This window comes from Meriones unguiculatus, chromosome 11 (genome assembly GCF_030254825.1).
Source record: "Meriones unguiculatus strain TT.TT164.6M chromosome 11, Bangor_MerUng_6.1, whole genome shotgun sequence".
Classification (NCBI taxonomy): Eukaryota; Metazoa; Chordata; class Mammalia; order Rodentia; family Muridae; genus Meriones; species Meriones unguiculatus.
Window position 1 is genome coordinate 90,454,308 of NC_083359.1, and position 264,723 is coordinate 90,719,030.

The 264,723-nt window shown below is 43.4% G+C and overlaps 3 protein-coding genes and 1 pseudogene across 15 annotated transcripts; 1 reads left to right on the plus strand and 3 right to left on the minus strand.

Annotated features, from left to right (window-relative positions):
• The first annotated feature begins 66,803 nt into the window (after nucleotides 1-66,803).
• Nucleotides 66,804-74,222, plus strand: Ccdc190 (coiled-coil domain containing 190). Of its 2 annotated transcripts, none has more exons than XM_021640610.2 (4): nucleotides 66,804-66,834; nucleotides 67,304-67,502; nucleotides 71,658-71,781; nucleotides 72,066-74,222. In XM_021640610.2, the coding sequence occupies exons 2-4, from the start codon at nucleotides 67,316-67,318 to the stop codon at nucleotides 72,622-72,624; spliced, it is 870 nt and encodes a 289-aa protein (XP_021496285.1). In that variant the 5' UTR covers nucleotides 66,804-66,834; nucleotides 67,304-67,315; the 3' UTR covers nucleotides 72,625-74,222. The 2 variants fall into 2 exon arrangements, with proteins under 2 accessions (XP_021496285.1, XP_060220623.1); XM_060364640.1 differs by having other exon boundaries at nucleotides 66,814-67,048; nucleotides 67,261-67,502.
• Nucleotides 74,223-75,432: 1,210 nt separating this feature from the next.
• On the minus strand, nucleotides 75,433-109,379 carry Hsd17b7 (hydroxysteroid 17-beta dehydrogenase 7). 10 transcript variants are annotated; one of them, XR_009584633.1, is made up of 11 exons: nucleotides 109,201-109,369; nucleotides 107,343-107,546; nucleotides 105,893-105,985; nucleotides 104,575-104,689; nucleotides 101,360-101,554; nucleotides 99,394-99,498; nucleotides 99,137-99,193; nucleotides 95,236-95,334; nucleotides 79,289-79,381; nucleotides 77,828-77,985; nucleotides 75,474-77,382 (listed from the first exon to the last, which is right to left on the minus strand). XR_009584633.1 is itself a non-coding variant. In XM_060364637.1 (10 exons), exons 1-10 carry the CDS (start codon nucleotides 109,233-109,235, stop codon nucleotides 77,941-77,943), a joined length of 1,041 nt encoding a protein of 346 aa, XP_060220620.1. In that variant the 5' UTR covers nucleotides 109,236-109,369; the 3' UTR covers nucleotides 75,455-77,940. The 10 variants fall into 10 exon arrangements, 9 of the variants coding, with proteins under 9 accessions (XP_060220619.1, XP_060220620.1, XP_060220621.1 ...); XM_060364637.1 differs by having other exon boundaries at nucleotides 75,455-77,985; XM_060364638.1 differs by lacking the exon at nucleotides 77,828-77,985 and having other exon boundaries at nucleotides 75,480-77,382; nucleotides 109,201-109,368.
• Nucleotides 109,380-112,183: 2,804 nt separating this feature from the next.
• On the minus strand, nucleotides 112,184-243,307 carry Ddr2 (discoidin domain receptor tyrosine kinase 2). 3 transcript variants are annotated; one of them, XM_021640615.2, is made up of 18 exons: nucleotides 243,045-243,307; nucleotides 224,350-224,502; nucleotides 167,420-167,528; nucleotides 146,763-146,865; nucleotides 145,063-145,294; nucleotides 144,623-144,770; nucleotides 144,156-144,261; nucleotides 141,776-141,959; nucleotides 137,743-137,986; nucleotides 135,963-136,025; nucleotides 135,362-135,492; nucleotides 130,735-130,945; nucleotides 129,168-129,391; nucleotides 127,778-127,905; nucleotides 125,594-125,782; nucleotides 125,091-125,325; nucleotides 122,167-122,316; nucleotides 112,184-118,138 (listed from the first exon to the last, which is right to left on the minus strand). In XM_021640615.2, exons 3-18 carry the CDS (start codon nucleotides 167,499-167,501, stop codon nucleotides 118,004-118,006), a joined length of 2,565 nt encoding a protein of 854 aa, XP_021496290.1. In that variant the 5' UTR covers nucleotides 167,502-167,528; nucleotides 224,350-224,502; nucleotides 243,045-243,307; the 3' UTR covers nucleotides 112,184-118,003. The 3 variants fall into 3 exon arrangements, with proteins under 3 accessions (XP_021496290.1, XP_021496291.1, XP_021496292.1); XM_021640616.2 differs by lacking the exon at nucleotides 243,045-243,307 and adding an exon at nucleotides 242,614-242,885; XM_021640617.2 differs by lacking the exons at nucleotides 224,350-224,502; nucleotides 243,045-243,307 and adding an exon at nucleotides 180,696-180,773.
• Nucleotides 182,875-182,981, minus strand: LOC132646615 (small nucleolar RNA SNORA17; annotated as a pseudogene).
• Nucleotides 243,308-264,723: the final 21,416 nt, after the last annotated feature.

Consider the following 264,723-nt stretch of genomic DNA (forward strand, 5'->3'; position numbering starts at 1 on the left):
GAATTTGCTTTAAAAAAAAATAGACTCTGTGTGACACAGGAAATATTCCATAGATTGACTTTCTTGTCTATGCTTTTTTTTTTTTTCTAATTGTAGAAGAAAGAATAAACAAGTGTTTGGGTGATGAAGAGACAGTTCAATAAACAAAGCACTTGCCATGCATAGGGCCAGATTTTGATTCCCAACATCCGTGTAAAAAATCGAGGCACACTTGGTGTTCATCAGTAATCTCAGAGCTCTGGGAGTAGAGAGAGGATCTAGCTATCTAGGCTAGCTGAATAGATCTTGGTCCAACAAGAAGCCCTGCCTTGGTAAGTAAAGCTTGAAAATGATATAGGGAGATGCCCCAAATCAACCTCTTACCTCCACACATACATGAAATGTATGAACATTAACACATATAGGTGAACACGCACACACCGATTCAAGCACCATACACACACACAAATGAATACTTGAAAGTTTAAGCAGAAAAGATAAAGGACAATTTATTTGAATGTGAACTATGCCTATGGGCTCATGTGTTTTGAACACTTAGTGTCTTAGGTAAGGTTTTATTGCTGTGAAGAGACACCATGATCATGGCAACTCTTATAAAAGAAACCATTTAATTGGGCCTGGTGTACAGCCTCAGGGGTTTAGTCCGTTATCATTCTGGAGGGAAATGTGGCAGAACTCGGGCAGACACGGTGCTGGAGAAGGAGCCGAGAGGTCTGCATCTTGATCCAAAGGCAGCAGAAGACTGTGTGCCACACTGGTATACCTGGAGCATAGGAGACGGCAAAGCCCGCCACCTCAGCGACACGTTTTCCCCAACAAGGCCACACCTCCCAATAGTACCACTCCCTTTGGGCCAAGCATCCATGTGCAGGAGTCTGTGGGGCTCATTCCTATTCATCCCACCACACTTGGTCCCCAGCTGGTGGCACTGTCTGGGAGTGTTGTGGAAGCTTTAGAAGGTGGAGTCTTGCCAGAGAAATTGAGTCATGGGGGTTGGCTCTTGAGACCTGCTTTCTCTCTACTCTCTGCTTCCTGAAGATGAAACAGGACCTGTTACTTCACATTCCTGCTGCTATACCTTCACTGCCAAATATTCCTTCAGGCTATGAGTGGAAGCAGAGCCTTCCTCCCTTAAGCCAGAACAACAAGAAAATGAATTCACCTCCCTCCAACAGGGAGATCACTCCATTTAATGGTAATTGCTTATATAAACTCCTGACATACAAAGGCATGAGAGGGAAAGCATCTAACCCCTGCCTGGTGCCTAGAAGATGTTAAAAAAAAATATGTGTTGAATGACTGAGTAAACCAACAGACAAATTAACCTAAGAGATGGTTGTAATCACCTTCGTTTTATAGGTAATGACTTAGCTTGAAAACCTGTCTGCTCTTATGCCTATTTCCATACTTTCAGTTGAAGACATGGATTTATAAATAGGACATCTATTTTTAAATTTATAAATAAGATACCTGTTTATAAATAGGAAAACTTACACTAACAGTGTGTTTTTCTTCAAAAGACCAAGGTCCTATGACTAGTAGATAACAAGATGGGACTGAGACCCATGTTCATCTATTCTAAGCTCCATTTCCTTTCCATGGCACTTCGGGGCATCTTGTTTGGGTAACGGCATTTGGTTGCTACACAGCTTCCAGAACTGAAGTTCTCCAGGAATACACGGCACTTTTAGAGATCACTGAAGTAGGGGTCCTGGGCCTCTTGCTCCTACATAGCCAGGCCAGGTAAAAATCACTGCTGCCAGGAACCTGGGTTGTATTAAGTTCTGCTCTGCTAACTAAATATGATTCACATTCCAATTATAATTTTGTCTGTGTACACAGCTGAGTCCTTCCGTGTATTCTCCTTCTCCAAACTTTCTCTTAACTGAAAATTGGATTGAAAACGGTATCAGAGAGGAACAGGAAGTCCTTGTTTTACTGGAAGACTATGTTCCCAAAGGTTATCCTAGCTGCTTTGTGTGTGTGAGAGAGAGAGAGAGAGTTTAAATTTAGAATTTTTTTCCCCTTTCCACTAAAAACATAAAAGCTTATAAGGAGTAAATGAGTTTCCAAGTTAGAGCACAGGAGATTATTTAACACATAGGCTGCCCAAATGTCAATAAATGCAGCCTTTATTGGGGCCTCTAAACAGTGGATAGGATGGTTTCCTGAGAGGCGAGAGAGACTCAAAAGCTGTTTGGAAACTTCCTACCCCAGCACGGCTGGAGAAGCTAAATAGTCTCTGTGAAGAATATACCTCATCTAGAACTGCGGTCAGAGAGAGGCTTACCACCAACTTCCCTAAGGTCCACAGCATAACTTTTTAAAGACAGTCTCCATAATATAATTGTCAGGGCCTTGGGGGTATGGCTTAGTCAGGGAGCGCTTTTACATCGGGTGTGAAGCCCTGACTTTAACTCCCAGCAACCTAACAAAGAAACAACAAAGACACGCAGTTGTCATAGCCAGAGTGCTGCATGGCATTTGAGTGTTTAATTATCGAGGATCACAGTTTGTATCAAAAGGTACCCACTTGCTGTAGAGGATTTGTGAAAATCTTGCATGGAATTTTTTTTTCTTTTTTTTGGAGTTCATTTCCCTTGTAGGTCAAAAAGATATCCCAAAGTATAATAAACCCCAAATAAAGATTAGATTTCTCCTTAAACATCTCACACTATGGAAGAAATCTCCTCTTTTCTTCCTTCCACTTTACATATATGCTACCTTAGCCACTTTGTTCAAGCCAGAATTGAACAATCAGAATTAATTGTCATTTTCTTATATCACCTACCCTTCACGTCAAAACAATCATAGAGTTTTGTTTCTTCTGCATTTCTTCAACTTCACAATTAGCAACGCAGGCAGACAGGTTGTTGTTGTTATTGTTATTATTATTATTATTATTATTATTATTATTATTATTTTATTACCAGCTTCATTATTTCTCATCAAGATCATTAGGATGGTTTCATCACTGGTCCATGTTTATTAGAACTCCCATTCTCCATGAAGTATTCTTCTTGACAGTTCCTGCTGCTCTGGTTTATCCTGAAGGAATGATTGTTGGATGATTGACTCATGGAGCCAGTGAGTATAGTCCTGATTCATTGAAAGTGACCAACTTCCGGGGCTAAATATTTTAAAATGCATAACTTGGGTGCCCTTGAAGCTATTAACTCAGCTGATAGAATGCTTACCTAGCAAGCACAAAGCCCTAGGTTCCATCCCTAGCATGGCATGAGCTGAGTGTAGCGGCCCAAGCTTGTAATTCCCTGAACTCTGGTGGTAGAGGCAGAAGGATTAAAAGTTCAAGGGAGTTTGAAGCCAACCTGGCCTAGAGACTTGTTTATAAATAAGTAATTTAATATATAATTTAAAATTAAGCATACTGTTGCATTCAAATGTAGAATCATCTTTTTTTTTTTTTTCAATGCAGTTTATTCAGGAACATTGAACAATCCTCGGACCCCGGGGAAAGCCAGCCCACAGCTTAAATAGCCTCTGGGTAGCCAACCCAGGCGTGCCACGGGGGCAATGCAGATAGGTCCACATACATGGAAGCAAGCCAGATCCTCGGCCTTAGCCAAATGTGGAGTTGTTCGTGACAGAGAGCACTCACCATCGGGAAGGTGGAAGGCGAAAACCAGCTCCATCTTTAAGGCATAGCATTCCGCAGCTCTCTACAGTTCCCCCTTTTTGTTTTAGACGCATCAGGCAAGAGTAGAGGTCTGATCTCTGATATTAGAAATAAATTGGGACTTTGTACAAATGTTCATTTAGGTGTCATCCACCCAAAGAGCATCGGACCCGTCCGATACCTTTTTCTCAGAGGCGGGACCTGGGGCATCAACCCGCATGCAATCAGACATGCTCTTCTCTGGGTCCAAAGCGGCTGACCCTGAGTGCAGTGCTTAGCCTCTTTTAAATGATGATTGACCACTCTGATCAACTAGACTTAGGAGAACCTGATGAAGAAGCATGTTCTAATCGAAGAGCATTTGACTGGCAAGTCCCCAGGAAGGGCCCGTGGAGCACACTGTTAGCTCACCATCAAAGTCCACCTGTGCTCTTTCGCCTAGAGCCTGGCTCTTATTTATCATTCTCCCTTTTCCTTTCTGATCCCTACACCAGGACCCTTCAGACAGCGCTCCCCAGAATCGGTCTCCATTTTCTCTCTAATTTATCTCTTTGTCCCATTCATCCAGCCCTACATGAAGAAAAGGAGAGAAACTACGTGATTAATTTAATCTCCAACAACCTAATTTTCACCAAGTCTTATTAAATTAAGAAGCACCGAACTCTTCAGATATGTTCATAGTTCTAAAGATGGCATTTTTTCTTTTATGGATAAGGAAGTCCTGAAAACTGTAACTCCTTCAGCAGTGGGTGGTGTTTGGGAAGAAGGGAGACTCATCCAGGCGGCTTTCCTCTGTTTAGGAACCGGACCTGGAATTCCTCCATGTTATTTGTTTTTAATTTACCTTCTGTATCAAAGTGCTACGCTGTCTGTCACCTACTTCCAAAATTTTCCGAAGTGGATTATAGTTTGAGCTATGCTGTAAGAACAACCATAGGCTAAATGTCAGCAGATATGCAGTATAAAAGGCTGAACTCCATGGAAAATGGCAACCAAAAATTTAACTGTGGTCTGATCCCATGACACAGAGGCTTTTCAATCAGTGCGATGGGCATGAGAAACGACTTTTACTGCCGTGATAGTGAGAGCCCAGGTTTCCATTAGCTTAACAGACACTAGCCACGGGTTGCTGTCACAAGGACATGGGTCAAAACAGGTTTTGAAAACATCTAGATTACCTGTAATGTTCTAGAGTCACATACTTCAGTGACATGAGGTAAAGGATACAGATTCAGTGAGGCCCGTAGCTTGTGCCGTGATGAACACGGCTTGCTTTTGAAGTGCCACTGTATGAAACCATTCCTGTGTGTTTGTTTTGAAATTCCCAGTTGCCTAATGTCAACTGGAAAACTGTTTTAGGGTAAAAACACCCAAAAGGACAGAGGCTGGATCCTGAAAGCATTTACAGAACATATTTCATGAGCCTCGCTGTCTGCTCACGGGTGTTCGTTTACTGCAGTCCATGTGGACACAGAATACGGAACCTGGTCACCTCTTCTTTTCCTTCATTATTATCTTGGATTCTAGTGACACAGTTCACGTCAACCCCTTCCTGACCACTAACATCGATTGTCTGCGACCAGCTTAAAACTCTTTCCTGTTCACCCACACACGCCAGCATAGTCCGAGTACCAGAGCTCTCTCAGCCAGCTGCACGTACTCTAGCAGGCTAGAAGGCCGTGTGCTTAATGGTCCACATGGACTGTCCTCAAAGGGACAGTAATTGAGAAGCTGAGTGCCCAAAGGTGCCAGACGGGGCAGGTTAAAGCAGAGGGTAGGACAGAGCTGGGAAGGAGACCGGTAAAGTCTGAGCACAGGCTTTGTATGTGGCCAGGGCACAGAAGGCTGCTAAGCTGGAAGCAAATTACACATGAGAATACTTAGGAGTGTGGTGGAATATTAGACGGGTCCATACACAGGCGCAGGTTCAATCAGCCGGGCCTGATGGGGGAGAAGAGGTTAGAGCCATCTATGCATGCAGTGGCTGTCCCTTCCAGAAGGCGGATATCAGAGGGATGTCTGTTTTCTAAACAGAACACAGGCACGCACATGCACACACACATGCACACACACCACACACACCCCACCACAGCACACACACACACTACGCATACACACCACACCATACCACACACATGACATATACCACATCTCATTCACACACATACCACACACCCTACAATCACGTGCTGATCGTTGGCAGAGCATGCACATGATACACAGAAGGATGACTCCTCCCTGCGGCTGAAATAATACACAACTCCATCAAAGCCCCCTCCCTGCCTTCCTGCATCCTCCATGTATCATCCGCAGCAAGATGTTCGTATTCTGAGACATTCAGGTAAGTAGAGCGAGCACATATTCTTAGCTTTTGTGATTATCCCTCTATTTCAGCTCTATTAAATAATCAGCCTCTCCATGGCAGCCAAGGATCAACACTGGCAGGGGTGAGATGAGGACCGTGAACTCATAACAAGTCCTCCAGACATCTTGATAATAATGAAGTTGAGAATCAGAGGCTTCAAGGAGTGTCTAGGGACTTGCCTCTGAGCTTCTATGAAAGATGTGAGGAGACTGAGTTAGGCAGCGTTCTCTCTTTGAAGAGAGAAAGAGAGACTGGTGGAGCTCTGGGCATCCTGTGGGCCTCTTAAGGTGGTCTGTTTATCCAGACTTTCCAGCAAAGTACAGACAACCCCATCCAGTCCCTTTTTCACAGGAAAGGATGACTGTGTGGAGGGAGGTGAGGGGAAGAAGAGGAGAGACTTTAGACAATGGGAAGAAGACAGAATGCAGAGGCAAAAGTGTAAACAACTCTACTTTTCTCTGCTGGCTCCTAACAGCACACTTCCTTTGCACAAGAAGCGTAACTCAAAGAAAATGTGGACACTTGAGTTTATCTTAAACGGTAATGGCAGCATGTGGAAGATACCTGGAAAATACTATTTATCGCAAATGGCTGTGATGGTACTGCATTCAAACCCAAATATTTGGTATCAAACCTTTCAGCAATTTTTTTTTTTAAATGCACAAACAGCAAGGCTGGGGGTTCATCGCAGTGGTGCAGCAGTACCTGCCTAGCTTCAATTCCTTTCCGGAAAAAAAAATCAGATGCAAAAATTAACTCCACATTTTAGAAACGCCATCTCATCCTTAATAACAAACACAACTAAAACGTCCGCCGTCAGCGAAATGGAAAGGGATATTTTTAAACACGGGAAAAGAAGACTGCGTGAGACTTTGCATTAAGGCTCATTTCTACCAGCTGGCCACCGGGCATGTGCAGAAGTTGAAATGCAAAGCATACGGGATGGGAGGACAGGAGAAGTGAAGGAAGGGAACAGGAAAGTGGTGTCTTGGTTCTACTAAAAGCTGAAAATTCGGAGGTGTGGACACTGACAGAAAACTGAGGAGTCATAGGAACTGAATAGGAAAATGACCGATCCGGTTTATGGTTCTGTTTAGATACTTGAGTTGCAGGGTGTGGAAGGCATCCACTTTCAGTTCATGAGAAAGACCACTCATGGCGTAAGAATTATTACAGTCTACTTGCTGCTTAATGGACTGCACAGGATGTGTGTGCGCGTACATGCGTGGGCACATGTAAAATCCATTAAGTTATATGGCACTTAATGGTTCATTGACAACAAATACTAAAGAGAGTCTGTGATGGACGTGGGCATCATTATCTCCATTTAACAAATTAAAAAGAAAACGAACCCTTATAAGATTAGCGACTTGCTTAACAACACAAAATAATGGGGCTTAAGTCAAACCTGATACTAGCTGAGCTCTCAGTCTTGTGTTTTTCTGCAGATCTATCTTTTCAGCTTAGTAGTGTACTAGTAAACTATAAGACACATTTTTAAATTTAGGGTGTTGGCAGGGGACTGGAAGACCACGTCAGTGAATGCTGCAGCTTGGGTATGGTTTGTCCCCCAAAGGTCTGTGTATTGTAAAACTGGATGCCAGAGGGGGTGGGAACCTTGAGAAAAGGGCTTAGTGGGAGGCGTCAAGATCACAGAGCCACCACATCTTGAAGGGGCTGATGTCTTCCTCCAGAGACTGGGTCATTTTCTTCAAGACCCAATTACGCCTGGTAGGGGCGAGCTAGGTCTCGTGGGACTGGATTAGTTATAGGAGGCGGTCACTATTGTATCACATTCCAAGAGGGCCATCCTCCTTTTGTGTCTCCCACGTGGTCCTTCCCTTGCTGCTTCCCCTTTCTGCTTCTTTGTGGTAACATGATGCAGTGCGGAGTGGTCCCTTCCCGGAAGATGAAGCAGATGTTGGCCCCACGTGGTTGGGCTTGCCTGCCTTCAGTCTCTTAGCTAAAGTAAATTCCATCTCTGTATAATTTACCGAGTGAAATATTTTATCACAGCAACGTAAGATAGACTAAGGCGTCAGGAACAAATGCACAGGGAACAAGCCCATGAAGTTTGCTGGTCACAGAGCAGAAAAAGGAGGTCCTCCGTGCTTCCACACTTTTATGCATGCTGCTCCTCTGCCTGGAGCATCTTCAATCCTAAACTCTTTTTTTTTTCCCTCCCTGCATCCGTACATAACAATCATCACTTCCTCCAAGAAGCCTTCCTAGCTCTCCAAGGCTGGGAATTTGCTCTTCATTTATATTCCAAAAAAAATATTTAAGACTCAAGTTCATCACCGCATAGACACAACATGGTGATTGCCTGTTTGGGACTCCTGTCTTCCTCCAGTCAGTGTGAGCTCCTGGAGACAGGAAATGCCCCTCTTTACTTCAACATCCCCTAATCTTGGTATAAGCCTGGGCACATTTTAAATATTCAAAAATTGTTCTTAGTTTTTGAATGTTCTGCAAAACGTTTACTGGAAGGACCAAGGCTAGAAATGAAATCTGCCTCCCACAGAAAGAATCCCTGCACCTTGCAGCAATCCTCTCTGCTAAGCCCTAATCTCCTGTGTGTGATTCATCAGCAGAGCAACCTCCTGAGAAGGTTTTGCCCTTCTCGCACAGAGCCATAATAAAGGTTAGTTTACTTTAAGCAAATGGTGTTTTCTTTCCTCCCTTCTATTTTTTCAGCAGCTATTTTTTCCTTCTATTTACTTACCCAGTGGCAGTGAGAAAAGAAAAATGACTCCAAATTTCTATTTAGATAGTTGATATACAGCATGCTTAGATAAGGCTAGCTATAAATTGCCAGCTAGGCACCATTTGGATACCTAAACTGAGTTACTTCTATTTTAGATTTCAGTATAGCAGAGACCAGGAGTGTGGGGGAGGATCGTGCACACTACACAGAGATGTAAAGGTTTAGAACTGTATCATTTCCAGTGTGGAGTTTGAGCTCCTGATCAGCATCACACACTGAAAGAAATGCATGGCATCACAAAAACTGGAAAAAGGCAACCATCTGAAGAACTCAATGCAGACATCACTGCCTGAGCCCTGGTTCTGACCCAACCACAAACTCGCTAAGAGAGGTGACGTGACGGTTGAACTGGGCCTCTGTTTTGTTACTTGCAAACGGAGTCCGGGATAGGTGAGACTCTAAAAATGCAAGTCCACTTTTTTCTACCAGGAGTTACGCTGTTTGCTTAACACTGTCGTTTGGGTGAATCATAGGTCCTGTCTCTGTTAGAGACACACACTCTCCCCACCTGAAAATGTGTCTGCTCTGCCTGCCATATGCCTGTTCTGGTGATCTTTGCTTTTGTTCCCTTTATAAAACAGAAGATTTACATTTCGTTTTTTAAATCCAGTTTGTTCTGTTTTTCAGCCATTTCCCAACATTCCCAGAATCAACCCGCTCTGCATATCACCTTTGCAAACCTGTAGATCAGATCTTGCTACTTAAAAGATGATCCCTCGGATTACTTGTGTATTTTAGTGCATTTCAAATATTTACTACTCAAAATGGATTTCGTTGGAAACATTTGTTTCTCACACAGCTGTGGGCAAACTCATAAAACATCACCTAACCCTGGCTTCCGAACGTCCTCAGAAATTCTCATTCTTGACTGACAGATTTTCTATGCACACTTCCAGCCCAGAATAGACATCAAACCTCTCACAGGCTTTCCTTCAGGCCCAAATCCATTACTCTGAAATGGATTCCGTTGACCTCCCATTGTCATCAGAATAGAGTTCAACTTTTGAGCTCTCTCTCCCTAGTTTGCTCTCAATCTCCAGGGAGCACTTCCCTGATGCTCTCTGTTACACCAAACTAACTCGTGCCCTATCCTTTCTTTGTACACTCAGAGCTTTCCCAGCTCCCATCATTCATATCGTTCCTTTCCCCCGGTGCCTCTGGCTCTTCAGTTTGCAGACAATTAGATGGCATGGTATACATCACAACTGTCAGCCTAGTTTCTGTAATAACTTGCGAAAAAATGATGTGTATTAGTATCCTCATTCCTTCCTATGTTTAAAAGACATTTAAATTTAAAATTAAAAAAAAAAAAAACAAGCTAGGGGTACACCTCAGTGCTAGCTGAAGTAGTTGCCCAGCACGCGCAAACCTCTCATACTTGCCCTCAGTTCGCAAGCGACAACAAAAGAGACCCCTTCCCTCGATACACTCCGGAACTGACACCAAACCAGCATGACTCTTGTGTTATGTTCTCTGTGGTTTTTTATTGACCTAACGTCAAATTCTAGTCCTATATTCCCAAGACGTCACAGTATCAAAGCCGTCTGCATGACGGCCTTTAAAAGATAAATTGTTCTGAGCGACCATGAACTTGCAATGTTTTTAATACTTCAGTGACGGGGAAGGATTTAAGCCTTTTTTTTTTTTTTTTTTTTTTTGGAAGCCATTGTGTTACTGGAACTTTCTCACCTGTTTCATCATAAAGATTTTAACCACACCTGTGAACCAAGACTCCCTATTATTACCAGTTCCCATCTGATAAGCGTTCATGGACTTCAGTGTGTCCGATTCAAAGGTCACACTAATTGCATTATGCTAAACGAAAAAACAGCAATGACAGGCCCCGGTGAACAAAGGGCCAGCTGAGCTCCACCATCAGCAATGCCAGCCTGGGTATGAGTGTTCATTTACCCAGAGAAACCCCATGGCAAACCACAGCCCCTTCCTTCCTGGTTCTATGATGCCACACACTGACTTTCAGTCTCTCTTGCTAGTTTGGCAATGATTGCTTTGCCTATTTAGAATTTGCACTGGAGATAGAGTGTTAGATTCTAAAGGTTAGCCATTCCACATATGTCATTTATTTCTCATTTTATGGACTTGGTGTGTTTTATTACCTTTTTAGTGGCAGGAGAAAAAAAAAGTCCCTTGCTTTCCCTGGGAGGTATGTGGGTGAATGAAAAGCTAGAACAAAGATGACATGTTTTCGAAATTTTGCCCTGTCCCGTTGGCTTATACCCACTTTTATGGAAAAGAGAACCCACTGTCTAGCACAAAGACCACCTCTACACATTCCCACATCTTCAGGGGCAGAAATTGCTCTTCTGTGCTCCACCCCATGTATGTAGTTAAGAAATAAATATCCTACAGGGTAAACCCAGGTTAATAAAAACGTTATAATATGGAGGGAAGAAGAAGCTATTTTATAGCAAGGAAATTTGTGCCAGAAAGCAGTGTGGTGGGTGGAAGGAGCTTAAACTGGGAATCAGGAAGGCTGGTTTCATCGACCACAGAAGGAGGTATTTATGATCGTGTTTTTGTAAGTTGGAAAAGTAACACCAGCAGGAAGAAAAATGACTCATGATGCTGGGAGGGGGGCAGGGAATCAGGGGTTTCAACTCCTAATTTGGGTAAGCTAAAGCTGAGAAGTCCACAGAAAGACTTGTAACTGCCCTTGGCCAAGCCAGAGTTACAGCTCACACCTTCAGGTCAGAGAAGGAGGCAAGGCAGCAATGCATATGGCTGCCAGATACTACCTACTTCTTGTAGCTACACTATCTAGGCCACGCCTTTCCTGTTAAATAAGAATTGCATTGAATTCAGGCCTGGGTATGTGCTTGGGGCTTTGAGTAGAAGGGGACCTGATATTGCCTATGCTCTGGGATAAGACTCACGCAGACTCGTGTCTTTTCCAGGCATTGTTTAATTCTGACTGGACTTAAGGTCCTCCCTAACAATGCTTTGCTAATACTGAACTCCACATCTCTCCCCGGCAGGCATTTCCCTGCCTCAGCACACAGCAACTCCAATGCAGAAAAAGAAAAAATCTCATAGGACCATTGCCATGTGCATGTTTCAATCTTCAGGAAGCCCTGAGCAGATTCTCTCAGTTATTGCTAGGCTCGTAAGAGCGTGAGGTGCTGACCACTTGTGCCTGCAGTTTGGAATCAGTGAGTCGGGTGGATCTATAAAACTTCAAGCTTACTGATAGTGACCTGTGTTTTCCTAAAGGGTCCACAATCTTTCAAAAGATCACCAGCAGATGGGGACCAAGTATCCAGATACATGAGACCAGCAAGTGACAGTTCACACTCAAATAATGTGTGTTTAGACTAAGCAAGTAAGTTCTGTGATAACAAATTCTACGTGAAGCTCGGCCTGCTGCCTTGTTGCTGTCGTTATTTGGGTTGAGAGACAGGGTTTCAGCGTGCAACTCAGGCAAGCCTTCAACCTGCGACATGCTTGTCTTATCTTCTCCAGTACTGGGATCCAGGTATGCGCCACCATGCCCAAGCCCAGGAACCAGTAACTTTTTGTTTTGATTTAAAGTCAGAGGCCTCACAAATTATGCAAAAGCTCTTGCATTAAGTTGAGGCCGCCACTTATCTTGGAAATGCCACACCTAGCAGCTGTCTTTCCTCTGCAGTTCCATGCCCTCTGTTCCTAAAACCACCTACATGTGGATGAGTGGAGTGGCAATAATTACACAAAGTTCCCATATCCCTTTCCTTCATGACTTAGAAGCCTTAGGTCAAATGGGTTTCCATGATGTAAAATATGCAGAAAGGCCACTGAGTGCTCATCTTGGACCAAATATGAATTATTAATGTTGTGTTTGCTAAATAATTCATCAAATTCAGTGCAGTTCAACGATTCTAATTCAGACAAAATACAGAAGTATCTACCCTTTCCCCGTCTTTCATATAACTTTCTCATTTATTTGAATTTCTTAGTAAAGTTTCAGTACAGACAACCACCAACTTAGCCACTCAATAATTACCTGTGCCAAGGGTTTTCCTGGGTTTCTAGAGACTGAGCAGTGAACAAAAGAGACAAAGCCATTAATAAATATTTATTGTCCAAGGGATTTTGCCAGACATACAAAGATGTAGAATTGTACTGTTTCTGAAACACTGGGTGAAATAGATGAAAGTCTATGAAAAACACAAACTCATAAATATCAGATGAGACATGCAAATCAGAGTTGAGAGAGAAGGGTTTCAAAGGAAGGACAGAAGAGAATTGACTGACTTGTGTTATATTGGGTAGCAAAAAAACAATCCCTGAATACAGGCTTGATTTTGAAAATCTATACAGAGTATGCAGACAGATTCTGATTAAATTGGGCAACTGATGAAGGCCTTGGATATTGAATTTTCAACAAGCAAGTGAGTCATGAAAACATGTTTTTATGGGCATTTGCACTAGAAATGTTGCTTTCCAAAGACAATCTTTGGGCTCGATTAAGCAGGAGGATAATTCAGTAGATGGCCACCTTAAATCTACAAAAGCAGAAAACACTGGATTATAAGTAAATTACCAGCCTTGTTTTCAGAAAACAACTGAGTCTTCCATATACTAAGAGGGTGGGGATTTGCCACCAGAAAGTACATGGAGCTCAGGCTTAATTGGCAAACGGGGTTTGTTATGAGCGTGTGCAAGTTTAGATAGGAAGGGGAATGAGATGCAGGCCTGCTGTGCTGCACACATGTAGAGTGTATCATTCATATGAATTTCCTGTGTGAGGGACAGCGCAATGTAAATGGCACCTCTGGGTAAGTGCATCATGGTGCAGGGGCCAGCAGCGAGGGAATCTGAGGCTGGCACACTCAACTGAGGAACACTTTGGTAGGAATAGCTTAATTCAAACGAAAATCTGCTGGCCAGATATGTTGAGCAAAGGTGGCCTTTTAATGGGACAGTACAAGGGCCATGTACCATGGGTCACCCATAAATAAGAGAAGGCTCTTTCCTGCCTTGCTTCCAAAAAGACTGGACTGTGTGGCATGCACACAGATCGCAGATAGCCACCACATCCAAAATACCTCCCAAACTATCCGTTTTGGAAACTGAAGTCGAGATATCAGGTGTCAGTCAAGAGCTACCTGCTCCAAGTGACACTGATTAGAAAGACAGTTTAGAGCAGCTTTGCATGTGGCCTCTCCAAAAGAAAAAAGAAGAGAAAAGAAAAGAAAAGGAACTAAATGCTAGATTCCCACCCACACCTACACTCAGCCCCTGCTTTTTTTAAACAAGACAGGAACTAGGCAGATTACTTTACTTTCATAAGCCGATAAGCTGGGGAGGAAGTTAGTGGTTTTCATTTATAAGATTTGGAGGAAAATTTGATTGGACAGTACATCAAAAGTGCTAACCAGATTTTTATTACAATGTTGCTGTTCAAGAAATATTAGGTGTTTTATAGTCGTTGGTTTTGTAAAACCATTTGGGTCTGCACACATGCACTGTGATGTTTAATCGAGGTCATCTATTTCGTTGGAATCAGAAACACCTAGAGGATGAGCAGGACACACTTCTGAGAGGGTGTGCAATGGGCTTGCATCTCAAGAACTCTGATCTAATGAATGGACTAATCATTTATAGATTTATACTGGAGGTAGTAAAAGGTAAGAGGCTGGCTCTAACTGAAGGAAATCAGTCACTAGGGTCCTGTCTGTGGGGGGCTGAATCTCACCCAGACCCCTTAGTCCATTTCCCTTTGCTCTGTTTGCTGTCTGCCAAGCTGCGAGCTGTACTTCTCTACCCTGTCTTCCCCTCCATGGTGGACTGACACCTCTGAAACTGAGAGACAAATAAATCTTTCCTGTTCTCACAGCTACATAAAACCAACCAATTCAATGAGGGAGTGTGAGCGTGCGTGCACATCCAGGTGCTCATGTTCAGGAAGATTGTGTGCCTCCCCCAACCCAGGACAACTCCCCAAATGCTCAGGACCAAGCAAGTAATGAGAGAGCCAACTAAGCCAAATGAGCTTGTCATCGTTCTAGACTTGATGATTCCGTAGTCTTCATCGGTGTCCCAGTCTATACTTAACTGGACATTTCTTTCAGTAATGTATTTCATGTTCTTTTGAAAATCACAGTTTTTCTATATCAAATGCTGGAATGTATGTCAAGTCGATGGAAATTACACGAGCTCCTTGGGAAGGGCTACTCTGTTTAGCACTAATGCTCAGGACCAGCCATTAAGGAGGAAAGAGGTTACTCCCCACAGGCAGCACAGTCCCAGACACCACCTGCTGCGGTCTTGAAGTCTGTCTGTGGGTTTGTCAGTCAGTTCACGTCTCTTTTTCCTATTCAGATGAGCGTGCCTGATAACCTGGACTTCAGCTCTGGGTACCCCCGAACAAGAATTTTAACAGTGCCTACTATAGCGTAATCTGACTTTGCTGCTTAATGCCATTGGGCCTCATCTTTAGGATTAAAAGTTTTCAGTTAAAGTATTTACATGAACTTTCTTAACTCTGAAGTGTTATATTGTGTTGTTCTTTAGGTAAATACAATATCCATTCTAGAATGGCTTAAGGGCATAGAAAAGAGAGGAGAACAACAACAACAACACCACACACACACACACACACACACACACACCCCAGGCAATGCAATTCTTAAAAAAAAAACAAGAACTATTTGGATTTATTCAGAGAGGGTGATGTTGGGCTTCTGGCCATTGGAATTTCAGCTAATGATCATAAATATTGAAGAAAAATGAAATAAAACAGGAGGGTGGCCAGTAGCAGAAGCTCACAGTAAAGGGACGGATCACAGCCCACCCCGGGAACCTTGTGTCAGCATTGTGCATAGTGTCAGAGGCAACATCACACTGCAAGTGAGAGATTTTTCACAGAAGCTCAATGTGCAAAAAGCTTCCTCAGAGACCCTGAAAGTCAGCCATGTGGAAGGTGCTCCTCATGGGCATGAAAGATATTTGTGTGTTCTGGATCTGAAGGAGGGTAAGAATTTTAGGTCAAGTAAGAAGAGAGTGAAAGCAATGCTAAGAACCAAATAGAGCCCTACTTTAACCCCTGATGTTAATCTTAGCAATCTGTAAATGTCTCAGGAAAAGAAATGTCTGTGTCTTTGTGCCACAACCACAATAAAGTTTTATTGTGTTGTTTCAGTTTTTAATTGCTCTGTACATTGACAGCCTAGAAAAGCTGCCAAATAGCAGCCATTCTAAATTATAAGGGTTTCCTTCCTCCATCGTTCTAATTCACTGTCAAGATACATTGGCATACTGACGGAAACCTCAGGCCCTTTGTCAATATGCTTTGAAGTGAAAAGAAACTTTATCCTCCCCTTCCCCCCCAAAAAAATCTGTATGAACTAAAACTAACAACCATCCCCCCATCTTTCCTTAGTCCTTCAATTATGCAAACTCAAAATACCGATTGTCTTTGCCAGTCATTGTGTCACCATCCCTGGCTGCACCAGGACGCTTGTGCCTGATCATGTAGACTGTGTGCTGGCCATCACAGACACAAAGAAATCTGCTGCAGGGAGCCAATGCTCAGGTTCTGTTTACAGGGTTCATAGAACATGAGACCTGGGCTTAGGCCATCAATGTTAAGGCTCAACGCCCTTTTCTTTAGACATAGTCATATCTACACCAAAGAGCCATGAAGGAGATTTGACCCAAAGAGACCAAAATGTAGCTGCCTCTTATACAAGACACATTCGAGTCTTTTTTTAAACAGCTTCTTTCCTTCCTCAGAGTGAATCACAGTTATTTCAAAGAGAATTTGTCAAGTGGACCCACAACTATTTTTATTTGGCGCCTGTACTTGCCTTCTCTCATTTTCTGTCTAGGTTGTGTTTCTTGGGTGAACATGCTTTTTTTTTTTTTTTAAGTGCTTTGGTCTATAGAAATGACAAGAGATTTTACAACCACTTAAATAGCCCTCCCCGCTCCATTTGCCAGCAATGTGCCTTTGAGAGCACAACTGCTTTTCAAGGCCTCAATTTTCCATCTGCGAAAAGAGGGAGAAGAAATTCTTACAGGATCTTGGAGAAAATCTTAAGCTGAAAAGTGAAGTGACCGAATCCTGTATACCTTTATGTAATTTAATTTAAAAGTCTATATATACATCCCCAGTCTGCTGAGAGGGATCAACTCAGTGACCAACATCCAGAAACTTCCTAGGAGCCTTTCTGGTTTCTGGCTAGAGATTGTGTAGAGCTGAGCCATGGTCGGGGAACAGACTTCTGGAGTCAAAGGGAAGTGAAGCCCTCAACCTGACCTGTCTGGGAGGCTCACACCTGCCGGCTTTGTGTCTAATGAGTTGGGTGCATTAGGTCCCTGCTAACTCCTCTAGCACTGTTAATTCAGGATTCCCTGTGATAGTCCGCTCCGAATGCTCAAGGGTGCCTGTCAACTCAATTTGTGCAACCCACAGAAGCAGGCCAACCGAACTCCTGCTTGGTGCTGACTTCACTTTTCACTCCCATATCAAGATGAGCAATGGAGATCCTCACGGCTTCTCAGGTCCAAGACAACAGACATTCCACACAGTTCATCACATCACGGAGCCCCATCTCTCCAGTCTCCACCAAATGCGGAGCCGTGGACCCTCCCTACAAACGGATCCTCAACCCTGGAACCAGAGCAGCTACTCATTCCTAGCTTCCTCTGAGACTTTCGTCCCACCGCCTTTTCCTTGTTCAAAATAAGCTTTAAATAATGTCAGGCATAAGAAACAGTTTCAAAATCTGACTCATTTTTTTTTTTTTTTTGCATTTTCTGTTATGTCTCAAAGCTTAGGCTTCTGAAATTTTAGGTCTTTCTCTTCTTCCAGTATACCACTTGATAATGTTTACAGAGTAGCTACCCAAATGAAGGAAGAATTATGAGATAATTGGAAGTGCTATGAAAGGGAAAAAAATTCAGAATTCTCTATTACTTTCAAATAATGTAATAATGACCTTAATAACCATGGCGGACTGTTGTTGACTGCTTTCCTGATAGGAGACTGTAGGTGACTGTGGGTCTTCACAAGAAGTAAGAAAAATGAAAAGTAGAATATGGAGTTCTACAGTTAGGAAAATCTGAAGGACAGCTGATTCACTCTTTGTTTCCAAGCCTTTTCCACTAATAATCTCCTAAAAGCTCCTTGTTTGAGGTAGCGCTTTGATTTGAATGGTAATATGTACAAGATTTCTTCTTTTTCAGTTAAGAAATCTGAAATTTGGGGTAAGGCTGGAACTGCCTGTACCATGCAAGAGAGCTTTCTGAAGGGAGCTGCTCAGTAAGACAGAGTGAGAAAGCTGCTTTCATTCCTGTCATGCACGGGCCACCCCACGCTCTCTCGCCGAAGACCCTGACCAACAACAAGGAGTCTTCCTGCTCCTCTTATACCATGTGGGCTTCCTTCCAGAGTTCTCATGTCTTTCCATAACCTCTTCCTCGGCCTGGCCCCCAGCCCCCTTCTCCCCTCCCTTGCTTTTGGAGTTTGCCCTTGAAAGCAGGGACGTCTCCCATCCTAACCCATATTCCTCCTGCCCTGGATCCCAGGTCACTGTTTATTCTTAGTCTAGGAAATTGGTTAAGCTGATAAAGCTCCTAGCACACAGCAGGCAAAGCTGAGAATAATTCACTGATTTAATAACACCCCAGTTGAATTGTGGTGTACTGATTTGTAACCACAACACGGTTCATCTTGTCGCGTTTCTCAAGAATTTTCTTACACTGGCCTTCTGCCTATCAAAACATTCACCACAGTAATTTTGTGCCTTGCCTTTCACAGAGATATCTCCTTTCAAAGCACTGTTGCGCAGCTGATGTCACTTGACTGGCTTCCAGCAGGAGGATTCGTGATGTTGCAGGAAGAGCCATGACTTTTTAAAGTAAAATAAATCTGAGCTCATATCCTAAATTCATGACACCCCAGTACCAAGATCACCACGAGCTATATAACCTTTCCAAACTCTCATTTCTTTGTCTGCAGATGATTGATAATGATATCAACTATACAGTGTTGTTTTGAGAATTTAAGAACCACATCTTTTCTGGCCTCCCTGCTGCCTGTCATCTGTAATGAAGACAGTGTGACAGTTTCAAAATTAGCTGTTTACTGGCAGGAGCAGGGACATAGAATGGGATGCAGATCAAAGTCCTCTATTCTAATCCCAGCTCTGCTTTAATTAGCTTCAAAGCTTGGATAAATGTCTTCCGTGAAAGAAGTGGGTGGTGGTAAGAATTTATTTTTCGTATTCCTTATGTTTCTTTCCATGTATAGAGGTATGGGAGGCCCCTTGCTTCCTTCCCATTTGCTCCCTCACTCTTGACCTTGGGTATGAATGCCAATATGGCTTCTGTTTCCCTAAGGGCCAGGAGGAGAGGGCAGGTTCTTCTCTGTTTCCGAATGAGTAGATTTTCCCCCTGGGGTGAGATATATGGCTGGGTGAGCTGACCTGCCTGGTATTAAGAAGTCCACATCAAGTTCATTCATTCACAGACAAAGAACATTATACTCTACCAGAGTATGTCAACAGTATCAGTAATACTGGAATCCAATTGCTCTTTTATCTTATCTTTTCAATTATTTAGAACCTGGGAAGAGCACAGAGAAAGAGTTCATCTAGACCTTTCTGGATATCAAGCCAAGCCTTACCTATGGAATGAGGAGATAATGAATGACTGCTTCCCCCACAGTGGTCTGTGGAAAGTGTTCAGCAAGGTGGGGCTTTCTTTTTAATTTATTTATTGTTTTATTAATTACAGTTTATTCACTTTGTATCCCACCTGTAGCCCCCTTCCCTTGTCCCCTCCCTATCTCACCCTCCTTCCCTCATCTTCTCCCATGCCCCTCCCCAAGTCCACTGATAGGGGAGGTCCTCCTCCCTTCCATCTGACCCTAGCCTATCAGGTCTCATCAGGACTGGCTGCATTGTCTTCCTCTGTGGCCCAGTAAGGCTGCTCCCACCACAGGGGGAGGTGATCAGAGTCAGCTCCTGAGTTCATGTCAGAGACAGTCCCTGTTCCTCTTAGTAGGGAAACCACTTGGACATTGAACTGCCATGGGCTGCCTCTGTGCATGGGTTCTAGGTTATCTCCATGCATGGTTCTTGGTTGGACAGAAAAAAAAAAAAAAAAAAAAAAAAAACTCTGTGCCCAGATTTTTTTTTTGGGGGGGAGGGGTTCTGTTGCTCTCCTTGTGGCGCTCCTACCCCTCCAGGTCTTTCTATCTCCCCCTTCTTTTATAAGATTCCCTGCACTCTGCCCAAAGTTTGGCTATGAGTCTGAGCATCTGCTTTGATACCCTGCAGGGTAGAGTCTTTTGGAGGCCCTCCACGTGTAGCAGTACAGAGATGAGCTCACCATTGGAGCTATCCTTCGCTTTGCAGGACAGAAGAAGTAAAGGCATCCATTTTTCCCCTAAAGTTTCCCCAATGCCTCAGTTTACAGAGGACTTCAAAAGCCAGCCAAAGAGTGTGTCTACTCTCTCACTAATTAAATTATTTACATGCTCCAGGGTCTCAAAGGAATAGGCCTTGGGAAACATTAGTGTACTTGTAAGATATTCTCCTGTATAAGCCTACACAATATGAGATAGGCATCTCCCTGACTTCTCATATAAATGGATAATTCACAAATGCATTATTGATAACTGAAGAGACAGACTTGAGGTCCTAAGTCATAGTGGCTAAAAATAATAGTAGCTAAAGGAAATAAGTTTTAAAGTTATTCCCTTCCTTCATTCCTTATTCTGCTTGGCTCTTGTCATAACCGCGGAGATTTCTTCTCTTGCCTGCGTCATTCTCCTTACACTTTTCTTTCCTTTCCTTTGGACCGCGTTGCAGTGACAGCTCCTCCACCCTCTGGAATTCTCACCTTCACCTCCACACTCTTCTATTACTAGCTCTTCTCCTTAATTAAATATATTTTAATTGATACATAAAGTAAACACAAATTATTGTGTGATGTTTCAAAGTATTCGTGTTTAAAATTCAGTTTACAGTTTTGTTTTTATTTCCCTTTTATTAAAAAATAGATTTTTTTCCTCAAATAATACATCCTGATTACATTTTCACTTCCATCTGCACCTCCCAGCTCCTCCCCATCACCCCTCCTATCCAGACCCACAGTCTTCCTGTGTCTCATTAGATAACAAATAGTTTTCTAAAGGATAACAATGAAATGAAATATAATATGGTAAGAGTAACAAAAAAAAAAAAACCTATCACATTGGAATAGGACAAAACAAAAAGAAAAGAGCCCAAGAAAAGACACAAGAAACAGATACCAACTCAGAGACTCACTCATTCACACACTCAGAAATCCCCTACCACCAAACTGGAAGACATAAAATATACACAAAGGACCTATAAGGTAAAAAGATACATAGTAAAGTACAAGATACTTAAAAAAAAATAGAAAAAAAGAAAAATCCTTGACATGACATTACAAGATAAGGAAGCCCCGAAGATGTCATTGAATTTGTTTTCTATTGGCAAACTACTGTTAGGCCTGGAACCTACTCTCAAGAATTTCCCCAGTGGGACTACCTTGGAGGAAGCTGAATTTCTATTTGCAAGGGCCCATCAATTGGAGACAGCATCTGGGTTAAGAATGGGGGGATGTGAATACCCTCCCCTTTCAGCTCTAGGACGCCATGTAATGTGGACCCATGCAGACCCCGCACACGCTGCCACCGTTTCTGTGCGTTCCTATAAGCAAATACATACCATATTGTCTTTCTGGGTCTGGTTTACCTCATTCAGGATGATTTTTTTTTTCTAGTTCCATTTGTTTGTCTGCAAATTTCATTTTTCTTTTAAACAGCTGAGCAACATTCCATTGTGTTAATGTACCACTTTTTTTTTTTAACTTTGTACTTTGGAGTGCAACTTGAACTCAGGAATGATAAGACCTACAGCATTTTTTTGTTTCTTTGTTTTCTGTTTTTTTGTTGTTGTTGTTTTGTTTTGTTTTGTTTTTTGTTTTTTGTTTTTAACTGTTCAAGATTGTTTCCAGCCATCCTGGGTTGTTTTAGTGTTTGGTTGCTTGGTTGTTTTTTCATATGAAGCTGAACCTTTTCAAAATCTATGAAGAACTATGTTGCAATTTTGATGGGGTTTGCATTGAATCAATAGATTGATTTTAGGAGAATGGCTATTTTTACTGTATCAGTGCTACTGATCCATGACCATGGGAGATCTTTCCATCTTCTAACATTTAATCTCTTTCTTCAGTGTCTTTTAAAATTTTATCATACAAGTTCTTCACTTGCTAGGTTAGAGTTATCTTAAAAATATTTTATTTTTTGAGGCTATTGTGAAACATGCTGTTTCCCTGATTTGTTTCTCAGTCTGTCATTTGTAGACACAGTTACTGTTGGGTTTGATGGTGGTGCTGGTGCTCCTGGTGCTGGTAGTGTGTGTGTGCATGTGTGTGTGTGTGTGTGTGTGTGTGTGCATGTGTATGCGTGTGTGTGTGTGTGTGCGTGTGTGTGTGTGCATGTGTATGCATGTGTGTGTGTGTGTGTGTGTGTGTGTATTTTAATTTTGCATCCTGCGACTTTGCTGAGAGTATTTATCAGCTGTAGAATTTTTCTGGGTTTTGTTTTTCATCGTGTTTATACTTGTGTATCTGTGTGCGGCTATGTGCACATGAATGCTAGTACCCACGAAAATCACGAGAAGACATGAAATCCCCTGGGGCTGGAATCACAGGCATTTGTGGACTGGCTGCCCTGGGTGCTGGGAACCAAACTCAGACCCTCTGAAAAAAGCAGCGCTTTACATACGTAGGCTACGTTGGCTTACCTCCCCCAACATTTACCAATTTTTTTCATGATAAAAACGTCTAAACCCTTTCTTACAGCTTTTTGAAACGCGCACTACATTAAGCTGTTATGCCTGCTTACTCTCATCTAACCAGAACTCAGTTAGATAAATCTCTTCACCAACAGATAAATAAACCAACAGATAAATCTCTTCACCTTTCGTTTTCTCCTTACTCTGCCACTCAGTCTCTCCACTCCTATGGGATCAACATTTTCATCATTTTGTGACTTTATGGTAGTCCATACTGTCTTTGCCGGTGGCCATTTTTGTTGTTTCTATTTTTTAACTCTTGGGAATAGGTTTCTTTTTCAATAGTCAGATAAATGTACCATCTTCTGTGTGTCTTGTTTGAGAAATGTCTTTTTTTTTTCAGTCAATCCCCAGTTTTAAAAATCAAGTTATTACTCTTTTTTTTTTTTTTTTTTTTTTTTCTTGCTTGCTATTGAAGTTTCTTAAAGCTCCTTCAATTTCCTGGGTGCTACATCATCACCGATGTTTGGCTTGCTTCCTCTCACCATGTAGGCTGTCCGTCAGCTTCTTCCTTCCCAGAGCACAAACATTTTAGTTCTATATGGACACAATCCTCATCTGTTTTTCGTCTCGTTTCCTGTTCTTGTGTATCTTACACAAAATATTCTCACCCATTTTATGAACTAGTTCCTTTATGGATTTCTCTCTAGTAGATTCACAGTTTCAGATACTAGATCTCAGTTTTTAAGTTCTTTGGAGTCGATGTTTGTAACTGTCAAGAGAGGTGTCTTTAATTTCTCTCTTTTTGTATGTGGAAAACCAGCGTTCATAGGGCCTTTCATTGAAAAGACAGTCCTTTCTCCCCTGTAGATCCTTGAACTTTTGTCAAAAGTCTCGATTCCATGTTTACATGTAGGTTCTCTGGTTCACAGATGCATGTCTGTTTTTCTGCCAGTACCACACTGACTTAATAGCTACAGCTTTGTTGTTTTTGCTCTAGATGGTTTTGGCTGTTTGGCGTTTTGTGACTGCATACAAATTTTATAATCTTTTTATGGTTCTGTGAAAAATGTTATTGGCATTTTGACAGGAATTGAATCGAATCTGCCAGGCAACCATCGCACTGCTGAGCTATATCTCCAGCTTCCATTAAATTTGTAGATTGCTTTGGGTAGTCAGGATGTTTTATGGCTATTGATTCCGCTTCATAACCACAGAGTTTCTTTGCACATTTTTGTTTCTTCTTCTGGTTCTTTCATTAATGCCTTACAGTTTCGTAAGGACTTTCATCTCATTGGTTAAATTTACTCCTAAAAAATTGTTGTAGATGAGATTGCTTTTTTGATTTCTCTTTCAGATAAGACACTGCTAGCAACACTACTGAATTTTTAACATGGATTTTTATATGCTGAACCTTTGGTGACTTTCCTAAGTCTGTCAGGGTTCTTTTGAGTCCTTGAGGTTGGTGATATAGAAGATTATGTCATCTGTTGACTACCCAATTTCCTCTCTTCTCATTTGGGTGCCTTTTATTTCTGAATGGCCTCACTAGAACTTCCAGCACAACACTGAAGAAAAACCTTTTTAAAAAAAATAAAAATAAAAGATAGGAGGAAATTGTCCAGCTTTTCTTTACTCAGTGTGGGATCAGTCAGGAGGCACTTACATGAGATTTTTTAAGTTAAATTCCTTCTGTACCTGATTTGTTCATGGTTTTCATCATGAGGGAAGGTTGAATTTTATCAAATGCTTTATGGATTTGGATGCTCGTGAGGATTTGGTATCATTCTGTTGCTGTGTTCTATTACACTTACTGGTTTGCATATGCAAAACATTAATTAAGCATTCTTGTAATCCACTGGATCACAGTGAACAATTTTTTCACTAAGTTCTTGGATTTAGGTTGTAGGTATTTTCCTGAGGATGTTTGTCTATTCATGATATTGACATATTGAATTTTTTTTTCTTGTATTCTTGTTTGATTTTGGTTTCTAGGTAATGACAACTCTACAGGAGTATTAGAAGAATGCCTCCCTCTTCAATTTTTCAGACCAACGCAAGAGGAATTAGTATTGATTCTTTAAAATTTTATAGCATTTGGCAGTGAAGTCATCTGGTTCTGGGCTTTGCTTTGATGGAAATTGTTTTCATTATGGTTTCAATCTTCTTACTATTGATCTGTACAGATTTCTTTATGATTCAGTCTTTCTCCTACTATTTCTGGCATAAATAATTGGACAATACCATGTCTGTTACCCAAGGTTTCTATTGAATACATGTCAATTGTCTTGGGGAAAGGAAGAACGCTTCTGTTCCGACTCTCTTCCAGATAAATCTTCCCTTCCATCTTGCAGAGCTCTATGTGAGCTATTTCTAGACTTTAAAATGCCCATCTGCTTCACCCCAGATTCTGACTCATAAGAATCTGGATAGATTCTAACTCTATTTCCACATCCCCCCAATGAGGTCTGCTCCCAGTGGTATGTTTATCTGATAGAGAAGCAGAGATACGGGGAGAGAGAATGGGCTACACCCTCGGCACCCTGGTTATTAACCTGACTGTGTCATGACAGTCATTCTTTTTTGAGGACAGCAGCTAATTTCTCAGTTCAAGTTCGTTCATATAAAAATGTCGCAGTAACAAATCAAGTTCAACCTCACTGGTGTATAAGTTGGGCTTTCGATTCAGGAAACCTAAACTAACATTTGACTAAATGACACACATACTTTAACCCGTATATAGAGGTCTAGATAGAGAGTCCAAGAGGCGCTCCTTCTACCTTGTTATTTTACAATCCCCAGTGTACAGTTTTGTGTCTTTTTTCTTCTTCTTTTAAATATTATTACAGTTTATTCACTTTGTATCCCAGCTGTAGCCACCTCCCTCCCTCACTCCATTAGCACCCTCCCATCCTCATCTCCTCCCATGCCCCTCTCTAAGTCCACTGAGAGAGGAGGTCCTCCTCCCCTTCCATCTGACCCTAGCCTATCAGGTTTCATCAGGAGCAGCTGCATTGCCTTCCTCTGTGGCCTGCTACAGCTGCACTCCTCCCAGGGGGAGGTGATCAAAGTGCCAGCCACTCAGTTCATATCAGAGACAGTCCCTGTTCCCCTTACTAGGGAACCCACTTGGATAATGAGCTACCATGGGTTACATATGTGCAGGGGTTGTAGTTTCTCTCCATGCATGGTCCTTGGTTGGAGTATCAGTCTCGGAAAACACCCCTGTGCCAAGATTTCGTGGTTCTGTTGCTCTCCTTGTGGAGCTCCTGTCCCCTCCAGGTCTTTCTATCTCCTCCTTCTTTTATAAGATTCTCTACAGTGCCCAAAGTTTGGCTGTGAACCTCAGCATCTGCTTTGATATACTGCTGGGTAGAGTCTTTCAGAGGCCCTCTAAAGTAGGCTTCTGTCCTGTTCCCTGTTTTCTCCTTCTGATGTCCATCCTGTTTGCCTTTCTGAGTGAGGACTGATCATCTTACCCAGAGTCCTCCTTCTTGATTAGCTTCTTTAGGTATACAGATTTTAGTATGTTTATCCTATATTATATGTCAAATATACACTTATAAGTGAGTGTATACCCTGTGTGTCTTTCTACTTCTGGGATACCTCACTCAGGGTGATCTTTTTTAGTTCCTACCATTTGCCTGCAAATTTCATGATTTTCTTGTTTTTAATTGCTGAGTAGCATTCCATTGTGTGAATGTACCACAATTTCTGCAGTGTTGTTTCTTAATGTAAGATTGTTTCACCTGCCCCCACACTCACCTTATATCTACCTTCTAGTTACAGGTAGGAAATGAGAACCAGGGAAACAAGTGACCCCATTTTTAGAGGCATCATTTAAAAGCCAAAAGCAGGGGAGTGGGACCAGAGCAAATTGTAAAGAACCTCTATGAACTCTTTCCTCCACAACAGAAATGAAAAAAAAAAAAAAACAGCAAAACTTGCAAATGTACTTTTTCATAACTCTAGAAATGAATCAAAGGCTTGCACAATCCAGGAAACACCTAATCAGAAGAGCCAACAAAATCCCAAGAAGAGCAATACGCTTCCTGGTGTTTTTAACTCAAGCTAGTCTCTTCCTCCTGTCTTCAGCTCCACAGCAGCTTTGAAAACTAATAACTTCTGTTTGTCATGCAAACTAGCAATGTGACAGCCACAGAGGAAGGAAAATGGAGCTATGACTCTTTAGAAGTCCCATTTCTGTAGAATTATCATTATTTGTCTTGCCTTGTGATTCTCTAGAAGGTTCTTTGTGAAAAACTGTTGATATTTGACATGACTCTATTTGACATGGATTTATCCAAATAGGAGAAAATCATTTTCTCTAGGCTCTATGATTGAAAGCAATTATAGGCAATTATTTACCTCACAGCAGTCTCAGACACTGGATAACAATTATATCAACCAACAGACTAACCAAGAAACCCAAAAGGGAAAATTGGGGAAAAAGATATCAGTGGGGACTCTGAAAAAAAATCTCTAACATCTTTCTAGGAATATAGAAAGCCACTTGCATGTTGTCCTAGTTTGATAAATGGGATCAAATAAAACTAAAGCAATTTTTGTCTTTTTCCTGTCTTATGTACAAATTATTTTAATCATAGCTGTCTTTGTGACCATGGGTTTGCACATAGGCACTGGAAGCTGATAGTTTCACCGGTGAAAGGAATGACTTCTCCTCGAGAATCTACCAGTTGCCCCCAGACCAGCATGGAGAGGTAGGAACTCCTCATTCCTACATGCCTGACTATTGAGGGCCAATTCTTGTGCAGACCCAGTGCAAGCAACCATAGATGTTATTTTGTGTTCTCTGTGGCTGTTGTCATGCTACTAAGGTGGAGTTTTGCCACCCTATTACCTATATTTTGATTTAAAGATATTTCTACTCCTCTTCTGCAATGTTTGTTGAAGCTTAGAGGGGGTGATCTTGTTCAGGGCTCAGTATTTAATTGTGAGTTATTTTTAACACCTTGAGCAGTCATGAGTCTCTGCATTCATTGTTATTCACTGGAAAGAGAGGCATCTCTGGTTATGGCTGAGAGCAGCATTTGTCTATGAACGTAAACATAGATATTTAAGAGGTAGTTTAACTGTCAATTTACCTAGACAACAACAGTAGTAAGTTTACTCCCTTGGCTATGTAACATCCTCAAACCAGGGTCTTTGATTTACAGTACCAGACATGGATCCTCTCCTGTGAAACAGGCCTCAAATGCAAAAGGCAGTTGGTTACCCCTGTGACAGTTACACCACTAGTGCACAAATGTGCATTTCCTGGAACTATGGAAGCTGCACAACAGAGAGGAAGCTTCCAGTTCCGTTCTAACCCGACTTCTTTATATCTTGAAGTCAAAATATGTGGTATCTTCAGCTATAGGATCTAATCAACTATTCTGGTGATCAACTAAGAAGAATGACAGAAACTAGTATTGTTTGGAGTTTGGATCCTTGAAGCCTTCCCAACTAAAAGCTTTTTGTTTGTTTGTTTGTTTGTTTGTTTGTTTTAGTTTTAGTTTTTCAAGACAGGGTTTCTCTGTGTAGCCTTGTCTGTCCTGGACTCACTCTGTAGACAAGGCTGGCCCCGAACTCACAGAGATCCACCTGCCTCTGCATCTGCCTCCCCAAGTGCTAGGTTTACAGGTGTGTACCACCATGCTGGGTTCAAACTAACAGCTTTTAAGGAGGTACTCCACACCTGAGGTTTTGTTTAATAACCCATAGCTCCAAGAGCAAAATTTTCCACTCTGGCATGGTATATCCTTTTAAGCTCTTTTTATCATCATCATCATCATCACCACCACCACTACCACCACCACCACCACCACCATCACTGTATTTTCAACTTGGTTATAGGATGGTAGGTCTCTAAATGGTTTTTTCATACATATTTCGATTTAGTTAATTCTTCCTCCCATCCTCTTGTCCCCATCATCCCCAACTCCTCCTTGCTTAAACCTTCTCACCCCTAGTATTTCCCATCTCTATTTTAATATTACCTCTATCTTCCTATCCTTTCTTCCTTAACATAGCCCCTCTCAATGGCCTCTTTCTGGTTTCCTGGCTTCTACAGGTGTTCCAAGTTGAGCACACTCAACTAGAGATTCAAAGATAGAGTCCACATATGAGGAAAAGTATGTGATATTTGTTTTCAGTGCCTGGTAACCCTCATTTAATATAATTTTTCCAGTTCCATAAAGTTATTTTCAAATTTTATGAGTTTTGTTTTTTTTAATAGATGAATAAAATTTCTTTTGCATATCTAACACATTTTCATTATCCATTCATCCATCAATCGATATTGGGACTAATGCTATTTCCTAGCTACTATTACTGGAGCTGCAGTGAACATAAAAGAGCAAGTACCTCTATAGCAAGATATAGAGCCCTTTGGGTAGATGCCGAGGAGTGGTGAAGCTGGATCATATGGCAGTCCTGCTTCTACCTTGTTGAGGAATCTGCACACTGATTTCCACAAGGGCTACACCAGTTTAAAGTCCCATGCACCGTGTTATAGGTGTTCCTCTGTCCTCACATCTCCCCCAGCATTTGGTGTCATTTGATTTCTCAATGACAGCTACTCTGGCTGGAGTGAGATAGTTCCTTAAAGTAGTTTTTGATTCACATTTGTCTGATAGTTGATGATGTTGAACATTTTAAAAATGTTTCTCAAACACAACGAAAACAAAATATACGACTAGAAACAAAGCTGAGTTAATTTTTTTTGTTGTTCCTGTCACCAGGTTATATTTTTTCCAAGACCACCTCGTAACCTTTCCAACACTAACTTGGTATCCTACAAGGCAAGTCAACTCCATACTGACTACTTAGCTTCATACTCATCTGGTTAAGAGCTCAGACCCACTATCATCTCAGATACCACTACAAGTGTAAGATTCTTCAGTTAACCAAATTTCCTTCTGAGCAGGATATAAATTTGCATTTGCATTTTCCCAAAATACCCACCTTTCAGTTTCAACAATTTACAGGAAAAAAAAATCACAGAATGCAATATAATTGGGTGATCACAAAAATGGAGTTCTAGACCAGCTGATTGGAAGGCAAACAAGACCTATCTTATGTGAGAGTGAATTTCTATGCCCTCTGAGCACAACACTGTCCTAGCTCTGTGGTGATGACCATCTATAGACTTTTTAAGACGTTTAATTCCACAAGCATGATTGACTAAGTCATTGGCCACTGATGATCAATAGTCCCTCCTTCTTTCCTAGAAGGCTTGATTAACCAAGATTTGATTTTTCTAAGAGCCAAAGCCATCTGACAACTCAACAGCAGGAGTCACCTCAGTGGAACAGGTGACATTCCTGTCACTCATCCTTCAGGATGTTCTAAGGGTTTGGGAAGCATTGCTCCAAGAAGTAAATACAAGAGCCAAATAGCATTCATTTATGCCACAAGGGCAAGTTTTTGTCAAGAGGAGATAATATGTCCCCAAACATTCCTAATAACAAAACCCCAAAATGCAGAAGAAAAATTGTCAGAGTAAAAAGATAAAATAGATGCCTGAACAAAACAGAGGTTTAACTATCCAAATCTCAATAGCAGTTGTAACAGCCAGAAAGAAGACCAGCAAAGTAGAAGGTTTCAACAGCTGTGTAAGCCAGCAAGACTAGAGCACATCTGTACCCAGTAACAACAGAACAGGCAGCCTCCTCGGTGTTTGTAGAACATCTTCCAGACAGGTCATGAGTTAGCCCATGAGACAATAGATTCAAACGACATATTATAATCAAATAAGGCACATTCCTTAGAAGTAAATTTGGAGGCTTCACAAGGGGTGAAAATGAAACAAAACACTCCTAACTAACCAGTAGATCACTGTGGCTTTTTTACTAAAAATGGCCCTATAATATCAAAAGTGGTTGAAGAGAGGTAATTGGGTGGGAAAGGGTTTGGGGAGGGGAATAAGGTTGAGGATCAGATGTAGAGAGAGCATGGAAGGAGGCAGAAAAGAAAAGGCAAACAGTGGGGACATCTCTAAGACAAGCTGGCAACCTGTGACAGGATAGGCTCCTGAGAGGATATGGGGGTGACTTTAACTAAGAGTTCTAGCTACAGGGGACATGGAGACTGAAGTGGCCACTTCCTAGACAGGCTGGACTTCCAACAGAGGGAAGCAGACACAACAAAACCCACCCACTAAGCCTTTGACTCCAAATTTACCTTGCCTACAGAACGTACAGGGATAAAGATGGAGTCGAGATTGACAGAATGGCCAACCAATGACTGGCCCAACCTGAGACCCACCTCATAGAAGAAAGCCAACCCCTGACATTATTAATAATGCTCTGCTATACTTGCAGATAGAAATAGCATGAGAGGCTCCACCCAGCAGTGGATCAAAACAGATGCTGAAACCCACAGCCAAGCATTAAGTAGAGCTCAAGGAGTCTTGTGGAGGAGTTGGGGGAAGGAAAAAAGGTTCTTGTCCCCTCTTGTCCCCAGAGAGGACAAGAACTCCTCAAGAAGACCAACAGTGTCAATTAACCTGGGCCCAAAGGGGCTTACAGAGACTGAAGCATAAGAGCATGCATGGACTGGACCTAGGTCCACAATATATATGTAACTGATGGGCAGCTCGGTCTTCATGTGCGTCCCTTAGCAAGGGGAGCTGGTGTTGTATCTGACTGACATGGAGCCCTTGGTTGCCTGCTTTTGGATTGCTTTCCTCTAGATGGGCTTTCTTGTCTGGCCTCAGTGGAAGAGGATGTCCTTAGTCCTAATGAGACTGGATATGACCAGGTAACTTTGTAGGAAGGGGGATCTCTTCAGAAGGGGAGGGAGGAAAGGGAAAAGAGGATGAGAAGGTGGGACTGGGGAGGAGAGGAGGGAGGGGACTGTGATCAGGATGTAAAATTAATAAATTGAACGAATTTAATTAAAATTTAAAAAAATAAATTCTCAAGAACAAAATTTTTTTAAAAAATTAATAAATCAAATACATTCTTGATAATGGAAAAAAATTGCTCCTATAGGCCCATAGAGAGTGGCCCAATTAGAAGATGTGGCCTTCTTGGAATAGGTGTGGCCTTGTTGGAATAGGTGTGGCCTTGTTGGAATAGGTGTGGTCTTGTTTGAGAGTGCGTGTCACTGGGGGTGGCCTTTGAAGTTTCAGATGTTCAAACCAGGCCCAGTGTGTCACTCTTTCTTCCTGCTGCCTGAGGATCCAGATGTTGAACCCTCAGCCTCTCTCCACCATCATGTCTTCCTGCACTCTGCCATGCTTCCCACCATGACAATAATGGACTAAACCTCTGAACCGTAAGCCAGCCCCAATTAAATGTTTCATTTATATGAGTTGCCATGATGTCAGAGTGTCTCTTCACAGCAATAAAAACCCTAACTAAGACAATCACAGACAAAACTATAAGATGATCTTTAAAGGCTGCACACATCATTTTTCTCATGCATGTGCTTCAGCATTGAGGTGCATGGCCACAACTCAGGGGCTCAGAGGGGCCATTAGTCTGCAAAACTATCCAAAAAATTGTAGTTAATGTTTCTGTGAGAAACAGGGCAGTACAAATAGAAAGATGTGCATAAATGAACCTCTGCCACATAGGATTTTGTGGGGACCAAAAACAATAACATGGAGCAAGACCTTTGCCATTGATAATGTATTACACAGAGGTGAGTCACTGCTGTTGTTCTTCTGGTCAAGTTGGCAGACATTCCAGCTAGATCCAAGGCTGGCTCAACCTTTCATTGAACACACTCTAAAAAAAAATAGATTGTTGTGTTGATTTTAACCTTTGCTAGCCAACGTTTCAATCTCTGTTCAAGCAGAGTATGTATGTATTTCACCACAAGGTTGATGAGATTCTGGCTTTCTGGGAGCAGAGGACTACTGTGGTTGGCATTGCCAAATACAAAAGACCCTTCACAGCCCTCTCTCTTTCAGATGGCCTTGATTGAGCATAGTTCCTCATTTTTTCTGGAAGATTTTAAGTAATGTTTTTATGTTGAAAAAAAAATCAAGCCGTGAATATAGCTGACATGCAACTCAATAGAAGTCTCCGATTTTGGTTTATAAATATTTATATATTAAAATTCAGGCAGAGATTTGAAGTGTACAGAGTCTTATCTTGGACCTATGCAATCAGGTGTATAATATCCTTCTCCAGATCTGGCATCCATGCAGCTCAGCTCTTGGAGGAAGTGAGAAACAGTTTGTGATGTCAGAGTGTAAAACAATTTCGATATATTGGAGAAAGAGTAAAATTCAATACTTTCATATACCCTTTTCCAAAATTTCCCATTAAGTTATCTTTATAAAGCAAAGCATGACTCAAAATAGCCTTGGCATTTGGCACAGTTCATTCACCACAACTGAGAAATTTCTTTGGCATTCTATTTTATTATAAAGTTTTATGTCTCTTCAACATATTGTTATCTTGGTCTTTACCATAAAATTGCTTCCCTCTTTCTCCCAATCCCTCTCCCTCCTTCTCCGTCCCAGCCCCCAGCCCCAACCCTCTGTGTGTGTGTGTGTGTATGTGTGTGTGTGTGTGTGTGTGTGTGTATCACAGGTAGGTATTTTTTTCCATCAGTCTCCACCTTATTTTTTAAGACACAGTCTCTCTCTGAAATTGAAGCTCATTGGGTTCTCTAGGCTGGATGGACAGTGAGCTTCAGGGATCCACTTGTCTCCACTCCCCAGTGCTAGGATTGTAGAGTTTAGAGATTAATACTATGCTACCTGACATTTTTTGTAGGTGGCTGGAGCACAAACGCAGATCCTCGCATTTGCGTGGCAGCCACTTTATCAGCTGAACCCACCCCCTGGTCACCTCCCTCTCTCTTCCTTACCCCTTTCCCACTCCCTCCCTTTCATTTAAAAGAAAAAGTATTTTAAACAACATGATATAATAATGATGTTCTCAAGAGAATTTTCACGTGCAACTTCCGGCAACAGCTTCCCACCATAGGGCATCCCCAGTTTAGAACTCTGGAATAATGTAATACCAGAATCTTGCTTCCCTCACCCAGAAAATTCTCGAAAAGCTTGCCTGAAGATACTATTATGGGCCACTCTGAGCTCTCTGCTGATTATTTGAGCTCAGCTTATCCAGTGTACTTTGCTCTCGGAGGTACCCCTCGGCACTTGCAACTGTGGTGAATATAGCTGAACTCAGAAGTGTTGTCTTCTGAGTTCTAACACATACTGGTACCCATGTGTCCCCTCTCTCTATATATATATATCTATGTCTATCTCTATCTCTATCTACCTAGCTCTCTGTCTCTCTATCAAACGCACACACACGCTCAGAATAAATAAAATTTTCTAAAGAAAAGGTGATGGGAGTAAGAGCCAGTGATATCTGTCTGAAATGAATGCTCACTCACTCCCCTTGGTCTTGCTGACTTTCCTCTCAGGACAAAATCATTTTGAAGGCCAGGGATACCAAAAGGATAGAATCTTCATTTTTGAGAGATATTACAAGGGTTTTTTACATGGCTTGATCCGAAATGGTGTGGCATTTGAGTATCTCACACCTTTGTGAGTCTACCTAGGACTTCCTTGTACTTCATTGCTCTGTGAACTGGAGCCAGTTTAGAAGCTACTCACTACGTGTGTGGATTACACGTAGCCGAACTGTGCACATCCTAACTGACATCTGCTCCAAAAATAAAATACACACCTAGACTTTGAAGGCTTTGTAGGAGAAGAGAAATGTATAATAACCTCAATAATTCCATATTGATTAGATATTGAAATGGCAACATAAACTTGCATTGACCGTACCTGTCCCCTCTCTTCTGGGGGGTGAAGTGGGCCCAACTCATGTCTAGAATTTCTGAATCTGATAGAAAACAATGAACCATTTTAGGTCAGTCCACTGACAAACAGCCCCTGAAAGGATTTTTGAGAGGAGCATAAGCAAATAAACTCTTCATCGATTAAATGCATGTATGAGCAAGCATATAATAATCAAGTGCTCTCACAGACATGTCACAGTGGCTATTTTAGGGGAGAACAGAGGATACGAGGATTAACCTGAAAGGAAGTAAACCAAGAAACTATATTTACTACTTTTCTTATTATTAAAGCAAAATATCTGCAAAATGCAACTTGAGGGGGGAAGTGTTTATTTTAGCTCAGAGTTCAACGGTGTGGTCCACGTGACAGGAAGGCAGGGTGGAAGGAGCAGGAGGCATCTGGTCACATGGTACGTGCACTCAGGAGCAGAGGGAGTGAATGCTGGTCCTCAGTTTGTTTTCTCCTTTTCCTCAGTTCTGAACCCAGCCTTCGGCGTGGTGCTGGGTTCCAGATTCCATTAAACCAGTCCAGAACCTCCTTCAAAGGCACGCGCAGAAACCGTCACCTAGGTCTGGCTAAGTTGACAGCCAATATTAGCCGTCAGGGGACCCTTGCACAGAATGAAGATGGTAGCTTGTCATACACTAAGATTTGTCTAACTTTCTGCCTATGAGGTACCAGAAACTAGGGGTTATCAGAAAGATGACAGATACGGTTGTCCTGTGCAGGGTCCCAGAGATTGGCCCTGGATACCAGGTTAACCCATGTCTCACCTGGGGCCACAGACTATTCACAAAGCAGAAAGAGAGATCCACTTAAAAAGCTTTCTCTGACTTCACATAATGCGACATTATGGAATGAATGAACTTTATTTCAGTGACGGTACTGACCATAACAAATAACCACAGCAATAAAGAGAAATGATTAAAAACACGCCAATCACATGTCTGCCTCAGAGCATACAGGGTGTACACACAAACACACCCCATCGGCCGTTCCTCCAGGCACCAAATGCACTGACATGAACTGATGGCCCTGAATAAAATCAGAAGGTGACCATCTAAGCAGCCACTGACTTGCTTCAGGGCTGGGAGAAGGAGGCATTCTCTTCAGCACCATCTGCCACGAATTTGCTCATTTGCAAGTTAACAAAACACACACACACACACACACACACAGACAGTAAGATTTTTTTTTGACAGTTTTCTTCTGATGCCTCGTGTTGAGTTACACTGCATCTTCCCCAAATCCATACCTTTAAGTCCTAACTCTGGTGCTTAGTAAGTGACCTTATTTGCAAACAGGCTAGATGTTGGTGTGATTAAGATGAGGTCAGACTGCAGTGTCATTATTTTTTAAAATAATAATCATTATTTTAAAAAGAAAAAAGGGAAATTCAGAGACAGAACATGCAGAGAGAGCATGCCATATGACAATGAAATAAGCAATAGAGACGACCATTCCACAAACCAAGGATTCTAAAGACTGACAGTGAACAGCCAGGCACCAGGAGAGATGCCCAAGGAGCACGTTCTTCCTCACAGCCCTCAGAAAGGCCAGACCCTGCCAACCCTGATCTCTGAACTCTGAGAACTGTGAGAAAATACACTTATTTGTGAAGCCACTGAGTTTGTGATACTTTATTATGCTTTTCATAGAAAATGAACATAGCCCATACTTCAACTGATGACTGACAAAGACTATCTTACACTGGCAGTGAAATACAGTGGGCTCTGCTTATGAACCAGGTCAATAAACAGCCTGGCTCCATCAATCACCCGGAAGTTATGAAGCTGAGAGGGTACGTCACAACCTCAGCACCTCAGTCTTTTCAACTGTAAAGTAGGTGTAATAATCTTCTGACCATTTGGGATGCAATGAGCTGGTACTCTGACAAACACACTGCCTGGCATCATTCCGCACTCAAAAACTATTAGGTATTCTTACTAATTATGTACATTTTAAGTTATAAGACACTTTGTTGTGTTTAATCTTTCTTCAGGTTCTGAAAGCATCGTGTTGTTCATATTTTAGAACTAGATTGTGTGGCTCATGTATTGAACTAGAAATTTGGGTGGAATTGCAATACAGATGGTTGGAATCCCACCTGATCCACCTCTTATTTGAGCAACTTTGGACGTATTTTTAACCCCTTCCATCTATCTATTCTAGACAAGATCTTCTGTACTGTGAATCCACTGAGTTCCCCATAATCACAAGGGTCTTTAGATGTCTCTGCGTAATGAAAGACTGACTAGCATTTTCTGGATCTGGGAACTAGTGGATGGTATGTGCCCCTAGAAGCTGGAAGGGGAAACAAAGTGGTTCTTCTGGAATTCTGAAGTTTGCAGAAAGGGAACTAGTTTTCCATAAGAAATTGCACTATCATAGACCCCATTTTGCATTGCTGACTTTCATAACAGTCAAATGATAAATCTACAGTGTTTAAACCACTAAGCTGATGACAATTTGTTACAATTTACTGCAATGCAAAATAATTCATGGCTACTCATATCTCCATCTGCACACCTCTACAAAGGACTTCTTTATCAGATAGATAGATAGATAGATAGATAGATAGATAGATAGATAGATAGATAGATAGATAGATATGTCTCTCCTTCCAGGCAAGCGGTCAAGATTGCAGGGAACAGGAACCTGCTTGAACAAATCTGACAAACTGGCTTCACCATTATCCATTGCCCCAGACTCCATTCCTCTTCTTAATATGGGACACATCTCCTTCACATAAAATAAATAACCCATCATACCCTCTAAGGATCTGTCCCCTCCCTCATTGCTGTCTCTCAGCACCACTCTGGTGATATAAAACCATGGACCATTTTCTGCTTGTACCACACATTAGGATGATTCACCCGTCATTGTTTCTTTGGTTCTCATAACCAATTAACACATTTAAATAATAAACATTTATTCTATCAAAATTATAGAGTCCCAAGCTCTAAACGAACATATCATCAGGTTGCACTCTTTTGGAGGCTCTGAAGGACAATCATTGCTTTCCTCTCTCCTACTTTATAGTGGACATCCCTGGACAGGTGCTTGCAGCCCCTTTATCTCTCTCTTCAACAGCCTTCTCTTCTCCTTTGTGTCTTATAATGACATATGTCATTGGATATAAAACCAACAAGGAAAATGCAAGACCTATGCTCCATATTAAACCCATTACAGTACCCATGAGTCAAGTTCATGCTTTTCTGTCTTCTACCAAAGTGGCCGTAAGGATGAACAGAACGTGTGCAACATTCTGTAACAGCAGTGGGTGGCACGGAAGTTCATTTTCTCTGCCTCCTTATGCCCTATCCCTATTTATACCCAACTCCCAACATAACACTTGCATATTAAAATGGACTGCCAGCATTGTGCTTTGAGAGGTCTGTCAACGGCGCAGTTCATTGTGGATGATTCTGGCGACCTGGTAACTTAATATCTTACAGTCAAATGTTTCATTTGTGCCACGGCCCCGTAGACTGCCAGGAGCTGTTTTCAAAAATTATGTCTACTTCTGTGCCTTAAGTGGCTTGACTCTCTGCCAGAACTCTGGGCACCTGTGCTGTGATTTCCTTATCAGAGCTTGATAGAGGCCACACGCACACAACAGCTGCCCACTGTGGGCACCTCCGGTGCCACAAAGCCTGTCACGTGATAGGACGCAAATGGAAGAACTGCTTGCCGACACAGCTTGGATTTCCTGCTGAGCCTTCCTCTGCCCTGGGTCCCCCTGAGAGCTGGCATCCTCCCACATTGCCTGGTAAATAGTCAGAATGTGTTCTCAAATATGTACTATTCCACCTTAAAGACATGAAGACGCCTATGAGAAGGAATACTGCTGTCTTCATGGGGGAACATGGAAGACACAAGCACTTGTCTTTGCTTAGGAATGATTATCTCACCATGCAGACTCTTTGACTCATAGAATGTCCTCTAATAGGACAGAGGGTCTTTGTGGGGTCATGTCCCATATTCGAGGACATACTCATGCCCTCACCATACTTTCCGTTCTTCCTTATCTGATATGAGCAAGCTGCCGTGAATAGACTTAGTGTGATAGGCTTTCGGATTCCCTGGTGGTCCTCATCCCTTTGGACTGCACTGTCCTTGAAGGTTACACAGCCAGCATGCCAGACACAAGGTCATGAGTGTACACAGTTGTCTTTTCCAAATAAATGGAAAGGCTCATAAGGAACATTGCTGTTAGCTCAGTGGCTATGTATTGTGAATGCAAAATTGTGGCAGTCTGCTCCAGCATGACAGAAGCAATATAGCTGAGGTGAAGGTAGTCCACCGATATCCACTGAAATTCATCTGAGTCTCGTAGGAAGCAAACCAAAGAATACCAATATGATGAAGGCCCCACCCACACATCCTTTATGTCCTCAGAGTGCCAGTCAGCCCTCCCACAATCCAAGGTTGTGGTGTCATGGGTGGAACAGAGGAAATTTCTGAAACTGTCAGAGGACCTTCCTGTCTGTTCTGTGTTGGCTACTATTCCACAGCTTACAGAACACAAGTTGCAGGAATTCTGCAAGATATATATATATTCTGATAACATATAAGGAAACTTCTATCAAGTGGTCTCGTAAACCAACTGGACCCACTGTATGACAGACTTAAACAAGGATGCCTTTCACGACATCATCTTCATGTGCCCCATAAAATCAATTCACATCCCTGTGTATCTTTTTACATCCAGTCTCTGCACACCGGCTCAGGGGATAAAAGGTACTTGGCATCAAGCCTGAGTTGATCCCCAGGCTCCCTATGGTCCAGGCTCCCTATGGTGGAAGGAGAGAACCAGCTCCCACAAGTTGTCCTCTGACTTCTACACATGTGCTGCGCATGCCACCCTGTAAATTAAAAAAAAAAAAAGATAAGAAAACTGATTTCATTCTTTTATGTCTATGAATGTTTTCCCTGAGTGTAAGACTGTGTACCATGCATGCCTGGCGGCTGCAGAGGCCAGAAGACACTGTTGGATTCCCTGGAACTGGAGTGACAGTCAGTTGTCAGCCACCATGTGGGCGCTGGGAATTAAATTCAGGTCCTCCTCTGGAAGTGAATCCAGTGTTGCTAACCACTGGGATATCTTCCGAAAGCCATTGGTTTTGACATTGTCGTGACTTTATTTTACTAAACTTTCTTTCTTTTGACAAACTATCTAACTTTTTCTATGTAGCTGTTGATTTTTCTCTTTTACGTAAAGACCAGTCAGTGTACCAACCAATGCTTTCTTTGGGGAGTTTTGTGAGTCATTTTTTATGTTTACAGCTGTAAGCCATCTGTAATTCCAATTTTACTTTCACAGGAAGAACAAGAGACTCTTTTGAAGAGGCTTTCTAAAATATTCTGCATTTCATTAAGTTGGAAGGGAAAAAAAAGGACCATAGATCCTTTCTAATTCTGCCCTCTTTGCATAATAATTTTTATTAAAATACAAATATAGCCTTTATGGAAGAAAATTTGGAAAACACAGGAAGGCATAGGGAAGAAAACAAAAAATATCAAAAGTAAATTCATTAACAAGAGATAATTACTGTGAATATGACAACTTATTTTCAGAACATCTATATAACCTTTTCTAAAGCTGACATATATATACAATTGATTTGTGGTGTTATTAATTTATTATCAATTCAGCAGGTTGTAGACTTTGAAAGCATAGTCTTAAAAGGCTATATAATCTTTTACATGCATCAGCGTAATGACAACCCTGCCAACAATTTGGGAGTGGATTAAAAAATGAAATTAAGAAATCATGAGCTGGAGAAATGGTTCAGCTATTCAAAGGCTAGAATCAGAACGAAAAATATAAGAAATCAAAGATTTGCACATGTTGAAAATATCTTTAAATAACTTCTAACATGTAATAATAATTTCCACATCTTCTGACTTGTACTTAAGAGTACTCACCTCACATTGGTACTTTTCCTTTTAATCTTTGCTAGTTTGAAAAATGACAAATGGTTTGTTGTTAGGAGCCTTATAAATACCATGTGATTGCCTGGGAAAATGTCTCCCCAGGGTGTCCAAAGATTAAAGTCCTCAAGCCCTCAAATCTTCTAGTTCTGAGAAAAAAAAAAAAAAAAAAAACACAAAACCAGTTTCCTGAGTGTGCTTTCAAGCATAGAATGCAAAGAAAGAATTTCCCATGCCCACACTGAGCGCTCCATCCTTTAGGTTACTGTGACTCAAAGAAGTTGCATGGGTCCTGGGTCCACCTCTCTCCTGAGTAGAGAACTTATTTTAGATCGTCAGAGTTAGCAAGGGATGATGCAGAGGAGAGGGGCGTTTGGAGGACAGGAAGAAAAAGCAAGGCGATAGCACCTGGATCTCACTCCTAACTCTTCCTCACAAGGATCTGAAGATGCCCAATGGCTAGAGCTTAGGCAGGCTCTCCTTGGAATTGTGAGATGAGAGGCTATGCTGATTAGATGCTTTTGTCGACTTGCTGCAAACCTAGATGTATCTGGGAAGAGATAGTCTCAACATAGGTGTTGTCTCCATGAGATTGACCTATGAGAAAATTGTTGGGAGCATCTTCTTGATTGATGATTGATGTGGGAGGACACAGCATGCTGTGGACGATGCTAACCCTACGCAGGTGGTCCTGGGAAGTACAAAAAGGCAAACCGAGCAAGCTGTGGATGGAGAACAAGCCAATGGGCAGCATTCCTCCACCCTATCGGCATCTGCTCCTGTCTCCATGTTCCTGCCTTTGGGTTCCTGTCCTGATTTCCCTTCAGGCAAGATTCTAAGCATAAGGGGAAATAAGCCCTTGCCTTCCCAGGTTGCTTTTGGTCAAGCTCTGTATCACAGCAATAGAAAGTGAACTGAGACAGAGATTCACTGGAAGAGTGGCTGTTTATCAAGAAGCCAGTTATCTGTGCATATAATAACATAAGTGGAGCAGTCATGAGATGAAGCATCTGGAGGGAATAGATGAGGGTCATTAAACCACAAACTGTCCCCAGGCTTGTTTGGTGAGTAGATTTTTTTTTCCCTACTCTGATTGATTAAAGAAGTCATTAAGATCAACTAGTCTTGGGGTTTTCAGTTTTAAACCAAAAGTAAGAAGACAGATGATAGTGAAAGCACCACACATGTGGCCTGTGTGTGTTCATTATTTTACATATGAAAGACTGAGGCTCTAAGAAAAGTTAAGGAAACGGACACAATTATAAACTTTGACAGGATTTGAATACAGATATCTGATTATCCCCTAAAATTCTAGTCTCATCTTGAGCAAATGGTTGAATTTCTGAGTTCTTGACCATCTTTAATATGGATGAAGTAAAAGGAATCATGCGTAGTCCAGAGTGCTTCTTGACACAGAGCATATGAGGGTGTTTATAAACTTGATTATAGTGATGTCCTTTTGTTTGCAGAGTCATAACAGGAGAGAGTTTGTGGCTCAACATTTAATTTAGCCCCACAATCACCTATTTATATCCCAGAAAACCAGCATGATCTATAAATAGAGGATAATAAAACCTTATTGTGAAACATCATAAATGTAAATTAATACCTGTTACGTGTGTTCCATCAATGATCAACTATCAAGTTAAAATTATGTAAATCTGATCCAAGGATTACGGCAAAACCCTTGGGACAAGAAAGTAAATATTACCGTCCCTACTGCCTGTTACCCCCTGCCGTTTCACACTTCAGTCCACCCACTGCAGTTCTGCTTTCCCCATCTCACTGAGGAACTCCTATAGATCTAGAGGCAAAGTGTTTGCAGTTGCTTTCCCTTTTTGGAGTCTGTGTGTGAGTGTGTATCTGAGTATGTGTGTCTGTATCTGTTTGTGTATGTGTGTCTGTGTATGTGTGTCTGTGTGTCTGTGTCTCTGTGTCTGCATATATATCTGTATATGTGTGTGTCTGTGTACTTGTGTGTGTCTGTATGAATATGTATGTCAATGCATATCTGTGTCTTTGTGTATATCTGTGTCTGTGTGGGTGTGTCTTTGTGTGTGTGTCAGGGGTGTGTCTGTATGTGTGTGTGTGGTGTGTGTGTGTGTATGTATGCATGTACATGTATACATCAGTAGGTGACATAGTTGCCTTCCTCTAGCACTCTCTCCTTCAGTGTTTGAGGCAGGGACTCTCACTGAACCCGGAGCTCACCAGCTGGGCCAGCCTAGCCAGCCGGCCAGCCCTGGAACTCCTCCTTCTCTAACTCCCTCGTCCCCAGTGCTGAGACCGCAGGTGTGCACCTGGGGTGCCAGGGATCAAACTGGCGCATTTTACCACCTGAACCATCGTCCCAGCCCCCAAATTTATACTGAATGTTAAATATGGCTGCTAGACAGTTAGCCCCTGCTAAATGTCTATCTAGCCCCGCCTCAGCCCAAAGAGCATAGCAGCAGAGGACGGGGTAGAGGAGGAAACACAGGAGAGGGGAAAGAAGCTAGGTTTTGTCTGCACACTGACAATGCCAGCACACTTTAAGTGAGCCCCGAGTATGAGAGAAAAGGGGAACGTTAAGGTTTTCTTTTCTCCTATGTCACAAGAAAGCAGGATGGAGTAAAGTCAGGAACAATGGGGAACCATCTGGCCTTGAGGCCTGCGATGTAAATCTGATTACGCCTCTTTCACTCTCAAACCTGAGGCAGGTGACTCGACCCCATGGGCCCTTCATATTCTCAACTGCAAACTTTGGGTGCTTACAGGACAATTTTTAAGGATCTTTATATTGTAACTTTCTAGGATACTAATATTTGGGATCTTAGCTTGTGGATTAAAGGTGATTCTGTGTATAACTGATAAATAAGCAGGTTTATTTTTTAACTTTATTTTTATTTTATATGCATGACTGTCTTTGTACCTGCATGTCTGTGCATCACAGTTGCTGACTGCAGAGATCAGAAGTGGGTGCCAGATCCCCTGGACCTCTAGCTACAGATGATTGTGAAACTCCATATGGGTGCTGAGAATCAAACCTAGGTCCTCTGGAAGAGCACCCAGTGCTCTTAACCACAGAGCCATCTCTACAGACCCCTAGAAGAAGAATGTTTTCAACACAAGCATCAGAGGCAAACTTTTCCTTTTTCTGCTGTATCACTGAGGGAGAGTTTCGGGGTTTCAAAAACTCAAGCCAGGCCCAGAGTCTCTCTCTTCCTGCTGCCGGCAGATCCGGACATAGAATCCTCAGTTATGTCTCTCTTCCTGCTGCTTTTGGATCTGGATGTTGAACCCTCAGCTACCATGTCTGCCTGCATGTCATCATACTCCCTGCCAGGAGGATACTGGACTAAACCTCTGAAGCTGTACCTCTCTTCTGCCCAGCTACAGGCTGTCCAGCTTTTTTATTGGTCAATCAGAGACAATTGGGGAGCAAAATTTACACAACATTGATCAGTATACATGACAATACTCCTTGCCCGGAATGCAACCAGATCTCTGGGCCAAGAATTCAGCATTTGAATACACAGAGCGCCAGACCAACCCCCAATACACCCCCAATTAAATGCTTTCTTTTCTAAGAGTTTCCATGGTCGGGATGTCTCTTCACAGCAATAGAACACGAAGACTCTCCTTTTGATAAAAAGGCCCAGCTGTTCCTCCAACTGGCTATGTTCCATGTGGACTCATCATGGTCCCTGCATTCTGAGAGGTGTAGAAAGAAATAACTCAAAATAAGTAAGCAATCTAGGCCATAGTTTCCAGTAGCAGCCCCTTACTGCTGGTGACAGTTACGCAAGATGACCCTGCTTCTGTGCTTCCAATGGACTATCCTATCACACAGTATCCATGGAGAACGTTAGATTGCTTTGCTCATTTCAAGAAGGAAAAGACAGGAAGCTGAATGGCACCCATGACCCACAGGCCTCTTGGTGGACCTGCAGCATGTGCTGACAGCAGCCAAGACACCAGGAAGTAACTTGTACAATCACTGTCTCTATGACACAAGGTCGTAATCCGAGCCCCTGCCATATCTCAACCCACTGCTAACCCCAAACCCTCTGAGACAAAGCTCGTCTGCCTCCCTTCCTCTTGGCCTAAGCCTCTTCTTCTTCTGCTGCCCGGCAGCTCTAATCACAGCTGTGGACGTGCAGCTGCCGAGGGGAGGGCAGAACTTGGCTTCTCTCCCAAGATAAACAATTAGGCAAGCATTAACTTCTCTTAATGGGCAAAGCAACATTAGGCAGATGGGAGCCCAGACTCGGGTCACCTTGCAGAGAGCCCAAGCTGTGATGGGGTTGCGGTCTTTAACTATGACCTCAAAATTGAAACTTAATTGGCCATTAATGGAATTTATCTAATTGAAAATACTTGTAATTAAGCATGAAGAAGAAAAGAGGCCTGAATTTAGATCCCAGAGAAAGCAGAACTGTGTTGGATATAGTCACTGAGTGCATATTTAAGAATAGAATATATTCAATTATACACTGTCTTCAGCCATGCCGTGCTTAGGCCCTCCATATAACAAAGTCCACTAAAGTACTGCAACTCTTCAGGCTTTCTTTTCACAGTCTAGAAACTTCAGTGGGAGAAATAACTTCACCGTGCCTTCTGAGAAACACACACACACACACACACACACACACACACACACACACACACGTGAACACAGAGAGAGACTGGGGAAGCAGTTCAAGAAACAGACTCAGCTATTAAACAAGTTTCCTGGTGAACCAGAACAGTAAGCAGCAGAGTCAAGGCTTTATGGTTACCCTACCTCACCATTCCCCAAGTAAAGGAATAAAAGAAGATCAGCTAAAGAAAGCACAGTGGAACTGTATGGTAAAGATGAGTAGAGCTAACTTTATCCTCTTGGATATGGCAATGATACCTTAAATCCAAGCATCATGCTATAACTTCTGCCCCTAATGAGAGCCTAAAACACACAGCATAGTAGAGTGCTTATCAATGCAGGCTTTGGGACCAGAATGAACAAACCATAGCTTGATCCTGCTGTTTTTGAGCCTTGTGATCTTCGAGCAACTTGCCTCTCCATAGGTCAGTTTCCCAGTGCAGAATCGGGAGAATAATAGTGCTACATGTTTGGGTTAATGTGTAAAATGCTTTTGAGTAGGGTCTGATGCATAGTAAGTATTCATGTTAGCTGTTACTGTTCATCGGACAAGACGGACATGTCTTTCTCCTGAACCCCCTTTCCCTGAGAGGTCCTCAAATCTGTGTGAGTGGTCATCAAATCTGCAGGCTCGGTGGCATTTACAATCAGATCATTGATGGATGCTCTCTCAATGCAACATGAAGTCAGCACGCCGATGTCATCTGGGGGGGCACTCCAGGAGACTGCAAAATCCTTAATAATTTGCCTTTGTGTGTTTGGCAGGAGGGTGAGCCGTGTGCTGGGTATTTGAAAGCATGTCTCACATAGGACATTGTCCCCTGTCCTTTGTCACATTCCAGATCCATGGATTCTCAGCTTTCTTCATATCACCTGTATCCTCTGACCATGGACTTCATTTGCTAGAATGACTGGACCGCAATGCCATCTCCTTCACCCTCTTGGTCCTGACATGGACAAGAAGAGAATGGGTGCTGATGGGTGTCTGAGCTGTGCAGAATGCCCATATACAGGCTAGCAGCACCAAAGAGACTTGATGGGTGACTATGGGAAGTGGCTCATGGGAGACAAGGAGTGGCTCTGGCCATGTCCCTACACAGAGGCAGTGATCCTCTGGTGTCCTTGCCCACCAGTGTACAAAGCAGGGGAGGAGGGACTGGTCTTTCTGACCTCTGGTTAGGGTCAACATTTTCACTTTACAGTGAGTTAACACACTCACTGAGCTCTGCCCTTTCTCAAGACAATTGCTCTTGGCAACATCGATTGCTTTTACTACAGCTTCATTTCTACCAGTGAGATATGGTCAGCTATGAAAGCCGCAACACGCCTGGCTCTTTGCATCTATCCACGACTGCCTCATCATAGAATCATGTCAACCTGAAATCACAGGCACTCTTTGTAGCTTTAGAGTAAAGCACAGCAAGATTCTATTGCTTCAGGGTCCCATTGTGATATTAATGTCAATGGCAAATAGACCTGAGAGGCACAGACAATCTCTTTTTTTCTTCATCTGGAAACCACTGGTGAACACGCTGCTTAGGGGCAGCTCTGATAAAGGGAATGCCAAGAAAATCAGGCTAAGATTCTTATTAATTCAATCAGCTCCACAGAGCCTTGGAAATTTTTTGAGCAGTAGAATCATTTTCTCTGTGTTCCAAACCAGGAAAATAAACATAATTAAGGCCAACCTTCGGGTAATTTCTTTGGCCTTAATGTCTAGTGGGCAGCCTCAGCACCATCGTCATATTCTGGAAAACAAATAAGACTCAAGACATTATCTCCTTGATTTCCCAGGGCTCCTTAAATGTCTTTAATGTCTTGTTGACTGCCAGAAACCTCTACCTAAAGATGCCAGCGAACCATCAGTCAGGGGAGGTCAGATGAAGGGCTTTCTAAGAAATTGTGTACTTTCTTAAAAGCACCATGATTCATGTAAACCATCCTATTTCACTTTCTACCACTCCTTCTGGGAGCTAAATATTATAATTAGTTATTTTTCTTTCTTATTTCTTTTCTGTGCTGGGAACTTGAGCATCCTTTTTTGTGGTTGGTTGGTTAGTTGGTTGGTTGGTTGGTTGGTTGGTTGGTTAGTTGGCTTATAATTTGTTTTGTGAGGCTTATTTGTTTGTTTGTTTTGATTTGGTATTTTGGGCTTCCTTGTTTTTTTTTCCCCCTTCTAGATTTCTCTAAAGTTCCCCACCTTACCATGTGGCTGACCTTCACGTCAGCTTAACTCATTTTTCTTTTTCTCCTCTTATTTATTCTCCTCTTCCACACAGCTTGTTTGCCTTGGGATTTAAAAAAAAAAAAAAAAAAAAAAACATTAATAAAATTGTCCTTCAGCTTCCATTTGTGTCCATTCTTAATATTGTTCATTCTTAAGATTAAAAACTCCAAGAAGAGATATACATTTCCGCAGTGTCATATAGCAAACCAGTAAAGCACCCCTCCAAAAAAAAAAAAAAAGTGCCCGTAACAATCAAAGCATAATAAATGTGAACCCTGGCCCCAAACAGGGATCTCTTCCACTAGTTTAAAAGAATTTTTTTCTGAAACTTATTTTACGCACAGGGAGTCCTGAATGGGGTGACGCTGAGAAGCCTCCTAGGCAAGGCACTGCATGGGTTTCCTCTCCTGTCGTGCTGCTAAAAGTGGAGCCAGACACAGAGGGAGGTCATTAGTTCCAGTTGAAATGACAACCTGTCAGCCCCTGAGGTAGCAGGGGTCAGGTCAACCACCCCTCTAGCAGAACTGGACTCTGTGTGTGCATTTGGTCACGAACCCCTCCAGAATCTCAGGGAAAACCCAGGCTAGTGGTTCCCACTGCTTTCCTGGTTTCAGTCAGCCCTGCAGATCCACCCTTCTGAGCTGGATGAGGACAAGAATAAGCAGACAAGCTGTCAAAGTTCACCCCCGGGGAACAGGAAACAGAGGACTGGAGCATCCCCTTACGCTTCCTTTTCTACTCTCTATCTCCCTGAGGCTATGAAAATGTTACGCAAAATGTTGACACTGACAGCCCAGGCCCCATCTTGACAACTGCCCCCCCCCCATCATTAGAGACCACTGCCCCATAGGTCAGAAAGTTGGCCTGGCCATGCTGCCCTTTGCTGCCACAAAGTCTCTTGGCTTGAATCCCATCTCTAGCCCACCAGAGAAAATGCACAGACCTCTCCCCACTAATTCCAAGCGGTACTTTCTTATCACTGCACTGTGGTTAAAGAACAGACAGCATTAATCTAACCTAGTCTGTTTGGGAATAATACCGAGATAGAAGCCTGAAGGAACAAGATCCAAATAAAATGGGAGCCTTCTCACACATACTCCAGGAACCAGTGCACTGCTCCTTTAAGGAGCAGAAGTATGTATTTGTTGCCTCCACAGATGACAATGAAGGTAAAAAGTACAACCCATCATTTTTATCCGAAAGAGGTTCAACATCAAGAAAGCCTGAGGATAAGGTGCAAATGCAGACCAGAGAGCATTTACACATTATTCTGATAACTGAAACTTTTCCCGTCATGGGGGTATTTTGCTATGGAGAGGAGTCCCCAGTCCTCAGAGCATGGTCCCACATCACAGAGTATCATCCAGACACTGGCTAGAAATATATATTTCTGGGCCCACTTCAAGGCATTCTGATTTAATTAGAGCTAGGCATAATCTGGAAATCAAGAAGGGCGAAAGACATCCCAGGCAATTAAACATATGTATACATAAATGTATATGTATATGTATATGCACACATATATTTTTTGTGGGAAATACTGGGGACAACTTGAGGGGGTTGTTTCTCTCCTTCCACCATGTGGGCCCCAGGGAGTAAACCCAGATCTTCACGCTCCATGGCATGTGCCTTTACCAGAAGGGCCATCCCACTGGCTGTCCCTATCTTTGTTTTGTTTTTATGAGAAATGATCTCATATAGCCCAGGCTGGCCTCCAACTCACTACCCAGCCAGGATGACCTTGAAGTTTCCACGTCCTCCTTCCTGTACTCTCTGAGTGCTCTGATGATATGTGAGTACCGGCATGCCTGGCTCTCCTCTGAAATTTTAACCACCAAGCTGGTTTAATAGTTGGCTCCCCTACAAGTTTCCAATAATTCTATGCATCTGGTATTTGCAGCCATTTCAGTGGTTAGGGGCTCACCTTTCAAAAGAACTGATAAGGTTTTGAGACAGCCTGCTACACGGAGATCTGGGTGCTGTGGCCCAGGCTAATCCATGATTCTTCCTGAGTCTGTGGAAGACATAGGCTCAGAACCAGCAGATAATTTACCATGCATCAGTTACTTTCTTTTAATAAAAATATATTCATTGAGAACTGGAGAGGTGGTTCAGCAGTTAAGAGCCCTTTCTGCTCTTCCAGAGGACCTAGGTTCAGTTCCCAGAACCCACATCAGATGGTTCTCAACCATCTGTAACTCCAACTCCAGGAGATCCAACACCCTCTGGCCATCACAGGCACCTGCACATGTGTGTACACACAAACTTATGGAGATACTTTTGAAAATATCCTTAGTAAACCAAGTAAACAGCAGTAAATGCCACTGATTTTTAATCATGCATTTTAAGGTGTTACCTGCAATAAAATGTAAAAAGCATTTGATATGGTCCAATAAATTTCCCACTAGCATTCAGTTCTTGTGTTTTCAAGTCCAAAACTTCCTCATTAATTTACCATCAACTTCCAGGCAGCTCAGTCTCAAAATAATTGCCTGTTTTCAACTGCACGCTGCTCTTTGTTTCAATCAGAGACTCCTATGGTTTAGATTCTTTGAGCTCAAGGAAAGATATACTATTTTTTTTCTATGCAGCAACAGAATGACAAATTATGAGCGACTCCAGGCCTGGGAACAAGGTAAGAGCCAAGGACTATGGCAGGTACTGGGATCTGTGCAGCCAAGACTCATGGGAAGAGTAAGTACAGGAGCAGCCTTGCGTTCTGCGTGGAGATGGGACAGCTAGGCAAAAACAGCCGCAAACTCTCCAGGAAACAATGCTGCAACCATCAGAAACAAGAACCAGAAACTGTGATGGATATGGAGAAGCATGGACAGACAGAACAACAAACCTGGGAACTTAGCACAGAAACCAGCTGTCAATCTGTCACTGCAATGAAATATGTCTCACGCTGAGAGTCTGTTCTAAACTAGACGTGGTTTATACAAAGGCCACAGAGAACCAAGCTGCAGCTGATGGAGTATTCTAAAATGCCGTTATTAGGTCGTAGAATAAACACAGGCTTAAAACTATTCCTGGTTCTTATAGCTTGTAATTCTCTACCACTGAGACAGTGTGTCTGCTACAGCCTGCCTTCACTTCGTCAGAAATTAACTTAGTATGATAGGTGATGGTAAAATCACTCACTCATACACACACACACACACACACACACACACACACACACGCCACATGCACGCACACACGCAGGCAGAATTGAGTTAGAAACCTGGATTTTGATCTTCATCTTACTTTAACTGTGTAACTTGTGGGTGAGCCATTTTATATTACATCACCTAGAAGATGAGGCAAACAGGACAGAGGAACAGTTCTTGAAAGTAAGTTTCCTCCCTGTGCAGCGTCCTGCAATCCTGGCATTCAGGGAGGCAGAGAGAGGTGGATCACTGTGAGTCCCAGGCCAACCTGGTCTACAAAGTGAATCCAGGACAGCCAAGGCTACACAGAGAAACCTTGTCTCAGAAAGAAAAATAAGTCCCTAGTTTTGAAGTCAGAGGTTCCCCATAGTAGTTATGTTATTGATATGTGTGTATATTCATATAAGTATATATGTATGTATATTTACATACATATGTGTAAACTTACATTTATATATAAATGATATACATAGTCATGGAAAGAGAGAGAGGCAGACAGACAGAGATTCGATTTCTATGTGTGAGAACACACAGGATGCCTGCCTTCCTCTGTCTGTATGTGACTCAATGGTTTCATAAACATTTTCAAGAGCATCACACCAATGGGAAGTAGCCCTGATCTTTTGAACCAAAAGGACAAGACTGCAAGTACGCTGATCAGCAGACTGGGAGTTCAATCTCACATTACAGTGTTCAAAGTGGAGACTGAGGGAATTTTCCCTGAGGAAGGCCTGTGTGCTGCTATCACAAAAAGAAAAGCAGAGGGAGCGGGGTGTCTGGTTTGAGCTTTAGTCTCTGTGCATTGCGGATCTGGAGGTGTTGGGGGGAGAGGGACAGGGAGGCTGAGCCCCAGGAGAGAAGAATCCCAGATGCTTGGAGAGTGTGGTGTAAACAGCCCGTTAAAGTCTCTTCCATCATCACGTCCCCCAAAGGGACATCTCCGGCACTCCAGCAGGCTACGTGCTTCTCTGCATTCTCGGCCAGATGTAAGCTGGCCAAGGGGTGGCCATCTGGACTCAGAGAGCCCATTAGAGCCATAACAGGCAGCCGAGTCTGGTTATAAACACCAGCCTCTCCCAAGCCAGCTGTCTCGCGCTTTGCAATTACACACTTGGGAAGCATCTAGTTTGGGACAGGAGACACCTCTCCCCTGGGCTTCAGAGAGGAGGAGGCTGGGCGCATACAGCCCAGGAAGCACATGGCTTCTGGCAGGCTAGCAGGCTCCTTCATCTCCCGCCCTGCCCTTTCATCTTTGTACGCCTACCTGTAGGGAGTGCGGGCCCGCACGTACACAGTTTCAGAATTATTTTCTCGGGAACACGGTCGACAAAAAAAAAAAGGCTTTATTTAAACAGAAAATGAAAATATTAAAAAGAAATAGGGGGGAGCTCTGAGGACAACTAGGACTGTCAAGTAAAAAGCCGTTTGGACTGGGAATGGTCACATCCATAGGCAGCCCAGGCCTTTAGACGTAAAGGTAGGAGGAAGCTGACTGGTCGAGGTCACACGTGAATGGACATCCCACCCCACTGTTCCATAGGCAAGCTGTGTCTCACAGCCATCCAGATCCCCCCCCCTTGCCTTCTGCCACAACTCTGCCCGTGATTCCTTTTTAAGGGAGCGAGCTGTTTCTCCGTTATTAATTAGACGGCTGTCTCCCGTCCCTTATCTTTGAGCTGATAGGAAAGTTGAGATTGCGGGCTGTTGGCTCTTGCCACCTCCTAGTACGAGGCAGGTATTACTGAGCAGGGATTTGAAAAGAGAGTGAATCAAATTGATCGGAAAACCTCGCTGATAACACCTTTCCTTTACTGGGTAGTAACGGTTGGGCGTGTTGCTAGCGGCTTTGCTTGGATCGTGGTTTCTTTAGATTTACACACACACAATCGCTCTCTCTTGGCTCCTAAGTCTGCCTCTAAGATTCCCGAAGGTTAATTGCTAAGCTAAACCAGTTCACGCGTAAAGAATGAGAACTGAACTGGAGAAATGAAGGCTAGAGCTTGAGAGGTGGAAGAGACAGGTCAGCAGGGCGGCCAGTAGCCCAAAAGAAGGGTCACCTAGCCCCTGTTATGCTTTCAGAAGAAATAAGTCATAAATGTAAAAGGAACTGGAAAGGGCTACTTTGTTAGGCCAAAGAAGGCCTCTTGTCCTGTTCTAAGTTTCCTCCTACACTCTGGTCCTGCAGTTCGGTAAAGTCCCAGTGTCTGCTCAGCTGAGCAAACTACATGGTTTTGGAGTGCCACCCGGTGCCAGCATCAGGAACTACAGGAAACTGTCACAAGGCAGGACCTGGAGGAATCTAACTGCAAGTCCAGCCACAGCTTAATATAAAGAACTCAAGAAGCTAAACAGCAACAGATCAAGTAATCCAATTTAAAAATGCGGTACAGAGCTAAACAGAGAATTCTCAATAGAGGAATACTGAATGGCAGAGAAACACTTAAAGAAATAAGTGTTTGCACTTAAAGAAATGCAAATCAAAACGACCCTGAGATTTCACCTTACACCCATCAGAATGGCTAAGATCAAAAACTCAAGTGACAACACATGCTGGAGAGGTTGTGGAGAAAGGGGAACCCTTCTCCACTGCTGGTGGGAATGTAAACTTGTACAACCACTTTGGAAATCAATCTGGCGCTTTCTCAGACAATTAGGAATAGTGTTACCTCAAGATCCAGCTATACCACTCCTAGGCACATATCCAAAAGATGCTCAAGTATACAACAAGGATATTTGTTCAGCCATGTTTGTAGCAGCTTTATTTGTAATATCCAGAAGCTGAAAACAGCCCAGATGCCCCTCAGTTGAGGAATGGATACAGAAATTTTAGTATTTTACACAATGGAATACTACTCAGCAATTAAAAACAAGGAAATCATGAAATTTGCAGGCAAATGGTGGGAACTAGAAAATATCACCGTGAGTGAGGTATCCCAGAAGCAGAAGGACACACGGGGTATATACTCACTTATAAGTGGATATTAGATATATAATATAGGATAAACAAACTAAAATCTGTACACCTAAAGAAGCTAATCAAGAAGGAGGACTCTGGGTAAGATGCTCAATCCTCATTCAGAAAGGCAAAAGGGATGCACATCGGAAGAGGGAGAGAACAGAACAGGAGAACAGAACAGAGAACAGGACAGGAGCCTACCACAGAGGGCCTCTGAAAGACTACCCTGCAAGGTATCAAAGCTGATGCTGAGACTCATAGTCAAACTTTGGACAGAATGCAGGGAATCTTACGAAAGAAGGGAGGGATTGAAGACCTGAAGGATCAGGAGCTCCACAACGAGAGCAACAGAACCAAAAAAATCTGGACGCAGGGGTGTTTTCTGAGACTGATAGTACAACCAAGGACCATTCATGGAGATAACCTAGAACTCCTGCACAGGCATAGCCCATGGCAGCTCAGTGTCCAAATGGTTTCCCTAGTAATGAGAACAAGGGACTGTCTCTGACATGAGCTCAGTGGCCTGCCTTTTTATCACCTCCCCCTGAGGAGAGGCAGCCTTACCAGGACACAGAGGAAGACAATGCACCCACTCCTGATGAGACCTGATAGGCTAGGGTCAGATGGAAGGGGAGGAGGACCTCACCTATCAGTGGACTGGGGGAGGAGCATGGGAAGGAGAGTGGGATTGGGAGGGAATGAGAGAAGAGGGCTACAGGTGGGATACAAAGTAAATAAACTATAATTAATAAACATAAAATAAAATAAAAATATGAGGCCTTGGTTACTTCTGTAGCCCACGCACTAAACTCCACTACGAGTTCAAAGTTCAGTAGTTCTGAATTGAATGATTTCAAACTCTGTGGAAAAGCACAGTGGAATGGGAGCTGGGTCTCAGCTGCTTTCCTATGGCAAACGCACCCTTAATACGAGTGGCCTGAGGTGGCTGGCTTGAAAAAGTAGAAGCCTTTTGTTCCCTAAGGATTACTTCTCTTTACATTTCTGCCACCCTCCCTTGAACCCCACACCTCAAAGAGCCTCTGAGCTTCACCCAAATGCTTATCGCATCCAGGGAACTCTGCAGGAGCTGAAGCTCGGGAGCACTTTTGGACCTAAGGATGGAGAACAGGAGTCTCTGGGTGGCTTTAGGCTTGGGGGTTTTGAAACAGCAAATGTGCTTGGATAGATTAGAATGGAGAGAGGCAACAGCAGGCCTTTCGACGTCAATGCATTTTTCCTCTTATTTCCTCTTAACTCACCTTCCAATGTCCAAGGAGACCAATATAATTCTTCCTTAAAATGTCTGCAATTCTATGCACCAATCAATACCCCTGACCTCACTGTTATAAAGTTCATTTTATTTCTTGGCTTTAATAACCAGTGGCACCCTCGTTAGATGAGATACCGCGGCCACTTGCGAATAAACTATTCGGAAGCATTTCTCTCTGGCTATTTGGTTAACCTGCGGCCTGCTTTAATCACATTCCTTGTTCACCGAGGCTTTGGAAAGAGATAAATAAAACTCAGACTGTCTTCATCTTTCCACTTGCTCTGTTCCTTTATTTGATCTTCACTTCCTGTTGTTGTTGTTTTTCTTGAACTCATAGAGATCCACCTGCCTCTGCCTCCCTCGGGTGCAGGGATAAAAAGCAGGCGCCAGCACTGGTTGGCTGATCTTCACTTCCTCACAGCTGGAGTCATTTGCATCCTTCTCAGCGCTGTCTAGAAGTGCAGTGCTCAAGGCCCGTATGTGGAATCAACCCAGAACGATAGCTGCGTGTGGAGGAAGCTTCTTGATCTCGGTGGAGACAATTCCAAAGTTGATGTCCAATGGAAGAAATGAAATCCTTGTCCCTGGTACTTAAGCATGAACACTTGGGGGATGGAAAATGGCTCAGTGGCTAAGAGCATTTGCTGTTCTTCCAGAGGACCCAAGTTCATTCCCCAGCGCCTACATCAGGCAGTTCACAACCACCTGGAGCTCCAGCTCTGGGGAATCCAACACCCTCTGGGCATCTGCTCACATCACATATCCACACAGAGACGTTCATATACATACACATATTTTTAAAATAAATATATATATATATATATTTTTTTTTTTTTAAATGAACAGTTACTAAAAGAAGCCGTCAATCTTGACAAAGCACTCAGGTTTTCTTCCAAACAACAACGTCTTCCCTCACCTCGGAGATTTCAGCCTCCTTTCTTAGTCCCTTTATACCGCGTTCCACAGACTTCCACAGACCTGGCAGTTTACAAACAACAAAATCTGCTTTCTCATAGCGCTGGAGGCTGAGAAGCCCGAGATCAAAGTACGGGCAGATTTGATGTCTGACGTCTAATAAAGGCCCATTTCGAGGTCCACCAACAGCGGTCTCCTGGCTGTGTTCTCACCTGACAGAAGGGATGAGCGAGCTCTCTCTGTTAGAACTCTAATCCTACTAGCAAAGGGTCTGCCCCACGGACCGCAGAATGGAAACCAACACGCATCATTACTGCCCGAGGCGCGCGTCTGCGTGGTCATGTGACTGACCGCCTCGTGCTGGTGATGCCCTGACTTCCTTATTGTGATGGACTGAACTGCCAACTGTGAGCCAGAGTTAGCCCTGTCTCCCTGACATTGCTTTTGCTGGAGTTACTGATTACATCCACGGTAAAAATGAGAAGGTCTTGTTTAGAAACAGGGTGTTTGTGGGCGTGACCTATCGGGACGACTGCAGGCGCAAGGCGGTGGCTAATCCAACACGGCTGGGGATTTTTACAAGGTAAGAGAGACAGAACAACGGACGCAGAAGGGAGAAGGCTGCGAAAAGCTCCAACCTGTGCTCCCACAACCTTCCTAACGCTGCCAACCCGGTAATACAGGCCTTCGGATTGAGCTGACCCCAACTACAACATTATGGCTGCTGCAATGGGAATATGTGATAGGCGGGTTGTCTGATACGCACCCCCAAGGGTGGGGACCTGGGTCCTGGAGCTACCAGGGGCCCCAAGAGACAGGCGTAATTCTCTAGACAGCCTGAAGGGGGCGCATGGGTTTCAGCCTTCTGACAGCCTGTTTCCACGGTTGAGAACCAGCCAGTTGGGATCATTTGTTATAGCAGCCACAGAAAGTCATACCATGTCTGCTCAGCACTCAGGGCCGGGGAAAGAGGAGGGTGCTTAGCTTTGTAGCTGATGCGGGTGTTCCAGGACTGCGTCGCTATGGAGATGGTGCTTTATCTAAAGTTACTCATTAAACCCAGGAAGAGATTAGGAGTTTGTTAGTTTAATAAATGTGTGTACTTTGTCTCCGATAAGGGTGACTACTGCTGTTATCTGATCACTATGTGATTACAGGTTGAAATTTGTTACCAGAAACAGACCTGCCTGAGGGGCTTTCCTGGCATAGCCACTCCGGGGAATAAACAAGGTTCCCTGACCCCTTTGCTGTACCCTCTCAGGAGAAAGCTGGTTTCCCAAACCCAGCAACATCCCCCTGAGCAGTAAGGCCTTCAGGAAAGAGGCTGACCTGTGAATCCAGAATGAGAAAATTGAGTGTGAACGTTGGAAGCCAACCTGCAGCCAGCGTGAGCTAATTCACCACGAGTGTGTGAAAATCTGAGCAACTGTGGGCCCCTGAGTTTGGAATGCTTACTGGATATTCGGCATTATTTTAAAAGAGTGCTTATCTTTCCAGTTTCACTTACAGAAGGGCTAGTGGGTTCGTTTTTGGCATTTAATGCAAAATTCAAAGGTTGTTGCATAAGTTTCCAGTAGGGCTTATTCAAGTTGCCTTTTTTCTAATTAGTGCCTTACTCAGCAGACATTTATAGAGCACTTCTCAAAAATGAGGCACTCTGCTCCATGAAGAAAAATAAATAAACTTCATCCTTGAAAGAGTTGGCACAACAGTGGAATGAGAGAACAAATACTTGAAGGTAATGGATTTTTTTTTAATGGTTGTTGTTGAAGGACTTAGTGTGGATATTAATGTCAAACGTGTTCTGTACATATGAATGCAGTACAAAGAAAAACGTGTTCTGTACATATGACTGCAGTACAAAGAAAAGCCTATGAGCAATCCTCTCTGGAAAACAAGGCCTCCTGTCTGCCCCCTAGAGACACTCCTTTTTTTCCTAACAGGAACAAAAAGCCAACATAGGGAGGATAGTCAAGAATGGGAAATAAGCTAGCCTGAGCCTTGACCAAGAATGTTGGGGTTCACATAGACTTAGGCAGATGCAAATCTTTCAGGGGGAAAATAAGGCAAAGGTCATCTCCCAAAATGTGTCATTCTCTAGTTTAGTTTTGTTTTGTTTGTTTTCCAGATTAGTATCTATAAGCCAAATGGGGTTATTTTTAGATTTCTTTACAAGAATATCTGTGAGTGCATATTGGCTTTATTTCAAAAGTAATCTTTAAAATTAGCAGTCTGACCGTTTGCATGGTGTGTGTTAGTACTGCCACTTAATTTTACACTTTGCCTTTGTGTTTTTAAAAGTAGTTGTGGTAAACACTGTTTAACTACAGTCTATTACATATTAAAGTGGTGAGCAGACTATGAATCTTAGCTTTCTGATTGTTATATATACAACAATTGTTTTAGTCTGTGTGGTAGAAAAATTTGGTTCTCACCTAATACAGTTTTCACCTTCCCTAAAGTAATGAAACTCCAAATATTTAAATCTATACATGGTTGTGCACACACACACACAAATCACACATTGTGGCTCAGACTCCCTTGCAGCTAGATGCGACCATGTGACTATAAACTGTATACAGGTATCTTGGGCAGCTTCTAAGAAACTGCTTTTAAAGAGGTATGTGTGTGTGTGTGTGTGTGTGTGTGTGTGTGTGAGTGTGCATGTATGCTTAACCTTCAAATGCTCCTTATTCTCACTAATTCCCAGGCTCTCAACTGATTTTGTCACTACTGCTATAGTGAATTAACATTTTTTAATTATGATTCTGGAAGTACATTTTTTTCCATACAGTTATTTCAACTTTCTCTTTTCATATTTGGAGGAAGCAATATCAAAATGTTCCGTATTACCTCAGTAGCCATCATTTATCTGAAAAAATCCATATGATCTTCCGTTTGAATTTACATTTACATTTACCATTTTTGTTTCACATACTGTTGCTTTGTTTTTAATTCAAACTGGCAGCTGTTAAGTATTTGGCAAAACAATTAGTCATTTCTAAGAATACCGACAGATATATTTGAATTTAAATTTCCATCCTATCTCGTACATTGTTTTCCCTGTCTCGCCATCTCAGATTCATTGCTTTGTGTGTTTTGATTCTCTTTCTCCAGTAGTTTTTATTGTTTTAATCATGTTAGTTGTTTTCCAAGAAATGACGGTGTGAACCTTAATTTGCAAAAGTAAAATGTTAATGAATGTCCTTAGGTTTCTCTTGGAAAACAAAATTAAGAGCTGAAAAACTTACCTGGTCTACTTTGTAAAACTTTTGTAAAACCTTTGTAACATGCTTTGTTACGGTGTATTGGACATTTTTGTTTTCCAAGTCCCAACTTTATTAATCCAGTCTTCATTTACACAGTGTTCATGCCACTTTCCTTACCCATAATCCCTCTGTACCCCAGCCTTACAACCAAAAACACTTTTTCCTGCCTCAAACACATTCCTGGAGAAGTTAATTTAGCAAAGACGTGGTATTATTTTCTTTTTTTTTTCTTTTTCTTTTTTTTCTTTTTGTCTTGTCTATAATGATTTTTTATTTTTGTTGTGAGACTTGGAGTTTGAGGTTACTTCTGTTGTTTTCAGAACATTGCAAATATTCTGTTTCTCAGCCTATATCATTGCTATTGAAAAGTCAGCCCAAACTGCCTTCTTTGAACATTAATATTTGCCTCTCTCTGGCTGTCTTAACATTTTTAAATGTAGGCAATTTTAAATAAACTCAAAATTAGAAAGAATCATCCAGTATGTGCTTTTGTGCCCATTTTCTAGCTCCAACAATTATCAATATTTTACAACTTTTGTGTCTTCCATTCCTGTGTACAAAGTTACTTCCACCCATGTTTTGGTATTTTTAATGGAATACTTTAGATTACATAAAAAATGTCGTGCCCTTTAATGTGTATATCCAGCTGTGAAGGGCCATACTGGCATGACCACCATGCTGTGAGAGCAGCATATGCACCTTCACAGTTCAGACAGTGAAATTGATACTAGACGGTAAAGCCTCCAAAAGTTGATATAGCTGACATTATAAATGAGATAAGTCCCCTGAAGAGAATAGCCCCCAAAATTGTCTTATTCTTCTCACTATATAAAATACTATATACTCTAAATCTGCCAGTACCTTGAAGTTTATGTTTCCAGGTCTCCACAAGACACATACACACACACACACACACAGAGAGAGAGAGAGAGAGAGAGAGAGAGAGAGAACAAGAACACCTTTTGTTCATAAACTCTCCAGTTTATTGTAGTTCGTCATAGCAGCTTGAACAGGGCAATCCAAACACCATTATCACACCAAGTACAATTAACAAGAGCGCTTTTATTTTTTATTTAATAATTTTTTTATTCACTTTACATCCTGGTTGTAGCCCTATCCCCCCTCCCCTCCCAGCCCCACACTCCCTCTCTCCTTTCACCCTCCACCCTTGCCTATTCCTTAGAAAAGGGGAGCTCCCTTTCCCTTTCCCAGCACAACTCATCAAGTTGCATCAGGACTGAGAATGTCCTCCTCTTCCCCTGTGGCCTGGCAAGGCAGTCCCACCAGGGGGAAGTGATCAAAAATCTAGCAAGTGAGTCCATGTCCCATGCAGTGCCCTCTTCCCTTACTAAAAGACCCACATGAGGCCTAAGCTGCCCATCTGCTACATCTTTGTAGGGGGCCTATGTCCAGTTCATGCATGGACCTTGGTTGATGCTTCAGTCTCAGCAAGCCTCACTGGGGCCTGATTGGTTGGCTTTGTTGGTCTTCTTGTAGAGCTCTAGGTCACCTCTAGGTCCTTTTCTCTTTCCTCCCACTTTTCCACAAGACTCCCCTACTCATCGCCGTATGTTTGGCTATGAGTTTCAGCATCTGTTTTGAGGCATTGCTGGGTAGAGTCTCTCAAGGAACATCTCTGACAGACTCGTGTCTGGAAGCTTAGCAGAGTGTCGTTTCAGAGGTTCTACACTCTCCCATAGTGTGAGTATTTAGTTGGGTCAGGCATTGATTGGGTATTCCCTCAATCTCTGCTCTAAGTGCTCTATCTTTTTCCCTGCACATCTTGTAGGCAGGGTGAATTGGGGGTAGAAGTTTTGCGGGTGTGTTGGTGTTCTCCTCCCTCTACTAGGAGACTAGTCTAGTTAGAGGGTGTCCTCTTCAGTCTCTATGGCCTCTGCTATTAGGAGTCTCTGCTTGAATTCCCCTCATATCCTCCCAGGAGCCTATCTTGAGTTAGGTCTCCAGCTTGTCACAGAGATGCCCCCACCCTCCATTTCTCTTTTCTCTAGAGGCCTTCTGTCCTCTCCCCAGATCTGACCTCCACTCTCTTAACTCTCTACATCCCCTCTCCTCCCTTGTTTCTTCTCTTCAGCCACTACCTCTGTCTATCCTAGCTCCCCATCTGAGTGAGATTTATGCATCCTTCCTTGGATCTTCCATGTTGCTTATCTCCTTTGGGTCCGTGCCTCATAGTATACTTATACAGTAGTTTATAGCTAAAATCCACATATAAGTGAGTACATACCATGTGTGTCTTTCTAGGTCTGGGTCACCTCACTCAGTTCCCACCATTTGCCTTCAAATGTCATGATTTCTTTGTTTTTAACAGCTGAGTAGTATTCCCTTGTGTAAAAGCACCACAGTTTCTTTATCCATTCTTCTGTTGAGGGACATCTAGGTTGTTTCCAGATTCTGGGTATTACAAACAAAGCTGCCATGAACATAGTTAAGCAGGTGTCCTTTTGTATGGTGGAGTGTCTTTTACATCATCCACCCTCATCAAGTATGCTTCAACCCAGGAATGCAGGGATGGTTCAACATATGAAAATCCATCAACCTAATCCACTATATAAACAAACTCAAAGGAAAAAAAATCAAATGATCATCTCATTAGATGCAGAAAAAGCCTTTGACAAAATCCAACATCCCTTCATGATGAAAGTGTTGGAGAGATCAGGGATACCAGGCCCTTATCGAAACATAATCAAGGCAATGTACAGCAAGCTGATTGCCAACATCAAATTAAATGGAGAAAAACTCAAATCAATCCCACTAAAATCAGGTACAAAACAAGGCTGCCCACCCTCTCCGTATCTCTTCAACATAGTACTTGAAGTCCTAGATAGAGCAATAAGAAACAAAAGGAGATCAAGGGGATACAAATCAGGAAGAAAGAAGTCCAAGTATCACTATTTGCAGATGATATGATAGTATACATTAGTAACCCCAAAAATTCCACCAGAGAACTCTACAGCTGATAAACAGCTTCAGCAAAGTGGCTGGGTACAAGATTAATTCGAAAAAAATCAGTTACCCTCCTGCACACAAATGACAAATAGGCTGAGAAAGAAATTAGGAAAACGGCACTTTCATTTTTTTTTTAAATAATTTTACAGTTGTCCCAAAGATGTTCTTCACAGTCAGCTTATGGGAATCTGGATCTAATCAATTCCACACACTGCCTTGGTTGTTTGTATACCCGGCTTCTATATCATTTTTTAAAGCTTTTCATATCTAGTATTGATTTCTCAGCAAAATCATATAGTTTTCTAGAATGACCTATGTATCTTAATAGGCCTTCTTATAATGTGTATTAATATCTTCATAAGTCTCCGTGGGCAGTCAAAACTCAAGGTTGGAATAAATTCAGTATAAGAATGCTTTGTGCAAGCACATCCCTCAACCCTTCCCTAAGCAAGACAGTTAACCAGTGGGGTCAAGTGGGCTCAGCTGATGTGTCCCCATGAATCTTCCCCTGAACCTGTCACCTAAGGACTGGGCTGGAGCTGTTGCCTAAATACGTTACCTCCTGTAGGTTTCGCACTTCTGTGAGTCCTTCTGCATCTGTAAACTACAGGTTCAAAGATCTTTCCCTCAGTGAGGGGAAACCTGGTGGATGCTCGATCCGCTCCACTTACGTGGCATTTACGTTAGGGATGGCGCACTGTTGGCGAAGCAGTCTGAAAGTAGCCAACTTGTGGTGGCTTTTCATAATGGTGCCTAAGTTTGTGAGGGAGGGGTCGGTGCAGAGATGCCAGAGAGTGTGCATGTGCGGGTCAGAGGACAACCTGAAGGAATCGCTTCTCTCCTTCCGCCACGCGAGTCCCGGGGACTGAGCCTGTGTCTTCAGGCTTGGTGGCACCTTTATCTGCTGAGCCATCTCACTGCCCACCCACAATCCCCCCCAGGTGTACTTTAAAACTCAATTGTTTTGAAGTATAATTGACATCCAATAGAATTCACCCGTTTTGAAAAGACTGGTAAGTAAATGCACCCCTACAAACACAACCGTGGGCAGAACACAGAACGTTTCCTGTGCCCACCCCAACTTCTTGCTCTTTAGAGTGAGCCCACGTGCCCCATCTGAACCCCAAACAGCTATTGATCTGCTCTAACAACTTTAAGCTTGCAGGTTCGGCATCCCAAAGCATGGGGTCTTTTGTACGGAAATTTTTCTTTTAGCATAATGCTTCAGATTTTAACCTGAGTTGCTGCATGTAACAGTAGTTCTATTGTTTTTTCTGAGAAGTAATTTTGCTGTATAAGTGCACCATTTTTTAAGTTATTGTTCCCGTGCAAGCATTTAGACATTTCACTCTTGCCTCAATAGAACAGGGTCAACCAAAGGGTCTACAGATGTTCTGTGCCTGCGTACATGCGTTTAGTTCTGCGCAGCTCAACACTAGCCACCACCGTACCCTGCTGAACCTCCGTTCTCCGCTCAGGTTGGAGCCAGCTGGCCTCTATTGTGCTTGTTTTCTTTTTCTTTGTGTTATTTTTTTTTTAATCTCACAGGACTCACACTTGCATCATCTGTTTCCAGATGTATGGAAACAGTTGTTGTATATATTTAGTTGGCTTTCTAGTTACCAGAAGCAGCAATTCTTCCTATGCAAACTAAAGCTCTCTGAAACTTTTTTTTTTGTAAATATATGGGGTTTTTTTTTAATAATAAACTTTACTAAGATATAATTTATATACATCAAGATCCAGAGTTTCAGCAAACAGGTTGTTGGCTTTGGCACATGTATGGAAAACATAATCAACACCTCTCTCTCCCCAGAATCCCCCTCCTCCCTTCTTGTCATCAGTCCTCATCTTCCGCTCTCTGTCCAGGAGGACACCGAGCCTGTTATACTAGTTCAAATCCTTGGAGCCAGTTTCCCTTTTGCACCTAACTCCTTTCATGAGCTTGGTGTCTATGGGATCCATATATCAAATTTTCTTTATTACTGAGCAGTGTCCTGTTATGTGAATGAGCCACAATTTGCTTCTCAATTCACTTATTCACTGGCCATTCAGCTTGTTTTCAGTTGAGGACTGCTATTAAAAAAAAAAAAATGCTGCCCTGAGCATTCCTGTGCAGGTCGTTTGCTGCAGTTACCTTTCTCTCGGTTAAATCTCCAGAAATGGAATTCCTAAGTCCCGTCTATATGTTAAATTTCACAAGAAAATTTGTAAACACTGGTTTACAAAAATGATTATATAATTTATATTTAAATAATTAATCTATGAAAGTTTCAGCTGACTGATAGTCTCATCAACACCTTTGCAAACCGATTTTTGTAGTTTACATTAGGCTAGTCAAAGAGTCGGGGTATCTCATTGTGGGCTTTATATGGAATTCCCAATAACCAATTACATTGAGCATTTCCATGTGCCTATTCCTATAGATTGTCTGTGCTTGTCTTTTGTCTGCTTTCAACCAGGGCTGTTGCTGTCCAAATTCACTGTTGGAGTGCTATGCATACAGTCTCTTTGGAAGATAAACAGGCTGTCGGAACATTCCCAGAGCTGTGGCTTACTTTTTCTCTTCTCTGGCAGTGTGCTTTGGAGAAAAAGAGGTTTAATATCATTTAATACCACTTATTAATTTTCTTCTTTTTTTTCTTTTTGGTATGGTTTTTTTTTCTTCTGCCATCTCTTTTTCAAACCTATCTTGACAAAGACCTTTTTCTTTTTTCGTTCTAGAAATTTTGTAGTTTCAGCCTTTAAATTAAGATACAAAACCTTTCTTCCAATTAACTTTTTCATCTGGTGTAGTGTAAGGAAGGACTGAGATGTAATTCTTCCCCGCAGACACAACTTCTCCAGCACACTCTGTGGAAAACGTATCCTTCCCCTGGTTGAACTGTGCTGATGTTTCTGTCAAAAGCAAACTGACTAGATGGCCCAGGCTTTTCTAAAGTGTCTTTTCTGTTTCGCGATCTTGCATGTTTGTTTTTACGCTGGCACAGAACGATCCTGCTGTAGCTTTTGAGTAGGTCTGAAAAATCCCATAATGCCAGTCAACTTTTTTTTCTCCCATTTTAAAATTGCGTTGGCCATCATAAGCCCTTTTACATTGCCATTTGGATTTTACAGTTAGCTTTTCAATATCTACCGGGATAAAATAATGCCTGCTAAAATCTTGATGGTGGTTGCTGCTGTAGATCGTTGCGAGAAGAGCAGATAATCTAAAATACTCAACATGATATGTTTTTCCTTTTTTTTTTTTTTTTTTTTTTGTAGCTGCCTTTCTGACTGGTTTAAAGCGCTTTTTTTCCCCTGTGGGAGGTAGCAGCGGCAAGACCCTCCGCTCGCCATCTTCATTGATTCTCTTGTCTTTCTTCTCCCTCGACGAGACGTGGACAAGCTCTGCAAGAACCCTCAGCCCACTTTAAAGATCCAGTCTGCCTCGTCTGCAGCTCAGAGCTTCTCTCCCTGCTCTCTAGGGATGTGCAGAAGAGAGCAGAGAGCGATGTCCCATCATTCTCCTCCTCCCGCTGTAGAATGCACGTGTCCGTGTGCATACACATAGACACCAAAGAAGATAGGCGTGGGGCGCCTTCCTCAGCAACGTCTCACCTTACTGTTTGAGACAGACTCTCACACCACGTTGTGAGACTTCTTCTAATTGAGCTAGGCTAGCTGGCCAGTGAGCTCTGGGAATACGCCTGGCCCTTCCTCTTCCTGCGGTGGAGTTGCAGGCATACACACCCACACCCAGCCTTCTCACGTGGGTACCGGGGTCCAAACTCATGTCCTCCTGTTTGTGCAGCCAACACATGACCGAGCCATCTCTCCAGCCCCAAGGTCTTCGTTTTTATGCCTCCATTTCCTTGTCTTTCTGGTCCTAGCCAATCTAAGGTCCTAGGGCTGCGGGGTGGACTTGTTTCTAGCGGAAGTCGCCCCCGTTCTGTTCTGTGTGCCCCTGGTCTGCCCCGGTTTCTGCTCCCCCAATAATGGAGTCTTGCCTTCATGTGGTTAGTCCTGCAAGCTTCTCCCCACCAGCATTCTCTCAAGATGACACACAAATTGTACAAGCAATGCCACAATGTCATCAGCTCTGGGAGCAGCAAAGTTACGCAGTGATGGCTGTTGTATTCCATACACTTCACCAGGTCTCCAGATGGGAAATGGAGTGCCAGTCTCCCCTTACGCGGCACCCCACTTTCTGTAGTAATTGTCTTGGAACCTCTACCCTATTTGTTTGAATCCTGGAGATGAAGAACTTGCGCCATGGGAAAGCATCGTTTCCTACTTAGAGAATAATGACCCACCCTCTCTCTCTCTCATCTCCTCAGTAATCTCTTTATAATAGTTTGTTTGCCCGGTGGTGACTGTGGGTAATAGGGGCCTCTTAGCAGCCTTTCATAAACTCAGAGGGGATTACTGGGCCCCCGTGTTGGCAGCTGTCTTTAGACTGTGGACTATTACTGCCTCTTATTTTCAGCTCAATCCCCAAGGAAACAACAATAGTCTCACCAATATCGTCTTCTATAACCGAGAGTTCAGCTCTACATTCTGCTGCAGCTATCCCAACATGAAGACAAAAGTTGATTTTTAAAAATATCACCTCATCCATTTCTCTGAAAAATCTAAATAAACTTTTAAATGCACTAAACAAGGCTAGAAGCCTGAATACGCTCAGCACAGAGTTCGATAACATTGAATAAGCAAATTAAATGCCCTTCTGTGCAAAATGTGCAGTCATGAATGGGAAATGGGGTGTTTTCTTTTGGTTTCCAAGAAGCAGGAAAGAGGATGGGAGATGGGGAGAATGGCTGAGGGGGAGAGAAGAGGATGGGAGAGGTAGAAAAGAAGAGAATGGTTACAGTAAATGGACTCTTTGCTTTCATTCTTGGCTCCCATGGACACGGTAGGCCAAGGAGCACTGCAGGCCTCTGTGGGGAGGGCTGGAAGTTGGCAAGCTTCCTGCGGTCTCAGAACACATTAGAGAAGTGACCTCTTCAAGAGGGACTAGTACCCACGGCTCAAGGAGGCCGCGTTCCTAACCAGGGGACAGGGAGGAAAGTACAGAGCTTTCAAGTGTAGTCAACATTCCCCCAGCAGCCCCCTCCGGAGCCCCCCACCCCCGCCCTTCACATTCAGTAAAGCAGACCTAGCCTGCCGCAGCCATAGAAACGAAGCTTTTCATGGTGAGAAGCTGGGCTTGCAGGTAAGAACTACCTACCTTGTTCTCCGATGAAGGTTTAATCTGTACCTTACCATCGAAATCAAACTGACTTCAAGTAGGCTCTTCAATTAGAGCTGCCTTGTGTCTGGCCCCATCCCCTTCTTTAATGCTAATCTTTTCCTGAATCGGTACCACCAAAGCCTTAGAGAGAGCAACTCACTGCCACCCTGCACAAATCCTGTGCTGTAGCCCTGAGGTGAGTACTGGCAGGGATCCATGTTAGCGTATCAAAGCAGAGAGGAAAGTGTCCCTTCCTGGGAGTGTTACTGGATGGAGTTAAGGAGGTTGAAGTGTGGGTTTGGATATTGGGAATTCATCTGACTAGGCAGTTTGGGGTTTAATGAGTTCTCGAACTAGTCAGTGACTAATCCCCAGAAGCCAGCCAGCATCTTGGCCTTGCTCTTCCAGGTTGTTTGTGGTACCTGGGAGACGCTTGCTTTACTGTCTCCAGCCCATAAACAGGATGGACAGAAACTACATGAGGGGACCACTGCACAAGCTGTTCGACTTGGAGAAAAAGAATGCCAGGCAAGCTGAAGCCAGACTCAGCCTTCGACTGCAAAGGCTGGAGGTCATCTGCCTCTATCATGTGAAGTCTCTGGCCAGGGAGCAGAGGCTGCTTCAGAAACAACTGACGCGGCTGCAGCAAGGTGAGGTGCTGCTCTAAGGAGCAATGGGACTCCACTTCAGGTCCTAAGGAGCAACCTGTGTTCCCCTAGCCCCTGAGGCGGGGGGTGGGGGGGAGCAGCAGCCACTGTCTCACTGAGGAACTGAAGGGTTTGTCCAGAATGACCATCAGAAGAGGAGTCTCCATCTCCTTCTGGATTTAAGCAGGCCCAACCCCCTCCACCCTGTCTCCAAACTCCACAGCTCCTCCTGATGCCTGGTCCCCAATCTTCTTGAGCTGACATTATTGTCCCCTGGCTTCCACTACTGTCATCCTTCCAATTTATACTCTCTCTCTCTCTCTTTTTCTCTCTTTCTCTTCTCTCTCTCTCTCTCTCTCTCTCTCTCTCTCTCTCTCTCTCTCTCTCTGGGCCTTAGCTTCCTGCTTTCTTGTTCGATTCTTCCCACTGTGTTTTCCCTCTATCGAAGCTAATTTGGTTTGACCACTTTTTCATAGCCGTCTTTCTCTTCGGGATCTGGTGGCCATTTCTCGAACAGCTGAAGTATAAGCCGCTGCCCTCACCCGTTTTATAAAAGGAAAGTTAAAAAAGAAAACCAGAAAATCTTTCTCTGGGATTCTGACCTCAGTTTCTTCTGAGGAAGAAAGGGGGTGACGATGGCCATCTTGTGAAATTTTCTGAGCTCTCAGTGAGAATTTGGCACAAACCTAAGCACAACGCATTTGCTTAGGATTCTGCGGCTTTACTCGGATCAGCAGGTCCAATACGATTCAGAATGAAACCTCTCCTGCTGTCTTGTCGGAAACCATTTCCGTCAGGAGGTTTGTAGAAGCCAGAGCTCCTCTTCTTTCTGTTTAATACTTGGAGTTTCAGCAGTTCATCAGAGTTACAGGGAGTCAGTAAACTCAGCTTTTCGGGACCTTCCTCCTGACTCCCGCAAGGTGTGGGAACTCGGGAACATCTGGGTAACGCAGCCGGTTCAGGAGAGCAGAACCCGGATCTACGCCATCTCGGCAGCGGACTCACAAGCCAAAAGCAGCGTCCAGACACCAGCCCGGGAATTCTTCCTAATTTTCAACTACTTCTAATTAGGCAATGGCTTCTAGCCTCCTTGAGCTTGAATGGTGGCCCTGCCTGAAGGAAACTCTGTTCTCACATCCCTTCGCTACAGTAACCCGCTGGGCCAACTTGGAGGAAGAAAAACGCTTGGAAAAGCATCTTAGAAAGCAGTTGGTTGAGTCTCCCTTTAATTCTCAGAAAGAACTTCTCCCTCAGCCGAGAGCAGGCCTCCATGCTCAGGAAGGCGCATAAGGGCAGGCCCCGCACTGTGACTGCCCCTGTTGTGTGGAGAGCTTGTTACGTGGGAAGCAGGAGGCGGGCATCAGAGGTCAAGGTCTCCCGGTTCTCAGTCTGAACAACCAAATCACAGAAAGAAAGACGGTGCGTCCCCGTGGTGCTCTCTAGACAGTGTACTGGGTAGCAGTTTGCAGTGATTTATCCACTGGAACTATTATCCCTGAGAGGATATTATCCCTGAGAGGAACTATTATCTCTGCCCGGCAACGGACTGGTCAGCGTGTATGTTATCAGCCCTCATCTTAGAGAGGAGGCCGGAAGGGAGAAATAAATAGTTTTGAAATTCGATATTCTTTTCACAGATGCTAGGATGAGTTATCCTGGGCCACATGCCTTTATTTGTTTGACGAATTGGTTTGGTTGGCATTTGGGGTTTTCTATTGTTTGTTTGCTTGTTTGTTTTTGAGATAGTCTCACTATGTAGCCCAAGTTGGCCTTCATGTCAGGATCTCCCTGCTTCAATTTCCTCAACTCTGGGCTTACAAATAATGTGCCACCACACCGGGCTGTGAGTCAGGATACTCCAAGAATGGGATGGAAATTTGAGGAAATACAGTCACTGAGAGGCTCTGAGATGCTTATTTACATTGCCAGGTAGCTGAGTGTTTATAAGATTGATATAAAAAGAAATAACCTGTGCTTTTATCAATCGCATAAAGATTCTAAGTGCAAAAACAGAGTTATCTACAAAGTAAGGAAGGAACACGGGAAGTTACCTGTCCCTGTTTAAAAGCTCCTATGAGGAACTCCCCCAGAGAGGTGTTGTGTGAGCAGAGCCTAGGAGCAGAAGAGAGAGGTGATGCCAGAAAAGGGAAACTGGCAGAGATGTGTAGCAGGGAGCCATGTCCTGCAAAGGGGTAGCAATGAGTACGGCCTGCCACAAATACTTCTGTATTTCCGAAGTGCGGGTGTAGTTTCAGAACCCATGCTAACGAAGCAGCATCTCCAGCCATAGCTTCACGAGGGTACACCCCACCCTGCAGGGTCTGAGTGCAGAAGATTCCATGCTCACATTTTAGAGAGATTGCTCTGACTTCAGTGCTTCTAAGAAACAGAGCTTAGGACAGCCAGAGTAGAGCTGATAGAACGCCAAAGGCAGGCCTTGATGTGAAAGGGTTAAACTAGAGCATTGTAAGGAGAAGCCGGGGTGGGAAAACAGCCTTTCAGGACATTGAGAGGGTAGAATCATCTGGGTTCCGTGATTAATTCTATGTCCAAGCACAAAGGAAACAAGAGCCTATTGCCCAGCTCAAGGCAGTCCATCGAATGTAAAGGCTACACTGGGATAATTAGGTGGATACGATACTACGCCATCATGGTGAAGTCAACAGGGAAAGATGATGCCATGCAGAAAAGATCCCATTGGCTCTGCTGTCTCAACTGCACAAGAGCGGGCTGCCTGGAGAACTCACTCAAATCTTTCAGTTTATTGGAAATGAGTTAAAAACATGGAAAACACCTCAAAATAGCCCTGAGGAGACAATAAAGCAAAGGGCTCAGAGAAGTGACCAGATGAGTTTCATGTGACACTCGTGCCCCTTGCATGGTCCTGAACCCTTACCCCCTGCTGCCCAGGCGTTTGTCAGGAGGGCAGTGTCCTCACTTTTGTTTGGTGATAGTGCTTTGTTATGTGTTTGGCTGTTATTCGAGGTTGGGGTTTCCGGTTGGGGTTCGGTGGGTGGGAGGGTGTTGGCCTAGAGCTGGGGATTCAATCCACGGCCTTGTGCATGTTTAGTAAGCAATCTAACATTAGACAACACCGCAGCCTTAAGCTCTGCAACTTAAAGTGATTCCCAGTAAAGCACAGACCTTCACAAGAGTTTCTACTCCAAATGACTCAGCCTTAAATGCCTTGAGAACTAATAGAGCCAGAGTGTTCTCTTCAGAGAGACCGGAACGTCAACTGGAAACATGGGAAGGTCAGTGCATCACGGCCTCTGGCAGTTGCAAACCCTTGCCATGGGTAGAAGGAAGGCACCCAACTGTGGTAAACAAACAAAACATCCACACCCAGTTGTTTTCTTTTCTTAATCAGGTGTGCCTGCCAAGTAAAACATTCAAACACAGCCCGCCAGGCCTAAGAGAGTAGCAACATCTGATCTTTGCGTCTAAATCCTCTCTGACACGTTCTAGGCAAACAATGGGGACTGCAGACGCTTTCCTGTCTTCATCCACTGTGTCAGAGGAGGGCAGCGGGAGATGGGAACCCAGGATCTTCCTGTACCAGCTCTCTGAAAGCCTAGGTCCCTTTCCCATGAAACCTCAGACCTTCGTTGTGTCGACCTGGAACCCTAGAAGTCAAAGTGGGAGTGGGAGCAGTGTTCGTTTCCTCCGGTGTGAGGCAGGAGCAGGCTTTCTCTTCGGCATGTAGGCGACAGGTCCCTTTACCCCGCCCCCTCTGCGTGTCTGCCTAAATTGCCGCTGTCATAAGGATGCCACCACAATGGTCAGGACCCACCACAGTGACTTCATTTTAATTTGCTCATCTCTGCGAAGAGCCCATCTCCAAATAATGTCACGGTGTCAAGTCCTAAAGACTTAGGACCCCAACAAACGAAATCTTACGTAACTCATTTATTTAGTCCTCATTTTACTTATGTGCACATGTGTCCATATATGTATGAGTGGGTATATGAGCGCATGTGGATACAGGTGCTGGCAGAGACCAGAAGACCGTGTCAGATCCCTTGGAGCTGGGGTTAAAGGTGTAGGTGAGCCATGGATCGGGGTGCTGAACTCCCAACCGGTCCTCGTGACTGAGCACTGAGCACTCTAAACAGAAAAGCCTTCTCTCCAACCTATTGTTTGTCGATTATTTTGCAGCGTATGTCTCCAAGAAAAGTTTCTCCTCTTACTTGGGGAATGGAATTTTGAAGAGATCGAAAGATGCTGTCACAGTCTCACCACAAACAGGACAGAGGCACATAGTTCAGGAGCCTAATATTAGGTAAGAAAGCAACTGAGGGCCCGGGTATGGCACAGAATCCCGCTTCCCAGCCAATCTCTTTAAAACACCCCCCTCCGCCCCCTCCAGCGGAGAGGATTCTGCCTTCTCCTTCCTAGGCAGAATGCTTCTGCCCCTCACCCTGACCCCTTCTCACCCACTCTGCCACCTCAACTGAAACCACTGCTGGGTGGAACCATAGTCTAAAAACTGGGAAGGCCTAAATAGGAGCCTCTTCATGTTTCAAAGACATGTATTTCTTCCTTCTCACCTTTTTTTCACCGCAGAGCAGTGAAAAGCAGTATTACCCAGGAAGTTCAAACCAAGCCTCCGGTGACCTCTTTATATGACGCAGTCCTCAAAGATGCCCTGAGACGCCAAGAGCACCTGCAGTCTCAAGACGGAACCAGCTGCTCCCAGGGAGAGAACCCACAGGGCGGGGACAGAAAGTCTGCAAGTCCGCGTAAGGGCTCGGACCCCAACAAGGATGTCTTTGCTCCGTGGTACAACCACGAGGCTTTCGCGAACAGGACAGAAGGCAGCAGTGTGGCTAGCGTGGATGGCGAGAGTGAGCCGGCATCTGCTCACAGTAAGACCAGACCAAAAAATGCCAACCGGAAGCCACATGGCGATGCCAGGGCACAAAGTGTCGCGAGCTCCTTGGAACACCCGGGAAGCTCCAAAGGTGAAGGCACAAAGCCAACCCTCGTAGATCTGTACGCGAAGGTCAAAAATGCCCACTACCTCCGCCACAGGGTGCCCCCTGAGTCAGAGAGGCTGCTTAGCGTTAGGGAAATATTCGGACACAGCGACTCCCCACCACCCAAAGCAGGGGAGGAAATGTGAAAAAGATGGCTCCAAGTTCCTTCTTCTCTGGCTGCGCACTGTAGCCTGACCACGAGATATGCCGTAATAACTATGGAAATGTAACCCTCAGATTGCTGCAATAGCAGGCAACAGAAATAAACAGAAATGCACAACAACTTTCTTTTTCATCCTTGGTATCCCCCGCCACTTTATGTGGCCTTTCTCCTAACAAACAAGGCTGCTATAAAAAGGGAAAGACGGGAAATGTTATGAAGATACTTGAAACTGATACCTTGGGCTTGTTTTGAGTCCTTCTTGTTTGCCCTAAGGTCTGTCCCTCACAGGAGATGCTTATAGCGCCACCTGCTGGCCAAATGGCATAGCTCTTTGCCTCGTTTTCCTTTCTTTTGGGGTTTTCCATGGGACCCCAACTGCAATTGCATACAGTGACATGGTCTCCAAAGAAAACCCGTTCTTGCCACAGCTCTGTTTTCTCTTTTGAAGCTCCTCCCTGTCTTCTTCCCTTTGTTTCTCTTTCCTTCCTTCTCTCCATCTTCCCCTCCTTTCCCGGTCCCTTCCCTTTCCCCCTTTCCTTACTTCCTTTCTTCCTTTCCAAATGGTCCCAGGCTAGACTTCTCTTTCCCCATTTCAACGTTAATACAAAGTGTTTTGGGATCCCTAATGAAAGAAACTAATCTGTGTCCTTGCCACTTCTTCCGAATCAAAGTATCTTAAAACTCCCAGCAATTTTATGCCAGATTCAGCCAATAACTAACCCTCTCACAGTAGAAATAATTTCCATTTAAAAAGTATTGTTTTAAGCTAGTATGATGCCACCTGTCTATAACCCCATTTTCTCAGTATTTGAGAAGCTTGATTCTGTCAATAAAAATAAAGACCATTGTTTTAAGTAGGTCTACAGAATATGGGTCTCTGTAAATGAATTGAGTAAGCTTTGTTTCTAACCCAGACGGTTCAAATTTACACTTAAAACAAATGGTGTTACATTTCATCAGAGAACAAGAGCTCACTTTAATACATTTTAATCCTATTATATACCTAATATAATACCTCATATAATACCTAATAAAATTTTATTTATTAGCTCACCTAATATATACCAAATGAAATTTTCACTTTTATCATTTAATTATTATTAATTTCAACTTCTTTAGAAAAACTAGCTTTGGGAAGGGGCTTGGGATGAAGAGTAAATAAACTTAAATCAAAAATTAAAATAAAAAGAAAAGCAAGCTTTTACTTTTATGGCCAAGATCAGGGAGCAACTGTTAAATTCAATTAAAATTTTCAATTATATAGCAAACTTGGACATCAGAAGAATAAATTCAAGACCTATGAATTTGTTTAGGACCTATTTATTTACTTCAAATTAGTTTTTTTGTTGTTGTTTTTTGGTTTTGTTTTTGTTTTTTGAGACAGAGGTTAAATTATGCTGATCTGGGTCGGTCTTGAATTCCCAGGTTCAGTGATCCTCCTGCCTCAGCCTCCTCCCAAGTACCCAGGATTGTAGCTTCTTACCCCCAGTACCTATTTACAATTAGGCAAATGTGTTTGTTGTATTCTAGCTGGAGGGTATCTTGAAGAAATAAAACTATTTATATCAAAAATGATAAAGGACCCAGTCTTCTAATACTAAAGCTCCTGGGGATTAAATTAATTCAAACTTAATGACAAAGTATGAGTTAATTGCATTTAGCTTAATAACACAATTTAATTCCCATTTGAGATGCCTGATGTTTAAATTCATAACTCATAATAGCTCCCATTTTCCAGCATCTCCTGCCGCTCTGAACTTTCCACACGGCATACCAATTGCTCCTCAGAACTCTGCAAATAGGGTTTTTGTTGTTGTTGTTGCTGTTGTTTTTTAAGTCCTCATTTTGCAGATCAACAGAGCCAAGCAGAAAGTGTCCCCTGTGTCAGGTCTACACACTATCCTCTGACATACTCTCCCTAGTCACCTTGCTACCACCTAGCTGAAGGCAAAGGCTTGGCCTCAGCCTTGCAAAAATCAGTTTGATTAGCCCAGCCATTGGTCTTCCATGGCAAGACAATAGTTTATACTAGAAATAACACAATAACTCTTCGGAAAGAAGAGTTCTCTCATGGGGAAGGCAGGTAAGGGGCAAAATTCAATGATTCACAAATTATTTACACTGGTCCTGAAAGTAAGGACTCCCAGTACAGAGAACCCCCTTTGCAAAGTGTACTGTTGGGGAGAGAAGATCTGTTCTGTCTCTGCCCTGATGGAAAAGAAGCTCTCCCCTTTGCTGTATAGCCGGAATGCCTTCTATGTGCTTCTTGCTATCTGCTTCAGAGGAGTCTGGCTCCTCATGGCAGCAGAGTCTGCTGCCCTCTCTACCTGCTCTAGGCTGTAACACAGAAGCACCATCATTTCCGCAAGGAAGACTTCAAGCTATCAAAAGACAACAAAAAGTGGCACCCAAGGAGATGGTGGCTCCGAGGGTAAGGAGCTGGCTGTGCAAGCATGAAGACCGGAGTGCAGATCTCTGTCATCCACATTAAAGGGGGTGTGAGCAAACATACCTGTAATCCCAGCATTGGGGTTGAAGAAGGTGAGACAGAGATGGATAGAGCCCAAGGGTGCCCTGGTCATCTGGTCTACCGGAAATAGCAAGGTTCAGTGAGAGGCTATCTCAAAAAGTAAAGTGGAAAAGTGACCAGAAAAGGCACTGGACATTAGCCTCTGGCTTCCACACCCTCCAACATGAGAAAACATATCTGCATACAGGTGACATCTAAAGAGAGAATATATTTTTAAAAATCAAGCATTTAAAGCAAAACTGTAAGGACAGACAATCATAAGGGAAACTGTTCACAGCTACTGTGGGATAAAAATGGTAACCATTCTGTTTCCACCTCGCCAAGCTGAGACTGTTCAGTTCCTGAGATAGAGAGGGGCATGCTGAGCCACAGTTGCTATCAAGATTACAAGATTTATCGGCAGCCTGGTCTACGTGAGACACTGTCCCAAGAAAGCTCTTCGGTCAAATTAAAACAAACAAACAAACAAACAAACAAAAACCATGTATTTATTACACATCTCACTTGTGGCTGGGAATATGGATCACCTGAGGCTTCTAGGAAGAAACTGTTTCACCTGATTGGGCGTGACATGAAGCACACCCTGAGTGAGCCCACTTTCCCACCACCAGCACTGTGAACAGGTTGCTGCTCCATTCCCTAACAATGCCATCAATCAATTAGAGTATAAATTAACTTTAATAGAATTTATCGTGTTATTCTGAGTGGTTTGAACAATTAATTCTATTAAAAAAAACTGTTCTGTGGAATTGAGAAACAGGAAAATCTAATCAGACTGATAAAGGGACAATATATGTAGCTAAGTGTGAAGACAGTTCATAGTACAATTGCCAACGGGAAGCCTTTTGTGTGTTTTTGCTGAGGACTTTCTGACGATGCTGAAGTGGGAGGAGACACAGGATCTTGACTAAGTTGTCCAATGACATACCTCACAGCTGGAGGAGTGGGTGGGGGGACAGAGAGCAAGCAAACGCGTTCCTGCTAACCTTCAACTATTTCCTTCTCAACTTCCTCTTGAGCACCAGAAAATAGAGAGCTGGTGATCAGAACGGCCAGCAAGTCTGTCGATAGCTCTGTTGTTTTCAAATTTAGTTCTACATGAGGCGGGTGAGAACCCAAGGTGGTTAAGAACCCAAGGACTGGGGAGAGATGAGTTCTCTGTCTCTTCTCCCTGATGAACAGAGCTTTCGCCTTTACACTGCTACCTGATTGCTCAGAAAGGCCTTAGTATGTGTTCAGAATCTCAGAGGTAGGAAGTCTCAAAAGCAGGGTGCAGACAGGGGCCCAGCCTTCTGCATAACCTCATCACATTCATCTACCCCAGCAGGCTCCAAAAGCCTGTGACCAGCCTGCACAGTGGCCTCCTGAAGTTGTGGAGGCCATGAAGGTAGGCAAACAACACCCATCATGGGTTTTGACCAGATCCATCAAAGAAAGGAAGAAAGCTTGGACTTACAGAGGCAGGAAGGGGTTAAGTGTGTGTGTGTGTGTGTGTGTGTGTGTGTGTGTGTAGGAGCTACAGAGGTAAGCCAGCAATTTAAGCATACTGGCTACGAGAGGACCTGGTATCTATTACTAGCACCCACATGGCAGCTAACCACTATCTGTAATTCCAGTTCCAGGGGATCCAGCTCTCTCCTCTGGCCTCTGTGGGCACTACACACACACACACACACACACACACACACACACACACTCGGGGCACAGACAAACAAGCAGGCAAAACACCCACACATGTAACACAAGAACTAAAAAGAAATTTAGTTTTGCAAGCTTTATATAAGAGCTCCTATGGGCATGGTTTCCTTATGGTCAACTTCCTTAGGGAATATGAACATGTCGTGTACATGTGTACACACACACACACACACACACACACACACACACCACCCCATACCACTTTCTTTAGGAATAAAAGTGAAGAGAAGCACCCCATGGTTTTACAATGGTTCAGTACAGAAGTTCACAGCGGCAAAGCGGTAGCCCTCAGCAGACTAGTGGGAGACTGCCTTGGGACCTGTGGTGATGCTGTCACAGTCTGGGTTTGGTTGTTCTTGCTGTACAGCCCAAGCTAGTCTCAGACTCACAGTCCTACTGTCCAGCCTCGAGTGCTGAGGCAGAAGGTGTGTCCCGTTCCATTTGGCAACTAGATGTTTTGTAAGTTCCGGAAATTTTGGTACAGATTTAGCCATGGCTTTTATCCAGGTTCCTCTGAAAAATAACAAATTCGGTATAAGCCAGGTCCTAAACAGTAAGGGAAAATGAGTGAGACTGCATTTGGACGAGGAAGCAAGGCGCTTGAAATAAACATAAAGGAGGAGAACTGGGCCCAGCCTGGCAGCTTCTCCAGGGCTCTCTGAGGGCAGAGGTCACCTCCCTGCTCACTCTATGCCTAGCCAACTGAGCCTCTAGTGAGTGCACGGCCTGCGGGTCTGAGCTGGCTCTCCCCCAGCAGCCTGCGTCTGCAGAAGCACTCCCTAACGGTGTCCTGACAACAAAAACCTCGCTGTGTTAAAAATACAGCAGGAGCCCCAACCACAAAGTCAAGACTGTCCTTCAATTCTGTCAGCAGTGAGGTATCTCTTTCTCACAAGGACTGATTCTCAGTAGGCGACACTCTTTCATTATACGAGACGGATACTGACTTTCCTTTTACCTGGAAACCAACTCTCCTGAGGCTGGAAATAGCTCACACACAGGAAAATGTGCCCTCCATCAGCGATGAGATCCCTAGACGCACAAGGTCACAGCTCATCTTTGCTCTGCCGTTTAATTCTCAATATCACACAGATAATATCTTATCTTGCTGGGGTCCTAAAGTTGGTAGGGGATATAGAGATTAGCCAGTTCAAGCTCAGTTCAACCCCAGTTCAAAGTGGTGAAATGGCTTCTTAAAAAGAAGTAGAATATTAAAGTGCTTAATTTGGGTGACTTTTTAATCAGTGAATTTTGGTTAAGAATGAAAATTTGTTCCCAATAGATGGTCCAATGCTGCCCTCTAGTGGTAGAGATGGCCGGTTCCGGAAGAACTGCCTTGAGAGCCAAGAAGTTAGCTATTATGTTAATATAATTTCTCAAACGGTTTTCCAAGAAATCTTGCTAAGTACCATTAGGGAAAGACCTAGAGATGAATTAAGTCTGGAGAAACCTGGGCTAGATAATTGGAGTCAATCTCCAGCGAAGACTTCTCTTAAGTCTTTAATATGCTAATAACAGGGTGAGCATCCACAAGGGAAATTAAATGAACCTGAATTACCCCAAAGGATATGGCCGTGGAAACTTTGTCCATACATCATCTTTTCTTCGAGAACTATAGTGACAGACTAAGCACACTGAAGAAAAACTATATGCGAATAAAAGCTGGACTAGGACAAGCTTTTTATATCATGAAGATCAAATAGTCAACAAAGGCCCCACACATCCCAGAAAATAATGACAGGAAGGACATTTTTTTCTTAGGGGATATTTCCCTTTGTCATCTTTATGGCTATCCCCATGAATGCACACACACACACATACACACACACTCATACAAATGCAGCAATAAGCCCATTTAAAAAATCAGAGTAAAAGAGACAGAAATGGTTGAGATGAGAAAATAAACAGACAGTTCGCTGCTCCAGCTGCTACTCATGGTGTCAGGGGTGTCATCTTCACTTCCTTTGACAGCTAAGAAATCTGAAAGGAGAGATTTGAACTCCAGGATTCCCGGTAGATCTGAATAGTCATCAAGTAGAACTGGGAATCCAGGGTATTTCTAATCAGCTCCAAGGTTTGTGTCCAACACTAACACCCCCTTGCTTCCTTCCACACAAAACCCAAAAGAAAAAAGCAGTTCCTGGTCTTAGGACCCTAATATCTAGTGATGTAGACAGGTCCCAGAACAAATTCAACTCATGTGCTAAGTCAGCAAGTCACTGTTTAAATCATTCCCTAACATCTTTTCTACCACAACTGATTAACCAATTACAGAATTCCCTCCAAAAGGGGTGTGTGGCTTAGTCCTTTCCAGCTGGACAGGAGATGTCCACTGAACACTTCTGAGAAAATGTACCCCCATTCTGAAGAAAATGAAGCCGAGAGAGTAGCTGTTTTCTTCTTTCAGGCACTGCCATACCTGGATATGACTTCCTGTCCTTGGTGAGGTCGTGTTGCTCCAGGCTGAGGAGGAAAACTCAGAGAGCAGCGAGCAGGAGACAAAGCTGAGGACCTGGCAGAGGGCAGATAACAAAGGGTTTCCTGTTAGGCTTGCAGTGTGATCTCTCCCCGAAGTGGGAAGGCTTCTGAGAAAAAGAGAATTGCTACCAAAAATAAGCTGAAAACAAGGCAGAAAATGAGTGGATGGACCTGGCTACAAAGGATGCCAAGGAGCCTGGGAAGCCAAAGCCAGGGCTGGCATCAAGGCAAAGCTGTAGACACAGTCAAACCGAGAAAAGCTAAGACACTGAATGCAAAGGAGGAGGCAGATTAAAACCATGTTAAAGAGCAAAATAATAATGACTGTTTACGTCCAATAATTATATAAATAATAATAGTTGTGATTATTAAGTTTCAATTAAAATACAATAACAATCTTAATAGCCAGATTATTGTTTAGGTCTAAAAGGATGAAATCGATAGGTTCTAAGATGGCACACGGGTCCATTTTCTGGGACTGGGGGCACACAAGCATCACCATACTCTGGGAAGTTCTAGGCAGCAAGATCTCCCCACCTGCTCAGTGGGTATAGATATAAGAAGCCACGTTAACATAGAAAGAAAACTGGAAGTGGGGAGTGACTCACTTCATTCCATCTTTCCAGCATGAGAGTCCAATAGACACTGTGAGCACAGACAGATGGGGGATAATGCGTGATAATGTGAGTGAGGCACAGGATCCATCAAAGAGATAAGATCCTGCTCAGGTTGTCAAGAACACCCATGCCTGCATTTTACATCTCACCAATGCTGTGCTTCATCAAATCACTCTTTCTTTCAGGGAACGATCTCTGTCTCCCCCATTTTCTGGTATCACCTTTAACTAGGGGGGTTACTGTTGTGGATATAAACATGTTTTTGCTTTGGTCCCACGTGTGGGGTGGGGGACTGATTCCGATGGTTCACAGCAGCAGACTCGTGCGGCCTCTGAGAGGAGCTCCTTGCCAGTTGCAGATAGTTTGAATCCGAGGACTCTAGAGAGAGAATAAATGCCAGAGCCTAGAGAGTGGAGGGATGGAGAATGAACAAGGAAGGCTGCTCCTGCTTCCCCCTTGCTGCTCTCGGTTGCTGTTGTGAAACAAGAAGTTGGAGATCTCCTGAAGCGAGGACTGGGCTGCCTCCAAGGAAGCCAATGACCCTGAAGAGCAGGAAGCAGCTCAGAAAGAACCGCACCAGGTAGGAGAGAGAAAGGGTTGGTGGGAGAGAGGGTACTGGAAGGGACTGGGGTGGAATAAGGAGAAAAAGAGAAGAAACATAAATAAAAGAGTGTTTTAAAAAGTACACCAACACAGTACATGTCATTTAGACATTCTGAAATACAGCTAGGCCCATGGATACTGTGTGGTGATTGTCTCACTTGGTAGAATCATCCACTGACCAACCGCTTGAGGGGTCATCCATTGTTATGCAAGGCCTTGAGCACAAGCCTCAGTCTCACGTGCACACACACACCCATACACACACAAAATACACACACACACACACACACACTCAGAAAGACAGAAATATTCTAGGTATCATGACTTGTACCAGCAATCTCAGCACTGGGAAGGACTGTAATTTGATCCATTAGAGGGACATTATCGTCAACATTCCTATTCTATGGACTCACCTGGAAACATGACAGTAACACAGTGGATGCTGCAAAAAGTTGCCCAGGAAATAAACATATTCCCATGGATAGAACTCCTTTCCTTTCCTTTCTTAGCTAGCCTCTCTGCTTCCTTCCTCTGTCCTTTCTTAGCCATCTTTTCTTCCCTCCCTCTCCTCTTCCCCCTTCCAAATCCCTCCTTCCCGCTCTCCGCTCTTCCTTTCTTCCTTCCCTCATTACCTACTAACATCCTCCAGGAAGACTAGATTTGAACAGACCATACTTTGGCAAATAAGCTTTCTGAAATATGGGCTGCTCCCATTTGTGGTTTCTGAGACGTCATAGTTCTGTGTTCCTTGAGGCCAAACAGCCAGCCTGGGAGGAGGAGGCCTGGTCTGTCTGCAGTAGGACCTGCTTCGTGGGTTACACTGTACCCAGTGGCACCTCCTGAGCTGCACTGTCTCAAAAAGCACTGAATGGGTTGGTTAAAGCTGCCAGATGGCCGGACGTAGTGGCAAACACCTTTAATCCCAGCACTCAGGGAGGCAGAGGCAGGCAGATCTCTGTGAATTTGAGGCCAGCCTGGTCTACAAAGTGAGTCCAGGACAGCCAGGGGTACACAGGAAAACCCTTTCTCAAAACACAAACAAACAAAAAAACAACAGAAAAAAACTGCCAGATAAATTCCCACAGGCTCTGGGATGGGTAAGAGAAAGTAAAAGACGTAAGTTTTTAAAATCCTAAAATGTGCAGCTGCCATCTTCATTTCACAAACCTATCCTCTCAAGACTGCACAGCAAGCACATTTTAATAATAAAGACAGATTTCCTATTCAACACAGGGATGGGTACCGAAGCATCGGGATAGATAGCATGTTGCAGTGGAACGCCAGCTCCTGGCCCCCAGAGAGGGGCTTGATTCCTCAAATGTTTGCTAAGGTTTTATTACATGCCAGAAGCTGTTCCAAGCACATTTCACTTTCACAGAAACTGGAGATCTCAATGCCACAGCCGTGTGCTGAGTATCCATCACATGACGGAAATCTTGGGCTATGGCCGAAAGACTCTGCTCCGTAGGACTGCCTGATACACAACACTGGCCGGCTACTCTACGCCTTTCCTGTGACCAGGGAAGGGAGAACAGCCCAGAAGCACAGCACCCACTGCCCTGGCTTCAGGTAAAGGCTTTAAGGCATGAGAGAAGACTGGGACTGAGTGTTCAGCGTGAAATACTTTTCCTGGATCCCATCTGCTGTAAAGTTCTGCCCTGCAAAGAAAGTCTCAACCTGCGCAAAACTTACACTGCTGACTTCTATTTGCCCCCTCGTAAAGGCAGCTGGGGATATGGGGCAGTCTGTAGGGTGCTTGCCTAGCATGCACAAAGCCCTGAGTCCCCAGCCTAGCACTTCCTAAAGTAAACCTGACGGCGCACGTCTACAATCCTAGCCAGGAAGATCAGAAGTTCAAAGCTATCCTCAACTACATAGTAAATTTGAGGCCACCCTGGTCCACATGAGTCCCTGTCTCAAGAATACACAAAAATAAAGGTATTATTAGATCTGGGATGACTTGTTAGCCGCTCAAGAATTGCTTCAGTGTGGGGTGTGTGTGTGTGTGTGTGTGTGTGTGTGTGTGTGTATGCTTGTGTGCCAGGCCTTTGGGCCATGTGTAGAGGTCATAACACTACCTTGTGGACTCTGTTCTCTCCTTCCACCTTTATGTGGGTTCCAGAGCTCGAACTCAGGTCCTCAGGCTTTCATAGCAAGAGCCTTTTCCAGCTGAGGCATCTCTCCAAATCATATAACCAAGAGTTTAATTTTTGATTACTTCTTTTGATTATTTATAATTTAAGAGTGCTTGTTATTTTACATCTTAATTTTAACTTATTAATTTAAAATTAATAATTAGGTACAACCATAATAGATACCACATATAATTATTATTTATACATGTATGTTCTACTTGTGATTATATCTTATTTTGCACCGATTTATTTTGGTGCTACTCTTTCATTTTATTTTAATCTTAGTTGTAGCCATTTAAGTGAAGAGTAGGAAAGGGTGGTGTAAATTATGGCCGATGTTTAGACAATGTGCCAAATTAAAGACTCCATTGCCTTTGTGTCTCTGCTCAGCAGTGCATCGTAAGGTACATTTCCTTTTAAGTTTTTTATGTGGTTAAGCAAGAATCTCATGACCTCCAGAGAGAATCAGGTGAATCACCATGGACTCAATATCTCAGCTCTTGGAAGCTCATTATTTATTAATTTTTAATTTATTTTAATAAGCACTAATAGCAAAAGCATAGCTACCATGTACCAGATACTGTGGTCAGCACTCCATACATATCAGTCCAGGGCTCACTCCTCAAAAGAGGGACGGGCCTTGTCTCAGGGAACACTCCAAAGAGCTGAAAGAGCTGTGTTTCCATCTTATTTTTAGAACCACCCTAGTTGAGAAAACTATGAAGGTCAGGTAAGTCAGTATTAGATGAAAAGTAACTGAGGGATGGTTAAGTCTTGGTCAACCATGCACAATAGTCACACCATGAGTTTAATTCGGGAGAAAGGTAGATGATCACGAGACCTTCTCCAAAGGGCATCTGAGCTGTTTAAGTCTAATAAGATTGTGTTTCTATGAACCCTGACAACTGCCAATGATGGAAGCCCTCTATAGGAATTTTCTAGTTCCTCTCTCTAGCCAGGCCTTTATCAACAAACTCTTCAGAAAGGAGCACCCGATCAGGGACTCATTCTTACCACGATGGTTAATTTCCACTGCCAACTTGATTAGCTGAAGAAGCCTTTAGGCGTCAATGAGGCACACCTGGGAGAGATTTACCTGAAGAGAAGGCTCCACTTTGAATATAGGTGGCACCATTCCACGGGCTGGGGTCCCAGACAGAGTAAACAAGACGGAAGTATAGCCTGCACTCTACTGGATTTAATCTCTCTCTGCTGCCCGACCTGCCCAGGATCTTGGCCATGGTGCCCTCCCCACCATGATAAACTGTATCCCCTCAAAGCCTAAGCCAAAAGGCCTCTTTTTTCATCCAAGTTGCTTCTTTCAGAATTTCGGTCAGAGCAATGTAGAAAGACAGGTGCGAATAAACAGTCTCCATTCTCCTTTGACTATCGACTATGGTCAAAGAAAACACAAGATTCCCTCAGAGAACAAGTGAGATACTATGACCCTGCCCAGCGCCAGCTTACTTTGAACACAACAAACTGAGACAAGAGCAAAAGGGACCAGCTGAAATTACTCCCCACCACCAGAAAGCCAATTACATCTGCAGGACAGCATGAGGGCCAGCTGTGTCAAATGACCGCAGAACCCGGAAGGCATGAAAGAAGGCTGGGACCACACACTGCATTCAGTAACAGGAATGCTTAAGCTAGACAGTGCCTGGAAACACTAGCCAGAACATTACATACTCTTTTTGTTGTTGTTTTGTTTTTTGAGACAGGGTTTCTCTGTGTAGCCTTGGCTGTCTTGGACTCACTTTCTAGACCAGGCTGGCCTTGAACTCACAGAGAGCCACTTGCCTCTGCCTCCCTGAGCGCTGGGATTACAGGCGTGCACCACTGCCTGGCTAAAACAGCACATACTTTGAAGGAGCATTCTTAGAAAATTATCAGGAGGATAAGACAGTTTGAGGGGAAGATACAGAAGCCGACAGACCTTGCCAGGAGTGAAACGACTGGCAGGAAAGTTCCACGCACAAATGAGAGGTTAAAGGGGGAAATATGACAGGAACCATGTCTTAGTTACCATTACCGAAAGGAACTTGAGGAGGAAAGGGTTTATTCTGCTTATGCTTCCACGTCACTGTTCATCATCAGAGGAAGTCATCAGGACAGGAATTCCTGATGCAGGAGATCCGGAGGAAGGAGCTGAGGCAGAAGCCAGGGAGGGGTGCTGCTTACTGGCTTGCTTCTCATGGCTTGCTCAGCCTGCTTTCTTCTAGAACCCAGGACCACCTTTCCAGGGGTAGCACCGCCCACAATGGACTGGGCCCTCCCCCATCCGACATGAATTAAGAAAACGCCCTACAGGCTTGCCCACAGCCTGATCTTATAGAGGCACCTTTTTTTTTTTTTTTTTCAGTTGAGGGTCCCTCCTCTCAAATGACTTTAGTTGGTGTTGAGGTGATGTGAAACTATCCAGCACACACACATACAAAAGCTGGGCCTCATTGTACAGCTAACTGAAGAGCAACACAGGAGGGGCCAACTCCAGGGTTGAGTCTCCCTGTAAGATAAATCTGTGAGGAGGGGAGAATCTCCTGATATAGATTTAGGCAGGCTTAAATTCTTTTCAGAACAAGACTAGGCTAGTGAACCTTGAACCTTGAGCCTGGTTGGAATGAAGAATTCCAGCCAAGGAGCAAGAGGTCTGGATGTGGGGCAGACCAAGCCATGAATTTTGTGCTCGGGACACCTTGTGTCTCTGACGTGTCATTAGACAGAGCCTGGTGTGGACATGGAGTGCCAGAGGCACAGTATCGGAAGAGGACTTCTCAAATGGGCTTAGGAGGAGGGAAGGGAGTTCCCGTGGCAAAGGCAAAATTGTAGACTATAAATTTATGGCATGGAACCCCTCATTTGCTACTTTCTGAGAGAAAATGGGCTTAGGAGAGTCTTCCCCCAAATGGAGAAAAATATTGCTTGTGATATAAGATTGCTTCTTTATGTTTTCTACATGTTCCAATACCCTCCTGCAGGGGGAGGGGTGGGAAGCGGAGGTGGAGAGGAAGCCCAGATTGCCAGGGATGCTGAAAATCCAAGGTTTTCTTTCTTCCCTCCCCCTTCTCACTACCTAGTCTCTTCTCTCTGATCACTGCCACGTCATTCCCAATGACAGGCACAGTCTTTGTGATTTCAACAAGCGGGGCCTGAAGTTTACAGTGATTGCTGTAGGGATCCAGAGCTTGCAATTTTGTTTTGTTTTGTTTAAATAGTTTTGGGATGCAGGGCTAGTTCTGTGTGTAGTGTGTAGCCTGCTCATTCTATAGTCTCTTTAAAGCAGGGACCCCGAAAGAGCTGGGCTTGGATCAACTCACCCCCAATCCCAAGGGAGCAAAAATGGTGTGTTACTGGAGGGACAGCTCAGGTGCTGCAGAGGGCATCCCTGGCAGCTGAAGGGATGGCCGAAAGAAGACAGGCAAAGATAATGGAGAGTGAGATTGCTGGACACAGAAGACGCCTTCTCCAGCTCAGATCTACTTGACCAGCAGAATAGGTCCATGGGCACAAATGGATCTTCCATGCCTCGCCTACTAGGAAAGCGAGCAGTCGGTCATCACTCCTGAATCATTACTAGGACTTGAGTCTGATGTTACACCGGCAGAATTCCCGAGATGTCCCGGGGTGCACACATGAAGGGAAGGAGTCCAGCTGAGTGGATCCTCCACTCTTCCCCTAGTCACCCCAATGAGCGTCATCAGCATGGTGCTCACGAAAACCGACTACCCAGCCCAGAAGACAGGCAGCAGTTTCCCAAGTAAGAATCCACCAGCAACTGGCCAGTTGCAGTAAACCCTTAACCGCATCTTGGCCATCCCTCTGTGGTACCTCAGGCTGTGCTGACCAGTAGCCTGGGTCTGTCCTGCAGGCACCTGCAGACTGCCTGACCCAGAAGGCACAGAGTAAGGGTGACCTCTGCTGGCAAATAGGTGGTACTACAGGAACCTGCCACCCAGTATCCTGGACTGTTCCCGCCACCAGGTCGGATGTCACCGGTGAGTCTGTTTCGGAGTGGTCAGTCTGTCCCTCAGTCCTGGTGGGCTAAACTTTAAATCATCTCCACTTGCTCCTCCTCTTCACTTTGAATATAAAAATTTGGAGGCGGTTACGAGTAACTCACTTTCCAATATCATCTCTTTTGCTTTTTCTGCCTTTACACTGAGCAGGTAAACTATGAAAGGAGCCTCCTTTGTCCCTATTGTTTTTTTCCTTCTGACCGTGAGCAGTTTATTCTGGGCATATTTAAGCACAGCACTATTTGCTGAGGATGCTCCCGGTCATAACTCAATCCCATGTAAATCTCCCCAAGGAACAAAGCAAGCTAAATAAAGATCAGCTGTGACCATAGCAAAACTCTGTGTAAAATACAAGTCCATAAAGGCAGGTTCTTTAGATGGACTGAGAAAAGCAAGTGTGTGGTGAGGGTCTGGGGGAGGATCTAGGGTAGTCCCCGCAGACAGAGGGGAAGGTCACCAGGCTGTGCACCAGGTCCACTCAGAGCTGTCGGGGAGGTTAACTGGTCATGCATCCCTCCCTTTGACAGAACAACCCTGCGTGCTCAACATCCCGGGATCCCTCAGGGCAGTGCTTCTCAACCTGTGGTTCACAAGTCCTTTGGGGGAGGGGCTTGAACGACCCTTTCACAGGGGGCCTGGGGCCATCTGCATATTAGATATTGACACTGTGGTTCATAAAAGGTGCAGAATTAGTTACGAACTAACAACAAAAATAATGTTGCGGTTGGGGGTCACCACGATAAGGAACTGCAGAAAAGGGTCGCAGCAATTGGGAGGGTGAGAACCGTGCCCTGAAGCTTGTCTGTGAGCACAGAGGCATCCCTGCCTTCTACAACATCTGGTTTTATTCGTTTCACCCACAACCCATTAGACCTACCTCATCCCTTTTTAAAAGATTACGATTTAATACTATGACTTTCAGTATATTTTGTGGAAATGACATCATTCTTTGCCCAGTACCCTAAAGACTGGATAAACACGCTTCAGATCTCTGTATTCCCCTGTTATGTTGGTCCAAAATCCCTTACCTGCAATTCCAAAGTCCAAACAGCTTCAAAAACGGAACATCTTTTCAGTTGTTTAGCATACTCCTTGGCGGCTAAACCCTAGCTGAGCTGGTAGGAGGCTATTTATAGTTCTTCTGCTTTAATGTGAATTTACGTATCTCTTCCGCCGACATACAACTGGCTTTGGTTATAGGTTGTTATCCCAATTCCCTCTAGGGCTGTTACAAAACATCCCATATTGTGTGCTCTGACTTATCTTTCCAAAGAAGCAGTTTTCGTTTTGAACCATATTTAGCACCAAGAGTTTCCAATAGGTGACAGTAACCCTGACACGCCGTACATACTTTCGTTATATCTTTCAGGATAAGGTTAGAGGCGCTGAGTGGCTAATGGCACATTCACCTCTAACTTGTGAAAGATGCTGTCAAATTGTTCTTCAAGAGTTAACTTACAAATGCAGGCACCAATGATAGGAGAAGGAAGTGTATTTATCAGTATAACATAATGTTCTAAAATTAGAAATTAACAGCAGAGCCTCCACAACTCTAACGTGGTGTTCGGAATGCTTTTGCAAATTAAGATAAATGGTAGCTTTCTAAAAATGTGACGTAATAAAAATCAACTGAGTCTAAACCCAAAGAGCATGACACTTTGTCAAATACGCACTTGTTCAAACAACTGTTCATATATTTATCAAGAGCCTACTAAGTGCCAATCACTGACTGAATGCTAGAAATGCAACAATGAGTAACAACAGTAGGTCTTAGAGCTGATCTTTTGGTATGTTAATGGACAATAAACAAGAGAAGTACAAATTTTAGACAAAGTTGTTTTTAGACAAGAGCTTCATTCCTATTATATATGATATTTCTTATAATCAAAGGTGGAAAATCAAACAGGAAATCGTAATATACATAAACACACAGCCTGACACAAAAAGAGATTTTGTTTTTTTAAAGCACCCTCTATCAATACAGGGAAAATAAGAGGAACTCAATGCTGGTATAGGTCTCTGAGAGCAGCAGCTTCCAGTGTGGCTAGGATGCTACAGGAGGGATGGGAGTGTATACTCTGGGCTAGCCTGGAGCAGAACAGGAAAAGGGCTGTGAGCAGCAGCCTGTTTGTAATGTTTATCAGGAAGCATTCAGGGTGAGGAGATCTTCACTTTATCACAACCTGACTCTCACCGGCTCCCACTCCCATTAATGGTTTGGAATTTTTAAGATTTATTTTTCTTTTATTTATTTATTTGTTGTTTTTTGTTTGGTTTTTTTTTTGTGGGGTTTTTTTTTTTTTAAACAAAGTTTCTCTGTGAAGCCTTGGCCGTCTTGGGCTTGCTTTGCAGATCCCCCTGCCTCTACCTCCCCCAGTACGGGATTACAGGAATGCACCACCGTGCCTGGCTGTTTCGCCTGAACATGGCTGTGAATCACTCATGTGTCTGGTGCCCACGGAGGCCAGAGAGAACACTGGGTCCCCTGGAACTCGAGATACAGATAATTGTGAGCCAAAATGTGGATGATGTGAAGTGAGCCTGAGTCCTCTAGAAGAGCAGACAGCGCTCCTACGTGCTGAGCCATCTCTTCAGCCCTCAGATAAGTATTTTGTTTTTTATTTTAAAGGTAGATAAGAATGATAAAACCTGAGGGACATGATGAAATTTTAGATTCAATAACTATCAAAGACCTCATTGAGGAGTGAAGAAAACAAACTTGAAAGATAAATCTTCAGGCGACAGCTACTATACGCAGCATTCCTGCCTAGGGAATCAGCTACAAGGGAGATGAACTCCATAGCCCTGAATTCAATATGCCCAAGCATGCCAAGTAAATAAATAAGAATAAAATGAATCAAATTTTCAAAACAAAACCCAGAAAAGACATAGAGCAAGAAACACTAACAGAACTGAAGACTGACGTAAAGATGAGCAATACTGTTTTCATACAGTGGTGTGGCCCTCCCACACAACATTTGCCTGAAGAGCAACCGCGAACTCTGTACAAAATACACAGAGAGCCACCCCGAGTGTTCCAGAGAGGAAATACGAGTGTGGTATGGAGAAAAATCCACAAGACACTCATTTAGGCAGAACCGTAAATGAAACCCAAAAAATTTAAGACAGAAATAGGACTCGATGTGTCCTGACTACACCAACATGAAACTCGAAAACCCCGACAGACTACACTTACAAACCAGCACAGATTTTAAAAGAACCACTTGTTTTCCTGCGTGGTGCCCATGGCGGCCGGAAGAGGGCCTCAGATCCCTCAGAACTGGAGTTAGAGATGGTTGCAAGCCCCCATATGGTGCTGGGACCAACACTGGGTCCTCTGAAAGAGCAGCCAGTGCTCTCAACCACGGAGCCATCTTCCCAGCACCACCTTGCACACCTCTAAAATTAGGAGCATTAGACAAAACTTATAATAATTCATAAAAGGAAACCTCAACAGAAATTAATAAGCTAATATAGGGCTGAAATGAAGAACACAAAAGCAAGATGATATTTCAGCAAACATGGGATGCAGTTAGGCTGGCCTGAGAGTGATGTTTGTATCATTAAACGCTTACAGCAGCAATTAAGAAAAATTTCCAAATAAGGAACCTAAGTTTTCACCTCGAGGAATGGAAAAAAAGAAAAAGAGCTTATTTTAACCCAAAGAAAGTGAAAAGAAGATAATTCAAACAAGCCAAGCTAAAATCTGTCTGGACAATATATAAACAACTAGGGAGGAAAAAAAATCAGTGAGGCAGAAACATGGTTCTCTACAAACACCAGCAAAATGGAAAAACTCCTGCACCACTGACAATAAAAAGACAGCAATACCAGGAATAAAACAGAGGGAATTACTATTGTAGCCGGTAAAAAAAGATAATAAAGAAATTCTGTGAATAACTTCATGCTTATAAGTTGACAACCCTAGAAAGAAAAGGATACATCTTTTTAAACCCACAAGTAATCAAAACCCAAGCAAGCTTTTCCACTCTCAAGGGAAGTTTAGATCATGATTACCCAGCCGCAGGGCCTATAATCCCTATCCCTCCTGCAAACGTGTGGGGACCAGAAGGGACCATCCGATCACCCGTCGAAGGACGGTGCCAACAGCTCCTCGAAAGGCAGTGTCTGGACCGAGGCATTCTGGGTTCCTGATCGCTAACAACCTTGGCATTCTTCACCAAAATGAGGAATCCCGTGGTTCGGAGCGTTAGTTCACTTCTCTTGCAAGCCCATGAGGGCAGAGACTGCTTCACTTTGCAGGCTAGAAACCTGAATTCCTGGTGGAGGAGGAGCCTTTTCCAAATGGGAGTTTGGAGTGGAAGAAGAATGAGGAACCACCCCCTTGTATCCCGAAGACAGGGGCGGGGCCCGAGCCACCCAACCTCATCTGTATCTTCACAGAAGAATCTTGACCAAGATTTTGTTGACCAACAAAATTAGAGAACCTCTGATCAGAAAAATTTCATACCACAAGCTGTAGGAAAATTATATTTATGTATCTTTTTCCACTTTTGTTCAAAGTTTTAACTGACTTTATTATATTCCTAGTGATAGGATGGCTCTATTTATGATAAAAAAATATGTAGCCATCTTTCGCATTTTCATTTATACCAAAGGATGCTCAGGTACAGCTCTTTAAGATTTATAGAGAAAAGGTTTGAAAACCCTCACCATCTGACATGTAAAAGTTAACTATGTTCTACTTCTGCTGTGCATCAGATGGCCTACAAGCAGTTTTTCAGGGCTTTTTTTTTTTTTTTCATTTTATTGAAACATGAATAAATAATTTTTTTGCTGTAAGTTTAAGTCCAGTGCAATATGATCATGAAGATACTCGGTTCATGAGGGACACGCCTGCAGATGCTATGAAAGACCAGGCTCACGGCTGGCTCCGCTACCTGATAAAAACGAAACGCTTTTCAAGAGAAGAAATGGCGCTTGTGGCCCAAACACATTCAGCTTTGCTCCTGAGGCTGACTGCGTGGGCAGTCGCTTGGGGACCCGCTCAGACAGACAATCATGTAAGATGATCCGAAGCAGCAGAGGAAGGATGTAAAGAGAGTGAGAAAACCATCCTAGAGAAAAGACAAAGAAGCTAGTGGTACTGTCCCTCCTTGCCGGGACGAAAAGAAGGTCCAGGCTGTACCTGTGTCCCAGTCACACAGTCTGACCTGCTGGGCCCCAGGTGGCAGAACCTGAAGGAAGCCTCTAGCCACTCTGACGGGACACTATTCTTAAGGGCATGTGCCTTTAAGAATACTTTGCCACTCCTTTCTCAGGAGTGTGGACATGCCTGTACCTGTGCACACAGGGTCTTGGAGGTCATTCTGAAAGGTAGGAGGAGAATTTATCACGGCTTATGGTTCACTACAAATGTGCATCACCCAGAACCATGGAAAGCCACGTGCCCCAGAATGCACAAATGGTACGGGATGCTCTGGAGATTGCCGCCATCAGCCCGGGAGATCTGATGTTTCGATGGTGAGCTTCACATGCTTTTCCAGTTCCAGTAAGGTCTGGTAAAGCTTTTCAGCAGTGTCTTCATCTACATCCATCTAGGAAACAAGCACAAATAGAGATGGCTGCAACAGAAAGATAAACAAAGGGGCATGTGAGTTAAGGGAGGGCATCTACACAGTAAGAGAACTAGAAGACAGGAAGCGGCAGGAAGGGACGGCAAACCGTGAGAACATAGATCAAGCCTCCAACTGCTTGCTTTACACAGAAAGTGAGATACCCAATGTGAGTGTTTTTCCTACTCCAACTCCTCCGTACCCAACCAACCACTAAAGGGAAGGGGAAGAAAGGAAATCAAGTCTGCATTCCTGCAATCCAAAGGGATTCTGTGTACAAGAAAGCTCTTTCTTAAGTCACTATTACTTTGCATTCTTGTCTTTCCTGTAGAAAAATCTTACTTTAACTATCATAGGAACCACCTTTCAGCTCCTACAAACAGGATTTCTTTTCTCCAAGTCAACATGGAGCCTAAACTTCAAAAGCAGGATCTTCTTAAAACTGATTAAGAAAACTTTTCAACATTCTGGAAATAACATTCACCCTCATTTGATCCTGTTAGTTCTTTCTATTGAAACTGAAAACGTTACAGATTTCTTCTGTCCCAATCTCACCTTTATTTAAATTTATTCCCCAACAATTCTGCATTCGGATTACACTTGTCCCCGCCCTCTCTTCCTCTCTTATCCCAACCCTTCTCTTCCCCCTTCCTACTTTCACATCATTTTGTTTTTGTGTTGTGACACAGTAGGTTTGGCCAAGATGGTCCATACCGCATGGGTCTGGAGGTCCACTGCAGCACAGCGGGCTTATCAACGAATACGCAACAACTCCCCCTCCTCCAAGGTCTATCAGCGGCCCCTAGTTCCCCCCTCCCTTCAACAGAGGGGAAGCGGATTTCCTTCCCACAAATGAATCAAAGGCTAAAATATTTTCTTCAATGCATTTTTTTGGGGGGAGGGGGGTTTCAAGACAGGGTTTTCCTGTGTAGCCTTGGCTGTCCTGGACTTGCTTTGTAGACCAGGCTGGCCTCAAACTCAAGAGATCCACCTGCCTCTGCCTTCCTGAATACTAGAATTATAGGCATGCACCACCACACCTGGCTTCTTTTTCAATGCATTTTATAGAAAACTAATGAAACACCTGAGTTTGTGGAATTAAAGATTTAAATTCCACAATTAAAGATTGTGGAATTAAACCTCCCCTGTAAGGTTATAAGATAGCAAATTTGAATAAACTCTGAAAGCCCCAAAGTAAGCTTATTAAGCTGCAACAGGATTTTCTACAATATATTAACCTGGATGTAGAGGATTATAAATTAATTCAAATTTGAGTTAAAAAAACAAAACAAAACAAAAAAAAAAAAACTCAGAACATGGTAGTACATATTTTCAATCCCAGAACTCATGAGGCAGAGGTAGGCAGATCTCTGTGATCTGCTTCTGCAGGCCACCCTGGCTTATACAGCCAGTTTGTGCTGGGTAATTTTATGTCATCTTGACACAAGCTATAGTCACTCTGGAAGAGGGAACATCAGTTCAGGAAAACGATCCCACCAGACTGGCCTGTGGGCAAGCCTGTGGTGCATTCTCTTGGTTGATGAGTGATGTGGCAGTACCCAGCTCCCTGTGGGCAGTGCCATCCCTGGGATGATGGTCCTGGGTGCTGTCTGTAAGTAAGCCAGCCCCTGGGAGGAAGCCAGTACACAGCAGTCCTTCATGCCTCTGCTTTGGCTCCTGCCTTGAGTTTCTGCCCTGACTTCTCTCAGTGATGGAGTGTGATGTGAGATGAAATAAGCCCTTTCCTCCCCACGTGGTTTTGGTCATGATAAAACTCAGCAAGAGAAACCCCAACCAAGGCATGGTTCCGGGCCAGCCAGAATGTACTGATGAGACTCCATCCTGAAACAAAACAACAAGGCAAAAATTCATGTAGTAAAGAGCAACGTGTGAACACCAAGATCAACCGTGTCATCTCCACACTGCTAGACTGCTTCAACAGCTAAAGGCCATTCCTAGGCTAGTCCACTGTGGTGAGCCCAGCAAGAAAGAGGGAGACAGCCGTGAGGCGTCGCTCAATTCTACCTGCCTGAGAAGCCACTTCTTGAAAATATTCTCAAGTCACTGCTATCCAACACAACGTATCCCAAAAACTCTATGAAAGGCTGGTTTTTAGCAGCAGGTGAAGCAACACGCATGGCTGGAGGGCACTGGAGCCGTGCTGCTGCCAAACTGACAGCCTCAATCTAGCTCTGTTTTCCACCAGTGCATCCTCAGTAAGCCGGGCAAAGAAAAGCAGGAAGCTACAGTGAGCCTTGTTTGTGACAAAGCGACAGCATGTTCCTGTAGTCCCAAGTACATACTCTCGTTCCCTTGATACGCTGTGCAGTTCTTTCTGATTGTTTTAATTAGACTACAGAGGACACAACACTGATTTGGTTTGCTCTATTCTATACCCTTTATCTCTATTCTATCGTCCAAAACAAACAAACAAACAAAAAAAAAAAAACCCTCTGACAAGGCTGATAATTATCTCAAACAGAAGGTACATTCAGAGACAAGTTAACTTCACATAGAAGGATGGTCTGTATTCCATCTGACTCATGATGTGTTTCTTTAAGCCTCCGTGTGAGGCAGCATGCTAGGGAAATGGGTACGATCTTATGTGCTGACACGGACACCTGTGGTGAGCACTACACGCAACAGGTACACGAAATCCCACAACAGGGCCCACGGCCTGGTTGAAAGAGACAGAGAAGGTTGGGAAGAAGCAGAGATCTGAAGGATGAGCAGACACCAACAGGAACACAGGTAAGAGAAGCTTCAGGAGAAAGAAGCTGCACACAGCGCTGAGACAGGAGAAGGCAGAGAGCTATGAGTGGACCAGGATGACGCCAGAGTGAAGGCAGGCGCAGAAGCTGCGCAGCCAAGTTTGTCAGCCTCACAGGCCCAGCGCATCAGCATGGCGGCAGCTCCCACATGACAACATCAACAGATTTACCTTCACGCCCGTGACATAATTAGTCCCGAAGCCTGTGGTGGCGCTCAGGTATTTGGTCAGAGGATCAAGAGACTCAGGTTTTTGGTGGAAAAGCCACACCTGGAAAAGAAGAACTACATCAGCGGTGTTGCTTTTCTTTGCCATCAGGACTTCACAGAGCTCCCTGACAACACTGAGATTCCTCTCAAAAACCAGTGGCTAATCCAAATGTCTCCAGAAGCCTCTAGCAGAGTTTTGAAGGGAGAAAGTAAGGCAGCCTGCTTCACATTAGACTTTGAGAACCAATCTAAGCAAAAAAAAAAAAACAAAGTAGAACAACAACAAACCCTCACTCAGCCATCTTCTCCCTTAACCCGCAAATAAATCCATGTCTCATCCACTGGCTTACCTAGCATCATTCCTACACACACTACAATAAAGCACAGGTCACTGGGATAATATTTGGCCAGTAAGAAGTCCAAAATGTTTACATGATATGAAAAGGAAGTCTTCCTCCCTTTCCAACTTTGCAGCCGCTTGGCTGTCATCTCTGAGAATAACGCACTCTTCTTTCGTGTGTGGTCACGCAAAGAAACACTTCTTCATTCAGAAACACATACCCTTCTCTCTTATGGAAGCATAACACACAGAAGTTTTCACTTGAGCATCATAGCTTCAGTTTGTCAAATCTATGTAGACTGAGCTATTTCGTTTGCTTCTGAATCCCATCTCGGGAGTGAGCTGTAACTGGTGTGTTCAGCCTTTAATTGAAAACATACTCAGGAGACTGCCATCTTCATGATCACAAACTAAACCATGACATGATGAGGAGAACATCATTTTGTGAAAGCCTGAGGACATCTATAAAAGTAATGTCAAAACAGACCTTCTGGGCAGAGGGTGTGTGCCTTTCCTGGGGGACTCATCCTGCCCGTGGGTCCTCCACAGAACCTGGGTAATGCAGGATGTTCTTATTTTTAACTTGCCACCAGCCGTCACAGCCCTGCGACAGACTTCCAAACCTTTGCTAATCTGAGCTGAGCTCTGAATTATAAATTTAACTTGTACTTCTATTAGCACCGGTGAGGTGAGGTGAAGCATCTTTTCACATGACCAAAACCGCTCAGATTCTTTGTGTCTACAGCTTTTGGGCGTGATTCCACTTGCCTTTCCCATTTGCTGGAGTTCTTGACTTACTAAGAAATAGTTACCTTTCGTCTAAGACAGATCATCTCTGTATTCTAATTTGTGCTTTATTTATAGTGGGGTTATTATCATGCTAATTTTATGTTAATTTTCACTCTTATGTGTTTCCCCATTTAGCTAAGCCTTCACATTCTGAAACTTCATATAATTTTCCCGTATTTCCTTTGAATGATTTTGAATTTTAATTCTGACATAAATATCTTTTCAATTATTTAGAGCATAACATTACTTTGGTGGCAGGCAGAAAATAAAGATCATAAGTTCTCTTTTGGCGACAACTTTGCTCAAGAAGCACGTTTCCCCTCTAATTCTGATCATTATCGTACACTAAATATCTGTATGTTGGTGGGCCAACTTCTAAACTTTCAATTCTGCTCCACTGAGCCATCAGATTGTATTTGTTGCTGATTAATAACATTTTTTGAAAAACTCTTAAACTACTAAAAACTATACTGAGTCCTCTGCAGCACCCCTGCCTGCCTGCTTCCATTTACTGCCCTCGTTCTTATTTTACCTATAATAAAGGCCTAGTTGTGTGAAATACAAGCTCAAGGGCTCCAAGACAGGAACCGGAGAACTTGGGTTTGAATGGGTAATGTCTCTCCGGCATCCTCATGTTTGGCCTACGTCATAGCTCAAGCTCAAGCTCCCCTCACTTACACGGAGACTGTAAACGATTCGATTGCTCCCATGATGTGCTGCCGCCCTTGTCCATCCCTGCCAGCATCTGCAGGCATCCATGGGTCAGATGTCTTGGGTGATGTCCTTCTACTCGTGTGCATTTTAGAAAATTATAACAAGATCATGATGGATCCTGTTTCAACATTTATTTTATTCTATGGGTGTTCTGCCTCCATGTATTTATATGCCTGAAAGGGCATTAGAACGCTTGAAGTGGAGCTACCGACAGTTGTGAGCCGCCAGGTGGATGCTGGGACCTGAACAAGGGCAGCCAGCGTTATTAGCCCCTACTTCTCCAGCCCTTCACGATAAAGTTTTTAAACTTTAACACTGGGGTCACGGTCTTGTCCTATCCAAATCACCTAGCCCCTCAGAGCCTGGACCTGGCCTCACTCTAATCAAAGTCAAGTCTAACTACTCCAGCCCCAACGGGTCCTGGGTTCTCATTATTCAGACAGCATTGCCTACCTAGTGACAAGATGTCTTGTCTTCTTAGCTATCTCATGGATTCATTACTCTTCTAAACACAACTCTAAGCTATTTCTAAACACATCCCACACCACTGATGCTCAGTATATATGTGACCCCTAGACAAGATTTCACACCAAAGTCTGCACAAAGATGTGCAGAATGAGGAATCCCTAAGGGACTACACATTAATAATTATATACATCTTGGCAACTATATGAATACAGTCTAAAAGTACTTGTTTTCACGATCGATTTGTGTTCTCACAAAAAGAAAAATTATTTTTTATTGTTATTTTTTTTTTTGATTCTTTGATGTATATCATTCTCTCATGTTTCCCCCCAAACTCAGTTTGGTCAAGATTTAAGAAACAGTCAAGCACAGACACCACAATCCTAGCCCTCAAGTTTAGGATAAATGTCCTGATCCAGTGGACTGAGTTCACCCTTCAGAACTAAGACAACAGGATTCTAAGCAGATGGCATGAAGAGTCTATGGCAAATCTCTTCCTGTATGACGATTCTGACCCATTAGCAGAGGTTGTCTGTGAAGCTTTGGGCCTCTGAGTTAGGAAATATACAAGGGTATACTAGTGCACAGAGGGAAACAGAGCTATGGCTCTTGAGTAATGCCTGCCGTGGATGAGGAAACACAGGCAGCCCAACTGTCAAGCATCATTCAAAGAAATCCTGTTTTTTCTAGTAAGGCAGCTTGATCTTCTAATACCGAGAGAGGATGGAGAATCCTTTTGTTTTTTCTTTAGAGTATTTTATGTGCTTGCATGTAGGTCTCTGCACCGCACACATACCGGGTGTCTGTGGAGGTCAGAAGGGTTTGTTGGATCTCCTGAAACAGAACCTAATGGACAGCTATGAGCTGCCACGCGGGCGCCGAGGAACAGACTGGGTCATCTCTAAGAACAAGTGTTCTCAACTACTGAGCCACCTCTCTAGCTCCAGAAAGAAGAGTCCTTACGTAAGAATAAAGGTCTTGTTATCCCTACTCCTGTCTCACAAGATACACCTACCCCATGGGAAATCACTCACTGATCATCCCTTGCTTGGACTGGTGCTGCAGCGTTCTGTGGCCTCTCCTGGGGCTCCTGGTGTACCCTGCTTCTAAGGAAGTGTGTTCTCTATAGTCACAGTAACCAGCGTCACAGCAGATGCTAAATGTCAAGCTTCTAACATCTTGTTTGTTACATGGTACCTACTTTAGTCCCAAATAGAGCTTTGTTGTCCATGGGGTTTGTACCACTGTTGCAGTAGTTCTCAACTTTCCTAGTGCTGGGACCTTTTAATACAGTTGCTCACCTTGTGATCACTCACAATCACAAAATTATTTCACTGAAGTATCAGTGAAGTAACCCTGCTACTGTTAGGAGTTGCAATGTAAATATCTGTGTTTTCCAATAGCCTTAGGTGACCTCTGTGTGAAAGGATCATTTGACCCCAATGATAACTGCTGCCCGACAGCCCTTTTCCGCTGACACACTGCTCACCGCCATCAGCGAGCTTACACCTTCCATCACAAAACCACTACACAGGTGATGAAACTAGCAACGTACCATTGCCTCTGCTCCATTGTACGGCGTCAAAGTGAACGCATTTGCCAGAAAGCGAAGCTGGTGAAAAGAAAACAACAGGTACCACGTGGCCATTTAGAGCAGTAACAACAACAACAACAAAATCACTTAACGAAAGGGAATTTGCGTTTATGATTACAGCACAAACAAAAACTTCAAGTCAAACAGAAGTCTGTCTCTTGAGCTGAATTCTTACTATGTCATAACTCCAAATTAAAAATAAAGTGTTTGCTACTTACAAGCCATAGCACCGGCAAGAGCAACGTCCACAGAAAGGGAGGCAGAATCCCATATGTCAGATTGGTCATTACTACACCTGGGCACAGCACACTCGAATACAGACCCTAGGAGCACAGAGGAGAGGCACACTAAGATTTTCATTTGATGCACATTGACTTAGTTCATGGATGCTCATCAATAAAATGCACGCACATTTGAACCAGAAAGCCAGGGAATGGCAAGTGTGCACTCTCCACTGTCCTTGCTGCTCATAGTAGGACCATCTAAGTCTTAAACTACCTGGTGGGGTCAGGATGCGAGAGTTAACAAGATAGGTCTATTCTCAAGAATTTATAGTTTAAAGAAATGCCAATCAATGACGTGAAAGGAAAGTGGGGCCTGATTACCAGCATTTTCCATTATTGGCTTAATTAAAGATCAATTCATCAATCCCAGTAAGTATATAACAGGCGTACTGAGTTTAATTCTTGCCTTCAATTAGTTTCTGATTAAATACATTAAAAACATAGGATGTTTCTTTATAGCAGTGGCTCTTAACCTGTGGATCACAACCCCTTTGGCAAATTCCTATCTCCAAAAAATATTTACGTTACGATTCATAACAGTAGCAAAATTACAGTTATGAAATAGCACTGAAAACAATTTTGTGTTTGGGGGGTCACATGAGCATAGTGTAGTAAATGGTCATAGTATTATGAAGGCTGAGACCCACTGCCTGATAGGAACATAGGCCCACATCTCTAAAGTGAGAATTTTGTAATTTTGGTTTCTTTAAAAAAAAAACAAAAACACAGAAATATATGTTTTTGTTTTAATCCCAGGTGTGGGGATCTGTGGCTGCTCTGTAGTAGCTGACTATGATTTGCCTAGTGCTCTAACAAGAGCGTGATTTTTGCCAGCTACATATAGCTTCTGCAATTGTGTGACGTGTGGAATTCTGGGGACGTTTTAAAAGGTATATAAACAGTAGAGCCATGAGAGGTGGGATTTTTGCTGGTTAACTGTTGGTTGCTGTTGGCTGTTAGGCATGGCTTGTTAAGTTTCATGCGCAAAGAAAAAAATAAGAAGAAATTACATATCCTGATGGTGAAGATCAAACCTGCCACACCTTGACAACTAAAATGTAAATAAAATTCCAGAGCTCTTTACGGAACATGAAACAAATTCAGCTTAGCCCAGCCCTCCCTCTAAAAATGGAGTGTCCACAGGACTTGGAAGCAGCTGTGACAAACTTTTAAGGTCTCAAAATGTTAGAAGGAAATTCATAGTTGGCTCGACACTCTACTGCAAGCTGTAATTACAACCAGAAAATATCAATGGGAAAGATGAGAATGCCAGTTAAAATTTTGGACCTGGGCAATCAGTTCATTCAAAGCAGCAGTGACTTCCAGATGACAGTGGTCAGAAGCCAGCACGACTGATAAGGGTTATTTTCCCCTTTATATAAATATCCTCTCAATCTGCAACCTCACAGGGATGGAACTATGGAGCCTTAGCATCCATCACCTTCCACAAGGTTTTTAATTACTGGCTGCCTTTTAGTCAGTGACATGACAGCACCTTGGAGGCGTGGGGTTCCATACATGACTCAACTCCTCAAAACCTGAGTGTTTCCATCTGAAAATTGTAATGGTCAGAGGCACCTAGCTACAGTGGGGGAGACATTAAACGGACACAGAGGTCAGAGCCACCTAGCTGCAGTGGGGAAGACATTAAATGACACACACAGAAGAAGACAGCACTAGAAGTACTTAGTCAATGACTGTATTGTAGTTAGTGTCCAGTGTCACTCTATTAGCAGAGGATCAGAGTTCCTCAAGACTCAAGAGCCATAAACTGCATATTTCTAACAGGACAGGTGTTGTTTATGTCTCCCCTAAGCCTTCTGTTACAACGGTTAGTGGAATAGCCTGGCCAAAAAAGGCAACTCTGACAGTTGACCTGTCTCTCTGAAACAGGCCTTGCCTTCTGGTTGAAATTCCTGTTCAGAGCTACATTGAGAAGGTCAGTAGCGTATTTGGAAGAGCTGTAGGGCTCCTGGCCTTTGCTGTGCTGGATGTCGTCGAGGCTGAAGTTGGACCTCTTTGCATTGCGAGAGGATGTCCAGATGAGCTGAGAGGGTCTGTCCGTGTGGCAGAGGAGTGGTTCCAGTTCCCGGATCTGAGTGAAGAAGACACAGTGTAAGTGGTGTCACTATCTACCAGGGCTATACACTGACAATTTCTGTACATGTATATTCAAATTCAACAAGTAAATGGATATGGAAGTAAGAAAGAGGAAGAAGCTGAAAGGATTATAGGCAGCAATGGATTAGGGTTACAGACATCAGTATTTCCTCATGTTACATTGGTTACATATATGTATAGATGTGTATAAACCCATGAGTTAGTATGTGTATAAACCCATGAGTTAGTATGTGTATTTTATCTCCTTGGTTTATTAGCTGAGAAGGCCTAGAGCTATTAATGTCTACATAACAAGAACCCATATCTTCATTTCTAGAAACAGTTTATCTTGGTTTACATCTTAAAGTGAAAAAAGAAAATCAAGAAAAAAAGCTGTACGGATAATAATAAGTACTTCTAACTACCATTCTATGCCATATATAATAAGTAGTATATGTTACAGAAACTAAAGAGAGAAATATCACTTTTAAATGAAAAACCTTAATGTATAAAATACATAACCAAGATTCTGCATGAATACAAAAACAAATTAAATTTAAAAAATGGAAGAGAAAAATTTTTCTAAGAGAAAAATTTCCAAAAAATTTTTGTAGACAGTTCATCCTTAAGAAGTTGAAGTTCAACCTCCTCAGTGTGGGTTACATAGAGCAAGTGCCTTCTGAATACTACCATGTGGAGAAGACAACATGACTTCACAGGGAAGAAGCCCAGCAAGCCACCTCAAGGCAAGTAACCGAGGTCAATGTGGAAAGGTCATAAACTCTGTTGTCATCACCATTCCAAACCAGGCTCTCACTGTGCATCTCAGTGAGCTTGGAGCTCATGCAGCACCAGCTGGCTGTGGATTCTCAATCCTCCTGCCTCCCTCTCCCAAGTGCAGGGATGATAGGAGCATGATAAATGTGCCTTGCCTAGGAATACACACTCTTGACATGAGGGGATAAGAAAGGCACTCTGTATCTTACAGTCTTTGCGAAAACATTCTACAATCTGACCATGAGACAAACATCAGAAAAATTAACTGACACTACCACAATGAAGAACCTATGTAGGCCCTGGACAGAATCCCACAGCTGATGATGAGACCTAATAAAACTGGCATAGCCTTTACTTAATAATATATCGGTACCGTATCATTTATTTTGTCAAGTGCACCATACTGACATAAAATGCAAATTTCTTGTGGAAATAAGAAACTGAGTATAGGATGTACAGGAACTCTCTGTACTATCATTGCAAAAGTTTTGTAAATATACAACTATTGTGAAACATTAGCTCATTAAAGAAAAATCTACCAACAAAGCCTCCGGACGCATCCCATGCTGCAGTGGGCAAATAAGCCAAACACCGTCAGGAAAAACCATACGTATGTGAGTCAGCTACCTACACCTAAACACACATACTTCACGGAACCTGGAGCTCACAGAAAGAATTCCCACTCTTTAGACCAACTGTTACTGCCTGATCCTTATTCTTCTATGCTAACCAAACTAGGAACGGATCTGTTTGTTCATTTACACATGAACCATAAATTCAAAATTTGTGTTTCATGAAATGTGGTCAGATTCCTAAACCTCACTCAAGTAGAAGGCATTGCAATCACGGCCTTGGCATCATTTTATCTGGCACGTGGGTTCAGAATCCCCTAATGACATGTCTGCTACATAGAGACATGCTGAGACGCCTCTGATAATTCCCCCACGACCACAGCTCTCGGTAGCTTTCCTAACAAGTTAACTTTGAAAACAGAAGAGTCATCAAAACAAGACCATCAATGCTACTAAGGAATTAGTTCTCTATCTCTACCACTTTATTACAGCCCAGGATGGCCTCAAGCTTGCAGCAATCGCCCTATCTCAGCCTGTGTGTTAGAATTCAGGTGTGAGCCAAGACTACTCAATTGCTGTTTTATTTAATAATTCAAGAAGATGGCGAGGAAATGGGAGAAGATTTTAAGGAGATCAAGGAAACATTAGACGATGGATCTCTGTAAAGTTAGTTAAGAAAAGACCACATAAGAACTTAATCCTATTCTAACATTGTATCTTAGTAGGTCTTTGTCATTAAAAATGTGATACTCCATATCAAAAACCAAACCATATTAAAAGCATATTCTATTCATTCCTAACATCCTGATAACCCAGTTCATCAATGACAACCAGTGTTCTCTGTTTCATTCTAAGCCATGTTAACAAAAAAAAATATATATATATATATATAAAACCATTTCTTTTGTTTATAGAAATGACAGTACACTATTCATATTACACTTTTCTATGTCTTAAGAAAATGCCTGAGGCCATCGTAAAAACATAAAATATTTATCTCATTTGTTGTAATGACTGGTAACATTCCAGTGTTCCACATTCCAACTTCTAATAAACACAGGCTAGGCCTTGGCGAGGGCTGACTAAGAGAAAACGGAGATCAGAGAAGAGGGGTGAGGAATACTAGATAGAGGTTCTATGCAGGCGAACTTTGCATCAGAAGTTCTCCCGGCATCAATGAGCTATAATGCCAGCACGGCTGGCCAGACTCTCGATATTGACGCATAAGAGTGAGTCAGAGGCAACGTCACGGAACACATTAGATATGCTGCATGTCGGAATCTTCCACCTGCGCCTAGAATTATACATCCAAGTATGGACGCCTAAGAAGAAACCAAGATAATAAACAGTCAACTCTGGATGAGAGTTTAACGACAGCATGGTTCCTGTCCCAGGCTATGTGATGCTGAGCCCAGTTTGTAGATCTATTTAGAGCAGAACTAATGTGTTTTTTCTGCTGGTATGTGTGTTGATTCAAAAGGAACTGTGTATCCAATAATCTACTTCCTCACTTCTCTATGTAAGCAACATTTTCAGAGGCCAGTGATGAGACCTAAATACTCAAAGGTTTAATGTCAACCATAAGCTAACAAGCTTCACAGTAATGTGTCCGCCCGCTCTCAGAATCACAGTAAGTATGGAATGAGTAGGATGCAAGCCTTTTTACCAGGATAAAGTGGCCAAAGAGATTGGTTTCAAACACCTCCTGCAAGCCATCAGCAGTGACCTTGTCGTCCTGGGTCAACAGGCCTTCCGCTGTGGAGAACATATGAATCATATTTCTGAAAGAGCAGAAGACAGCATCATGACTCTTTAAAGCTCCTTTAACTGAAAACACCAGAAGTGTTCCATGCACGCATGTGCACACACACCCTTATATGATTCTATAATGATAACATACCAACTTCTTGGACATTTGGGAGTATTGCGTGAAATACTAACCGCTTCTTTCCCGCTAGTATACAGTGGACTGAACGTGCTTTTCTGTTCCCACTACCCAATCAGGTTATAGGTAAACTGTTCACAGGCAGTCACAGCTATGCCATGAGAAACAGCCTTCACCGAGTGTGTTTAATTACCGAGAGGAAAAAGAAAAAAAAAAAGTTAAGCAGGTTGTCTTTTTCACTAGGAATTCTAAGAACATCAAACAAATTAACGGAGTGTCTTGCTGTGACATCCATTTAATAGTGGGATTGGTACATGTTTTATTCATGGAAAAAAAATACAGAGAAAGTGAGCAGGTCACCTGCATGAAAAATCTCTATGAGTAAATGCACTGGGCTGCAAACATGACATATTTCTGACCCGGCTTAGTGGTTAGAGAGCTTTGAAAGCCACTATCCTCCTGTGTATTTAGAATCTCTCGGGCACACATTAATTCTCTGCATTCCCTCAACTTACTGGTCAGAGTACCTGACACACAGCTAGGAATCCTGCGATGCAGCCTGCTGGGGCTGGAGGATCTCTGAGAATACTGCCCAACCTAAAAAGGTTCCGCCAGAGGCACATTCAGCCATGTCAAAAGCTGGCGACAGGGGCCATCTGACGAGATGGAATGTTCCAGAGACTTAGAACATTGTGAAAACCATGACAACATGCAGTATTCCCACAGAGATGAGTCTTGACTTGCCTACTGTGGTGCCAGCTATGCATCTTCATCCGTCTCAGCATCCCCCAACTCAACATTCACGTGAAAGGCAAAACCACTGCCAGCAAAATGAACACCCTCCTTGCACTCAGCTCATCTAGAACAGTGGTTCTCCCCCTACCTACTGCTGTGATACTTTAGCACAGTTCCTCATGTTGTGCTGACCCCCAATCGTAAGAATTGTTTCACTGCTATTTTATAACTGTAGCCTTGCTACTGTTATGAATTGTAACGATATGCAGGATATCTGACATGCGACCCTGTGGAAAGGTCATTCACGCCCACAGGAGTCACGACCCACAGGTTGGGAACCACTGAGCTAGAACATGAAAGTTACCTTGAAAAGATGCCAAGGAAAAATGCTTTGATATTTAGCTGGGGATTAGGCATGATACCAGCATTCAGATATAAATAGTCTAATCTTTGAAACCTGCAAGAAAAACACCAAAATGACACTGTAAGGAAAGAGGAGGCACAACCGCAGTCCATCTCTAGAACACAGAAGGTCCAAGGACAGAAAAACCCTTTCCAAACCAATTAAGATGGCCACAAAAGCTACGTGACATCAGAATTGCAATAATTCTTTCTCAACAGTTTCTTTAGTCACAGTGAACACTGAGTTTCTTTGCTCGGGGTAGTTTCAATGGGCTGAGAAGTTAAAGCTAAAGAAGTTAAAGAAAATCCAACGGCAGCCCACCAAGCAGGCAACGGAGCACTCTCCATCAAACCTGTCCTTCTCTTCTGTTTTACAAAGTCACTGCCCTTTTTTTTACCAGTTCATATCCTACCCAGTTGGCAAGTTAAATTTATATAATATATAGCAGGTCGGACTTGACCTATCAGTGCTGGAATCTGGATAGCCAGGTATCTACCCAAACAGAAGACCCAAGTGGAAAGCACTCTGTTCATGCCGGGGCCTACACCCCATAAACTAAAGACCACTCTCATCCCCTGAAGCTGTAAATGCCCTATGGGGGTTAGGTGTTCTCAGTGGGCTCACTCCAGAATACATGTCATGGAGTCACTGAGACATGCAAACTTGAGTGAGCTTTTTCAGCTTTGAAACTTCAAAAGCCTTACCCACTGGAAGTAGGATCAAAGCATGCAGGGCCTGCTCCCATGATGCTCAGAGTATCTCCCAGAATCCTAGGCACCACACTGTGTCTTCTATGTAACCCAGGACAGAACAACAGCTAATAAAACTGGACCTTGAAATATTTACTTGGTTGACAATATGGATTATGCACCAGCATTTCTTGATCATGCTACAGAACAACCATATGGTTCAAATTATTAAAATGACTTTTTTAAGTAATGACACTGTTGCTGCTATAACCTCCATTTGCCATGTAAGTGAAGCCAGTGGGACCTCAGGTTAATTATTCCATTATCTAATTTATAAACTTTATTTTGCTAGGCATGAAGAAGCGACGTTCAGTAAATGCGGAAATTAAGCTCTGGCTTCTGTCAAACAGCATAATTGGTGTATTCAAAGATAAAAGGATTGCCACAGTGTCTCTATCTGGATAAAACAACATCATTACTTCTGATATAACAGAGCAGAGCAGATGGAAAGACCTGGGGTCAGACACAGCGATGTTTTTGCCAGTTTGGACAGGGTACCTCCAAGCTCTCTGGAGTTACACATCATTCAGTACAGATTCCTTCAGTATAACTCACTTTATACTAGACCCATTCCCTTCCCACATGTCCCTGAACTTTCTCATTTGCTTACATGCTATGCTGCCCTACCACATGAGAAAGCGCTCTGTCAAAAAGAGACGTACCTTTGCTTGACTTCCCTTGCACCCCGGACCACAGACAGCAGGCTGCAGACGTCCATCTGCACAAGGCTGACTTCGGCCGCAGGGTGAGAGGCCAGCAGGGCCTCTCTCGCAGCTGCTGCTTTGCTCAAGTTCCTACACGCCAGACACAGGTGAAGCCCATCGTCTTCTGCCAGCAGCCGATTGCAAAGGGCTAGCCCAATGCCACTGAGGAGACAATCGCACGGGGCATGAGTTCACTGAAACGGTGCTAACCTCGGGCATTTCTCTCCGGTTCAGAAACTTGATCGGCATCAACACGAGCTCCAGTGAGAAGCCCAGGCGGACAGAACATAGCCAAACGTTATGCGAAGGGATAGCCCCTGCTAAGCCATGTGATTAGGCGCACATCCAGCTGCCCCCCTCTAAAATGGTTCAATGACACAGGAAGTAGGGTTTGGGGTACCTGTCAGGGTGTGATTTAACACATCCCCCAGCAAATGCTGGGGATCCTATCAGCTGTTTAGTATATCCCCACTTTCTTGTGCTACCTAGGTCCCACAAAGGCAAGGGTTTTATCACCTCTTGGTATTTTTGTTACTAGGAAGACTGTAAATCCCAATCAGTGAACGGGTGAGGTTTTGGTTTGGGGCACATTTGTGTGTTTTCAGGAGAACGGTGGGAGGTTAAATCTCTGTCAACTACTAAATCACAGAATACCCAACAGAAACAAATAGTCCTCAGTGCAAGTAGACAGAAGCTAGGAATGCCAATCAAATGGGGGCAAGTGTAGCTCCCAGAGGCTGGCACACGAGGTCAGACAAAGTGCAATATGAGAGTGTCCAGCAGATGGGGCCAGTTGCCGGCAGCAATGAAATACGTTCTGGTGCAGAGGGGCAGCAAACAGAACCCCAAAGTGAGTCTGAAAGCCACATAACCTGGTGGTCCTGCCAGCAACAATATATATGAGCCTATTCACCCTTTCTTCAAAATATCAGATTGTGTGTGTGTGTGTGTAGTTGCACACCCAATATATATCAAAATTACACAAAATGAGTCCTGACTTCTATGTGCACAAAAACCAGTTGCCCTGAAGGAGATGGCATGCTAACAAAAAGCCCGGGAGAGACCCTTCCTACACCGGCTTAGTTAATATGGGTGTGGTTAGATCACAGGCTTAAGTGCCATTTAACCAACCTTGTTATCAATTCCTCAAAAATATCAATGTAACGAGCTGGGGAGAGGTTGGTTGGTTCCACCCTCCACACGTTCTTCGTGGACGAATGAGAAGTCCAGTAGGCAATAAAGGAGACCAAGGGTCAAATGAGCAAGCCTGGAGTAACTATGAACCGTGACTGCACTGGGGCAAGCCGTAACAGCAAGAGACCGATGGGTCTCTACGTTCCTGGGGAAGAGTATGCGGAGTGTGCTAAGGGAATAAAGCCTCCCATTGTCCTAAAGTTCCTGGATGCTGACATTCAAATTCCCGGAGTGTGAGACACAGCGCGTGTTTAGGGCTAACGTGAACCGTGGGCACCTACAGTAATCACTTTCGGAGACCAAGCCACTGGTGGGGAACGGGTGTTGGGGGGAGTGGCGGGGTCTGAGTGGAAATTCCAGGGCCCTTGACAGCATGGGCTCTGCATCATTGCCCGGCTGGTCAATCACTGGCGCTCGACTTTTCCTTTCCACGGCCATGTTTAATTCAAAGCGCCAGTTACCGAGCACCCCGTGAGGCGGGCATGATCGCACCCTTTGGGAAGCCCAGGGAAGGGCAGAGCAGGGTCTCAGTGGAGTCCCCACCGAAATCAGTCCAGGGTCACCGACCTGCGCTTCCCCGCACCCCGGAACGTAGCCTCCGGGGTTCCGTAGGAGGCCTCACCTGCTCGCCCCGGTGACCAAAACCACCTTCCGCATCTTCCACGCCGCCCAGCAGAGTTAACCCAGAGCTGCGCGGGGTCCAGCTCTCAGCCGGTACCACGGTCCGCGCCCCAGCACAGCCGGGCCAATCAAGGCTCTGCCAGGCCCCACCTCTCCTGCATCATCGGGCCCTAGACCTGCCAATCGCAGCGCGGCCTCTTCCCTCCGCCTCCGGGCCGGATGGGGTGAGGTAGGGCGAGGGGCGGGGCCACGTGACTCAAGGGTCCTGGCCAATCCACGCAGTCCCCGCCCCCAGCGTGCAGAAGCCGGCTGGCTGGCTGGAGGTGTGGCTGCGGGGCGAGGGGTTCGTTCCGGGAGAGGCGAGTGCGCGGGCGGAGCTGGAGAGGGCGGGCGAGGCGCAGAAACCGAAGTCCGGGTTGCTTTCTTAGGAATCGCGGAAAAATTGGCAATTTCCAAGCTCTGAATGTGGAACGAAAACCAGAGTCTCCTAACTCTAAAGGAATGTGTGCTGTCATCTCCTTCAGTGCCTGTTGGGCTGCTGGGGCCTTTTTTTTTTTTTTTTTTTTTTTTTTTTGGCGCCCAGCCTCGCAGAGGAGTACTTTGGGGTTGCGGCTAAGTAATGGAGGAGGGAAGGGCAAATGCATACAAATTATCACCTCCACTTTTTTATTAAATTCAGATAATATGAAATTACCCTGTGCAGCTCTTGTAATTCCTACTCCAGCTTTCGCTCTTTATAGATGGTGAACACTGAGTGAAAGTATGAGTACTCACGCATACTATGACTGAACAAACTTCATCCTGTTTCAAAGCTGTAATTACTGTGAATAGCAATGATCCTAAAGGACTGAGATCTTTTCCGGGTTTTGATCTAGAGGTTTTTGATCGACGATGCCAACCAACTGCTGAAACTTAAGAGGTTGATCATTTCAGATGTTCTTCAAAGATGGTAACTTAACAATATTTCTAAAAGCCTTGGAGAAAATTTCTCACTCGTCTTGAGATTCTATACCCAAATGATCCTTTTTTTTTTTTTTTTTAAACTCTGGAGATCAGAGGAGACATGTAAGAGAACAGAGAAAACTATGTGGCTCTCCCAAAGAAATCTCACGTTTTTAAAGAAATCGGAGAGCTTAGAGTCTAGGGTGGGGCGGGTGTATTCACACCACACCCTATAGGGTAGCTACGCAAGTGGAAGTGGCCCAGCACGAAACTGTAAACTTAATTAACATGTTTCCAGGTGTGTTTTGAGATTTTTTTTTTTCTAAAGCTCTATTGTGTGGTTATCAGTGTGAACTCGGTCCAGGAAGACATCAAAGGTTGGATATGTCAGGGAGGGATTTCACCTCACCACAATCCCAGAAGAGAATCGGTGGAGGACCAGCCTGGAACACTTCAGAGGAAGTCCCTCCACTATCACTTCCATCCTAGGGTCTTCCTCCTTTTGTTCTGCTGAAGGTGACCTTCAAGGGATGGACTGGAATGTTAGACTAGAATGTTTGTTTTTTTTTTTAAATTGTCATAGGGAGGTCACAACTAAAACATTTGAAATATATTTTAATGTATAGGTAAGTGGTTGTTCTGTTGTTTTGTTTTCAATCACTGCAAAGCTACTCATCTTGGGTTTGTATGGTTCAGGTGCTTTTTCTGTCGGACACCAGCACAGCGTGGCACACAGTGAGTCAGCCTCACTGACAAGTCTTGGCATGTGAGTTGAATAGTAGGTGTATCAACTCTATCATTTTTATGCTCCATGTGCTAAATGTGTCTCTTCCCTACGCTCTGACACTGATCTCTGGTTCCTTTTATGGTAGCGTAGGTCAGGATGAGAGATGTATCTTTTGCTCCTGTAACAAAGCTCTTATTCTTGGTTCTCATAAACCAGAACTGACTGCCTCTAATTTGCAAACAGGACTGTGGAACAACTGTCAGTTGGGGCTGTGTGGCTTCTCCTGTTCATGTTCTTCACCCCTCTTCCCTTGAAATAATGCCTAAAACTAACTTGGGATTTTACCCAGTTCATTGATGGTAAAAGGTCATGTGTTACCCTGTGCAGGATCCAAGGACTATGGAAGAGAATGATTTACAGATATGTGGGTCACTTCTTTTTCATATAGGAAATAAATATAAAACTATAAATGGAAAGTAGTTTTCTTGTTCTCTGCTACTTAACCAAACCCCTGCAAATTGCTAATGAAAAACTGAGTAGACATAATTTCCACCCTCACTAACAACCTACATATTGAGATTTATGAATAACGTGGGGGGGTGCAGGTTATCGCTCATATTTTCCCTTAAGCCTTGGCAATAGGTGTTGACAGCAGAATTACTCTCTGAACATCTCCAATGCCCTTGTTTCCACCACTCAGGCAGAGGAGTTCCTGGCCTTGGTTCCTGAAATCCTGGACATTGCAGAGAAAGAATGATCATAAATACTCCATTTATTCTTTGAGAATTTATACCCGTTCTCTTATCTCCTATGACTTGCTGAAAGAAGTATGTTCATATTACTCAGAAATCTGTTCTGCAGGTTAAAATAAAATGTTTTTGGGATCACTCCTCCCTAATCTCTATTGTGAAGTTTGAATCTGGATTCCAATTGAATATAGTTTTGTTGATTTATACTTGTGTGATCAGCTGCCTGGGACAGACAGTGTTTGGATTTAGCAAAGGTTTCTGTTCAAAATAAACTTTACAGCAATAACAATAAAAGTTCCCAAAATAACTCTGGAAACTCTGGACTCAGAACTGGCCCAGTCATGTGAAGATTAGTTTCGACTGTGCCTGGAAATGTCAGAGACATAGCCATGTTAGTTAGCTGTCAACTAAGATCTATCCCAAGCCTTTTTATGTGACCTTTTGCCAGGTAGCCTGAATAGGCATGTCCATACTGTGTGCACCTGCAGCTCTTTCCCTGTCTCTGCAAAGGTATAGGGAGGAATGATAACCAGCACTGTTCCTGCTAAGACAGAAAGAAGCCTCCATCTGTAGCATGGCTCTTTAATTACTGATTAAATTATTTACAATTCATCATCCAACAGAGTTACAGAGAATAAATAAAGGAGAGAAAACATACAATTGGCATCACGTTCCATTCCTTTTCCTAATACAGAGGATTTTTATGGACTTCATTTTAGAATGACTATGATAGGTTTACGCTGAAATTAAATCATTTGCTTTTTAGCCCCTGACAAGACACATTTCCACCATGGCCTGTGGAGTTAAGCCAGATGTTGCCTCATCATAGAAGAGTCCACCATATTGCTGCAGAAGGTCAGTCCTCAGAGACAGGACGTGGGCAAGAAGAGGTGAATCCGTGAATAGCAAAGAGCCATTCCGGTGAATAGTGTAGATTACAAACCCCTGGTGTGTGTGCAGGAATGCTCTCAACTTTCTCCGTTACCCAAGCTTTAAAAAAAAAACAAAAAAACAAAAACACCCTTTGCACTGAAAGCAGTTGTCTGGCCTTTGCTTTGGCAAATGATTTCTTGACATACAATTGCGATTGCAGATCAGCCTTGAAACAGATCTGTTCTCCTGTGAGACCAGTAAAGTCACTGGCAAGGTGTCTCGAGTAGAAACGAAATAGCTTGTTTCAAAAGAGCTGGATTTGGGGCCAGAGTCTTCTCTCTGCCTTTGACCTAGAGCCCTGTGAGAACTACCTTGCATGGCTGCCTGAACCAGTTTCATATTACAAAGGATTCAAGGGGATACATTGCCTGAAGGACCCTTTTTTCCCTTTCTTTCATAATTGAAACTAAGCCCTCTATGTTATGAAGTATTTCTCCCAAAATTTAACATTTGTGATACATAACAATTTTTCCACACTTTATTCATCAAAGACATAAAATTCACAAACTATTCCCTTGTGTGATAGGAACTTCATAAGCCACAGACAATTATATTCAAAATGTCTAACAGAAAACCCAACCTTTCACCACAAAGCTATTGTGTTTACGTTTAATTTAGCAGCTGATGTTGCAATTAAGGACAAACAGCTAAGCTAAAGAAGCTTATCTCCTACTCTGAAGACAGTGTATAATCTCACCTTGTATTTGTGTTACATTCTATCCACAAACTACCCCTGCTTTCATTAAGCACCACTTTGTTCTTGACCAAAGTATTGGTTTACCCTAAAGCTCTCTTGTCACTAACAAAAGTCCTGCTCTTCTGTTTAGAGTTTCCTTCTGCCTAAATGCCTTTTATGTTGTTACTCTTCTTAAGTTGTTCTTAGGCTGTTTGGAGTCCAAACAGAGGAAGTCATTATTAAGCTTGCCTGGTGTGTAATTCTGTGGACATTGGAGTTCCGGCAATGATGAGCATTACTTAAGAAAGTGGATTCAGCAAATAGGTAGGATATTGTTCACTCATAGATGAGCTTGTCCATTTGCTGTTTTCTCTAGTTTGTAGAATAATATCCAGATAGAGTCTTTCATGATGTATGCCACCAAGGTCAGGTTACAGACCAACAAAGGCTAGTAATATCCAGTGAGCAAGTGAGTACAAGGTAGGAAAACTGGTGAAACCCAAGACAAGCCTAGAGTTTAGTTTTGAAAAGGGCTCAAAGTAGACCATGGTTTCAATGGATGAAAATAGACTGAAATATTATTGCTGAGAAGGAACTAAATCAGGATTGTACTGATTCTTTTGTACGTCATTTCAATTCTCAGATAATTGCAAAATAAAATGTTTCTTAAAAGTATTGGTCACCTACACAGTCACTCCTCAGTCTTTTCCTGCCAGCCTATTGAGCTCATTAGAGAAGAGGGTTAAAACTGCTCAAAATCAAATTCTTAGTAACTACCCAGTTTCTTTCCTTCTTAATTCAGGATTCCAGATAATTCACCAAATGCTAATGACATTCATCTGTTTCTAGAATATGAAACCTCAGTTCAAAAAGATTTCCCGGAGTATACCAGAATCTGTATCTTGCCAAAACATTAGGGGGAATCTGTATCTTGCCAAAACATTAGGGGTGTACCCCACACAGTACCTAAGGAGATAGGGTTCAAAAACAACAACAAAAAACAAAAACAAAAAGAAAAGAGGACTGTGATAGCAAATGCCAGGCCCATGAATTCAACTTAGGATCAAAGTCGCAATGGTCAATGTATTGTAGTTATCTTTATTTAGTACTTTTGGATAAAAAGTTTTCTAGTGAATGTCTTCAGAACATCTTCCCCTGGTTCCTTCATCCTGACACACACACCCTTCTCTTCTTTCCTTAAAATGCACAGCCCAGCCCTTCACCAGGGTTTTCTTGTGGGATGCTGGGTGGCGCTAAACAAACAGGTTTCCAGTATGGCACTCCCTCTGTCTGTTAAACATCACAAAAGACTGAGTCTTGACTGATTTACACCTACTGTTTTCATGTTCCCGTGGCCATCCTGGACCCAGCAATGATGAGCATTATTGAAAGGAGATGATTCGTTAATGAGCGAAAGCTCCCCATTCCTAGATCTCCACTCCCGAAAAGCACATGGAACACCGATCCCAGTGCACAGACCGCATTGGCTTGTTACCAGCACTAAATGTGGTCTAGAACACACAGGGGAGCAAAGTGCCTCCCGTCCCCACGTCCCCTGAGATGGAAATGTCACTCCCTTACGGCTCTGATGGTTACCTGTTTCTATATCCACAAAGACCATCCCTTTCCTTAACTCTGCAAAAATCCCTTCCATTTCCTACAGTGTACCTAACGTCATTTTAATAAACATAGGCTCTCCCATCCAGCATTTCTTCTTTTACTTACCCTGCATTCTTTTCAAAGCCACTTTTTCTAGCCGTTCTCAGATCTCTTTTCATATATCAGAGTTGCTTTCATGCCCTCCAGACAGCCTGCCTTGCCTAGCCCTGTATCTTCCCATATCTTCTCCTTGCCTCTCTTTATGGCGCCTTCTTTCTCATTTTCTCCTCATCCTCTCCATCTGGTCACACACACAGACACACACATTTGTGTAACCACTGTTGAAAATACTTCTTACACACTTGCGTACAGCCCTCTTTTGTTCTACAGTCTTGAGCACTCACAGGTGATCTTTCCACAACTCCAACGATGCATTATGCCCTCAGGGCACTTCTTTCCATTCCAGGTCACTACATATGTGATGTAGTTACATATTTGTCTGGTCAACAGGTCAAGATCTGAACATAGATACTGAGGCTATAGATCAATGACAGAGCCCCTGCCTAGCATGTATGAGCTCTGGGTGTGATCCCAGTACTAAAAAAATAATGGACCTGACTACCAATACAGGTATTGATAAAGGTATAAATTGAGATTTGACAGTCTAAAGGACATCTTGACATAAGTGTTTCACATATATCATCATGAATAACTTGGGAAAATAACAATAACCCCTAGTTTCTCGTCTGTTTCTGCTTTCTTTTTCCAAAGCCAACCTTCATCCCTCTAATTTAGATTTGAGCTACCTGCTATGTCTACATAGTAAGCCCCTATCATCTACTATGTTTATACCATATTGCTAAACTCTACAAGTGTAAATAGAAACTAAACCTGTGTCTGTAATATAAAAGTTTCAGTGCCAGAAGGTAGAGCCTCCTTCATACCAAAAACAAATATTAAAAGTGCCTGTACATGATGATACATATTTGATAGCCATCTGGAACAAATTACTTCTATAATGCAAAGTCCTGAAATTTTCATTTTTAAACATGATTTTTAAATGGCAGGTAAAGGAATAGAATCCTAAAGTATATAGTCAGGAGTTGTGAAAGAAATATGTCCGGACCTAGAAATACAAAATGAGATAATGTGTAGAAATACCTGGTCACTTGAAAAAAGATACAAGGCAGGTGTGGTTCTTACTGAAATGTCTGTGAGGATCTCTATTACTGGCCACAATTTTCCAAGCAGTAACTGAATCTACATCAACCACAAATCTAGTCCTTCAGCAAGCACAAAACATAGCAGAACACCGGATTTCTAGACCATCTAATTCAAATTTCTTAATAGACAGGCAAGGAAACAAATTCAGAGAGACAACAAGACTTGGGAAGATAGCAAGCTTGCCTTGGAGCAGAAAGAGGGCCAGAGTTCCAAACCCAGTGCTCTCCTCCATCTCCAATCAATGCCCAAGTTAGTCTGGGGAAAGACTAAGGCTGAGAATGATAGAAAAGCCATGGGAAAGGGGAATTTTCGAGGACTGAATGGGATCTACAAAATTAATTTTAAGACTTAGAGTTACAGCTATGCTGTATCCTGGAACCATGCTGAGTCTCAACCAAGGAACATTCAAGAGACCATGGAGCAAGCTGGCTGGGTAGACAACAGAAGCAGAGCACGGCTATTTTTCTTTCAGCCAAGGGAAGCTTATTTGGTAACCTTTTCTTGGTTTTCCTCTATAGGACTCTAAGTTTGGTTTTCCTAGATTCCTGCTGAATCTGAGAATCTGTGGAGGATAAGAATTTAAGATCCTCTCGAAGGTGACACTTGCTTGATTGTCCACCAGTTTTCATGAATCCTGAAGCCAGAAACTCAGGCTTTGCCTCCATCCACACTCTCATTGGCAAAAGCACACTCAGTGACACAGAATAGCTGTTCCTTCATTATCACATACAGACATATATATCCAGGGGTCAAGAACCTCTTCCTTGCATAATTTTTCAGCTAGTATCTGAAACTTTTCAGAGAGACTCCTCACCTCTGGGGAAGCCCATTTACATCCCTATCTTCTGATTCCATATTTTCCCAAGTAAGTCTTCCTCTAACTTCTTTCAGTGGTCTAGGCCAACCTTTTGGGAACACTCAGGACAGGCCTACTGTTTGTTGGACATGGAATTGGATATTTATGCCTCAGATATTCAGACCCTAGCCTACAGGTCCCACTGAGGCAGCACATATTGGAAGAAATAGAAGTGGGTAAGATGAACCAAAGGAGCAAACCATTAAAATATAAAAACACCAGGCTTTACTGATTAAAGTCAAGTTGTCAGCAAAACACACAGGTGAAAGTGATTAAGCAAGACAGAGAAGACCCTCACACGTGAACAACAAAGAGTATACTTGCTACTCATCCTCCATGGATCTCCTTTCCTATGACTTCTATCTACTGAGGACCCTGTTCAACCTTTCCTTCCTGTGTCCAACTACACTCCTACAAGCCTTACAACAGATACTTTTGCCTACCCATATGCCCTGTTTCATAGCTATGCCCTGATCTCGGGCCAGCGATGAAGAAAACATTCATTCCAAGAAACAAGGCAGAGCTTTTTAAGAACATGTCACTCACTTTAACAGGAGAGAGAGGGAGCGAGAGCTGAGAGCGGGACACATCCAAGTCGGAAAAACCATCCATTAGCTGTGGAATACCAAGTCCCACAATTCTTCACCACTACCAAGTGTTTCCCTTAAGCCTAATCTCTAATCTCATGTTTCCCAAGACATTCATATTCTTCAAGTTTTTCTTTCTTAAGGTATTTTACAGAAAGTGACATGGAAAAAAACTATTGCAGGACACATAAACATAAGCATAACCTTTATAAATTATCTGAATTTCTAGTCTTCATTATCTAACACTTTGGTATATCAAGTAATATTTCTTTTACTAAATTTTATCTGCTCTATATTTTTTTTCTCTTTTTTAGTTATTTCACGTAAAAAAAAGTATATATGAGTCAGTGGTAGAGAGTAGGGAAGTGTAGTGGAAGAGGCAAGAGACAGTAAGAAGGCAGAGTGAGTAATTCTCTGTCTCTCAGGTCCATTAAATGTCCAGATGGAGTGGCATGGACGTGGGTGAGCGGGTCTTGTGGGGAGGACCTGGGCCACAGGAGCATGGGCGGCATCACTCATCCCCTTGCTGAAGAAGCAGAAGGTATATTTCTTGGAATGATGGTCTGTGCTTGGTTTCTCTTCTCCAGCAACTGAGCATCAGCTTATACACAGAGTCGGGGCAAATGGCTGGCTGAGGGAGATAAATCTTTGGGAAAAAAAATTTCAAAGAGAGAAAATATGGATTAGGAGGAGCAAGGAGAATGGGTTGTATCATAGCTTGGTTAACGCCCTCACGACTTTATCGAACTCAGCAACCACAAACAGTGTGGTGTGTCTGTTCTTCTGACTCACAGAGTTCTAGCTCATCAGCCCTCTTTCTCATTACCTTTGTCTATTCTGGTTCCCTCAAGCATTATCTCACCATAGGCCATTCTGTGGACCCTATCTTCATGCTGATGATTAAACCAATGCAAAACGAATTCAGATTTGCAGTTTTTTGAGGGTGAATCTTGGCTGAGTCCATCTGACAGAAATAAAGTACATTTGTAGCTTCAGCTCCATAAAGAACTTGACTTTTTATTGCAACTTTTAGGGGACTATTTCAGCCAGATGCAGAAAATAGGATGCAGGCTGTACCCTTGCGATGCCTGGCATTGCTCTCTGTGTTCTCCCTCCTCCCTATTGGTCTCATTTAGATGAGATTAGATTGCACTAGCAGGTGCGTTCACTCTATGCCATCCCAGCCTAAGCTGCTACTCTGAAGTTGCCAATTACCAACTCTCCGAGCGAGATGCTGCTCTGCCAACTCCGAGTCCATCTTCTGCCTTCTATATCTTACTGCTATCATCTCCTTACCCATAATTTAAATACCCTGCTATACTGGCAGATTACTAAACCACACTTAAATTTTCCATGATCCCTGGACCATCAAACACCATTGCCCTTGCTGAACCTAATAGCTCTACCTGGTTAATCATTAACTACTTCCCATGGCCCTGCCTTACATCATGTAACACCAGCCGGTATCATGTATCATTAGAGCTAGGCTTTACCTAGAGTATACCAATAACATAGGCCCATCAACTCCTAATTCACAGTTAAAAAAAAATGCCAATGGCAAAATCTTTGATTTCTGTTGAAATATCAAATTAAATATAACAAAATTTAAGTCAAAATGTTAAAAACCATAGTTTTTAAAATACCAAGCACTATAAAATACCAAGCCCTGGAAAGGAACCATTGCCAGTAAGCGTAACGAGCAGCTCTCGTATATTAACCATAAAATTTAAAGCTCTTTCTGAGGCTCCCACTAGAGAACGCTAGAAAAATTATTACAGTTACTTGGAATGCCAGGTGTGGTAGTGGCAGGCCTGTAATCCTACTACTCAGGAGGCTCGACAGGAAGATCTGAGTTCAAGGCCATGGTGGGAATGTAGCAAGACTCAGTCTCAAAAGTAACAACAACAAAACCCATCCTAAGCCAACACATATCAAAAATTACAACAGTAAATAACTGAAATTATTAAGGCCCCCTTTCAAAATGTTACAGCCTTGACAAATTAAAGTTATGTTCCATAATACTTCATATGATATTTACCATTTTGCTGTCTCTCATAAGACCAAAGTAAAATTTAGAACTATTTCATTTTAGTTACTTAGTTCTACTTATTCTGTAAGAGCATTCAAATGCTATCTGGAATTTCTTCATATCTTGTGACTATAAATTGAAAGCAAAAAAGCCCAATAAATTTTTAATATTTGCAATTTTTGCTATCGACATCTAAGGATTTTAAATAGAAGGAAATTGTTCATGCTATGAACCCTAAGGATGCAATTTCTTCTAGGTTTTAGATTAGCAACATTGTCTTTCTTCTTCCTTGTATCTCCTGTGTCCAATAGCTTAGATCAACTATTGGAAAACGAGTTCATCTAACTACACATTTTTGTAGTCCAGGTGATCACAAAAGCCATCTCGTTGCTGACAGAAACAGTACTCTCCATATATGTTCATGTCAAACTCTGAAACATGAATACTGGAATCTTAATTATAAAAACAATAGCAATTAATTTTACCAAATTTATAGTTAGTTATTTACATTTGACATGCCAAATTTAGTAATTTTTTTTTCACAAAATTTACAGTTACAACAGAGAAGTCCTCAGTACATGATGATAATATTTGGCTTTGGCCTGGATTCAGTCAAATACTTGACTGTAGTGCTTGATCCTGAGTAGATTCGATTCATTGCTAGTACCTTGTGTGGGTAAAAATAGTGGGCCTTTTCACGTAGACTGTCCAAAACTAAACAAGAAAAGGCAAGTGCTAAAGATTATTAGAAATGGAAGTTTCTGTAATTATCAGATGATTTAAAAAGACGTGTTCTTGTGAAACTGAATAACAGAATTGAAATAACATTTGACTATTTAGTGACCATTTTTAATATCATGAACCCTAATGTAAAGCAAACAGTATCCAAGAAAGGTCTTGGATGCCTTCCTCTTGTGGTATGTGTGGTGGTCTAATTTTGCTTTTGTTTAAATACTGACTCTGCAGGATTTCTGTTGATAAATAATAATTTGAAAAAAAACTGAGCCTTGTAATAACCCCACTTTTGCCTATGATTCTAGCATACACTCAAATTAAAATCATTATTTTAATGAGTAGGATCTATTTTCTAATTGAACACACAATTTTTTTTTATTTTTAATAACAAAGTTTATTTTTTTTTCAATGCAGTTTATTCAGGAACCTTGAACAATCATCTGACCCTGGGGAAAGCCAGCCCACAGCTTAAATAGCCTCTGGGTAGCCAACCTCAGCATGCCATGTGGGCAATGCAGATAGGTCCACATACATGGAAGCAAGCCAGATCCTTGGCCTTAGCCAAATGTGGAGTTGTTCGTGACAGAGAGCACTCACCATCGGGAAGGTGGAAGGCGGAAACCAGCTCCATCTTTAAGGCGCGGCATTAAAACACACAATTCTTAATTGACCATATGTCCTCTAAAGGGTGGTTTGAGTACACTAATCTTGGAAGGGAAATTTTTTCTTCTTGGTCCATTGCATATTTCATAAAGACAAGAGCAAATCTTTGCTTTATCACAATATGAGAGCAGTTATCTCCTGTGCTGGATGGTTTTAGGTCAGTTTGACACATGCTAAAGTCATCTGAGAAATCGCAATTAAGAAACCTAGGGGAACCTCAGTTAAGAAAATGCCTCCATAAAATCTGGATGTAGGCACGCCTATAGGGCATTCTCTTAATTAGTGATTGACTGGGGAGGGTGTTGTGAGTGGAGCCATCCGTGGGCAGATAGCCCTGGATGCTGTAAGAAAGCAGGCTGAGCAAGCTATGTTGGTCTCTGTGTCGATGCGGGAGTATAAGCCAAATAAACGCTTTCCTCCCCAACTTGCTTTTGGTCATGATGTTTTATCCCAGCAATAGAAACTGTCACTAAGACACCCCCTAACCAGGATAGATAATTTAGAATCCCCGCTACTACATTATTTAAAGAACACTGAGATAAAAATCAAATTGCAGGTCTGTTCTCATTTTCAGCATGCACAGTGTAACTGTCCCTGTCTCTTCCTTGTCATTTGCTTGTGTAAGTCCAGGTAAAGCCAGAGAGGACCCACTTTTTATCTCACGCAAAGCCGGTCTTTCGCTGTCATCACCTGCCTGTTGGAGGTGCTGTAATGGAAGTGTGCTACAGACAGACCACTTGGGGGACTGCAATGCTCTAGTTACTGACAAGATTTAACTCCTAAGTCTCACAGGAGCATTGAAAACATGGCCAGTGAGAGAAAAGAAAACTGGATATCTTGGGGAATCAGCATGCCTTGTGAGCTTGAGGCCTCAGCTGTCCTTAACTCCCAAAGACTTAGTAAATTGGCCAAAAGGTCCCTTCCCAGAGAAGGACCAGGCTGTACTAGTCAATTTGTGAATGTCCAAGTCCAAAAGCATTGTTCACCAGCTCAAAGCAACACCATATCTTATTCTAAAGGGTTTTTTTTTATACAAATTCTATTAAGTCCCCACACTCCTTTTTTTTTTTAACCACAAAACAGACTTGCCAGAGAATCTAGATTCCAGACATAGATTGAACACATAGATTGAACATAAGAAACAGAATTTTGTTTCCATCCTTGAGTGGGGGCCTTCCTACATAGTCAGGACCTTCCTTTCTCCCTCCCTTGAGAGCGCTCAAGTCCACATCCCCAACAGTTCATACCTGTCTCCCTTGGTCTCGGAAGAACTCTCCAGTATTCTCGATAACCTGCTCATCGGACAGCTGGGAATAGGGCTGCTCCTGGCAAAAGGTGAAAGTCTCCCACAGAGTCACCCCGAAGGCCCATACATCACTTGCTGTGGTGAATTTGCCCTGTTGAAGGAAAAAGAAGAAAAATATCAGCTCAAGCCAGGCACACACACACACACACACACACACACACAACAGCAGCAGCAGCAGCAGCATATTCCATGCTTATTGCCTGGGATCGGTCTTTCTTCCCCTACCAAGGGCGAGGCATATTGAAAACCTGGCAAGATGGAGGAACCAGAAGTAGCAACATGAATGTACTGGAAGCAAGACCATTCTCCCATCCCTGGACCTCAGCTTAGTTTTACTTCTTAGTTTTACTTCTCTTGGAGTCTATCCAAGAGCTGAAAGATTCAGTTCATAAGCCACTGGACTGAGCATTAGAACTGACACCTGTAGGTTCTCTCGACTCTCAGTACACCTGTAGAATATTGACCGCCTTGGAGAGTCACCTGGGGAATGTCTAAATTAGCATGAGAAATCGATTGTTTTGATACTAGGAATAAAGGAAGTGCTTTAAGTGCCCAGAGTTAGGCCCAGTGGATCCAAAACTCTCACTTCCCTATCTAGGTGTAGCCACAGTCTTGAAGATAACGTGGTCAAATGACAACAGTGAAATCAGGTGTGATCAACACTCATTAAATACACATTTCCTGCTCAATCCCCATCCTGAAAGGAAAAGAAGATGGACATCAGAAGAAGAAGAAAACAGGAAACAACCTAGGAACCTGCCACACAGGGCCTCTGAAGGGCTCTGCCCTACAGACTATCAAAGCAGATGTTGAGACTTATGGCCAACCGTTGGGCAGAGTGCATGGAATCTTATGTAAGAAGTGGGAAAAATAGTAAGAGCTGGAGAGGACAGGAACTCCACAAGGAGAGCAACAGAACCAGAAAATTTGAACACAGGGGTCTTTCCAGAGACTCATACTCCAACCAAGGACCATGCATGGAGATAACCTAGAACCCCTGCACAGATTAGCCCATGGCAGTTCAGTGTCCAAGTGGGTTCCATAGTAATGGGAAGAGGGACTGCCTCTGACATAATCTTATTGGCCTGCTCTTTTTTTTTTTTTTTTTTATTGGCCTGCTCTTTGATCACCTCCTCCTGAGGGGAGAGCAGCCTTACCAGGCCACAGAAGATGACAATGCAGCCGCTCCTGACATGATCTGATAGACTAAGATGAGAAGGAAGAAAAGGAGGACCTCCCCTTGGGGAGGACTTGGGGAGAGGCAGGCGTGAAGAAGGGGGAGGGAAGGTGGGATTAGGAGGGGAAGGAGGGGAGAGGTGGGTTTATGGGGGATACAAAGTGAATAAAGTGTAATTAATAAAAAAAATAAAAATTATTTAAAAAATACACATTTTTCTTAAATAAAGATGGTGACACAGACATGTAGAGGGTATTGATTTTTAGGTCAGAAAAATAAAAGGAGTGATTCACTAAATTACTCCAGTCAATAAGTCCATTAACAATGCAACAACTAGAGGAGGAAACAGTCCTCTGAATGTAATCCAATATGTCATTTTTAAATAACACACAGCACCTTTATATTTAAAAAATGGTTATGTTAGAAACTGGTAAAAAAAAAAATGAAGGCTTACATATAGAGATGAAATGGCATTAGGTTGTTATAAAATGGCATATATCACAGCATCATTCTTTTTGTTTCTTTCTTTTTTGTTTGAAATAGGATCTCACTAGCCAAGGCATGCATATGTCTAACTAATGGCAATCCTCCTGTTTCAGCATGCTGAATATCAGGACAACAGACAGATTGAGAGCATTTATCCTTTTTCCAGAGGACCTGAGGTCAGTTCCCTGTAATCACCTGTAACTCCAGCTCCGAGGGATCCTATACCTTTTTCTGGCCTCTGCACCCCCCATTCTTTCATGCACATTCCTACCCACCAACACACACATGCACACACAATTGTATAAATAAAAATAAAAAAAATTCAAAGACATCTGCACATAGAAATACATGCAAGAAATCTCAAAGGCAGTATTCCAAAGCATTACCTACACTTATCTTGATGAGGAAAAGATAATATGCATTTTTGAATTTCAAAATTAATTTATGAATCCTATATAAATATCAGGTAGAAATAAGCAGATGAACTAGAAATAAATCAACTCCAACTGGGCTCAGGATTGTCTCTGACTACATGGAAGACAATCTAAGCAGCACTGTAGAAAGTCGAAGTTTATAGTTCATTCATCCCCTTAATGAGCTGAGTGGCTGTCAAATGAGCACTGAAGTAGCTCACATGTGGATGGCCAGAAAGATCGAGCTCCAAGAGAGACACCTGAAGTCATTCATTCATGATGCTGAACACCAAGAATTAGATAAAAATCATGAAATGAAGAATGATGCATTCAACAAGAAAATGATAAAAATCACCAAAACAATAATACACAGACCATTCTAACTAACTAATAAGAAACATGGTCATGAATTTAATATAGAAAGAATATATTGCAATGTAAGTTTTTAACAGATAAGGATTTTAATGCCTGGAAATAAGACCATTCAATAGGTAAAAAAAAAAAAAAAAATAGAAGGGAAAAGATACTAAATTCCTTATACTTCTAAAACTTTTCCCTAAAGTTTCTATAGCAGAGTGTTACTTTTTTCCAACAGACATAGACAAGTCAATGATGATGATGATGATGATGATGACAACGATGATGATGATGAGGATGATGAAATACAGTATCTAGAGAAGATCCTCTCAAATCAGGGAAAATATTGAAATCGCCAGAGCTTGCCTCCTGCTCCCTCCAGTTTGTCCTGGCCTCCCCCTGGAGCAGCAGGTCACAGAGGTAGAAACTCACCAGCAAGATGCTCTCCCAGGACATCCAGCGGATGGGCAGAACTGCCCGGCCCTGGATCCTGTAGTAGTCCCCACTGTACAGGTTTCTGCTCATTCCAAAATCAGCTATCTTGATGGTGTAATTCTTGCCCACTAAGCAGTTTCGTGTGGCCAGATCTCGGTGGACAAAGTTAAGAGACGAAAGGTACTTCATACCAGAGGCAATCTGGGTAGCCATGAACTTCAGGTTGGCGTAACTGGGGACACACAGAAGAAAAGAGCAAGTAGCTGTGGAGGGGGCCTATTCTAACCAACAGACCAGGCCTAAACCATCTATATCCTGGTCCCATTCTTAAAGAATCTGTTTGGTCACCCCCAATGGGCAGCTGCCCCATCGTTCACTGCATACCAATTTATTTCCCATACTACCTCCACGACGATTGGAAAGTTTCACCACTCCCATTTTCAGACCTTGGAGTTACTGTCAATGCCATAGAGAAAAGACAAAACTCGCGGCTCATTTACCTGACCGTGGCACTGCTAGAACAAGCACTCAGAGGCTCGTGGCGGGAAAGAAACTGGTTGAGATCTCCGTTTTCCATGTATTCTGTGATCATGCAGAGTGGGTCATCAGTGATGCACACAGCCAAGAGACGGATGATGTTTGGATCCTTGAGCCGAGACATGATCTTTATCTCCTTAAGAAAATCATTCCTTTGGAGGACGTGATTATAGGTGAAGACAGAGGTTGGCAGAGTCAGAAATGAGCAAGGAAGGATACAGGGCAGTGTCCATTCCCACCCGTCACACCATGCCTTGTTCCCCTTTGGTTAATCTTTGAGGTGATAACAAACCGGCACCCAGAACTATCACATTCAACTCTTCCTTGAAAACAATGGACCTTTATTTACTCAATAATAACATTTTCAAGGACAAGGTCTATGATTCACTCTTATATCCCTAGTATTTGGCAAAATGCCCACTACATATGGAGTTGTTAACAAAAAAATGTGTGTTAAGACTTTTCTGCAAATGGAGCTTTCCACTAAAAATCAACACAAGTGCTGTTAAGAGATTTGCCTCTTTCAAAAGCTACTGAATGACACCATTCAACTGAAGAATTTTTTTTTTACAAAGTGGCGCACCATCCTCTTGATGAGCTGATCATTCCTTATTTTCTCCTACTGCCTTTCCCCAATACCATCTGTACCAGTCAGCCACTCCGTACAGTGATTTGGTAGCCTGTTCAAACCGAGTTGGTTGAAAGCCATGATGGTAAACTAAAATCATTTCAAAAGTACTCATTGGCCCCAAACTCAGAACTGTTTGGCTTCTCAGTGACAGCCACACTGAGTCGTAAATTGCCAACCTGGAGCCAACAGCCCACATTCTCAAAACAACAGGAGCAAATCAGTTAGAAGTCTCTGGTGGGTTTTACAGGAACTCTACACTGAACATCAAACTCTGTCAATATAAATTCCTGGAACCAGTGTAGTCCTGAGTCAGTGTCTCCCCTCTCATTTTCCTGTGAATCCCAGACCATGAGTTTTGGTGACATGTGATACTCCTGACTTAGGCACTCTATCTCTACCAAACAAGAGTGAGTACAGGTTGACCCACAAACCTCACCAAGGCAAACAACCCAGAACTGTACTGTCTGATCTCATACAATGACTTTTCCCACTTGCCACTTTCTCCAGGCACGTGCAAAGGTTAATATGAGGAACAGACCCTCTCCGTGTGAGACTGGGAAAGTGTAATTTTTTTAATTCGTGTTAATAATGCTAAGACAGAGCTCTTGGTTAAAATGTGAGAGCCCACACAGTTCTATTTCCTCACCTTTCTCTCCTCTTCAGTTCACATCCTGTCCGTTGTACGACTTTTAATGAAACCTATCGTTGTGTTTGGAATTTACAGTAATGTAGGGACTAGCAATAATAAGCCTCCCCTTGGGATGCACGTCAGTGAGACAAATCAAGACAACACACAGGGGAAGATGCATGTGGTATCCAGATGTTCAGGTCTCTCTGGGACACAGACAATTAGTCTTCCAGCAGCATGCCTCTCTGGGTGAGGGTTAACTCGCCATTACTGTAAGGGAAAGGCAGCCAGAGGGCAACGCAGGGTAAGGATAAAGGATCCAGAGACTGCTAGCCAGTTGGGAAACCTGTTAAAGGACTGTGGGTTCTTTTGCTCAGGGTTCCATGGGTGTGTTTCCAAGTAGAAGTAACTTCTCATTTGGGAGGGGCTGCTGAACATAGAAGAAAAGGAGCATAAAAGAGAAAAAACCAGGATGAGAATATAAACAGAGATGCGGTGGGGGGGGAATGCAAAGACATAGGGAAAAAGATGTTTGTCTCATTATGAAAAGTCAGCAAGAAGAGAGGTTGACATTGAAGAGTATGTCTGGGTTTCAGGAGTGAAGAGCATTCTCGGGCTGTTGTTGGCACTGGGTGAGGGGACTTAGGAAGTAAGAACATTGTGAATACAATGCAAATATATACATTTGTATTTGAAAGTGGTGCTGGAAAAGATGGGCTCTTCTGGCCATATTGGAAGCATAAAGCCTAACAGTGGGCTTGTGGGACAGCTCACAGACCTTCCCATCTCAAAAGAAGAAAGAAAAATAAAAACTCAGGAACTGACATAAATATTCCTCATCCTAACCATGAAGCAAGCAAAAGAGATTTCAAAATGCAGACCACAGACCTGGCATTCTTGTTGGCATCTGCTCGGAGCATTTTCACGGCCACCAACACAGGCTGGTTGGCACTGACATCCAGGGCAAAATCTTTGTCTTTGAATTTTTCCATTCCCTCCACTTCACAGAGATGAACCTAGACAAAAGTCACCGAGTCTCAACATCATCCTTTCTCCTGGAGATGGCTCAGTACTCTTGCTGAGCATGTCCTGGAGATAAACTAACTCTTACAACTCGAGCAAAGTAATCAGAGACCAGTAAGGGGCTATGGGTGGCACACCTTAGATTAAAGTAATTGACAAAATTAATAAACACTGCTAAAGTACCCAGCTAATAGAATATGTTGGTGCCTTATCAAAAAAAGAAAAGTATACATTGAATGGAATATTGATACAGGAAGGAATTAATCTGCATTGTAGTATTTTATCAAAGCGTAACTCCACTAGAAAACACCATGTGGCATAATTGCTTCAACTTTGATGTGCGAAAGTTAATTTCTTAATCATATTAAACATAAGGCAATTTCCTAAGATAGTCCCTTAGGGTGAGGAGAATGTTGTAAATTATGGCTATGTGTTAGCAATAGCACAGCGAGCATAGGGTTTCAATCCAGGGGGCAGAATTAGTCCATGTCATACCACAGAAAGATGTTATGGGTCTCTCTGCCTCTTCTAACACCAAACCTACCCACAAGGAGAATATTTGATTTATACTGGAAGTTAACAACGTAAGCATTTGAAACCATTGTTATATTTGGGACCTTGGTAACAGGATTCAAGGATTCCTGTTACAGCAGAAAACACGGCTCTGAATTCTCCGAAGGTTCTGATGACTTATGCAAGAGTGAAAGGTTTACTATTACATGCATCATTCCAAGGGCAACTCGGAAAGGGCTCCTCCTTATCTTTGTGGTGATTCATTCCCTGGTGGTTAATTCCAGCACCAAAGGCAGGGGTGAGGTTTCTGTTTTGTTTTGTTTTTTACCATTTTGACATTTAACTCTCATTCAGAAAAAAAAAAAAGATAGCAAGGAGGATGTTTCTAGATTTTTCAGAAAAGAGGATGGCATGCACGAGCCCTACCCTCAGTAACTCATTGTAAATAGTTTTTGAAAGCATTGCATATTTTTTTAGGATATCTGAACTCTGGTGACTTGGTGCCCTTAACTTTTTTTATATCTATATAGAAACCAGAAGTTCAAGGAAAGCCATAGTTCTTACACAAAGATGAAGCTGACCGTTAACTATCCATCCCAAGAGCAATGCAGACAGACAAGGAGGGGACACCTTCTGCTGTGACGTTCCTTCTGCCTGGACACTCGCTCCGCTCATCCTCTTTACCCATCCAGTTTCTTCACATCATCAAGGGCCTGGTGTCTCATTCCAAAGATCAACTCACCTCCCCAAACTGGCCTTCTCCCAGCTTCTCCTTGAAGGCCAGGAGTTTCCTGGGGAACTCTTCCACGGCCACATCTTTTCCCGAGAGTAGGTCCATGGTGACAGCAGGCACAGAGTAGGTGTTACCACCTGTCACTCCCTGGAGATTCACTATGTCGGCTTCTGCATAGTGGGGCACACCCTCAGGGCCATTGGGCTGGGCTGGTTTCACAACACCACTGCAGCCTGAGAAGACACGGGCACTGAGTCTGGTTCCCAAGGGCAGCTGTGGAGATATCTCTAAGAAAGAAGATCTGAGGGGGTAGCGAGAACGCAGCCCTACTGCAGCCTGGCCTTCCTCACACATACTTACTTGCGGGCAGTTATGCTTCGTCTAGACACCTTTCTGTTGGACTTCAGAATGTAGGCCACCATTTTATTTCTCACTCCACAAGGCACCATCATGAACAAGTTCCCTGACTAATCCGGTGAAATTGTGTGGCCAAAGCCTTAGGAAGGTTTATGCTGTACCAAGATGGTAGTCTTGAAGGTTTAATTTAAATCTTAATTTCAGAATGCTGCCATTAATTTAACAGCACAATTGCAGACTGAATTTATATGATCTACTTTAAGATATGCCATAATTTTAGAAAGTTGGAATATGCTTCATATGGGAGAAGTTGTGGACTTTAGGAAATAGGTTATTTTCTTCAGTTCTGTCAAGAAAATAAACTTACGGATAGTTGTCTTGCTGCTTCTAGGAAATTAGATGAATGCAGTGTGCTGAGCTATGAGTTTTACTCCATCAGTGATAAAATAGATGTTAACTTCCTTTCTTCCTTCAGCAAATTTATTACCTGATGAGATTTTATTTTTCTACTTAGTCACATCAGTGACTCAGGCCTTCCTCTGTTGAGACTGATGACCTTGGAAGGCTGCTAAGGATGCCAGAGATGCTCCAACATCACTCCTGATGTCACTCTAGAGCACATTTTAAACTGGGACCTGGGATTTGAAGCAACTGGCACTCTGTACCTTATTCAGTACTTTCCTTTAGAAAAGCTAAAATAGATATTTACCGCAAAAATAAGATCTTATACTAGCGTAATGAATATTTACCAAAGAGAAGTCAACAAAAATTAAATGATTCAACTATCCAGAGTGCTATCCAGAGCAATAGAATGCCTTCAGCTTCATTTATCTTTTCTCATCCAGTGTAATTTTGAGTCTAGAATTTACCCCCGTGAAGTCTGGGGTCAGGTGAACACAGCAGCTGGGCCTTCTCTTCCATCACATACAGGACAAGAAGGTTACCTGGGTGAGACGGCTCAGCTTCCTCTGGTAACACTCTAGTGATACTTGGCCATTTTTTTTCTTTTTGTCCTTCTGAACATCTCATGTTAGCTATACAAGGAAGGGTCCCAGAATAGACTAGAAGCAGCAGCAAGCAAACCTAGAGACAGACTGTATACTTCTCCAGAGGCGGGCACAGACATAATGGATTTGGTTCTCCTGCAGCAAGAGTGTTATGCCTATATCATGTGACTAAAGCTTCTCCCTCAGTCCTCTGCCCATGATCTCATCCTCACCTGGCTCCTCCTCCCCTGGAGTAAATTCTGGCAGCTTTCGGATCAGTCTGGATGGCTCCTGGTAGTCGGGGCGAAGGGGAAAGATTCGATCGTAAGTAGAGTTGGACTCCTGTTCACTTGGTGATGAGGAGCGGTTGTTATTGAACATGCTGGACTCGCTGGGCAGGGAAAGGCTGACTGTCATCTCGTCATCCAGCATCCTCCGTGAAGCCTGAAAGGCATGGGTGGAGAAAAGCATCACTCTCTCCTTCTAAAATCCAGTCCTTCCTCTCAGTTTATACCTGCAAACCCTCAGGAAAACTACATCTGAAAACTAGGCAGTCTGGTTCCATAAATTCCTGTGTTGCAGAAACTTAGCAAAGGTTTCCTCGGGGCTGAATTTAGCGTTCTAATTTCTGTGTTGACAACATTCATCAGGTTTCACTGAAGCACTTATTGGCATCATTTACACAACTTTATGAGAGCTTATAAGTAGCCAAATACTTTCTCCAGTTTTTAGAGTTGTGTGACTTCTATTAAATAATAGATTTTTTTTTTTTTTTACTTATCCTTTAAACCCTTGACCTGGATAAACATAAACTGAAATTTCTGTTATCTCAGGAGTTCCAACACATGCTAAATTAACAGCATATCTGATCACTTTAGCGATTATAGGTTAGACTAACATGTTAGGTTTTGCTAACCCCAAACAGAATGGCGAGTTACAGCTAATACAGGAAGAGAAAGCACCAAATAACCAGCCGTTGTGGCATACTGTCTAATGTAATTGCCTGCTTCAAAAAAAGAAAACTGTCAGCATTTAATGAGTGTAGTGTCTGAATCTGAACATGTAACATGCTCCATTTTAATAAACACACTTTGGGTACCCAACAGAGCATCTTAGATGTCTGTCTACTAGACTACTAGACCCTTTGTCGCAGCAACAGACTCAGAACAAAGATGGAACTCAGGACAAAGTAGGTTCTCCAGAAATGTGAGTTGACTTTCTCAAAGTATTGTTGAGGACACCATCAAAAGTAGCAACTAAAAAAAAATGTCAGACTGAAAACATGGTTAGTAATGCTGTTGTATGTAAAGTTTTTACACACACACACACACACACACACACATACACACACACACGATGTTATCCTAGCAATAAATCCAGAATGCCATCCTAGGGTACTGTGAATCATTATACAGGACTATACAGAAGTAGAAACAGTTCTTGTTTGTTTGTTTGTTTTTGGAAGAACCGAGGTAAAAATCCAAAGGCAAAAACTGCTGCCCTCCCTGCTGTCAGGAATTTCCAGACTAGCATTGGTCTCCCAGATAATGGAGACAGTCCAGTAGATTTCAGAAGAAAGACCCGGAAAAAATGTAAATTCTACATCAAATTAAAAATGGGGGGAAAGTCTACAGCACAGAATGTGGATTCTCTTCTTTCCTTCCTTCAAGAATAAGGTAGCCCTAGTAGACTATTGAGTGTGAGCACCCACTCCTAACTGAGGAGCTACTGACAACCAATGGGTTGTGAGGTCTGCTGGGTTGGCCATGCTCCCCCGGAGAGCCCCACACCCATGGCTACAGGAGCAACACAACATGGACGTACGGTAGGTTATGAGAGAGGGAGAGAAAGAGAGAGAGGTTGGGGGTGGGAGGTGACAGTAGATCTGGGAGGAGCTAAAGGGAGTGGGGGATGAATATGATCAAAACACATTGTATGAAATTCTCAAAGAACTAATAAAAATATATTTTAAAAAAAAAAACCTGTTAGCTTCAAGCAGCCTAATGAAATTTTAGTCAACCACCTTCTTCCTCCAGCAACTCCCCTTTGCTACCTTCACATTGGAGTTACCCAGCTAGCTATGAGTGTGTTTTGCCTTCTAAAAGAGGTAAACGCTTAGAATTGTCCCAATGGCACCTTGAAACATATGTATGCCACTGACTGGATGCTCTGTGGAGCTCACCTTTCAACTCTTTAGATTCTGTTCATGGATTGAAGGCTTTGTTTTGTGTTTTGTCTGAAGGAAGGTCTTTGTGAAACTCCTCTCCTATGAAAGAGTCTTGCCCCAAAACTTTAAACTAACTTTGGAACCTGAATGTGGAGCAGATGACTTGCGAGTTTGCTCCTCTCACATCTTAAGCTAGCCCTTTCTCTCCAACCCTACATACTAAGAGTTCTAGAGATTCAAGACCATTCTCATAGTGTCCCACCCCTCTTCTGGTACAAGCCTTGGTCTCTGAAGTTAATGACTTCCTTCTGGCCTCTGCGGACACCCACAGCCTATGACCCATAACCATTGATAGGAACTCACTGACCAGAAAGGTGAAAGCCAGAAACATTTTGATAGATCAAAAGATGGACAGTCACACAGCAGCAGTGTCCATTTAAGTGTTACTCTGATTAAGAAGCCAAGAAAAATTATAGATACACTTTGATGACGTGTATTGATTTTGGACAATTAAAAAAAAAAAACCAGGAAGTAGAGCACAGCTTGCCCCTTGAGTGTGTGTAATCTCATCAGAACAAGCTAAATCTAGTCCATCTGAGCATTACCCACAGTTTCATATAATATATGTGTGAGTTCTATGTGTCACTGCATGCTTATGATGACAGGACTGGGGAGTAAAAACAGGCAGGAGAATTATGACATGTTCAAGGACAGCCTGATCTAGAATATCAAGCTAGCCAGAGCTACATAGAGAGACTGTCTCAAAAACAAAACAAACAAACAAACAAAAAGCGAGAAATAAATCTTATGTTAAAATATTAGATATATGTGACAAAAATTATTAATGTCATTTGACTCAAAAATTTGAGAAATTCAGAGACACATAAGCATAACCTTCAAGTGCATAAAGAAATAGGACTAAGATAGTGAAATTACTTGGGTATTAACGAGGCTAAATGTTTTTACACACACAACGCTTTTTAAGCTTCATTGTCAACTTGTTGGACTTTAGAGTCACCATGGAAGCATAATTATGCATGTATAAGAAGGTGTTTTGGGAAAGGGTGAGCTGAGCAGGGAAGACCCACCATGAACGTAGGGACCATCCTATGGACTGGGATTGAAAGGGTTAGGCTAACTTTGTAACCTATATGTCCTCTAAAGCCTATAGTTTTGAGTTTTAGGTCCAGGTTAAGGTAAAGCCTCTTAGTACCTTTCCAGAGAGTGAAGTAATATGACCCTATCTGTGAGGACAGATATAAAAAAAAGGGCAAGCAAGCAATGACCTTCACTCAGCAAAAGAATGACCAGACCCTTGTCCTTGAGATAGCGTTTCTTAGCAACAAACCTAGACTTCTTCTGAGTAGCTTTTGACCTCCAGCCAAGAGCCCGCAGCCCTAATCTTCAAGGATGAGCTAACCACCCCCACCTTCAATTGCAGCTGCATCCACACTTGGCAGGACTGGCCAAGCTTGACACCTAAGACTAACCAATTATCTTACTTTATAGCTTCCTCATCCAATCCTAAATTGCCAAAACTAAAACTTCAAATTTCCTGCAATTTTTCTTTTAAAAACCTAAAGGCCTTTGTCTCCCGGTGCCACTCTTTGCTGACCAGCAAGGGTGAAACCCCGTTGTACAATGGTTAATAAACCTCTTGCTTTTGCAAGAGTCTTGGTCTGGGGGAGTTTCTGGGAAGGGCGCGATTGAACTCCTGAGCTGTGAGACCCCAGGTCTTACAGGATCCCAGACTAAACAGAAATGAGACAGCAAGCTGAGTACCAGCATTTATCTCTCTGTGCTTCCTGACTGTGGATACAAGGTAACCAGCCGCTTCCTTCCTGCCAAAACATCCCTTCCCTGCCCTGATAGACTGTCTCCCCTCAAAAATCATGGTATATAAATTCATCCTTAAGTTTTTTTGTTTTTTGTTTTTTGTTTTTGTCAGCTATTTGGTTACAGTGACAGGAAAAGTAAGTAATCACACACCAAAAGCCAAAAAGACAAACACACAAATGCGACAAAAACCTTTAGCACCGTTGTCAGAAAGTTTAGCCAGATGGAGAGTGACCCCACAACCTCAGCTATCCATCCAAACCACTTGTGTAAAACATACACAAGTGTCTGCTCTCTAGCTCAAACCCAGTAAACAGGACTCTCCATAGGAAGCGTCCAAGTTGAGATTTAATGCATTAAATTTCAGGTGTTCCTTACTGGCTTGCTCCTCATGCTTTGCTCGGCCTGCTTCTTTATAGAACCCAGGACTACTGGCCCAGGGATGGCACCACCCCCAATGGACTGGGCTCTCCCCTATTGATCACTAATTGAGAAAATGCCTTATAGCTGGATCTCAAAGAGGCATTTCCTCAGCTGAGGCTCCTTTCTCTCTGATGACTCTAGCTTGTGTCAAGGTGACACATAAAACCAACCAGTACATGTGATAAAGGAAGGACCTGAGATGTCTAGGCAGATTTGGAAAAAGTCATTCTGAAAATGAGAAAGTAGACTCAGCTAATCTTTTCTGGGCTCACTTCAACAGCCTTCTCCATACTTCTGCTTCTTGGCAGCCCCAGAGAACTCATTAGCCACTTACAACTTTTTAGCATCTGAACTTTGTTCCTGGTGCCATGGCAATGTAGGAAACGGAGGCACAGTCCATTTTCTACATCTCCGTCCATAGCGCATATCCTCACCTTTTCTAGCATCTTCTGCCAGAACTGCCTCCACAGGATGATGACGATGATAGCCAGCAGGATGAAGATGATGGCCACCAAGCATCCGATCAGGATCCGGGTGTTGCTATCATCAACTTTAAGCATGGGATCTGTGGCCAAGGAGAGAAGGTGGACAAAGACAGAGTCATTTCACAGGGCAAATAAAAGCAGTAGTAACTGGAGCGGAGCATGGAGGCCGACTCTAGAGGAGAATTCTAGAAGGGTTTATGTTGATGCTTTTTGCTGATCTTGCTTTATTACTTTGCTCCTATTTCCTACAATCGTCCTCCATGGGTCACTAGCATCAGCTCCTGTCTCCAGGTTCCAATCCTGCTTGAGTTCCCGTTCTGATTTCCTCCAATAATGGTCTGGACGTATAAGCTGACTAATCTCTTTGCTCCCTAACTTGATTTTTGGACAACGTAATACAAACCCCAATTAATACACCACACTAATCTTCATCCCAAAGCCACGTGGACTCAAGTCACTCACACACAGTGAGGTCACTGCAATCTCACCCTTCTTTGTCTTCCGGGAGGTGCCTTCGTCTTAATATTTTACAGTTACTAATCACACATACCATAGGTTGTGGGTGCCATGGGAGAGGCAGGTAGGGCTCCAGAGTTGTTATACATTGCAGCATCTGTCACAGAACAAGAGTGAATTAGAGACTGGGAGCAGACAGCCAGACAATGGCTCATCTGAAGATAGTCTGAAACCTAGCCCACTGTAAAATCAATATAGCGGGTTACCAATAGCGGTTTGTTTGTTTGTTTTTTTAATGAAGATATCCTGGATTATTACACATGTATTAACTCATCATACTATAGCCCCCAGATGCAAAAATAATTATGTAAATAAAAAATGAATCATAGATACATTCACTAAAATATAACTACCTGTACAAGTAAAGGCAAATTTTCTGGTGCAAAAACAAAGTTGCTGTGCACTATCACAGTGTAAAAAGCTAACACATGCTGTGCTTGGCCAAAATAAGAGAGATGTACCAATTACTTTGCCAAGAATAATCAAGGACAGGTGGACATATGTGTAGTCCAGCCAGATTATTCCCAAGGACAGTAGGTATCTACTTGTCCCCACCCCCAATAATTGTTACAATATAAAGAGCATATACATTTCTGCTCTGAATAAATTATATGAAATAGTTTGTTTGCTTTTAAATTATATCATTGCCATAGACAGATTTTAGACAGCAAACATGTTTTTCTAAACGTGTACATATCCTCTTACCCTATCAGTATAGCCTAATAAATGAACCATCTTGAAAATTTCTTCTCTAGACAAAAAAAAAAAAAAAAATCAAGCCAGACTAACACGTGGCTCAATTATTCTCTCTCTCTCTCTCTCTCTCTCTCTCTCTCTCTCTCTCATCATCTTATTTTAGGCCTGTGCTTTTCTTTCAGGCCTGATGTAACTTTCATGCCTCTGGCCCTGTTCATGACAAGGCCATGGTTTTGTTCTTTCTCTTCCTGATTGGATTATTTTTGAAAAGCCATTTTTTTTTCTTCCAAACTAAAATTGAACATCATGGGCAAGGGTATACATTTTTTTTATAACTTTTTTGTTTTGTTTTTTTTTTCAAGACAGGTTTTCTCTGTGTAGCCTTGGTTGTCCTGGACTTGTTTTCTAGAGCAGGCTGGCCTCAACCTCACAGAGATCCACCTGCCTCTGCCCTGCAGAGTGCTGGGACCACAGGCGTGCGCCACTGTGCAGAGCTCCTTTTAACTTTTTAAGATTTAATGCAGCATAGAATTCCTGTGAGTCCTGCTCCAGGAGGATGCAGCCATTTTTAGAATTTAGCAGTAAATGTTGTGAGTTGTTACGATGACGTTGTACTCAAGAAGATATTCTCTTAGATCATTCCAAGATGCTGGGAATAAACCAAAATCTGTTTCAGATTTGCTTTCAAATAGTACAGCAAATAAATAACTAAACGATGATGGCAAAAGATGGGTAATGAGGATGAGTGGTGGAGGTCCACTGTTTTCATTATTTTTATGTAAAATGGTTAAAGATTTTCATCTGAATACTTTGATGGTGCTTAAATGCTTCCTGTTAATAGTCTTAATGTGTGTAGCTTTCAGTACATTTTATTATCATTTTAAAACTCTTTTGCCATAAATCTCTTCTAGACAAATGTGTAAAAGGAGTTTAATAGTGCTCAGACTGTTCCACTCTCGTTCACTATAGTTACATAAATTAAAACTAGAAAGGCAAAAACGGTGAGGCATCTGGGAAATGCCCCTCCTCTCAGAGACCAGCCAGGGAGGGGGTGTGGCTGTCCTCCCCACCTCCTGCATCAAGCCACTCTCTTTCCGGTGGGGCCCGTGGTTTCCTACCTGATTGGAACGTGATCTCACTGAACATCATCCATGTGTCGGCAAAATGGTACTGGCATTTGATGGCACTAGCCATTCGGTGGTGGAGAGGCACTGTTACAAACCGAGCGCTGGGGTTCACGTCGTCCAGAACGAGAGGAAACGAGACAGCCGTGGGCTCCCACTCGCTGCCTTCAGAGCGGAAAAAGCACTGGACCTCCTTAAAGATCTTCACCCCCTTAGCAAACATGTTGTTGCAGTGGACCTGGCAGAGAAAGGGGTCTGTGAGAGACGGGCTGGCTATGCTGGGTTGGGTTGTTTAGGAAAATAGCCCAAGTAGCCCAGGAAACTGCTAGACCTGCCTGTTTCTCGGAACACTACCCATAATTCAGTCTTTTGGGTGGCGGCAATGATACCGAGGTCAGTCCTTATAAAGCTTAGGATGTCCCCATTTCCAATTTGCAACTGTGTGCCAGGCAGCAGTATCCTTGCCTGTTAAGTGAGGGCTAGGGCCGCCTCTACCAGGTCTGTCCTGCATAGGAATTCTCTTGGATTGCGAGCTTTTCAATCACTCTTGATGTCTAGCTACGTTTGAACTACTCTGATCTGAAATGGTAAGCCAACCTAACATACCCCTTCCTCCCAGGTATCTTCCAAAGCCAGACCATTCCTTTCCAGGAAGGCTATGTGGGAAACGTTAAAGAAAATAATATACAAATAAATACAGTTTCGTCTTTCTTTATGGCAACCTCACTTGGAATGCCTTGGTTCAGCACTTTGAGCCAGAGGCAGAGACTTAACAAAATTCACTTTAAGTAGAAACATTCAGAGGGCAGCATCAAATCTTTCTCATGGATAATTTCTGAGGTGAGACAAGAAGTCGGTTGGAAGGTAGCTGGCATCCACTCTCCTATCGCATGACCCTTTCAGCGTGATATTTGTTTGGCTTGTGAGGTCATCAAGAGCAAAAATTCCACAACAGTGCTTCAGCAATCCATAAAAAAATGCAATGCGTCTATTTGCAACTGACTCAGGTCCGTTAAAGCAGTTCAGTGCCATTTCCTCTGACTCAGTCTTACATGGAAAACAGATCTTTGCTGGCCATTGTCCCTCAAGAGCTTCAAGAGCTGGAAAAGCCCAACTGTCATTCGTGGACTGTATTTCCTGTTTTTTTTTTTAGGCCTGATTCGGCCCTGGGTTTTCCTGTTTAACTCCTTTGATTCCTTTTAGATAGTCAATGCAGGACCACCAGCCTGACTTCATTTTTTAGGTGAAGAAGGAACAGTAATGGTGAAGGAAATGTCGTGACAGAAGACTGCACCAGAGTCGTTCTAAGGGTAGACCATGAGAGCTACCAAAGGGTGTAAATCCTCCTTGCCCAAGTCTGTGTACTATCAAGGTGCACAGGGACTCACATGTTTCCTTGACCTATGATTAGTCTACAACACAACAGGAAGTAGAGCCCTAGGTTCTATGCCAACACCCTCATACCACATAGAAATGGAGCAGTCACCTTAACTTTTCCATTTGGGTTTTTTTTTTTCTCCACAGGTTTTACTGGTGAACACATGTGTTAATATCTTCCTTGGAGTGAAGTAACCATTCTAGTTTATTGACTCCAAGTCGATGGAGTAAGGCTAAAGGCAAAAGAAAATCAAAGAAATACCATCTCCAGCTTCAATAGGTTTTTCAGATGTTCTGAAACTCGTGAAGTGTTGGGTAAGTAGCCTGCAGGGAAGGTAATAATCTTTCCTACAGATGTTTCAGGAATTCTTCTGGAATGCAAATAAAGAGCACAGGATTTCATTCCCATGTGGGCTTACATATTTATTTATTAAAATAATATACTTTGACTGCACAAATAAGCTTTAATGGTATAGTTTAACCATTCTTCAAAGCAAGAGATGAAGAGTAATTTGCCTCAGAAAGAAAGCTGATCTATAAAAGATATTAGTGCTCTGGAAGCCATCTTGTACTTTTTTTTTTTTTTTTGCCCAGAAAAACTAAACCATGAGGAGGCTCTGTTTGCCTAAAGAGACTGTCCTGAATCTACAACTTAGAAACTTCTGGCTTCTTGATTTAAGCTCTTGAATCATTTTAATCTGTGATAAACTAGCTAAAAAGAATCTGGAGATTCAGGAAGATCAAAGTTTACTGATGAAATGTTTATTTCATGGATAGTTTTAAATTTTATTTAATGATTTGTTAAACTACAAATCCTCCTTGTGGTGTACAGACTCAGGAACTTATGTGTGTGTTCACAGGTACGTTAAAGAGGAATACAAGCCGGTGCGGTGGCACACGTCTGCAATCTTAGCACTCAGGGATGCAGAAACAGGCATATCTCTGTGAGTTCAAGGCCAGTCTGGTCTACAAAGTCCAGGACAGCCAAGGCTACAGAGAGAAACCCTGTCTTAAAAAACAAAACAACAAAAAAGAGGAATACAAAAATACTCTCTTACAGCATGCTTTTGCTGTTATACATACTCCCTTCTTTTGCCTCTCCATACTTCCATCCACAAAAATTTCTGAAGAATAATGTGTGACACATAATTGCACACACTTATGTTTTACAGTTGCCAAAGATCTTCCAACATTATGGGCATGTGTTGTTCCTCCTGTTCTTATCTTAAAGGTTTTGTTCATTTAGTGGATAAATGTTTATCCACTTACAAGATATCCATTAATATCTGGAGGCAATATAAAAGATACGGATTTTTTTTAAACCTAGTTTGTCAAAGGAATAACAAATTTACATTAGGAGGAACACTCACTGATGGCTGATGATATATATTTTTTCTTCTGAGCCCCATAGTATTCTGCATCTATTATTTTGCAAATTAATATTGCCATTTCTACTGACCTTGGGACAAACATGTCCCCAAATTGGGAACATTCTTTACTCAGAATCTAGCAGGCTATGCTCCAAATACAATTGTGAAACCAATAACAGGCACAGATGAACAGATAGATTTTAATTATGTAATATATAATATAATTAATAGATTTTCTACTTAATCAGGAAACAGAGGTAGACTGAAGACAGTACTGAGAAAGGGTTACCAAGTTTGTTGATTGTTACTACTATGCACATGAACATTAATATGGAAAGAGAATGGATGAGTTAATATTCATTTCGAAGGCCTAATTTATTAACCCACGCTTTCCTGAGGCTTTTATTGAGGTTTCCTTTCGCCCTTTTATAGACTACTAAGAGCTATCCACAAACCATATCAGACCCTACAGCTTCACCTCACACTGAACACAAGGGTTTTCATCCATGCTTCTGGATTCTGCTTTTCCCTAACCCTAGAATTCAGATTTAACATCCAATCTGGTTACTTTTTGCATGAACATTTCTTCTTTTCCCTGCTCTTCTCTCTAAAACAGACCTGGTGTGGAATGAGGGCAAAGAGGAATAGTGATTTAAACTACATACAAGGAAGTTTATATTATAACAAAGACATTGTCAATAGCAGCATCACGACTTGGCTTCCGGGTAAGACAAAATGAAATCGAAGACTATCATTCCGCCAGCCCACGAAGTCATAGCCGGGCCACATATGGTATTCATGGGTCTGAGTAAAATCATCCAGATGCTTCAGAGAAAATGAAATCTAAGCCTTGAGGTTCCTTCTTGCCATCTCTTCATGTATTCGTAAATGCTGTGTCCATTACATGAAAGCCTCTAGGGCTGCCTTAGCGAAGCCTTTGGCTTCCATCCAACCACTCAACAATAGCCACCAATTTCCACTGAACTGTTCTGCAATAATGCATGTATGAAATAACTGTTGTGCCTAATTGCATGGCAATGTTTGGCTCTGGTATTGGGAGGGAGAGAGTAACTCAGTAATAATGGGCCTACCTTATTACAGAATTAACAAATGAAGAAACACTGTTTAAAGATGATATGACTCCAAATTCAAGTAAACTTGTAATCGTGGAATATATTTTTAAATCTAGTTCTGTTGACACCAGCTCAAGGCACGTCAGATACCCCCTCTCTCTCCCACGCTAAGATTTTGGATTTCTTACCACACCTAACTCCACTGACCTTCATGGTAGTAAAATTCCTGATTCGGTCAAATTCGAACATGATCTCAACGTAGCCATTGGTAACACTCTCATTCCGCCAGCCCACGTAGTCATAGCCAGGCCACACGTGGTATTCATGGGTCTGAGTAAAATCATCCAGGCCAGATACCCCATCGGTTAACTGGCCTAGTCCTTCAGTCATGCTGCTCAGGCCAAGGGTGGAGGAGAGAAGAGAGGAGCCTGGAGTTACTCACACATCCACAGAAGAACTTTTCACCCCACTTCTTCACCACTGGATTTTGAAAGAGCTGATAATCTTGGAGAGATTAGGAGAAATTGATCAAATGCATTTTATACTAGTGGTTTCTTTGTCTGAAGCGTGTAGTCCAAGAAGGATTCGAAATGCTTCCAACAAGCATCAGGCACTGCTGGGGCAAGTGCTATTTGCTGTGGTCTTTGTGCTATTCAATAATTATGTCATTAATGAATTAATTTAAATGGCTTGGATAATAGTGAGCCATTATATAAAGAATGCCATATTCAGTTGATAAGCACAGACAAGGACATAAGGGGTAACAGAAAATTTTTTCATTTAAACTTAAATAAACCGGTGCCTAAACATTTTGCTGCTAACATAGGAAACATTGGTTGTTTCATAACATTCGTTTATCTGAAACTCTGACTTCTCCACGGATTCAGGGAAAGAGATCATTGGGATAATATTAATTTGATTAGATGTTTATAATCCCAAAATAAATATTTCTTCTTTATTCTTGTTCCCAAGATTGCCATTATGGCCTGTCTATTAGTTCATTTTACATCGCAGTACTGAGACTTTAAAATATACCTTATTACTTTCTCACTAGACCCAAATCTAATTTTTACCAGCTGCCTGTTTAATCTCCCTAAAGCACAGCTCCAGTCACGTCCTTCCTCAAGTTTAAGAATCATCAGTGAATCAGTGTATTGGTGATGCTGGAAGGAAACACCTTCTCTCCCCAAATCCCCCTCTTCTCGAGCTCTTTCTTCTACTCCTGGTCCTAGCATTCAAGTCTCCACTAGCATGAACACTGCTTGGATATACCTTCTTCTGCCTCGGAACCATGAACTAAAATAAATCCTTCTGCCTCAAGTTGTTTACTGTTGGGTATTTGGTCCTAGCAATAAAAAGAAAAGTATACATACAGTAATTAGACTTCTCGTGTAGCCACTGTCCCAAGCTGTAAATGCCTCAAAAGGAAGACCCGTGGTTTCATTTCCTTCAATACCCACAACACCCAGCCAAATTCTTCACATGTAACAATTGACTAGCAAAGATTGGTTGAACAGGCTCAGTTGATAGCTCATTTCCTGCGTGCAGTGGGTATAGCCTAACTAGGGTGTGACTGAGTGAAACCATGTCAAGATGATGTAAGAGAGTGGAGGAGAAGTGAGTGATTAAGTAGATTGAAAGGACATAAGTGGGGATGGAAGACTGGATGAATCAGGACTTCGCTCAGGGGCTGGCAGCTGAAGGTGACAGTTTATTCTCTGCACCTGAGCTAGTACAAGGGCTGTCATTCTATAGTCTGCTTCCTAGGACTCACTAATATTTTTTTCTTTTTCAACCCCTAGGAACTTTATTGTCTGCTCTGAATTTCACAATATTCTGACCTCTCTCCCAGGCTCAGTCCTTGCAGATAAAGGATGAATTAATGAAGAGAGGTGTTTGGAATGGGCCAGAAGAAGACTGTAATGATTAGAAGGGGCAGACATGTGTCTTACCCAACTCTATAGCCCAATGTGTCTGATGATATTTTTCCACCACAGCTCTCCATCCATCCACTTCAGGCCTCTCTGCTGCTCCCAGCTCTAGTTGTTGCCAACGTCAGACCAATGCGGTCCTCTGCTTTTTCCTTTTCACCCTCCACATACCTTTCCCTGCTTTCATTGCCATCTCATCTTAAAAACTTTTCCTATATACTGTAAACCTTAACAGCTCCTACTTTTCATGGCTTCTAAAGTATTACATTTTTGGAGTGCACTGTTTCTTAGCTTTGTGGCCTGACCAATTTTTATACCTATTGCTTTGTCTAACTAAGGTAGCTTTTAGGTTGGAATATACATCTTCATTTCAGAATCAAAAATACAGCTCCCACACTTACAGCCATACCACAAAATTTAGCTCTTGCTTTGTATAATTTCTTCCTGTCTACTTTACTTTTGTTTTTCAAAAGTGAACTAGAAATTGGAGATAAATACCATATCATTTATTTTCTCTAAGTTATCTCCCAGTGTGTCACACATGAGCATCATACCGGTGGGTTGGCTGATTTGTTGATTATTGAGCACATCATGATAAAAATTTATTATGGCTATTTTCCCCATTCTGGTGATGACCTAAATCTCCTGGACTTTACCTGTACCCAACAGCTCCATCATAGACAGAATCATTCAGATAAATGATGGAGCCTCCAGGGAGTACAAACTGCTGTCCAGCTGGAGCATTATAAGACACCAAGCCATCTGCCAAAGGAAACACAATGGTCAGTGTCTCTGGTAAGGTGTGCTGCCTGACCAACTACCCCAGGAAGCTACTTGAGCTTCCAAGGAGGTGTCATGCCCACTGGGGCCCAATCTGGGCTCATTGCTGAGCCCTGTTGGAAAGCACACCTCAGTGGCAGTTACCTGAGTAACTCAAGTGTGTCACTCCAGGCACAGGACGCCAAGCCCTGGGTGGATGAGCGAGTCTCATTTATCTCTTTTAACCAGAAGGGGATCATTTCATTCCAAGGGTGAGATACTTTATCCCCTTCTCAGTTGATGGCCTTCAGCTCTCGGGCTCGGAAGTTTCCATAGGGTGCATAAGGTCTCTGTAGAGACTTACCTAGCCACACGCAACCATAAAGCTCCACCCTCATGCACACGCTCATGGAGTGGTCAGTGACTGGGATAAGGCGTACAAATCTGGCCACAATGGGCGGCTCCAAGTCCTTCAGGAAAACATCATAAGGGTTACTGTTTCCATCTAGCACCTAAGAGAGAGAAGAGAAAGAACAGAGGTCATATAAAATTACACTCACCTTTCTTCACTCATCATGTGCTTGATGGACACCTCGCTTTTCATCCAAGAGCAGAGTATAGCCACTCAACTCTCCCAGCAGAGCTAATAGATCGTCTGTGCCTTCTCCTAGACCATGGGTCACATTTACAAGGGCATGCCAGGCTTGAACATACATACAACTAAGTACACACTTTGAACAGTTTTACGGGAAGTCAGTGTGTGGCCCTAGATTCCCTCACAACATGGGCATTTTTTTTCCTTACCTGCTTCCCATGCCGGTTACGCCAGGAGATCCAGCGAGTGCCATCCCGACTGTAGTTGATCTTGTACATGGGTGCAAATTCAATGCCATGGCCCCCTGCATGGCGCCCCTGGGTCCCCACAAGAGTGATAAAATGTAGGGTACGTAAGTCAATCTGCAGAAATTCCTTCAGGTCATCAGGTTGCACCGGAACCTTAGGGCACCAGGCTCCATCTCCTTCTTCAGAATCCAGCCTTGAGAAAAAAGGATAGGGAAGAAGGAGAGAGCCATGGTCAAACAAGAGCCACTCACCAGCTCATAGGAAGCAGCTATCCTTCATCTGAGAAGATGCTGAAAACCAGCAGTCTAGGCCAGAGGGACTTTGGGGACCTCTCCCCTCCCACCCCCGTGTGTCTGTTTGTCCTAACCATTCCTATTTAAGGTCAGGTTCCTGCCTCTGAAGCACCATACAGCACAGGGAAAGTCACCTCAAGGAAGCTGGCAGCTTCTAAAGCACATGCAACCTTCGGTTTTCATCTTGGTTTGGAGAACTCAAGAGAAATGGAACCTTTTCCACTTGTGTTCCTCTGTGGCGTTCTTTCACCATCCCCCTTCCATTTCTCAGTCTCAGCTCCACAGAACTGGTCACTCATGGTTTAGGTATCAAGTTATAGGGGTGAAGAGGAAGGGATGGTAGGGTCTCCAATGTGGACTGTGCGATGCAGTGGATTGGTAGCCAGCAGGATGGGCATGGCCACCCAGCAAAGGCCATGGAACCATGGTGAAGGTGAGGCTGAGGCGGAAAGCATGTGAGGGGCATGTAACAACCTGGTTTCACTTTTTTCCCTCCAGGCTGGGCTACCACTGAACATGACTGCAAAATCACCATAACGTTTCTTTGGGGAACCTCTTAGCTTTCTCCCTCTTCCTCGGGAATGCTCCCTTTCTTCACAGATGTTATCCATTCATTCCCTGCTCCTCCCTAACTCCACCAACCATCACTCTTATCTCTCAGACACAAGGGTAAATAGGATGAGGAAGGCCTACCGGGGTCGATTTCCTCATGAGTGATTCCATTTTTAACAAAAATCAATCCCAAATTTGCACCAAAATTCATAGGTTCTAGCAGGAAGAGTACTCATCAGTCAGCAGAATTGTTTCTGAGTTGGGAGTATGTTGATTTAGGGAACCCTGGGAATTACATACACCACATAGAATTTGCTCTGTTTATGGGAGAGGATGGCCCTTCTGTGTGAGGTTTCCTTGAGGCAGGAAAGAACTTACTGGAAACCCCAGCATCTGGTTTAACCATAGATGCTCTGCACAGTGGTACTTCAGATATCTGCTGGGAAGCAAGCGTCCTCACTGCCAGGGTCCTACATAGTCTACACCTCTCTGTACCTGCAGCCTTTCTCTTGTGGCAGCCCACAGTGGGGTCAGGTAAAGCAAATTCACTGCCTATCAATGACCCCATTCACAGTGGGTGGTGTGTCTCCGGGGCCTCTGTGGTTGGGAAGAGGTTTCCAGGCCAGCAACTACAGCCAAGACCTGGCTTCTCTCTCTCTCTCTCTCTGAAACATTCCAAGCACCACAAACCCCTTCACATCTCTCTTCCAGTCTCATGAGCTCTCACCAGCACCTTCCCTTCCCCAGCATCTTGAATCAGGGCACTGTGTCCATCTGCCCCATCGTTCAGGCTCTTATCGATGTAGCCATCCTCACCTCCCGTATTTGGCAGCTGTGGATTCTGACCACTGACTTGAAGCTGTGATGTCCTCATCAGGAATGTGACCTCCTGACATGCCCAGAGGGTAGCGGCATACGGCTGGAGCAAGGAAACAGAGAGAAACAGAGAATGTGCTTTTAGTTTTATTCCGGAGTCCCCAGGAAGGTTGAAATGGGTACCAGAACAGGAAATGGGGGGCTTGAAATCTTCCTACATCCCGCTATAACCCCAGGTCACCCACTCTGAGGCTACAGAACTTCCTGACCCTAACTCCAAATACCTTTTAGATCTCCAACATTTAACCAACATCCAAGCTTAATTTTGGCTCAAACTCTGACACTCATGTAATATAAGTTAATGTGCAAATTTCTTATTTTATTAAGTAAAAACCCCAGTAGCCTGTCTTTAGTTCCTCACCAGCAGATATACATATTATATCAATTTTCTGAAAGTAGTGTTCTTTTTGTAGCCATCAGGTATCCTTAAGATCCATAGCACTCTGCTTTACCAGGGAGCTGATTGTATGAGACTGTGAAGCAAACCAATAAACTGCCCCATGTCAATACTGAGCATGCTGGTCCTGGCTAAAAACAATAGTTTCAGGGTGGGCTTCGTTTTCAACAAAGAGAGGATAAAATAGAACATATGAAATTCTCTGTGGGAAATAATGCAACTTTCAAACAATGGGCCCTGGACAACAAAGGACCACCATCTCTGAGAGATGGGAACAAGGAAGGAATCAGCAGATGAGCCTGATGCCGCCCTGACAGTGCCCAGTTACCGCTTGAGAGTGAGAACTCAGGCAGGATTATATGGTCTTCCTGAGTTACAAAACAAAACAAGTAAATTTAAATACTTTGAAGTTACCGTATTCTGTGCAATAAAAAATGACTAGGCCTATAATTCAGGGAAAAGGAATCATTGTGAAAAGGGAAAAGAAAGAACTAATTTTTAACAGTATTTTTCCAGAAATATGAAGCCACAAAAGTTTTTGCAAGAAAAAAAAAAAAAAAAAAAACAAAACAAAACTAGAGCATTCTTAGAAAAAAAGAACAAACCTGGAGATATTAGGAGTCTAGATTTCAAAACATACCACAAAGCTATAATAATTAAAGCAGTCATGTACTTTAAAAAAATGTGATAAACAAAACAGAATGGAGAGCCAGAAATAATCTCACTTATATGAGGTCAGCTGATATTCAACATAGGTACTCCAAATATGGGAGGAGAGAATAGTCTTATCAGCCAAAGAAATTGGACATCCACATGGCCAAGAGTAAAACTGGACCCCCATGTTATACGCAAAAAACAAACAGAGGAGAGGGGTTTGTTAGACTGGTTTATATGATGAGAGGCAGAATGGCTCTCAGTGGCCATCTGCAGACAGCAGGAAAAAAGAGAACTAGGGGCTGCTCAAGTAGTTTGAAGATTAAAGCAAGGAGGAAGCTAGTGATGTGGCTCCAATCTGAAGCTGAAGGGCGGAGTGTCCTTGTGTCCAAAGCCTGAAGAATATGAAGTCTGGTCTTAACAACTGAAAAACAAAACAAACAAACAAACAAACAAACAAAAAACCAAAAGTATACCTGCCAAGAAAGGCAAAGGGAAAAGCAAGCTAAGAACAAGAGCTAGTTCCACCTTTGCTTTTTCTGTTCTGTTTTGGCCCTGCGCCTGTAGCATGGTGTTGCCTACCTTTAAAGATCTGAGATCTTAGCCCTAGTATATCTGAAGCTAAATATGGTTGCTGCATGTTGGTAAAGATCCACAGTTAGTCTGCTGTGGGACTGGGCTGAGAGTTCTACTCCCAGATCCTATCCATCAGGATGGAAAATGATGCTCAGAGGCCATATGCTGGCAGCTGCAGAATAGAACATCCATAGTCGCTAGCTTGCACTCCCATCCATCATACATCTCCAGATGTGGGGCTGTAAATGTAATGAGAACCTCAGTCCTCTGGGGTGTGAGGTAAGCCAGACATTGAGAAAGGAAAGCCAACAAGATGAGTCATGATACTATCATAAATAACTTCCCACCAAGGGGCCTGCTGGTCCCTGGGACAATAACCAAGACATTCCAAGCTGCCTCTGCCACTACAACACATCTCAGTAGAACTGTATTTCCCGGAAGTCCTTTTTTTGTAAACTTTAATTTTTTATATTAATTACATTTTATTCAACTTGCATCCCAGCTGTAACCCCATCTCTCACTCCCTCCTATTCCACCCTCCCTCCCTCTTCTCCTCCCATGCCCCTCTCCAAGTCTACTGTTAGGGAAGTCTTCCTTCCCTTCCATCTGACACTAGTTTATCAGGTCTCATCAGGACTGGCTGCATTGCTTTCCTCTGTGGCCTGGTAAGGCTGCTCCTCCCTCAAGGGGAGGCGATCAAAGAGCCAGCCACTGAGTTCATGTCAGAGACAGTCCCTGTTGCCCTTACTAGGAAAACCACTTGGATACTGAGCTGCCATGGACTATATCTGTGCAGGGATTCTAGATTATCTCCATGCATGGTCCTTGTTTGGAGTATCAGCCTCAGAAAAGACACCTGTGCCCAGATTTTTTGGTTCTGTTGTTCTCCTTGTGGAACTCCTGTCCCCTCCAGGTCTTTCTATCTCCCCCTTCTTTCATAAGATTCCCTGCACTCTGCCCAAAATTTGGTTATGAGCCTCAGCATCTGCTTTGATATACTTCTGGGTAGAGTCTTTCAGAGGCCCTCTGTGGTAGGTAGCAAAAAATCAAGTAATCCAATTAAAAAATGAGGTAAAGAGCTAAACAGAGAATTCTCTGTAGAGGAATATCAAATGGCAGAGAAATGCTTAAAGATGCTCAACGTCCTTAGTCATCAGGGAAATTCAAATCAAAATGACCCTGAGATTTCACCTTACACACATCAGAATGGTTAAGATCAAAAAACTCAAGTGACAATACATGCTGGAGAGTATATGGAGAAAGTGGAACCTTTCTCCACTGCTGGTGGGAATATAAACTTGTACAATCACTTTGGAAATCAATCTGGCACTTTCTCAGACAATTAGGCATAGTGCTTCCTCAAGACCCAGCTATACCACTCCTAGGCATATATCCAAAATATGTTTAAGTACACAACAAAAACATTTGCTCAACCATGTTCATAGCAGCTTTATTCGTAATAGTCAGAGGCTGGAAATAACCCAGATGCTAATCAACTGAGGAATGGATACAGAAATACATTTACACAAAGTAATACTGCTCAGCAATTAAAGAAAATCATGAAATTTGCAAACAAATGGTGGGATCTAGAAAAGATCATGCTGAGTGAGGTATCCCAGAAGCAGAAAGACACACATGGTATATATCACTTATAAGTGGATATTAGACATATGATATGGGAAAAACATACTAAAATCTGTATACCTAAAGAAGCTAAGCAAGAAGGAGGACCCTGGGTAAGATGATCAATCCTCACTCAGAAAGACAAATGGGATGGACATCGGAAGATGGAGAAAACAGTAAACCGGAAGTCCTTTTATGTCATATCCTAACTGATTTGGTGCAAGAATCTTTCCCAATGTAACAGATAAAGAAAATGAAGTAAAAAAGATTCGAAGTGTGTCTGACAGGCAGACAGAGGAAAGTAACAGAGAAAGACCAAATAGAATTCTCTGCTATAAGGTGTCAGAGGACTGCTGAGTTCTTCCCCAGGCACTAAAAGACAGTCCTTGGAATTCAGCCAAGGGAAACCTTGAGTCACGACATGCCTTCAGGTAACAAATAGAAAAGGGTCCCCTAGGAGTCTGCTCATCACTTATGTTACAGCAATCTATCCGTTCATGTATCAAGTTAACAAATGTGCTCATTAACAAGTGTTCTTGTATGAATCCAGCCAGTGAATGGTGAATACGACACAGAAAATGATTTCTCTCATAGACCTACATTCTGGTCCAGGGGTCAAACAGAAGACAATAGGTTTACAGACATCGAGTAGATACAGTGGCTTGCCTACTTGACAGTTTCTATTACTGTTTCAGAGAGTCTGACAAACTATCAATTATGGCGTCAGGATAAAAGTGACAGATTCTCTGAAAAAATCCAAAACTGTAAACTTTTTTAAAATAACTCGAGATATTATTGAAAATTTAATAGAAGATAAGAAAACTAATAGTGTCATGAATTAACCCAAGTACATAGCAATATATAGACTGATTTATTATTCAATTGCATCATTCGCTATATACTACTATTTTATATTATTATTTTATTCTTTCTTAATCTAACATAATATTTTTATTGATTATTTGGGAATTTCACATCATGCACTCTGATCACACTTCCCATTTCCTCTGACATCACAGCCCCAATACCTTTGTGACCTTCTCTCAGAAAAAAAAATAAGAAAAAAGAAAAAAATTAATTCCATTTTGTGTTACCCTATAATCACTGGAGGATGGTCAAAATTCCAGTGGCCAGCCCCTTAGTGAGTCCTTCCCCTCCCCCACCCCTGCCACAAGCCATCAACTGTGATGAGCTATACTTTAAGGTAAATATTATGCATCTTTCCTGTGTATAGAGAATGTAAACTTAACATGTTTTAAACATGTTCAATAAACATTTTTGCTTGTCAAAAGAAAGTGACAGATTCTTTTAAGAAACAACTTTCATTGTGGATTCCCTATCAAGCCTGCAACTCTTGATCTCCTTGACGAGACTGCCAGCAATTTTGAGCAGAGTAACCATGTTGAATTCTTCACACCTCTCAACACCTGCCAACTCACAGTTCTGATTTGGGATTCAACACGCATCAGGCAGACAGGTGAGTATGAAAAGGTGGAGAGTCAGGTAGATGTATGGAAATGCCCGGACAGAAGAACGGAGACAATGAACTTCACAATTTAGATCTTAAAGGCCAAGTGCGGTAGAAGGTTACCTTCCAGGTAGGTCACCATCTGTGGGGCTCAGCAAGTATTTGCTAAGCAGCAGATTGCCTGGCCGTCTCCCAGTAGGCAGGGTCAGAGTTCAACAGAGGGTGTGCACGATGTGAGGGAGAGGAAGAGAGGCCACAGCACAGATCTTAGTGCTACTGGATAGTCAGTCACCAAGATCCACTGAGGAAGGTTTTCTGGGGTTTGACAGGAATCTTATTCTACACTGAGATGTGAATCTTTCGATTAATGCCAGAGTAAGTGCTGGGCCACAGGGTCACAATATTAGGTCACAATCCCACTTATTAGGATGGGATAGTGCCCCGTGCATGGCTGAAATACGCAATAGTACCAAGCCCTTTACAAACTGTTTTTCCCTGATACGTACACACCTCCAATAAAGTTTACCTTAGAAGTTAAGCGTAGTAAGAGATAAACAATAATGAATGAGGAAATGGAACGATTATGATATCCCACAGTAAAAGTCATGTGAGTGTGGTTTTTTATTTTAATGTTTATTTTGTGTATGTATGTGCACACGTCTGCATGCACACGTCTGCGCAGGTATGTGTATTTGTGCGCACTGAGGTTGGAAAGGCATGTTTGATTCCCTCTGAGGTAGAGATACAGGCAGTGGTGGGATGCCCAGCTGGTTCTATGGGTGCTGGGATCTGAACGCAGGTCTTCATGAGATGCACAGCAAGATGCCTTAACCTCTGAGCCATCTCTCCAGCCTCTTTCCCATCTAGTTGAATCACGCCCACTTGTCTTGGGAAGATGACACAGCGCTTACATAAGGAGATGATGTGGGGTGAATGACAGACACTGGGTGTGGCAGAGGGAGAGGAGTCAGGATTTCATCACGTGAGTCCCAATCACTGCGTTTAAGATTTTTGAAGTTGTTTTGACTTTGTCCATCTGATGTTTTCAGACTATGATTGACTACAGAAAACTGAAACCAAGGAAAGTAAAATCACAGATAAGGAGTGACTAAGGTTCCAGCTGTCCTCAGACAATAGGAGTCGGGATAGGGACCTAGAAATTAGGACCAAAGAATAGAAGGTTGAAAACAGGGAGCTCAGAGGTAGTAAAGTAGCAATGTAACACAAAGAAAGAAAGAAAGCAGAATTTCTTCATGATTCAGTGTTCCCAGGGGCCTCACAGGAAGGGCAGAGGAAAAGGATGAGCTGATCTTGGATGGCCTTTCTCATCCTGCTGGGTCTTTGGAGCCAGAGGAAACCCTGGCCCAAGGAACCCGACGTGGCACTTCTCCGCAGCCCTGGTGTGGTTTTCTTATTGAATGTGCCTATTTTGGGTAACTCGTGGAAGGGATCCCAGCTATTAGGGAAGACTCAGAACTGTAACATTGGCTCAAGTCCTAGACATCAGACCCCTTTCTTTCTTCCAAGCCCCCTTCCTCACTCAGATTGCAATCCCCTATTCACTCCATATCTTGAGATATAATGACACATGTAAAGAGGGCAGCCTGTCCCAGGAAGCAAGAGTCACTGCAGCAGAAATGTTGCTTGCTGAGTTGTCTTGGTGGTTTCCGGATGCTTCCGCTACCCACCAATCTCCTGACAGAGATGCCAATGGGCTCTTCCAGTTTCCCAGAATGGAAAACTACCAGCATCAGCCACAGTAGGCCCAGCTGAGCACTCTGTCCATCCCAAGCTCCAGTAGGGGTTGGCAGGCAGGCTGAAGAGAAGCAGCTGCCACCAGGCCCCAGCTTCCCAAGAATTGCTTTTCATGCTCTCGTGCCAAGGCTGCAAGCCTGAAAGTGCTGCTTGTCCCACGATGTTTACTGCCTGATGGCTGGCTCCAGCTTGTGGCTCCCTGTCAATGAGCAGCCTATAAGCAGCTCTCAGGAAAACACATAGCACATGAAAGGTCTGAGCACAGAGGTGTGACCCCTGACTTTCTCTGGGCACACATATTTGACAGAAGGATGTTATCAGGGTCAGGGAGTAGGGTAAGTCAATCTATGATCTAAAGAAATATCTTATGACTGAACAATTTTAGAGCCAGGAAAAAACTTAACTTACTAAACCTAGAACTCCATATTCAATAGCAGAACCTGTGAGTCCCAGAAAGGTGAACTAACTTGCTCAGAAACTCACAGATGACCAATGTAACCATGACTGAAATCAGCTGTTCTCGGCTCTCGTCCTCCTCATCTACTTTTTCCAGTTCTAGAAAGGACAAGTCCAGTCAAATGTGTCATCTGAACCCTGATTCCCATAAACTCCACACAGCTTATTCACACTGAGACCCTGCAAGGGTCCAGGCAAGACTGTTAGGCTGCTTTTTTCAGGCTGTGGGGTTGGTTGTTCTTTTGGCATGTGGGTCTATTTCATGAAGACTACTTCTCCCCAGTTAACACCTCCTTAGGAAGAGTTCTTTGTGACGAAGCTGAAAATTCAAAATAGCTTCCAGAAACAGGTATTAAAGACTCCAGGAAAGAAAATCCGAATGTATGAGATTCAGGTATGAAGGTACAGATTGGAGGGCATGCCTTTCCTTTCCATGTATGGTTACATACATGGGCCAGTAGATGGAAAAGATGTATGCCTTTTGTCCCAATAGGGAGAGAAACTCACAAGAAAAAAACTGGTAAAGACAACATGGAGGTGGGAACTTGATAGGAAACACAGCTGTGGTTCAGCATATAGTTCTATATTTCATTGGGCAGAGCTTAGGGAACCCCACAGAAGAGGGGGAAGAAGGTTTGTAGGAACCAGAGGGGTTGACACCGTGAGAACAGAGATCACAGAATCAAATAAGCAGGACTCACAGGGACCCACAAAGACTGAGGGGACAATCACAGAGCCTGTATGGGTCTGAGCTAGGTCTTCTGCATATGTATTATGGTTGTGTAGCTTCGTGTTCTTACGGAACTCCTAACAGTGGAAGCAGAGTGTCTCTAACTCTTTTCTGTGCTCTTGGGACCCCTTTCATCTTGCATTGATATGAGGATTTGTACCTAGACTTTGTTCTGTTGATATCCCTGGGAGGTGTGTTCTTTTCTGAAGGGGATGGACCTGAAAGCGGGGCAGGGGAGGACTGGGAGGAATAGAGGGAAGGGAAACGTCAGTTAGGATGTATGAGAGAAGGATAAATAAAAAAACAATTCTATGTATCAAACTTGATTCTATCCTTCTAATATGGAAGTACAAGACTGGTTACTACATCCCAGCCCTTTGTGAACTTTAGCTCCCTTATCCTCTGTCACGGATTGAATGTGGAATGTCCCTCATAGGCTCATATATCGGAACACTTGTTCCCAAGCTGGTGGCACTGTTCTAGTTGTAGAACTTTCAGGACTGAGGTCTAGCTAGCAGAAGTAGGTTGTTAGGCATCAGATCAACTTCTAGTTCCAGCCAGAGCTTTTTGATTCTTGATTCGCCAAGATAAAAGGAGCCTTTTCCATATGATCCCACCACCATGAACTCTGCAATGCCTTCCCCACTGTGATGGCTTGTACCTTCAAAACCATCAGCCAAAATAAATTCTTTCCCCTTTCAAGTTGTTTCTATCAGGTGTCAGCTCTAGCAACATAAAAATAAAGAACATTTCTTAACAATCTTTAATAATCCTCATCCTTAATAATAAGCAGGATTGTTACAGAAATTGTATATAAAATACAAATAACAGCACATTCTATGGGATATAACAGTGCTCAATAGATTATAGCCTGAAGGGAGAAGAAAGGGGATAAAGTGTTTTAAATGTCATATGCATACTTTCTTAAGCAATGTAGAAATTCTGTTCTCGGCTTAATCATAGTAATGGTACTTGTTTACAAAAATGTATAAAAAAACCCAGCCAGCTAGCACACTTTCAGACTTAGAGGAATGATGTTTAATAATATTTAGGTATTCTTAATTCTCTGATTATTTTTATTATGACTCCGTTTAGTAAAAGATTGCAGTTGGCCTGAAGAGTAGCATAGGGTAAATATAAATAAGTAAGTAAATAAGAGGTGGGCAAAGAGAATAGGAATAATAATCAGATAAAGTTAACATCCAAAGTCACATTCTTTCTTGCCTTGTTAGGTATCAAGGCCAAGCACATCCTTCACTGGTGGGAGCTTTTCACTTTGGTTTCTTTTTGAAGTCAACTCAAAAAAGTGAAACAGCCCAGTGAGATGGCTCAGGGGGTAAAGGCATTCGCTGTGCAAGCCTGATGATCTGAGTTCAACCCCCAGAACCCACCTGAAAATAGATAGAGAAAGTCAGCTCCACAAAGTTCCCTGACATCTACCTGTGTGCTATGGCACACCACACACACACACACACACAGAGAGAGTTGATAAATATTGATAATTAATATCCATTCCTATTATTAATAAAGCTTAGTTACTCCATAATTAGCAATTTCTCCAAATAACCACACATGAAGACTATGATTTAGTCAAAAGCTAAACACAGAGCTGAACATAAAATCTAATTTACTACCCTAGTATTAATTTATCTTCCAGTCATCCAAGGTCCCCGATACTTGCAGTTATTATCTTTTCTGCAATCTGTCCTTTCTCCTTCCCTCCTGCATCTCTTTCCTCGTGGTCTCCCTCTCTCCACCCCCCCAAAAATCATGCACCATCGCTCTACCTCTTTCTTCTTCTTCAGCCCAATGTCAGCAATTTTATTATCCAATCGGGGGTAATTTGGGAGGCAAGAATTACAAATTTCATTTTGGGTACATGAGTGTATTCTCATAAAAGACAGCAAGCAGATATTGGGGAGCAAAATAATTAACATTAGAATACATAGCACTAGACCAACCCCCAACACACACATTGTATACCCAAACACACAATAATAATATAGTGATAATAATAATAACAATAATAATAATAAATACATTTTATGTGAATCCATTTAAGAGGAATCATAGTGACAACAGGGAAAATGTTAACTTTTGATTCCTGTCCCCAGGTCGGATAGAGTATCTTGTCATAATCAATGCTCCCACACACACAGAAGTACCCGGAAACACCGAGTAAACTTGATAAATGCTCTACTCGAACATGCCTGATTGGTCAGGCAGGGAGTGTGGAACTACTAAGATCCTAAAGAAGGGAGCAATCCCAGAGAGGAGAGAGAATCCTTGCAGTCACTTTCAGCCTCCACCAGACCAGGACAGGGACAAGATGCTGCTGCCGGTCATGGCACCTGCAAGGGGTTGCTATGAGAAAAAAAAAAAAAAAAAACAGTCGTGCTAATGAGGATCTGGAGTGAGCTGTGCACAGAGCGGTTCCACCCAGCTGTGTGCCTAGTGCTGGGCTGAGTCGAGAAGGAATGTGAAAGCCAAAGGATTCGAGACTCGCCAGGGAGAGAACTCACAGGAGACACTGTCAATGACCAAGAATTCGAGCTTACACCCTACCAGCTAAGCAGAGAGAAGATGTGTTGCTCTGCCAAATATGGGCAGATCCGACTGTGCCACCAATGACCAGTCTGGATTTGGGTTCACAGCCTCTTCTAGAAGCCAAAGATCCAACGGCATGCTCCAAGATTCAGGAGGGAGCAAGGCCATGCCAGTGCTACCTACTACATCACGGGTTTTCAGTAGCTACTCACAATAAATAAGGGGCAGAAATGTGCAAGAACATGTGTAAACCCTTTACTCCTGAAATGCCAAGGGAAGAAGTCCAGTTCAATCTTTCAGGCACTGTAACCTGTTAAGTAAGAGGTAAGGCCCAATGAAGTGCGTTTTCTGTGTACAAGCATTACAAACTACAGAAAAGCACTTTCTCTGGACAGAAATTGGGCATACATTTTATTTCATCAAGAAACTAACCAGAACTAGGCACAATGGTGCACACCTGTAATCTCAGCACATGGTGGAAGGAGGAGAAGGAAGAGCTGGAGTTCAAGGTCAGTCTTAGCTCCATGGAAAGTTCAAACCCAACGCAGGCTATGTGAGACCCTGTATCAGAACAAAATCAAAAAGGAAAAAAATAAAGATGGGAGGGAGTAAAAAGAGGAGGAGGGGGAAAGATAGACAGGCTTATTTGGTGACATACAACTGTAATCTAAGCATTTGGGAGGCCAAGGCACAATGACTTGTAGTTTGAGGCCAGCCTGGGTGACACAGAAAATTCCAAGATAGCCTTGACTCTACAGTTCGACCTTGTCTCCAAACAAACAAAACAAAACCCCAGGACAAAGGAAAGAAACACACCAGTAGCCAAAGATAGAGTGTACTTCCATCATTAACTTTGTTGGGGGGAGAGAGACTATCTGTCACTATTGAGAAAGTTCCTAACATGAAAACCTATTACCAGTCTTAAATACTGATCCAGTCTATTAAAAGAGAACAAATTCAAAGCATACTCTTCTAAATTACATTTGCCCCATCTTCATAGACAGGGCTTTTTCCACACCAGAGATATGTTAGTGAGGGCAGATGTTGCTAACTTCCATCTTTACTGTAATTGTAACACTCCAAAGAGAGAGTCTAAGCTCAGCCTTAACAAATTCCAAGATTAAACGATGTACACCAAGGGCAATAGCACAACCTCCTTTATTTCTAACCATTCAAATATCCTTCTTGTAGACCATAGAAGGAGGAGCTCGGGCATTTAAGAATAAGCAAAGGCCTCTCACTCCTGTGCTATTCCATCTCTTCAAGTGGGAAGGGGGTGTCTCCACTCAGACCTAAGGAGACTGGGAATTGATTACAGCTAGGAGACCTCAGTTTACCCTTCCCCCTCTGATTTACTCTCTCTTAGCATCCTCTGTTAAAGGACTCACAGTTCCCATGGCCTTCATCTCAGCTTCCCGAACATCTTGCTGAAATCGGGTTTCACAGTTTACATTTTTTTCCTTGCAGAAAAACAGAGAGAGCCTAAAAGTCCCTTGACTTTCATTTCTACCCTCTCGATCCTCATTACTCAAGTATTTATTGATTGCTTTCATAAGGCAAGCATGGCAACAAGCACCCATCATGGTCATGAGTGTGTGGGAGATCGTCACCACAGAAAAACAGAAAAAGGCCAACGCCAATCAGAAGAAAAAGTTGCATATTATTTAACAATTTATCACCACCCACATAAGCCCATAAAAAACACACACAAACCTCAAAGATTTAACCACTATAACTTTTGTTTTACTTTAACTGTTTGTGTCCAAACCACCAAAAACTCTGAAAGGCTTATTTTGCTACATCCTTGCTCCTCGGAGACTTGCTAAAACCAAAAGCTAAATCAACAGTCACCCTACCCTAGAACACATAGCCTGCTTTTGTTCTGTCCCTTTGGAGTCAGGATGACCACAGCCTAGGGCTGGCAGAAACCTCATTCCCCACTAACAAGACAAGTCGTTCTTGGAGAATACGGTAAAGGTAATGGTCACTTGTATCTCCTTTTCCTTCTCTGTTATCTGTTTGGTACAAACCTCATATGTACAATGTCTTGTTTTAATTATTTTCTCTTCCCAGAGATACAAATGTCAAATCAGATTTGGCATATAATTTTCCAAAGTCCTTTCCTCTTCACTTACTACATTCACCATCTCCTACAGTTCCCCACCCACCCCAGACCCGGAAGTAATCGTGTGAACGCAAATAGTAAAGTTACATTCTCTGCCTTATAACTGAGTAAAAACCAGTGCTATTTGGGTTTTATTTGGTCCTAAGAGGTCCACGTATTGCGGTGGGAACTTGGTCCCCAGTGTGGCAATCTGGAAACTGATGGAACTTTAAGAGGTGAGGATTCATGGGAAGGCCTTGGCTCATTGAGGGGCCCATCCTCAGAAAGTAAGCTAGTTCTCACAGGGCTCCATGGTAGGTTGTTATCTAGGACTGAAATTGGCACTGTCTCGCTCTCTTGTTGCACGCACTTCTGCCACTGTCATCCACCATGCTCTTGAACCTCCCAAACTATGAGTAAACAAACATTTTTTTTCTGTATAACATTGCCCTGTTCCAGGTATTTTTTTATACCATCAAGTAGCTGGCGATTACAGTGAGGGACAAAGACTTACTTTAGTATTTAAGGTCATAACATTGAACCACAGCAGAACTAAAAGTAGAATCCTGACCCTTAACTTCCATGGTCGCCATCTATTCACCACTCTGTCAGCGCACACTTCTGATAGCAAACAGTTACCACACTGTGGAAAGCAAAGTTGCAAAGGTCAGAAAGACCTCCACGTAGAAAAACAATCTGGAAAGAAGGCTCAAGGAAGGCTACTACTGACCTAAACTTTACAATGTCCCGGTCCCAGGGCCATTGAAATATAATAGCACAAGAAATCTGCCTCCTGGGAGGCTACAGCACGGACCTTAGTCCTAGGAAGGAGATGAGAGCTGTGGTCCTGAAATATTTGGCATACACCGAAGATTTCAAAATTAGAGTTTGCCTGTTTATTGTGCCGCCCTGGCACACCTTTGCCCTTGAGACCCCTTACTGACAATCATTCCTGTCTTCCTATTTTGTTGTTCATGTGTGCCTTCATGACTTTCCTTATACTCAAATGCATTGTATTGCCTTCCTCTCGTCACCTGGACTGGCAAATGTCTTCATTGTTAGCTCACTGACACATCTTAGCATTTCAACTAGCAAGACAATGGATATTGGACGAACTTAGGCAACATGTGAACATAATTATAAATATATAAATTTACTGGACATTGTGACATGCACATATACTCCCAGCTGCCACCAGTAAACCCCAAGGTCAGAGCTAGCCTGGGCTATGTTGTGTACTTGGGCCCATCTAAGCAATTTGGTAAGAACCTTCCTTTAAAAAATTAATAAAAGTAAAGTAAAAAGAACTAGAGATTTAAGTCAGTGGTTGAGCATTTGCTAGCAGTCATGAGACCTTAAATTTAACCTCAAACTTTCTCTGTGCATCTGTTTCTGTGTCTCTGTCTGTGTCTGTCTCTCTCTCTCTCATACACACACACACACACACACACACACACACAAACTACACCTATTGCATATGTTAATGATATGGGCTTCAAGGCCTTGGAGATTTTGTCAGCTCTTAGAAGAGGCATTGCTAAGCAAAAATGATTTAAAGCAGTAGTGACGCTTGACTTTAGACACCCCAATGCTAGGTCCCCACAGTAAGCGGAGACACTGACACCTTGTACGCTCCTGTCAGGATTGAGGGTCCTCATGTAGGCTCTTAGCCTCTCAGCACAGGAGCCGTACTCACACCTCAGTCCACAGGCCCTAGCAAAGAAAGGAGGCCCAAGAGAGGATCTGCGGAGGGTCCTCTGATTGCAGTCACATGATCATGCTCCTGGCCCGGAGGCTTAGCCTGAATCTCCAAGGGCTTTGGCTCCACTGAATCCAGGAAGAGAAGTTCTAGCCTCTCTTGCACTACAACAACTATCCACTTCTTGAAAGCTTGAGACCCGAGACTCAAGGTTGAAAAGTAAAAAAAATACAAGCAAAACTTCAGAGCTTAGATAAGAATCTACCCGATACTTTGGGTAAAATGCTCTGCTTGCCCAACAAATGCGCTTGGAGCTCCTTCATCCTAAGATGTAAGACCCAGGAACTACCAATAAAAAACGTATATCTTACATAATTTCAAACACATAAGACAGTGTGGAGTAATAAAATTACCAATGAAGACTGTGATCATCCTAATACAATAAATAAGCTTCAGGAATTCATCCAGGAAGGTCTCTTAAGCAAGCCTCATGTTTTGGGAGTTATGCCATGTCCTTTACCTGCATTATCTTGATCTTCACAATACTCCTTAGGGGGTGACCAGTGATAGATAAGAAGACTGAGGATACTCAAAAACTGAAAATGGGATAAAATCTAGAGTCACCTGGGAAGACAGCCTCAGTGAGTAATTGCCTAGATCAGGTTGGCCTATGGGCATATCTGCAGGGGATTGCTTTGTTTGTTGATTGACCCAACCCACTGTGGGTGGCACCATTGCCTAGGCAGTCAGTTCTGAACTATATAATAATGAAAGAAGCAAGCAGCAAGATACATTTTTGTTTCTGCTCTTGAATGTGGGTGTTATGGAACTAGCTACTTGAGTTCCTGTCTTGATTTTCTTTCAGTGATGCACTATAGCCTACAACTATAAACCAAACTTCCTATCTAGTGTTCCTTTTGTTCAGGGCATCTTATCACAGCCACAGAAATGGCACAGCCACAGCACTCAGTTTCCTCATTTGTAGAAGACTATATTAAACCAGTCTTTCTTCAGTTTCCAAGAACTGACCAGCGCCTGTTAAATATCCAGTGATAGAGAACTTTTCTTTTACAAAACGCACTTTTGCTTCCACAAATCACATTTGAGATTCAATTTCAGTGGCTTCTCAGTATCTGTGCACACACAGCTGGCCCATTACTCACTCCTCTACACTGATATTGTGGTCTCCCTATCTGCAGGAGACAGTGAGGCTCAGAGGTCAAGGTTTATCATCTTTCTAGCACTAGTTGGGATCCCATCTTGGCTTTCTCTGCTTCATCTATAACCTTTACTTTTCACCTAACATTTGTGGACTTCCATTCTGCCTCTGTAATACAGCAGTAACAATACTGCATTCTCATTACAGCATTCTGAAGATTACATTATTAACACTACTTAAAATGGTACTAGGAAGATACAACACAGTTTTTGACTATCAGTTGATGATTTTGTTGAGCTCTGCAGTTTACAGTCTCTTTTACCCTACTTGATGTAATCAAGAAAACTCATGGGGCAGCTGAGTTTTGCTGTTCCCAGAGGAAGATTCCTTTACTGGAAGGAAGGATACCAGAGGCCACCCAGGGCTAGACTTGACAAACAAACATGCAAGAAAGAAAGAGTCCATCTAGCACTGCTCATTGGAGAGAAATTCATCCAGAAAGGTCTCTTTCTTGCTTTTTACATCTCTCCCTCCCAGGGCTCTGTTTCAACCATTAGAGAAGGAGAGATACAAAGACAGAGAGAGAGACAATTAGTTAAACTCTCAGAATCTCTCTTGAAACATGAATAGTGAGAACCCAGGAAAGTAAAGATAATTTTTCAATTTGGAAATATATAGAAGAGACAGCATGCATCAGCCTTGATGGAAGTCAAGGAAGTGGGAGTAAGCGGACATCGTGGTACAGAAGGGACCCAGAACATCCCCAGGCTTCAGTTTCTTTTCCAGGGTTAGCTAGCTCTTGTAAAAGGAATTTATTACGTAATGCATGGATGCAACACACATAAATTAAAAAAACCTATGGCCATTATCAGAGGCAGGAAATAGCAGGTGGGACATCTGGAGGGAAGAGAGGATTCTGGGTGAGAGCAAGGCACAGAAGATTCAGCCAGCAAGATGTGAGGGAAATGGACATGCATGGCACCTGAGTGCAGGTTACCAACCATGTGGCAAAATGTAGATCAGTAAAATGGATTAGTTTAAGTCACGAGCTAGTTAAAGAGCCTAGCTATATGGCCTAGGTATTTGTAAATATATATTAATGAGTCTCACGAGTTGTTAGGCTCCTGGAGCATTGAGCTGGGAGAAAACCACCTCCCTCCCCAACAGGCCCTAAAGGCCTTCTACCTCAGGACTTCATTTATCACAATGATAAACGATGAGACTAAGATTCTGAGCATGAGCCCTGTGTGCTCCTCTTAACCTTATGCTACTCTTTGGCTTCAAGTTGAGCCTCAAATTTATTTAACTTATAGTTATAAGCTAATGAAATAAATAATAAGTGAACGAACAAATACATAATAAAGCTAAGTATTTTTTCTAAACGAACTTCAAATCATTCATCAGAATTGAGTTGCTGACTTGTAATGACAATTTGGAGAAATTGTCTAATGGTATAGCTTTTTGCTGGGTGTGGAATGCCATTAGCTAACTTCTAAATTGTAATTCTGTGGGAAGATGTTGTCTCAGTCCTTCTAGTCCTTCCTCCATCAGACTGACAATTGCTAACAGTAACAATCTGTTACTGTTGGAACTGAAAGGTTGCTAGCACACCGCCAGAACTCCAGGGCTGGAACATACTGCCTCTCAGTATTTCTCATAGCAGCCTCCAGAGTTTACCCTGCAGCCTCTCTGGCCACTTTGAACACCACCCTCTCCGGAAACATCAGTAGCATCATCCGACTTACCAACTCCTTTGCCAAAGCTCAGAGGCTTTAGAACCTGCCATCTTACACTATGGGTCACAAGATCATGTTTGGGGCGGAGGTGAGGTTGGGGAGTAATGGAATATAGGAAATTTGAAAGTATTGGCAACAATGAAGGGCTTTTGAAAGTGCAGTGACAAAGATCAACTCAAAATCAAACACGTAACAGCTGCAGCTGCGTGTTTCTGGCAGTGCTCACCCACGCTGCACAGCAGTGTTACTGGAACCTTGCTCCTTAGCCCAAAATACACGCACTTTGCCCTGAGCACGCTCACAGGTCCCCTGTTCTAACAAAGGCTGCCTCCTGTCCGAAGCCATGCGGCTCAGATTTCAGACGGCCGTACATTATGAACTGCACTGTTTTGGTTTTTTTTTTTTTTTTTTTTTTTTTTTTTGTACTGTGTTACAAAGTTTTCTGCCCTAAAAGAGACATAATGATTCAATTAAGGGGGGCAGGAGGCCTTAATATTTTCCCATTACTTCCCAGTGTATAAGTACAAAGTTAGTATATCTTTAGCTAGTATTGTGTTAGAATGTTTGGATTTTTAAATTGCTATTTGAGTTGCTGAGTTCAGTTTCTTTTTCTTTCTTTCTTTCTTTTTTTTTTTTAAACAATTTAAAATGAATTTTGGCTTGTGCCTGATTAGGATAGGATTTCTGGTCCCTTCTGAAATGGCCTTAAATCTAAGACTGTAAACAGTTGGTCATGCAACCTTTGCTTATAGTCCAAGTCTCTCTGTTACACAATTTGGCTCACCTGTGTGAAAATCTAAGGCCCAGAGCTCACTGAATAGCTTCAATTACAATTGGTACTTTCAATTGCCTCCGTCTTTGGGAAACAACAGCAGGAATCCCTGAAGAGTCTCCTATAAATCAACTACTACTTATTATGTACCTACTTTGCATTAAGCAGTGGCTAAACTATACAACTCCACGAGCCCCAGCTTCCAAGACAACCATTTAAAACTGGGGCAGGATGGAAAATTCCTCTCTGCATTACATCCTCATCTCCAGTTTAACCTGGTAAAATGAAAGGGGGTGGCAGAAAGAAGGGCTAGTCCTTTGATATGTAGCATATTCCTAGAAAAAAAAAAACTTTTAAAATTAAGACATCTATTTCTCTGTGCTGGCGGAAAGAGACAACGGAAATACCTGACCAAATTGCTTTCAGAAAGCCTGCTTCCTGCTCCAGGAATGCAACACATCATATTCTAGCACTGGAAGCTGGTTTTCCAGGTTTAATTGCTAAATGCACCCAGAGATAGCAGCCTCCATGATGACACCCAGTACCCAGGCACTGTGTGCACTCTTCTTTGAAGCTTTGCCCTCTTCATTGAAGCTCAGAACAGAAAACCTTATCATAGGAGACGTCCTAACTTTATAGGTAAAAGGAATACAAAGCAGAAAAATACATAGGCATCCATGTTAAGATCTGAGGTCCCCCTTACTAAGCTTATTATAATAATAGAAAAAGGCATTGAATCCACTCAAACAACAATTCTTTGACTTTTTTAAAAAGGAATTTTGATCGTGGTTCCTATTGAGGATATAAAGAATAGCCCATGGATATGGAATTGGTTGGGGGGGGCACTCTCACAAATGTGCCATTATGCTAGTAAAAAGACAAGATGAACATACCCTTGAGAATGTAATTACAGATAGCAGAAAAATTGAACTCTACATACTATTATGGGAGGCTAAGTGGGTAAAAATCACTTTGGGAAACTCTACGGCATTATGAAGAACATTAAATGACATGTTACAGTGCCCCAGGAATTCCATGTCTGGCAATAAACTCAAGAAAATTGAGTATATGTCCTTACCACAAACTGTATACAAGAATATGGAAGATTTCTTCACAATAGGCCTGAACTTTAAACTATCCAAATTCCCATCCATCGTCAATCACGAAAATGAAGTACACAAACAAAGCAACATTACAACAGCAAGGATGGGCAGCCAACGTGTGTGTAGCCAGGAAATGACTGCCATAGAGAAAACGTTCAGTTAAAGAAGCGAGGCACGGCACCCATGCATCATATGCCTCCATTTAGATAAAACACAAGCAGGAAAAACTAATCTTTCTTGCTGGAAAGTAACAAAATGTGGGTAACCCGAGCCGGGTAGGAGAAAGCATTCCACGATGCTTCTGTTTCTTATATATGAAGTATAGCTCACTGCCAGGGCCGTCCAACCTTTTGCTATCGCCACATAATGTCATCATCCACAAGGTTTACATTCAAGGGGTACGTACTCAAAAAGATCATACTAAAAAGAAACTCGCGCTTTATGTAAGTGTGCAATTTGTGTGAGCCCACATCCATAGCTACCGTCTGCTTCAGGTTAGGCATGTCTGAATGGTTTTGTTGGGTTTGTAAAAAACCCGTCAAACTGAACACTAAGATATGTGTATTTTCATAGGTTTATATTTTTGGAAAATGTAAAATATGATTTAAAATATTTACCTCTCTCTTTACCATGTACATTGTTTTTTGTTCTTATGGACTCTGGGAACAGATATATGATGGGCATTGACCAGGGAGGTTGCCCTCAGTGCTGGGAATTGAAACAGGGTTTTAGTGGACTATCACCACCAAGCTCCAGCCCTTATCCCTACCGATAAGGCCTTAACAAACCTAATTTGAGCAGTGAATTGAAAGATTGTTTGCACATTCCCACTTCTACTCATGTTCTTGCGTAATTTCCATGAAAACATAGCCAGCCAGCCAGCTAGAGGAATCCATAGAACAACAACCAAACTGCCTTACATCAGGGCAAAGGTAATCCTAGATGAGCCATTGGCCAGCAGACTCCCAGATAGGAAAATACACCAAGACAGGTCAAAGCACAATCCAACCAAGCACAGCATAAGCCATCCAATTACAAGCCTGTGAGCAAAACAAACACTCTTTCTGAAGTTGCTGAGCCGTTAAGGACTGTTAAGCAACATTGCTATGTAACAGACAGATGATACAACCATTTACTTTAGGTTAAAGTTAAAAGATACACGAACTACAACACCAAAAACATATTGATTTAAAAGATTCATCTCACACATCTGTTTTGAACACAGTCCCATCCTATGAGGACAAGAGATGACCTGGGATCCTGGGAAACTGGCATCCCAAAGAATCAGTGTCCCCAAAGTATAAGAGGACACTCAAGTAAAACCCAAACCGAAGACATCCAATGGGCAAGCAAGCCAAAAAAAGGTCTCGGCCACATCTAAAATTTCTCTCTCATTTTCCCAAAAATACACAGCAGCAAGCAGCCATTCCTTCTCCCATTTTTTAGATACTTGTCTGCCATTTCTATTTCAGTATTATGCAGAATATGAAACATACAAAATCAAACTTGATGCCCCTCAACAGATGAGTAAATAAATAAAACATATCATTTGAAATTTCATGATTTTACCTTCTTACCTACATAGTAATTTTTGCTATTTGAAATACAAAGCCACTCCGCTCTGCATAATACCCAATACATTACATATGGAGAGGGAACTAGTATAATTTTTTGTTTCTGACTTGCCATGTTTTCACCACGCAGCGGACAAAAACTGACACTGTGAGTTCCCTTGGCAGAACTCTTTCTAGGAAAACCACTGACAGGTCTGTGCAGGCACCTGGTCCTTGGCATCTATCCGAGTAGTGGCCATGTTACCTGGATTAACCTGAGCTTTTGCAGAACCCAGGATGAGCAAGAGCAGGAGCAGCACCAGAGGCATTCTGGGAATCGGGATCATTTCGGAGGATGGAGTTGGATCTGGAGTCTGAGGCACACCAATAATGCAAGGAAACAGAAAGAGAAGGAAGAGAAATGAGTAATGCAGGTTTCCATACACATATGAACACAGTCTTCACAGATAACTTGGGATTCTTACAATGTTTATTTCCATATTTAGAGAATTCAAATCACACACCCAGGGACTATCTACTGTAAGAATTTTCCAATTTTATTAGGGTAAACCACTCACTCTTGGAATTAAAATTAGCAAAGCTATACGCAGGTAGCAACATATCACTGAAGTGGACACCAAATGGTACCAATAAAATAAAATTTATATTTATAATAAAATAAAATTTATATTTATAGTATCAGCTAATGTTTTCATATTATCAAGGATAAATTTCAACACAAAGCCAAGAAAAACATGCAATAACCTTAACCTGTTTCTAAAGCTCTTCAAGTCTTAACTTTAACCCGATTTCAAGGCATTACCTTTGAAGGGATATGCAGGGCTTAGTTTTGCTTGTTTGTTTTTAAGTTTCCTCCAGAGTGATCACGTGACAATGGATTAGATATGGACATATCAGTATATATCTAGCTCAACAGAGGCACAGGTAGTTACATGTGAAATTTTTGTAGGTGTTTGTATGTACACACGTGACTATAATACATACCCATTGACCCTCACTTAGTCACCCGAAAGGGCCTAGAGACAACAGCATTCCAGCAGTGAACGTCCATTGACAATGCAAACCAAGTGCCCCAGATCTTGGTTTTTAACCCCATTTTCCAATTTTCCAAGGAATCAGAGTTCTTTAGAATAAATGGTTGAGTCTAAGATTGGGTCAGGAAATATACAAGATAAGCCTAGAAAACATGCTGTATGTACACACACACACACACACACACACACACACACACACATAAGCGTGCAATGAAAACTGGAACAATTTGATGAACAAAATAAATAAGGGGATATTAGATTATAACTCAGAGTATAAAATAAATATCCCCAAATCCATGCTGATGTAAATAAATGACTGAATAAACAAATTAGGGAGAACAGTCCATTTCCCATGAGAAAGAATTCCAAATAATTTATGTAGCTAATCTGCTCTTAAGGAAGTGGAGTCTCACCACCTCTCCGCTCCCAGCTCCTTACATACAAATTGCATACAGTAACTTGTTTCCAAAGAAAGCAGCCTGAGAAAGGAAAAGAGAGCATCTTTTCAGTGAAGAGATCTTTTCACACTTGGTGCCACGTGATGATGGTCAACGTCAGCACTGAAAAGTCATCGTGACAGTGTGTGTCCTTGATAGGATGTGATGGGAAGGCACTTAGGTCAATGGCCCCCACCCACAAACCATGCTTTTCTCCGTTCACAAGGAAAACAGCAGACAAATAGTAAGTGAGGGCCACTCTCCAAAATTCCTGATCCTCAGTGCTGTCAGTCATCCAGAACAAGAAAGCCTGAGAAACTATCCCAGCTAAGGGAAGGAGACAGCTAAAGAAAATGTGACGTGTGCTACACTGTATGAGTGCTGGACTAGAAAAAGGACACTGGAGGAAACCAAAGAAGTCAGAATGAGCTGCGGACTTTAGTAATGAATGATCGACAATGTTGGCTCATTTTGACAAACAGACTGTGATAATGTAAGATATTAACTCATGCCATGAACACAGGAATTCTTTTTTGAGGCAGGGCTTCTTTGGGTATGGCCCTGGTTGTCCTGAACCCACTTTGTAGACCAGGCTGTCCTCAAACTCACAGAGATCTGTCTGCTTCTGCCTCCCTGAGTGCTGGAATTACAAATGTGCACCACAATGCCAGGCTACACACAGGAATTCTGTGTACTGTCTTCACAATAATTCTGTAACTAGGAAGCTGTTCTGTCTGCCAGATGATAGTGGTAAACACTAAGAAGAGAATCCATGTGAGCTGGAATGAGTAGGGAAGACTTCAGGGAGAGACTGTCTGGTTGGGTTCCTGAAAGACAGGCAAGGTTTTAATGGGCAGGGAGAGAGATGGAGAAAGAAAATGGCTGACACAGACGAGCAGATGGTACTCTTTAAATATGATGATTTCTAAACAGCAACATGTTGATCCATTTAAAAATGTTTTATTTACTTGTGTGTGTGTGTGTGCGCGTGCACGTGTGTGCATGCGTGCGTGCATACATCCTGAGAGGGAAGCCTGCAGGAGCCAGTTTCTCCTATCACATGTGTTCTGGAATTCAAACTCCTCAAGATGTCAGACTTTGCAGCAAGTGCCTTCACGCAGTAACCCATCTCACCATCCCCTAAAAATATCTTTTAAAAATGTCTACACTTCCCAATTCATTCATTCATGCATCCATTCATTGTGTCCATGTGAGTGTAAACGGCAGTCTGAGGACAAGTTGTTGGAGTCCATTCCGTGTGGTTTCCAAGGATCAAACTCAGATCATCAGATTTGGTGGCGATCACCTATATCCACTGACCCATTTCAACAGCCCTGAAAATAATTGAAGTCAGATACTTGGATGGTTTCCTTTAAAGAAAACGGAGCCAAAGAAAGCCAAATGGAAGAGATAAGTGTGACTCTGTGCTGTGTGGTAGGGCCTGGTGAGATCACCAAAGATGGTGTACATGTTTTCATTTCGCTGACTCGGGTGTGACAAATACCTGTCTCGGGGCCCCTAGTCATTTCTAGAAACCCCAGAAGCTTGAAAATATGCTTTGATACAGTCTCCCGGAAAACACTCCCAGAAGACAAAACACAGAAGTAAGTGTTGCTCGTGGCCATGATCTAAGGATGTCTTTCCACAGAGGTCTGAGCTAGGCATGCAGCCATCTAGCAAGTGCTGAGGCCCAGTGTCTCTGCTGCTGCAGGCTTTTGCAGAAGGCTCCATTGCACATACTCTGTGTGTGTATGTGTGTGTGTGTGTGGCATCTTACTCAAGACTTTCTGGACATACGTTTCTACTCTCCATAACCCATCCCAGTCCTGTGGAAAATATCTGCTTTACCTCATGCCTCCTTCCCTTTAGCAGACCACACACCAAATTTACCTCTGTAATATTATGACGTTATCTGTTAATCATTAGCTTCTCGTACAAACTATATATTCAGAAATGGGACCAAACCAGACTTAATAGGTAATCAAAAAGTTCCAATTTTTATTTTGGTATTGCTACTTGGTTTCAGACTGTGAATCTCTAAAACTAATGATGATTTTTTAGAACTAGTGATGGCTTTTCCCTTTTCTTAAAAATCAAGGTGAACAGTATCTAACTAACAAAAACAGAAGGATCATAACAGACCTAGTGTCCCAGGAACCATTTCACTGATATTCAGTCAGTGATGCATGTTTTCACAGATAATGTAGCTGAGGAGTGAGTGGCTAAAACTCCAGGTTATAGCACACAGAAGCAAAACAAGCAGATAGCTCTAAGGTTCACATGACTCCAGAGTCCACCTGGTATCACTGCTGTTGTCATCATTCCTTTCATCTGTCATTCTATTCTATCCTTTTATGTATCCTCTGCCTCACTTTCCAGCTCAGTCACACTGGAGTTTCTCATTTACTTCTTCTATTTTCTTTTGCCTATGGGCCTCTGGTAAGCTCTTTCCTCTTTACCTGCCCAAGCCTCTAGTCAATGGTTTCTTCTGCAGGGAATCATTCTGACTTAATTGCTCAGTGCACTGAAAACATAGTTTTTCTGTCTACTAGTGATCATGGTTGCAACTATGTATGTCTAGTGTGACTATTTAGTGTCCCTTCTGTAAGCTCCACATTTACTCTCAATGTTACTATGTTTTAAAAACACAACAGAGATGCCTGATAAATACCATCATAGACCCAAATACTCAGTGACCTTATCTGGCTAATCAAAATTTTTTCCCCTAAAAGGAACTTTCCTCAAGGATTCTTATGAGAGGACAAAACCCTCCGCATCGTTGGGCTTAGGGAGTCAGCATTTAGCCATTGACACATGTACAGAGCACACAGCATATGTGGAAACACGATAAACAGTTGGGAAAGTTTTTCTCTGTGCATACCTGTGACTAACAACATGAGCTTTGTTAGTCCTTTCAATTCTTAGAAAAATAAAATTTACAATGCAAATGCCCCTGGTCAGAGGATTGCCTTTCACTAATTATTCAGTAATTATTCTTTAGATGTCCTTCCCAAAGTATTCATTCATACATCTTAAACATCAGAGAAGAGCTAGGGTGATGACTCAGGCAGTAACATACTCTACAGAAGCATGAGGACCTCAGTTTGATTTCCCAGAATCCTTGCCAAGACAAAAAAAAAATCCTTCACTTTCACTGTCCAGGGTATTGAGGCAAATCAGTGAGCTCTGAACTCAGTCCTAGCCCCTGCCTCAACAAAGCAATGAGACCTGTGATCAAGGGTGGCATCCAGCATTGGCGATCACACACATATATATGTAAACACAAAAAATAAAAATAAATGACTCAGACAAGACAAGATCACCTGTAATGCATGGTTTTCTACACCCATCCCATCTCTGAATAGTGACATGGAAACCTTATGTTTATTATAAGCTTGAGGAACTCTAGCTGGGCACCTATTCAGATTAACCTAACAATATTGGCTGGGCCTACAACCTGCCAGATGGCCCACTATCTGCCATCATAGTCTCTTTTGGCATATGTTTCTTCATTCTTGACTCCTTCTCTCTCCCAGAATCCTGAGAAGCTGAGACCCTCTCCCTCTGCTCCAGAAGTCCCGCCTAAACTCTCCAGCCTAGCTATTGGCCATTCAGCTCTTTATTTGACCAATCAAAAGGTGATAGAGAAAAACATTTATGGGTGATAGAGAACGATGTGTACAAAATACTAAGACAGGAGATGATTCATAATAATGAAAATTCAAAGTCCTGTAATAGATCTCTGCCAGGACAAAAATCAGCATTTGAATACACAGTGCACAAAGATATCCCTCCAACAATCACCACCATCATACAGCTTATAATAGGCAAATAAATAAATAAAAGCCTGAAAAGGCATAGAGAGAGCAACTGACAGGCCAAATGCTCTATGTCATTTCTTCCTCTTTCAGTCTTGGCGTATGAAGAGGATCTGAATACAATAAAGTAAAAAGCAAGACTGAGGGCTGCAGCAGAGGATAAACTGTTCCAGGAAGGTGTGCAGCAAATTCCTCTAAGCATGTGAGTGGCTCAAAGTCAGAAGAGACTGGGCAGCCAGAAGCCATTGAATAATAAATAAGCATTTGACAAACATATGATAACAAGAGACATAGGAAAATCAATGAAATCTCTAATGACTCAATAGCATCATCAAAAAAGGGGGGGGCATATTCACACCTCACACAAAAAATACAGAGCCCAAAATGTAAACACCAAACAATGAAAGATATTAAGAAAATATGATAATTTGCTATAAACTAAAAAAAGGCTTTCACAAAAAAAAAAAGACATTGAGAGCAAAATCCATAGAAGAAATAAAATGATAACATTTCCTGTAAAAATTTAAAATACCTCAGAGACAAAAAAAAAAAGAGGTATTATAAACGTGACAGATAAGCAGTAAACAAAGATAAATATTTGAAACTACGAAACAAAACAACTTCTGTTGAAAGAAGCTGCTAGAATCTTGGGCCGAGTAAATGAAGAGCATTTACCAAAGGAACAGCATGCTGGATTGGAGACTGTTCCAGCTCAGAAAATTGGAACGTCAGACATCAAAGCAGTCGTGAGTCAGCCTCATGTGCTGTTCAGGCGTGACGACTCGGGGCCCAGCAGTGATGTGGAGAAATGCGTGTTCCACACTAAGCCATTGTTTATGAATTAGGAGGTAACTTGTTACACATCCTTCTTGTTATTTGTTGGGTTTCTCTCCTAGCACCCACATACCAACTCACAACCCACTACAGCTCCAGTTCCAGGGGGATCCAGTGCTCTCTTCTGACTTCTGTGGGCACCACAGGCTCGTGGGCCATATTCATGCATGCAGACGAACCACTCATACACACAAAATAAACACATCTTTAAAATAAAAAGAATGAGGTAGGGCTATGTGTCGTCTCATGGCTTGCCACTCTGGACATGTTTTTGGGTGAACAAGAAGGCTGCAAAGCTTCTGTGAAGCGTGCCATACATTTTTACGGACACACACAGTTATATATTGATAGAAGATTCAAAAGGTGAGTCACCTTTTGGCATTCTGGTAACAATGACTCTCTCAGAGCTGGAGATGCCGGGTGGAGTGCGGACTTTGGCGAGAGGACTTGTGAATAATTGGAATGTGAAGGCTGTCTCATTCACAGTAAGTCTGTTTCATGTCCGTGTGCGTGTGGCGTCCTGCTGTATGTGCTTGCATGTGTAAGGAAACAGGCAGGTGAATGTACATGCGCGTGTGTGAGCCTGCTTGGAGAGAGCAGAGGTTGACATCAACTGTCTTCCTGGATCACTCTTCGCTTCATCTACTGAGGCAGACTCTCACTGAACAGGAGCTCACCGACGTAGCTAGGCTGAGTAGCCAGCCACCTTGCTCCAGGAATTTCCCTGTACGCCCTGAGATTGCAGGCAGGCTGTCACCCAGACGCCTGGCTTTTATGTGGGTTCTGCAGATCCAAACTCCAATCATCACACTTCTACGACAAGCCCATTATTCACTAAGACAGCATCCTAATCCACTGGTCGATTTTTTTTTTTTAAGAAGAATGTGTTCTTGGTTATTGTCAGCTTTTATGAAAACAAAAACAAAAAAAAATGAAAACATTATTCCTGGCATCAGGCTATCAAAATGTCAGGATGCTTTCCAGGCAATCCTGCATATTACAGAATGGGAGGTGTTGGGGCAACATGGCTCATATCTCCAAAGTCACTTAGACTACTCAGAGATAGTACTGATCAGTACATCTTACATGTGGGAGCACAAAATAGTTAAGAATCACCTTGTATCTTTTTTAATTAATTAAAAATTTTATTTATTTATTCACTTTGCATTCCAATCATAGCCCCCTCCCTCCTTTCCTTTCAGCCCCACCCTACCTCTTCCCCTTCCCCTCCCCTTTTCCTCAGAGAAGGGGAGACACACACACACATACACTAACCCACCCCAGCTCATCAAGTTGCGTCAGGACTGAGCTTGCCCTCTTCCCCTGAGGCCTGTCGAGGCAGCCTGGCCAGGGGAAAGTGATAAAAAAGTAGGCAAAAGAGTCCATTTCAGAGACAGTCCCCACTCTTACTAGGGAACTCAGCTTAAGTCTCAGCTTCCCATTGGCTATATCTGTGTATGGGCCCTAGGTCTAATCTATACATGTTTCTTGGTTGGTGCTTCAGTCTCCGCAAGTCCCTCTGGGCTCTGGGTAATTGGCTCTGTTGATCTTCTTGTGGAGCTCCTGTCACCTCCAGGTCCTTCTCTCCCCTCCACGCCCACGTTTCTACAAGACTCCCCATGCTTCACCCGATGTTTGGCTGTGAGTTTCAGCATCTATTTGGACCAGCTGCTGGGTGGATCCTCTCAGAGGACAGCTACGTTAGGCAACTGTCTTCGAGCATAGCAGAACATCATTACTAGTGTCAGAGGTTGGCTCTCTCTCATGGGGTGTGTCTCAGGTTGGGCCAGGCATTGGTTGGACATTCCCACTTCCTATCTTTCTAGTTTGGAATGTTGAGTCCCTTCCAAATGTATCATATCACAGTCATCACAGACATATGGAGGGGAGTTGCCATCTTCCTTCTACATGTCTGGAAAACACAGTTGCTTCACCCACAGACCAGACAGTCTTACTCGCTCTGGCTGCTCTTTCCCATTCATCCCTCTGAGTATAGTTCGCTTCTTTACCTATCTGACATTCTACCAATTCAGACTCTGAGTCACCTAAGATCAGGGATTCTGCTCTCCCGGCTTCAAAATGAGGTTGATTTTTACTGCCCTGGGTCAGGAAGTGAGGAGGAAAAACAATTAACATTGATTGATCCTAGTGACCCTAATGCCCACAGCCAGACACCTTCTAAGGGACATCAATGGAAGTGTGTCTCAAAGAGAATATGTAGTAAGAACCCGCCTTTTTCCCCTCTTCACACTCAAAACCCTCCTCCCTTCCCCGTGTTCAATAAATACCCCTAACTGAACATAGAGGAAACCACAGCTCAGGACTTCTCACAAACTCTTCAAGATCTTCTGGAAGATTATTGGCTCTCTACCTCAGGATGGTCCACACCAGGATTTGGGCATACTAGGAAGTCATAAAGAAAAGGAAAAGTCAGCCTGGAGTGCGGCATCCTCACCCAGAAATGAGCAACTCTTCCAGAAGGAAAATAAAAATAAGAGTCTGGGAAGTCCAACCTTTTACTAAATTAGCTATGAACTCAGAAGAGCTTACAAACGTTTCTCAACCACAGTCAAGGCCATGTTATAGAGAAAGGTCATGCTTGTTCTACAGCAAGCTCTTACAAGATAGCTCACTCTTGGCCAGTCCTAAGGCTCCTGTCCAAGGGTTATGCATCCCTGTGACCATGTCTGTCTCTTACAACTGTCTTAGTAAGTCAGAGCACCTCCCAGGGAACAAGCTTCCCAGTAATAATCTTGTAAGAGAGAGAACAAAGATGAAGTTTTTATTGAGCTTTTGAATGAGCAGAAAGCTAATGTCACTCTCTCATCTAATTCATATGTTCCATAATCTCAGAGCAAGGCTTAGCTCCCTGTGATGGTGGAAACCACAGTCTCTGCAGTCCAGAATACAAGCCCTACTGCAAAGTCTGTTCTTCATGACAGAACTAAATACATGCAACAGATAATAGATGAAATAGATGGGTGGATAGATGGAAAGATGAGTAGATGGTAGATAAACAGAAAGACAGAGATATAGATAATAGGTAGATAACAGAAGCAGATGAATTAAGATACACAATAAATGTTGATTGATATACACACATAGAAAAATAATAAATAATTGATGACAGTAAATGATGTGTAGATAAAAAATAAATTGGTAAATGATTGATAGATTATAAATGAAAGGTAGATGAGAAAGGACAGATGATAGAGAGGTGGGTCATAAAAGACAGACTATAGATAATAACTTAAGATAGCTGACATGTAAAAGGCAGGCAGGGAGGTAAATGAACAACTTTAGATAATACGGATGTACCTATGGATATAAGCAGAAATTCCTTTGTAAATGTAGCTGTAACAAGTAACATTAATTTTTTTGAAAATCTCCTCATGTTTCTAGCCTGTTATAATGTGAAAAGTTGGAAGACCAGGCCACCACTGGGGTCTTTTGGCTAACAAAATGGAGTTTCAACAGCTCTGTTCTTCCCAATCCCCTTAAAGAGAGCAGAACTCACAGGTGGTAGAGTTCTTTGCGTCTTCATGCATGAATATTAGCAAAACGCACCTTCTTCTCTGTTATCCATCCCATCTTCAGAAGTGACTGAGCTTACCTAGGGTGCAAAGCTTAAATGCTTATCCCCATCACAGACAGGTTCTTCTCAAAAGAACTCTGCTACATGATTTTGAATAACAAATCCCACATAGTACATTTGAAATAACACTTGGTGTTTTGAAAGTGCTCCATCTACTTATCAAAGTTGTAAACCACTGAGTGAGCAGCCAACAAAGCTAAAGGATCCAGGACTATGCATCCTTAGACAGCAAATCCTTTCAGTGCATCCAACATAAGAGTCAATGCACCCAAATCCAGTTTATAGCCAGCTTTTCAGGTCTGTGACTTATGTTACAATCAGAGCATGCCCATTGTAGCAGGGGGCTCTTCTTCCCAGATTGTCCATCATCCCAGAACCAATAGCTAAGGAAAACCTGAGGTGTTACTGGCTTCGCTGAAGAAGCAGTGTCTATAGATTTCCTTTGAGGCCCTTGATGAAGCTTGTGTCAGGGACCACAGAGAAAGTGCCCTCCTGGATAACCAGCTCTGCCCCAGTCCCTGAAAAGGCCAGGATATGGATAGAAATGAAATAAAAGGACTTGGGTCAAGCTGGCACAGGCATGTGTGTACAGATATAACCATGTGGTAACTATGTGTACCTGTGTGGAAGATCAGGCTTTGGGGAAGAGAAATACACATTCACGTATTTAATTCAGATGACATTGGAGGCCATTCAAAACTTGTTTTGTTTTGTTTTGTTTTGTTTTGTTTTCTCTCTCCCTCTCTGCCGAGTCACTTCCATTTCAAATCTAATAAATATATGAAAAGTAATCTTTGGGGTGTTTCATATTCAGCAGGCAAATATGCAGAAATGACTTTGGTTTGGGTAAGAGGTCCCCAGACACACATACACACAAATAACGGAACCTCCCACACAGTTTCATGTTCGTCTTGTTCCTGAGGACATATCAAAGTCTTCCTCACTCCCAACTTCCCCCTGGGTCTCCTGGCCTTTTTTGCCCCCTCTCTACTTTGCCCTCAATGCTGAGCCAAACTCCCAGAGTGGTCCAACACACGCCTAAGGACTCAAGCTGTGAGACCGTTGAGCTGGGGTAACCTGCTCCACTTGCATGGAACAGCTTCTGCCTTTGTCAGAGAAAGAGTCTGTTTCCCTCTTTTAATCAGTAAAATGGAGACAGCGAGAATTTGGAAAGTAGTTGAAGGAAAGAGCAATTCAGATAGCTTTCTTCGCCTCATTCCCCTTCTCAGAACAGGGACTGTGAAGATTAAATTCACTGTTGCAGAAGATTCCCCTCTTCCTGGGCACACGCTAGTCACCAACCATACACCATGTACCATTATCCACCCATTTTCACTTGTTTATTACCTTCCATCGGGATGCTAAAGCCTCACTGTTGTCATAAGGCTTCCAGGAGGAAGAGGTAGACAGAACAAATACAAAACAAAAGTAGAGATTCTTCCAAACACACAGACGTGGTCATAACCACACACAATGGAATAGCCCTTGGCTTACCAAGACCTTAGAGCGTCCCCCTGCTGAGCCTCAGTAGGCCCTGGATCTTCATTCAGAGTGGCCCCAAGACACACACACACACACACACACACACACACAACTTCTGACTTCCAAATATGCTCCCATGTGTTAATCTCCTTCCTACCCAGCCTTTGTTGTTTTCTTTCCCCACCCCACCCCTATCCCAGCTCCTCAGCCCTCCAAAGCATGAGCTCATGAGCAGAGGGCTGTCTCTCCAAAGCTTGGGGCGCAGGAGGGTCAGCATGACGGGTGGTGGAATGAGAGCTTGGAAGGTGCCGGAGAAACTTGCTAGTCCTCAAAACCACACAACAGGGAAAGGTCTAAGAGACCTGAGGCCTTGTCTTTACCAGTGCTTTCCAGTTATATGACCTCTCTCCAGGGGATCAGAGTCACAGTCAGACTTCTAATTATCTAGTCCAGCAATCATTCTCTATAACGCTGCCTCTCCTGGCCAGCTACCTGATCCTCCTTCCAAAAACTCACACACAAGTTATTTAGGTTCTGTTTGTTGTTTTTTGTTTGTTTGTTTGTTTGTTTGAAAACCAGAACAGTTACTAGGAAAATGTCTATGGTAGTTTTAAAGTGTCTCCACAGATGGTTTTTACATTCTCATTGAGTGCTAGTGCCTAATTGTCCTCCCTGCAATAGAAACTTAACTGAGTCACATCTAGCAAAATGAAGGGGGGGGGGAGATGCTTGTGAGACTATATCCTAAAGGCCACCTGGTCTCTTCCCTAGGGCTGCTGCCCTGGACCCCCAGCCACCACGCTGAGACAAAGAATTTGCACATAGGTGCTCCCACTGACTGTCCAAGCTGAGGTCCCAGGGGACAACAGTATCCACTCTCACACTTGGGAGAGAGGAATCCTTCCCAGGAGCCCCTCCACAGCTACTTCCTGAAACTTCTCAGGGACATGAATATCTTGCACCTCTAAGGTTGTTTTTGTTTTTTGTTTTTGAGTAACGATAAACATTAATGGAGCATTTTCTAGATACCAGGCTGTGTGCTTGGCTTTGCATACATTTTCCTCATTTGGTTCAGAGCCCCTGAAGGATCCTGGACCAGTGAGGACAGCAAACTCACCTGTGGGCCAAGAGTTCTAGCTCCAGCTCTATCACAGATCCCCCTAGAGTCTGGGCAAGGGATGCAGCTCCCGTAAAGGGCTCAGCCCCCTCTTCATTGAAGCACTTGGGGTAAACGAGAATGCAGGAATTAATTCTAAGCTGCCTCTCAGCCCCAATGCTCTAAATTTTTAAGTAATACTTTAACTTATTTTTAGCATTTTTTATACACATATAAAATATTACAATATATATTATATCCATCCTAACTCCACCGACCCCCTTCTCCCATCCTCCCTGTCTTCTCTTCTGCCTTAATGTCTTCTTCTGTTTTTATAGCCATGGATTCAAATTAGTACTCCACGCATGCATGTGGCTGTGGCTGTGTGTGGGGGGGCTTCCATTGTGAAATGTGCAAACTGTCAGTGTCCATAACCCTCCCAAAAGACACCCCTGTAAGTCATCCACTGCAGCTGTGCGTGGAGCCTCACAAGTCCCGCCGCCATTCCTGCTGGAATGCTGACTGCCTTGCTCTAGTGCAGGTTTTGTGCGGTGACCGGTGACCACAGTTCCTGTGAGTTTGTGAGTGTAACAGCCATGCATATCCACAGGACAGCATTTCATAGCACTCCGTCCGTCCTCCAGCTCTTACATCCTATCAGCTCCTTCTCTGATGTTCCCCAAGCCCAGAGCAAGGAGTGTCATCATATAGATGTCCCATTTAGGGATGGGCACTCAACAGTCACTTATTCTCATCGCTTTGACCAGTTATGAGTATCTGCATTACCCACGGTCCATTGCAAAAACAAAACAAAACAAGAACAAACAAAAAAAAAACCCAGCATCTCTGACAGCGGTTGCTGATACTCTGCATTCTATGAATCATGGCTGCAAACACTGTATAGGGCCCACTATAGCTTAGCAGAGCCATCCCCAACCCAGGAGCCATGTGCTTCCTCTCCAACCCAGGCGCATGCTGTCTGACAGCAATAAGAGCATTGCAAAGCTCCAGGACAGCCTGGCTTCATGGGAACTCCTGGCCCAGTCCACAGACCCAGGCCAGAGTGGAGATGGTGAGAGGTGCCCACACAGCCCCTTTCTGAAACCCATTGGCTCCTGTCTGGAATGAAAATCAACAATGGGAAAGGCTGTTGGGAGGCCTGCAAGGTCACTCTGGGACAGAGAGGAGGCGCTGGCTGGAGTCAGACTGGAGATATGAACTCACCAGGGAGGAGCCGGTGCCAAGCCTGAGGCTGCGGGAACCACGGCCTCTCACCTCTGGGAGAGACAGTAAGAGTCCAGCCAAAGATCTCCATGGAAACATAGTGAACTAAGGGCTCCCTCTGGGTCCTGGAGGCATCTTCAAAGCAGAGAAAGCTTTAGTCAAACAAAAGAGAGGGGCAAGCCTGCAGAAAGCGCTGGAACTGGAGATTTGCTCTCTCCCCCAGCTGTGTTTCGGGGCATGTCTTCAGGGAGCTGTGGCCAACCTAAAAGCAAAAGCTAAGACTATGCTGTTTGGTTCACCACTGAGAGATCGCAGTGGATCATCCTGTTAACTCGATCTTCAGGGATCTCATAGACAGTACTGATTGCTGGTGTGACTCTAAGATTCAGAGTGAAATGCTAGCCCTGCTGTGTGAGCGTATTGGAATGCGTGATACCTGCCCCCACGTGACAGATTTTGTTGCCTTTATAAAAGATAGTTCTCTTTTACTCCTCTTTCAAAAGACTCCAAAACGAAGGATGGTGACGCACAGCTGTGATCCCAGCACTGGGGAGGTTAAAAGGATGGTTGCTGTGAGACGGAGGGACAGCCTGGACTACATTGTGAGACCTTGTCTCACCTGCTCCACCATGTGAGGTCAGTGAAAAGGAGCCATCTGTAAAGATGTCATTTAACAGTGTAAAGGATGGGTCCTGCTCTGAGCTATGACTCCTGCCTCCTCCCTGGGCTCATCTGCAGTGCTCCCTGGTACACTGCTTCTGTCTCTCAGGGTTGTTTTCTGTGTCTCATCTCATCCTCCTCAGTCCTAAATGATTCATTAGGGTGCTGAATGCTACTGAAACACAAATCCACACTGCTCAGTTTGTCTCTGGCTTCTTTTCACCACCCCATACTGAGTGATCAGCTATAGAAAACATTACTCTAGTTGCAAGGCATAGAGTTTCCTTCTCTGCCCTTAACCCTAGCTCTAAGCAACTTGAAGGCATGAGCTGTATGTGCCAGATCTCCTGCCTGCCATAGCTGGTGGGGGACAAGGAAGGAGAGGAGGGCATTTCTCCCTCATCCTCACTACTGACCAGCAGACAGAAGGCAGGTAGAAGGCAGGGCCTGCTCTCCTGCTCTCATAGTCTCAGGGACAAATCACCTGCGAACCTCCCATCCAGGGCCAGCTGTGCCGCCCAGATGAGGCCTGGGCCTGCTCTCCCCAGTGCTGCAGCAGGTGAGGGACAGAGCCAGCTCCCCCACTCTCATGACCTCAGGGCCAGCTCTCTTGCCTGCTGTATGTGGCAGTTGGGGTGGAGGGTTGATATTTCTCCCTCGCCCATGTCAACACATATTAGACAAATGGCAGGGCCAGCTCTCCCACACTCACGCCTTTGGGGCCAGCAAGCCTGAACCCCAGCCACCAGGGTCAGCTCTACTGTGCTGCTCAGGTGAGACACAGGACCTGCAGCTAAATGAGGAGACAGCTCTCCTGTCTCCAGGGCCAGCTAGCCCATGATGTCTAGTTGAGGGGTGGGACTACTTCCACACAGCCCTCAGATATCAACAGGTTCTGGGGTGGCAGCCCAGAAATCAGCCTGGCCTTTAGTGTAACTGAGCCCTGCTGCTTCAGGGCCATAGGCCCTGACATGCCTCCCCCCACCTTGGTGGTAGCCTAGGCCAGGGCCCCACCATGGTTCCAGATGGCTACTCACATCAAGATATTTCTCACTACCTCAAGTCTCCAATTCTATCTCTCTTCATTGTACTCATACCCTTCTGTTTCTCTTTTCTGTTTCTTTAGCACTGACCTGTGTCTCTTAGAGGCTCCCAGGGTCTCTGAGCATCTAGGGTTGTCTCAGAAGTGCTATGCCCAACTTGTGCATTATGGTGCTGGGGAGGGGTCATCTCTGGCATGGTCTGTCCCCCTACCCCTCCCTGTCCGGGCCCCATGGCTCCGGTCCGGTAGCCATCACGGACTCACTCCTTGACCTCCTGCCAGGTCATCTGTATTGGGCTCACTTCGACCAAGGCCCTCCGTCCCAGACAGGGTTCCTCTATTCTCTGGCTTGCTCCTGATCCGGGGAGTCATCAGGGCCTGTGCATGGCATCAGACTAGTGGTCCTCTCAGCCTAGCTGCCTGTCTGAGCCCTCTGACACCAGGCTGTTGGTCTTCTCAGGCTCGCTGTTTTCAAGAAATGTCAGGCTACTAATCACCCATATGTTCATAGGGCAGAACACTGAGCTTAGACATAGCCTCTCTATTGACACAGCAGCCACACCTACAAGGCTTCTAGGGGCAGGGGACTCTCATCTTTTATTTATTATTATTATTATTAACAATTTATTCACTTTGGACTCTCATCTTTTTATGTGTGGATTATGAAACTAAACATAAGTCTGACTTTGTCTCTGTCTCTGTGTCTCTCTGCCTCTCTCTCTCTTTCTCTCTCTCTCTCTCCCTCTCTCTCCAGTACTGGGCATTAAGCAGAGGCCTTTGTTTAGGCTAGGCAAGCATACCACCCTTGAACATCCACAAGAGTTTTTCATTGTGCTTCATCTTCAGACTGTGCCTCATTGAGTGACCCAGTCTGCCCCTCTGCCCAGACAGCCTTGACCCTCTTGCCTCAGCCTCTTAAGTAGATAGGAAAGCAGGCCATTGCTAACTATCCTGGCTCAAAGATGGATTTTCACCTTCACAAAACTGATGGCATTTGTAGGAATAATTAGTGATTTTCGCAGAAAGGAAGTTGAAAGGCACTTAAGAGAAATACATTCTAACAAACTATGGAGAGCCGGCTGTTACATACCACCATGCTGTTACAAACAGAACGGTTTGCAGAGACCGTACCACAGAACCGCAGTCCACCCTCACACAATTCATCAACAGCAAAATTTAAGTCTTCAAAACTTAAGAGGGCAACTAATAGAATCTGGTCTTTGGAACAGAGAAAAGCTTGTTTCTTACGTTGGTGATACTTGGAAGGAGGCGCAATATCCAGAAATAAGGCAGAATTAAGAGAAACGATCAACAATGCCATCTCTGACGCCTGGCTAGCTTCAAGTGCACACATAGCTCCAGCAGAGGACCAGCCCCTCAGGACTAGCAGAGCAGCTACCTAGACTTCGGAGACTCAGATTCCTCAGCTGTTCTTTTTGAACACCTTATCCCACCAATCTCTGCCACTTGATCCTTCTGCCTTCCAACTCTCCTCCCTTCTCAGTTCTCTCCTTAGCTGATGCCACCATCCTATTTCATCAGCAATGTCCTAAGAAGGACAAGTCTTAGACAGATAAACCAGCAGACAAATTGCAAACATCAGCAATTAACGAACCAGCAGATTCTCTGAATTTTCAGTCTCAAAGGGGCTGTCTTTAATTGGTAGTTGTTGTCACTATTATCAACGAGGAGAGGCTCTCAGGGTTAGCATGTGCAAGCCCAGCCCATCTTAGCCTACAACAACCCTGTCAGAATCTTAACTCTGCAGTTGAGATGTGTGCTTTAGAACAAGCTGCTGCCTCTTCTGTTTCGACTCTGGCCTTGACTGTGTGACTGTAAGCAAGACAGTGAATGCTCATGCTTAAGTTTTCTCATCTAGAAGTGGAACGCCCATGGCAGTACTGTCTGGGGGGACCAGCCTCAGGACTAAACGAGTTAATCCTTAAAACAGGGCTTGGCATCAATCCTTGCCTACTATTATTACAACTGGAGCTGTTTAAATGACTGGAACCAATCTCATTTCACAGCAGATGCATTCTGATTCTCTCTTGTACATGGCAGAGGCTCATACATATTAAACAATCCTAACTTTACAACACACCTTGGCAGCAGAAACAAACACACCAAAAGCAAACAAAAAAAAGAGACCATCCTCCTCTGCTCTAATAAGAAGCAGTCCATGTTAGCATGCAGAGCTGTCAAACTAAATCTCTTAGCGGGATTTATTTTCCCAAGCAGATCTAAGCCTACATTCGTTAGAAGTGAGGGACATTTCCATTGTCAGCATATGCCCCGGGAGACCCAAGGGTTTCAGTTTTGCCTACTAAAGAGTGCTTAGGACCTGGATTTTATGACCTTTCTAGGAGACCAGTTAAGCCCCCTATTAAGGCTGTTCTCTAAACTGCTGGGGGCAAGTTTTGGCTCTTTTTCAAATGGTCTGGAATTCCACCCTCTCTAAGAAATACATATTCTAGCTGGTAATTCCAATCCATGAAGAAAAGAAGAAGAAAAAAAAAACGAGGAAAGTTGTCACAAATCTGTTCTTTCTTCTATATTGAGCTCCCTGCAAAAACCTTGATTAGAGACCATTTTTTAAAGACTTCCTAGAATTCAATGAAAGTGATTGATTAGCTATCTTGACATTGATCTTGAATGAGAATGGAAGATCCAAAGAGAAGGTGGGGAGGCACAAGGAAAGGAATCCAGCATGGCAGGGCAATGGAGATGCGTGGCCACAGCAGTATTGACACATGGGCTCAGTGATTGAGAGGAGAATCTCCAACCCCAAACAGAAATCTAGCACAGGTTGGGGCTTTCCATCACAGAGGAGACAGGAGTGGCTGAGTGAGGAGCAGGGGCAGCGAAAGAGTCTCAGAAAGGTACATAGCTTTCTTGGGTTTCAGCAGAAAGAGCTAGGCAAACAGCAGGGGTGCGGGTAAAGGGGAGGGGGAGGGACCTCTCTTAAGAAGGCTGTGTCCACGCCCCCAACAGGAGAATGTATCTGTCAGTTTCATTTGGCACAGGGGATTGGTGAGTTGCCTGTCCAGCCATCATCTCCACCAAATGTGAATCCAATCAGGGTTGTTTTTCATACCCTTGCCCAAATCTGGCTAGGGAGGCAGCAATGAAAACCAGAGGCTCGGAATGAAGCAAGCAGAATCCCAGAGCTCTGTGGCAGGGTCGCTTCATGAAATCAGACACCCAGAAAGAGAAGCTGAAGGGAGAGTCACAGCCAAGCAAACACACCCTCAGCCTGAGCTTGGAGCCCACAGGCCTTAGCGGGGCAGCAGGGAAGGGCAGCCAGACGTTCCTGCTCAGCTCCTCTCCAGAATCATTATTTCCCCAGAGCGTGGTACCACCCCACCCACATTTCCTGGTGCTTCAGTAGAGAAGTTCTGCTAGGCGAAGGCTATGCTAGTGTTGTCTGATGTGAATGATGCTGTTTCTGTGACCCCTGTGGGTCAGATGCTCTGAGAGGCTCGTGGAATTCATTTTTCCCTTCTCCCTGCCCCTCTAAACAGCACTGGAGGACAATGAATGCATGACGTTATCAGTAATCTACAGCAATAACCAGGAAAAAAAGACGCACATAGCTCCAGAATGAACTCACTCATGTGTTTTCAATATGAGAGACGGAGAACCAAATGACAATTACCTTGATACATTTCAAGCCAGAAACACTGGGTTCATTAGCTTGGTGCTACCACTGACCTCCGCATGACACAGGACAAATCATTCCGGCTCTGTAAGCCTTCACTGGTCTGTAAGATGGAATGATGACATGGATCCCAAATGATGATTGTTAGAATTAAATAATATAGCCCACTTCAAGCAGTCTGACATCTAGAGTGCAGCAGATGCTCAGTAAACGGTGGCTATAAGCAGATGCTCAGTAAACGGTGGCTATAAGCAGATGCTCAGTAAACGGTGGCTATAAGCAGGATACCTGATGCTTACATCTTTACAACTCGCCAATTAAACTTGCTGGTGTAAACTTCCAAAGGCTCTTACATCAGCTCCACAATACTGCAATCATCCCCTGCTTAACCCTCTTCCATTTTCTCACTCAATACAAAGACTTTTTTCTCCTGTTCTCTGGCCTCTGCCATTCTCTGGAATGTGAAAAGTGTCCATTTCTATAGGAAGGGACAGTAAGAAATTAGAAGAAATGTCCACTGTCCACAAAAACTTGACAAAACTAATGAGCTTTCAGAATACTTTTTCTAAAAATAAGGTCTTAGTTCTAGAAATGAGTCACAGAACAACATTGTCCCAGAGGCAGAGCAAGACATGAAGATCTCTAGGCTTGAATTATTTCTCACAGGTACCAAGTTCTGTAAACTAAAATTTTGCATGTAACTGTGTGTGTGTGGGGGGGATAATTTATGTGCTTGAAAATTTAGGGAACACACAACCACTAGGGATAAAAGAAAGGCATAAGAATTGTCTAGCTTTTGTGAATCAATAAATGTTGTTTCGACTGTAAGATATTCCTATCAGCTACTAATGAAGAGATTTCCAGGCTCTTACCAAAATGTAAAGATACAGTTCAATATGCATTTATTTAATAGTTAGTGAGCAATTTCTCAGGGCCAGTATCTGTGCTAAGTACCAAGAATACAAACTGATGCAGTTACTGCCTGTCCAGCTCTTAGAGTAGAGAGGGAGGCCCCATAATAAATCCATTTGAAGAATGGCATAAGGAGGTAACGGCGGGGAAATGCTGCCAGCCCACGGAACATCTGAGCAACTTCAGACTGTGAGGAGAGCTTCCCAGACGAAAACAACACCCAAGGTGGGCCCTGTGGGGTAAAAGTAATGCCACAATGAGCAGACATGGAAGCAGAGGCAGCCTGGTGTTCCTGGACTCGGCAGTTTAGGGGCTTGGGCAAAATGAGAGTAAGAGAATTGTTTCCGTGTGACTTTGCCTTGGAGTGTGAAGCACAAGCAGGAAGAAGTGACGGCAGACAGGTGTGGAGATCATGGCGCCTGTATCAGGAAGTTACCGCAGTCCTTCCGGCAGAGGAGCAGCATGGTCAGATGACTTCAAATCTGAGGAGGAGGGGCAGAGTTAAGTAGTCATTGCCCAGACAGGCCAGGGTGGTGAGGGATGGAGGGAAAGTGGAAAGGTTAATGGAAAACAAAATGGGCCGTGGTTTGGTTTGAATATGAAGGTGAAGGAGATGGAGAGACAGAGATGTCAAGAATGAGGCTAGAAGTCATACACTGGGTCTTTGTGTTTACAGTCCTCTCTGCTTAGAATGTTTTTCCCCACATTAGAGGGCTCTCTCTCTCTCTCTCTCTCTCTCTCTCTCTCTCTCTGTGTGTGTGTGTGTGTGTGTGTCTGTCTGTCTGTCTGTCTCTGTCATTTGGGTTCCTTCTCAACTCCCACCTTACCAGAGGTTTTCTTCAATCTTCTTATTCAAAATAAAGCCTAATTGGACTGGTGTTCTGACTCCCACCTCTTCCCCATTTTCCTCCTGTCTCTCACCCTCTAATATTACTTGAGCATTTTTTCAGAACGTGCTCTTCTTTGTATTTCTTAGTCGTCACGAGAATGCAAGCTCCTTGAGGGCAATAAGTTCTCCTAGTTTTTGCTGCTCCCTCATCAGGACCTTGAAGTAGTTCCTGGCATATAGTCGCTCTCAGAACACCTTTAATAAATACACCTATAGGAACCATCACCAGAGAAAGCACTCATGAAAGAAAAAGCATTCATTCATACGTTCTTTGACCTGTACGATGTATAGAAAATGACACAAGTCCTACCCACCTGGCTCAGCGGGTGCAGCACGCTGTCCTTTACCCAGCGTGCTGCAGGGCAGGAGTGTTTCAGACTTTGGAATAGGTGCATGGACAGACATTACTGGCTGACCACCCCTAAGCCAAATTTGTCCAAAATACAACGTGTCCCCAAATCTGATATTTTCAAATTAGTACGTTGCTATCTAAAGCTTTCAGATTTCAGGCTGAGGAGAAAGTATAGCTGGTAAAGGTCCTCACCCCAAGCCTGACTACCTGAGTGTGATCCCCAGGACCCCCCCAAGAGAATATGTGTGTTTATATGCACATATATATGTTTATATATGTGTGTATATATTATATACAAACTTTACATACAAAAATTTCTACTTGTATTCTGTTGAGTCTGGCACCTTTGACCCACAATTGTACCTATGACAAACATTCATATTCTATAGAACGACACTGCTTCTGCACAGGTGCAGCATTCCACCTTGTGAATAGTCCATAACTTACTCTCCGTTATAGGTCAACACATGCCTGTTTCCAATTTGGACTCATTATTCATAACATCTTATGCATGAGCATTCTAGTATAAACCTTTAGGTAGCACATGTGTGATATTTTTTAATATCTACCTAAGGAAGCAATTAGTATGCACATGCACAATTTTAATAAATACTGCCAGAATGTTTAAGGAAGGAGTGTACCAATTTTCACTCTTATTGACAGTGTTTGTTATTATTCCACTGCTCTGCGTTCTCCCTCACTTTTGCCTATTAGGCTGGGAGAGTCGTCTGTTATTCTGAACTCAAGCTCCTTTTTGCATGGAAGTACCTCACTATCTCCCCCAGTTATGCGGCTTGCCTTTCCTAACAGTAACTTGATGAACCTAATTTATTTTCTTTAACGCAGCCCGCCGTGTTACTCTTCCCTTCACGACAGTGTTGTCGGTGAGTTGGGACTGTGTGCATAGGGAGGGTGAATAAAGCAGGGAGGTGGAAGTGGAGGGAAATCACCTTCTGAATGAGGAACCCCTGGCACGGAGGGAAGGATTCGTCCTCGGGGCTGGGAACAGCATCCTGGGTTGGCTACGGTAGAAGGTTTGTATCAGCAAGCATGGGAACAAACCTAGGTGGGTGGGATGCAGCTAGTCTGCCGGGAACCTTAAAGGCAGTCCAAGACCTTTTCTCTTGGCTTGAAGGCAGAGAGGCTGTTTGAAAGGTCACAGTCTCCAACTCCCTAGATGTCTTCCTTACCATCTCAGCTTCTTCTGCTCACCATGTAACTGAGACACTGTGCCTTGGAGAACCTTTCTCTCTGTTCACTAATCTCTGAAAGCAGACATTGGCACAAGGTTTAGAACCCGCTTTTACTGGCTCCTAAGAGACGGTTCTTATATATTCAGAAACTCTGATGGCAGTCCAGATCAGCCATGGTAAGAGCATTTGCACAGTAGGTTGGTCAGAAGCTACACGTCAGGGCTGACTACCTCTTCCTTAGGACCGCTCTTGAACATTTGCCAGCACATCCCCTGATCTTACCCATCTCTTGATGCCTATCACAGAACATAGTGCCTATCTCGGTGTTTGTTGAAAAAGTGATTGCTCAGCAGTTAAGGTTATGCCCTACTTCAGCTCTGGGGGATCCAACGCCTTCTCTAGATGCCACAAGCCCATTCCCCAATGTACATGCAGGGGTGCAGGTGTGGATATGAGCACATGACAACACACATAATTAAAAAATAACAAAAACAATCTTTAAGAAAAGCTAAAAGCCCAAGTAAATAATTCTTCTAGTGATAATCATGAGGTCCCTGTTTTCCTCTCCTGCAGTACAGTCAGTGTGTCCTGCCCATTTATTTTACACAGTGACTGGCTCCTGACGCTTTACAAGAAGATTTTCAAGAACATCATGGAGTTATGCACAAATAAATGTAAAGCAATATGTGAGAAGCCCATCCTTCCAGGGCCCAGACCTCCAGAGATATTTTTAAGCCATATGCTGTCCCTAAGAGGTCTATGAAGCAACCTTTCCCATGAAGATCTAGAGTAAAACAGCACAGCCATTTTCTAGAGCCAAAAGTACATCTAACTCACAAGGCCCTGAGCAAGGAGCCCTCGGGCCTGCTGTGTCAAATTCCTGGGCATGTCCCTTGCTGCTGCCTCCCTAAACAGGATGGGGAAATGTCAGATGGCTTTAAGGCACATGATTCCCATCACCAATGCCCCACAGGGGGGTGGGGGATGAGGTTCTCAGTGAAAGAAATGAGCAAAGCTTTATTTGCTGTGCAATCCCCAAAGCCAGAACTGAGTGAGAGAATGAATATAAATTAAAGAGACACAATGCCAGCATCTCAAAGCACTTAATGCTCTAACTGCAGATCCCTTTGTTTTAGAGGGAGAGTACCACCCAGTGCTTCTTAACCAAAAGAATGCAGGCTGTGATGGAAAGCAATGGAGGAGAAGAATCTCCTAAAGAAGAAAAATGAGGGCCTGTGTGACTCAAACAAAAATTACTCAACATTGTAATTGTTTTCATTTTATTTTTAGTCATCATAAGCCACTTACTTAAAAATTTAAGAGAACATTAAGGAAGGCATAAACTATGTTTGTAAGTGTGTTTGCAAACAAGACAGGCACGGGGTTCAAAAAGGATGAGAACTACGCATCTATTTTTCCTGCCGTGGGACTGGAAGAACACAGACCGAATAGCCATGAATCGCCAGTGGATTGCTAGCACTAACAAGCTCCAGCACACAGTAGGTCTGCTAGAAGCAGCCATTGAAAAAAATGAATGAAGAGGCAGGAGTCTGCCTCAGGAGGAGTTGGCCTGTATGTCCTAAACACAAGCACAGGATCTTCCCACTGGAGAGAAGAATGGGTAATTCGAAAGATGGGGTCTGGAGCTAGACTGCCTAAAACAGGTCCCCACTTGCCGTCTGTGAGGCTGGAAGTGGCTTTCATAACATCCTTGAACTTCAGTTTCTTCTTCCATAAGATGGGGACCGTGATAATCTGGCTGCTTGGCAATAGTTACAACATATGATGAAAAATTAATCTGAGGACAAACTTTGGAGTATTATTTATAAATGATACTGTATTTTTTTCTAATAGCCTATCAACTTCAAATAAAAAACCAAAGTCTACCAAAAACATAAGTAAGCTAAGAGAAACAAGACACTCTTTAGATCACAGAGCCCAAGCCTTAAGTCCTTCTGCTTAAGCTCTAACTCTTCTCTTTGTTTCCTATCTGATCCAATACAAGTGACTCTCCCTCTCCACTTGTGCTGTTTGGGCCGTAAATGAGACTTGTAACTTGCAGTAACCCCACGTGGTCATGGCAAGGAATAAACACTGGCAATTTGCTAGAAGTGCAAATGTTGCCATCTCCAGCATGATAAACAGCCACGCAAGGTCACATGAGTTTCCATAACTCCAGCTGCGTGACGGAGAGTAGAGCTGTCTCGGGATTGGTTATCTTCACAGACCATGTCACCACTAGAGCCAGAGCCACAGCCCCCATCCACATGCAGCACTGACCCTGAACTGAGGAGATGCACAAATAACCATCAAAGCCAACACTGGTTACTGGAATACAGTCCTGTGACAACCAGCTTGAATTATGGAGCTTGGGCCACACATCAAAAGTGGAGGCTGTTGTTATCTGGAGAGCATCCGAGGGGAATCTCGGGACCTGGGTCTTAGAAATCAGTGGAAACAACTTGCAGCATTGCAACCCACTGGCATAAGGCTACGTCACCCAGAGCCAGCCAAGCTAAGATGGTTGAGCAGGTGTCGAGGGGCCCACTGGGAGTAGATCACTCTCCTGTTACCCCTCCACCCTTGGTACTTTCCTGGGCCGCCTCCAGGCAGAGTTCTGGCATAGGCACAACCCAGTTCAGCCCAGGACAGCTTTGGGACTCCCATGTACTGACGCACCCTGTGCCCCTCCTCTGTGACTCATAGCAGTCTTCCCCTTACAGGCAGATTAAAAACCCACACACATTTTCTTTAATGGAGATAGTGTGTAAATGTTCTCCAGCTAACAGAGCCTAAAATCAATAAACTTGGAGATTTTACGGAGCCAGTGTTGTTTGTGGTTAAGAGCTGAGAGGTTGGAGCTGCCTTCAAATCTTGCCTGATCCTTTTGTTTACTTTAAGGCAGATATTTAACCCTAGTTGTGTCCCCGTTGCCATATGAATAAAATATAACAATTGGATTTACCACGCATGGTGTCCACAATGGTGAGTTAACATGTGCAGGCACTTAGGAGGTTCCCAGAAAACAGGCTAGTTATGATGGGCATACCACTAACATTGGGTGAAAAAGGTGTCCCCATCCACACAAATGGAGAGGAAAGAAGAAAAAAAAAAAAAAAAAAACAGAAAAGAAGTGTCACATTGAACAGAACACAAGGTTGTAGCTGTTGGTGTATCCTGATATTTCCACTGTAAAAATATCTAGTCTCAGTTGTTTCATCTTTAATAGAATATTTTATTAATTATTTCAAAATTTCATGCATTGTATTTTTATTATAATCACCTCTTTTTCTTCCCCTAAGTCTCCCAACAAATCCGACTCTCATAACCCTACCCCTCCCAACTTCCTGTCCTCTTTTTATTTTCTTTAATAACCCACCAAGTCCAATCCATGCTACCCACGTACTCCCAGCTGTGGGGTCACCCCATGGGGCATGGGTCAACCAACCAGGGGCCACACCCTTAAAGAAAACTGGCTCTCTTTCCGTCTGAAGCCGTCAACTGTCACTAGCTTCTCAGCCAACGGTGGGAGTTTGTGAGCCTCCATGCTAAAACGCTGACTGGCTTGGTCTTGTGCGAGTCTCATGCGAGCAGCTGGGGGTACTGTGAGTTCATGAGTGCAGAGGTCCTATCATGACCCGAATGCGCTGTTTCACTCCTGTCCTTCTTAACTTCTGGCTCCTACAATCTTTCCATCCCCTCTTTGGAGATGGTCTCTGAGCCAGGATGGGCACAATGTCTCATCTGTGGGTGACGGCTCTACCGATACTTACTCTCTACTCTCTAATCAGTTGTGAATTTCTGTGTTAACCACTGTCCATTGCACACAGAAACTTCTCTAATGGGGCCTTAAGATAGGCTCACGTACTCCCTTTACTAAAAGCCACTGAGAACCTGTCCCACAGCAGAGGCTCTATGGACTGCCCCCCAGGTCTCCACATCCATAAAGCAGAAGTCAGGCACTGAGTCAGTCTTACTCTAGGTTTCCAAAACAAACATCTTTGGACTGAGCTGGCCTGGAAACTTGGTGAACTGGGTTGCAGTTTCAAAAGGCTGTGGACGAAAACACCAAATGGCTAGCTAAATCTGATCACACTAACCTAACTACAGACAGGGCACCCACAAGAGAGATGCACCCCATTAGCCCATTAATATGCTGTGTGCTGCCTGGAGCCCTTCCTGTCCATTGTGAGATCCAGTTCTCAGGCCCTAACTCCTGAAGTCAGGGTCTCAGGCAGGATACAACCCTGCCCCCACTCCCATGGTAGGTTAAGGCACGCTCCACTGCTTCTGGTCATCAGCCACCTCCTCCATCTCCACCAGAGATCTCAGTCATAACAGAGCACAGGTCAGTGGTAAACATCAGTAGCCCCAGCCCTGAAAGGTGGATACAGGCAGATGTGGGTGGAGGGCTCACTGGCCAGCCAGTCTAGCCCAACAGTGAACTGCAGGTTCAGTGAGATAAACTGTCTCTGACATGAACTGATTGGCCTGCTCTTTGATCACCTCCCCCTGAGGGGGGAGCAGCCTTACCAGGCCACAGAAGATGACAGTGCAGCCACTCCTGATGAGATCTGATGGACTAGGATCAGAAGGAAGGAGAGGAGGACCTCCCCTATCATCGGACTTGGGGAGGGGCATGTGTGGAGAAGGGGGAGGGAAGGTAGGATTGGGAGGGGAGGGGGGAGGAGTTTATGGGGACACACAAAGTGAATAAAATGTAATTTGAAAAAAAAGACTGGAAAAATAAAATACGTTGGAGAGCGACTGATGAAGATGTCTAAGCTCAACCTCTGATGTCCTTGAGTACATGCACGGGCCCGGGCAGCTGTGCATACATACATGCACCACACACATATCAAAGTAATGATATATAATAACGATGGTGATGACGATGACATACATACATGCATCACATATATACCAGAGTGATGATGATGATGGTGATGCTAAAAAACAATAGAGCATCCCAACACGTTCCTAATCTATCACAGTCACTCCTGGAATTAACAAGCAAGTTCTCGACATTTTCTGGGAATGAACCTAAAAAGCAGCATGGGCCAACCGGACAAACCAAAGCAGTGGGATTTCACTGCCGTGGTGGCCACAACTGTTGCTAAAGATGAGGCCACTGAGCACACACAGAAGAGCAAAGCTTTGCTGGTGTCCCTGGTTTATGTCACACCTTGCCTCCCTTTTCCCCTTGCCACCCCCAGCACAGCATTAAAGAACCTGAGAAAGGTGTACGTCTGTCCTCAGAGACTGAAGACAATGACAGCCAGAGAGCCAAAGCTATCCCAAGCCTGACAACCTTGCTTTCTTCTGGCTCTACCCTACCACTTCCTGCCCAGCCAGGAGCTCTCTTCTGCCCATAACCAAGACCCCTGCTGTGTGTGGAACATATTAGCAACGCAAAATTAAACTTACGGCAGGCAGGTTCACAATATCCCTAGGAATACAGAGGCTAAAATTGGTTAAGCTAAACACATGTCTGTGATCAACAAGAATGATGAGTATGAACTGAGGTCCTAGGCAGAGCTCTGAATACAGTTGCAGGACGATGGCGGAAACATAACAGTTAGGACCCAGCCTGTCGGTTTATTCTTTGCTTAGGACCATCTGCTCCTGAATAGAATTTGTGGTATACCAAATCCAAGTTCTGCCACTTAATTACCATGGAACCCTAGGCAACTCAGCTTCTCACGGCTTCAGTTTCCTGATTCATAAATGAGGATAATGATATGCCTTAATCACAGTTTTCTACAAGGATCAATTAATGTAAAGGGCTTAGAAAAGTGGCTGCTGCAGAGAATGCATTCAATGGACACTTTGTTATTAGTGAGATTCCGTGGTGTTCCTGTCACTAAAGCTGCTTCTTCGCCTCAGAGGCATGCTCCCTCTTAGGAAACAATCACAGAGGACCTCAGCGGGCACCCTTCAACTTCCTCGATATGTAGAATGGGTTCAGGGACTCCAGCTCACTTATCTATAATCGTACATCTCGCAAATGGGAGGCCTAAGATTAGACCCATGGCCTGAAATCTAATAGAACTGCCCAGGAATCTAATAGATTATAAATTATTCTGTTAATGCTCCTTGAAACATACTTGTATTTCAGTGACTAAAAGAAGGGCACGAGCATGACCGCAATAACACCGCGATACAATATATGAAGAGAGTAGTTTAAGGCAAAAGGCCTTAGTTGCCTCATCCCATCCCTACAATATAGAATAGAATGATGTATTCATGCATAAAAGCTGAGTAGAGATGACTCCCTTAAATTTTCACAGCAATCCTATCAAATGGATATTATAGTTAACATAATGATAGTGAAGAGAAAACCAAACAGTTAAACAACAGGTCAAGGAGCGCCATTAATAGAGGGTGAAATTACGAGCTAAACTCTAGCAGGAATTCATACGTATGACCACTCTGTTATAGCGCCTCACGAGTGTGGGCGAGTTCAGCTTTAGATATTGCTGTAGCTGTAAGCTTTAAGTTTCCTTGCTTGATTTTTACCGTAAGTATTTACTATAGTAGTCACAGAAGATATCACCGGTGCTGAGGAAGCTATTGGCCTAGCCAGTGCGCACGTGCGTGAGTGTGTGCATGCGTGCGTGCGTGTGCGTGTGCGTGTGCGTGTGTGTGTGTTTTCCATGTTCCTTTGTGGTTTGTGAAGAACTTAAGGACTCACATACTATGAATTTACATGTAATCATCTTTGGGTGATTGGCTGGTTGTTTTGGATCACTTCACAATCTTCCTGTCTGCACAAGCAGAAGCAATCATCTTTGAACCTCCCTTAAATTGCTATAAAATCTCTTATTTCCAGACATTCTCGGAAGTTACCTAACCAAGCCATGAGCTCTGGGCCTTCAAGAATTCTCAAGGCAGCTCTTGAAAATTAAACCCTATCTCCCATGCTCCTCAAAAGAACTGAAGGACTACCACTATCAGTCAGGAAGAAAAAAAATGAAAACTTTACACCAAGGTCTGTGGCATCTGATTTCAGATTTACACAGCCCATTTTTCATGGTGTTTACTCAACATACTAATTATTCTTGTGTGCAGAGTTCCTTACTCTTAAAGAAGAAAAGAAGTGAGTAGGGTTTCTCTAGATGGAAAAGAAGTTGCACCAGAACGCTCAAGTGACTTAGCATCACCGGAGACACAGAGCTTAAAATTGGGAAAGTTACCTGATCAAAGACACACAGTAAATAAATTGTAGACCTAGAACCTAAACTTGGGCTTCCTGACTCTAATTTTTTTTTAATGAGGCTGAACAGAGTTAAATTGAGTGAGATCATTTCTGAATTCTGTAACGTGCTTTTTCCAGATTTCTGTAATCTGTATCTGATTTCAGCACAGCAGTCTTAATTACTGAACTATGTAGTAAGTCTTCAGATAAACTGATTTGTTCCTCATTCATCTTTCTTTTTAAATTTGTTTTAGATACCACACAGGTCCTTGTCCTTTGCATCTAAATTTCAGACAAACACTGCTACACCCACAACAACTCATCAAGATCTTATCAGGAATTATATTAGACCTATGAATTGATTTTGAGGAAACAAGCATTTTTATACTGTGCTGTGTCTTCACTGTGCTGAGCATTTCCATGAATATAGTATGTCTCTCCGACTATTTAGACTTTTTAAATGTTCTCCTATAAAGCTTTATTATTTTCAGCCTGTATAGCCTAGGTCAGGTTGCATTTTGTTATTTTTGAGTGATTACAAGCACTACTGTAATTTTAAGTTTCGTGCTTATGTGTCTGTTACTCTTCTACAATCATCTATCTGATTTTTGAACTGGTGAGCTTTCTGAATGCATGTATTACTTCAAGGGGCATGGTACTTGATAGATTTGGATTGGGGGTATGTAAGCAATTATGTTATCTTAAAAATTAGGGTTTTTTTTCCTTCTTTCCAATCTTTACTCTTTTTCATAACACCTAGAACTTTGATACTATGTTGGAAGGGTTGCACAAGCAAGCATCTTTGCCTATACTCCAGTCTTAGGGAGGAAGCACTCCATTACCACATCCGGGGTGAGCTGTAGACTTTTTATATAAGATCTTTATCAAATCATGTAGTTCTCCTCTATTCCTGACTTACCGAGAGGTTTTTCTTTGTAAGTGATTTTCCTTTGTAAGTTGAATTCTGACAAAGTATCGTGTGCATCATTTAATATGGTCATATAATTTTTCTATTTAGCCAATATTGGACACTTGGAATGAGTTCCCTGAATGTGCTCATTTCCCTTACACATTGTCACATTCAATCTGCTAATATTTGTTGAGGATTTCTAACTGCGATGAATACGGCTAATCTGGCTTTCTTTTAATTAATATTTATATGATATAAACATTCCTTTTTGCCCAACATACTTGGATCTTTACAGTTCAAGAAGTTTTCTCACATATAACATATAGTTGGACCACCTTTTCAAAAAGTTCTATTAACTGTTGCCATCCTATAAGTCAAAAACAGGCGTCAGCAAATTTCATGTCTTTCAATCATACATATTAGTGCCTTTATTTCTTTAAATAATACTATCAAAATATAATCATTTCATAAGGAAAAATGAGACTGAGAGAAATGAAAACATTTTTGAAGTTAACATCCAGGAAGCCGTAGACTCTGAACTAGACAGTTCTTGCTTACATTTAGCCACTTGGCCAGCCCGGGACAGCCAGCAAGCAGGGCTGAGTTTGGCATACACTTCCCACATTCCAGCAGGTCCACCTGCTTAGTGACCTCCAGCCACACTTCAGAGCAAGGTGAAGGTCTGTTCTCCTGGCCTGACAGTGCCTGCAGCCATGGGTTTCAGGATGGCTACCTGTTTTTAATGCTAGGTTTCAGCAGCAGCGGTATCTGTGCCCTTCTCCCTGTCCCAGAGGGCCTGGACATCTGGGCCTAAACTCACCAGAAGGCCAAGTGATTGAGGTAGAGTCTCTGGCCAATTAAAAAAAGGACGGGCCAGACTTCATCCAGGGCAAACACAGCAGCAGTGTCCAGCTCAAGGGAGGCCCACCAAGATAAACACTGGCCCCTCGCCTTGCAGCCTCACTGTGGATTTCTCCAGGAAAGAGGAAGGAGGGGCCCACACAGGAATCAGGGCAAGGCCTTGGGGCTGATCCAAAACAGACACACAGAGCCAACCAGGCACCTCGTGAGGTTATAGCTCTAAGCTATCCTGGACTTGGCAGGCATCACCTAGATGTTTCAAGAGGACCCAAAATTAACCTTCTTCCCTTGAAATGAAGCAGCTTAGAAAATGACTCAGAGCAGTGGAGTGGAGGTCTGCATACAACTCACAGCTCTCCTCAGCTGAAAGCCTGGTCTGCCCACGCACGCTCCACTGCAGACTGAATGTTTCTCTCTTCCCAAACTTGGACTCTGGAAGCATATCTGCAGTTGAAGATATTGGAGCTGCAGCCTTCCAAAGTTGATCAGGGCCCAGGGGCAAAGTCATTGTGCATAGGATTAAAACGGGAATCCAGAGAGCTTCCTCCTCCCTTCTGCCGTGCCGACATTTTAAGGTTCTGTCTCTCAACCAGGAGGTGGGAGCTCACTAGCTACCAAGCCCTCTGGCACTTAGCTCTAAGACTGCTGCCACTAGAACTGTGTGAAATGTGTTTCTTTTGTTGATTGGCCACAAGTCCATGTCATTTGTATGGAAATGCTATCCTTTCATTCCATCTGCATTCACAGTCTTTGCATAGGCCCAGGACAACCAAACTCATTGAAAGAAAAGAATTCAAAATGATCTGGAAAGTGATGTCTATCATTTCAGAGGAGGCGCAGGATCTGGAGGTATACAAGGAAATCCAGGCAGATTCTCAGGCTGCTCACAGTGCAGAAATTGATCAACCCCGTCACAGGCAAAATGCGCATAGTGGCATCTGACCCTTGTGAACCCTCTAATGAGCACAAAGCACACACTAAGCAAGCTGATATGTAGTTGGTAGACACCAGATCCAGAGAGGCCAAGATACTTGCCTAAGGTCATCCAGCAAGAGGGGAAGCAGAGCTCCAATCTAACTTCTGGCTTAAGTCTGGATCTCTTGGTCACAGACCATGTTCTGTTCTCCTCATTGACCATCCGCAATAACAAAAACAAACAGATGCAGGCATCTGGGGAAGGACATGCAGCTCCTCCCACCCCACAAACGGGCCTGAATAACTTCCATGAGGTTAATCAAACAAGTCCCTGAGTGAACTTGTGTTTTCCTAGAAATATCTTGCCTTCATAGTCTCAATTTTTGCAAACACAGCGTGGTTACAGAAGATGACTAGAATGCATCTGATGTCAGGGCTGTGAGCAAAGTTCTCCCCTGCCACAAATAAGTAGATAGATAGATAGACAGACAGACAGACAGACAGATAGATAAAAATTTAAAAAGCCTTCCTAGTGCTTGTACACATTTCTCAAAAGAATCTCATTATTCTTTGTGACACTTTCATATAAACGTGTCCAAGGCCACTGAAAGTGGATGAACCCTTTAACAATGAGCTGATACATGTCATTCTGGCTTGCCTCTACTCTGTAAGAACCAAACTAACAAAGACATGTTTCTGTCTTTAAACGCTGCTCATGTGAACTGCTGAGAATAGGTGTGTTTCTCCTTCTGTCCCACATTACCTCAAGATGTTCTGGCTCTGTGCCCAGCCCAGCCTTGGGAGTAGAAGATGGTCTCCCCACTTTGCTTCCCTTTGAGCATGACTTCCACTGTTATCTGGGGTGTTCTTGCCAAAACTGCCTCATAGGTGAGGAGACATCTTTGCTGGGAGATCTGAGTTGACCTCCAGAGGACCAACCCACCCATCCTCCTGGCTGGGGACTCCTGGTTTCGTTAGAAGAAAGGTGTTCTAGGCAGAGACTGACAGAGACTCTTTTTGAATTCTTCAGTGGCCTACTCTGTGACTCTGAGCCTATGTTTCTTCATCCAGGAAATCGGTGTTAATGAAATTATCTCCATGGTTCCTCCCATCTCGAGGTTCTGCAAGGCTCAGTTTCCAGCAATAAACTGAGAGGATTTATTAGGAAGATGCCGGCATGGGAAAGAAGACAGCGGTGCAGCAGCACACAGTTAGCAATAGCTCATTTGAATGTGTTTACCGTGCATCGTGCCCTGTTCTCAGCAACCTACACACACTGCCTCGCTTGATACAGCAGCCCTGTGACAGGGGTCTTATGATCTCTGATTCACACATAAATAGACCTTGGTTCGGAAAAGTTGATTTACCTGACCCAAATCACATGACTGTCCACTAGTCTGGCTCCAGAGCCATGCTTTTCGAAAAGAACTGTCCACGTGGTTGTTACCCTAGGGTGACATTTACTAATTTGGGGCTTAACCACATTTACTCTGCCTCTTTCTTACAAGTTGTTCACATTCTTCATGGCTTTATGGTTCCTTTGTGTAATCTTTTTAAGCCTTTGCTTAAGCACTGTCTTGGCTACTTTTACATTATTGTGATAAAACACTATAACCAAGGCAATTTATAGAAGAAAGCATTTAATTTCCCCTTATTTTAGAGGGTTAACATTTTAGAGTCCATAATGATGGAGCAAAGAAACAGCTGAAAGCTCTTATCTTCATCCAAAGGTAGAGGGCAGAGGGGACATGGAACATACACTGGGAATTTCAGAAGTCTTTTGAAACCTCAAAGCCTACTCCCAATGACAAACTTCCTCCAACAAGGCCACACTGTCAAATCTTTTCCAAACAGACCTACTAAATGATGAAGGATTTAAATATATGAGCCTAAAGGGGGCCATTCTCATTCAAATCACCACAAACACCAACAATATTAGATATAAAAATACATAAATTGCATGAAGCTATGAATAGTTGTATTTCAAATACATATGAAAGCTGAAAGGTGAAGTAGTGAAATTCATATCAGGGCTGTCATATAAGCAAGATAGCTGCTAGAGAACTGAAATTTGCACTCCAGCAGTCTTTTTTTAATTTAGTTAGTTCTTTGACAATTTCATACAGGTATAGAGTGCATTCATGTTACTAACTCCCCTTTACCCTCTTTTAGCTTCCCCCAACCCCCACTTTCTCCCTACTTGCTCCTTTGCCAGATTCATGGCTTTTGACTTTTGTCCTGTGACCCATTTACTTTAACCAGAAACAACCTTTGGCTTGTTTCCTTTGGATTGGACTTCTCCATTGGAATCTGGTAATGTCACAAGTGGTCCCACAAGTGAGGGCAATGACTTCCCCTTTCCTGGAATCTATAGGTAGGAAATAGTTTCTTGGTGGCAGGTCAGACTTCTTGAGCCCCACCCCGCTGATAATGGGTCCATTCTTGAGTGGACCCTTGTGTGGTCACCTGACATCGGATAGAGCTTGTGACTGCAGTGGTTGCCTGAAGCTGGCATTTCTCCCCGTCTCCTGGTTCCTATACCCTTTCCACCACCACCACCCCTTCTGCAGTGCTCCCTGAACCTCGAAGGGGATGATGTAAGTGTTGTCTTTATGGCTGAGCATTTGACTGACACTTATTTGCAGCAGTCTATGCAGCTATGAGTTTCTGCGTTCACCAGAGTTCACTGGTAACCCAGGCTCCTCTAAGAGGGCTGAGCACCATATTCTTGCTGCTGATGGTTAAGGAGGTGGAAGGCTCCTTGTGAGGTGCTATTCAGCCCCGGGGGGATAAATATAAGACTAAGTGGATGAATCATCCAACGTGGATGAGAATGGTGACAAGGCAGATGGTGGGAAATACTACATGGACGTCAAGATCCACTGGGTTTCCTCTTTCTCCTGGATTGCCCATGATCGTGAGAATCCCATTGGGAGAGGATACAAAAAGCCTGAAATAATCAACTGAGATTTATTCAGGAGGGTTATTTAAGCTGTGACCAATCAGTTAAGATGCTTCAACAAATAAATTATTCATTGAATGTCAGCCTTTTGCAGGGTAATCTGGAGACGGAGGGTCCTTGCTCTTTTGTTTAAATCTACCTTAGTACCTAACACAGATCCAAAAGGAACAAAGCCTGGATACAGTTGAAGTTTTTTACCCTGGAACAGCCACATTTGGATGTGGCTTTCCCTGGCATAGAAAGCATCCTGACTAAACTCTTGGGGAACAAAAGAGAAAGGCAATAGTTTAAGGGAAGGGGGTCTCTATCTCAACCCATCATGGACTTGGATCTGAAGTGAGATATTATCATTCAGCTGACATTATCCACAGCTGGATCAAACCCAAACTAGCCATGACTCTGGGATAATGCTTTTGGTTTGATCTTTGAGATTGACTAAAAACCCTTGCAAACAGAGGAAGCAGTTCCCTTGTAACCAGATGGTGCCATTTGATTTCCAAAGAGAAATGTGGTGACTTTTCCACTTAAGCGGGAAATAGAGAGCTAAGAGTGATGCGTCATGAGAAATGGAAGACTATGAACATAAATGGTAGCAGCCCAGACTTTAACTTATAGCCTTAACTGTGTGACTTGGAAATGGTTTAACTTAGTGAGCCTGACTTCTGTCGTCTGTAGAAGGCAGGTGAAAATATTTCCCTCCTAGCAATTCCTAAAAGCTATTGTGTGCGCTCAGGATGCAATAGGCCAGAAGTAAGCAGAAAGTGCTGACTGCCATTGTTTCTAAAAGGTATGGGAGGTAGTAATGAGTAGTATTCTGAAGGTAATATTCTGGCTTAATGAACTGCAAATGTCCAAAATAAATTAAATGTCTCTTAAAATTTTATTCAAAATACATTAACTAAGAATGTATTAAGAACCTAAATAAGTTAGACTCTGGCAGCAAAACCATAAATAGCATACTTTGGCCACCTTGCCTAGCAAGAGGGAAGCATCATATAAATTAATAAGGGTAGGGCACCATGGAGAAAAACGCTGTGTGGGCCTAAGGCTGACGCACTTTACAGCTTAGTGTGAGTCAGCATGGAAGTGCTTTGCCAGGTTCTGTCAGTGCCTTACAGCATATGATCAAGAGTTAAGCCTAAATAGTATTTTACGAGATGCTAGGCAAAACAAATCCTAGATAATTCTTGAATGTTTATTTGTGACTCGTTCAGTCTCTCTCACACACACACACACACACACACACACACACACTGAGTGGCAGAGAAAACACATTCAACTTACTCACCTGTGAGATACACACATTTCACATACAGATTCACTCCGACTTGCTCTATCTTTCTCTCTCTCTCTCCACACACATACACACACACACATGATTCGATTATGCTCATTCATACATTGAAATTAATCTTTACATTGGGATTCCACCTCTACTTTTGCATCTCCAGACCTCCTTGAGTTCTGTAAGAGTCTGATTCTTTCTGTATTTTGTCTCCCTGCATTGTTCAGCTGCCTTTCCTGTCTATGCTCATAGCTTTAGCATCATTCTCATCGGTCCATTCTCTGTTTTGTAAACAACGATATTGCTTCTAAAATCCAAACTGACCAAGACTTTTCCTAGATAAAAGAAACAACTATCTGCTTGTCACTTATCCTGGCAAACAAAAAGAATGTGGGACCCCTATGACCCCAGTTTTTCTAACCTCTCAACTTTATTCCAACCATTTTTATCTGATTATTGAATGAATATCAGCTAAGTGCCTACTATGCATGACTTTGGGCCTGGCTCGTGCTTTCTACTGCAAATGGAAATAACTCAAGTGTCCATTGATGAGTCAAACAGATCTGGGAAATGTGGTTCCTTAAAGTCACAAACCATCTCCAGGCTAAGGATTTTTGCTCATCTCTCATTTTGATCGGTAAGCTCACCACGGACTGGGCTGGGGAGATAATCCAGAAGACCAAAGATCTGGATTTGGATCCCCCAAACCCATGTAAAAAGCCAAGTATGGTGGCAGGTACCAGTAATCCTAGAAACAACAAGATGGAAGGCAGAGACATGCAGATCTCTAGGAGCTCAGGGGCCTGGTACCCTAGCCTTCCTAGTGAAGTCCCACATCAATGACAGACTCTGTCTCAAACAAAAACTGACAGTCACCTGAGGGCTGACACCCGAGATTGTCCTCTGACTTTCATTCATTCCTGCTGTGCACATGCATGTCCCCATAACCTGAGTCAGATATATACACATGTGCATACAACATATATACACACCACACACACACACAGAGAAACCTTACCATAGACAGTGACATGACCATTACCACTGCCATTCCTCATTCATCATCATGCTCCAATGGTATCACTCAGACTGCGGTAACTGCTGTGTCAGACCCTGGTCCCCGTCTTCAGCTCACTAATTGACATGCCTGCTTCTTCTATTCTATGAGTTCTGTATCTCTGGCACCCAGCATAGTCCTTTTTAGTCATGAGAAGAAGCTGTTAAGAAGTACTTGCTAAGTAGGCAGTATTCCTTCCGTGATACCAATCTTGATAACGCATTCTTTGTGCCTCACAGCTAAGGTGATCTAAATAAGAAATGAAGTATGAAGGTTTCCGACACTGATAATAGATTTATTAATCATTACTGCAATGTAATTAGCAAATAAGAATCATCTCTGTGCAATGCCTTGCAGTAGTCAACCTTTATACTAGAAGTAGCAAAAGCAAGACTTGAACAACTTACAGCTAAACTATGCGTTCACAAGAACTGATAAATTAGGGAAATACCACAGATGGTCCTCGAAAGAACAAAACCAGAATTACCATATGATGGAGCTATCCTTCTACTGGGTATATATAAAAAAAAGAAAAGAAAGAAACAAAGAAAGAAAGCAATGGATACCTCCCGTGATTGCAACCCTATTCACAGCAGCCAAGAAATAGAAACAGTCCAGTGTCCATTGATGAAAGAACGGATGAAGGAAATGTAGTTCACGTTTGCAGTAGAATACTATGCCACAATAGGCATGAAATCCTGCCATTAGAGGCACCCTGGATGGAATGGGGAGACATTGATAAAGAACAAGTCAGGCCGCAGTGGCACACGCCTGTAATCCCAGCACTCGGGAGGCAGACTCAGGTAGATCTCTATGAGTTCGAGGCCACCCTGCTTTACAAAGCAAGTCCAGGACAGCCAAGGCAACACAGAGAAACCCTGTCTCAAAAAACAAACAAAACAAAACAAAAAAAAAAAAAGAAAGAAAAGAAAAAAAAATTAGTAAGGCACAAATACTACACGCTCTCTCTCACTCATAGGTGGAAGCTTAAAAAAAATAGGAAAGTGAATCGCATAGATTGGGGAAGTTTAAGAGTTATAAATGGGGGTGACAAGGGAATGAGTACGTACGTAGACGATGTGGGATGAAATAGACCCTTTTATTTCATGTACAACTTACTCAATATGAGAAAATGGTTTGTTTAGCTTCATGGAGCCAATATCATTTTTATTTGCATGTGAGCACAGTTGCCCCAACTGTTCTTTTCGTTCCATGACTCACCAAGCTTTGGTTTCACTACATTTTCACTATCTGTCTTAATGGATACAGATCTCCATGGATTGAGGGGTTCTTCTCTGCCCACCATAGTCCTGAGGTGGCCTATCAGGCAGACAATCTGCAGGGGAATGGAGGCAAGGTAAGGGTCTCCTGTCCTCCCTGAACCAATGCCTCTAATGTGAGAACATTCCCAGTCTCCTCACAGCTGCCCTCTGGAAAGCTCTTTCCATGAACAAGATTTTATGGTAGATTAATTTTCCTTGTAAGGTAGGATATGGGAAAGAATTTAGAAGTACATTTGAGCTGATTGTTATGTCTCTGAAATCAATGTCTTTATACCTAATTACAGAACTAAACTGGACTATTAGAGCCCATAATTAAAGAATGTACGTAACAATGAAATTACAGTGGGCAATGATTTGAGAAAAAAAAATCCTAATTATACTCTGTGAAGCTGAAGTCCCTGGCACAACCTCACATTGCTATTTTCATTGCAGAAATCACTCCCATGAGCTCATCTCTGAGGTTTACATGTCCTGAGTGTGCTTATTTCATGGGACGAAGAGGCCCTAAGATCAAGCCCACTGCGAACTTTTACATAAACCAGTTGGCACGGCACACCTCCGTAAGGACAAGCCGTACACTGGGGGAGGGGATCTCAGGTTGGGAAGACGGCTCAGTAGGTACTTGCTGAGCAAGAGTGAGAACCTGTGTCTGAATCCTCTAGACCTCACAAAGCCAGAGGCATGGCACACCCCTTTGACCCTGATGGAAGACAGAGAGGAGAGTGGCCAGAGCTTGTGGAGCAGCTAGTCCTGCATGGGCAGTGGGAAACAGCAAAAGAAACCTTGTCTCGGTAAGAGAGAAGCAAAGCCTGACACCAGAGGTTGTCATCTGGCTTGCACTTACGTGTCACGGCATGCGTGCTATGTACTCACACACACACATAAAGTAAAGATATAGCAGTTCACCTCTCTGTGTGATAACACCGAATGGGCATTTGTCTAAATCTTTTATTTAGAAACATCATCAAAACATTAATTGAGGTGATTAATAAACTAAAAAGTATCTACAACCCAGACATGGTGGTGCATGCCTGTAATCCCAGCACTCAAGGAGGCAGAGGCAGAGGCAGAGGCAGAGGCAGAGGCAGAGGCAGAGGCAGAGGCAGAGGCAGGGGCAGGGGCAGGGGCAGGGGCAGGGGCAGGGGCAGGGGCAGGGGCAGGGGCAGGGGCAGGGGCAGGGGCAGGGGCAGGGGCAGGGGCAGGGGCAGGGGCAGGGGCAGGGGCAGGGGCAGGGGCAGAGGCAGAGGCAGAGGCAGAGGCAGAGGCAAGTGGATCTCTATAAGTTCAAGGCCAGCCTGATCTACAAAGCAAGTCCAGAAGAGCCAAGGCTACACAGAGAAACACACACACACACACACACATACACACATACATATATATATCTATGTATGTATGTATGTATGTATATATGTTTAGCATACAAATGGCACATGCATGATGTTATGTGTCTGGGGGTGTTGTGGTGTGTGTGCATGTGTGTCTTTTGAAGAAAGACAAATGCTATGGTTTAGATATAAAATGTCCCTCCTTGGACATGTATGTTTGAACACATGATCACTAGTTGATGCACTGTTTGGGGAGGGCTTGGAACCTCTGAGAGACAGAAGTGGATCTCTGAGAACAGGCTTTAAGGTCTGTAGCCTGGCCCTCCTTCCTGGCCTAGCTCTGCTCCCGGCTCCACTGGGATAAAATCAAGCTGCTGCCACCATCTTTCTTACCACCTGTCACCTGCCAGCATGCCTTTCTTACTATTCAAGGGCTGGGTTCCCTTAAGCCCTGAATCAAAATAAACCTCACCTCACTTAAGGTGCTTTCAGGAGGGTTCTTGATCATAGCAAGAAGCAAAGTAACTAATATAAGTGTGTGTGTGTGTGTGTGTGTGTGTGTGTGTGTGTGTCGTACAGTTCTTTGGATACAACCACTAGTTTGTGAGCAATGCCACAAACAATTCAGAAAGATAGTGAATAATGAGCCATAAAAGGGCAAGGTATTAGGATTGTTCTGGCTTTTTTTTTTTTCAACTGATACAAGTTGGAGTCACTTGGAAAGAGGAATGTCAGCTGAGAAAATGCTTCCATCAGATTGTAGGCAAGACTGTGAGGCCTTTTCTTGATGAATGATTGGTGTGGAAGGGCCCATCGCACTGTGGATGGTATCATCTCAGGGCCGGTGGTCCTACATGATATAAGAAAGCAGGCTGAGGAAGCCATGGAAAGCAAGCCAGTAGGCAGCACTCTTCATGGCCTTCAGTTCCTGGCTCCAGGTTCCTGCCCTGCCGTCCTTTGATGACGGACCGTAAAGTGGAAGCCCACCATGAAATAAACCCTCTTCTTCTGTTTTATCATAGCAGTAGAAACCCTAAGACAAAGAGGAACTGTGGGTGAACAAGAAGGACAGCACTGCGCCTAAACACAGTGCCCTAGCAGTCACAGCTTTGCAGGTGAGGTATGAATGGAGGGAGAGAGATGCAGAACAGTGCAGGCAAGATGAGGGGGTGACTGTGTAACTTGGGTGGCAGAAATTGAAGGCCAAACACCACAAAGCTTATGACTTTAGGATGATAAAAAGGCTGATAAAACTGTCAGAGGCAGGGAAGAAAGAAAGACAGAAGGAAGGAAGGAAGGAAGGAAGGAAGGAAGGAAGGAAGGAAGGAAGGAAGGAAGGAAGGAAGGAAGGAAGTTTACCCTTGACATACCTATAAACTTCCACAAAGGTGTCCACAGGACCTACAGATCCAAGGCAAATGCTGGAGGGGACTATCAGACCAGAGAGGCTTGTCCTGACAGGGAGGTCTTTGAAAAGAAGGGCCAGAAATCTGGGCCAGCCTGAGAAGTACAAGAAAGGGTACTTGGAAGAAGAGAAGAAGGGTGCTTAAAGATAGGACTCCAAACCCGGGCATGGTACACACACCTGTAATCCCAGAACTTGGGAGCAGAGGTAGGCAGATCTTTGTGAGTTCGAGGCCAGCCTGGTCTACAAAGCAAGTCCAGGACAGTCAAGGCTACACAGAGAATCCCTGTCTCAAAAACAAAACAGGGAAGGTGTGACTCCAAGGCAGAATGAGTATTAGCAATTAGTCGCTGCCTCCAGAGGCTTCAGACCACCCTAGGCCACTCCCCACTTCCTTCATCACAGCCACACACTTAACAGACGCTAATGACTTGATCAGTTTTCATTCATTCAAATTGCTCAATAGTTAAGCTATAAAAGGGTGAGACATACACAAGTCTGGTTCACTACTGAACTCTAGCAGCCCTGTGCCTGGCCGGATACTAAATAAATGTGTCCTGTTTGTGGCACAAATAAGAACAGAAGTGGGGAAATTGGGTTGATAGGAGGGAGGAACTAGTGGTCATTTCTGGCCCTGTTCTATTTCTCCATACCCACTGCCTCCCTCTACCCAGACTCTTGAGCTCTCAGAGCTCCAGAAGACACCCCTACATGATGCATACCTGTGTTGCAGAACACGTGTGTGTGTGTGTGTGTGTGTGTGTGTGTGTGTTTACTGACAGGGTACAGAGAGGCCAAGCCACAGCCACTCTTCCCTAAGAGCCCACACCTCTCATTTACTATGAAACTCCTGGCACACAAATCAAAGGTTCAACCCAACACTTCAACCACCACACCAAGCTTAAGATGTTTACTAGGGCCAAAAGAAAAAGCAGCATTGCACCCTCTGGCTCCACAAAACTTGTACCAGAGTCAAACCCCTAAAATTAGTGTTCCAACTCCCCTACTAACATAACCACTTGCTCCTGGCAAGTCAGGAGAAGCCACTTATCCGTCCTAATCATGTGAGCCAGTATCAGCAGAGAGCAGAAGCGGCCAGAGTTTTGCTCTTGTCTGAAGCAACTGGAGTCAGAGGCAACAGCAAAGCTGAATCCTGCCAATGTCCATTGAAGTCTTCCAATTTTTGCTGGCCAAGTTGTTGGTGGTTGTGATGGCTCCTCTTGCTTCTCAACTTGACTGCACCTGGGATTAACTAAAATCCACAAATGGAGAGCACACAGTGAGAGCTTTTTTTTTTTTTTTTGAAGTAGGAAGATCCACTTCTAATCCAGATCTTGAGGCTAGAAGACATACCTTTAATTTGGGCTACACCTTCTGCTGGAAGCCTATATGAAGACATCTTTGCTTGCTTGCTCTTGCCTTGCCAGCAAGTCCATTCTTTTACTGTCATTAGAACCTACTTTGGCATTCCAGCATCTACTGTAGACCAGCTGAGACATCCAGCCTTGGGACTGAACAACTTCTGGATTCTTGAGCTTTTCATTCATAGCCAGCCACTGTTGGATTACCCGGACCACATCCTGTAAGTCATTCTAATAAATCCCCACACCTATGTGTGTATCGTAATAAATTACACATATGTGTATGCACACGCAAAGAGAGAGATTCAGTCTATAAAGTCTGCTACTCTAGAGAACCCTGACTAATACAGTGGTCAAGATGAAACCAGAGGGCGAAGTGTTCCTAAATCAACAAGTGTCATCAATTGCCAGTGTGACTCCCTGACTAGAATGCTGTGGCCCCTTTTTTGGCTGATACAGTGTTGCAGGGAAGGCAGTGAAAGCACTTTGTAAGTGTGACTGAAACACGATGAGTTGGACATTTTCAAAGACAAGACTTGTGGGTCTTATCCCATCTGTCACAACGTTAAAGCACACCTGATGCTCTGAGGAAGAAACCCTGCCTGTGTACCCCAATCGCAGCCCAGGCCACAGCTCCAACCTTCCTTCCTGAAAGCTTTTTCCTGGGGACATGGGCTTGCCGACCATCCCCCATAATCGCCTGAATCAACTAGCCAATTAGCCAGTAAGTAATTAGCTGTTTTAATATATGCATGCATCAGATTACGATCAAGTAAGCCTATCCATCACCTTGAACTTCTAACATCTCCATGTAGTTACAGCCTCAGTCTTCTCTTTCAGCTCTTAAATACACAGTCTATTGTTCAGTACAGTGCCCTTACTCTGCTCTGCATCCACGGCTTATTGCTCCAACCTAATACTGTAACTCTTGACCCTCCTCTATCCTGCCCTAGTGTCATATCCAATAACGTGTCCATCAAAAGTAAAATTAGAAAAACAAAACAATAATAATTATTGGGAGATTGCTAGGACCCAGGAGCTGTTCTGGATGGCAGAGAGGCAAAATAGGAGCCACTGTCTGTGCCTGTGACTAGTGAGAGCCAGATCCCGGAGATGTCTCCCACATAACCCGAAACCCAGTCATCAGGGGCTGTGTTTGCCACAAGGCTTCTCAGATGCCTATGCAAGACCTGAATCACCCTCTCCAAATTATCTTACTGGCAAGAATGTTAATGCTAATAAAAGTCTTTTCAGTTTTTTTGCAAGATGGGAGAGAGAGAGGGAGGAAGAGAGGGAGAGAGCACACACTATGGGAATAGCAAGTTTCTAAGCAAGGGAGTAAAGGCAGGATGGCCAAGGGCAGTCCTCAAGTACAAAAACTTTCAAGAACGTAGGCTGGAAAGCACAGAAGGCTGTGGAAGGGTACAAATGGGACAGCCTATTTACTTTCTTCTCTCCTGCCATGTCATTAAGTCTAGCTCAGATCTTTCAAACTCGAACTCCAGCCACACACAACTACACAAGCTCTTTCCATTCATCTACGCAGATGGAGTAGAAGAAATATGCATCAAAGAGGATACTTTTAGCTCACGAAGAGGATTATTTTAGAGGTTACAAACTCAAGGGAGCTACGGTTTGGTTGTGAAAGTCCCCTACAGGCTCATGTGTTTGAACACTTTGCCCCCAGCTGTTGTAAAAAGTTATGGAACTTTTAGGAGGTGGGGTCTTGCTAGAAGGAATGAGTCACTTGGGGGAAGAGCTTGAGATGTGATAGCCCAGCTCCATTTCCTGTCCACACTCTGATTTTTACACATAGAAACGACCTGCAAGGCTACTGCAAGGCTACCTGCTGTCATACCATCCCCTCAAACCATACACTGGAATAAACCCTTCCACAAGTGGCTTCTTTTAAGGTATTTTGTTATAATGATGAGAAAATTAATGGAGAAGGTACCAACTGAAATTCCAAAAATTTGAAATGTGGGGGAAATAAGAAGAAAAACAACACTTACAAACTATGACAGATAACAGGCTCTCGCAATTATCTGTTTGAAACCAGAGCCCTGGCAAGATTCCACATTGCAGACATGTAGGACGGAGCCCAAACTGACTTCACAGTGGGCTTCAGACATGTCTTAGCGCCTATGGAAGGCTATTGAGATGGATTCTTCTAGAAGTACAATGAAGGACTGAGAAAGCTCAGGAGAAAATTGCTAATTTTATGAAAAAAAAAAAAAAAAAAAGAACCAAGGCCCTAAGTCTGGATTCTGTATGACCTTCCTCTGCACTGATGGTGGGGTGACAAAGCATTCGTACTTGGTAGTTCCAGTGCCCTGAAGAGGAACCTTGTGAGAAGACGGAAGAGAATGTTTCATTAAAAAATATTTTCTGCCCAGCCCCAAACAGGGCATCTATATCCCTCCCCCACCCAAAGCCCAGGGAACACTGGGAAAGAGGGGACAGACAGACTCTAAGTGGCAGAGAACGGGAAGCAAGTGCTGGGGAACACTCTTCCGTATAGGTCATGGAAGTTACAACTATGACCACACAGCAGCTATGGATAACTGCTCAAGACCGGTGCAAGTGCCTTTCAGCACATCATCATGGCTAAGAGGTGCTCCTGAGACCCTCCCCCTTTCTGAGGAGCTACTGGGAGCCGATGGCTACCAGGGTCACTTCTTGCAGTCTAATGAAGACCCAGAACCCTTGCGAGGAATGATATGGTTCCACATACAAAGAACATGAGACTACAAAGGAAATCAATTAAATTGAAATGCAGTTTTCAAAACTATCAGAAATGTGCATGGCGGGGCCAGATGCGGGTAGCCTGTTTGTCCAGGTCCAGCCGAGGGCGTAACACTACAAGTTTTAAGCACCAGTGAGTGTATCCGCACCTGAGAGAGAGGCCACAGTCCAATGGGGTATGAAATGCCTTTGGTTTCTGCTAATTGGAGAAAATGCTGAACTTACAACCTTTTCTTTCAAAGGTCACTGACATTCTCCTCTTCAATTCTATCACCTTGACCACTCTTGTGAATCTCAGACTTGAAGACCCTTATTTATAATCCATTCCCTCCCCTGCCTCTAGGAAAGTCCATACTTCACACCAGTAGATAAAATACTGGGTGTGTAAGTAGGTTTAAAATCTCACCCACGGCGGAAAATCCACACTATCCTGTAGCCACCTAACCCAAGTCCTGGAACATTTTAGTTCCCTAAACATTTTTTTTTCCAAATTTTTCTATATTCACTTAGATTCCACTTATTTTTAATTTACAGTAAGGGGGAAAATGAATTAAACTAGAGCGGATTCAATTTTACCTTTCCACTATAAAAAGTTTTAAAAAGCAAAGCATTTATATGAATGAGGTTACGGGGAGAACTTGAACCATTTTAAGAAAGCAAACTGTTTCTCAAAGCTTTAACCAGCCTCACGGGTACCACAGCCACACGCTGTGAGCTGTAAGTCAGGGCACCAGATTTGACAAAGGACATTTTTGCCCTAGTTGACAAATTTACACTTTAAAAAAAAAATCTGAACTTTATTACACTTGGGAGTAATGGAAATAATTTAGGAAACTGCTTGTACCAGAAGAGTAAAACTTTAACAAAAGAAATACATAATTTAGAACCAATGTTTTGTGTTATCAGCTGAGTACTTGAAATTAGGACATCTCATAGACCACTGTGGCTGTTCGTGTCAGTTATGGAGACTGTAATGTAAGCATCCTAGTGAACCTGTCCCGCATTTCCTTAGGAATTTAAATTACGAAAGGTCTGTTCCCCCAGTCCATCACCATCCTGTGAGCATATGTTTCTACCTAATGGTGAAGTGTGCTCTCCACCTCAAGAAAGATTTGAGTCTGAGTCTGCCTGCCTCCAGGACCTTATTGTGAAATGGGGTCTTTGTAGATGTTCTGACATCTCACCTTCTGGATATCATCCAAGGCGTCTTTATGAGAGAAAACAGGCAAACGCAGGGAGGAGGCTGGTGGCCACAGAGGGAACACTGGATGGGTGCAAGAGCCATGAGCAGCCAGAGGGTGAAGGGGCCACCTTTCTGCAACCTCCAAAGCGATGCTGGCTCTGCTCACATCCTGGTTTTGCATTTCCTCCAGAACTGTGAAACTGTAAGTTTCTGTTTTCTTAAACACACAGCTTCTGGTAACTCATTGTAGAATCCCTAGACAACTAATAGAAACAACCAAATCCATTGTTCTTTTTCTTCAGAAAGATTTTCTCATAGGTTACAGGCTGTGGTTTCACGGGCTTAACTTGGAATTTTAAAAGTCAAAGTATAAGCTGGAATCTCCCTACTCCTGAACCTTCATTTTCAATGGATTTTTTTTTTATAAAACTTTACTTACAAACAAGCTTTTGGCCACAGACTGTTAGTTGCCAGTTGAGTTACTAAATATTGAATTTAGATATAATTTATCTTTTTAATTTTATTTTTATTAATTAGAATTTATTCACTTTGTATCCCAGCTTAGTCCCTTCCCCCCCCCCCAATTCCACTCTCCCTCCCTCTTCTTCTCCTATGCCCCTCTTCCAGTCCAATGATAGGGGAGGTCCTCCTCCTCTTCCATCTGACCCTAGTCTATCAGGTCTCATCAGGACTGGCTTCATTGTCTTCCTCTGTGGACTGGTAAGGCTGCTCCCCACTCAGGTAGTAGTGATCAAAGAATCAGCCTATGAGTTCATATCAGAGATGGTCCCTGGTCTTATTACTAGAGAACCCTCTTGGACACTGAGCTGCCATGGGCTACGTCTGTGCGGGGGTTCTAGGTTATCTCTGTGCATGGTCCTTGTTTGGAGTATAAGTCTCAGAAAAGATGTCTGGGCCCAGATTTTTTGGTTCTGTTGTTATTCTTCTAGAGCTCCTGTCCCCTCCAGGTCCTTCTTTCATATGATATTCTGCACTCTGCTCAAAGTTTGGCTATGAGTTTCAGCATATGTTTTGATACCCTACTAGGTAGAGTCTTTCAGAGGCCCTCTGTGATAGGCTCCTGTCCTGTTCCTTGTTTTCTCCCTCTTTCGATGTCCATCCCTTTTGCCTTTCTGAATGAAGATTGAGCATCTAACCCAGGGTCCTCCTTCTTGATTAGCTTCCCTAGGTGTACAGATTTTAGTATGATTATCTTATATTATATGTCTAATATCCACTTCTAAGTGAGTATGTACCATGTGTATTTATCTTAATTTCAGAATTTTTACTTTCGGCATCTTTAAGTTTGTACCCAAGGCATATGACTCACTCACATCCCTAGTCCCATGCCCAGATTCCTAAGATTTTCCACTGTGTTCACACTGAATTGTTCTCCCTCTGTCCAGCCTCCCCTCTGTGCTCTTCACCTCTCAGTGATAACGCTTGTTTGTTTGTGAGTAACAACTGATTGCTTCTCTGAATTTTAATAACAAAGCTGGTGTTTCCGGTAGAGAATTGAGGGAAGTGCCAATTACAGCTGATCCTACCCAGATGCCTACAGGCACACCCTAGACACCTCCTTGGAGGGTAAGAGCAGTGCCTTTGTTGGTATGCACATCCTTTGACATTCTCCTCCTGCACCTCTGCAGCCTAGGCCATGCTTACTCTCTGGCTACCATATTGGGGACATTGCAAAAAAGATGGCCACTAGTTGAAGAGCAAGTCATCCTACACTGGCCCCTCTCTCATCACTAACATATTTGCTCCAAAGGATATCTTCCAAATGTATTTGACCTTGAGGTTTGGGGAATTGTATGTGTGTGCTATTTTTTAAACATAATTTAATGCAAGAGTCTGCTCATTGGCCCATCCCTCTCTTCATGGTTTTGGGTTTATTCAATAAAACCCCTTGTGGTTGTATTGAAGTGAGATGAAAGGAGTTCTGAGCCACAGTTCAAGTCATCAGTAAATCTGGATCTGCTACAAACTAGGATGAGCCTGTTTGTGTCTAGAGCAGGCCCCCCTTCCTACTTGTACTCTGTTTTCTTCGTCTGTAAATGGAGTAACAATCTCCCCATTCTTTCTCACAGTGTTTCTGAGTCAAGAGTAAGTGCTCAAATAACTAGTTAGTCCAGTAAGCTCTACCCCAGGCTTACAGATGCCTATTTGTCAGGGTGGAAGGGTGGTCACAGAACATGTTTGCAACCACAAATCACTGGTAGGTAGTGACAAGTGATAAATTATGGTACACTCTAACAGTAAGTGATTTTGTTTTCATCCAAACAATAGTCGATTTGGAGAGAGAAACAGAGGCAGAGACGGTTCTATGCATGCATAGATATAATGCATGTAACTTTGGAGATATGCTAAGAACTGTAAGGTCAAGGCAACTAGCCATCTCTGCAGCATTAGAAGAGATGGGTAGGAAGACAAATGTTACTTCACATTATATAATTTTTAAGTGGTAGGGTAAGGTGAATATGATAGTGATTTTCAGGATTTTTAATAATAACAACAAAAAAAAATACCTAAAGGAAATAAAATGTACGTAAGTGCTAGCTCTCCAGCTGCAATCATGTACCAGAGAATCCATTTTTCATCCATATACATCCATTCTCTTTACAGCAAGAATGTTTCATTCCCCCAGCACTGGGGATTAAGCCAGACTATCACGCCAACTAGACAAGTACTCTATCATTGAGCTAGATCCCTGGTCTTCTTTTTAACTTTTGTTAAGAGAAGGGATTTTACTAGCTTGTCCCAGGCTGGCCTTGAACTCACTTTGCAGCCCACACGGGCTTTATACATGATCTGTCCTCCTAAGCATACAGAGTGGGGGTATCTGGGCTTATAAGTAAGCACCACCCAAAGGGAAGGATTCTTACCCACTAACTCTCCTCCCCCATACGCGAACGCGCACACACACACACACACACACACACACACACACACACATTTTACACAGCTGGGTGGATTAACCTCATAGTGGTTAAAGTCTGAGCAATGACCCATCACCCACTCCGCTATGGCACTGAACGCTCTTCATTAGTCCACACTCCCCCTGCCGCCATCAACTCTGTCTCTCCTCTGTGCAGCTCATTCATTCATCTGACGAATACTTCAGGGATGTACCCCATGTGTTTTGCACCATACTTGGTTCCAGGAAGAGGAACCAGAAAAGATTTCTGTACTTAAGCCATTTGGAGTCTTCTGCACTGCTAATTAGCTGGCAGATTTAGAGATGTTGCCGTTCTGTCCTAAATTCCATTTAATTAAGTCGTCCGAGCCCATGGTGTTGAATTCTTATTCAAATTATACTGTCTGTCGTATTCTCTGCATGTGCTATGATTTCAATTAAAAAAAAAAAAAGTGTATGTGAGTAGCCCAAAATCCATACACAGCCACTATTAATTGAAACCACTGGGGACAGATCAAGAAGGAAATGGAACATGACTCAGGAACTACAGCATTTGAAAGGTGGAAGGGAAGAGAAAGCTCCCTTCAGGCAGCCATAGCACAGATGGGAAGGTGCACACCTAGAAACAAGGCTCACTCAGCTCTAGAACTGTTGGGAGCCCCTAGTGAATATCCTCAGATCCCTTGTTTCACTGGTACACTGTGAGTTCCCCGAGAAGGAACTGACCTGCCAGGACCAGACATCTGAGCCAGCGTGCTCATGCTGAAAGTAGCACCGGAACCCTTTACAGCGCTCAGCACATGGGAGCTGGGAGCACGCTGTCCCCAGGAACAAATGCAAATTCCAATATGGGAAGCTGGGCATGGTCAAGACGGCGAATCCAAAAGAGCTTTGGGGAAAATGCATGGAGGGCACCTCAGAGGGTGCTGACCTTGGAAAGTTCAGCTGTGGACAGCAATCCAGCTGTGTGGGCCTTCTCTTCCGTGGAAGTCAAGGGCATCCCATAGGTATGAGCAGAACACAAACTCTGCCTCTTGTTGTCATTGTTTAGCCAGGATTGGCTTGATTTGTGCAAAGAATTTAACTTTGAGCAAAGAAAAATCTTTTAGAAACTTAAAAAAAAAAAAATCTCAGAATACAAAGGAAGAAGAAAATTCCCTAGGATTTTGTGTATTCTCTCTAGAGAGAAAACGCACACTTGTTCCCCTAACATTGTCCCCTCTTCAAAACTTACATAAGGTTATGTATTCTTCTTCTCACATAAAAGTAATTTATGTACATTTCTGACCGTTTGATCATATAAAGAGCCAAAGACGCGCCCCTGACCTTCATCTGGAAGTAAGCACTCTCAACCGTGATGGCGGATCTTGATTACCAACTTGACACACCTGGGAAGAAGGGCCCTTAACTGAGGAACCGCCGGCCTCACGCTGGCCCATGAGCATGTCTGGGGAACATTTTCTTGATTGCTAATTGATTCTGGGGACCCAGCACACAGTGAGCAGCCCTCCCCCCTCCCCCTCCCCCCCCCCCCCCCCCCCCGTGCAGGTGGGAGCTGAGTGTGAGCCCGGGAATGGGAACAACACAATAAGCAGTGTTCCTCCACGGCCTCTGCTTCAGTTCCTGCCCCAGGTTCCTGCCTTGAGCTCCTGCCCTGGCTTCCCTCAGTGATGGACTGAATAAATTGTTTCCAGCCCAAGTTCCTTTGGGTCACGGTATTTCATTATAGCAATGGGAAACCAAAGGAGAACATTAACATTTGGGGATATCTATGCGTTGACTTTTTAAAATGACTTTGTTGCTTCTGTTTTTTTGTTTCATACAAAACTTCAAAAATCATCTTGTTTTATCTCACACTCCAAGAGACCATCACTGGAAGATTTATCACACACACCTAAAATTGTAACCTCAAAATTGGCAATGATCACTATCATATACAAACTTATCAATTATCATATACAAAATGTTGTAATAAGTGTCTTTATGTATGAAGTTGGCTGTTATTTAAGTATTCCCTTAGTGCATCCATAAACTGGAAATTCTTAAACAGTACCGACATGTTTTAAGGTCATCCATACATCTGGTCTGGTTGAGTTCTACTTTTTATTATTTAATACATGAAAAAAAAGTATACAGTTTTGGGATTGGAAACAAGTAGAGATTTTATTGAATAAAAGTAGTTTCTCCTATTTTAGTAGTCTTTTATTAGTTAATAAATATTCCCCATGTTAAGAAAAGAAAAATCTCCATAAAATTAGTTCACAGCGGGGGAGGGTTTATCTCTCACTCCGTGACTACACTTAGCATCCCCATGTTCTTCCATCTTCCCATCAGTATCACGCCCTTTCTTTTCTCAGAGGCCATCCCAGCTTCTCCCATTCTGGGATTTACGGAGGGAAATTCCACTGATCATTTCCTAGCACAGGGCCCAAGTGCTCATCCTGAGGCTTCCTCTGTGTCCTTGTCAAGGCTTTGGAAAGTACAGTTTTGCAACAAAAAAGATTAATGGTGCTTTCTTGATCCACATGGCCTGTGCGTTTCCGCATTGTCTTCCTGTGGGTGCTATCCCCGCCCCTTGTCTTGCAGCTGCAGGAGACTGCCCTTTGTTTCTCCCAGAGCTGATGCACTGTGGTCACCACCCTCCAGGGCAGTCACAGCCCCTTCCCCTCCCTTCTGCTGGGCATCTTTCGACTGCGGGCCCCCTTGCTCTCGCACTGGGCTACCAGGCACCCACAGCTCCGAGCTGCCCTCCCTTCCAGTCTCTCTGACACACTGCAGTGACATCAAGCCTTACCACAACGGGATTTATAACATCTCACAACATCACTCAAAGAGTGACACCAATTCTTTGTCACCTCCAAGGGGACAAAGGCATACTTTGCAGTGGTTTAATAGAAAACAAAATCATGTGCTTTTGCAACATGAAGCCCCGTGGGATCTGCAGGGTGAGTTCTTCTCCTTTCGCACTAACCCAGACACAGAGAGAGTTGAATGTTTTAAAGAATTCCCTGAGGGCTCCCTGGAAGAGGTCGGGTAGTTTTCCATGCAAGGAGTCTCTCAGAATTGGCAAAACATGAGTCAGGTTGGGAGAAGAAGGGACTGTCCACATGTGCCTGATCTAATCTACCTTCTCAAAATATCATCTGTGTGCTAAGGTAAGCAGACATAAAAAAAAAAAAAGAAAAAAGAAAAAGAAATTTAAAAACAGGGCTGTAGCAGATTCCCACAGAATCCCTCACTGAACATCTTGGGCTCCAGGTAACTCTGCCTCCTCCCATGCCTTCCTCCTTTGAAATTTTTCCTGGAAGAAAAGCCAGGCTAGGACCCTCATGACTCAAAGAAGAGCAGAGCAGAGTGCTCACATCCGCAAGTGACTCCGTGGGGCCTGCCTTCTCCTCCCACAACCTCCGGACTCTGCTGCATGTCTGGGGAGCGGAAGCCCGGTCTCAGCCCCTCTGCTATTCCTTGACCTAAATCCTGTCTCCTATCACTGTGGGCAGTCTTGTACCCTTGGCATACTCATGCAGCTGCTGTAGGAACCGTGGGTGCCATCCCCTCACAATTCAAGAGGCCCAAACAAGACACATTCTAATTTCTCCCTGGAAATTAGAATGAAACATCTGAATCTGGCTGGGCTGAAGCTGACATGCCTTTCCAATGAAAAGCACAGGTGACAAAGAGCCCATACAAGGACCTTTTTTTTTTTAAATTTTATTAATGGGTGGAGGGGTGGAGTGTGCACGCATATGCGTGTGTGTGTGTGTGTGTGTGTGTGTGTGTGTGTGTGTGTATGTGTGTGCTGGCCTGGGTGCTCAGTTCATATGTGAAAATCAAAGGGCGTATTTTGGGAGTCAGCGTTCTCCTTCCACTGTGGGTTCTGAGGATCAAACTCAGGCCATCAAGCTTCTGTGGCAAATGCTTTTACCTGTTAAGATCAAACACACTTCTACTCAAAATGTCTTCCCGGTTCATTCCCTATCATCTGTCTGAAGGAAGGAACCAAGAGTGTGCCCCAGGGAAGCAGGGACTTAGGCTAGGTTCAGGCTCCGATAGCAGTTCAGTGAACATTGCCAGCAAGGAATGTTTAACATTATGTCCCACAGCCCACGACTGAAGTTAAAATATTCAATATGATATGAAAAATTGTAAGAGACTGAGAGTTGAAACTATGAAAATAATATTTCATGCTAGCAGCTCACGGTCTGCTCAGAGAGCAATGGACTTTATGACTGATTCTTAAATAAAGATCAAAGCGAAGCTAACAGACTGAAATCTTAGAAAACACTAGCTCAAAACATGTCATGTGTGTATAGTGTTAGGTCCCCAAGTAAAATAGGTCCCTGAAAGTTTGTTTTTAATGACACTTCCAACCTCATTCAGAAATACCTTCACTCAACAAGACAGACATCAGGAGCAAACATCTCTAAAAGTAAAGTCACTCTTCTCTCTCCCCCATCACCCGACACTCCAGAGAAAGGGCAGTACAAATGCTGAGTCCCCAAGATGGCATCCAGATGTCATATCCCAGCCAGCAGTCAGGGCTCTGCCCCTCTGGCAGCTGTTCTCCTTTGCAACCTTATCCAGCACTCCTCCACCCACCCTCTGCTCCAAGTAGACTGTTATTTCCTCTCTCTTCTCCACCTCACGTGCCCAGCCAGGTCTCAGTGGGTCCCTGTGGCCTAAGTCAGCTCCAATAACAACAACCGATCATGCCCTCCCTTCTGCATGTTGGAGTCCTTCCTAGCTCCAAAGTTTAGCTCAAGCGCCATGATCTTCCAAATGCAGGCCAATTCTTGTATAATATTCCAGAAACAAGTGCTGTTGACACCTTTCCATCTCCACTTCTTTCTCTCTGTCTGTGTCTCTGTCTACCTGTCTGTCTGTCTGTGTATCTCTCTCTTTCCATCTCCTTTCACCCATGAATAGCTTACCCGAGATTGTCTCTCACTTACCTAGTTCTACTTCTTTCCCTTCCAACCATTTCCACAATTCTTCGAATATCTCAGACACTCAGTAACTGTCATCCCCATTTTACTAGGTAAAAATATCATCCAAAGCTCTTGAATCTCAGCAACGGAAGAGCTTGCTTATAGACCTGCAGCTGCCAGTGCTTTGCTTATGTTGCCAACATCTGTCCCAAGCTGATGCTTTTTGGAGCATCGCTGGAGCTCAGAAATGTCTATGTCAACCTGGGTGTGTTTTACCTCCATTTCCCTCGGACAGAACTGCTATCCTCCATTTCTAGTGAGTCCCTTCACTCTCTGGGGGCATGCTTACAGTAGCTGAGTATCCTCTAATTAATTACTTATCCCAATCCCACCTTTTCTACAATAATCCTGAAACAGATCTTCATCCACGTGACCACAGTGCTTCATTTATCTCTGCCGTAGCTTGCTCGGTAGTCAGCAGATGGCTCCCAGAGTTCTCTCAATTCAACCTTCACTTATTCCCACCTCCAACACCCCAGGCAGTACTGTCTTCATGTCCCAGAGTACATGTCCTCCAGGATACATGGTACCACTGTCTCCCATCCCAGATGAATCGGAAACAGACCATGCTTAGGTCACTGTGATGGGAAAGAAGGTTCAAGTCATGAAGGAAAATTAAGTTGAAAACTCAAGAAGAAATTCTTGTTGGCAGTGTCCTCAACCAGAAATGGTGTTACTGTTTCAGTCTGCTTAGATTACTGCTTAACAGTAATCGGTTTCCTGTTTTCTTATGAGTTAGAAGACCAAACAATCTGCATCCAAACTGAAACATGCAGGAAAAAGAGTTGTCAGTAGGTCATCTGGAGTGCAAGGCTTAACCTGTGTGGCCGCCTGCTTTTTGACAGTCTTGCGTAGTGGGTTCTGACAGCTGAAATTAACTATAGCCTTGGGTGACTAAACTCTTTGAAGCCCTGCTTGCTTATGTGGTTAAAGGATACGTTTCGTGGCACAGAGCCTGGTCCCTAGTGAATATGAGAGCTTCCAGCAAGACATGGTCAATTGCTACAGAACCTGAGCTTGGGGATGAAGATATAATTGGCCAACTTGTTTTCCTCTCACTTCCCCTTTCTCTTCCTCTGTCTGCTCACTTTCTCCCCATGTTTTTTCATCTTCCACTCTGTCCTTTTTCCTGATTCTAGATTTTCCACTCCACTATGCACACGTGCATACACACACACACACACACACACACACACACTCCCCAATAGCTCTCCTATTGTTTGTGGGAGCTCAGAAGAACTGGAATTGTTGATAAAAAGCACTTTTACCTGGAGTAACCAACCAACATACTTGAGATGGTTTCCAGGTACAACACCATGAAAGTAATGGCGGCCGCAGAGTGGAGTGGGGTAGACACGTGACCCAAACCAAGCCACCTGGGCTATATTTAGCACATGCCTTATATATTGAAATGATGGCTTCTTGAAAGAGTTATCTCATATTGGGGACAGAAGAAGCAAGACTACAGTCATAGTCCCTCAAAGGTAGAGCAGAGTGATTCATAGATAAATAATGCTTGACAATCTAATGGGATAAAGAAAGCCTATAGTAACTTCTGATTAGTGGCTAAGCACAGCTATAATTATTCATTCTGAAATGTCCTCTGTGAAGGCACTGGTGAAGAGTTTGTCAAAGGAAAGAAGAAAAGGAAAGAGAGTAGGAGGGAGACTAATAAGTCAACCTGTAGAAAGAATTCATTAAACTCTGACTTAGCACCATAAGGAGGAGGGGGAGGGCATACTGAACTTTCCCTGTGCCCAGGAATCAATCATCTCACAATTCCACATGATTTGCTCAACAATATCTAGAAAGTGTATGGGAAATGCAAAGCAAGTCAGGACGCCTCACTGGGCAGCCTCCATGTGCCACATGAAGATACAGGAATTAAGGCGAGGGTACATCTTGGTTCAGTGAGCTCTAGAAAAGGAAGGTCTCAACCATGTCCAAGACAAGGCGGTGAGTCTTCACTGAGCATCCCTCATGTGCCAGCCCCTGCGCTAGATCCTAGAAATACAGCTGTAGGCAGGAGAGACACGTGATTGTGCTATCAGTGAGCTCTGTACTAGAAAGGTCTCGATTTGCGAAGCTGCCAAGGTGCTAGGCTCACTGGTGAGATCTGCCCTACCCGAAGCATGACGTGAGAAGTCTCGCCAGCCAGAAGTTCCCTCTGGGAAGACTGGTAAAAATCTCTGCATGCAGCATGCTTCTCTTTTTGCTGAGTCCTGGCTCCGCGTACAAACCTGCCCTGGCTCCGAGGTTAGGTGTTACGGTTATTTACGCCTCTAAAACTGTGTTACCGATCGCTGAGCTAGATCCCAGTTTTGGCAGTTCTCAGTATTGTTTTCTCATAAGTCATTTCAAATTATTGTTGATAGAAAGAAACTTAGAAAAGTTAATGAGATTGCAATATTAGAAAACACACCCAGGAATCCAACATTCCCATGAGTATTGGGAATTAACCAAGATAGATGAGTTTCAATGTGAGCCACACCCTGATTGCCACTACTTCCGGTGTCATGAGGCAACAGAGTTCCACATGTTCTGACTACTTACATCAATGGGTGCAGGACATTCTCTGTAGAACGGAATCCTCCAAGACAGAAGGCCCTTGCTCCTCTGCTATTATTTCAGCTTCTTTAAAGGAATTCAAGCAACAAGCCTCAGAACTTTCTGGAACATCGAATGTCAGGCCACTTGTAGATTTCCCTTGATGGGAGGAGGGAAGGAAAAGCAATATTTTATTGCAAAGTTTCACTTCATTCACATTTTTTTCCTTCTTAGCAACCTCATCCACAAAGCTTCCAAGCACCCCAGGCTCTGATGGGACTGGATGAGTCCCAGAGATGTTTCATTTCTATCTCCTGATATTGACTAATTTATAGATTTAAACACAGCCTTTTAAATTTATTATATATTCTTTGGTGACAATTATGTTAAGAGAAATATTAATTACTGTGAAAAATAATTTTTCCCAGAAACTTCTGTGAGAAGAACGACATCATTTTACATTTTTTAATATCCCAAACATCTGGCTTCATCAAAAACAGCTGGATTATCATATCTGTTTCTGGATTCAATTTGTTACAGTATCACATGTCAGTTAACCTTTGGAAAGCTCCTCCGTGTACTCACAGGAGAATAAGGGGGGGGGGAGAGAAAGCAAGAGACATTTTGGCACTATCATGAAAATAACTTTATCACGTGGATCTTCCAAGTGAGCCTGGAGGACTTGAAGGGATCCAATATAGCATCCCATGTGGTGAGCTGTCTCACATGCACCTCAGACCATCATCCTCTCTGCCTTATCAGAATGGCTTATCTGTTCTGAGTCATTTTCTAGAAATACTCTACGTGTGTGTGTGTGTGTGTGTGTGTGTGTTTGCTCTGCTTGCTGTGAATGTATAGATTTAAGTTTAAGTTTATAAGGTCAAATGGCAGCAAACTGTGCATTTCACTTGGTTCCTCTGTTTTACAAGTTGGGGCAAGTTCTAAGTCAGCCTCCTTTGTAGCTGCCTCCCTTTCCACTGAACTCTTGTGTCCCACTAGATGGATATGACCACATGTATACACAGAGAAAGAGAGAGAGAGAGAGACTCATGCCTCTGTGTGTGTGCATGAGAGAGAGAGAGAGAGAGAGAGAGAGAGAGAGAGAGCCCTATGTGTTGCCCTACGCTTCCAGTGGGTTACAGAATGCCTACATGAGTGTCATTTCCTAGTAGGCACAGAGTGGCCACACAAAGTAAGAACAGATGCTGTGTAGCTAAAGACAGTTTTCTCCATCTTCGGGTTTCCTAACAAATCACACAGTTGAACTCTCTCAACTCTGAGAAACAGCTCATCTTTGCCTTAGATCCCTGTCATTCCACAGCAGGGCTCACTACTAGGGAAGCATGCCTGAGGATCAGAGGACATGTGTACAGAGCAGTTTACAAACAGCAGCCTCTCTCTCGAGACATACTCTCCCGTCAACATCCTGTTGACATGAAGGGAGTGCCAGGTCCTGCTTCTGAAAGCCATTTCCCTGCAGTGCGGAGGTGGCAAATGGGTAATCCTGTTGGCTCACCACTTCCCCAATGTAGAAGCTAAAGGGGAAACAACTCACACAATTAACTGGGTTTACACTGAATCCCTCAGATATTAAACTCTGCAAACATCAGCAGTGCAGATACGGAGATAAAGCACCATGCCATCATTCCTAGCAGCCTAGGGACTTCCTTTCATCTTCTAGGGATCTCAACTCAGGAAAATGGCAGCAAAGAATGTCAGGCCAAGCCAGTATGGAACAGAGTTTGGTCCTTACTGAAGGTATCATGATACAGATTTCAAGCACAAGGATGGCGAGGAAGAAAAGCACTTCTGAAGAAAGTTAAGACCCAGCAGCAGAGACCACAGCTGTGGGCTTCTCGAAGCCAGAGTCCCACTTCCTTGTCTTCACAGTAGTCATGTTCGGGGTTTTCTCCAAAGACTTGCCAAGAAACCTAAACGAGACTATGATGGTTCCCGAGGGGCGCCTGACAGGACTGAGGATTTGTTGATGGAGAAGGAAAGCATTGTTTGAGCTAACTCTTGACCTACAACTAGGATTTCATCAGGTAAGAAGAATAAGGATGAAAGCTCAAGGGGAGCAATCTGGATAGACGAGTTATGGGGTTGGAAGCCAGAAACATGTAAGCAACAGGGAGACAGCTGGAAGATGGTTGAGGTGAGGAAGCAGGGCTGGGATTGCTGGCAGCCTGGGGAGTTCAGGCAAAGGCTGTGGGAAGCTCTGTGGGGCTGAATCTGGCATGTGAGAGACTTTAAAAAGGGAGACAGGGGGCGTAATAACCAGACAGAGCCTGACCTGTGCTAAGGACAAGCATCAGAGGCAAGAAATAATGTAGAGCATAATAATAATGTAGACATGGTTGAGAGTGGGCCCGTGAGTAGAACAGGAGGAGGAAAGGAAAAAGTCCTATGAGCCTGACCTCCTAGCCTTCATGAGATCAGGAACACATCCTTACTTTTGTGGTTGTTTTTTTTTGGGGGGGGGAAGGGGAGTTGTTTGCTTGTTTATTTTTTGTTTTTTCAAGACAGGGTTTCTCTGTGTAGCCTTGGCTATCCTGGACTCAAATTTTAGACCAGGCTGGTCTCAAACTCACAACGATCCTCCTGCTTCTGCCTCCCTGAGTGCTGGGATTAAAAGCATGTACAACCATGTCTGGCTAACATCCTTACTCTTTTGAAGCTTGGAACACCAAAGGAAGAACTTGTTCATAAAGAACAACTGAACGTAAAGAGTTTGGTTTCCTATGGAGACCTGTAAAGAGGCAAGCTAAGCCTGGCATCCAAGTGAGTACAAAGCTGTCCACACATGGATTAATCAACCACCTGAGGCGGGGGCAGACACTTGAAATGGTTGAGAAGACCTAAGGAGGAGGAGACCATGAACAGTCTTGGGGTCTACTTGTGCTGGGTAAGGAGACTACCTCCATGTCCTTCAGGTCTTTCATGAAAGACTTGGAACCACTGAAAAACAGTTCTTCCTCACAAAACAGCAGGGACTCTGCCCCAACATAACTTCTTTATTTTTGCAGATGAAGAACCCAGAACCCAGAAAGCTGCCTTACCCAAGGTCACACAAGAACCAGAACTAAGACAATGTGAGCGACCACTGGGAATCGGAATTGCCTTAGATCAAGGCTGTTGTCCCAAGCATCACATGGCACAGGGGCGTGAGAGATGCCTGAGAACAAGCTACAGACCTCCTTTGTCTCTGCTGTCACAGTCAGCAGTGTCAGGCGGGCCCTACCATGTAATCAGCTCGGGGGTTCAAACCACATCTTACTCATGATCTTGTCATTGTCCCCACTACCTCCCCTTCCTGTTTCCACTACCAGTTATTACGGAGCAGAAAAATCACAGATCACTTCCCTCCTCTGCATATACACATGATCTCAGACTTCTGGACTTGAAACAGGCTCAAGAAGTCATCTAATATTTAGAAAAGAAAAAAAAAACCCTACAGAAACTGGGTTTGAGAGGTGGAGAGCAGCCAGAGACTTGCCCCAGATTGTCAGTTAGTAGGTTCCAGACTCAAATTCCAGCCTCTTGTTTCTCTCCGTGACACTACAAACTTCTAGTGTAAGAAGCTTATTTCTCAGATGAACTCTTAAGCGCCTAAATTCTCCAGACACCTCCTTAAGGTGTCCCTTCCAAAAAGAGCCCATAGTTCAGTAAGCTACAGTCTACCCCCTATAAGTAACACTCTGTGGAGTGGGGGATATAAGTTATTGTAAATGTTCACTATGTGTTTACATTTGTGTGCACATGTGTGCAGGGGCACGTAGAGGCCAGAGGTCAGTATTTAGCTGTCTTGCTTAATCATTCTCCTCCCTGTCTTTGAGACAATCACTGAATCTGGAACTAACTGACTTGGCTACACTGGCTGAAGCAAACTGCAGGGATCCTGTCTCTGCCTCCCCAGTGCTGGGATTAGAGGCATCTGCCACCAGGACTAGCTTTTTATCTGGCTGTTGGGAAGCCACCTCGGGCTGTCATGTGTTCGCACCAGTGCTCAGCCAGCTGAGCCATCTCCCCATCCCAGAGGCAACACTTTTATTAGCATATGAAAAGAAAGAAACCTGTCTAATTCCCTCAAGGTATTTTCCAAATTCACTTGACCACACAACTCTCCACTTTCCCCCCACCCCAACCCAGACTGCTCCTAACCTGTCACAGATTCCCAAAGGCTGTGCTGAATCAGGGAACCTCATTAGCAAGAATTCCTTTTTATATCCCAAGTAAAATGTCCCCGTGGAGTGGTCTTCCTTGTGGGTACCTAGTTAGTCGGGAAGCCATGAGACACAAGGGAAGGAAAAAAGAAAGAATGAGTAGTGGTCGAAGGTTCCAGAGCCATGTGCGCTGCCAGTAGCAAAGGGTGAGGTGGCCACACTGTCACCTGGAACTCTGATCCTAGGCTGAAGACTCTTGACTACACCCACAGCCTCTCATGTACTCCCTGTCAGCTAGCGTGAGAGTTTCCTTCTGCTCTCTGTTAGTAGAGACACTGTCCAAGCAGGTCCTACTATATCTGCCATAGGTTTTCACCACCCTGACCTGAAGCCTCTGGTCCGTGCCTGCACCTCTGAAAGAAGCTTTCTAATGAATGTCCCCTCCTGACTCCTTCTCCCCCGCAGTTCCCCTTCCAAGACGCTGGCCTGTTAATCTTCTTAAGACAACATTTGCTTTCAGAGAAAGGAAATGTTTCAAACTCAGCAACAAGCCAGGTCCCTCGCTGATGTCCTAAGTCACAACTGTGCAATGCAGTGTCACCCCATGCTCCCCCAACACGTACCTCATCACCTTGGGCTCATCTTCTGATGACACCCTAGACACCCACGCAGTGTGACTGCTGAGCTCTGCACTTCTGCTCTCTTTCTGCCTCTCCGTTTTCTCCCGGTTCTTACCTTCCAGCCTCAGTCCTGAGGTAGACAAACACTTCACCTACCCCCACTCTCACAGACACAGAGGTCTCCATTTGCACTTCTTGGTCTTTTGACTGACTCTTGTATTTCTTACTCTCACACTAAGCTTGGGAAGTGGAAGCACACGTTATTAAGTGTACTTAGAAAGTACCTGGAAATTTCTCTTGATGGATAAAAGAAAGAATCCATATTCATGTCATGACTCTAAAGGCAAGCAGAGAGCTTCAAGCTTACAAAACTTCAAGTCAAGAACTAGGAAAACGACCCTCTTTTGAGGACTCAGAGGCATTTAGAATAGATCTTTCTAGTTAAACTGACCTTAGATTTTGAAAATAGTGAGTGAGGAAAATGTTCTATCTCGTCTTAGAGGACCCAGGGAATTGCACTAATTTCCATAAAGACAGAGCTGAGCTTTTTGCCACTGCACTGGCTTCCTGCTGCTCTCCAGGAGGGAGGGTCTAGACAGGGTGTGTCAGGTGACCTGTCTCCAAACAGTCCAAGAGGCTGTTTATCTGAGCAGACTTTCTCTCTTAACATCTGTTCTTTCCTTCATTAATTCTTTTAGTTGCATCACTGCTATTTTGTAATCAACATGTTCAGATAAGAAGACAGATTTAAAGAAAAAAAAAGGCAAACAAACAACAAAACCCCAACCTAGTACTTGAATCATCTGCAGTCAAATGCAGTTTTTTACTTAGAGTGTGTGTAGACCTGCCTGAAGGAGGCTGCTAAGCAAATAGAGGTCCCCAGATACTGTGTAGAAATTTGTTATTCATTGTCTGGAGCAATGCCTGATACACACACACAGTAATTATGCTGACTTGTAATAAAAGAATCACGATACATAATGAAGAAGACACGCAGTGAATCAATAGCTGGTAAAAATTAAAAAAAAAATAATAAAAACTTGTATAATGCAATGAGAAAGGTACAGGTTCAAATACTAGATCAGTCACATCCATACCATGGGCTTGAGGTTTTCTTAGGGTCATATGTTCCCAGGCAAAACAGGAAAAGTCTCCACCTTGCCATACTGTAAGGTTTTAATAAGACTCTCTATGTGAAGTGTTTAACTTAACCTCAAGGTATAGCAGTGCTCTTCACTTACTAATCATTAGTAAAATTTAAAAGCATATCAAAAAGGTTTTCTGAAAAGTACCATTCCTGCCCTAGCTGTGATAAAGCAATGCAGCTTGGGGAGAAAAGGGTTTGCTCCATCAATGAAGGACTCCAGGGCAGGAACTCAAGACAGGAACCTAGAGGCAGGAACGGATGCTGAGGCCAAGGAGGAACACTGCTTTCTGGCTTGCTCTCTCTCTATGGCATGATCATCCTGCTTTCTCATACAACATAGGACTACTGGCCCTAAGATGGTGCCAGCCACAGTGTGCTGGGCCCTCCCACACCAATAATTAGTCAAGGAAATGCTGCACAGACATGCTTAGAAGACACTGTGATGGAATCATTTTTTCAGTTGAGGTTCCTTCTTCCCAGATGACTGGCTTACATCAGCTTGACAAGGACTAGCCACTGCAGAACCCAACAGTAGTTTTACTGTAATATGTTCTTGTCAATGCATTCTTAAAGTCCACAAGATTCCTAGGATTTTTTTTAAAAAATATTATATCTTAAATTCTCTAATTTGACATTTAGCACAAGAGATACCTAAGTGCCATCATCCATTCAGTCTTAGCACCTACCTTTTTCACTTGTGTTTATAATTGTACAAACACCAAACAAAAGCCAGATCAAAGCAAGAACCAATCTGAAAATAGACATGGTGGGAAAACTGAGTCACTGCTTGGCTTGAGACAGTTTAATCTATTCAGTCACAGCAGTCCTGCTGTGAGCAGATGCGAGATTTGGAATCTGACAACTTACATACCAGCAAGGACTGCTTATAAGTGGAGAGCAGAGGCATAAACACACAAAGCAGAAAAATTTCATCGCTGGTTCTATTAATAACTGGGTTAAATGCCCACTTAGTAGCAGTTTTGATATCACTACAATATTAACCTTCTCTTCGAGTGAGTAAGCAATTATAATACTTGCTCTTAATTGTCTGGATTTACACTCTCCTAGGAGACACACTGCTGGCTTTCCCATGAGGAAATTTCCAGGAAGGGTTAACTGAGGAGGAAAATCACACCCCGAAGATGAGCATCATCATCCCATAGACTGGGCTGCCAAACTGAATAAAAAGGAAAAGCAGAAAAAGCAAGCAGGGTACCAGCATCCATCGCTCCTGACGATGCATCCAGTGTGACCAGCTGCCTCCCACCCCTGCCCCCACAGCTAGAGCCACACTCCCCACCATGCCTAGCCTGCCTCCTGCCGTGATGGACTGCATCCATAACTGAGCCATAATCAGCGCTTTTCTTCTTTAAGATGCTTTTCTTGGGTTTTGGTCACAAAAATGAACAGCAGTTTAGTAAATGGTCAAACGATACCCCTATAAAATTAACATTGAAGGATTAACTACTACTGCATTTTGGTTGAGATCCAGGTTTTCTGATTTTATATACCCCTGAGGCAAAGACAGTTTGTTCAATATGCCTACACCAGCAAGCCTTCTCGGCATAAGTATTAATATATTTAAGTAATAAACCTGTTACAATTAATAGTGCACACTGTTCAATTTCATCCACTAACTTCCTCACTAGTGATAAAGTCAAACAGACCTGCATCGTCTGTCACATTACAACCGTGTTCTTATTTGAAACCACCAGGGTTTTTATTTTTGTTTAATTTCACTAATAAATTAACATTAGCTTTATGGTTGCCTATGAGCTATAAGCACAAAAGTGTCTTTAGTACCTAGTTTCTTATTTATACATTTCAAAAATATTTTAAAATTTTTATTGTATCTGTATGAGTGTTTATGTACATGTACATGTGTGTCTGTCCGTACACCGTGTGAGTCCCTGGTGCCCACAGAGGCAGAATAGATAGTGGAAGCCCTGAAACTGGAGTTACATATACTTGCAGGCTGCAGTATGGCTGCTGATAACTGAACCCCTGTCCACTATCCAGCCTTTATCCAGCCCCAGAGTCATGCATATATTAATAGCGCATTGATAACTGATCACCCAAGAAGCTGAATTTTCTGTCTTCTAAAATAGATTCTCACAGTATTCATGTAGTAATGGCAAGCTGGACCCTTCCTAAAGAAATACAGGCGACACCGAATCTTTAGAACTGAGGCTACCCCTCCGAAGACCCATAAGAAGGCTGTGGCTCTCTTTCTTTGTGCTTTACATTCATGAAGTCACCGCTATCTTTCTTCAATTCTCACGGCTTGTGAGAAACAGAATTTGAACCCAGAGCTCCCAACAACACACTCGGTGCTTAGCCCATTTCCATGAGGCCTGGCTCCTGGAGACCCTGATCTGGCAGCATAACCAGCCAACGAAACTGAATTCTTTTATGTTCCCAAGAACGGTGTTTCAGGCTTTCATTGCTCCCCTCTTAAGAATTCTCCCAACCAGTCAGAACTGTGGTAGGCATATAAAAAGCCTTTAGTCTATTTTAAGAAGCCAGTAAGAACTCATTTATGGGTTATGATAAAAAGTGATTTATAGAGACCACCTAAGATATGAATGGTCCTTGCTCAACTGAATGAAAAAAAAAAATCCTTGGAATTCCAAGAAATGAGATCTGAGCTCCACGAACAATCTGAGCTACTGGAGCTTGCGCCTTAAGAAGAGAACTATTTAGCTGAAGTGCTGGGAGAAAGGATGCTATTCAGAGGGTATAGGACTGGGGTGGCCGCGAGAGCGTAGCCCATATGACTCAAGGCTTTACTGTGAAGGGACTCTGGTTCCAGACAGTGGTTAGACCAAACTAGAAGACGTAGAAGCTTTGTAATGTTCCTGATAGATAAGAATATTATGCTCTTACATTTATTTATTTATTGTGTGTATGCTTGTGCCCAGGTGTGCTGGCCAAAGGCCACTTATGAGAGTCAGTTCTTTCCTTTCACTATGGAGAGACCATAGGGAGCTGAACTCTAATGGTCTGGCTAGGCAACAGGCACCTTCACTTGCTGAGCCACCTTGCCAGTCCATATAAGAACATTTTAAGTGCAAAGAAGTGAAAAGTGGTTGCACAAAGTCTCACTGTTAAAAGTTTGCAAAGTTAAAATTAGAAACATGCCCTATTAACCCTTGGCCTACTGCACTTTCAATCATAAGGTGATTTTAAGTGAGATTACCTGTCTGTTGTTATAGCTAAAACAACTTAAATAAATGATCACTGTATGAATAATAGTTGCTGTGTGAGATTTTTATCTTATCAAATATCCACTGGAGTGCTCAAATGCCTGCTATGAACCTTTATCAATAATCTCAAAGTTTTTGCTTCAGATAGTTTTATTAAATAAAACACTAATATTCAAGTTTAAAATACAATTTTTTTACAATGATGCTACTAGAAATGCATAGTCATTTGAAACAAAAGTAACTTATGGCTATTGTTGCATTACAGTCCTTCCTTCAGATAAGAAAGAGGTAAACCATATAGAATGATGGTTAGGACTTAGGGGCTTGTGGGAAAAAAATTATTCTTAATTACACATGTGTTAGAGCAGTTCTAAGTTACAGAAAAACTGAGTGAAAACCAGAGATTTTTCCCATATGCTACCTGCCCTCCCATGAGTTTAACCTCCTGGGCCATTAGTGCTGTTCCCTACTCTGGTAGAAATGCTACAGCCAACAAGCCTACAGTGGCACACCACTGATGCCAATGTCACAGTTTGCCCTAGAGTTCACTTGTGGCATTGATGATCTGTGGGTTTTGACAAATGGGTAATGACATGTATCCATGTATCACACTGAATAGTTTCAACGCCCAAAAATCCCACCTATTCATCCCTTCCTCCCCAGTGCCTGGTAATGACTAATATTTACTATCTCCATGGTCTTATCTTTTCCAGAATATGATGCAGCCAGAATCATACAAAATGCATCATGTGAAGACTGGCTTCTTCTACTTCGTCACATGCATTTGAGCTTCCCCCATGTTTTTACATGGCCTCATAGCTCACTTACTTATTACTTAATATTGTCGAATAATTATTTTATTTATTATAACAAGTTATAAATGTGTATATGTATGCATTTTCATGTGTGTCTGTTCACGTATATATGCTTATATGTGAAGGCCAGAGGTCAACCTTGAGTGTCATTCCTTGTATTCTGCCTTGTTTTTTGAGACAGGGTCTCTCTCTCTCTCTCTCTCTCTCTCTCTCTCTTCCTACTCATCAGTTCAGCTGTACTGGATTACCAGTGAGCCCCAGGGACCTGCCTGTCTCCATCACTCCAGAGCTGAGACTGTAAGGACACACCACCATTCCTGACATTTATAAGCTATTTTGATAATAAATTATTTGTTAACAAATTATGAAAACTATAATCAACATTAGCACTGCTATTTTTAGAACTGGACAGTGCTCTATGCTCACGACGTTCATTCTTATTCTACTGGAGGACATCTTAGGTACTCCAAAGATTAGGGCAATTATAAATAAAGCTCCTACGAAAATTCACGTGCAGGTTTTGTGTGGCTACAATCTTCCAATTCATTCAAGCAAATATTAGAGCGAGAACATGCTACCGTCTATGGTGAAAGTACTTTTTGCTTCACAAGAAACTGCGTATGTATATTGCATTAACCTAGTTTGCAATTCCTCGCTGGCCTGTGCGGTTGAATGTCTTCTGTGCTCACCTACCCTCTCTCTTGAAGTATACATTCAAGTATTTTATTGTTTTTGAAGTAGTTGTTTGTTCTCTTTATTGTTGCGTGCATTGTGTTTGCAAAATATACCTTCATTTATCTTGACGTTGTCTTTAGGAGGAAGGAAGTTACTGATTTTAACGACTTCTAGCTGGTCAACTAACTCCTCCATGGAATTTCAAATGTACAGTTGGTTCTGTGATACACTGAGTTAGCTTGAGAGGGATACCAAGGTTGTCTAGATTCACTGCGTCTGCTAAGACAAAGGACTTCCTTGTCTTTGCTGTACGGCTCTTATGCCTTTGTCCAAAACTCTTTGAATGCACTGATGTGCCTCTATTTACGGCTCTCCACACTATTCCGTACAACTATCTGTCTGTTCTTTGCCAGTACTGCACTTCCTGGATTACTGTAGCTTTCTAGAAAACCCTAAATTCATGACAGCCCTCCAATGTAGACTTAGATTTTTCAAAAATCTTCTTTATTTAGGGTTCTTAAACACCTCTCTTTCCCTTCCAACCACCCCCACCACAACTACTCATTAGAAGAGAAAACAACTTAGTAGGGACAAGAGACTCAGATCTCTCTAGCTACTGCCTGCTGGTTAGGGATGTTTGTTGGTTTTTTTTGGGGGGGGAGGGGCAAGATCAATCTCACTCATCCATAGTCCAGAAGTCCAGCTAAATAGCAAGCCAGCAAGCCAGCAAATCAACAGCAACCTCAAAGCATTCTCTGCAGTGTTTTCTCTCCAGTACCATCTCAGAGCGATGTGATGTAAAGTGAAGAAGCCAAGAGTTGCAAAGTGACCTCTCTTTACTTGGGAGCTATTTTATGCCCTCCCAAAGTCCATACAGGATGTTTTCAGCTGATAAAAACCATGGCCCCACATGAGTTCCTAGGTGACAAACATCACGAACCTTTTTACACGGCTGTTTTCACTGGGGGTTATCAAAAACATTTCCACAGCCCACACTTGGGATCAAAACAAAAAACATATTTAAATTTACCACACTTTACCTGTTTTCCTCTGTCAATATTGAGTTAGCTATGCTGGCTATTTTGACTCTCCATATAAACTTTCTTTTTTTTTTTTCTTTTTTTCATTTATTAGACAGGGTATCACTATATAGCTCAATGACCTTGAACAAGATCCTCCTGCCTCAGCACCCCCTAGTGCAGATACAGATGTGTATCACACCACTCAGCACTCCAAATAAACTTCACACTCAGTTTATCAATAAGCCACAAAATAACTTGCTAGGGTTTGGGTTGAGATGTGGAATTTTTAACTTGGAAAGGCCATTCGTTTCTGTAAGAAAGCAATGTCCAACCAAGGCTGGCAAGCAGCAAATTGAATTTATTCTTAATTTCCTCTCATGCCATTTTTACATTATCATCAGCATCTTAATTTTGAAGGTATATAATCCGCACAGTCTAAGATGAGAAAAGTGTCTGAGACAGGGGCTGTGTTCCCTATCATCACCATTGTTTGTGTTGCTACTCTCTCCACCATCATCATGTCTAGCACATCATTTCTAGCCAAGTCTAGTACTTGGGAAGATGAGGGAGAAGCATCATCTTGAGTTGAAATCAGCCTGAGCTACATAGTTAAGTTCAGGAGAGCCTGGCCTACAGAGTGAAAGTCTGACTCAACAATAAACAGAGAGTTAACACTTTCTGAGAGAAACTTAACTTCCACCCTCTCTTCTTTGGATTGGCTGGTTCCCTTGCAAGGGTCTTTGTAACGCTGACCTACCCTCTAAGTTTTGTAAGACCCTGTGAAGTTCCAGGATGGCAAGGCATTTGGGTGCAGCTCCCACAAGGATTTCCAAGATGTGAGTTCCTTTTACAAGCCAGAATCCTAATTCATTTTACTCCCAGTGAACAATGTGAGGTGGGTATATTGGTATGATGCTGCTTTCAATCCAGTAAATACACACACACACACACACACACACACACACACACACACACACACACCAACAACTTCTCCCACCTTGCTGTGAGCTGTCCGCGTGTGTTTTCAGTCTTTGATTTAGACATGAATGATAGGCATGATCCTGATGATGACCGAAACAATGGCACCGCAACCATGGGGATGAAAAGGAGCAAAGCCCCACCCCCTAGACCTTCGTCAAGGAAATGGCCCTGTTGGTAACAGTTTGCTCGCTTGCCTAGGTTGGTCTTCTCTATCCTAGACTGGGGCCTGTTTTCTTTTGCTTTTGAGATTTTCTTCTGTCACTACAGTGTGTGTGTCTCCTAAGTACCACAGGTAAAGCCTATGTTTGGCTTCTAGACCCTCCATTTTCACCTGTTCCTGCCTATTCATCAGGTACTAATGGATGTCTACCACGTCTCAGCACTAACGCTGTTAGGAATGTGCTAACTGTACTAAGGATATAGCAGCTGTTTAAATAAATGAGACTCTAATCTAGGGACATGGAACATGACACGTGATTCGAAAAAGAGAAATGTGATTGATTTCTTTTATACCTCCAAAATAACTAACAAAGAACATGAAATATTTAATAGTAAATGGTTGATAAAAATAAGAAATACCAGTGTGAGACGTTGCCAGCAGTGCCGCTGTGTGAAGGGTAGAGGGACATGAGAACTCAGTATTCTGTCCTCAGTTATTCTGTAGAGCTAAAGTTGCCATAAAATACAAAGCCTATTAGTTTTTAAAAGGAACTTGTGAAAAATAGAACACAAAATTTTCAGTCCTTTTGTAAAACAGCTGACTCTCATATCACAAATCCTATCTGGAACCATTGCTGAATCGCCATTGCTGAGTTATTTAAGCATACTTCAGCATATCTGTGAGCACAAAATCTCGTTACCTCATCCTGAATAACAATTTTCCAAATCAACTTTTGTCCAAACGCATGTGATATACCTCAGAATCTACAGTAATGCTTGTCTAAAGAAGCAAAGGAGCAGGCAGTGATGATGGCCTCGCCGGTACAGTGCTTGCTGCACTAGCATAAAGATGCAGGTTGGATGTCCTGGAAGCCATGTTTTTAAAAAGCCTGGCACATGCTTGCAGTTCTCAGTACTGGGGAGAATACTGCCAGTAGAGACAGGCACATCACTAGGGTTGGCTGGCTAGCCAGCCTCGCCTTCTTGAGGAGAAAGAGATTACACACAAATGAACATGGACATGCACACACAAAGAAAGAAAGAAAGAAATGATCATAAATGATGATAGTCACAAAAACTTAGAACTTTGAGGGTAGATACTAAATAAATATTTGCTGAGGAATTTCTAAATCAATAGGAAAAAAAAAAAAACAAAATTAGGGTAGATGCTCCAGAATACTATATAACTTATAATAAATAAAATTAACCTTTAATAAAAATGCACCTGTGATTTTTAAAAACACCACCATCTGAGAAAAAAAAAGGTTATGAGGAAACTTGTCTTAGGAGAATTCACAGAGTATCTGTCTCTCATTTTGTGAATTCCTAATATACCAAATTTAAAAAGGAAAATCAAAAAGTATTAGATTACTCTAATCCCTCTTCCATCTCAATTTATTCTAGTTTCCTATGCCGTTAAGACCCTAAACACAGAGGTTGGAGAGATGGCCCAGTGGTTAAGAACACTCGCTGTTCTTGAAGACAATCTGAATTCAGTTACCATCACACACATCAGGTTGCCTGTAACTCCAGCACCAGGAGATGCAATGACCTCTTCTGACCTCAGTGTTCACATACAGACACATGTACACATGCGCACACACACACACAAAGGGTGAACAGATAGCCTTCACAAAAGACCCTAAACAAATCTTCAGCAAATTCACTGAACAGCTTTCAATGAAAGACACCAAAGGGCATCCCCACCTACCATCCTTGAATGAACAATGCTTTCCAGCTTCCAAATCCTTGCCTTATCTGACCCCCCACCTCCCAAAAAAAGAGAATAAAAGCTCATGAGCAAGACAAATGAGATTGTAGTTCAATGAAGATAAGACTTCTCAAGTAATACATATAAAAAATAATGGTGACAAGATCAAAACCTCATAACATGGCAGCAGCCTAGCAAGTTCTTCCTATTATACACACACACACACACACACACACACACACACACACACACTGTGAATCACCAGGGTGCATTAGCCCCCTAGCAGCAAGGTTAAGGAGCTCATCAAAGACTAAAGGGAGGCATGAAACACAGCAACAAGAATGTACTGTCAACCAAGCTTCATTTCTAGAAGAGCCTCGGAAGTTCAGCCTTGTGGCATCAGTCTAAACTCATCTCTACAGCATCTTTATTTGTACATTCATTTTCCAGGCCAGGACAAATACTCTAGGCTGACCTTCTCCTGTGTTTACATGACAAAGTGAAAGCCCAGCCAGCAAGTACACAATATGTCAAATGACAGGGTTCTGCATTACTTGAATAACTAAAGAAAGTCGGAAACGTTCAATGGTTCTATGTAAAACACTAAGGACAGAAAACAAACTTTAGAATGGACACCAAAATAAGAAATAAAATTACATCTAACCAACTTATGAAGCATGAAGGCTTGATTATAATATATTTAAATGTATGCAAATCCAACGGCTAAGAGGGGCCATTTAAAGTCCTTCAGTTTCACCATCAGGTCATTGGCATTGCAGTGACAATCACTGGACAGATATCTAGAAGTCTTTGTTGAACTGTGTTATTTTAAAAAAAAATATCAGACAGTTGAATTGACACGCTTTAGATGAGTGTCAGCGCAAATGATTATCTCTGGTTCACATCAGAATGTCCTGGGTAACAACCTACCAGCTCGCATCTTCCACCTTTGGATAGTTTGATTTAATTGGTCTAAAAGTCCTTCAGGTCTACTTCATCAGCTGTGAGGACACACTGTGTGGTTTTGAATCCGGTTGCAGGATTCGGAGCAACTCTGAGATGCCTGGGAATATTGGGCCCATTCATGGCCTCGTCAGGAAAGAGCCAACAGACTCCTATGTTGCGCAGCTCTCTGCAGGCCAAGCACATAAAGACTCTACTGTACCTGGACTGCAGACAAGTCCACATTGATACAAGCCGTGGCTGTCTGTCTTCAGTTGGGGCTTGCTTTGGCTCGTGTGTTGGAGGTAATATAAAATTCTTGAAGGTGCACCTTCCAAAGGAAGTTGAGATGGATGACTGAATTAGAGCTGAATTTATGCGACATGGCATTGGTAGGCGGGAGGCACTCTGTCTTTAACATCTGTTTAAAACGCTATTGTGCGGAAAGTTTGGAACTAAATTCCCTATGGGGAATGCAGATCCAAATGGCTTCCGTTCCCGGAAGTGACTGTGTAAGACGGGATGAAAGTGATAGGAAATGGCTATGGAGGAGAGAGCATGATGGGACGTCTCTAGCTGGTGCTTCTGTTTTGCCCTTGGACGGGAAGACTATTGACCCTGAGAGTCTAGAAACACCTTCTCAACTTCTCTTATTTTTTAGCAACTGGGTCTTAAGTAGAAACGTGGGCTGGGGGGGAGGGGCGGGGGAGTTCCACATGCTAGCCCTCCACTCCAGGAACAGCACAGCCTTTCTGACTCCAGGCTCCGAACAGGCATCGTGACATGGAAGATGAAGGCAGATGCACCTACCAGCGAAAAGAAGCTCCCTGGGCTCCCTGACCTCATTGGCTCATCCCGATAAACCCTTTTCTCACTCAGAGCCGGTGCAGATCCAGAGATGCTTCCACTAACTTACTAGCCTTCACCCTGCTCCACTTTGAAAGAGGAACCATGGACAGACCAGACCACAAAGGAAATTTTCAGGGAGTAAAGCTATGGCTATTTTCCCCATGACTTATACAATTGCTTCTTTTAGAAAGAAGATGGGCATGAAGGCCGGGGGAGATAGCTCAGTGGTAAGTTAGGCACCACAGGAGCATGAGAACCCCAGTTTGATCTCCTGAAATACACATAAAAATTCCAGGTGAAGGCACACACTCATAATCCAAGAGCGCAGAGGCTGAGACAGGAGGATTCCCTGGGGCCCAGAGGCTGGCCAGCCTCATCTACTCAATGAGCACTGGGCCAATGAGAGATCCTGTCTCAAAAAAAAACAAGGGGGGTGGCTCCTGGGAAAGAGGCCCAAGGCTGATCTCTAGTCCACACATGCAGGAACACGCCTGCACATGTGAACCCCTACACACACGTGTGCATGTATGTACACACAAAAAGATGGGAAGGCAGGCAGAGAGAGCCCCTCCCCACTTCAGAGCTTTGCACACAGTCCCATCCAAATGCCCTCCCACAAGTCTGCACTAGCAGCCAGACGGGGCCTGGCAAAGGCTGCTTCCCAGTACATTAGAAACATTTCAGAAACAGTTGTAAGAGCTGACACGAAGAAGCCCTTCAACAGCCTACAACGAAGCCCTTCACAGCCTTCAGAACGCCCTCCTGTCTGTGTCTAACAATATAACTCGAGAGCATTCTCATTTCTGGGTAGTGAACGCGGAGGCTGAAGTGCAGAAAGCGGTACAGGGTCCAGACAGGACCTAGCCCGGGTCTATGCACTCTAAAGGTCCCGAAGCTAAACAGACATCCAATGTCTGGAGGTTAACGTGCATCTGACACGTGGGTAAGCGTTTCTCGGTCCCCCAGTGAAACATGGCATTTGACTCAAAAAGTTAGCACATCCACATGCAGAGGGGGTGATGGGAGGATTGCCCATCGGTGGTTCAGGGCAGAGGACTGGGAGCCGCCTGTCACAACTTCTAAGCCCATTAGTTGTATCTCCTTGAACAATTCATTTTCCTTCTCTGTGTGGACTAACGCCTCAGGGAACCGCCGGGACTCGGTCAAGTAACACGTAAATCTCTGCGTGTAGGGGCTGGCCAGAGCGAGGACTCAAACGTTAGATTCCTTTTTGTTTCGTTTTACACACACACAAGCACGCACACGTGCTCACACACGTGTGCCCGCACACACAAAGGGCCACTGGCTGCTGAACCAACCGCTCCTGCCACCTTCCCTTTATCGCTGATCACGTCTTCAGGATGACTCGCCTCTGTTGTCCCTTCTGAATCTGAAAACCAAGCCCGAAGGCAGAGAGGTGTGCTGTGCATGAGACACGCACGCCATCAGCTGACTGCACTTTTCCACCCCGCTTCTGGCGTTCGGTGAGACCCTGAAGGAGCCGGTGAGACCCTGAACGAGCCGGCCAGCCCTCGGCCACGAGAGGGTCGGGAGAGATGGCGTTGGCCAAGACCCTCCTCCGGACTCCAGCGGCTGCCGGGGAGGGATATGGAAAGCTGAGCAGTTAAAATGGTGATGAAGGCCCCCAGCCTTGGGGACTCCCAGCTCTCTCTGATGGGCTGGCCTGCTCCCATGGAAGGACCCCTCTCCCTCAGATGGGTCCTCCGGGTCTCCGGGTCCCAACTGGAAACAAGCCCCAGGTCCTCCGAAAACAAAAGAAAAGCGCCAGCCCCAGGGAGGACAGGGCTCTGGGAAGCGGTTGTCATCCCTGCAAACCCTCCAGGCAGCCAGCTGGCCTTCCCGCCCAGCCACCCAAGCCCCAAGGTGAAGCCACCTCTCCCCCAAAGCCCTCGCCCACAGTGGCGCTTCCCACACTCAAATCACAAAAGGTGCTAGGTTGTGTTCTCAACCAGAACTCACCGAAGCTCAAACACCACCAGCCCAAAGCCTGAAAGCACAGCTCCTGGCTCGCCTCTCTCCAGCAGCCCGACTCTGCGATCGGCCTGTCTTGCCTGCCAACATTTCCTACTCTGCTAAAACTGTTTATTGTACCTTGCAGCTGCTTATGGAGTCATGTATTTCACCTCGGCCTTCTTTGGTTATTGGCGCCTACTTTTCCCTCCCGGACACAAATCCAGACCCCGAAACGAGGGATCTGTCTCGGCCCTGTGTCTGTAGAGGCCAGATCCTTGCCCTTCCTCCCTGATTCAAACTGCCCTCTGCCGCTTTTAAAACTTTTCCTGACACACCAAGAGAAGTACATTCAGAGCTTTCGTTTTTTTTTTTTTAAAAAAAAAAAGAAAGTGAAGTGGGGGAGCGGGGGGGGGGGGAGAGGTAGCCACATCACTTACCTCCATCCAGGGGCGCCCAGTTTTGAAACGAAGAAAATGGTTATAATCCAGTGTGCTCCCACAGTCCAAAAGGAGAAAACTGTGAATCTCTTCTTTTTCCACTTTGCCGGTGAAGGAGCCCCGGTGGTAGGCATACATCCACAGGCTGATGCAAGATGCCTTTGAGAGAAACCTCACATTCTGAGGATTCCTGGGCCGGCGCCAGGGATCCAGCGGCCAATATATTGCACATTTGCTTTCAATTAGGAAGGGGGTTGGGGAAAGAAGAAGGCAACTCACCAATCAGAGCTGTTTTCTGTTCAGAGACTATTTCTTTTGACCCAAGGGACCACGAGCAAAGCTATAATTTACAGCAAAACCCATTCATAGAAGAAAAAAAAATATGTATAACCATAGGACAGACTTAAAGTCGCAGCTTTCTTCTGCCTTCTGGCCACCCGTGCCTCCCTGTACCTTTCCCCTCCATCTAAGACTTGGGGCGTGTGTCCCCCACACACCTCATTTTTTCTTACTGGAGCTGAAGCTATGAGCACAGCTTCAGGTTCGGAGTCTCTTCCCATTCACGTTTCCTGGACGGTTGAGTCGCATACTTGGAGTTGATCTTTTGTGTTTTGGCCATGAGAGCTCAGAGCTGGGTCCTCCTCAAAAGGTTAGATTTAATCTCTCTTCCCCACCATTTACCACCACCACACACACATACACACACACACACACACACACACACACACACACACTGCCTCCTCTACCAAAAGAGAGAGAGAGAGAGAGAGAAGGAAGGAAGGAAGGAAGGAAGGAAGGAAGGAAGGAAGGAAGGAGAGAAAAGAAAAGAAAAATCCTAGCATCCAGGATTTCTACTTTTTTTTTTTTAATTCAATCCTCAATTGGCTACTGCTGCAAGTCTGTTTCTAGCCTGGAATCCTGCTGTTAAATGAAAACACAAGGGTTTACAAGGACTTTCTAAATATTTTGTAAAACATTTTTCTTCTATTCTCATCCCCCTGCCCCCGCCCTCCTTTCTGTGGCCAAAGTGAAAGAGACATCATGTGAAAGTAATATAGCCAACAGCGGAGGAAGGCCTGCTGGGCTCTCCAAATGATAACTAATAATCCTGTCCATCCACCCAGGTTCTGGCCTTAACTCTTCAGAGCCTGGTTCACTTTGATGAAGCAGAGGACATGGAGGCCCTGAATCTCTGTGTGTAGAGTGGACGGCGCATGAGCAGAGCGGTGGAGGGAGGCAGATGGCTACAGGCTAGTAAAGAAGACTTAGCCTCCTTCGAGAGCTAGCCTCCTCGTAATGGTACCTCTTCCTGTGGGCCTCTGAGCAATTGCCAACTCTTCTCTGCCATCACTTGGGTAGACAGCCTCTGGGAAGTGCAGCAGGAGAGGTGGGGCTCCTGGGGAGAGGGTAGAGCATGGCTTAGTAAGCATGGCAAGGGGTCAGTGACACACAGAAAGCCCCAGTTGCACTGGCCTTGAAATTCAGATCCATGCTGTTGGTAGTAAGTCACTCAAGGGTCATAAGCCCCAGCACAGGCCGGAGAGTCAGAGAGCAGCTGTGAAAGTCACGTTCCACAGCCAGAGAGGGCACGAAGAAGAAGGAGGCTGTGCCGAGGCCAACCACACAGACAACGCTGGGCAGAAAATACGACTTGGGGGAAGAAAGCTAGGGTGAAGGTTATTTTACAAAGATAATGGCAGAAGAGAGATGGCTCTCTTAAGAGGACCCGTCAAGCAACGTAGAGCATGCAACATCAGGTATGAGGATGGCTGAGGTCAAGATATTTTTAGCTCAGCCTGATAAATACCTATGAACCATGGGGCAGATGCTTCGCTGGGTGCTTGCCAGGGACATCCGCAGACGTCTGGCTAAAGACATACACTTAGAATCTTTGGCCCCCTGTTTGTGAGCCACGTCTGGGGAAGCCACACGTCTGGGGAAGACACTGAGGAGAGGTGGAATAACCTCGCAAAGACTGAATTGAGTAAAAGGCAGGCACCTACAGAGGTGTGACCTCAAGCATTCACGGCTACTCCACAGGCCAGAACGTTTGCCTACGTATGTATGTAGTTATTCTTGAGCCCACATTGTTGACTTCAAATCCCAGACCCCCTAGCTCTGCCTGAGGCTGGATTGGACAGGCCCATCAGGATCGTATCTGTGCACAGACCAAGGGGACTTCTGGGAAAGGGTGAACAGAATAGAGCGAACCAAGGGGCTTTGAGAGACGCAAGTCCGGGACCTGGAGAAGTAGGTCAGTAGGCAAAGTGCTCGCCACGCAAGCACGAAGACTGCGTTTGCATCCCTACACCCACAGAAGGAAAAGCTGGAACTGCCTATAGTCGTTACCGTGAGGCCCGTGCAGACAGAAGGATCCCTGGGGCTGAGTGGAGAGCCAGCCTAGCTTACTCAGCAAGCCCGGGTTTAGAGAGAGACCCTTACCTGAGGGGAAAAAAAAAGTGAAGTTGAGAAAGAAACTAGACATCAAGCTCTGGCCTGCACACATGCATATGCATTCACTCTTACCCATGTACAAGCATGAACACACACAGACACACATAGACACACACACACACTGAGGAAATCCAAGCCCAGCCAAGCTTTGCCAAAGGGAAGGAGTAGCTCAGAGGAAGAAATAAAATAAAACACTGTGTCTGTCGTTCAAAATATTATGTCACCCCAAGTTCCCTATTCTTCAGGCTAATTTGCACCACGTCTCAGGTGAACTCTAAGAAACAGATACTACCAAAACAAGGGCAAGGAAAAGCTAAAAATATATTTCGCTGAAATACTTAAGTGTTGTTTACAGCATTGGGGGTTGGGGTTATTTTTACGATTTTTTTTAAAGATTTAGTTATTATTTATACAACATTCTGCCTGCATACCAGATCTTACTATAGATGGTTCTGAGCCACCATGTGGTTGACTGGGAATTGAACTCAGGACCTTCGGAAGAACAGTGAGTATTCTTAACCTCTGAGCCATCTCTCCAGCCCCCCAATTTTTTTTTAATGTGTGAGTATTTTACCTGCTATGTGTCTGTGAGCCATATGTGTGCCTGGTACCCTCGGACGTAGGAAGACGACGATGATTGATGCCCTGGAACTTTCAAGCAACATTCGGGTGCTGGGAATTGAACCTGAGTCTTCTGGAAGAATGAATGCTCTAAACACGGAACTAGCTCTCCATATTTGAGCCTCAGTTTCCCAAGACCTCTCAGGTAGAGCAGGGAGGGCTGGGCCTCTTTGGCACTTGGAGGCTTACTGCTGGACTGGGAAGAAAAGAGATAGCAAATGCTACTTAAAAGCCGAGAACACCACCTTACAGAACACAAAGAAAACTCCTGAGGACTTTAGAACCGTTTTGACGGTTTTGAGTAAGACTGGAATTCCTAATGCTACGGGAACAGATGTGGAAAAGTACTATTTTTTTTTTCTCTTTTGTGTGCAGATTTTACCCCCTGGTTTGTTTGACTTGGGAAACATGAGTCATCGCAATCAGAATTATTTATATTCCGTAGAAGGTAATACATCTTAGTTATGAGTACTTTTTTACACTGAAAACAAATTAACTGAGAAGTAATGCAGAATTCCATTCTAAAGGTCTTGCTAAAAATAGACTCTCTCTATGTGGAATGGTGAGAGCGCAGTGTTCCAGGTGGGAAGTGTAACTCAGTGAAGAGCACTTGCTTAATTATGTGCAAGTCCCTGCTTTCAATCCCCAACACACACACACACACACACACACACACGCATGCACACACGCACACAAGCAGTACCAATTAAGGAAGCACACAAAAGACAAATGACTTAGTCTGTACCTGAGGTCGGAGTAAACACAAGTGCTGAGACAGACATAACTGTAGAATCTCATCTGGGAATATATAGCAGCTGGATACCTCTGTGATGCTTCAAGAAGTACAGGATGGAAGTAAAAGAAATTTAATACATCCTTAAAAGGAGGGGAGTTTTCACAGACTTTGTCTGCCACTGACCTAGGCCGTGCTTTTCCCCTGTCTTCTCCCTTCTATGCTCTGTGTGCATGCACTTCTTCTTAACAGCAAACCAACTGTGTTCCTTCCTGTCGGTAGCTAAAGGTGGTAGCCGCAAAATAGCACCTTAGTTCTTAAATGTATACCTACCTCTTCGGTGCACGTAAATGTGGCCTGATTCCAGAATCCAGGGAAGAATGTGTGTCAGTCGGGCGCGCTTCAAGTGTTCATCTTCTCCATTTCAAGGGCTGTCAGAGGTAATGGGTCATGGGCTAGGAATACGGCTCAGAGGAGCCACACTCGAAGGTAAGTCAGTTATCAAAAAACATCAGACAGAGTAAGCACCCACCAAACTGATACTCTACCAATAATTAATAAAGACTGGCAATGCCTGGATTGTAAAAACATCGTTCCTCACCAACGTGAACACAGAGAACACTGCACACCGTTAGAGTCGGGTGAAAAAGATCAGAGGAAATACTGGTTTTCTTGAATATAAACAGCTAAGCAGCTACATAGACTGTTTTCAGTTTCCTCCTGGGAGTTTGCTCAGGATTATCAAATCTTCACGGGTTTAAGAATTATCTGTAGGGGGCGGGAGGGAGAGATGGCTCAGTGGGTAAGAGCACTGTCTGCAATTCCAGAGGTCCTGAGCTCAATTCCCAACAACCACATGGTGACTCACAATCATATATAGTGAGATTCTGGCATGCAGGTGTACATGAAGTTAGAGCACTCATCTACATAAAATACATAAATAAATCTTTCTTTTGAAAGAAGAAGAAGAATTATCTGTAGAATCGCCCGTGTGCACCAAAGCATGGATTCTGTCTTTCTAAGTTACAGTCCTTCGCAGATCAATCCAGCTCCGAGATTGTCCCTTTTCTGATCTGAGACCTTGAGCAAGCCCTTAACTGGTCATAGAGTAGAGAGCAACGAGCAGACCACTCACTGGGGCCGTGAGGATCTGATGAGATAATGAATCAAGTATTATACATACATAATACATATAGTAGGATGTATTAAGTGCTAGCGATGTTCCAGGCATCCTTGTAAGGACCTTACCTTTGTCACTTCCTATGGTGCACACAAGGATTTTGTTGGGAGGGTACCCTGACATTCCCTGTAGGAGGAACTAATGTTCAAGATACCAACGTGCACAACGCTATACCTTATAGAGCTAGGATGAGCATGTTCACGCATGCGCTTTGCTAACAATAAAGTGTGTTTACATGATGAACAGAAACGATCGAAGAGCCCTTGGGCAATCTTTTCCAGCTTTTCAGAGACTGGAGTCATGTTATCTGTACGGAAACTCATTTCCTTTCCCATCCTTTCCCACTCCTGAAACCCATCTCTTTTTCCCCAGGCAGTTCTCCCACAGAGTGGAATGAGAATTAAGAATTTCAAATCAGGCTGTCTGCTGACGGTTCGATGGGGTTGAGTACATAAGAGCTTGGGATTAATGGTGAAAATAAGACTCCTTTCGCCTTCGTTTTGAACAATGCCACATAGAGTGTGTCACAGTTTGAAGAGGGCCCTTGCAGGCATGACTTCATCTAATCCTCACACAGCCCCAGTATGTACTCGGTACAGCTATCCTCATGTTACAAATAAGGAAGAAGCAGTAGCTCCTTTGAAGGTTTAGGGCGGCAAATGGCCGCATCTGAGCTTCTATCCAGTACAGTTCTTATGATGTTTAATACTCCCTTTGCCCGTTGCCTCCTCCATGTCCGAAGGGCACTGGAATGTGTGCAGGGATAATATATCTATGATTGACACTTGGGTGGGGAAGCTCCTGAGTAAGTATTAAAAGCTGTGTCGTCCTCTGCAGCATCTTGACTTAGAGACTTCATACCACCGTGCGTCACTCCATCCCGTTGCCCAGAGCTACAGCACACCACCACCTCCTGGCTTCTAATACCCAGCATCACAGGAGAAAAGAATTTAGAGCGCCAACGCTAATTTTCTGCTTGCAGTCCTGTGTGGAGTGTTCAGCCGCACTCAGAGTCTCTTCTAGTTTCTGCTTCTGTGCTTACTGGAAGACCCAGAGTAGACTTACAGATGGAGCCCATTCTCTCCAAGGCCCTTCGTGCCCAAGACAGAACCGAGTCGCACAAAGCGCTCTTCTTCTGACACACTTAAGAGATTTGTTGCTAATAAAATAAATAGGGAAAATCAGCAAAGCGCTTCCGGACCAGTGAGGAATTAGGGAACCGGCTTGATGGGTACGATCTTGGGGCTGACCTTGGTTATCGACTTGCCCACACCTGGACTCAACTAAAACCAAAGCACCTGTGAAGGATCTTTTTTTTTTCCTGATTGTATTATTTGAGGTCAGAAGACCCACCCTAAATCTTGGCCACATCTTCTGGTGGCAGCTTAAGGACAGGGAGGAAGTAAGCTTTTGCTTTTTGTCGACTTGCCCTTGCTTTCACTGTCAACTTCACCTACCCTGCTGTGGCGACATTCCTTCACTGCTATTAGAACCTGCTTCTTCGGGGTTTCACGTCATTACTAAGGCTGAGCCTGACAGGTTGCTTGACTGTCTTCTAAGTCTGCCCTGACTTGTACTCACCTCTTCATGCGGGGTGGGCTACCTGAGTCTATGCTAGCACTAGGTAATCTCTACTTCCAGGTCAGTAACCAAGGGGATCTTAAGCAGAATTCTAAAATATGTTCTCCTTTGGGTTCCATATTATAAAATTTAAAAATGGAGCAGAGAAAATCCTACCCACTGCTCATTTTCAAAGAGGTGTGATATCGACCTTAAAGCTACAGGTAGAAATATTCATTGTGTTGTACAAACTGTGAGATCAGGCAGAGGAAGTAAACCCTCATTTGGAGGAATGAAGTAGCCTGCAAGAAAATGATGCTAGAGAAACACTTAAAGAGATGCTCAACATCCTTAGCCATCAGAGAGATGCAAATCAAAACGACCCTGGGATTTCACCTTACACCTATCAGAGTGGCTAAAATCAAAAACTTGAGTGACAACACATGCTGGAGAGGTGGTGGAGAAAGGGGAACCCTCCTCCACTGCTGGTGGGAATGTAAACTGGTACAACCACTTTGGAAATCAATCTGGCACTTTCTCAGACAACTAGGAATAGTGCTTCCTCAAGATCCAACTATACCACTCCTAGGCATATATCCAAAAGATGCTCAAGTACACAACAAGGACATTTGCTCAAACATGTTTGTAGCAGCTTTATTTGTAATAGCCAGAACCTGGAAACAATCCAGATGTCCATCAACAGAGGAATGGATACAGAAATTATGGTACTTTTACACAATGGAATACTACTCAGCAATTAAAAGCAAGGAAATAATGAAATTTGCAGGCAAATGGTGGGACCTAAAAAAGATCATTCTGAGTGAGGTATCCCAGAAGAGGAAAAACACACATGGTATATACTCACTTATATAGACCTATAAGATATGATAAGCATACTGAAATCTATATACCTAAAGAAGATAAACAAGAAAGAGGACTTGGGGTAAGATGATCAATCCTCACTTAGAAAGACAAATGAGATGGACATTGGATGTAGGAGAAAACAAATAACAGGACAGGAGCCTACCACAGAGGACCTCTGAAAGACTCTACCTAGCAGAGTACCAAAGCAGATACTGAAACTCATAACCAAACCTTCGGCAGAGTACAGAAAATCATATGAAAGAAGGGGGAGTTAGTATGACCTGGAGAGGACAGGAGCTCCACAAGAACCAAATATATCCGGGCACAGGGGTCTTTTATGAGACTGTTTCTCCAACCAAGGACCATGTATGGATATAACCTAGAACCCCTGCTCAGATGTAGCCCATGGTAGCTCAGTATCCAAGTGGGTACCCTAGTAAAGGGAAAAGAGACTATTTCTAACATGAACTCAATGGCTAGCTCTTTGATCTCCCTTCCTCCCAAGGGAGGAGCAGCCCTGGGAGGCCACAGAGGAGGTCTTTGCAGTCAGTCCTGAAGATACCTGATAAACCAGGATCAGATGAAAGGGAGGAGGTCCTCCCCTATCAGTGGACTTGGAAAGGGGCAAGGAGGAGATGAGGGAGGAAGGGTGGGATTGGAAGGGAATGAGGGAGGGGGATGCAGCTGGGATACAAAGTTAATAAACTGTAACTAATATTTAAAAAATAAAAATAATTTAAGATAAAAATAAAAATTATGCTAATGAGGATCCTGGCAGTTTTCCAGTACCTAGTCCTAAACTCTTCCCAATACAAAGGGGCGATCCCTGCTCTGGGGTCCACACAACACTCTAAATCCAACAAGCATAAAGCTACATAGACCTACGTACAGGCAAAAAAACACATACACATTACACAAAGCAAAGAATGAGCTCAGAAGAGCAGACGGACGCTACCCTCTCCACCCTGGGTATTTCAAAAGAAGGTGAAGGGAGCTATTGTGAGGAACTGGTGTCATGGCTCTTGGAAGGCTAACTAGGAGACATGGTAACTTCAGACAGCAGTTACCACCCAAAATCTAGGGCAACAAAATGGACAGATTAGACTGAAGAGCTGGAAGGAGGGGACACCATGAAACTAAAGCCTGACATTTGAGGTAGTTCACACGTGGTTTCTTCTGGCAAGTGAGACGTGGAGGGAGGCTGCTTCTGTCACTAGGGAAAGGGCTGGAGCTAGGGCAAACTGTCACAGCGGTGTGAAATGCCACTCCTGGGGAATGGTGCCACATCGGGGCAGTGACGTTAATATCAAGGAACAGAAAATGAGTTGTGTCTCTTCTTCCTACCCTTCGGCTCTGCCTCCTGCCTCCTATGGTCAAAACCTAAGAGGAAGCTTGTTGGAGAGAGAACCCCTGAGCCTGATTTGCTAAATCCATGCTCTGTCATCACAGAACAGAGCACCAAATTTAAAGCTGAGACAAAAGGCAAATGACCACCTCTCTTTTCATCCACGTTATCATACCTTTCACCCCTTACAACCTCTTACCCAGATGGCCCCCACAGAAGACCTCCTTCCTTGGAGGTCATGCCTTGCTACGCTCCCAAGTCTTCTGATGACTGTCCCTAATACAGCGTTTCAGGCAGCACGTCCTCTCACAGAGTATCCATAAGCCATAGCCCTTCCAGGGAGTGCTACCTCGCTCCAGCTCATCAGATTGTGTCAAAGACCAGTTACACCGGGACTTCTTGGACTGTGTCCCTGGAGAATGCCCGAGTCTGAATTTTCTCCCAGAGTCCTTCTCTCTACCAGGAAGACCCGCCTTCCTTTTCTGCCCAGCCATTGGCCATCAGCTCTTTATTAAAGCTGATCAGATACAATTCTAGATTGCCTAGGGCAGGTGAGGAAGGAACACAGATTTACAGACTATGAGACTGGTGATGGGCCGTCGCTCTCTTCTGGTATAGAATTAACTACTGGATTTACAGAGATATACCATCACACAGTACACTCCAACAGCCAGTTGATACTTCGGAAGTATTAACTGCCCTAACCCAGGAAGTACTAGCAGGCATTTTTCTAAATGATTGCACAAAAGTGTCTCTAACAAAATAAAGAGAGAAAAGGAGGCGCCTTCCTACAGGTCAGGGGGGTGATAACTCACATTACTCTCACCAGTAACCCCCACCTGATAGAGGCACATTTGCTCTGGTTTCCCCATCTTCTCTCATCACAGGCAGGATCTGTTCTCCTTTCCTCCCTCCACTTCATGTTGAATCTGCGAATAGGCATTTCCTCTACCAGCCTCCAGGGTTTTTCCCCCTAATTTTTGACTAGCATAACAGTTGTAAATATTTAAGGAGCACGGGGTGATATTACAATAGGCGTATACACTCTGTCACCAAAGAATAGCACTTGGCGTAGCTTCCACCTCAAACATTTATCATTTCTTTGTGCTGAAAACACCGGCATCCCCTTCTATGGTGATTTGTGAAGAGTACAGTATCATAGGAGCCACAGTTGGCCTTCTCACTGTAAACCAGAACTTGTTTCTCCTGCCTCACAATAGTTTTGTAACTGTTTTAACAGCCTTTTCCCATTGTCTCCTCCCACACCCTCCAGACATCATCAATGATTATTCTACTCTTTCCTTTTTTTTTTTTTTTTTTTTTTTTGAGACAGGGTATTTCTGTGTAGCCTTGGCTGTCCTGGACTCACTCTTTAGACCAGGCTGGTCTTGAACTCAGAGATCTGCCTGCCTGCCTGCCTGCCACCTTCACACCTTTCACAGAGGTGTGTACCTCTGTGATCTCAGCAGATTGCAGGCATGCACCACTATGTTGGCTACTCTGTACTCTTAATACAGTGTTTTTTAAAACATGATTGTAGTTGTATGTATTAGCGGTTGGTCTGGTGCTATGTATTCAAATGCTAATTACTGGCCCCTCGGATCTGGTTGCCTCCCAGAAGCACCTTCTCACCTACACCTGTCTTTGTTGTAGAAACCTTGCTCTTTCTAGTTTAGAGTTGATTGGTTAATAAAATTAATGAAGCCTGTGACTTGGCAGAGGAGAGATAGAGAGAGGTTAGGTTCCCGGGCTTGGGCTCTGGAGAGAACCAGGCAGGGGGAGGATGTGGAGGAGCAGAAAGATGGAGAAAGAGGACATGGCCTGATGGAGCAGATCCAGCCCAGAAAGGATGAGTTACTGATGAGTAACTTGGGTTGTGTAGCTGAGAGATTAAAAAAAAAAAGCTTTGAGGGTTGATATCTGCCCAGTTTCAGTGCTTTAAGCTTGTAAAATAAATTGCAATCTCTCTGTGTCAATTATTTTGGAAGCTAGCAGGGTTTTAAAAACTGTTGCTTTATTGATTAGTGCCCAGCACGTATGTTCATGCATGATGTATCTACATGAGTATGGGCATGTCATGACTGTGGACTCAGTTATCTCCTCTAATCTTTACAGGGTTCTAGAAACTGAACTCAGGTGGTCAGGCTCATATAATTTACCCAAAGAGCCACCTTGCTAGCCTCATGTAAGTTGTGTTCTTTTTTTTTTTTTTTCCAAACAAACCACAAGTTAATGGGAGCATCCGGTCGTTGTCTTTCTATGCCTGGATTATTTCACTTAACATGGTGCCCTCCAGATTCACACATACTGACGTAAATGACAGGCTCTTGTTCTGCTTATGGTTGAGTAGTATTCCAATGTCTATACATTGTCAAAATTTTGGAGGTTAGGGTCATGTTCTACCTGCCTATCCCATGATTGTACATGTTCAGTCATAACCACAGCTATAGTACATGACAGAAAGCAGAGGCCATTAGTGAGAAGATGTTCAACCATAAACGTAGCTCTAACGCATGGTAGACGGCAGAGGACATCACCGTGAGGTCCACCAATAATATGGGATTTTGGAAAAAGGTGAAAGGGCTTCTTATTGGATGCGTTACAAAGCCTTCATAAAATATATATATATATTCTTATTCTTGGGGGGAAAAAAAGGCTGGAGAAATGGCTCAGTGGTTAATAATACTGATTGCTCTCCCAGAGGAGTATAATACAACTCCCAGCAGCAACATGGCAGCTCACAACTGTCTGTAACTCCAGTTCTAAGGGATCTGATATCCTCATGCAGGCAAAGACACCAATGCATGTGAATCAAATAATTTTTTTTTTCTTTTTTGGTTTTTCGAGACAGGGTTTCTCTGTGTAGCTTTGGCCATCCTAGAATCACTTTGTAGAAAAGGCTGTCCTTGAACTCAGAGAGATCTGACTGCCTCTGCCTCTCTGAGTGCTGGGATTACAGGTGTGCACCACCATACCCAGCCTTTGTTGTTGTTGTTGTTGTTGTTGTTTGGGTCTGGCTGTGTACATGTGTGCCTGGTGCTTCCAGAGGCCAAAAGGGGGCATCAGATCCCCTGAACTGAAGTGACAGGTTATTTTGAGCTGCCATGTGGGTGCTGGGAACCAAACGCGAGTCTTCTGCAATATTAGTCAATGCTCTAACCACTGGGAAATTTCTACAGCCCCCCAATTAAATGAATTTTAAAAACTGGATGGAGCCTGGAAATCTAGTCAAAGAGAGTCAGGCCAGCAAAGGCATCAAGACCTGGAGGAGCAAAACAAATAAAAATAAGTTCCCAAAGACTGGGACCTGTGTGTGACAGAAACAGGGAAGAGAGGAAGGCTCTAGGTTGACAGCAACAAGCAGAAGAACACCAAGACCATCTACCTGCGGGCACGAGAGATGGGGAAGGGATGCGAAAGACAGAGAGACTGAGCCAGATGCTCTGGTCCTTAAAGAGGATGAACACAAGAAGCCTGTTCACGGAGCCGAGGAATGAGTGTGGGGAGGAAACAGAGACAGCGAGTGAAGATGAATATTTTATTCAGTTTGACAGTGAAAGGCAAAGAACGGAAAGCCATCGGTGTGAATCTCTGTTAAGGGGAAGCACATGGCTCTCTCTTAGGTGAGCCTCACGCTCTAGATGGTTGCTGTGAGAATTAACTGGGCTCGTCAATATTTTAAAGTGGCTGCAATGGCATCGGTATCATCCTGGCCACTAAGTAGCCTAGCTGGTTAACTAGCTAGAATGTTGAAAACAGAAAATATGTGTTAGACGCATGAGCATGCATACAGACTTAATGTATATTAAATAGCTATTAAAATTCACAGAAAAAAAAAACATAATCAGGAAATTCAGAAAAGTCAGATGCTGGGTAGTTTAGGTTTCTAATCAGAACGATTTCCTCGAGCTACAGAAAGACATAAAAAAGAGCCTGAAGAAGTCTTAAAGTTCATTGAATCCAACTCCCCCTCCATCCTCCATCCCCCCTCCCCCACCGTCTGTTCCATACTATAGAAAAGGAAGCCGAGGCAAGAACCAACATGGTGGCTGAGAGCCTGGAGCAAGAGGCTGGAGTGCTTGAGACCAGACTAGCTACGCAGTGAAGCCCATCTCAAAAAAAGTGAAGGATAAGTGGCTTTTGATTACTACGGTTACTAACAGGGTAGAATGACAACCCAGTCACCTTCATTTCTTCACTAGTGTGGGGACTCTAACTTAGTGCCTTCTGCAAGATACACACTCACACACACACACACACACACACGGGCATATATAATATAATATATATGATTCCCAATCTAGTGAACAGCAACTGTCTCAGAGAAAACCTGATCAGTTGATCCAAATCTGAAGTAACTTACCAAGGAGTGATAACGGAAAATGAGAGGAGAGCTCGGATGCTAAGAGCACAAGATACAGAACACAACTACACCACACAGGCACCCGTCTCTCAACCCCACTTCTCCAGCTACTTCATTTGTGCTCTGGAATCATTTTGAAAGTCCATGCTGCCATAAGCAACCCACAAGAGTATTTGGTTCTGAAACACAATATTGTATAGTCAGAATGGTCTCCAAGATGTATACTCAAGGATAATGAAAAAAATTGTGCTTCAAAGAAAAAATTTGGAAGTACTAAAACAGCAACCACACCAAAAAAAAAAAAAAAAATTCTGTGGAATGATAAAAATACAACAAAAAACCAGCTAGACTTTTAATTTTCTACTTTGTAACTTTATCAAATGATATAATTTTGGTGTGTTCTATTTTATACTAAACTGTCTCTACTGTATACTGGAAGGCAGATGAGGTTTCCACAGAGGCTGGCTGTACTTGCTTTGAGATATATTAAACAAAAATTGGTTACCCAGAAGGTCAGATTGTGTTTCTGAATAAACAACTTCCCGGTTAAATATAGGACTTGAAAGAATCACAGATCGCCACTGCTTTGCTATTGTTTGGTTCTTCACAAAGGACTGATTATTTTAGAGAGGACGGATGGAAGGAAAAAAGGAAGGCTGGATTTTGGAATAATATAAAAGGACTTAATTTGCACTTTTCACGGAGGAAAAAAAAATCAAATGGAAAGAAAATTGGTGTTCTGGGTTTGGGGACCTGAACAGACCCAATATTGATGAAAGAAAAAAAGATTTTATGGGAATGTGATACTATCATCAAAACTTCAAGTGAATATTTGAAAGAAAAAAAAAACAGTAAGAAGGAAAGTATCTAAAACAGAATTTTTTTTCTTGCCCCGCTGACTGCAGATCAAGACTTTTGTTGTCCTCGGTTTGTCAGTCCTGAGGTGGGCTTCTGTAAGTCCAACAGCTTTCTCCCTCAAGAAGCTGTTGAATGTAATGAAGGACAGACTACGATGGGAGGTGTGTTTGAAGGCAGCAGAAACCGGAGCCTCTGGGATTCATGTCCCATATTCATACAAGGGTGTAAGGCAGCTCTGGCTCCCATTTAAACACTCATTACAGCCCTGTTGGTGTAAGCCTTGGGCAATCACAGTCCTTAGATAAGCATGGGGTATGTGATTTTGGTCTAAACTGAAATTCGATGCTTGAGTTTATCCACCAGTAAATACAAAAGGCCTGTGCAATTCTGCCCTGTGTATGTCTAAGGGAAAACAATGTTCATACCGCTTAAGCTGTTGAAACAGTTCGTATCTGAGTGCTTTGCTGTACAAAAGCTTTGTCCCTCTTAGAGATCAAAGTCACCGGATCAGCCATGCACGAGAGGTGTGTTCTGCTGTAGTGAATGAAGACACACGCCCGCAAGCCTTGAAGCATGTCTATAAATTAACTTTTCGGTGTGTTGTAGCTAGACTATTATGTGAAAAAAAAAAAAATGAACATTCTAAGATATCAATTTAACCATTTTCAAGATAGCCAACGGGAAAGGTGGCAAGAGAGAAGGATCTGCAGCTCTGCAGAGGTGAGGCTCTCTAACACTCTGCTCCATAAAGCAGGAGTGCTGCAGAAATCCTCATGTCAACCCTTTTCAGACACTTATAACAACTGAAATGACATAAATGAAAACGAGGTAAGGAAAGAAAGCCTTGTGAGTTCTCACTTGCCCTGTTCTTGCCCCTTGCTGCCCAGCTCAGCAGTAGCCTTGTAAACCAGACAGAGATGCACATGACTTTAACCTCAGCTTGCAGGAAGTAGAGGCAGGAGTTGCATAAGGTCAATCAATGTCATCCTTGGCCGCATAGAAAGCTTGAGACCAGCCTGTAGCTGTAGCAAAAAAAGAAGTCAGTTGGGGTGGGGGGTGGGGAGCAGATGTATTACTAAAGAGATGTCTCAGCTGGGAATGTGCCATGATTGAATGAAGACCTGAATTCAGACCTCCATATAAAAGCTGGGAACGGCAGCATGCACCTGGAATCTAGAGGATCCTGACACTTGCTGCTCAGCCACTCTAGCCAACTGACCAGCCTCTGCCCTCAACACACATCTGCAGACACACATGTGTGTGTGGGCATGCACATACTTGCACACACACCCACCACACCACACACACACGTAGCCTTGGTCTAAGGCTATTGCTCAGAGGTAGACAATTTGCTTAGCATGTGCAAAACCTCAAGTTGTGACCAAACCACTAAAATAAAAGATTCAAACTAGCAGCCTCAAAAGCGTATCTGTGAAAAAGAGCTTCCCATTAGCCTCTGGAGACAGCAGAAGCTTTGGAAACTTTCAAACGGTACTACCTGCTGTCCTCCTTACCTTTCTTCCCCATCTGGCAGCTGTCAGGAAACTCTATATTCTAGAGTCATCTTTATTTGACCTGTCTCAGGTTTCACTGAGAAGGAAATTGTATCTTTAGGGTGTTTATCAAGACCATGCATTGACAATGGTGTAACACTGTAGTGGCCAAGGGAGGCCATACACGTCGAAACAAACAAGAAGCTTGTCAAAATACTTAGAATAAAAATTAGATAATGATATGTCTGTAATGAACTTGGACAAATCCCCCAACACTTTCAATGGGATCTAAAAAAAAAAAATCAAAACTAAGCCCATAAGTATGCCTAGAAATGTATATCTTCTGAACCCTGGCTAATAGTAATATAATGGGCAAGCAAGAATTGAAGAGAAACAAGACCTTAAGCTGACTGGTGCTTTGAGAGTGTACCGCAGCCTCATATAGACTCCCTCAGCAGAGAGCAAGAACTATTTAGTTTAAAATATCTGAAGAAATTTCTCATAAGTCAATAGCTGGCCACTAAGTTAACCTAAGAAAAATGTTAGTGGTCACATACAAAGAATGAAGATTATTAAATTTGTTAAGAAAAGTTTTCACAAACCCCTCTGGGCCCTGGTTGGTTGGCTCTGTTGGTCTTCTTGTGGAGCTCCTGTCACAAGGGCCTCCTCCAGGCCCTTCTATCCATCCCCTGACTTATCCACAAGACTCCCTATGCTTTGTCCAATGACTCCACATCTGTTTGGATCCACTGCTATGTGTAGCCTCTCAGAGGGTAGCTATGCTAGGCTCCTGTCTGTGAGCATAGCAGAGTATCATTGTTAGTGTTGGGGGTTGACTCTCTCCAATGGGGTGGAACAGGCATTGGTTGGAAATTCCCTCAATCTCTGCTCTACCTTTATCCTTGCCAATCTTGTGGGCAGGGTAAACTTTGGATTGAAGTGCTTGTGGGTGGGTTGGTATTCCCCTTCCTCCACTAGGAGTCTTGTCTAGTTAGAGGGCGTCCTCTTCAGTCAGCCAAGGATCATGCATAGACTGGACTTAGGCCCCCTACACAGATGCAGCTGATGGGCAGCATCCCTTAGTAAGGGGAACGGAGACTGTCTCTGACATGGACTCAGTTGCCTGCGTTTCAATCACTTCTTCCTGGCAGGGCTGCCTCACCAAGCCACAGGGGAAAAGGATGTGCTCAGTCCTGAGCTGGGGTGTGTAGGGAGGGAGGGGCTCCCCTTTTCTAAGAAATAGGAAAGGGAAGAAGGAGGAAGAGGGAGGGGGGTCCAGGAGAAGAGGAGGGAGAGAGCTATGATTGGGATGTAAAGTGAATAAATTAATTAAAAATTTGTTAAGAAAAGAGACAGCGGGGAAAAGGGAAACGTGATTTTTCAGAGTCACTATGTTGTGTTATTTTAATTTAAAGTGGGGGCCAGCAATATGGTTCAGGAGGAAAAAGAACTTGCTGCGTAAGCCCAACAATCCGAGTTCAACCCAGAACCCACATAAAGGGGGGTGGGAAAGAGAACTAACCCTACAGAGCTGTCCTTTGACCTCCATACATCTGCCATGGCATGTGTACACACATACACCCAGAATTATCATCATCATCATCATCATCATCATCATCATCATCATCATCACCACAACCACCACCATTTTCAAGAGAACTTAAGGTGGCCAGTCATTTCTGGAAAACAGGTCTTTGGAAAAGACCTGAGCTTAGGTGGGGCAAGGGGATTGGAATCTCTTAAAGCATCCTTTAATTGTCTAGATGCAAGAAAGATGACACATTCAATTAAATGACAAGTCATATTTTAGTTTTAATGAATTTACTGCAACTTTTTGTGGGGGGGGGGGAGGAGTGCTGGGCTTCCAACCCAGGGCTGTGTAGTCCAGGAACTCTACCACTGAGTTACGCTACTAGCCACACCCTCTTTTGAAGAGGGCTTTTGTCGAAGTGAAATTGAGAAAAGATATATTGAAAAAGAACCCTCACCAATTTGTATAATCCTTTCTATTGCCATTTCTCTGTCATAAGCTCTATCTTTCATCTTCCCCTATTTGTCTCTGCCTTTTAAACCATACTTAGAGTTGAATTACACTCAGTAAACTGTTGGTGCCTAAATTCTGACCTCAGCTCAGATCTAGCATCTAGTCTGAATAGTGACCACCGTAAGGGATCCACTCCGTTTTGAACCTCAAGTACTTACATGCAAAATGAAGTACTCACTCTGGCCTCCTGCAGCTGGGAGGAGCTACACAAAGACACACCTGTGAAGTAGGGGGCAAGTTGGTTAGGGGCAGGAAGTGGGCTATGGGAGGATTCATGATGGCATTCATTACTACAAAGCCAGAGTCCATGGTTCTAAGTTCAAACAAGGCTTACCCATCTGAGCATTTGTTCATACTGCCCTCTGCTGCTCAAACATTACTCTTCCCCAAAAGCCACAAAGAACCACGGCCTGCCAAGACAAGGGCCCCGGGGGACAGCTGACTCACAGGAAATAGTCTATAATACAGTCAGAAGATGTGAGGGACGAAGCCTGCCAAAAACATTCTGCTTGAAGACTTTGAATATTACCCTCATATTTCATGTTTGCTCATGGCGGGGTTTCTTGTATTTCTGCCTCCCTCCAAATTCACTGACTTTGAGATCCTCCTGCCTCCACTTCTCGGGGGCTACAGTTGCAGGTGTGCATCACCATACTGGGTCTGCTACCCTCCTCTTACTAACCTGGAGCTTGATTTACACCAGTGCCCCTGACAACCTGGCTTGGTTAAGTCGTGGGGAAAGAGACAACAGCCACGCAATGCTTTTGATTAATAAATGCTGATGGAAATAGTACCGGGCCTTTAATTGGATCTCCATTTGAATATTCTTATCTTTGAGAAGGAGCCAATTAAGCAAGGTAGCCATTCCCTCAAGTTTCTTCTCTTGAGAGGTAATCTGTCTTCCAACCTGCAACCCGAGACACAAATTGTAGGCTGACTGTTATTTCTTCCCATCTCCTATATTTGAGTTATCAAGATTTCTACTTCATTTCCCAATCAATCAGTGAATGGGGTTGGGTAGAATCGCTTGCTCTCAGGCCCTCTCTTCTACTATCGCATTTGGACCCGTGCCAAATTCAGGCTGCCAAGTGCACACTACTCTTCAGAATGTCTTCTCTGAGCAGATGGACATGGGCTGAGAATTAGGAACTTTTTCCTTGAAGCAATTAGATTTCCCTAAATATAGCCCGCTTCCCTTAAATGTTATTAATTATTCCCAGAAGCACTCTGCTGTTTTAACACACACACACACACACACACACACACACACACACACACACCACACACACACCCCTTCCAGATACCAAGAAAAAGTCACCCAGGCCCAGGAACAATAATTGGCCTTTGGCTGGTGTTGCATAACCTTTTCAAGATTCCCTTTATTTCACAGTAGCGGAAGTGTGGCCCTGGCTGTTGCCATCTGGCCACATCATCACCTGGCCCTCTCTCCACTTGTACTATGATCCTTCCCAACTAAGATACCAAAGGCCAAAAGCTTGCCAACTTGCTTTCCCTTGAACTATTAATGGTGAAATTCACCAAAAACTATTGTTGTCTTTTCTTAGCTTTTCCATTTCCTCTTCAGCACAAAGAGCTCAAGCCTTGTAAAAACACAACTGTTTCCGTCTGCTCCTCTTTCAGATGCTTTAACTTGTACTCAACATTTGCAGTACGCTGTTTGGATTGGACTGTGTAGCAAGATTTTAGAGCCAAAAGACTTGGATTTTAATCCCTGCTCATCCACATCCTCGTAATGAAATTTTAAGTTATTTGAACTTCATCTTAGACCAATGAATTATAAAGCATCTTAAAACAAAAATGCATTAGGGGCTAGATGTTTTTCTTCTTACTTGAAGCATAACTTCAAATAACAAAAACAAATCTTTTTTTTATTTTTTAAATTTTTTTATTTATTATTTATTACCATTTATTCACTTTGTATCCCAGCTGTAACCCCATCCTTCCCTTCCTCCCTCTTCTCCCTCTATGTCCCTCCCCTAATCCACTGATAGGGGAGGTCCTCCTCCCCTTCCATCTGACCCTAGCCTGTCAGGACTGGTTGCACTGTCTTCCTCTGTGGCCTGGCAAGGCTGCACCCCCACCCCCGGGGGAAGGTGATCAGAGAGCTTGCCACTGAGTTCATTCCAGAGACCTTGCTCCCCTTACTAGGGAACCCACTTTGAGACTGAGCCTATGGGCTACATTTGATCAGGGGGTTTAGGTCCTCCTCCATTGCTGGTGGGACGGTAAACTTGTACAACCACTTTGGAAAGCAATCTGACACTTTCTTAGAAAATTAAGAATAGTGCTTCCTCAAGATCCAGCTATACCACTCCTATACAAAAAGGAAATTGTGTTCTTATGGAGGTCAGGGACACACTCTAGAATTAGAGATTACTCAACAGTCAGTGTAAAATGCATTTCAAAAGGAAAATGTGTCTCTCTTGTAGGGAAGAAGTACCTCCCAATTAGGATGCAACATTTAAGTTATGACTCTGGCTATTGTGGCACACATTTTTAAGTTTAACATTGAGGAATCAGAAGCAGGTAGATCTCAGAGTCCAAGAACACCCTCCTCTAAACATAAGGTGAGAGCAAATGAGGAAGAACTCCAATGTTGACCTCTGGCCTTCACATGCATGCACATATACCTACACACACATATACACACATATATGCATGCATACATACATACATACACACACTCACACACACAAGTGCTAGTAAATTCTAACTCTCCTAACCCAGATTTTATTTTTAATTTATTGTCTTTTTTAAAATGTGTTTTGCCTGCATGTATGTCTGTGTACCAAATGCTTGGTCTCCTTGGAGGCCAGGAAAGGTTAGAGGTACAGATGGTTATAGACTATCATATAGGTGCTTGGTCTCAAACCCAGGTTCTTTGGAAGAGCAGACAGCATTCCTAATCACTGAGCTATCTCTCTACCCCACCTTTTCCCTTCCTGAGGTTTCATTATGTGAAAACAAATCTTAACTGTTTGGTTTTAGGTTTTGTTTTTTTTTTTTCCTCTGTAAATGACTCCATGATCACTGCCCAAATACAGATTATTTCTAAAGCCTGGCAAGTTCCCTGTGCTCCTTGCTCAGTTGATATCCCTTGTAAAGGATTTTGCTATTCTATTTTTTTCTTTGAATTCATTTTGCCATCTTGATTGTCATATAATTGAAATAATGTCATTGTTACCAGGTGAAAATTTCTACTGAATTTTTGTCTTCTCAAATCAAAGAATCCCCCCCCCCAAAAAAAATAAATTTAGTCAAGCAGTGATGGTCTGACCCAGATATTGGAGCAGGCTGACAGAGGTATTACATCCCACTCACCTCTGTGTTGTGAGTTTGGTTTTTAAAGTTTATATGCGTATTTAAATAGCAGGAGACATACACTTATGTTCTTGTTAGAACTTAGTGGCCCGGGACTGGAGAGCTGGCTCAGTGGTTAAGAGCACTGACTGTTCTTCCAGAGGACTTGGGTTCATATTCCCAGCACCCACATGGCAGCTCACAACTGTCTATAACTCCAGTTCTAGGTGATCTGACACCTCTACAGCAATGCACATAGAATAAAATTATATTAATTATTAAAAAAAAAAGAACTTAGTGACCCAACCCCAATCTGTTAAGCATCTGTATTCCCACAGTGATGAGCAGATGTTAGTTACGTATCAACTTGATTAGACTAAGGAAAGCCTAGAGAGCTGGTAGAACATTCTTTCCCAGTGGGTCTGCTTGGGGAGGGGAGGGAAGGAGGAATAGAAGACATTTGCATATGAAACTGAATCCTTATACAGTAAAGCTCAGTCTCATCCAAGTAGGATTACTGAAGGCCTCACAGGACAAGAAGGCTGCAGAAGCATGTATTCGCTATTCGCTGTTTGAGCTGGGACACCCATGTTCTCTGTTTCAGGACATTGACATTCCTTGTACTCTGACTGGCTGGGACTTACATTGGTTCTCTAGCTTCACTATGAATTAAGATCATACCACTGGCTTTTTTCAGATTTCAAGTTTACAGCAGCAGGTCACAGAACTTAAGCTTCTTATAAGAAATCTCTCTTATAACAGAGATTTCTCTGATTTATTCCAACCTTCACTGTATTTGAAAAGCACCTTGATTTACAACTTTCTTTGTTTTTACAATAGAAA

What these genes read in the sequence shown, in the direction of transcription:
- Ddr2 (XM_021640615.2), bottom strand. Translation starts at nt 167,501, where the DNA reads ATGATCCCGATTCCCAGAATGCCTCTGGTGCTGCTCCTGCTCTTGCTC. An exon ending in GTAACCGGCATGGGAAGCAG is followed by an intron (nt 144,771 to 145,062) that starts GTAAGGAAAAAA and finishes TCTCTCTCTTAG; the next exon opens with GTGCTAGATGGAAACAGTAA. An exon ending in GAGAAGGCCAGTTTGGGGAG is followed by an intron (nt 127,906 to 129,167) that starts GTGAGTTGATCT and finishes ACTTTTGTCTAG; the next exon opens with GTTCATCTCTGTGAAGTGGA.
- Hsd17b7 (XM_060364634.1), bottom strand. Translation starts at nt 109,235, where the DNA reads ATGCGGAAGGTGGTTTTGGTCACCGGGGCGAGCAG. An exon ending in TCTTGCCGGTGCTATGGCTT is followed by an intron (nt 99,194 to 99,393) that starts GTAAGTAGCAAA and finishes TCTTTTCACCAG; the next exon opens with CTTCGCTTTCTGGCAAATGC. An exon ending in ACAATGGAGCAGAGGCAATG is followed by an intron (nt 95,335 to 99,136) that starts GTACGTTGCTAG and finishes CTTCTTTTCCAG; the next exon opens with GTGTGGCTTTTCCACCAAAA.
- Ccdc190 (XM_021640610.2), top strand. Translation starts at nt 67,316, where the DNA reads ATGGACAGAAACTACATGAGGGGACCACTGCACAAGCTGTTCGACTTG. An exon ending in ACTGACGCGGCTGCAGCAAG is followed by an intron (nt 67,503 to 71,657) that starts GTGAGGTGCTGC and finishes ATTATTTTGCAG; the next exon opens with CGTATGTCTCCAAGAAAAGT. An exon ending in GTTCAGGAGCCTAATATTAG is followed by an intron (nt 71,782 to 72,065) that starts GTAAGAAAGCAA and finishes TTTTCACCGCAG; the next exon opens with AGCAGTGAAAAGCAGTATTA.